The following is a 288,358-nucleotide window of genomic DNA, read 5'->3' on the forward strand; positions in this document are numbered from 1 at the left end:
CTGAGCGACAGAGCAAGACTCCGTCTCTAAAATAAAATAAAATAAAATAAAATAAAATAAAATAAAATAAAATAAAAATTAAAAAATTCATAGAGAGGTGACTAGAAAAGATGTTTTAAAAGATTCCTTGAGGTCAATAATAATTTTTTAAAGGTTGATAAATGCCGCTGTAATTCTTTTGAGTGTTTCTTTCCCTTGCCTCAGGTAGTTTCATGCACTTTGTTACACACTGAAGGGCGACCCTCTCCAGATTTGCAAAGTTTTCTCCAATGCAGCTCTTTCCTCGCCGGTACTCTATCCTGCAATCTCTAGCCACCTTCGTGTACCTGAACTCTCAGCAACAGCTACTCCATTCAGAGACTTGCTAGGCTTCCTTAAGCTATCTATCTCCATTGTCACTGCTGTCTCAAATTCTGTCAAGTTGTAAGCTGGGATACTCACAGCAGACATCTTATGTTTCCTGTCTTTCAGGGATTACATTCCGTGCCTCATGTCCAGTGTACTGAAAACCATTGTTTCATATATTTTGTCTGGTTTGAGGTTGTTTCATGCAGGAGGGTTAGAGGGTAAATATGCTGCCTATTACTCCATCTTAGCCAGAAGTAAAATAAGAAAAAAAAATATATGTAAGTATAAACACACATACACATATATATATGTATGTATATAACACACATGAATCATATCCTAAAGATTTGGAACAAGAAGTAAATTTAGCTATCAATTATGTTTACTCACTGCAGATTAAGATGAACATTGTAGATTGGAGCATATTATGGGAGCAAGGCAACCTGTAGAATTGGTCAGGAACTAGACATCTCAGGACCTGCATTCTAACCCATTTTTGTCAGTAATTATCTGTGTAACGTTTTCTCAAAGCAGTGAAGGCCTTTGTGAATTTTGCAAAAATGGGGACAATTATATGTTTTACCTCATTGGCTTGCTTAAGGAGTTAAAATGTGATATGAGTCATACAAAGTGCTCATGCAGTCACAGAGGTTCTATTTTAAGGGCTTTCTTAAATTTTTAGGTACCATCACAAGCTAGCTAAGTTAGAAATTTTCATATCGCAAAATACAAAAGTTCATCTTATCATTTTAGACATTTTTATTCACAGAGCAAATGCAACCATGTGAACCTCACATTTTAAAATATATAACGGCACAATAAAATGCAAAAATATAATTTTAGGTCATAATCAACCTATAGGCAATAAACTATGTTATCATTTTGTAAAAAAAAATACCACAGGAAGTAGTGCTTCAGTACATTTTCCCGACGATATGATTAATCCATAATAAATTCTGCTACTACTCTTAGTAATGGCAACTTTATGTAACCTTCTTAAGGTTACATTTGCACTTAAGTATACCAACTTAAACCGTTAGTGGCTGTTCTGACAACACATCAGCAATGAACTTAGCCTGAGCTACATCCATTGGGAGTGATGTGAAGGAAGAGAAAAGCGTTGGACTCTATGATATTTAATGTCTTTACCAATAGAAAAGCTCTGTAATTCTTAGAATTCAATTTTTTAATTAAAAAATTGGTTCTCTCTTTACACATAATTGCCAAAACAGTGTTTACAAATACTTTCATCTTGCCCCAGATTGGCCAATGAGGTAGTAGGTTAAACAGCCAATTCATCATGTTTTGATTTAAAATGTGTCCATATCATTCTTCCCCAAATTCAAGTATATTTTAATAATCCATTTCTGTCACTTATATTATGGATTCAAGAATAAACTAAGCAAATGGATCATTTGTTTGCCTTCCAGTTATACATGAAGAAATTAATGTTTTATTAAAGAAAAAAGCCATCAAAATCAATTTTCCATCTGCACTCTTTTATTTGTTGCAATACTGTTTATAACAGCTAAGATTTGGAAACACCCTAAGTGTTCATCAACAGATGAATGAAGAAAATGTGGTTCACATACAAAATGGAGTACTCTTCAGCCATAAAAGAGAATGAGATCCTGTCACTTGCGACAGCATGGATGGAACTGGAGGTCATTATGTTAAGTGAAATAGGCCAGGCATAGAAAGACAAACATTGCCATGTTCTCATTTATTTGTGGGATCTAAAAACCAAAACAACGGAACTCATGGATATAGAGTAGAAGGATGGTTAGTAAAGGCTGAAAAAAGTAGTAGACAGCTGAGATAATGGTGGGGCAGAGGTGGGGATAGGTTAATGGGTACAAAAAAAGTAGAAAGAATGAGTAAAACTTACTATATGATAGCACAATAGGGTGACTATAGTCAATAAAAACTTAACTGCATATTTTAAAATACAGAGTGTAATCAGGTTGTTTGTAACACAAAGGATAAATGTTGAGGGGATGGATACCCCATTCTCCATGATGTGCTTATTTCACAGTGCATGCCTGTATCAAAACATTTCATGTACTCCATAAATATATGCACCTAGTATGTACACAAAAATTAAAAAATAAAAAAGATTTCCCATCAAATATTCTTTCAGAGAAGATGTGAACAAAGATCCAGAATTATTGATCAGTCTAGGCAAACAGAGTATCAAACAGCCTAATATGATTTTCTCCTCTGCTAAATAATACTGGGAAGGCAGGAAGGTGGGCTTCTCTATGGATTGAAGTTAAGAGAAAGAAGTGCCAGGAGTTCAGTCCACGCATGACAACTTACTAGTACTGCCTACTTGAAGAGATTAGCTCTTACAACCTTATCTTTGTCTCATCTATAAAACTGAGGGAGCAGGTTAAAAAAATCTTATATGTTAATACATGACTTATCCTACTCCATGTCTCTATTACAATGAAAGATCATACACAGTCTGGAAGAAAATGTTAAATTTACTGTGACTTTTCACAGTAATAGAGACAGAGTAACAGAGACACGGGGTAGAATATGTCACGTATCAGTACTAACTACTATCAAAGTATGTTAAGTTTATGCCGTAATAATGACTTTTAGGAAACAATGAAGATTTACAGTGACTTCCTAAGGTGAATTTGGACAAAAATATTGAGATAATACCACTCACCAGTGTCACTATTTTACAGAGATAAGCCTTCAATGTCACATGAACCACTCTATTTTTAATATTAGAATTCTGAAGTTTTTAAGCATCAGAATCTTCAGCTTTCTCAAATGAAGAATGGTAATTATATGCTATTTTCTTTTTTAATTTGAAGACAAAAGTTGGGAAATTATTATGCTTTTACTTTTATATTACAAAAGGGTGTTACTTGCAACTAGCATCTATATATCTAAATAACGTTTAGTGACTTAATTCTCTGCAACAGTAAAAAGTACTCAATTTAGATTTTAGTAAGTTGACTGTCAGATGGTTGCTCTCTGGCAGAAGTTTAAATATATATATTCATAGATATTTTTACATCTAGCAATCAGTAAATATTTATCTCTTTTTCTTGCACTTTGCATTTAATAATTTAAAAGGAAAAATTTAACAGATGATAAATATCAAACCAAAAAAGTCAACAAATCTTAATAATCTCAAAATATACAAGGGCAAAGTGATACATAAACCAATACAGAATACATTTGTCTGCACATTTTTGCATAAATTTTAAAAAGCATATAATTCTGTAATTTTAATTTTATAGAGCTTTCCCTAAAATATTTTTTATTTTATTTAAAAATGAGTTTATTTTCAAATAAGAAGATTAAGTCTAAAAATCAGTGCAAAAGATTGATGGTGATGATGTATCAATGCAATTTGATGCATCCGTTTCGCTGTCTTGCAAAAGGTGCAGTGACCAATGGGCTGTCTGTACTCTCAATACAGATGTAGTATTCTGAGAAGAGATCATTTGTTAAGAGCGGATTTAAGACAGAGAGTGTATTCATTCTTTCAAAAATAACACATATGAGAAGATGGAAATTCATTTACATAACAGTAACGCTGAATCAATATATTTTCAGCTTGCCCTGATGTGGAAGAAATATACCATCTCATTAGTCCTTGGTAGGCAGTTGGTATCTGGAATATGAAGAGCGTAGCATCATTGCTTTTATGTAATTGGTTTATTGAATCCAAATGGTGGTTCCATGCATTATCAAATAACCACTGCTTCAATATTAGTCCCTGGAACTGTCTCCATAAAGTTAATTCCAATCCTTTGCTGTCTTAGTGTGTATGTAAACCTTAATGAGACATGTTCCAGTTAACTGCACATATTCAATTTTGGGTAATCTATGGGAATTTGGCCCCATGGTCATAAACCTTTGATCAGACTGGCAGATTTAATAAACATCATGTAAATGTTAACTTAACTTGGAGTGAACAGCCTTCAGTTTACATTCCAAAAGTGATTAGATGAAAGGATAATACACAATGATATTTATGCCTAGAGCAGTTCAAAATTTAGAAAAGGAATTAGTGATCTTCAGTTAAGCTATTTTTTTTAATAAATTGAAAAGATGTTCTGTACAACATAATAGAGTCATAGGAAATCAAAAGCATATCAGTAACAACTTTTAGAAAAAGAAATGAATGATGAAAAACAGATATGACCTCTCAATATCTTGGGGAAGTAAGTTAGGATGATGTTTCATTCACGTCTTAATGATATAAATAAAGGATAACTCTGTGTAAGAAGTAGTGTTTGTATCTGGTGGTAAATTTAGTTAAAAACATAATCACAAGTTACAAAAACTGTAATTACAAATTACAAAGAAAAACAGGCAGACAATCTTGTATTGACATCCTCTTGCATCTTGTTACCTACCAATGTTCTGTTCCATTATAAAATTCAATACTAAAATTTCATAGCTAACATTCAATATTAATTTCAACATTAAAATGTATCAAAATCATTAAAAACAGTCAATTAGAAAAAGCAATACACCAAAAATAATGGTAGTGTTTCCAGGCTTCAACTGTGTTGTATTAACCATCACACAGGAGAATAAAAGGGCTGTGAATTTTAGATAGGCCACTTGGCTCTGGATTCCAGGACTATGGAAATGCCAGTGAAGGTAGTCCAAGAAGCATTTCTTGTTTTATAATATCAGCAGAGGACCAAAAAAAGGGATCCCAGATATGTTTTCAAGTAACAAAAAACATTAAAGTGCAATTTTGTCTTTTACATCTGAACAAAAGTTCTGTCATTTTTAAAAAATAAAGTAGGGCCACAGCTTTATAGTCATTTTCTCATCTAAAACCCCACAATTATTAACACAGATCAAACTGCAGTTTTGGAAGAGAGCCTTTGGACGGGGAAACTACTGAACAGTGATGAATGGCCATACCTAATTCATTGTTTGGAAATTGATGTGGAGGACTGTGTTTCACCGAGGGAGAAAGGGACCTCCCAGAGGCTCTGAGGCTGCAGATCTTCAGCCAGGTGACAGCACTGCACCTGCTGTGTGCACCCTGATGGCAACAGCAGGGAAGTCCACAGTCACGATGATAGAGACAGCCACAGCTGCCAATCAGAAGACTCACTCTTTCTGGTTTTCATGGACTGCGTTTTGCACATCGAGCTCACTGTTTAGAGCTGTCCTAGCACTCTTCTTTTTTTGAGACTTTTGACTCATTTTCTTTGCGTAACTTTCTCTGTTGATAGATGCGTATGGCTATGGCAGTGATGCAAAGCAAAATAAATATCTCCACTGCTATCACACCTAGGGAGAGAAAAGAATAAAACATCATAATTTTTTTTCTTTTTTCTTTTTAGAGAGAGGGTCTCACTCTGTCGCCCACGCTGGAGTGCAGTGGCATGATCACAGCTAACTGTAGCCTTGATCCTCCCAAGTAGCTGAGACTATAGGCCCACTCCACCGTTCAGCTTATTTTTTTTTTTCTTTTTACAATTATTCTTTGTAGAGATGGGGTGTTGCTATGTTGCCCAGGCTGGTCTCGAACTCCTGGGCTAAAGTGATCCTCTCACCTTGGCCTCCCAAATTGTTGGGATTACAGGTGTGAGTTACCGTGCCTGGCCTCAATGTCAGAGTATAAATGGTGACTTTTGGTCCAATCAGAGGCTTTGCAGACATCATTGCTTTTTAAGTTTGGTTAAAATAAACCAACCACCTATTATATTATAAATTGAAAACACCAAAACTCAGAAATGCTGAGGTCAAGTAATTTTATAACATTTAACATACTTCTGACGGACTATGACTTTTGGATATGGCTGTGTTAGGCTTTTTCCCTACAGGTATATGATGATTGGGTTTTAGATAATGCTTTCAGATTTAAAAGAATAGAGACATACATGTCTCTAAGACCGCGTACATCCTTCAGTTAACAAGTGGGAAATTTTAAATCATTTTACAAGTATAGAGTGTTTGCATCATCATAGATCATTACATGTTATTGTTAGTACAATGAAATGGGTACATTTTAATGAAATTGTTTTCAAATACTTTTATGATAATACACTTTTCTTTTTTTTCTGAGACGGAGTCTTGCTCTGTCGCCCAGTCTGGAGTGCAGTGGTGCGATCTCGGCTCACTGCAAGCTCCGCCTCCCAGGTTCACGCCATTCTCCTGCCTCAGGCTCCTGAGTAGCTGGGACTACAGGCGCGCGCCACAGCGCCCGGCTAACTTTTTGCATTTTTAGTAGAGACGGGGTTTCACCGTGTTAGCTAGGATGGTCTCGATCTCCTGACCTCATGATCCGTCCGCCTCGGCCTCCCAAAGTGCTGGGATTACAGGCGTGAGCCAACGCGCCCGGCCGATAATATACTTTTCAAACGCAGTAGGGTCGCATATATGTAATCAATCCCTATTACCAAAAATATTGCAGGCATATTTATTCATTTTTTTTTTACCTGGAATGTGGATTATTTGAAAGACCTGGGCAAAATGTTTTAAAATATTGAAACCATTAGCAGTGTCCATGATTCTCGACTCTAGCTGCACACTAAGTCAGTAAATCAGAATAAATGAATGGAAGGCCTGGATACCAGTATCTTTATAAATTGTTTCAGGCTTTAATTCAGAGCCAGAGTGCTAAAGCATGAAGCCATGCCACAGAATGCTGTGTACTGAAGCAATCATATTAGTGACAAATGAAAGTAAAATCTACCCTAAAAGAAATAAATGTGTATAAAGACAAGCTTCTGAAGGTAATCAGAATATGTCACCCCCAAATATGCCTTTTTGACAAATATTTTGAAGTAAAGGCAATTAAGAAGCAGCCAATGGAGGAAGAGCTCTCTAGATCCTCCCCTCTTTTCATCTAAAGACAGGATGTAAATTATCTTTTACCGGAGACCATTCTTACCAGCTCAGGGATGTCAGCAGAAGAATGTACAAACACACGTACTCCACTAGTTTCTTCCCATATATTTATCTTCCCACGGTTTCTCGCCTTCGGACACCTAAAATTGCTTTCCATTGTCCTGTCATTTCTCCACAAATGTATTGTTGAAGATGAGCCAGACTTCTAAGCCACTGCGCTTTGAGTTTCACTGAGGTTTCTCCCACGTGCTGTGGACCGCATGCCTTAGTAAACTTGCTTGTTTTTCTCTTGTTAATCAGAGGTCTGTCCCAACTACAAAGTTAGGAATGATGAGGAGAAATTATATTTCCTCCCCCACGCTTTTACTGCCTACATCGTACATTTAAAGTACTTCACACAAATATTAATTTATATCTTCAGCCAGTCCCTATTAGAAAATGCAAATTGCCTTTGGGAAAGCCCAGGGGAAGCCTTCCACAGACTCCTTTTCATCCCCTCGTTCAGGCTAAGAATTTCTCAGCGGAAGAGAACACTGCTAAGATGTTTCCTTACGTTTACTCCGTCAATCTTGCCAGTGATATTTGACCACCAGCAATATAATACAATTCCAAAGAGCTGGTTCTATGATCAACTTGCCCATTTCCTTCTCACCAAAAGCTGGGTACTAACCCTGACATTGTGTAAACGTCTGTAGGACTTGGAAACCTAGCGTGAAAATGTTCGGCATGTTGAAATTGCTTTTGCATTGCAATGAAAAAAATCTCCTAAAAAGGCATGATTGATTTAGGATTGGATTTGATTTAAAATTGACCCCGAAAGTATACCTTTTAGATATGCATTATTGACCACAATCCCACTGGAAACTGTTTAAAACAGTTTTTGTTCATCAGGTCATGTATTTTTAATTTACACCTTACTGATTTCTAAGACAAAAAGAATTGAGATAGTGATGGAAATGTGAATATCCTCAACTGAAATTTAGTCAGAACTTTATTATGTCAAAATTGTTTCCTGTCATTTTGAAGGAAACAAACACAACTAGTTTACTCTTGTATGTGCTATGGAGAGTCTGCAGAATAAGAATACAATTAAGATTTCAATAACTCAGCCGGGCATGGTGGCTCATGCCTGTAATCCTAGCACTTTGGGAGGCCAAGGTAGGTGGATCATGAGGTCAGGAGATCGAGACCATTCTGGCTAACACGGTGAAACCCCGTCTCTACTAAAAATATAAAAAATTAGCCGTGCGTGGTGGTGGGCACCTGTATCCCCAGCTACTTGGGCGGCTGAGGCAGGAGAATGGGAGGCGGAGCTTGCAGTGAGCCAAGATGGCGCCACTGCACTCCAGCCTTTGCGACGAGCGAGACTCCGTCTCAAACAAACAAAGATTTCAATAATTCACTCATTAATTAACAAAGAAAGGTGAATGCTTATTTTTTGCACCAGCTCTAAATAAATTATATTTTAGAAAAAAAGTTTTCATTGCCAAAACATATTTTTAAGCTATGCTTAACTTCACTTTTCTTCAATTAAAAATAACCACAAAACATTCTTAGCCTATTAGATTAGTTCTTTCCAAAGTATGATTAAAAGTGAAACATACAATGGCTACTGCTGCACAACATTGTAAATGTCCTTAATGACAGGGAATTATACACTTTAAAATAACAATACACTTTAAATAATGTGTGCCTTTAAAACTTCTTAAATAATCACGCCTGTAATCCCAGCACTTTGGGAGGCCGAGGCGGGTGGATCACGAGGTCAGGAGATCGAGACCATCCTGGCTAACAGGGTGAAACCCCGCCTCTACTAAAAATACAAAAAATAGCCGGGCGTGGTGGCGGGCGCCTGTAGTTTCAGCTACTCAGGAGGCTGCGGCAGGAGAATGGCGTGAACCCGGGAAGCGGAGCTTGCAGTAAGTCGAGATTGCTTCACTGCACTCCAGCCTGGGCGACACAGCGAGACTCCGTCTCAAAAAACAAACAAACAAACAAAAACTTCTTAAATAAGTGAAACACTGTCATGGGAGTATCTAAATCATACTATTTGTCATTGAAGAAAAGTACCATAAAGTGTATGCTCTGATAATTAGCTGAGGTTTCCATTGCTTTGAACATAATTACTTCAGGTCCGTCCAACAGTTGTCATTACCGTGACAAATATCCCGCATGTCCTAGGGAATACAGCTATTTTCAAATTAATAACTTTTCATTATTAGCTTTGTAACTGTTCTTCAAAAAAAATTGTTTCAGCAGAATTCTTACATGCTGAGCACCCCCAGGGAAGCTGAAATCAGCAAATACTGCCTCAGAAAATCAACGAAGGCCGGGCATGGTGGCTCACGCCTGTGATCTCAGCACTTTGGGAGGCTGAGGCGGGCAGATCACTTGAGGCCAGGAGTTCGAAACCAGCACGGCCAATACGGAGAAACCCTGTGTCTACCAAAAACACAACAAATTAGCCAGGCATAGTGGCACACTCTTATAACCCTAACTATTCAGGAGGCTGAGGCAGGAGAATCGCTTGAACCCAGGAGGCAGAGGTTGCAGTGAGTGGAGATCTCACCACTGCACTCCAGCCTGGGTGACAGCGTGAGGCTCTTGTCTCAAATAGAAAAAAAACAAAGAACAAAAAACAAAAAACCACCACCAACCGCAATACATAGCACCCCTCTGACCTCACCATTGAGTATTGATTCTTACATATATTTCCCATTGTGCTAAGTAATGGTATCATTATCTAAAGCGATAATGACAAGCACCAGGTCATTCAGGGCCTTGTTACCTCCGATGACAGCAGAGTCTCTTCTGTCTGCATTAACCAAGGGCTCTCCCTCATCCACTGGTCCAGAACGACCTACAACAGGGAAAGGAAGAATGATGTTTAATAGCTTGATTTAATCACGCCACAATTTACACATAGCAAACTTTTGTCAATTAAAAGTGAATTAAAATAAGAACATCACAAAAATGTATTTTAAAAAAGGAAAAAAAGAAGGATGACAGAGACGGAGAAAAGAAGGCTTTTGAGAAATTCAAAAACATTTGAGAGAAGCGCAGTTTCAGGTGCGCAGGGGTGGAGGGCCACACACCTGCGCCCCCCGCGAGTCGGGGAGCCAGTTCCCGCGCCGGGGAGCCGGACGCCGCCCCCGCCGCGCAGCGGGCCATAGGGGCCACGTGGCCGCGGACGGTGACCCGGGAGGGGCCGCTGGGGCGCAGCGCCGCCTTCAGGGGAGCAGCGCAGCCGAAGCGCACCGCCGAGAGGCAGCCAGTGAAGCCACTAGTCGCCGCCCGCCTTGTGTCCGGGTCCGCGCCGGCAGCCTCTGAGGACAGAAGGGGAACACACAGTTAGGGCGCAGCGGCGGAGATGGGGGCGCAGGGACACCCCGCATCTGCAAGACAGCGACCCTCGTTCCTTCACTCCAGGAGAGGTCCCTCCGATCCCCTCGTTCCTTCACTCCAGGAGAGGTCACCCTGAATCTTTACCTGTTTGGCAACTATTTCCATTGTCAGGGTTATGAAAGGCAGGTTTTTAACAGATTTGTTCAAGTGCAGATGGCTGGCTCTCTGCAAGTAACAGAGCTTCATAGGAAAGCAGTTACATGGCATAAATTTAAGAAATCCTCTGCCATTTAATTTTTACAATATAGCATTAAAATAAAATTTTAATGGCGCTCACAGCCAATAATCCGGAGGATTACAGAAAAGCGACTCTTGGAGATGAGGGCAGAGCTCTGGAAATCCTTCATACTATAGTTGCTATTTTGTATGATGACTTTCATATTATCTTAATAAACTGTATCTTTTGTCATCAGATAATATCCCTCTTTATCTCATTTAAGATTCGATTATATTCCAATCTTAAATTCAATCTTATCTGAAAGTAGTGCTGCATTTCTTAAATTTATCAGCTGTTGCCTGCTAGTTCTTGGCATGCCCCTTCATTTTCAATATTCTAAGAGCATTTAACTGTTGTTTTTAAACCTAGTTTGACAGAATTTAGTCCATTTGTCTTTAGAGTAATAACCACTATATCTGATTTTATTTTTTATCTTACACTATTTATTTCACATTATTTCATCTTTTTTTCTTTTATTTTGCTGCTTTAATCAGTTTCCTTCTTATTTCCTGCTTTCCCTTTTATGAGTTTGAGAGCTCAACTTCCCTAGCCCTCACAATCAAAATCATGCCTTCACACTGTTATATGAAAACCAGATCCTCTTTTTCCAACTTTCCCCCATTCCCAACAGTGAGATGAGCGATTGCATGGTTCTTTCTCCCCACCCTCCCTCCCACACCACCGCGGGGTTCCCCACAACAGTTCTTCCCTAAATGAGAGGCTTGGGAAATTTTTCTTTTTCTTCTCTCACTTTTCCCTTTTTACTCTTCTTTGGTTTTACTCTAGTACATTTAGATCCTGACCAGAATGACAATTTCTCTTACATTTCTATTTTTCTATGATGTTTCCAGTTCAAGGATCTTTACATAATTTATTTTTTCCAAGAAAGAACTTTGACATGATGGACAAAGATTCTCCCTATGACCAGATGTTGGTCAGGCTACTCTAAGCTCTCTGCTCAACCAGCCTGACCTTTGGTCTTTCATCGTCCAGCTTAGCAAGAATCCTGCCAATTTGCTTTTAACCCAAATCTCCCACCCTCAATATCTGATCACTCTCAATATCTAATCACCTTTCTCATCCCTCTCACCACCCCACAGGTGATGTCTGACAACACTGGCCTGGCATCACCAGGAAACCTGGTGAGTCAGTTTAGCAAGAATTACTCTCCCATTTTGTAGTTTTCCACTCAGACACCCCACCCCAGCCACTCTGCTCCTTGGCTACGAATCCACACTTCTCCTTGTTGTATTTGAAGTTGAGCTCAGTCTCTTTCCCCAACTGCAAAGCCCCATTCCAGTAATTCCTATACCTATTGCCATAGTCCTGAATAAAGTCTGCCACACGATCTTAACAAGAGTATTTTTATCTTTTGACATGATACAAGATGGTTTTACATTAAGTAACTGTAGTTTAGAGAAGAATCACATAATTTTAGGGCAGACCTTTTTTTTTTTTTTTTTTTTTTTTTTTTTTTTTTTTGAGATGGAGTCTCACTCTGTCCCCAGGCTGGAGTGCAGTGGTGCAATCTCGGCTCACTGCAACCTCCGCCTCCTGGGTACAAGCGATTCTCCTGCCTCAGCCTCCCAAGTAGTTGGGACTACAGGCATGCACCACCACACCCAGCTAATTTTTTTTGTGTATTTTTAGTAGAGACGGGATTTCACCATGTTGGCCAGGACGGTCTCGATCTCTTGACCTTGTGATCTGCCCACCTTGGCCTCCCAAAGTGTCAGGATTACAGGCATGAGCCACTGCGCCCGGCCAGACTTCTCTTTAAAACCCTGAATAAAAACCTTGAGCAATTGTTTAATTTGGAGCTGATGAAACAGAGTAGAACTTTCTTACATCTTTAATAAATGACTTAATTAGAAAATGGTCATATATACTTTGTTTAAGCTGGAAAATCTGAAAGAAAGGAGTTCCTTTGCCCACTCTGAAGTGTACCTGGCAATCACACCACAATCCAGGAAGAAACTCGTGATTCTGTACTCCCAGATTTTAGCCAGCACTACTATTTATTGTTTATCAGTTAACCAATATTCAGTAGAACTCAACTCTTAACTGTGGTGACATGTAGATACAGTTTCCTGTCTATTACCTTGACATGGCAACATGGTCAAAACCCTTCACTTTTGCTACTCTTAGCTGAATAGCTCTAATCAAAAATGTATGGTGACCTGTCTGCCTCCCTTTCTGGGCTTTCTCAACTTCGGGGTCCTGCACCCAGCCCCCTTCCAATTCTCTATTCTGTTCCATCAAAGCCTGCTCCCGAGTAAATTCATGTTTGCACAAATTCCTGGTCATGGCTTTTGATAACACTTTCAGGGGCATGTGTATTTTGGCAGAAGAGTCAAAAGAATGGATCTCTAATACAGAATTTGAAATATTGGCACTTGACGTTGTGGGAAAAAAAATATTTGAGATAGGGTTGTCTTCCCAGCCCATTGAAGTCATGCCAAATAGACAGATGTCTATCCTTACAAAAGGGTGCCACTTGGTTGAACTAAAGGAAAAAACGACTAGATAAGTAAGTGGACAGTCTTCTACACTGTGCAATATGGTAGACACTAGCCACATGTGACCATTGAGATTCAAATCAGGCCAGGCACGGTGGCTCATGCCTGTAATCCCAGCACTTTGGGAGGCCGAGGCGGGCGGATCATGAGGTCAGGAGATCAAGACCATCCTGGCTAACATGGTGAAACCCCGTCTCTACTAAAAATAAAAATAAAAAAAAATAAAAAATAAAAAAAATTAGCCGGGCATGGTGGTGGGTGCCTGCAGTCTCAGCTACTTGGGAGGCTGAGGCAGGAGAATGGCGTGAACCCGGGAGGCAGAGCTTGCAGTGAGCTGAGTTCACGCCACTGTACTCCAGCCTGGATGACAGAGTGAGACTCGATCTCAAAAAAAAAAAAAAAAAAAGAAACTCAAATCAATTAAAATGAAATAAAATGTAAAATTTAGTCCCTCAGTTATACTAGCCCCATTTCTAGTGCTTAAAAACTCATTTATCTCAAGTGTGTCTGGGGACTACCACATAGGACAGCACAGACTTTACACGTTTTCATCATCACAGAAAGTTCTATTGGACAGCATTAGTTTTGTTGACTTATACTTTCAAAGACCTCAAGACATCTGTGATGCCCACTGAATCCTGGTTAATGGACCAAGTTAGAACAATCTTAGAATTTTCTATCGAAGAGAATCTTGAAGATAACTTAGTGCAGCCTCCTCATTTTACCAATAAAGGACTAATTGATATAATCATTGCTCTTTCTTGGGAAAAAAACCCCACAAAATCTCCTATCTTCTTGACTTTTTATAGGGTTTTTGGGTGTTTTTATTCTATAATGTTGAAAGAGGCAATCCACCACTGGCTCTGAGTGTCTCCTCATGCTTTGCTGGGTTTGCCAAGAAGTGCAAGATGCTGACAGCACTTTACTCAGGCCACTTCTCAAGGCTATAATTGAAGCAAGCAACATTGAAGGATAAGGTCATGACCCCCTCCAGGACAAAGAATAGACTTGCTTAGTGCTTGTTACAAAATCGGTGGATTCCCCAAACTCAGTGTTCCTCTGCTACAGTGCAAACATGGCCACAGGTGCAGCCTTCATCTGCACCCGTCACTGCCCCATAAGGCTTCAGGGCCAAGGGAAAACAATGCAAATGAACTGCTGCTCACGAGGCTTGCCGTGCCGTGAGTAATAGGGTCCTTTGTCTCTGTACCAGGACAGCATCCACAAAACAGTTAAAAGCTGTTAACTTCCTAGCTCGTAAATCAGGTAAAATCAAATCCCAGACCCAACATAAAACATTTCTTCTAAATGAGACAAACACCATAGCATAGAAGTAATATAAAATACATAGGTTGATGAATTTTAAATGTTAAAACTGTATGTCTTATGTGACATCTCCTTACAAAACTCAAAAGGCAATTTCCAGAAATATTTAATTACCAAAACTATTTGGCATTCTTACATACCTAGAGCTCTATTTGAAATATAGTCCTTCAGTGGGTTTTCTTTTCTTCAGCCTAGAATGTATACCTCCTAAGGTATATAAGCTCAGCTGTATTCATATGCAACTGTTTACAGGCTAACTTTTTTTACTTTTTGGGAGCAGACAAAAAGGCATCTTCCATTTTTGCACTCTGTATTTTTGATATATATATGTAATTTTTAAGATAGTGTTTAAGGGGCCGGGCGCGGTGGCTCACACCTGTAATCCCAGCACTTTGGGAGACTGAGGCGGGTGGATCACGAGGTCAGGAATTCGAGACCAGCCTGACCAACATGATGAAGCCCCGTCTCTACTAAAAATACAAAAATTAGCCAGGCGTGGTGGTACATGCCTGTAGTCCCAGCTACTCAGGAAGCTGAGGCAGGAGAATCGTGTGAACCTGGGAGGCGGAGGTTGCAGTGAGCCGAGATTGCGCCACTGCACTCCAGCCTGGGCGACAGAGTGATACTCATCTCAAAAGTGTTTAAATACATGTGCACATGTACACACACAAAGCAAAACAGAATACCAATAATACCAAAGTATCTAAAAACAAATCTTAATTTATGATGGATCATCTTTACTGAATTATAAAGTATTTTAGGTGTTTGCATTCTTTAAAGCTACCTCTTGGATAAAATTCAAAGCTATATAGAAAATTCAAAATCTAAAAAGCTTATATTTAAATAGGTTTACTCTGAATTGATCTTGTGATAATCAATCTGAATGGTCTTCATTCACTAAGACTACTCAGAAATGGCAAAATCATATTGAGGTGCTCAGAAACAGCATCTTAATTATGATGGATTTTGGGCCATTTTTTTCTAAGGCATTGTTAGGGTGCATAATAATAAATTAGGCTGGATATGAGCATTATTTTATTAGAATTGCTCATATATTACCCTATGTACCTATTAACATGTGAGTGTAGTGAGGGTGGGTAGGTATAGTGTTTCTCTCATTCAGAGGCTTTCTCCGTGCTTAATAAACTGTTCATAGCAGATGCTCACCAAGTTTTTTTTTTTTTTTTTTTTTTTTTTTTTTTGAGACAGAGTCTCGCTCTGTCATCCAGGCTGGAGTGCAGGATCTCTGCTCACTGCAAGCTCCGCCTCCTAGGTTCACGCCATTCTCCTGCCTCAGCCTCCCGAGTAGCTGGGACTACAGGCGCCCGCCACCGTGCCCGGCTAATTTTTTTTGTATTTTTAGTAGAGACAGGGTTTCACCGTGTTAGCCAGGATGGTCTGGATCTCCTGACCTCGTGATCCGCCCGCCTCGGCCTCCCAAAGTGCTGGGATTACAGGCGTAAGCCACCACGCCCAGCCGCTCACCAAATATTTTTAAATGAAGGGATGAATCAAAGATTTACAGGGACTCAAGAGAAATATATTGGTAACTTAGAACACCGTGTTTTGGGTAACTTTATTTGTAAAATTAGTGGCTTCTCTATTAGCCAACTTGTTGGTCTATTTTACTATAAGTTAAGGAAAGCACTTCCTATATAATTCCAAATTTAAAGATAAAGTTGTAGTTTTGGTATAATTACTAAATGATGTGAGAGTGGCAAAAAATGTATAGCAGAACCAATCCTAAAATACAGTTTTTCAAAGTATAAAGTGTTTTATTAATGTTTGATGATTATCTCTACCTCCAAGGACAGGCAAAATGAATATTTATAATTTTCTGAGATCAATTGCTTCTGAGTATATACTTCGTTGCTGAATTTCAATGTAGATTTTTATACCGTAAGTTACATGCCTTTGAATACACCATCCTTGAATGAAAACATTAACACCTTCAATTCCATGTTCTCCTTTATTTGGAAGGAAACAAAGATGTATATAATAAATATTATTCAACTTTTTGATCCTAATATTAAAGTATAGTTCATTTTCTTAATTGAGTTACATAAGATGGGTTTTTTTTAAAAAAGATTACTTTCCTCAGTTCCTTTATTAAATGTAAAGCTAACTGTGCTTTTACAACAGGTTATGATAGACAATATGATAGACAATTACTGTAACTTTCTACCTTGCGTAACAGATATTTATGAATATGCCTCCCCATTCCTGTTAGATACTAAAGTCAAAAAGGATGGAAACAACAGGCAAAGCAGGGCTTGAGAGAGAAATAAAACTGTATTCATCTGCTGTAATAAGATTACCAGTTTTTTCTCTTGTGTTCAACTCAAATGTAGTTTTATCATTGAATGATGGTCTCCGGAGTTGATGTTGATTAATACATACATAATCTGTGAACTTCGTGTCAGCTTTGATAACATTTCACTTTTCAAGAAGGGTTAGAAAAATACCGTGATTCATTATGCATGATTGCCAAGTGAGAGGTTAAGTGTGGAGGTATTTTTCCAGGAACGCCCTTGCACATCTCACAGGCAGCACTTACTCATGATTATATGTACACTCAGGCAAGAGTACAGTTTGCACCTTGATTGTCACTCACTGTGAAATTATTATTCAAGTAAGACAAGGAGCTTCTTTCAGCATGATGAATGCTTCCAGAGTTTGTGACATGACACTTAGATTTTTTGGGAAAAAGCTCTTTCTCCTACTTACCTAAAACCTTTCCCAATATGAGAGATTTGACGGCGTTGAATTCTGTCCCTGAGGACAAGATGACTTGTTTCTTTGCGCTCTGGTTAACCTATTAGATGTCCCATGAGAAGCAAACATCAACACAAAGTACAATTTTAATGATAAGGAAGCAAAGGAAGATGAGGAAAGGAAAGATGAAAATAAATCACTTTTAAGTACCACTACAAAAGCTCAAGAAGCCACCTTCAAATAATTAATCATTTAGAAGGGGAAGCTATTTTATAAGCAATTCCTATGATGCCATCAGCTACCACCCTATCCACGATGTACCCACTTGCTGGCTTTACTCTTCTTCATAATGGAAGGATCTATAATTGGCAGAATCCATGAAAAAGATGGAACTGGCTGTTTTAAACTTAAATACGTACTCATTCTGTGGAGAAAATATGAAACATAAAACCAAGCACTGCTGTTCTCTATACAGTATATTTTCCTTCCAATGCCAATGACAATGTGTAATTTACTTCCTCTGTGGTGACTCAGGTCTATTTTCTTACTTATTCCCATTTTAATAACTATGTTGTGTGCTTTTAAACCGTGTTTTTAAGTTGCTAAAGTATTTGTTCTTTTATAATCGGAATAAGACAAGTTCCCACTGCAATATCAATGAATAGATTCCACCAGTAGTCACTATGATAAACTAGAGAACATTCCCCTATTGAGTAAAGTAAAACAAATAAAGATATTTTGATATTTTAAATAGTAAAATATTAATAATACCTTTGACGGAATTGCATTGCTAAACAAACAAAACAAAGCAATACAGAATAAACAACCACCTCCTCTCTCCCAGATCCTGGCCATATTTGGCCTCTTCTTGACTTATGGAAGAGCAGCACTGAATGGGTTGCTCTTCTATTAATATTTATTATCAAATTTTTTCATTAGATTATTTGTTCTCAAAATAATAATATTAGTTAGTTTGACTTTTGCATTTGTGGGATTACCTCTACCATGACCACGGCTTCTTCTCTGTTAATCTTCACTTGGTGAAGTTGCCCATCAGCCATGTTTTTAAAATCAAAGGTAAATGCATCAGGATTTTGATGTCTATCTAGCTTGTACCTAATCTGCAAACTTCCTAAAAAGAAAAATAAATGGCATTTAAAATTAAAGTGGTATTTTATAAAACTCTTGATACAGATTCTAGAGCACTTTTATTATTATTTACTTATAGCACTTTTGAATCTATTTAGCATCAATTTAGATGCACCCAATAGTTATCTTTCCTGGAACAGTGATTACTTAGGTGCTATTCCTGTGCCAGACTCTGAGTCCAATGATGCTATTTTAAAAGTCAAGACTAAATGTGTTGTTAATAAGCAGTCTCCCCAAAGCTTTTCATTTAAAAATGAAAAGGTTTAAATTATGCATATGAGCTCAGAACTCAGATCTAAATTCATTATGACTTTGATATTTATGAAATGATGAAACTCTATGCAATATTGTATCAACATTCAGTTCCTGTAATTATAACTTCTAATAAGGCTCATTTTAATGTATTACTGATATGTGCATAAAGATTTTTTATAGCCAGATTATTTTAAGTCTTCTGCCATAATCCAAAAATGAGGACAAGAAAGGGTTTTGTCAGGAGACAAGGTTTCCATAGTATCTACATCTTCTAATATACATACTCCTCTCCTACACAGATGTACCCTCATTATCTGTAATTCTCTTTTAGCTTATACTAAGATCCTGTTAATCGGAGATTTTTTTTTTTTTTTTTTTTTGAGGTGGAGTCTCGCTCTGTCACCCAGGCTGGAGTGCAGTGGCGCGATCTCGGCTCACTGCAAGCTCCGCCTCCTGGGTTCACGCCATTCTCCTGCCTCAGCCTCCCGAGTAGCTGGGACTACAGGTGCCCACCACCATGCCCGGCTCATTTTTTGTATTTTTAGTAGAGATGGGGTTTCACCGTGTTAGCCAGGATGGTCTCGATCTCCTGACCTCGTGATCCACCCGCCTTGGCCTCCCAAAGTGCTGGGATTATAGGCGTGAGCCACCGTGTCCAGCCTAATCAGAGATTTTGTAGATTTTTTTCTAGACATGAAATTTTTGTGCTGTGTACCTAACAAACTTAAAGCTTGGTCTTCTTGTTCAACTGTGAAAACCTTGCAACGCCCCAATTACCACTGTTTGAGAGGCTGTCATTACACTTTTCTTCTATAAAAGTGATATAACTAGTTTTTCAGCCACTGACGAGATAAAGAACAGCTGTACTTATCTGTTGCTTATAGGAATTGGCTTTTATATAGTTGCACTATAACATCCACATAAATGCTCCTCTATTTTGCTTAGAATGAGGAGGGAATGTATGTCATGTATCTAGATATCTTATTTCAAAATGAACTGCAAAACCAATTTGAGTCATCATGTACTATTAAAGTCATCCTATCAATAATAAGAAATATAACTGCATATCAACTCCGTTAAATTATCAAACATGTAATGGGAGAAAAGCATCTTAATTTAATCTTGAAATGCTAGCTTTTATAATAACCATTAAGGGAGGCACTGAAAAACCAAACCCATTGGAGGGCATACAGTTTTCTCTCATCGTTTGTAGTTTGACTGCTGAAAAGACCCATGTCATTACAGTCCTATTTTTCTAACTCAGGGTTCTCTTTTTCTTTACACAAAAGATATTCACCATTGTTGGCGAGGATAACTGAAAGGTATTCCTCATAGAAAGAGCTCACATACAGCAATAAGCTCGGAGTTCGTGTGGTTCGGAAGCTCAGTGTGATCATTTCTCTGGTCAATGTTACATCTCTGTGTAATGAAGAAACGAGAGAGCTGGAGTTTTCACTTAAAGTGTAATGTTCTTGAAAATGGTATGTCATTGAGGAGCCAGTTGCGAAATATGCGGAAATCTCTGAAATGATAAATACATTTTTGTTATGTTAACAAAATGTAAGTCCAACGGTCTTGTTTTAAGTACATTTAGAGAATGAGACCAAACCTTAAATATCCTGGGAGATAAAGTAATAGTGAAATCCTTTCCTGTTTTATTTTTTATTTTTCACTTTTTAAAGTTTTTTAAAAACTACAACTTGAAGAAAAAGTAGCAAACTCCAATATACTCATAACCCAGAATTGACTAACACTTAATAGAGATTTTAATTCTCCAAATCATCCTCATCTTATATTTACATATAACTAATTCTTCAGTATAAATGTATAATTTATAGGTGACTTATCTCATCTTTGGTTTTCAATTTTTTCCCAAATCATTAATTTTTAAACATCTTTATTCAGATATAATCCATATGCCATGTAATAGACCCAATTACAGTGTAAAATTCTATGTCTTTTAGTATATTTGCAGGCATGTGCAAACATTGCCATGATCAATTTTAGAGTATTTTCACTCCCCTCCCCCGAGCACCTTCTTATTCCCTCCTACAAAAACCTCCATAACCTCTAGCAGTCATTCTCTGTTTCTCCCCAACACCCCAGCCTAGGCAACTACTAATTTACTTTCTGTCTCTGCAGAGGTTCCTATTCGAGAGATTTCATATCAGTGGAATCATATAACGTGTGGTCTTTTCAATCTGGCCTCTTTCACTTAACATGGTATTTTCAAGGTTCATCCATCTTGTAGCGTGTGTCAGTATTTTATGCATTTTATTGAATAATATTTCATTGGATGTAAATAGTAATGGATGTGCCACATTTTGCGGATCTATTTAACAGTTGATAGACATTTGGGTTGTTTCCACTTTTTGACTATTATAAATAATGCTTCCATGAAAATTCACGTGTAAGTTTTTCTATGGATACATTTTTATTTTTCTTAGGAATATATACCTAGGAGTAAAATTGTTCAATCTTATGATAACACCAACTTTAAAATTTGGAGGAGCTGCCATATTTTTTCCAAAATAGCTATACCATTTTACATTTCAAACAGCAATCATGAGGGTTTTAATATCTCCACATCCTCACCAACATTTATTATTATCATTCTTTTAAATTACAGCTATACTTGTCTGTGTGAAGAGGTATTTCATTGTGACTTTGATTGCCTACTGGCTAATGTTGCCAACTATTTTTTCATGATTTTATTGGACATTCACACATATTTGCTGAAGAAATATTTACTTATAAGCTTTACCTATTATTTAATTAGGTTAAATTTCTTTTTCTTATTCAGTTGTTGGTTTTTTGTTTTTATTTTTGTTTTTTTGAGACAGAGTCTCACTCTGTTGCCCAGGCTGGAGTGCAGTGGCGTGATCTCTGCTCACTGCAAGCTCTGCCTCCTGGGTTCACGCCATTCTCCTGCCTCAGCCTCTCGAGTAGCTGGGACTACAGGCGCCCGCCACCACGCCCGGCTAATTTTTTGTATTTTTAGTAGAGATGGGGTTTCACTGTGTTAGCCAGGATGGTCTCGAACTCCTGACCTCGTGATCTGCCCACCTCGGCCTCCCAAAATGCTGGGATTACAGGTGTGAGCCACCACACACGGCATCTTATTCAGTTGTAAAAGCTCTTTAAATAATTTGAATACTAGACCCTTATAAGAGACATGATTTGCAATAATTTCTTCCATTCTGTGGGTTATCTTCTCTTTTGTTCTCCCATGTTTTAACAGTTTTATAGTTTTAGTTCTTACATTGAGGTCTATTTGGTACATTTTTATGTATGTGTGAGATAGAGGTCTAATTTCATTCATTTGCATGTGCATGTATACTCAGTAGTCTCAGAGACTACTTCTTCCCATTGGGTTGTCCTGGCACTCTTGTAAAATCCATTGACCATAAATGGCGAGGTATCTATCTGGACTTTCAATTTTATCCCAATGAGCTATCTGTTTAGTCTTAGGCCAGTTATATACTGCTTTACATTAAGTTTAGAAATTGGGCAGTGTGAATCTATCAAATTTCTTCTTCTTAAAGATTGTTTTGGCTATTCTGCATCATTTAAATTTTCATATGAAATCAGCTTGTCAATTTCAGGAAAGAAGCCAGCTGGGATATTGATTGAAACTGTACTGAATCTGTATATTACTTTAGAGAACACTGGTATTTTATTTATATTAATTATTCAATCCATGACATGAAATATCTCTCCATTTATTTACCTTTAAATTCTTTCAATGCTTTATAGTTTTCAGTGTGTTTTCCATTTCTTTTGTTAAATGTATTGCTATGTATGTTATTCTTTTTGATGCTACTGTAAATAAAATTGTTTTATTGGTTTTATTTTCAGATGGTTCACAGCTAATTTGTAGAAATACAATTGATTTTGTATATTGTTTTTGCATTCTGCAATTTTGTTGAACTTGGTTTTAGTTTTAATTGTTCTAAGTAGATTCTTTGGGATTTTTTTATATAAAAAATCATGTCATCCTCAAATAGAGATAGTTTTATTTCCTTTCTAATTTGGATGTTTTTCTTCTTTTTTTTTTTTTTTCATTTTCTTGCCTAATCAGTCTGGCCTGAACCTCTAGTACAATGCTGAATAGAACTAGTGAGAGTATACATTCTTGTCTCATTCTTGATCTTAGGAAAAAAAATTCAGTCTTTAAAATTAAATATAATTTTAGCTATGAGTTTTTCAAAAATACCATTTGTTAGACTGAGGAAGTTATCGTCTATAATTAGTTTACTGAATTTAAACAAAAATTCATGAAAGGATGTTGGATTTTATCAAATGACTTTTCTGCATCAGTAGAGCCTATCATGTGTTTCTGTCCTTTATTCTAAGATATAGTATATTATATTAATTGATTTTCAGCTGTTAAAACAACTTTCCATTTCTGGGATCATTTCCACTTTGTCTTGATGTATAGTCATTTTTATATGTGACTGGATTTGCTTTGGTAATACTCTGTTCAGGGTTTTCACATCTATCTACTTAAATGATATTGGTCTGTAGATTTAAAATATATATACTGGTATATCTATGTCTGGCTTTGGTATTAGGGAAATACTGACCTTACAGAATAAGTTGAAAAATGCTCCTTTCTCTTTTATTTTTTGGAAGAGTTTTGAAGAATTAATACTTCTTATTTAAATAGTTGATATATTTTTAAATAGTTGATATATTCTGATAGTTGATAGCATCAATTGTTTGAAACCATCTGGACCTGGGCTTTACTTTCTGTGGTATTTTAATATTATTAAGGCATTCCTTTTATTGTTATAGGCCAATTTATATTTTCTCCTCCTTCTTGAAACAGAAGTAGTAGTTTGTGTTAATTTTGTAGTTAGTGTCATCCTAGGAATTCGTCCATTTTATCTAAGTTACGTAATTTTTTTCAACATACAGTTGTTTATATTCTCTTGCAATCCATGTTATTTCTGTAAGGTTGGTAGTAATATCACTCTTTCATATGTCATTCTAGTAATTTGAATCATCTCTTTTATTCTTGGTCAGTTGTACTAAAGGTTTGCCAATTTTGTTAACAATTTTAAAGGACTGACTTTTGGTTTGGTTAATTTTTTCTGTCACTTTTATATTATCCATTTGAGAAATTTCTCCTGTTTTATTTATTATTTCCTGTTTCTCCTTACATTAGATTTAGTTTGCTCTTCTTTTTTCAGTGTCTTAAGGTGGCAGGTCAGGTTTTTTATTTGGGAACCATTTTTCTTTTTAAATATTGATGTTTACAGCTTTAAAATTCCCTCTAAACCCTGCTTTAGCTGTGTTACTATATGTTTTAGTAATGTTGTATTTTTGCTTTCATTTATCTCAAAACCTTTTCTAATTTCCCTTTTGATTTCGGAGTGTATAGTTTAATTTCCACATATTTGTGATATTCCACAATTTCTTTATGTTATTAATTTCATCTCATTGTGTTTTAAAAAGTCCCTTCATATGATTTCAATCCTTTTAAATGTGTTGAGGCTTGATTTACAGGTAGCATGTTGTCTAACCTAGAATATGTTCCATGAACACTTGAGAAGAATATACATTCTGCTATTGTTAAGTGGTGTGTTCTACAGATGTGTGTTAGAATGATTGCGTTTTTATTTTTTTCAACTCTATTTTCTTGGTAATCTTCTGAGTAATTATTCTATCCTTTATTGAAAGTGAAGTATTGAATCCTCCAGGTTTTATTCCTGGTTTTTCTATTTCTCTTTTCAGTTCTGTCAGGTATTCTTTATGCAATTTGGGGCTATATTATTAACTGCATATAAGTTTGTAATTGTTATATCTTTTTGAGGGAATTAACTTTTTATCATTATATAAGTTTCCCTATTTCTAGTAGCACCTTTTGTTTTAGAGTTTATTTTTTCTGGTATTAGTATAGTCCCTTTGGCTCTCTAGGGTTACTCTTTGCATGGTACATGTTTTCCCTTCTTTTATTTTCAACTAAATTACCCCTTTCAATCTAAATTGTATGTCCTTAGACAGCATATAGTTAAGATTTCTTTTGTTATCCATTCTGACAATATTTGTCTTTTGATTGGATTGCTCAATCGATGAACATTTAATATTATTATTGATACAGTTAGATTTACATCTGCCATTTTCTTTTTCTTTTTCTATGTGTTTCATTTGTTTTCTTTTCACTTTCCTTCTGACTTATTATTTTGTGTTGGTGGATATTTTGGAGTGTAACATTTTAATTTCTTTCTTGATTTCACTATACTTTGGGGTAAAATATATATAATATATAATTTGCCACTTAACCATTTAAAATATGAAATTCAGTAGCATTAATTAAATTCACAATGTTGTGCAATTATCACCTCTTTTGATATCCAAAATTTTTCATCTTCCCAAAATTAAACTCTATTCATTAAGCAATAACTCTCCATTGCCCCCTCATCTCAGCTGCTGGTATCCTTGAATCTACTTTGTCTCTACAAATTTGTCTATTGATATCTAGTAAACATGAAGTTATATAATATCTGCCCTCTTGGGTCTGGCTTATTTCACTTAGCATAATGTCTTCTATGTTAATTAATGTTGTATCATGTATCAGAACCTCATTCCTTTTAATGGCTGAACAATATACCATTATATGTATACACTACATTTTTTAATCAATTCATGTGTTGACGGACACTTGTATTATTTCCACTATTGTGATTAGTGCTACTATGAACATTTGTATACAAGTATCTGCTTGAGTTCTTGTTTTCAATTGTTTTGGTTATATATGTAGAAGTGGAATTGCTGGGTTCGAAGGTAATTCTATGTTTAACTATTTTGAGTTAACTCTAAATCAATTTCTACAGTGGCTGTGGCATTTACTTTCCCACCAGTAACAAAAGAGAGTTCCAATTTCTCTAGGTTCTTGCCAAAACTTGTTATTTTCTGTTTTTATTTATTTATTTATTTATTTTTATAGTCAATCTAGTAGGTTTGAAGAGGCAGCTCATTATACTTTTCGTTTGCATTTCTTTAATAACTAATGATGTCGAGTATCATCTTTCCATGTGATTATTGACTCTTTGTATATCTTTTTGGAGAAATGTCTCATCAAGTCCTTTGTCCAATTAGACTTTTTGTTGTTAAGTTGTGGAAATTATTAACATATTCTAGATAGTGAACCTCCATCAGATACATAATTTGCAAATATTTTATCACATTCTGTGGATTGTCTTTTTACTCTCTTGATAGTGTTCTTTGATACACAGAAGTTGTTAATTTTTATAAAGTCCAAATAATCTATTTTTGTTGTTGTTGTTGCCCGTGCTTTTGGGGTGATTTTTAAAAAACCACTGCCAAATCCAAGATCATGAAGATCTGCCTATATATCTTCTAAAAATTTTATAGTTTTAGCTTTTAGATTTAAAACTTTGATTCATTTTGAGTTAATTTTGGTAAGGGTCTAACTTCAATCTTTGCATGTGAACATCCACTTTTCCTACCTTTATGTTGAATAGACTGTTACTTCCCTACTGAATGATCTTGACAAAGACTATGTTAAACATCAATTGACTGTATGTATGTAGGTTTATTTCTGGCCTCTCAGCTCTATTCCATTGATTTATAGGTTTATCCTCATTCAGTACCACATTGTTTTGAATAATGTAGTTTATAGTAAGTTTTGAAGTCAAGAAGGGTGAATCCTCCAACTTTGTTCTTTTGTAAAATTGTTTTGCTTATTCTGGGCTTTTTCAAATTTTATTTAAATATTGATAGGGGCTTTTTCATTTGTATAAAAAGTGCTTTGGGGATTCTGATAAGAATTAGATTGAATCTGCTGGGGTTGTATTGTCATTTTAATAATCTCAAGTTTTCCAATTCATGAATATGGAATGTCTTTCCATCTATTTAGTTCTTTCTTTAATCTCTTTCAACAACGTTTTATAGTTTTCAATGTCTAAGTCTTTCACTTTCTCAGTTAAGTTTATTTCTAAGTTTTTTATTCTTTTTGATGATATTGCAAATGGAATTGTTTCCTTAATCTCACTTTCAGATTTTTCATTGCTAGTGTAGAGAAATACAACCAAATTTTTGGTGTTAATTTTGTATCCTGCAACTTTGCTGAATTTATTTATTTTCTCTTAACAGCTTTTATTTTCTGAAGAGTTTTCTACATATAAGATAAGGTAATCTGAGAGAGAGATAGCCTTTCTATTGAAATTTGGATGCCTTTTATTTCTTCTTCTTGCTTAATGACTTTAGCTGGAACTTCCAGTACTATGATAAATAGAGGTGGTAAAACTGGGCATACTTGTTGTGTTTCTTATTTTACGGAAGAAGCTTTCACCATTGAGTATGATGTTAGTTGCAGGTTTTTCATATATGGCGTTTATCATATTGAGAAAGTTCCCTTCTATTCCTAGTTTATTGAGTGTTTTTGTTTTTCAATCATGAAAGGTTACTGGAGTTTGTTAAATGTTTTTTTTTTTCAGCAACAATTAAGATAATCATGTTTTTTTTTCCCCTCTCATTCTATTAATCTTGTGTAATATGTTGACTGATTTTCATTTGTTGAACCACTCCTGAAATCCTGGGATAAATCCTACTAGGTTTTGGTATATAGGCCTTTTAATATACTTCATGACAATGTTTTATTTTCTTTAGTGATTGCTCTAAGCTTGCATTATATATATCTTATCAATAATCTGCTTCAGGTTTACACTAACTTAATACAAGTGAGATTTAGAAAAGTTATTTCTACATAGCTCTATTTCTTCTCTTTTGGAACTATTTTTATGCATACCAAACCCATTATTATTTTATATAATTTGTTCTCTTTTTAAAAAATCTGAGAAAAGAAACAAGATCAAATAAATATTTATAGACTTTGTCTATAAACTCTCTTATTTACCATTTCTAGTTCTCTTTCTTTGTTCCTCTGACTCATGTTACCATTTGGTGTTATTCCTTATTTCAGTACAGCCTTGCTGCCATCTGTCTCCTCTGTGCTGTTTTTTTGTAATATATTTCTATAGGCCCAACAATGAAAATATATACATTATATATTTGTATATTCTCTATTATAGTTTTATACATTGCTTTTTAAAATAGTTAAGCACTGAAAAGGGTAAGAAATATGACATTATACTTTCTTTTATAATTACCTGCACACTTACATTTATTAGTGCTATTTGTTTTTTGTGTGTAGATTCAGATTATTGTCTGGGTTATATCCCTTCAACCTGAAGGAACGTTCTTTGTTATTTCCTCTAATGCAGGCTAATAGCAGTGAATTCTCTGCTTTTTGTAAGTAGGGATATATTTACTATCTTTTATAATTTTTAGTTTTTATGAATACCTAATAGTTGTATGTATTTATGGGGTAGAGGTAATATTTTGATACAACCAAACAATGTGTAATGATCAAATCAGGGTAACTGAGATATCCATCACCTTAAACATTTATCATTTCTTTTTGTTAGGAACATTCCAGTTCCACTCTTCTAGTTATTTTGAAATATACAATAAATTATTGTTAACTATAGTCATCCTGTGCTACTGAACATGAAAGATGGTTGTGCTGGGTGTAAGTTTCTTCATGACAATGGTTTTCTTTCATCTCTTTGAATATGTTATCTCACTGTCCTTTGGCCTCCATTCTTTCAGATTAGAAGTTAGCTGTTGATCCTGGCGTTTCCTTGTATATATGATTTTTCTCTTACTGCTTTTAAAATTTCCTTCTTGACTTTGGCTTTCAAAGTTTTTAATAAGATGTGTCTGGATATAAACTTCTTTGTGTCATCTGTATTTCACTGAGCTTCTGTATCTTAGATTAATGATTTTTATTAATTTGGGGATGTTTTCAACCATTATTTTTCAAATATTTTTTTCTGATCCTTTCTCTCTCTCCTGGTATTTTCAATTACGTATATGTTGGTGTGCTTAGTTATGTCTGATATTTCTCTGATGATCTGTTTATTTTTTTCATTATTATTTCTCTGTATTCTTCAGGATACATAATCTCTACTGATCTTGCTTCAAGTTTGCTGATTCTTTTTTCTTTTCTCTGTTAAACTTCCCTGGCTTAACTCATTACTCTCTTAGAGTTATCAACATTCTCTTAATTGCTTACTGCCAATATCTTCATACCACTAGCTTAAACTGATCCATGCTCTGTTCCAAATAGAAATCAGTTCACTTGGGGAGGGCTACCAAGCTGTGTATTTTCATGGCCTCCCTCTACCTCTTGGTTAAATGTGCCTCACTGCTCTGAAGCTGTGGAGAGTGAGAGTGGCCTGCTCCTTTGTAGTAAAACCTCTGCTTACAAGTAGGGCACAGGGTGGGAAAGGTAACTTCTTGCCTTGCCTCTCCTGGTGGAGAAACTGTTCCTTACAAGTAAGCTGGAGTGAGGGCAATTGGGACACAGGATTTTTCCAGCTGCCACACCTGAAGACCTTATGTCCTGGAATGAGGAGTTGGTGTAGGAAGGAAACCCCAGACTTCTCAGCTGTTTCTGCGTGAACAGAGCTTCTGTCCTACAAAACTGGGGATGACAAGAAATGCTGGCACCCAATCTTGGGGTAATGCAGTATCTCTGTAGTAGGACCTGGGTAGAGAGGAAACCTTTGGCTTCTTGGCTATATCCATATAGAGTGGAGCTTCCGTCATACTGAGCTAGGGATGGGGAGGTGCAGGGAGAGGGTCTTGGCTTAAATGCCTCAAACTCTCACTGTTATTACTGATTAATAAATGTTTCTTCATTTGATGTATTTCCTTAGGACATTTTCTAAAGACTTTCAATAGTTGTTTTTTAAAATAATAATTTTTACTAGTTATGCCTGTTTCGTATGAGAGAGGGTTTACAGAGCTCCTTATGTGGCCAGCCTGGAAATGCCAGAGTACCAGGTTTTTTATTTGAATGTTACCTCCTCTTTAAAAATCGATTTACTTTGTAGGAAGCATGAAACAGAGCTCCTGAAGTAACTAGAGAAAAGGTGATTTGAAGACCAACCCTCCTTCAAGGTCAGAATTTAGAAATGTTCTTTTATGCCAAAGATGTTTCTCAAATTTACTGTCTGGATAGAAAGGCTAATCCAAAGTGGTATCTACAGTATTCTGAGAGAGAAAAGTTGAAGGGCTTTCAGCTTCTCTTAAAACACTTTATGAAAGGTTGATATTTTAATTTTATATCAAGTTAATTCCAAAAATGTGTTTAGTACACACATACACATACACACACCCCCCAAATATATCTGTAAATAAAAAGAAAATGTTGGGTGATGATCACTGTCTTGGAATACTACTCCACTCTTTCCATTTCCATAAAATATAAAGAATTTACTGAAAATCCAGATCATTCTTATTAGATTAGGTAATCTAACTATAACATATGCCCCAGCCACTGGAGGACCATTTTCCATTTACTTACCATATAACGTCTATCCTTAAGAAAATTTTGGGTTATAAAATAACATTCAAATTGCACTTAGCAAATGTGGATTGGGAATGATTTAGAAATCAGCACTTGTGCTCATGAAGGAGTGGTTACTCCTGATGTTGGCTTGAGATATAAAAAGAGCTCTGTATTTGCACCAGAGCTATGAGATTTGTGAGCACAGAGATCTTCAGGACTAATAAAAGACATATGCAAGAACTTCTGAAAATTTAAATGACTTCTAGATAATGAATCCTCAAAATTCTTTTGAAAGTCACACAATTTATAGTGATTAAAGCCTGTTTTGCTGCTAAAAATAGTAAGTGTAACAGCCCAGAGACACTTAAACACACAATTACATTTTAGCTCTGATGATTCAATATTGTAAGAGGTTTCATAAAAGTATTATAAATATATTAAATAAGTCAGTACAGAGTACTTAATACTAAAATCAGTCCCTTTTTCCTTTTCTTTTTTTTTTTCCCCAAGACGGAGTCTCACTCTGTCGCCCAGGAGTGAGTGCAGTGGTGCGATCTCGACTCACTGCAACCTCTGCCTCCCGGGTTCAAGCAATTCTCCTGCCTCAGCCTCCCGAGTAGCTGGGATGCCCTGCTAATTTTTGTATTTTTAGTAAAGATGAGGTTTCACCATGTTGGCCAGGCTGGTCTTGAATTCCTGACCTCGTGATCCGCCTGCCTTGGCCTCCCAAAGTGCTGGGATTACAGGCATAAGCCACCACGCCCAGCCCTTTTCTTTTGAAAACATGATTGTACCTGAGCAGAAGCTGTGTGATACCCCACTGCACTCCTCTAAGAAGAGTCAAACATCATAGAGCAAAGTGTTTGAGTGATCCTGTTAATGACTGTCAATATTTAAATATTCTTTTCCCCTTCTAGTTAGTATGCTTGTTTTATAAGAAAAGACATTTCTATAAAGGCCTTTTGAATCACTTAAAGTCACTGTCACAAGGGACAATGGGTAAGACGATTGCTCAAGCCTAGGAGTTCAAGTCCGGCCTGGGCAACAGAGAGGCTTGAATAGCAATACGTTGTCTCTAAAAATTAAAAACAAAAATAAGAATGATGCTTTACTGATGTTAAAATTAGAACAGTACAAGGACAGAGTTTTGAAAACCAAATTATTTCGAGAGGATTAGCATTGAACAGATGCTGGGGTAACCCAGAGATCTTCTAAATAAGAAACCCAGAGAGGACTGATAGCCTTAAGTTTTCAAAAACAGTCATATCCCTTCTAAATTCAATAGAGGAATTTGGTACAGAAATTATTCCATTTCAAATAATTCAATCTTATCCTCTCTTTATAATATCAAATGCCAGAAGCATTCTTCATACTATTTAAGTTTCATGTACTTTCCCTATAACCTGCTCCTTGGTCACACTTACCATTGGAGCAGAACGGTCCATCATAGGCTGAGAAGGCACAGTCACAGGTGACCCCCCTGCGTTTCTCTCTGCATCTCCCTCCATTGCGACACAAGTGTCCATAGGTGCTGCAGTGTCCTGCACACCCTGGCTCCACTCCTGGCGTCACTGTGGCTCTTTCTTCCAGATCCAGGGCCACCCCGTTCAACTGCAGAGACCGAATGCATCCTAGAAAGCCTCTCTGTCTGGTGGCCGTTCCACCTACAACGGAAACACTGCAAATAGAAATGTGTTCCTTGGTATTTTATTCAGGATTTTATGTCCATGTCAAACTCAGGCCTTATGGAGAGTGGCAATAATCACAATGTGTCAAAAAATTTTGTGAACATATACAATTTTGAAAATATAACTGTTATGAGATATGCAGCTTTAAATGACATTGAATAAAACATTTATTTACATAACTTTCAAACATGGTGAGTCTGGCAAATAGTCCTTCTAAAAACATTTCCTTAACTTCAGGTAAGAAAGAATTTCACTTTAGTTCCTTTACAAAGAACAAAATACATAATATAAACCACATCAAACACTATTTTACTTTGTTTAGGAATAAGAATGTGCATTCATCAAACATTATTTTAATTTCTTTATGAATAAGAATGTGCATTATAATGGTTAGGTATGAACTTCCAAATTTTTCACAATAATAAAAATATATATGGATAAATTTCTTACTTGGATGGACTCTAAAAATAAAGTGTGAAAGGAAATGGATAAGCAAAGGAGGGGAAGTTGGAAGGGGTGACACCATACCCCAGGATCTCCTCCTCTCAGAGGGTACAGTGCTAAACAGTAATTGAATACTGCATGCATGCACATTTTGTCATGTCAAACTTGAATGCTGAAGAAACCATTTAGAGAGGTTTACAACACCTGTGTAGTGACAAACACCATTATGAAGGCGACAATTCTCAATGTTAGGAGCATGGAAATTACCTAGAGTTTCTGGAAAATGCAGTTTTTAGCCTCCTCCCAGAGATTCCAATTCGGTGGGCCTAAGGTGGGGGCCCCAAATCTGAACTATCAATCAGCTTTGTGGGTGATTCTGAAGCCAGTGCTTCATCCACCGCAATGAATGCTGATTCTAGGTGAATTTTATGCTAATTGTGTTTCTAGGCATTCCCTTAAATAATCTCCAAGATTACAAGTGAGAAAATCAAGTTCTTGGTTTGACCCCTCCGTGTAGTCCTCCTTTCCAGTAGTTTGATGGTTTCATGTCCTTTGAAAAAGCCTCACTGCACCTTAATAGAAGAGCTAACCACGCCTGAAGCTAGGTTTTAGGAAGTCATGGTATAACACCCCATCCACATCCACATACATACGTGGGTTCACGTGTAGCATTTAGTACCTGGAAGTTGTATCTACCCTCCCCTGTAAATTAGGTTGGGTGATAATTTGTGATTTAGTCCAGTTTTAATTAGATTGCATCCTTATTCGCTTTAAAACACTTAAGAATGAACAAGTGAGAGCTTTAATCTGTGTAGCTCCTACGTTAGAATAGTTTCAAAAGCAATATAGCAAAATATATTTTTCCCAAGGGGAAAAATAAACAACAGTGATAAAACAGTAAGTAAGCAAACTAAAGGAAAGACTTCCAGAGCTATCACCTTTAAATAAATGGAGTGCAAGAACAGATGAGCCAGACCGGGTTATAAACAAGGAGCCTGTGATGAGAGAGCCCCAGAAGTGAGAACAGCAGCGAGGAAAACCGGGAGTGGGCTCCTGGAAGCCTGGCCGCGGGGGAGGTGCGCAGTGCTGCTTCCAATCAGCGGGTATCCTGCGATCTGGTTTTGAGTGGACCCTGGAGGACTTCTGTCCCAATTACAAGCTCTCTAACTCCACCGAGAAGTGAAACTGAAGGAATGGATAAAAATGTCTAATGATCTCACTAATAGTGTTGATAAAATATAGCTGTCACATATGCCAATCCTCTGCAATGTGAATGGTTCAAGTTTGGGGGTCGGCTATCCTGGGATCTCTCTCATTAGCTGGTTACTCCACTTCTCTGAGGCTTGGCTATCTCATCTGTAAACAGATGACAATACCTAAACATTGATACCTAAACACTGAGATACTGCAGGGCCCGGTGGCTCGCGCCTGTAATCCCAGCACTTTGAGAGGCTGAGGTGGGTGGATCATCAGGTCAAGAGATCACGACCATCCTGGCCAACATGGTAAAACTGTGTCTCTATTAAAAATACAAAAATTAGCCAGGCGTGGTGGCACCTGCGCCTGTAATCCCAGCTACTCAGGAGGCTGAGGCAGGAGAATCGCTTGAACCCGGCAGGTGGAGGTTTCAGTGGGCTGAGATTGCACCACTGCACTCCAGCCTGGGCGACACAGTGAGACTCTGTCTGAAAACAAAAATAAAAACAAAAACAAACAAACAAAAGAAATGTCACATAAGAAGCACACAGCAAGCTCCTGGAACCTACCAGGTTATCAGCAAATAGTACCAATAAGCAGTAGTTGTTGGCAACTGTTGCTCTCAGTACATCACAGTTCTTATTTTCTTTTGGTCCCTCTCTGGACTCACACTAAATTCAGTTATAAACCACCAGCACTCACCAATGAAGAGCTGGCTGTTGAGCTGTAAACGAACGTGCCCATCAGCAGGGGCAGGCTGCATCTTCTGAGGAAGCTGATCAACTTGAAGAGACGCTCCTTTAACATTTCTCTCTGCCCTCACGTGGTGCCACTGATTGTCATTAAAGGGAGTGGGTGACTGCACCGTGACCTCACAAGGTCCATTCCCCACATCGAAGGAAAATGTCACTTCTGTGGGAGCTAGAAATATTAGATATGAATATTGCTCAAGCAAATTCACAGAAAATTGAGTCTTGTGCAGACACAGGAAAACATGAAGGCACGCTCAGGATGGAAGGAGATAATGACGGCGATGCAGAAAAACAAGACTGTGAGTTGGGGTGGGGGCAGAATAAATCTGTATCCTGGAGGAAAACAGAATGGATTTTAACATATTTATCCTCAGAGTTCACAATTCAACCTTGTTAAGTCCTAAATAGTAGAGATATGTACCCATAGCTGGACTACCCATAGCTATGTACCCATAGCTAGAATACCAAATAGTATTTGTTTTTGAGGTTTCAGTAATTTTATTTACAAACGGCTCAAAGTCTCATCTAATTCTATAAACACTGAATGTAAATTTTGACAGTCATAAATTAAGCTTTGGGTACATAAAAAACAATATGTCTGGTCAAATATTTTTGGAATTCAGTAAACAATGTGATGAGTTTGGTTTAAAGCTCTGGCTCTGCTGTTCAGTACTCTAGGGAAGGCATGACATTTTAATGGATTATTACGTGCTTCATGCTTCATTGTTTTATTTTCTCTTAAAAATGATTACTGGCTGGGTGTGGCAGTTCACACCTGTAATCCCAGCACTTTGGGAACCCGAGGCAGGCGGATCACTTGAGGCCAGGAGTTGAAGACCAGCCTGGTCAACATGGCAAAACCCCACCTCTACCAAAAATACAAAAATTAGCTGGGCATGGTGGTGCGTGCCTATAGTCCCAGCTACTCAGGAGACTGAGGCAGGAGAATTGCTTGAACCCAGGAGGCTGAGGTTGCAGTGAGCCAAGATAATGCCACTGCACTCCAGCATGAGTGACACAGCAAAATCCTCTCTCCCTCTCTCAAAAACAAAAAATTACCTAAAATCATAGAAGTTTAGTGTTTTATAATGAAATAGAATCACAAAGTAAGAATGAAATACTACCATTTTGTTGAGTTAAAGCTTTTATTGCTAAATAATGGGTACCCTGTGACTTGTCCAGAGTGGCCAGCCTACCCCGCAGCTCAATCCTGATGAAGTCTGTGATCCCCAGGTTCTCCATAAACACCCCAGAGGAAACTGTGGTCTTAAAAAAGAAGCACACGTCAGCAGTGAGTTCTCCGTGGAAAGCAGGGAAATGAAGGTATGAAGTCTCAGTGTTGAAGGAAGCTGAATTCCAAAATGACTCTGTTTACAATAGAGAAAACGACAAAAGGAAAAAAAGTCATGAAACAAAAATAACAGCTACATTTGATACTTACAGGATTATGACTGCTAAATACATTAATAGAATGTATATGAGCTTTCACTGGGGGTTCTGAGCATCCATGTCATATACTGATGACATCAAGAGCTAAATGGTGATTACGCTGAGGATTGGAATTCTGTGTTCAGAGAAGGCCAAACAAAAGCGAAGCAAAAGCAATGAGACCAGTCAGGGGATCGCGCAGCAACACAGTAGGGACAGGGTCAAGTTCAGAATCACCTCAAAGGTACGACCAACAGAACTTACTGAAGAACTCGGTAAGATGTGAGAAGAAGGGTGGAGTCTGAGGTGACTTTGGGGTTTTTGGTCTAACTGGGAAGGGAAATAATTCTAAAGAAGCAGGTTCGAGCAGCAGCTCAGTTTGGGACATGTTTCATTTGAGATATCTATTAGGCATCCAAGTGGAGATTTGAAGGAGGTAGTTGGAAAAATGACTCCAGAAGCCAGAACACAGACTCTTGCTTTCCTTCCTGCACACACACACACACACACACACACACACACACACACACACACACAGTCTTAATTCCTTTCATGGCAAGAACAATCAAGAACAAGAAGAAGCTTATTTGTTCCCTTCTGTCCAAAACCCATCACAGGACTGCACATCACATGTATTACTCAGGCCTCTTTAGTGTCCTTTATTCTGGTACAGTGTGTGAGTCTTTTCTTATCTTTTGTGTACTTTTGACTTTTTGGTATTTTTCAGTTGACTTTCAGAATGTTCCTCAACTTGGATTTGTCTGACATACTCATGATTGGATTCATGTTGTGCATTTTTGTCAAAAATACCACAGAAGGGCTGCTGTGTTCTCCTCAGTGTGTCGCAGCAGCAGGCAGCAATGCTGATAAGCCCATCACTGGTCCTGTTAGTTTCAACTGCCTTGTAAAGTGGCATTTGTCCAGTTTCTCCAACATGAAGTTATTATTTTTCTCTTTTTTCATGTATTTTTGACACTTTAAGGTTACAGAAACACAACTTTACCCAGTTTAAAATTTTTTCATCCAATGGTTTTACAATATATTGATGGCTCCTGATTGAATTTTTATTCTGATGGCTGCCAATAGTGATTTTCTAAGCTCTGTCATTCCTTCCACATTAATTGGTTGACATGCCTACGTTAGAAATAGCTTTTCTCGGCTAGGCGCAGTGGCTCACGCCTGTAATCCCAGCAGTTTGGGAGGCCAAGGCGGACGGATCATGAGGTCAGGAGATCCAGACCATCCTGGCTAACACGGTGAAACCCCGTCTCTACTAAAAATACAAAAAATTAGCCAGGCATGGTGGTGGGTGCCTGTAGTCCCAGCTAGTCGGGAGGCTGAGGCAGGAGAATGACGTGAACCCGGGAGGCGGAGCTTGCAGTGAGCCGAGATCCTGCCACTGCACTCCAGCCTGCGCAACAGAGCGAGACTCCATCTCAAAAACAAACAAACAAACAAACCAAGAAATAGCTTTTCTCTTGATCTTTTACTAATTTATTTGTGTATTTATCCATTTGTTTATTCACGTCACTCTTGAATTTGTATTCTATTCAATGGTTTATACTCTATAACTTATTTTGATGCTTAAGTTGTCTCAAATGTGGCAGCTCCTTTAAGCTGACACCCATGCCTTTTTCAGCTTTTTTTTTCCCCTTTGTCATAACAAAATGATCCAGGCTCATCTTAAATTTTCTCTGCCACATTTCTGGAATCAGCCATTTCTTCAAGGAGTCGTGGTTTCTTTTTTAGCAGAGAATGACAGAAAATGGTGTTTAGAAGCCCAGATCTGCAGGCTATTTACTAGGGTGTCATTGCTTCTAGCCCTCTCAGTAGTCAGCTAGGAAATATGTGTATTTGTATCTCTCTCTCTCTCTCTCACACACACATACACACACGCAGTCTCTCTCTTCTATGTGTATTCTACAGTTATCTATTATGTATATTAAAATCCATGAGTTCATGTGGATACCTCCGTTTTTAACCCAGCACCACAGGGTTCATTACAGTCTTCCTCCTTCCCACATGTATAACTCTTTCCTCAGTGAGGTCACTCCTATGCTCCTCACTTTTTTTACATATTTGCTCATTCCCCAGTGTGGAACCTAGCTTCTAACCCAGTGGTCATTCCTTGACCCTATCCCTGCAGATCCCCTAGTCCCAGCTGCCCCAAAAGAAGGGAAAAGAATCAATAAGTGTTATGTTAAAGAAAACAGAGATGAAGATAAGGAAAGGAAAAGAGAAACGAAGAGGAAGCTACAAGTTTTACAGAAGAGAATATTTTATTTTTCTTTCTTTCTTCATTAATCAATTTATTTATTTATTTTAGAGATGAGGTCTCACTTTGTCACCCAGGCTGGAGTGCAGTGGCATGATCATAGTTCACTGCCACCTCACATTCCTGGGCTCAAGAGATCATCTCACCTAAGCCTTCCTAGTTGCTGGGACTACAGGCCACCATGCCCAGCTAATTTTTAGTTTTTTTGTAAGAGACAAGGTCTTACCATCTTGTCCGGGCTTGTGTTGAACTCCTTGGCTCAAGCCATCCTCCCATCTCAGTCTCCCAAAAAGAGAAGGGAATATTTCAAATATCACACTTTCTCTTCTCCATACTTTCAGAAGTCTTGCTGAAAGTAGGATATAAACTGAAGGTGAATGACATATCCTGAAGAGTCTCACAAATACAGCCACATTTGGAGAGAAATGAAGGGCTGAGGTAAATTTCCAGAGAGAAAATAATCTAGAAAATGTTTTTGAGAAGTACAGAGTACCTAGAAACCAGTGTTTGATGTCAGAGTATCAATAGGCAGGGGAAAAAGCTACAAATTTCCAGGGGTTATTACTGAACTGTGGGAGGCATCTGAAGCCTGCAGATATACCCTCCATGCTTCAGTGTGATGCCTGGCACAGGACATTTAATAATTCTTGAAGATAAAACAGCACAGAGAATGGCCAGTAAATCAGATACAATTCAACAGATCCCTCCCTTGAGCTCTTAGATTATGGGAAAAAATATTGATAGGATGACCAACTCTAGTCCTGCTATTGCAGTTCAGAAGGGACAAGAAGTATGTGTCTGATTGTGAAGAGATGAATGTCGAGAAGAATTCAACTCCATTCCATATAAATGAATTAAATGTCTGGACAGACCTGCCAGACAGACCTGTAGTGTAGACTTACACTACAAGTATAAACAATGTTTCAAAAAGCACAGAAACAGTGCAAACATACTGAGAAAGAAAAAAAGAAGACAGGAAAGAAAGAAAGAAAAAGAAAGAAAAGAAAGAGAGAGAAAGAAAGAAGAGAGGGAGGGAGGGAGTGGGGAAGGAAGGAAGGAAGGAGTATAAAAGCCAGACTGAATGGGAGGGAGGAAGGGAAGGAGAGAAAGAGGGAGGGAGGGAGGGAGGAAGGAAGGAAGGAGCCATCTGAATGGGATGGAGGAAGGAAATTAAGAGAGAACACAAGGAAAGAAAAATTTCATAAGAGTTTCACACTATGGGAATAATATAAAAACCAATTCAGTAAAATAAGAGCTAAAATATGAGATAAACAGAAAAGATGATTTTTAAGGAAAAAAAATCAAAGACCCAAACAAAATCACAGAGGTAACAGAGAAATCGGAAATATCTGGAAATGGAGAACACAGCTGATAACAAATTACTGACATTGGGAAAAGCTTAGAATAATCATATTGAATGCATAGGAGAAGGACAAAGAGATTAAAGCCATTGGAAGAAACAGAAAAAATGTATGGGGGGCAAAGGAAACAAGTCAACAGTCCTAGATGAAGAGAATCCACCAAATGAAACAAAGTATTCAAAGCATAATAAAAACCATTTTTTCTTAAAAGAGAACAGAATATTTCGGTCAAAATAAGCATATTTCATTTTAGAAAAAAATAACAGAATAATTAACGCTAAGGCATATTCTGGATAAGTTTTTGAAATTGAAGGATAACATATCTGTCAAGAGCTGTGAAGAATCTGAGATTTCACCCTACTTGCAAGCTAACAATTTAGCTTGCCACAGATTAATGGATGCTGATAGAAAACACAAAATTTCTGGGTCAGAGTTAAAGAACTTTATTGCTCACAGCACAGCATGCAGCATGAGTGTCAGAATATTTGCATTGGTTCCCCTTATCTCCAAATTTCACAGGGCAACACAATCCATTGGCCCAGGTGGATGCTACACACACAGTGGGTAGGTTTGCATCTCAGATGAGGAGCCCCCAGACAAGGGTCCGGGACTCCTTCATCAAGCAGGAGACAAGCCGGTCCCCGCCCTCTCTGGGGAGTGAGTACACATCGATAGTGATGTTGTGTTCTCTTTGAACTACTTAGCTGCCTACACGATTGGCTACAGAAACTGCTTGGTATTAGGGGATGGAGACACCACACCATCTGGCACACTCGGCAAGAATGTACAGAGAGGCTCAGGCTCCTTGTTGAACCACCCCTCTCAGAAGTAGCCCCCACACATTGAGGTAGAACAGGAAATAAAAATACATTTAGTCTCAGACTTCTCCACGGCAATGTATGATGCTAGTGGGTAAGAAACACTATTACAATTTTTCTCAGGGAAAGAAGATTTTTACTAGCTTAGTTGTGGTTCCCGTGCTACCCAGTAGGTAGATCCTCTAAGAACCCTGGGCTTATAGTGCCACTGAGGTGGGGGAGTGAGGACTTGACCATGAAAGCCACCCATGAACGAAAATGCTGCAGGAAAGAGATTAATACACATTCGGTGCCATGTAATGTAAAACAGTATGTACAGAGGTCAGAAAATAGAGAGTGTCCAATAATTTCCTACCACTATAGTTGTCTGAAGAGTATAAGGGCAATGAATAAATATCCCTTAGCATTCAGAAAATAGTTCATCTCATGATTGTTCTGGAAAAAATACAATCAATTGATAATAAATCCAGCCAAGCAAGTAATAAGTTAAAACAAAGATGATTCATTTTCTATAAACTAATGCTTCAGTAAGGAAACACAGATCTTCAGTACTGACTGTGCCTTTATGGTATGTGTGTTTTCCTGATATTCGCCCCAGTCCTAGTACTGCCACTATTCTCTTTCTGGCAAGAACAAGGGCATTTGTCTACCCCTTTATAACCAAAAAAAGTTATTATGAAAATAAAGCTTTTTCTTGACACTACTTACTATCTCCGCGGCAGAGCAGTGGCCCCAGTGTATAATCTGCTTCGGAATGTGGTTGGCCTGTGTCTGTCATCACAATCTGAGTGACTGGGAGGTGCTCCTTTTGGGAAAGGACTATTGTGTCACTAGTCCTAAAGAACAACAACCGAAACCATTAAAATTATTCTGATTAACATACGGGCAAAATTAACTCTGATCTCTTATCTCAATTTGAAACTAACATCATAGAGCTTAACAGAATACTTAACATTTTCAATATTTTGAGAGCACAGAGACTACCATGAATCTAAATCAGGGATGGGCAAACATTTTGTGTAAAGGACCATACAGTAAGCTGTGCAGGCCATGCAGCTTCTCACAGCAACTACTTAACTCTGCCACCAAGTGTGAAAGCAGCCACAGACACAGGCATGGCTGGGTTGCAATAAAAATTTTTGGATATGAAATCTGAATTTCATACAAGTTTTATATGACATGAAATATTCTTTTTATTTTTCAACCTTTTAAAAATGTAAAGAAAACATTCTTAGCTCACTGCCATGCAAAAATAGACTAGTGGTCTGGATTTCACCCAAAGCAAGAGGTTATTAATTCCTGACCCGTTTGCCAATTCCTGATCTAAATGATTACAGAGAAGGGGAAAAATCAAGAAGGTAACTTCCCTTCTAAAATTGTCTTAGAATAATATCTAAGTGATTATTCTTTACAAATAAAAATAGTAACACTGGATTTAGATATTCATTTTGCAGAATATTAATTTATCATTATTTTTTAAAGTCCTTTTATGATTACTGGGTATTTCTTTCCTTGTTAACTTTGTAAATGCAAAATGAGTCCCACAGATTCAAAACCAAATACATACTACACCCTTATAAGTAATACATAGACTAATGAGTGTGAAAGTGGTCTGTGAAACACTGCTCCCAGTAGTTCAGGCAACAAACACAGGCCGGGCACAGTGGCTCATGCCTGTAATCCCAACACTTTAGAAGACTGGGGTGGGCAGATTGCTTGAGCTCTGGAGTTCGAAACCAGCCTGGGCAACATAGTGAGGCCCCGTCTCTACAAAAAATACAAAAATTAGCTGGGTGTGATGGTGCACACCTGTAGTCCCAGCTACATGGGAGGCTGAGGTGGGAGGATCCCTTGAGCCTGGGAGGTAGAGGCTGTAGTGAGCCATGTGTGCAACACTGCACTCCAGCCTGGGTGGCAAAGTGAGACCCTGTCTCAAAAAATACAAAAAACAAACAAAAAACCCCAAACACTCAGCGCTCACCTTTTGTCGAACAGACATTGTCCTGGGAATTGAGGACACAGAGTAAAAAATATATTTTAGTCTCTGCCTTCTGAAAGCACACAGCCTATTGAATACCATGAGTATTAATTATGTGACTGGGAAAATAAATGCACACGTCTGTGTCCAATACAAAGAGACCTGGAGGATCCCCTAGGGGAACCTGGGGTCCTGGTCTTAGCTATGCCACTAATTTTGTCTCTGGCCAAAATAAAGGCATTTGTCTACTCTGCTGCAAAAGTATTTTATTATATATGTGTATGTAACTGTATATGTAATAAATATTTGGCCAATAATATTGCATATATGCATATATAATAAAATGCTTATATTTATATACTTTTGGTTATATTTTATTACATATATGTCTCAACTGCATGTATATTCTGATTTACAGACAAAACACTCTTAGTCCAGTTACGGTTAGAAACTCCACAGTATCTAGTAAATACTGTATTTTTTAAATTGCCCAGTTCTCAAACCTTCTTTTGTATGCATTTGTGGCAAAAGATCACAATAATTGATATTTCATCATTGCAACACTTTTGTATTTTCAGAATAAGGCTTTCTGAATTAAAAAAAATTAAATTGGCATGTCAGAGTTGTACATATACTGGGGGCACATGTGCTATTTTGATACTAGAATACAATGCATAATGATCAAATCAGGGTAATTGGGATATCCATCACTTTGAGCAGTTATCCTCTGTGGTGGGAACATTACAATTCTCTTCTGGCTATTTTGAAATATCCAATAAATTACTGTTAACTATAATTTCTCTAGTTCTATCAAATACTAGAATTTCTTTTACTTAACTCGACTTTTGTACCCATTAATCAACTTCTTTTATAAAAGACTAGGTATCAAACTTTCAAATTGGAAAATATAAAACTAAAATAAAATGGCTATATTATTTAAGATTATTCCCTGAAAAAATACACTTAATGGTAAAGAAAGCTTATTTCTAAAATTCAGACTAAAACCCTGTTGCTTTACCTAGTTAAGATTCTGTTATTCATTTTAATGCAAAGAACAGAATATTGATTATCTAAAGGCATCACCATTCAGCTTTAGAGTGGACTGATGGTAGACAAGCTAGAAATATGTCTCCTGCTGAATGAGGTAGGTCTAGGAAATTTTTTATTAATGTGGTAGCCATTAAAAATTACCATTTCCAATTCTGTGATCATCATTTTAGCAAGATAGTCTAGTAGAGAAAATGCAATTTAATTATTTATGGAGGATGCTTGTATTTTAAAAGATCTATTTCACGGGAGCTCCAAGTTTCATTCCATTTTCAATACTGACTGTGCAAAATATTGAGAATGTGTAAATGAAATCCACATTTCAGTTTAATTAGGGCAGATACTATAATAAAGTCTTGTTTTTTCATTGTTTTGGAAAGTCTGGTGTTTTCATTCTGAGCATAAAGATAGCCAGTGTTTTTCACCAGTTTCTTATTGTTACAGGCAGATTCCCAACCTTTGGAAATCAAAATAGAATACTCAGGATTTGTAATAGTTATCAGACTTCCTCAAAACTTCCTAATTAATAGGGACATCTCATTTTTCTTTTCTCCCTATTATTTTCTAAAGCTTATACTATAGTCTACACTTGGAAATAGTGCTTTCATAGGTACCATAATCTCTTGGAGCAGTATTAAAAATTCAGTAAGAGAACTTTCAAAGACTTTTTGCTTTTATTTTATATTTTATTAAAATTTTTATTTATTAGAAATTCCTACGGTTCTGGAAATTGTACTTTCCTAGGAAGTGTGAAAACTTCTAAAAGCTACTACTTATTATTTGCCAGGGAACTTTATTTAAGGCAAAGTAGAGCCATAAGTTTGGGAGGTTGCAAAGAAAGCTAAAAGGGAGAAATGTTGAGTCAACTTTTTAACTTTTTTTTCTTCTTTTTTTTTTTTTTTCGAGACAGAGTCTCACTCTTGTCGCCCAGGCTGGAGTGCAATGGTGTGATCTCTGCTCACTGCAACCTCCACCCCCAGGATTCAAGCGATTCTCCTGCCTCAGCCTCCAGAGTAGCTGGGATTACATGCGTGCGCCACTACGCTCAGCTAATTTTTGTATTTTTAGTATAGACGGGGTTTCACCATGTTGGTCAGGCTGGTCTCGAACTTCTGACTTCATGATCTGCCCGCCTTGGCCTCGCAAAGTGCTGGGATAACAGGTGTGAGCCACCGCGCCCAGCCCAACTGTTAATGATTATTTTGGGGGAGTAGGTCAGCAATAATAAAATCATTATGATCCACATCTAACCCACTTAAAAAATTTCTAGATTCTCAGTTTCTGTTTAATTGCCTATCTTCTGGCCAGTTCAACCTGCATTAATTACTACAGCAATACAGTATGTCTTGACAGCTAACAGAACTAGTTTCTTCACTTTATTTTTCATCTTAAAAATTATCTTGCTTATCCTTTCATCCTTAATTTCCATATGAATTTTAAAACCAGGTTGCTGCAATCCACACAAGTAAAAACACTTGGCATTTTTTGGAATTTTGTTAAAATTACAGACTAATTTGAGGAGAATGTCAACTTTAAAAGAGGGTATCTCAACAGCAGCGTTACTGATATTTTGGGCTAATTTTTTTTTGTCATGGGGGGGGCTGTCCTGTGCACTGTAGGATGCTCAGCAGCACCCTGATTTCTAATTAATAGACACTAATATAAACAACCTTCCTCTCTGTGTGATGACAAAAATGTCTTCAGACAATGCCAAATGTCCCAAGAGTCGAAATCACCCCCGATTGAGAACTACTGCTTTAAGATACTGAGTCATACTATCCACGACAGTAGTGAGTCAATCCATTTATTTGGCTGTCCTTAATTCTCTTGAATAAGTTTTGTAATTTTTTCCATAAAAGTACTGCAGTTATTCCACAGAACTTTACATTTTTGTTAATATTGCAAATAAAATTTTTCTAGGTGTGTAATGGTAATTATTTTACGATTTTATAGAAATTCAAGTAATTCCTCAATACTGACTGACCATAAATTCAGCAAACTTACTGAACTCTCATTTTTCCTGATATTTCTTTATATTATTTTGGATTTTCTATGTAGGCAATCATATTATCTACAATATCTGCCAGGTTTGTTTCTTTTCCAAACTTTTCATCACTTACATCTATTTTATTTCCTCTTGTGTCTTTAACTGACACATGCATGAGCTTTTAAAAGTTATATATTCATTATTGATTACAGTTAAGAATATAGTTTCCATCATGACAATTCCGTAAAATTTGTTAAGATTCCATCCATTTACAAAATTTTTTATACTTATTCAACAATAATGTATAATACATTCTATAAAGAAATAATTTTTCCTTGCTAAACGATATATGGCTGCTATATCAAGTTTGTTAATTATAATATTAAAATATTCTTACCTGCTTCACTTACTCATTCCCAAAAATGTTATGTTAATTATTCCACTGTTTTGGGTGTCAATTTGCCTTTGCATATTTGTTACATATATATATATATATATATATACACACACATATATATATACACACACATATATATACACACACACACATATATATACACACACACACATATATATATACATACACACACACACATACTTTTTTTTTTTTTTTTTTGAGACAGAGTCTTGGTCTGTCGCCCAGGCTGGAGTGCAGTGGTGTGATCTTGACTCACTGTAAGCTCCGCCTTCCAGGTTCATGCCATTCTCCTGCCTCAGCCTCCCGAGTAGCTGGGACTACAGGCGCCCACCACCATGCCTGGCTAATATTTTTTGTATTTTTAGTAGAGACGGGGTTTCACCTGTGTTAGCCAGGATGGTCTCGATCTTCTGACCTTGTGATCTGCCCGCCTCGGCCTCCCAAAGTGCTGGGATTACAGGCGTGAGCCACGGCGCCCTGCCACTTCTTTATATATTTTAAACAATCTGATGATACACACAAGTGTAGTGAGATCTTTCTAGTGAGTTTATCTCAGCATTAGATAGAGTTCAAGTTTATCCCTAACAATGCTTTTCATCTTTGTCTGACATAATACAGCTATATCTGCTTTCTTTTGATTTGTATTTACTTGGTAAATATTTTCTATTCTTTTAGTTTCAACTTCACCGAGTGCTTATATTTTATCTTTTGTAAACAAGCTATAGCTTCTTTAAAAATCCAATATGATAAAATCTAATATCTGGTTTTTAAATGAACAGAGTTTACTCGTATTTATTATGATTATTTGTACACTAGTATGCATTTAAACCATCTTATTTTATGCTTTTTATTTGTGGTTACTTTTAAAGACTCTAAGATAATCACACAAAAGTCCTATTTAAATTCTTAAGTAAAATAATATTACAGTTACATGTGTCATCATTATATTAGCAAAACAACTTGTGGATTTTTGCAGACAGCTGAATTATATGTTATATGTATATTTTAGAGAATATATTGGTCTATTTGAACATAGTCCACTATACATTTATACACATATATTGACTTGCAGCATAGTTCAATATTTTAAATCATTATAGTGCCTTTTAAATATATGTTTTTATAATAAATCTTTGGCATGTTATAGTTATTTGATAGAATATTCTTACTGTGCCTGAGGAACTGTCTGATCATAAACTTTTTTTTAAGTAATATGCTTAGACGAGTTGCTGATTACAGGGACAACTTATGGAAAAATGGCGATGGTTTATATTAACAATACTGCCTGCCCCATTAACGGACATATGCCTGAAGAGACTTAAAATAGCTTTCACTTTACTTTCATTCCCAAATACTATTTTTATTATAAACTTTCCACCAGGAAAACTTTACTAAGCACACCTCAGTAATAGAAAATAAGTAATAAAGACTAAGATTTATGTTCTTATGTCTACACCTTAATCTAAATTATTACAATTATAAATCTTTTCATTTCATGAGACTGGTAAATTCCATTTTTATAAACTGAAAAATCAATTTTATTTGAAAAATTAAAATAGAAATTGTAATTTCCCACCCCCATACACACCCCCACATTTACAAAACAATCTACAAGAGTTGGGTTAGGATTTCAGAATGCTTGTGGTCTTACTGTTGGATAGACCTGTCTACTGGAAGCTGCAAAGTAAATAAAATAAGGTTAAAAAGCAAATGACTCCACAATGCTCCCTTCTGAATGTAGGAGGGGAGTTAATTTTTAAAACCTGCTTCTCTCCTGAATTTTTTTCCAAATGAAAGCCCAGGGCTTCTGTCACACCAGTGCAGTCCTTGACGGTGCTGAAGTGACATGGCTAAGGGTATCAGAGGACCTGCACCCACCTCAGTTCCTCCCATCCCCTCCTCAAACTCAGTTCATGGGAGGGTCACTCAATACAGGTGGCTCCAAGTGATACGTTCCTCTGGTTACTGCCCTAAGCATACGTGAAGTCTACAATAAAGTATGCACTTAATACTAACAGAAGGTTCTGTAACAAAAAAACAGTTGACCAGCCTGGCCAATAGTGAAACCCAGTCTCTACTAAAAATACAAAAATTAGCCAGGTGTGGCACTCGGCTGTAATCCCAGTTACTCGGGAGGCTGAGGCAGGAGAATCGCTTGAATCCGGGAGGCGCAGGTTGCAGTGAGCTGAGATCGCACCACTGCATTCCAGCCTGGGCGACAGAGAGAGACTCTGTCTCAAAACAAAAACAAAACAAAACGGTTAACATTCTTCGAACTAAGTTATAAAGCCACTAGCATATATGCCATTCTGGCTTTCTTGTAATAACCTGCCAATGCTCTCCTTTCTGACCTGTAGAGAATGGGGGTGGGGACAGACCAATGAGCTGGAGGTCTTCTGAACAGCCAGGAGCTGGAGGGCTGGAGCCCTCACAGGCAGGAGCCCCTTGTGGAATGGAGGAAATGAAAACCTCTAGGATTGTTAAAGATGTCCGTCAAAAGATTTGAAGGTCGCTGTTTGTCTCATTAGAGCCCAAAGCTAACACACATCATCACATTATCATACCAGACACTTTAAAATGTACATCATACAAAATATGGTACAAAACCATTTTAACTGACGGCAAATTACTTCAGACCTGAAACTTACTGGTGGCCAGATTTGAAACTATGGATCAGATCTGTTCCTGTTACTCACTGCACTAAAACTGCATTCATTTTTAAGTAAGAGAAAGTTGTATTAAGATTGCATATCAAAATATTCAAAAAGAGTGTCTCATAAATCTGTATGATCATTTTGTAATTTTGAACTTGAGGAAGATTAAAAATAATATCCATGTAAATGTATAGTATGTATTCTATAGAAAGCTCCAGTAGATTCAAGTGAGTTTTCCCAACTTCACAATATTTTTTAAAGTGATGCAAAGTAGACTTTTTATGCCAAATAAATAAGTGGACTACCATGCAGGCCAAACAACTCAATTTTTAGGAATCAAATTACTGCTTAGATTAGCTATTTTATGTCCAAATCAATTATACTGACACCTGGAATGACCATTACATTTTTTATTTATTAATTTATTATTATTATTATTATTATTATTATTTTGAGGTGGAGTCTTGCTCTGTCGCCCAGGCTGGAGTGCAGTGGCGCGATCTCAGCTCACTGCAACCTCTACCTCCTGGGTTAAGCAATTCTACTGTCTCACCCTCCTGAGCAGCTGGGACTACAGGCACACACAGCCACACCTGGCTAATTTTTGTATTTTCAGTGGAGACGGGGTTTCGCCACATTGGCCAGGCTGGTCTCAACCTTCTGACCTCAGGTGATCCACCTGCCTTGGCCTCCCAAAGTGCTGTGATTACAGGCATGAGCCACAGTGCCTGGCCTAAGTTTTTTTTTAAAGCACGTACTCTACACGATCTAGTTGTTTTATGACAATGCTTTTTAAGTTGCTGACATGAACCCAAAGGTTGAAAACATTTACATATTACAAATAAAAAAAAAGAAAACCAATATGCATTTCAAGAATAACCTCAAAAAGAACTTCTGAAAAAGAGGCATTGCAATCTACATGAGAAAATTGTTTCTGCTCAAAAGAAAGCTTACAAAATAATTTTCAAATTCCGGAAATTCTATGTTAGTTGTTTCAAAGTATGGTCTACAGAACAGTTGGTGCTTGAAGCTTTGCTATTGCACTGCAGATTTCAATGAGTGTGGGAAATTGTTGCTTCTAAAAAATAAACACAGTCCTTTTATGCAGGACCTCTCAGAGTTTCTTGTGTTAATGTTAATTTCTAAAAGAAAGACAGAATATGCAGCATTATATCCCAAATCAATTTAAGACAAAGATTTGGAGGAATTTGCTTTTTGAATTGCCACATGAATACTACGTTAATTAATTAACTAAACTTCGCAGAGAATGATATTTGATTTCCAGTGAGTGGAAAACTTAACAGCTGCTTCTCTTTTACGAAAAATAAAAAACACATTATATAGTATTCACAATGAATTAGTAAATCTTTGGTCATAAAATTTAATCCTTAGATTAACTGATCATATTTCATCAAAACTTGTATTTCAGCTTGCTTGAACATACTTTAATCTAGTTACCTTATTGTACCAGCTTGTCTGACATTTAATTAACTATGCATAATTAAAGAATAAAAACCACATTTTTGTGCAGGGAAATCATGTGGAAATCACCATTCATTCTGGCCAGCATCACAGTTGCAGTAATACTGAGAATCAATGCAGTTCCCCTCTAATCCACAAGTACACTTTTGAGCATCAGGCAGAGAACCTCCCCAGGAAGTGTGTGTTTCATTGGTTCTTCCAACCCACCAGCTCAGTGGGGTTCCATCTGAAAGACAAGTATAAGAAAGATGACATCTACTTTGTCCCTCACTATCACCCTCCCCATATATCTCCCTTTACTCCCAGGTGTAAAGTGTATGTGTGAGAGGCAGAGAGAGAGAAAATGAAACTATACTTAAACACTTGTATTTTACCTCTGAAACGTTTCTTTAAGCCTAACCAATGTTTTTCCCCCAATATTTCAATATCTAGGCTTAAATGATTCCATCTATTTTTCTTCTATTAGAAATCAGTCAGTTGCACGTGATACATACTTTCTATAGAAATAACATTCAAAAAAATTCACCATTAAAATTAATACCAGGGTAATTTGCACACTAAAGATAAAATCTATTTGAAATTATGAAATGTTCATTGAGAAAGTTTAATATTATACAAAGACATTGATTTATCTCATCCCATCTTTTTGCTAACTACCTGTATATTACACATTTGGAAAGATATGGTATTCTCTGTCAGTACTTACTAATTTTTGGAGGTATTTGTTTTTATTGCATTGGATGTCCTGACTCTTTATTTGGAGGTTAAGGAATGACATTGATAGGCTTTTCTCATCTCTGAGGTTAGAAATTTCTCATGCGAAGAAACAAAGTGCCCTGGGTCAACTACAGCTCTGACGAGTGCGCCTCCTTCTCAGCACTGACAATGATTAAATGATAGAGTCAGACACTAACTCAGATCTATAGAACTGCATATTAGGACAAGGGATGCTGCCAGGGGTTGGGAGTGAAGATTGGGGTGATGGACTGACAGCACATCACAGTAAAGTTAGGATAATTTAAAAAGCAGGTGTCAGGCCACCTATCTTAAAAAAGGAAAGGGGTCAGAGGCCACAAGTTGCAGTCATCACAGATTAGGCCATGAGGAAAATGAAATTGGATTAACTCAACCAGTTTTTTAAACATGCTTGATCATGTGGTGCTGTTTTTCAAATTTCAATAGGTTGTTACCATTGGAATATGAATCGAGATCTGGAACTTAGCTTCTACCTTACTGCTTATTACAACTCAATTATAACTCATTCATAGATAAGATCTCTGCATTCATTACCACCACCACTATCTATCACCTGCCCCTCTGCCAAAAAACAAAAAAAACAACGAAAAAAAGGCAATCTGGGAAAATTTAAAGAGGGATTAGTACCAGGAATCTTTTAAAAATGTGCTAAAAGCTTGTCACTACAACGTAAAAGATATTTTTAAAAATTAATACACTCTTCTCGGAATGCCACTTTAAAAGTTACCGACTTCACCATTAAACTGTCGCAGATTAAAGAGCAAAACACTCATTATATCCTAATGTACAAGTGTAAATTTACATCTAAATCTCCCATATTCCCCATAAAGTAGTAAAAATGTATTTTTTTAGAAACAGTAACAAAAAGATGTAAGTGGGTGAACTTCTAGACTGATAAAAGATCTTGTAGACTTGTCTATCCCTGCTATTTCCACCAAGTATAATGATAGATTCTGGAAATAATACAGAAGACAACCGAAGAGAATTCTGAAAAGTAGAAAGAGGAAGCTTAGGACCCCAGGACTGGAACATACAATAACATAACGTTTTAAAAAAACTCTGAATGGGCTCAAGAATAGAGTGAAAAGACACAGGACAGAATCACTGAACTTGAGGACCCACCAATAGGCTTTATCTAACCTGACCAAAAAAGAGAAAACAGACGGAATATAAAAAGAACTGAGCCATAGGGTCCTATCAGACAATATCATCCGAATCTCAAAAAGAGAGAACAAAGTGTGCTGAAAGAGTACTGAAAAAATACTGGCTGTAAACTTCCCACATGTGGTGAAAGATACAAACCCACAGATTTAGGAAGTTAAGTCCAAAAAAGGATAAACCCAAAAATATCGACACCAAGATCCATCATAATTGAACTTTTTGGAAACAAAACAAAACAAATCTTGAAAGCAGCCTGAGAGAATAACACATTACCTGCCTGTAAAAGAACCCTAATTTGAATGATAGTAGATTACTCATCTGAAATTACAGAACCAGAAGGAATGGCATATTTTTTTTCAGGGCTGATAGAAAAGAATTGTCAACTATAAATTATATATCCAGAGAAACTATCCTTCAAGAATAAAAATGGAAATAAAATCTTTTTAGGCCGGGTGCGGTGGCTCACGCCTGTAATCCCAGCACTTTCGGAGGCCGAGGTGGGCGGATCACGAGGTCAGATCGAGACCATCCTGGCTAACACGGTGAAACCCCGTCTCTACTAAAAATACAAAAAATAGACGAGCGTAGCGGCGGGAGCCTGTAGTCCCAGCTACTCAGGAGGCTGAGGCAGGAGAATGGCGTGAACCCGGGAGGCGGAGCCTGCAGTGAGCCGAGATTGTGCCACTGCACTCCAGCCAGGGCGACAGAGTGAGACTCCATCTCCAAAACAATAACAACAACAAAAAACCTTTTTAACACAAAAGAAAACTAAAATAATTTGTCGCTAGCAGACATTCCCTAAAGAATGGCTAAAGGAGGTTTTTCAAAAAGAAATTATAACGAAGGATTCTTGGAACATCAGGAAAAAAATGAAAAGAGAAGAAATATGGATAAATATAATAGACTATCCTTATCAATTTTTGAAATGATATATGATAATTGACACAAAAACTGTAATACCATATGATACTCAAGACAATGATATTTAGAAGTGGGGAAGATAAAGGACCCAAATAGACATAAGGATTCCATATTTCATTATGAGAGTGAAGATATTTAAGTTGACTGTGGTAAGTCACATATGTACACTATAATACCAAGCAACGAGTAAGAAAATTATAAAAATTACCTTAAATGTAAATGGTTAAAATATAACAAAAGTTAGATGCTGGCAGAATCAACTGAAAAAAAAATAACACAACGAGAAATTTATAAGAAACTCACTTCAAAATAAACATAGGCAGGTTAAAAGTAAAAGGATGGAAAAAATACACTCTGCAAAACTTAAATTTGAAAGAAAGCAGAATGGCTATCTCATAAAATAGACTTCAGAACAAAAATACTAGAACAGGGACATTACATAATGATTTAAAAAAAAATCACCAGGAAGACATAAATGCATATGCAAGAAACAATACACCCTTAAAAAAATGAGGCAAAAATTGAGACTTCTGGTTTCCAATCTGATATGACATTAAGAGTCTGGAAGTCATCGCTCCCATTCTCACAACAAGAAAAAAGCTGCACTAACTAAAAATAAACAGTTCTTCTTACACAGTTAAAGTCATAGGGCAAACATTACTCCTAAAGCTGCAGAGACAACTGAAAACAGCATCACGGCTAATGGTGCCAAAGCAGATGGTGGAGTCTGGTAAAAGCACTTAAAATGTAACTGACTAATTGATGGATACTGAGCAAGGACAAGCTACAGAGATTGAAAACTCCTAGAGTGGGGGATACGCCTTAGAGGGTCAACACACCTTCAAGAGTTTTATCTCCAGGAAGAGCCCCATCAAGTTCTCAGAATAAAGATAGGAAAAAAACGCTCTTATGTCTCCAGCAGGGGGAGGGAAGGAGAAAACATTTTTGAAATAAGCGCTGAACATTATGTTCTCCTTAACAACATTCTAATCCCCCAAAAAGCTAGTTTACTAGAGCCTAAACCACCTAGGGGAATGGAAATACCCAGAACCAGCCCCCTCTACCCTTCTTTTCTTACCCAAGGGAAGGGGAAGGAAGCTGAGAAGCACTCTGAAGGTCACAGTCCAGGAAGACAGGTTCTCTAAAAGACTGACCTAATCCTAAGAGTACAGGATGCTTCTGGCCGGGCGCGGTGGCTCACGCCTGTAATCCCAGCACTTTGGGAGGCCGAGGCGGGCAGATCATGAGGTCAGGAGATCGAGACCATCCTGGCTAACATGGTGAAACCCCATCTCTACTAAAAATACAAAAAATTGGGTCGGGTGAGGTGGCTCAAGCCTGTAATCCCAGCATTTTGGGAGGCTGAGGCGGGCGGATCACGAGGTCAGGAGATCCAGACCATCCTGGCTAACATGGTGAAACCCCGTATCTACTAAAAATAGAAAAAAATTAGCCGGGCGTGGTGGCGGGCGCCTGTAGTCCCAGCTACTGGGGAGGCTGAGGCGGGAGAATGGCGTGAACCCGGGAGACGGAGCTTGCAGTCAGCTGAGATGGCGCCACTGCACTCCAGCCTGGGCTACAGAGCGAGACTCTCTCAAAAAAATTAAAATAAAATAAAAACATTAAAAAAAAAAGAGTATAGGATGCTTCTCCTCTCCCCGCACCTTATCATCAATCAGATCAGTACATTACCTGTATAGTAACAGGAGATTAAAAATGAAAGAGCTGTCAATTTTAGACCCTATTTAAGACAGAGTCTCTGGGAAAACTCAAAACGGAAGAAAGAAAAATAAAATAACCTTAGAGGAAATTTTGGCCTCTGACACAACAGTTATGCAAAGAGCAAATTCAGCCTAACTACTAACCAGATAAACATAAAACCTTACATTAAAGGCTTCCTTACCTCAGTTCCTTTGCCAATACAACATGTCTGGCTTTCAACAGAAAATTGCAAGGTATGCTAAAGCCAAACAATACAGTCTTATGAGACGAATCAAGCAAACATGCAGTTATGACAGATTTGGAAATATCAGATAAGGAATTTGAAATAATAATCAATATGCTAAGGGCTCTATGTTGAAAAAGTGGGCAACATGCAAGAAGAGATAGGTACTATAAACAAAGATATGAAATCTCAAAATCAGAAGGAAATACAGAGATTAAAAGTAAACATTGTAGAGTGTCTTTGATGGCCTCATCAAAGTCTGGGAAGACTGGGAAGTGCTGAGGAAAGAATCAGTGAGTTTGAAGATACGTCAATGAAAATTTTCCATTAAACACAAAGAGAAAAAGAATGAAAAATGAAACATAATATCCAAACTGTTGGACAATAATTTTTTTTTTTTTTTTTTTTTTTTTGAGATGGAGTCTCTCTCTGTCGCTCAGGCTGGAGTGCAGTGGTGCAATCTCGGCTCACTGCAAGCTCCGCCTCCTGGGTTCACGCCATTCTCCTGCCTCAGCCTCCCGAGTAGCTGGGACTACAGGCGCCTGCCACCACGCCCAGCTAATTTTTTGTATTTTTAGTAGAGACGTGGTTTCCCCGTGGTAGCCAGGATGGTCTGGATCTCCTGAACTTGTGATCCGCCCGCCTCGGCCTCCCAAAGTGCTGGGATTACAGGCAAGTGAGTCACCGCGCCCAGCCCTGTTGGATAAATTCAAACGGTGTAACCTATGTAACCCATAATCGGAATACCAGAAGTAGAAGGAAGAGAGTGAGAACCAGAAGAAATATTTAAAATAATGACAGTTGAGAATGTTTCAAAATTAATGACAGACATGAAACCATAGGTTCAGGAATCTCAGCAATCACCAAGCAGGTTAAATACAAAAAAAACCACACCTAGGCATCTCATATTCAAATTGCAAAAAATTGAAGACTTTCTTAAAATTAAAATAAAATCTTTTAAAAATAAAATCTCGAAATAAACCAGAGTAAAATAAAACACCTTACCTACATAGGAGCAAGAATGAGAATTATGCCAGATTTCCCTTAAGAAACCATGCAAGCAAGAAGAAAGTGAAGTGAAATATTTAAACTGTTGAGAGAAAACACACACTAATATAAAATTCTATATCCAGTAAAATTATCCTAAATAGTAAAGTAGAAATAAAGACTTAGATAAACAGAATTGAGGAAATCTTTCTCCAGTAGACCTACCTTGCAAGCCATGTTAATAGAAGTTCCTCAGAGAAAAGAAAAACAATATAGGTCAAAAACACAGAAATACATAAAGAAAGGTAGGAGCATTAGAGAAGAAAAAAATTAAAATAAAATCTAGTGTCTTCTTCTTAATTGATGTAATAGGTAACAGCTCTAAATAATACTAACAATGTATTGGGTGATTATGGCTTATGAATAAGTAAAATGAATGATAATAATGTAATACAAAATAAGACAGAAGGATTGGAAATGCTGTGTTATAAAGTACCAGCACCATTAATGAAGTGGAATAGTGTTATTTGAAAGTAGATTGTTATAGTGTATATTTTATACTCAAAGGCTACCACTAAAACAATTACCAAGAAATGTAATTAATATTCTAGGAGAAGTGAGGATATGGAATCATATAAAATGCTCAATTAAAACAAAAAATGTGAGAGGGGAATTCAGGAAAAAAAGAAGAAACAAGGGCAACAAATAAAAAAGAGTTACAATATGGCAAATATTAATCCAAGTATCAATAATCACTTTAAATGTAAACAGTCTAAATATACCAATTAAGAAAGCAATGGCAACAAAAGCCAAAATTGACAAATGGGATCTAATTAAACTAAAGAGCTTCTGCACAGCAAAAGAAACTACCATCAGAGTGAACAGGCAACCTATAGAATGGGAGAAAATTTTTGCAATCTACCCATCTGACAAAGGGCTAATATCCAGAATCTACACAGAACTTAAACAAATTTACAAGAAAAAATCAACCTCATCAAAAAGTGGGCGAAGTATATGAACAGACACTTCTCAAAAGAAGACATTTATGCAGCCAACAGACACATGAAAAAATGCTCATCATCACTGGCCATCAGAGAAATGCAAATCAAAACCACAATGAGATACCATCTCACACCAGTTAGAATGACGATCATTAAAAAGTCAGGAAACAACAGGTGCAGGAGAGGATGTGGAGAAATAGGAACACTTTTACACTGTTGGTGGGACTGTAAACTAGTTCAACCATTGTGGAAGACAGTGTTGCGATTCCTCATGGATCTAGAACTAGAAATACCATTTGACCCAGCCATCCCATTACTGGGTATATACCCAAAGGATTATAAATCATGCTGCTATAAAGACACATGCACACATATGTTTACTGAGGCAGTATTCACAATAGCAAAGACTTGGAACCAACCCAAATGTCCATCAATGACAGACTGGATTAAGAAAATGTGGCACATATATACCATGGAATACTATGCAGCCATGAAAAAGGATGAGTTCATGTCCTTTGTAGGGCCATGGATGAAGCTGGAAACCATCATTCTCAGCAAACTATCGCAAGGACAAAAAACCAAACACTGCATGTTCTCACTCATAGGTGGGAATTGAACAATGAGAACACTTGGACACAGGAAGGGGAACATCACACACCGGGGCCTGTCATGGGGTGTGGGGAGAGGGGAGGAATAGCATTAGGAGATATAGCTAATGTAAATGATGAGTTAATGGGTGCAGCACACCATTAACATATGGATACATATGTAACAAACCTGCATGTTGTGCACATGTACCCTAGAAATTAAGGTATGATAATAATAAAATAAAAGACTGAGACTGTCAGAGTGAACAACAACAACAAAACCCATGATCCACCTACATGTTGTCTACTGAAATCCTCTTTAAATATAAAATAGCGGGTAGATTTGAAGAGCTAGAGAAAGATATACCATGGTAACACTAACCAAAAAGAAAGACAGAGTATCTAAATTAATTTTAGACAAAGCCAACTGCAGAGCAAGGAAAATTATCAGAGATGAAAAAGGGCATTACACAATAATAAAGGGGTCAATATAACAAGAAGATATAATAATGCTTAATATGTATATACCTAGCAACAGAAGAGTCAAAATATATTAGGGGGAAACTGATAGAACTGCAAGGACAGAGAGACACATCCATTATTACCACTGGAGACTTCAACACCCCTCTATGAGTAAGTTACAGACTCAGCAGGAAGAAAATCATTAAGGATAGATTTGAACTGAACAGCACCATCAATCAACTGGATCTAACTGAATACTTTAGAATTCAATTAGCGTTATAGAATATTTTATCTAGACACTGCAGAATACACATTCTTCTCAAATACAAATGCACAATTCATTAAGTTAAACCACATTCTAGGCCACAGAACACTTTACCAAATTTAAAAGAATAGAAATCACAAAAGGCATGTTCTTGAATCAGAATGGAATTAAACTAATAATAGCAGAAAGAGAGCTGAAATATCCTCAAATACCAAAAAATTTAAAAACACATTTCTAAATAATAAAACATGGTGAAAGAGAAAGTCTCAAGAGAAACAAAATTTTTTAACTAAGCCAGTAATTAATAACCTTCCCAAACAGAAAGTACCAAGCCCAGATGATTCACTGGTGAGTTCTATCAACATTGGAGAAATAAATGATACCAATTTTCCACAATCTGTTGCAGAAAATAGAAGCAGAGTGACTATTTCTTAACTCATTCCATGGGCCAGCATTACCCTAATACCCAAACCAGCAAAACCTTACAAAAAAGTAAACTGCAAACAAATATCTCCCTTGAACATGGATGAAGCAATCCTTAAAAAATATTAGCAAATTGAACCAAACAATTTTTAAAAATAAACACCACAACCAAGTGGGATTTACTCTAGATATGCCTTTAACATTTGAAAATTAATTAATATAGTCCATCAGATCAACAAACTAAAGAATAAAAATCATATGCTTCCAGTACTTTCTGCTCAATTTCTATGTAAACTTAAAATTGCTAAAAAATATAAAGCCTATTAATATAAGAAAACTGATGGAGCAGAATGGAAAAATAAACAGATCCACAATTATAGTACAGATTTCAAAATGTCTCTCTTAGCAACTGACAGAACTACTGGACAAGAAGTCAGCAAGGATATACAAGATCTGAACAACATAATCAACCAACAGGATCTCATTGAAATACATACAGAATACTCCACTTAAGAATAGCAGAATATACATTTTTTTTTCAAATGCCCATGAAAAATTTACAAGACAGACCATATCCCTGGGAGCCAAACAAACCTCAACATATTTAAAAGAACTAAAATCACACAAAGTATATTCTCTAAGCATAATGGAATCAAACTGGAAATCAATACCAGAAAGAGAAAAAGAAAATCTCTAAACACTTAGAAATTTTTTAAAATACACTTCTAAATAAGCTACAGGTCAAAGAATATGCTTCAAAGAAATTTATTAAAATACTTAAATGAAAATGAAACTACATGAAAAACTAAATGAAAATGAGAATACAACATATCAAAATATGTGAAATGTAGGTAAAACTGTGTTGATAGGGAAAACGTAGCACTAAATGCCTACATTAGGAAAGAAGAAAGCCCTAAAGCCAATAATGTAAGTTCTTACCTCTAGAAACTAGAAAACAAAATTAACTCATACAAGCTGAAGGAAGGAGATAACAAAGAGAAGAGCAGATTTCAATAGAATTTGAAACAAAAATAATAGAGAAAATCAAGAAACGAAAATCTAGTTCTAAAAAACAGTAAGATTGAAAAACTTCTATAAAGACTGACAGACAAAAAAAGATGAGACAAACTATGAATATGAGAAATTTAAGTGGATATCACTACAGATGCTGGAGACATCAAACGAATAATAAGAAAATACTACAAATAATTCTACACAAATCAACTTGACAATTCAGATTAATGGACAAATTTCTCAAAAAGTACAAACTACCACAATTCACCTAACATGAAATAGGTAATTTAAGTAATTGTAATTATTAAGAAAATTGAATTCATAATTTAAAATTACTGAAAAAAAATCTCTTGGCCCAGATGGTTTTATTGGAGAATTCTTTTTGTTTTGTTTTGGTTTTGGTTTTTATTTTTGAGATGAAATCTCGTTCTGTTGTCCAGGCTGGAGTGCAGTGGTGTGATCTTGGCTCACTGCAACCTCTGCCTCCCAAGTTCAAGCGATTCTCCTGCCTCAGCCTCCTGAGTAGCTGGGATTATAGGTGTGTGCCACCACACCCAACTAATTTTTGTATTTTTAGTGGAGACGGGGTTTCACCATGTTGGCCAGGCAGGTCTCGAACTCCTGACCTCAAGTGATCCATCTGCCTCAGCCTCCCAAAGTGCTGGGATCACAGAGCCACCCTGCCGGGCCTTACTGGAGAATTCTACCAAATGTTTAAATAAAAATTAAAGTCAATTTTACATAATCTCTTCCAGAAAACAGGAGACTAGAGAATGCTACCAAATTCATTTTATGTAGGCAGTATTGTCCTGATACTGAAACCAGATAAAGACAATATGAAAAAAGAAAACTACATATCAATATCTCTTATGAATTTGAATGCAAAAATATTCAATAAAATATTAATAAATCAAACACATTAGAAATGTATTTTTTAAATTATACATTATGGCAAAATGGGAGTTGCTCTAGTTATGCAAAGCTGATTCAACATATCAACAGACAAAAGAAGAAATATAATATTTTAATACCAATTGACACAGAAAAGACATTTGACAAAAATCCAATGTCCTTTCAAAATAAAAACTGTCAGCCAACCAGGAATAAAAGGGAACTACCTCCACATAACATAGGAAACAAGAATGAATGCTTTTCCCCTAAGACAGGAAACAAGGCAAGGATGTCTGCCCTCACCACTCTAGCTCAACCTAGTATTGAAAGTCTAGCTACTGCAATAAAGCAAGAAAAATAAATTAACTCCCTACAGATTGACGAGGAAGAAATAAAGCTGACTCTACTTGCAGATGACATGATTTTCCATATAGAAAATCCCAAGGAATCTAAAAAAATATTAAGTTCAAAAAAGAGCTTATAAGATTAGTATGAAACAATCATATTTCATATTCTAACAAGAAACATATGTAAACAAAAATTTAAAGCACAACAGCACTTACAATCAATCAAGAAACTAACTAAATGCCTAAGCATACTTATAAAACATATAATCTCTGGATGCTAAGAATTACAAAATGCTGAGGCAAGAAATCAAAGATCCAAATAAATGGAAAGATATCTCATGTTCATGGATTGGAAGACTCAAAACAGTAAAACACCAATTTTCCCTTCATTGAGCTATTATGTTTAATGTCATTCCCATAAAAATTCTAGCAAGATGTTTGTAGACATAAACAAATTTATTACAAAATTTATACAGAATGAGGCAAGCTACAGACTTAAACAATCTTGAAAAAGAAGAATAAAGCAGGAGGAATAACTCAACCCTGCTACACAGCTACCACGTTCAAGACAGTGTGATATTGGTGGAGGCATATAAATTAATGAAACAGATAAAGAATGCAGAAACAGACCCACCACACAAGTAAGTTCAACCAATTTTTAACACTATTTAAAATGCAATTCAATGCAGGAAGGATAGCCTTTTCAACAAATGGTTCTGGAGCAACTGAACATTCATAGTCAGAGAGAGTGAGAGAGAATCAACTCTCACATCTTATATAAAATGTGTCCCAAAATAGGGCATGGAATTAAAAGTAAAAGGTAAAACTATAAAACTTTTAGGAAAAAAATTCAAAAATCTTTGGAATTGGAATTTAGGGTTAGGTAAAGAATTTTTAGAATTGACACGATGTGTACAACCCATAAAAGGAAAATATGATAAACTGAATCTCATCAAAATTAAAACTTTTGCTCTAAAAAATTCCAGTTAAGAGTCGATGAATAGGCAAGCAACAGAGTGGGAAAAAATATTCGCAAATCACATATCCAACAAAAGGCTAGTATCTAGAATATATAAAGAACTGAAAATTCAACAGTAACAAAACAAATCCAAACAATCCAATTAGAAAATGAACAACAACAAAAACATTCACAGACATCTATCTCACTGAAAACGATATACAGATGGCAAATAAGCATATAAAACATGCTCAATATTATTAGACATCAGGGAGACACAAATTAAAACCACAATAAAGATATTACTACACAGTTATCAGAATAGCTAAAATAAAAAATAGTCACAACACCAAATGCGGATGAGCATGTGGAGGAAATGAAATCATACACTGTTGGTGGGAATGGTACAACCATTCTAGAAAACAATTTGGCAGCTTTTTATAAAACTAAGTATGCAATTACCATATATGACCCACCTATTGCCCTTTGGGGCATTAATTCCAGAGAAATGAAAACTAATGTTCACACAAAACCTGTACACAATGTTCATAAAAGCTTTATTCATAATTGCCCCAAACTGTAAACAAACAACCCAGATGCCCTTCAATGAGTGAATAAACTCTGGCATATCCATGCCACCGATTGCTAATCAGCAATGAAAAGGAACAAATTACTGATATACACAATTATGCAAATGAATCTAGAGAGGATTACACAGAGTGAAAAAAACTCAACCACAAAGAGTACATACTATATAATTTCATTTACATAACATTCTTGAAGTTTAAAAAAACCCATAGAAATGGAGAACATACTAGTGGTTATTAACGAGCAATAGAGCAATAGGAGGAATTCTTTTTTTTTTTTTTTTTTTTTTTTTTGAGACGGAACGGAGTCTTGCTCTGTCGCCCAGGCTGGAGTGCAGTGGCGCCATCTCGGCTCACTGCAAGCTCCACCTCCCGGGTTCACGCCATTCTCCTGCGTCAGCCTCCCAAGTAGACTACAGGCACCCGCCACCACACCTGGCTACTTTTTTGTATTTTTAGTAGAGACGGGGTTTCATCGTGTTAGCCAGGATGGTCTGATTTCCTGACCTCGTGATCCGCCCGCCTCGGCCTCCCGAAGTGTTGGGATTACAGGCATGAGCCACCGTGCCCAGCCAATAGGAGGAATTCTTGTGCTGATGGAAATACTGTGTATCTTGACTGTATGGATGTCAAGATTCCGGCTGTGATATTGCACTATACTTCTACAAGATGTCACCTTGGGGTGGGGGAACTGCTTAACGGCTATTCGGGTTCTCTCTGTTACTTCTCACAAGTGTATGTAAATCTACAATTATCTCAAAATTTTTTTTAAATTATCTTTTCAAAAGAGGAGAAATAGGGAAATTCTCACTGATGGGAGTAGAATATTCCATTTCTTGTGTTATTTTAGCCCCTAGCCCAGTAGTTTCCAAAAGATCACCTGGGGATTTTTTTTTTAAACGATTCCAAAGCCAAGGCTACACTTCATTCAACAGCAATGAACTAACAAATAATTAAGTTTTGTAATGCCAACTTTAAAAAACTGGAGAACTGGGAAGGAGAGTTTCTTACTTACTGAACTTATGTAAGATATCTCATTTATAAAAGAAACCCCATGAGATCAGTACTACAGGGTCCATTTCATCAAAGAGGAAACAAAGTCTGAGAAAGATTAAGGAATGGCCTAAATTTCCACAACTGCTAAGTGACAGACTTAGCACTTGAACTTCAAACTTTGAATGCAACCAGACCTTTGCTCTTTCTACTAGACCAAATTGGCTGGCAGGCATCCAGGGGAGAGAGGGATCACCCTGGGAAGGGACCCAGATGCCGACTGCACAGGTCTAGCACAGTGGGTAAGATTTAAGAGTGTGAGGGCCGGGCGCGGTGGCTCACGCCTGTAATCCCAACACTTTGGGAGGCTGAGGCGGGCGGATCACCTGAGGTCAGGAGTTCAAGAACAGCCTGACCAACACGGTGAAACCCCGTCTCTACTAAAAATACAAAAATTAGCCGGGCGTGGCGGCACCCGCCTGTATTCTCAGCTATTCAGGAGGCTGAGGCAGGAGAATCGCTTGAATCCGGGAGGGGAGCGGGTTGCAGTGAGCAAAGATCGTGCCACTGCACTCCAGCCTGGGTGACAGAGAGGTCAATCCAGGCAGAGGAAATGGTCTGGCATATTCCAGGGGCTGATTGGCCAGACGGACTAGGGAAGGCAATGCAGGTATGGGTTAGTGGATCAGCGCAAACCACCTTCAGATGACAGTCATACACCACTTTCCAACTTAAAGATTTTGTATTGAAAATTTAAGAGTGAAATTTAATTTAAGTGGCTTTATTATGCTACCGACATACACTGTTTTTGTTTTTTTAAGACAAGGTGTTGCTCTGCTGCCCAAGCTGGAGGCAGTGAAGCAATCACAGCTCACTGCAGCCTGGACTTCCTGGGCTCCAGTGATCCTCCCGCCTATATACTATTTGGGATTGCTAAAACTAAAAAAATGAAAGGTAAATTTCAGTATTTAACTATAATTAGCAATAAAGTGCTTTCAAGAAACTATATGGAAACTGTTGGAGAGCAGCGGTGAGTCCTGCAGGGGACTGTGGGGATTCCGGAAAGGAGGGGGAAGTTGGTCTTTAACTTAGGAGAAGACGGTTTTGATGCAGGCAGAGTTTCCAAAACATTACTTCCATATATGAAGATTAAGGTATACATTTCTCAAGATATAATTTCAAAAAAATGAGACACCCACTGACAAAAGGTTTTAATAACCCTAGTCATTATTTCATCCTAGACCACAGTGAAAGTGGCGGGGCTGAGGAAGGGCATATTCAGTTAATCTAAAGGGAGGAAACAAAGGTTCCAAGTAGATTTAGAGGAAGACTTTGAGAAGAGTAAGGAGGTTACCGGTTCCCACTGGTCTTCATGAAGAACTGTTAGACCCAGCCTGCCCTACAGCCATTATCTCCTCAGTGTGAACGGAAAGCTAAGGCATAAGTTATTAGCAAAATTTCCCTTGATTAAGAAAGGACAAGTCACTAGTCCTGCATATGAACGCGCTGAACGTCTCTCAACGGTCAGGAAGGCGCTCTTGAATGCTCTTTGGTCCAACCAAGAGCGGGAAGAGAAGGAGAGAGCGGTCAGGGCTTTGAACTAAGAGCCACGGGAGGGACCCTGGCCTTTTCTCCCTCAAAGGCATCTCGCAGCCCGAGGGCCGCGCCCCGGCCTCGTGAGCCCCTGTAGCCTCCAGCAGTGGCGCTTACCTCGTGAGTCCGGGCGCCGCGCTGTCCCGCAGCGCAGAGCCAGCCGCTGCTCGCAGCGCTCCGCCAGGTTCACCGCGGCCCGCAGCTGCCCCGCGCCCGCTGCGTACGCGAAGGACACAGCCGAGAGCGGGTGCCCGCTGGGGGCACCTCGGAGGGTCACCGCGTCGGGGCCACCGTGCCGCACCACCGTCCACGCGGAGTCTGCTGAGCAGAAACGGGCAAAGGAGAGGCATCACTGGGCGGCAGACGCCAGCAGCAAGAGGCAAAGCAGACCTTTTATGTGAATTAACGTTTAATTGAAATTTACATTACTGCATGTTTGCCGCGATTTGAGGAGTTGGACCTGTGTAACAATGTACTGAGCCAGAACTCAGCCTCTAAGAGAAAGCATATTGGAAGAACTGATGACCAAACTTTTGCGACGTCACGCCTAAAAATGTATCATGTAAGCAATGACTTTTTAGTTGTTAAAACCATTTTTTTATATCAACACAAGCATGGGGCCAAACTGTTACTACCTGGACCTTTATCTTTTTAAACTCATCTGCATTTTCCTCATCTGTATGTGCCTCTATTTCTTTCATTATCGAATAAATTTATAAAAGATACATATTGGGACGATGTGACGCACATACTCACAGGTATGATAGGAAGCAGCTCTATTAAAATAAAGTGGTTTAATTATGTCAGCTTCTCCATCAGTGACCAAGCCCAGAGGAATCAGAGGCCTTGAGCTTCTAACAGCACTTTCCAGGCGGTGACCCTGAGCATCTGACTGCCTGCTGACATCATTTCTGATGTATCTCTGTCACTTGATTACTTATATTGTTTTGATGAAATAAAAACAAAATGACTCCACAATCTCAAAAGGGAAGAAGTGCATCTTGAGTTCTTTAGTGTTCCCAACAATGGACCTCCCACCAGACTTGAAGTCACTTTAATTCTACTATGCTGGTGCTGTCTGGTCCTTTAACCTCTAATAAGATGTATTTAGAATAATGGACATTTTACATAAAAATTTTCCGAACTGGAGAAACGAAGAAACATTTGTATGGGGATTTTTTAAGAACTACGAAACAAAACAATGTGATACATTTTACCTTGAGAAATCACCCTCCCAGCCCTTCACATCTCAGGATTTTTAATGGCTTGGCTGCTAAATGGCTAAATGGCTTGTGCGTAAGACAAATTTCACAGCCTTACTGTTACTTACACACGCCTAACAACAGAGATCAGAGGAAAGAAGGAAAAGAAAACCAGCCATGCTACTGAAATATCTCTTTAGTCACAGAACCCATGGAGAGCAAAGGTGTGATACCCACAAATGAGCCACAAGTACAGAAAAAAATCTGCAAATTTAAATAACGAATGCAATTTTAAATTAAATTATCACTCCACTCACTGTACTCACCAAAGGAGGCTCTAAGTGTGCCTATGGTAATTTCAATTCCATGGGTTCTTCCTTTAATATTGCTCTATTTTTTTATTTTAGATTTTTTATTTAACTTATTTATTTTTGAGATAAGAGTCTCGCTCTGTTGCCCAGGCTGGAGTGCAGTGGCGCTATCTCAGCTCACTGCAGCCTCTGCCTCCTGGGTTCAAGCAGTTCTCCTGTCTCAGCCTCACAAGTAGCTGGGACTACAGGCACACACCACCACACCTGGCTAATTTTTGTATTTTTTGGTAGAGACGGGGGTTTCACCATGTTGGCCAGGCTGGTCTTGAACTCCCAACCTCAGGTGATCCACCCGCCTTGGCCTCCCAAAGTGCTGGGATTACAGGTGTGAGCCACCACGCCTGGCCTCATTTTAGAATTTTTACAACCTGGTGTTACTCTGTGCACATCACCTACTCTCACCTTCAGAGTTTTCCTATCAACTGAATCAAATATAGAAAAACCTATGGAACACTAAGTTGGGCATTGAAGATGCTCAACCACATGCCATTTTTGGCCATGTGTTCATGATTTCTTGTACAATGGGAGAGAAATGATGGTCCGGAGTAGTTCACATAGGCTGGTGGGCAGTATGATAGATTTGCAGTCACCCATGGTTAAGATGTAATCACAGAAATGCCCTCAGTACTGAGAAGGGAACTGTTGAGAATACATCTGTAAAACTTGTTTTTCTGAAGAGTAGAATAGTAACCAGGGACATTATAGGATATGCATTTGTGTTTATAAAATTCCACTTGACTCACTTCTCCTTATAATATCAGTAGTAAAAGACCCAAAGAAGGACACAGACCATTGTGGTTTCCCTAATTGCTCATAATTTATTTCAATTGATTATAAGCATATTGGAACTGGAAAGGATCTTAAAGAGCATCTAATATAACCCTTATATTTTTCTTTTTCTTTTTTATTAGAGATAGGGTCTCCCTCTGTTGCCCAGCTTGGAGTGCAGTGGCACCTTCATAGTTTACTGCAGCCTCGACCTCCTGGGCTCAAGTGAATTGGACCTGAGTAGATTAATTATAACAGTGGCTAAATGTGGAAAGGGGTTCAGAGGTGTGGCTGAGTCAGAACACACTGGAGGCTGTCTCACTAGCCCAGAAGGAGGGTAACTGTAACACGTTGATCCCTGTTCCACTCCTGTTGCTCAAATAAATATCCAACTTTGAAAATTAAGCTAATTTAACTCATGATTTTGATTGGAATTAACAGTACAGATGTTCCTCAATTTATGATGAAGTTGCATCTGGATGAACTTATTATAAATTAAAAATGCATTTTAATACATGTGACCTACTGAACCTAGCTCAAACCAGCCTAACTTAAATGTGCTCAGAACACTTAAATCAGCCCACAGTTGGGCAAAATCATCTAACACAATGCCTATTTTATAATAAAGTGTTGAATATCTCATGTCATTTATTAACTACTGTACTGAGAGTAAAAAAAAAAATAATAATATTGGTTGTGGCCAGGCGTGGTGGCTCACGCCTGTAATCCCAGCACTTTGGGAGGCCGAGGCAGGCGGATTACGAGGTCAGGAGATCGAGACCATCCTGGCTAACATAGTAAAACCCTATCTCTACTAAAAATACAAAAAATTAGCCGGGCGTGGTGGCACATGCCTGTAGTCCCAGCTACCGGGGAGGCCGAGGCAGAAGAATCATTTGAACCCGGGAGGTGGAGGTTGCAGTGAGCCGAGATCGTGCCACTGTACTCCAGCCTGGGTGACAGAGCAAGCCTCTGTCTCAAAATAATAATAATAATAAAATAATAGTTGTATGGGTACTTGAAATAGGGATGCATATGGTTTCACATAGGGAAGTCGCAATATTGTAAGTAGAACTACTGTAAACGGGGATTGTCTGCACTTAAAATTTACTCAGTATATCATATGAAATCCCCAGCATCTGGTATACCCATTCCTATATGTCCCAGAAGAAAAAAGAAAATAAGATCCACTGTGTTCTGTTGTCAGGAGCATACATATTAAGGTTATCTCTTTTAGAGAACTGACCCTTTCATTTGTCTGAGAAAATCTTTATTTCTTCACTTTTCAAGGAGAAGGTTTTGTTTTGTTTTGTTTTCTCTCTTTCACACTTTAAGTATCTCACTGCATTCTTGCTGGCATGATTTCTGAAGAGAAGATGCTGTAATACTTATCTCCTATGTAGGTAAGGTGCTTTCTTCCTCTGATTATTTTTAAGAATTTACTTTTACCTGGCCTGGGCATGGTGGCTTATGCCTGTAATCCCAGCACTTTGGGAGGCTGAGGTGGGTGGATCACCTGAGTTCGGGAGTTGAAGACCAGCCTGACCAACATGGAGAAACCCTGTCTGTACTAAAAATACAAAAATTAGCCAGGCATGGTGTCACATGCCCATAATCCCAGCTACTCAGGAGGCTGAGGCAGGAGAATCACCTGAACCCAGTAGGCGGAGTTGTGGTGAGCCAAGATCGTACCATTGCACTCCAGCCTGGGCAACGAGAGTAAAACTCCATCTCAAAAAAAGGAGTTTACTTTTATCTTTGAATTCTATAGTTTGAAAATATATGCCTGGTAGAGTTTTGGGGGCATTTCTCCTTCTTTGGTGTTCTCTAAACTTCCTGGATTTGTGGTTTGGTGTCTGATACTAATTTGTGGGAATTCTCAGTCATTATTTCTTCAAATATGCTTCTGTTCCTTTCTTTCTTTCTTCTCCTAGAATTCTCTTTACACGTATGTTACACCTTTTGTAGTTGTGCCACTGTACTCAGATATTATGTTCTGGGTTTTCTTTTTGCAGGGGGTGGGGTTCAGTCTTTTTTTCTCTTTGCTTTTCAGTTTTGCAAGTTTCTATTGAGGTATCTCTAAGCTTAGGGATTCTTTCCAAAGCTGTGCCTGGTCTACTAATAAGCCCATCAAAGGCATTCTTCATTTCTGTTATGCTGTTTTTGATCTCTAGCACTCCTTTTTGCTTCTTAGAATTTCCATCTTGCTGCTTACATTGTTCATCTGGTCTTGCATGCTATCTACTTTACCCATTACAGCTTTTTCCATATTAATTATAGTTGTTTAAAGTCCTGGTCTGATAATTCCAATGTCCCTGCCATATCTGACTCTGGTTTTTGTTTGTTTGTTTTGTTTGTTTTTTGGTTTTTTTGAGACAAAATCTCGCTCTGTCACCCAGGCTGGAGTTCAGTGGCATGATCTCAGCTCACTGCAAGCTCCGCCTCCTGGATTCATGCCATTCTTCCTTCTCAGCCTCCCGAGTAGCTGGGACTACAGGCACCCGCCACTACGCCCGGCTAATTTTGTTTGTATTTTTAGTAGAGACAGGGTTTCACAGTGTTAGCCAGGATGGTCTCGATCTCCTGACCTCGTGATCCGCCTGCCTCAGCCTCCCACAGTGCTGGGATTACAGGCGTGAGCCACCGTCTGTTTTTAATGCTTGCTCTGTCTCTTCAAAGTGTGTTTTTTGCCTTGAACTTTTTTCTTTTTCTTTTTTTGGAGACAAGGTCTTTCTCTGTTGCCCAGGCTAGAGTGCAGTGGTGTGACCATGGCTCACTGCAGTCTCCAACTCCCAGGCTCAAGCGATCCTCCCACCTCAGCCTCCCAAGTAGCTGGGACTACAGATACATGTCACCATGCTGTTTTGTTGTTGTTGTTGTTGTCACAATGCTGTTTTGTTGTTGTTTTTGTTGTTGTTGTTGCAGAGGTGGGGGTCTCACTGTGTTGCCCAGACTGGTCTCAAAACTGGTCTAAGGCTATCTTCCCTCCTCAGCTTCTCAAAGTAATAGGATTATAGGTCCAGCTGAAATTTTTTCTTGATAACCAGATGTGATGTACCAGGTAAAAGTAACTGTAACTGCTGTAAAGAGGCCTGCAGTACTATAAGTAACATGTGTGGGAAGGGGAAAGGTTCTGTAGTCCTGTGATTAGGTCTGAGTCCTTTAGGGAGCCTGTGCCTCTGGGCTGTGACCTTCACAAGAGCTTCTCAGCCCTCCCTCCCATCACCACCCTTACATGGGACAGGATGGCCAGAGGTGGGTAATTTCCTTCCTCCAGGCAGGTTAGGCTCTGAAAACAAAAAACAAAACAAAACAAAACAAAAGAAAACAAAACACCAGTAGCTTAGGTGAAATATTTGCCCTTGAGGAAAGACCTTGTTAAGAAGAACAGAAAGCTCTGGTGTACTTCAAGACGGTTCCTTTTCACCTTCCCTTTCTGGAAGCATGAGGAGATTTTTCTCCAACATTCACTGTGAGAACCCAGTCAAGCTAGGTGTCAAACTCACAGAAGTGTGGGGATCCTTCTCTGTCTGGGTCTTCCTGGAGTTTTTAATTCTCAGATGTGTCCACATCAAACATCCAACAATTCGTCAATTAAGTTTAGGTTTTCCTACCTTGACAACGGTTTCCCCAAAGGTTAGTGCTTGTGGAAGAAAACTGTCATTCTGTATATAAGCCTGCCTGTCTCTCCAATTTTGAGGGGCAGTGGTTTGTTCTGTGACCTCACTTCTCTGCTGGATCTAAAAAAATTGGTTAATTTTTCAGTTTGCCTGGCTTTTTACTTGTTCTTAAGATAGAGTGCTGACTTCCAAGCTCTGAAGCAACTGCTTTTTGAAGGTTATTACGATATATACATTTCAAGCTATTAGAGTAGTTTGAAATTGCACATTTTATAATCATTATTGCTTGATTTGTACAACTAGAGAATTTATTACTGGCTATAGAGCAATGCGGCATCTAAAGAGAAGGTGACATTTTCTAGGGCAGAAAAGAGACCAGAGTTTAGTGATTCCCCTACCATTAGCTAGATTTTGTCAGTAGATACTTCCCTAACCAACTTTTCTGAGCCTTGATTTCCTCATCTTAAAATGATGACAACCAAGGTCCTTCCTGGTTGTGACTTTGGTTGAGTCTTTTGATATCCACCAAGACCATTTTTATGGGATTTCTCACTTTGCTTTCATTGTTTGAGTCGGGATTTTGGAGGTAATTGGTATCTTATGGCAGAACGCCTGTGTTTCTTTATCTTCAGCACATTGCTGTGCAGGTGGCTCTGAATCTTCTGAACATCCCCTGTAAAGTTTTACTATTTTTTGACAATCTTTGCTAAGGCACTTTAAATGCCCATGTAATTTCAGTTATTTGTTTCTTTATCCTTGATGCTTGCTGACCCATTTGGTTATTGTCCAAATTTATGAAACTTTTGAAACCTTTTGTCAGCACAATAAATGAGAACAGTTTATTCCAGATTTCCACTTTGCAGAGAGTTGGAAGAGCTAGGTGACAACAAATTTCTGTAAAAATGTAACTATTTAAAAGGCGTTCTAGTGCAATCTTCTATAATCAAGCTGTGTTCATTTCTTTTTTTCCTTTTTTTTTTTTTTTTTTTTGAGATGCAGTCTTGCTCTGTCGCCAGGCTGGAGTGCAATGGTGCAATCTTGGCTCACTGCAACCTCTGCCTCCCTGGTTCAAGGGATTCTCCTGCCTCAGCCTCCCAAGTAGCTGGGACTACAGGTGTGGGCGCCACCATGCCCAGCTAATTTTTGTATTTTTAGTAGAGATGGGGTTTCACCACGTTGGCCAGGATGGTCTCGATCTCTCGATCTCGTGATCTGCCCGCCTTGGCCTCCCAAAGTGCTGAGATTACAGGCGTGAGCCACCATGCGCAGCCCAAGCAGTGTTCATTTCTAATATCTAAAGCATGAGAAATAATCAAGTTTCTTTGGTTATGAAAAAATTATATGACATAAAAATCACTAAATTATTTAAGATGCACATAGAACATTAACATATCTATGTTATTTCTTAGCATTTTTAAACACCTCTGTTTTTTCTAAATACAGAAAGCATGTAAATCACCGAATCAGAGGTTTGTATTTTATCATGATGCACATGAACAGATGTATTATGAGGAGTGTAGGAGCTAGAGAGATGCCTTGGCAGAGCATTGAATCTTGCCTATAATCCAACCCAGGCAAAGAAGAAATACAAGAAAATTTTGTTGACAACAAAATTAATAAATACATATTTAATGCTTCTACTTAGCAAGTACACACTATCAAACTGCATGTTTTAATAATGCTGCCAACTAGGTAAATTTCTCCTTGGTCTATTCTGATCTATGCATCTAACGATTATCAACATACCTGTCATATTGCAGTACACAAGAAATGGTCCCAGGGGGCCACTTCCATCTGCATCAATATAGTAAAGCCCGGATGGGTTCCCTCGGTGCTTGTGGGCTTCACAAGACTGCTCGTAGAGAGCTGTAGGAGAACACCAGCCATAAGAACCAGAAAAAATATCTCCAGATGTTGAGTCAGTGTCCAAAGGTTTGCATTTCTGAATTACAGACATGTGATACATATGACCCAACATCATTTTTATAGTGTATGAAAGTATATTTGATGAGATGCAAGAAAAATGACATTTAAAAAATTAAATCTATTTTTATTAACAAAGGAGAAAAAAATTACCTAGTCAAAATACATTCAAATGTTGGATGTTGTTAGATGCTGAATAAATATTCGGTCACAGTGTATTTCTATTTTGAGGAAGAAGGAAAGATTGTGTTGGTGTTCAAACATGAAGATGTGCTTACAGTGGGAATGCGATACTATCTTCAATAGACAATCTTTTGGCAATGTCTAGAGACTGTACTTTCTCTACATAAATGTTTTCTTTTGCTTTTAGGCAAGAAAGCATGCAAACTCTGAAGCACAGTGTAAAACACTTGAAGAGATACGAGAGGAAAACTTTGTGAATCTGAATTCTGCGTGCTATTGAAGCATGGTTCTTTTCAAACTCATGGCAAATATACCTCAGAATTAAACTCTATAATTAAGGAAGAAACCCTCATTCTCCCTGTAATAACTGAATACCTAAGCACATTAAAAGGCCTAAATAATCTGGTATTTTCCCATAAGCATTCTGTAAAGTTTTTCTTAAGCTATGCGGCAGTTATACCCTTTGCTTCCTTTAAAACAATATGAATGAGCATTTTAAAGAGATAAATGGAATTTATAAGCTATCAACTTCTCGTCATTAAAAAATAATTAAAGCTGATTTAAAAAAGAAACGTCCCTAAGTATTTTGCAAGTGACAATTCAAGACAGCTGAAATTCAAAACAGGAGAGAAACTTTTTTGAAAGATATCCCTATATAATGTAAATTTACTCTAGCATAATTGAATATTTTCATTTGTGCAAGTAAATGTTTTACCAAGTACAAGGTATGGAATTAATATCTGCAGGAGATGGACATTGCTAATCTTTATTTTTGTGCCACTTATGGCATATTGATTTAAATAGATACATATATTTGTATATGTCTGGTAGGATTCACTCAAATTAATAACAATACTTAAATATAGGGCACAGACTAGGTTTGGAATGGAGACAAATATTGAGGAAAGTGACTAGAACTTGTGCTTTATGTGAACTGTTTGGCTTTTTAAATGATAATGTATACATGTATTAATGTATAGTATATATTAATTGAATACAATTGATTTTAATTGTATAATTAATTATATACAATGAGTTATATACAATTAATAATTATATACAATTAATTAGTTGCACATAATTGATACATGTTATACAATTAGAAATACAAAATAACCTATTCAACTAGGTGTGGCAGTCTAGTCTCACAGTGAATGACTGTGGGCTTGGCAAATTTCTACCTATAGCCGTCAATTATTAGATGAGACTGACACTTGAAATACTTTTTCAATCTCCTGATATTTTCCCTCAGAAGTTTTTGGAGTTATATTTTGATTGCAGTGAATAACCATGGACTAATATAACTCATTGATTAATTGCAACATTAAATGCAATCAGACAATGCTGAGTGTGGTGGCAGATATAAATTTTCCAGGTAACACACAAGAATAGGCTTCTGCTTTTAGGTAAGATACTATGCCTGGAGGATGAAAGATACACAGAAGTAAAAGATGTGGTCCCTGCACCAACTCTATGACCTTATCAAGACATTCAGCCTCTGGTGTGAGAGGCCACTCAACTCCTAGAAAATGTGTCACAGCGGCTGGGCATGGTGGCTCATGCCTGTAATCCCAGCGCTTCGGGAGTCCAAGGCAGGTGGATCACAAGGTCAGGAGATCGAGACCATCCCGGCTAACATGGCAAAACCCCGTCTCTACTAAAAATACAAAAAATTAGCCAGGCGTGGTGGCGGGCGCCTGTAGTCCCAGGTACTCGGGAGGCTGAGGCAGGAGAATGGCGTGAACCCAGGAGGCGGAACTTGCAGTGAGCTGAGATCATGACACTGGGCTCCAGCCTGGGCGACAGAGCAAGACTCCGTCTCAAAAAACAAAAAACAAACAAACAAAAAAAAGAAAATGTGTCACAGCTTTATAAACAGGGACCCTTCTAGTACAAAAATCATACTTCATGCTTCAATCTGTGAGAGTCACTCCTGGACTGTCTCCTCTTTTGCCCAGATCCTTTACAGAACCTCAGGACTGGGAGCGCAGAATTCTCATTGCATGTATGAAGTGTGGTTTTAACACTCCACAGCCTGCCTTTCTCCTGTGGCTTTTGTGAAAATCAAATGTCTCATGGAAGAGTTCTTAAAAGTTTCAATTAGGAACTCAGGATGAGCAAGTGGAACTGAGGACTTTGCATCTCTGTTTCCTTGAAGACCCAGGGATGGGCGAAATATTCCTGAGGAGAAGTTGCTCAGAAACGTCAGTAGAGATATACAGAAAGAAAACTCTAAAAGTTAAAAACAAATAGGAAAAAAAAGGCTTTTCAGATTCTGTGATGTTCTAATTATAACAGGTTAGAGTTCAATAAAACGGCATGGCCTTTGAAATTCACAGAGGGTGATTCTTCAGTAAAGACAGATGATTTTTAATATGGCAGAGGCAGTTGAGAAGTGTTAGAATATGCCATCCCTTAGACATTGTTCTTACACTTAAATGTCTACCAGAAGCATGAGGAAGGTTGGTTACAAGAGACTCGGGGCCCCATCTCCAGCGATTCTGATTTAGTAGGTTTGGGTAAGGCCTGAGAGTCTTTACTTGCAACAGGTTCCCAGGGGCTGTGGGTGCTGCTGGTGCATGGACCACCAATCAGGCATCCTGGAGCCAAGGCTGTGGAGCCAACCTCCTTAGCTCAACTCCTCATCTTCCCACAAACTAGCTGGGGGCCAAGTTACTTAACCTCTTTCTGTCCTCAACTCTGCAATGAAGATAATAAGAGTACTTTCTTCCAGCTGCTTTAGGGTTAAATGAGTTAATATATGCAAAGCAATAGCAGAGGGCTGACATAAGTACTCAATACATTAATACTTTTACAATTATTCACTTTACAATCATCATCACCACCACCAAAGAAAATCACAGTCATTGTAAGAGATCTTAAAGGTCCTCTAGTTTCTAGCTGATATCCCATTACCTCTTCAAAAATCTTGCCATGTACAATCCCATGATTGCATCATCCCAGTGATTGTTAAAAAATCTTTAAATACCTTAAATGTAACATTGACAGCCTGGCAAGGGGTTGTTTTTCCACCTTTCTTTGACTGAGAAGATTCTCAGAATTAAAATTATGGTCCAACTCAAGTAATGGAACAAGCTGTTAACATCATGCATTTTTAATTTAATTTAGTTTCTACCTTTTACTATATCTGATTCTCCTAGACTTATTTCCCCATTGCTTGCCAGTTTCTTTTTTTCAATCCTATGCGTACCACGTATTTCTGTGCACTGTCTCAACACCCTTGTATTAAATAAGGTGGATTAAAAGTAAACTAGAAATTGAGTGCTGAAATATCTCTTCTGATGTGTTTGCATGATTGCAAATATGCAGATACATATAAACAACTAATCAAAATGAAATGACAAAGAGATGCTGACAGAAACGAGAGGGAGGTGTGAGGCTTACAGGAATGGCAGGTCTCGCCCGTATAGCCTGTGCCTAGACAGTCACAGGAGAAGGTGTCCCACGACTGGGAACACTCGCCCCCATGCTCACAGTAGCTGGGCAAGCACCTAAAAGAAAACAGATACAACTGCTGTTTCCCTTTTTCAATCATCAAAAAATAAGTGTCTTACCAAAAACAGGTTAATGTGAAAGGCCAGCATACGCAAGATAACCCCACATGACGTGATTACTGGGTCTGCCATCAAGGTTCTCTAATTATATTGACAAACTTTAGATAAATATATCCATTAGCATGCAGCTGATTATTAGGTTTCTGTGACAGCTGAATTTTCAACACATTTCTTTTTTTCTTTGTCCCAAGTGACACAATAACTTGACATGTGGCTAGCAAAACCAATTACACACATAAAACTATGAAATATGGCATGCTCAGTTACTATATTGTGGTCATTTTTAAAAGAAAGAAGGGGAAACAGGGAGGAAGATACAGAGGGGAGAAGAAAGAAACAGGAACAGCTTCAGTCACATAGTGACAGAGGTTCAGAAATTTTGAAGAACATTTAATTTAGGTCATCTTGTCGCCTTTTAGATTTGCAATAAGCAGTCGGTTATTGCTTTTTAAGCAATCTTAACACTGGTAATATGTCAATATGACCCAAAGCAATCCACAAATTCAATACAATTCTTATTAAAATCTCAATGCCTTTTTTTGCAGAAAACAATAATCCATCCTAAAATTCACAGGGAACCTCAAGGGACCCTGAACCAGCCAATGTTGAAAAAGAACAGTTGGAGGTCTCACACTTTCAGAATTCTTGGAATCTGCTGCCGCCCACTATAATATTGGGGGCCTAGCATGCCTGCCTCTCAGGATTGTTAGGGGAACAGGGAGCAGGGTACACTATGGAAACTGACCAGCACCTGACACAGAGTGTCACCAAGAGGTAGTGTGACCTTCTGGAGGCCTGGCCTGAATACCATGACCCACCTCTGCCTTGAGCAGGGTTGGATCTCAGCCTCTGGCCGCTGTCTCCCACTGCTGAGTACACAGCTAAGGACCTGGTAAAGAGTGAAGATTCTAAAGGACACTGACCTTCCAGGCCGTGAGGGACATCATAGTCCATGCTGGAGCGGCAGAGGCGGGGAGCACCCAAGTGCCCCTCACCATGGGACCCAGAGAAGTAACAGAAGAGGGGCTGGGAGGTTGTGACAGGCCTCCTGGCTGTGGTGGAAGGACGACCAGCAGAGAACTGGGGTATGAAGTTGACAGAAAGCCCCAGGGGCCTGTATTTGGCCTCGGGAGAGATCCTTTGAGGGGAACCTGAGGGGCTGGGAAGAATCCGCAGCATTCCCTACCCTCCCCATGCCCCCAGCCCCCTATCCTGGCTCTCCAGCACTGCACCACCAGCTCAGGGCCAAGACTTCCATAATTACATGGTGTTAATGAGCATTTAGTCTGCATTCAGAGAAGAGTTAGGGGCCATGAGAATCACAACTTTTCAAGTATTTCAAAGGCCAAGGCATGGAAAAGCCTGTGTGAACTGATCAGAAGAGGGGGAGCTGGAGCGACAGGCAAGGTTGGCTGGGGTGGGGGCCCACCCTCATACCATTTTTAAAAGAGCAGCTGTTCCTCTTCCCCCACATCCTTCTCCCCCTCCTCCCCTTCCTTCTTAATATAATGGAGCATCTTAAGATCATACCTGACTTGAAGATTCCACAAATTTTAAAAAACATTAAAAACCACTGCTGTTTGATATCAACAGGGAGAGAATAATTTTAGTTCAAAATATTTGGAAATAAGAACTATTTAAGTGATCTAGAGACTATCAACATGTATACACTATTTTTCTTCAACTAAACACAACATCAATTGTGAAAAATTTACATGTAGTACAAATAATAGAGGAAGTAGCTAGCATGCAGAAGACCAACAGAGGGGAAGATGGCAGAGGGAGGGCAGGAGTGGGGTCAGCAGCCTGGTCAGCACAGCCAGGTGAGGAGGTGACAGAGGCCTCCCTGCTCAGGGAGCCCCAGTTGGAACGCAGCACAGGACTCCACTGGAAGCTCTGCCATGTGGTATACAGGGCAAACCTTAAAACAGTATAGGAGTCTGATGTAAGAGGTGATTAAGAAGTTAAAACCTATCCTGGCTGGGTGTGGTGGCTCACGCCTGTAATCCCAGAACTTTGGGAGGCTGACGCGGGTGGATCACGAGGTCAGGAGATCGAGACCATCCTGGCTAACACGGTGAAACCCCGTCTTTACTAAAAATACAAAAAATTAGCCAGGTGTGGTGGCGGGCGCCTGTAGTTCCAGCTACTCGGGAGGCCGAGGCATGAGAATGGCATGAACCCAGGAGGCGGAGCTTGCAGTGAGCCGAGATCGTGCCACTGCACTCCAGCCTGGGCGATAGAGCGAGACTCTGTCTCAAAAAAACAAACAAACAAACACCTATCCAAACATAAACATCCATTATTTGTGACTCTGTCATCCAAAGTGCCCATTGCTATTTTTTGCGTAGCTTAAAATTTTGACTAAAAAAGATAACTTCATACCCCTTATCTGTCCCTAAGTAGGATTTTTAGGTGTGGTATTTGAGTAACATATGTTTCTACTTTGTGAGTTAGTGATATGGTTTGGCTGTGTCCCCACCCAAATCTCATCTTGAATTGTAGTTCTCATAATTCCCACTGTGTCATGGGAGGGAACCTGTGGGAGGTAACTGAATCATGCAGGCAGATCTTTCTCATGCTGTTCTCATGATAGTGAATAAGTCTCACGAGATCTGATGGTTTTATAAAGGGGAGTTTCCCTGCACAGGTTCTCTTGCGTGCTGCCATATAAGACGTGTCTTGTTTCTCCTTCACCTTCTGCTATCATTGTGAGGTCTCCCCAGCCATGTGGAACTGTGAATCCATTAAGCCTTTTTTCTTTATAATTACCCAGTCTTGGGTATATCTTTATTAGCAGCATGAGAACAGACTAATACAATTAGATTTTTGTTTGTTTGTTTGTTAACAACAACAAAGAAAGGCTGATAGATGCTTACAGGCCTGTTTTCAGGATACTTAAAAGTGAATTTTCAGTATTTTCAGGTTTTCAAAACTTTATGTAAAGGGAACAGCAAAGGTCTTTAATTTTAACTCTGTAGGATGTCATTTTGTGTCCCCAAAGTTTTCTAATTTTATTGCTTTATAAAATTCAGGTTTTCAAAATAATCTCAGAGGAGCTAGTCTTCTACGTTACTGACTTTGGGAATGAAATAGTAAATAGCCTTTATTTGTAGCCCTATTTGAAAATAATTTAAAAGTGCTTTCTTAAAATCCTTATCTGCAATGATTATTGTACACATCATGGCTGAAGTTTAAGTGTGGCTCACACATTCATGCTTAGTTGAGCATGTTTACAAGTAACTTTGGGGTACAATTTGGAGGCCTTTTTAAAATGTGGGATCTTAGAGACCAAGTTAGGCACCAATGTAACTCTTGGGACTTTAAGGTTAAAACAAAACAGCCTATAACAGTAAAAACAATAGTTTTGTACTTTGGGAGCTACATGCACAAAGCAGGCAAAATGGATCATCTCTGAAAAGAGGCAGCCTCACAATATATATCTCATAACAGAAACACTGCAAATGGATCATATTTTGTGAGTAATTAACAAGGTATCAAAATAATGTCATACAAGTGAAGAAAATCACACTTGCATCACAGTTGAGCTGACAGCTGTTGTCACTCACAGTGTGGGCCCATGGGACATTACCCCTTAACTCAGAGAGAGATGAGCTCCCTGGCTAGTTAGCTGAGCAACTTGGGATTATATTAAGTGAGCAAATGGCCAGAAACCTTCCCAACTACCCTTCCCACGACTACAGAGTGTGGTTCTGGAGCTGGTGTTGAGATGTAAATGCAGTCCCAGCTGTGTGCCAAGAATTCAAATCTCAAGGTCAAGAATGAGAGGTACTTGACAAATTCTTACACTTCATATACTCCTCATCTTTGAATTAATTCATTTTTCCTACAAATCAACAGAATGTTCACAGGGGGAAATTATTCCATGCTGAATAAATAAAGTCCATATGAATGAACTTTTCATTTAGTAGTAATTGCGTTTTTTTAGTATGTCACTAACTGTGAGTTATAAATTAAAACCTGTTTAGCCAGAGAAGATAATTTTACAGTTAATGTTTAAAACAGAATTGACTAACTGAATTTACTCCATGAAGAAGGCAGGTTTTGAAAGTTCTACCAGATGCAGATATAACTTTTTTTTTTTTTTTGAGAAGAGTCTGGCTCTGTTGCCCAGTCTGGAGTGCAGTGGCACTATCTCATTCACTGCAAGCTCCGCCTCCCGGGTTCACGCCATTCTCCTGCCTCAGCCTGCCGAGTAGCTGGAACTACAGGCGCCCGCCACCATGCCTGGCTAATTTTTTGCATTTTTAGTAGAGACGGGGTTTCACCATGTTAGCCAGGATGGTCTCGATCTCCTGACCTCGTGATCCGCCCGCCTTGGCCTCCCAAAGTGCTGGGATTACAGGCGTGAGCCACCACGCTGGGCCAGATTATCACTTTTCAATTTTTAAATCTGTAGCATTTATTTATTCACTGAAAGTAAATACCAAATGTACTGGGGCAAATTGTATGTAGAAATATTATTTTTCCAGGTGTGACCCTATGATTCTTCTCAGCCAAAATCTTTGTAAAATTATGGCACAACTAGCATAACTGTGGTTGTAATACTTATTTGAATTAAATGTTTTTCTTGTCTAACCTCCATATTTCATTGAGTATGTCCTTCTGCACACATCTTCATCCGTCTTTATGATTCAAACTTTTCTAGCAGAAATTACTTTTTATTTTCTCTGCAGAACATGTGGGGTTGGGTGGCTGATGAATAGTAACCTGGCAAATTCCTCTGCCTGGAAAAATATCATCCAACTGATGGGTGTGTGGTTGCAAAAGCGAGCTTTATAACTATTAGCTGAGCAACTCGGGATCATATTAAGGTAAAATTCATAAGGTGTATATCTTCTAATAAAATACTATCATTTAAAAAATGCTATTTATTCCATTAGAGATGCAGTTTTTGTTTTTGTTTTGAGACCGAGTCTCGCTCTGTCGCCCAGGCTGGAGTGCAGTGGCGCGATCTCTGCTCACTGCAAGCTCCACCTCCCGGGTTCATGCCATTCTCCTGCCTCAGCCTCCCCAGTAGCTGGGACTACAGGCGCCTGCCACCACGCCTGGCTAATTTTTTTTTTTCTGTATTTTTAGTAGAGACGGGGTTTCACCATGTTAGCCAGGATGAAGTTGATCTCCTGATCTCGTGATCCGCCAGCCTCAGCCGCATTACAGGTGTGAGCCACCACGCCCGGCCAAGATGAAGTTTTCTAATCCTCATAGTAATTATGACTATTTCATTCCCTCTCGAAAGATAACAACAACGAAAAAGAGAACGGAATGCCTTTTTCCAGCTCTCTACATTTGCTTTCTTCAACTTTGAAAACAGGCAAGCTAAAGTGACCTAGGATGGCCCTTACCTGTCTGTGATGCCGCAGGAGTCTATCTGGAGGTCCCTGAAACTCCCCAGCGCCCCCTGCTGTACTAAGATGGGATCCACCGCTTTGTCACCAATGGTGATGAGCCTTAGGCAGCCCTGAAACCCTCCCAGGGGGCTTTTACATCCAGAGCCAGAGCTGTTGCCCAGGCAGCCTGAATATGAAGACAAAAATAGGACAAAAGCAACAACTATGACAAAACTATTCCACAGTATTTACTATATGAAGACTGCTGCTCCCGCTTGTTTATGGACATCGGTATGATGCGATGAGCTTCACCATTCATTAGAGAGGTGAGAAGGGGCAAGGTTAGAACTGATCAAATTTAAGATAATACCTGGAATTCAGAATAAGAAATTGCGGGGGAAAATTCAGATCTAAAATTCCTATAACAGGAATTATTTCCCAACCAAGTGAAAAGAGGTTTGGCTTCTTTTGTGAAATCTCATCTAAGAAATAAGCATGCATTTTAGCATTATGTAGTATAAGTGAAAAAAATTAAAGTGGAGGTTAAATTAAAATAAATGAAATCATAGCCCAAATTTTATTTAGGATATGCTGTGAAGTGTGAAAAATGCTACCTGAAAATATAATTGTATACTACCATTTATCTAAAATATGTTAAATATCTACCCTATAGCTGTTTTTGTGCGTTGCGATGTATGTATATTTGGGAGTATTTAAAAACGTATTTTTTTATACTGACTGGGTGGAAATACCTAGATTTGCTTTTCTAGTAACACTTTCTTTGGTATTAGGTACTTTAGTCAAATATATAACTAAAGATTAAATTCTAATGTTAACAACAACACAAAAAGTAACAGGACATAACACACTGTTAGGGTACATAAGGATAAAAATTTGCAGTCCAGAATGTTCTATGAATAGAAAGAGATAAAATAGACATTTGATTATTTCCAATATTAGAAGTTAAATATTAAAAATTTCACTACAATCGTCAGCTAATTTCACCTAAATTACAAATGGCAATGCTTATGACATCACTTCCCTTTACTATGTGGGCTTGTTTTGTGAAACAAGAAGAGTACTTATAAGAAGCAGTGGTGAGTGCCTGACTTTGACGTAAGCAGTATTACTCCACACCAGTCCAAGCATATAGGAAAGTAGTGTCTTGAACTTACTCCCACCCTCTTGAGTTACAATATATAACCTAATAATGGAACTCTAAGTTTGAAAAGTAAGGAAAAGGATGAAAGTACACACTCTAGTTAAAGAAAACACAATAATTGTAAAATCTTATTATTTAAAGACAACTGTTTGTAGAAAGAGTCATATTAATTCAGAATAAAATCATAAGGCATTTGTCTACGTCAGGAGTCTGCAAAGGTTTTCTGTAAAACGCAGATAGTAAACACTTTTGGTTTTGTGGGTCACACCTGGTCTCTGTTGCATGTCCTTCTTGTTATAACCCTTTAAAAATACAAAGCAGGGCTGGGCGCGGTGGCTCACGCCTGTAAACCCAGCACTTTGGGAGGCCAAGGCGGGCGGATCATGAGGTCAGGAGATCGAGACCATCCTGGCTAATTCGGTGAAACCCCGTCTCTACTAAAAATACAAAAAAAAATTAGCTGGGCGTGGTGGCGGGTGCCTGTAGTCCCAGTTACTCGGGAAGCTGAGGCAGGAGAATGGCGTGAACCCAGCAGGCGGAGCTTGCAGTGAGCCGAGATGGTGCCACTGCACTCCAGCCTGGGCAACAGAGCGAGACTTCATCTCAAATAAAATAAAAATAAAAATAAAAATACAAAGCAATTATTCATTTGGGCTTATATAATATGCCATGGACCGTGATTTGCCTACCTCTGATCTAAATGAATACTTAATTTTAACATACAAATATGAAAGAGGAACCTCATTTCATAATGGTGTAATGCCAATGACAAGAGAAATTGAATTAGTAATTAATTTAATTGTATATTATGAAATTATATAGCTTTTAAAAATTTTATCCTTTGCCTTATTTTAAAAAAGAAGCCTGCTTATATTGATTCTGTAAGTATTGTCTCTTTCAAACTTGTGAGATATAATTTCTTATTTTCTTTTCCCAATCATTCAAATATTAGGTATTAAACCTAATATTTGGCATGACACTTTCAGTCCATGCAAATACCCTTTTCTCCAAAGATTATAGTAAATATACATCAATATTTATCACTAGAGGATTGAGTTTTCTTTACAGTGTTCATTAAAATGAAAAAAATGAAGTATAGAATTTGTACTTATGTGTTTTTCATTGACCTCTCTTTGACCTTATATTGTTAATCACTAGCACAATTTCAAAAAATAGTCAATGAAGATTCCTCTTACTGGAATAAATGAAGCACCTCTCAATGCCTGTACTCTTATTTCCTCCCTAAAAGTTCCATAAAAATTAAATGTTGTGTTTAGATTTCCATTTTAATAACTGAAGCTTTATCTCTTTAACTTTAATACTTTCTGCTTTAGATCCCTAAAGTAAAAGCCTCCCTCATATTAAGGCTTCTTTTTAGCTTATCGAAACTATACATAACCTCACAGACACTTGGAAGTTTAACATTTAACACCATATTTGTTTAAAAGTTTGAAGACTAAAATCTTTTATATTTTTATATTTACAAAAGAAATAAAAGTTTAAATGGTACAGCAGAACCTTCTGAAGAATGGGATAGAGAGTGAACTTTGTATAATTCTACTGCATCTCACTAATCATTAAGAAATAAACACATTAAGAATTAAGAGGATTATTAATTCAATAAATATTTTCCAGTAATGAATTATAGGAATATCAACAGTTCTGCTAATCTTTCTTTCACCATGTGGTGTTTCCTGACACATAACTTAGGTTATCTTTTTTTTTTTTTTTTTTGAGACCTGAGTCTCATGCTGTCACCCAGGCTGCAGTGCAGTGGTGTGATCTCTGCTCACTGCAAGCTCCACCACCCAGGTTCACAGCATTCTCCTGCCTCAGCCTCCCGAGTGGCTGGGACTACAGACACGCACCACCATGCCCTGCTAATTTTTTTTTTTTGTATTTTTTTTCAGTAGAGACGGGGTTTCACCATATTAGCCAGGATGGTTTTGATCTCCTGACCTCGTGATCCACCTGCCTCAGCCTCCCAAAATGCTGGGATTACAGGCATAAGCCACAGCGCCCAGCCAGGTTATTCTTAAAAGAAAATGAATTCGATAACTCTGTTAGAAAAAAAAAAACTAAAATAAATCCAGGTGTCCCGCAAAAAGTTATGAAACTTTCAGGACAAATTCTAATCATAAAGTACTGCATGGATATGAAATCAAACAAATAAAGATATTAAGACCCATGAAAATTTTAGCCCGGTTATTTTCACTTGTGTAAGCATATGAGGTTGGCAAGAAAATTGTCACTGTGTGTTATTGCAGTGACAGACTTCAATGCAGTGTTGCCACAAGTTCTTGGTCTAGCAGATTCCTACAAGAAGGATGTGAGGACTGGCGACACAACAGTCAATTTTGTATTCTCAATATCATGGAAGGAGGCATGGCATTGAATAGCAGAAAGATTCCATAAAGGTAAGTTTAAAAGAATTTGACCTTCAGTCAATCTCTATTTCAGGCATGAATGCAAAAAACTGCAGGCTATATGCACAACCTGCAACCGTACAGAGTGCTGCTTGAAAAACACTTCAAAAAGATGAAATCACAGACCAGAAAAAAAAGAATGGACAAATGACAGTATAGAAGATAGGTCTGCATCTGCAAATTAGACTTTCTCTTTCTTTCTCTCTCTCTCTCTTTCTTGACAGAGTCTCGCTCTGTTGCCAGGCTGGAGTGCAGTGGCACCATCTCGGTTCACTGCAACCTTTGCCTTCCAGGTTCAAGGAATTCTCCTGCCTCAGCCTACCCAGTAGCTGGGACTACAGGCTCCCGCCACCATGCCCAGCTAATCTTTGTATTTTTAGTAGAGACAAGGTTGCACCATGTTGGCCAGGCTGGTCTTGAATTACTAACCTCAGATGATCCACCCACCTCAGCCTCTCAAAGTGCTGGGATTACAGGTGAGAGCCACCGCGTCTGGCCTAAACTTTCTATTAAAATAAATCTAGTGAGATCCAGAAACCCACATCCACCAGTGATTTGTTCCAAGTCTCTCAAGGTTTCTTTGGTGCAAATAACATTTTCCATTTATCTGGCATCAGGAAATTGGTGGGTTTTTCTTCTTCTTCATTTTTTCATATTAACCTGGCTACCCATGGGTAGAGTCAGCAGGGCAACATTAAATTGAAAAAAAAAAAAAGATGCCCCCATACGATGGCCTGAGAGTGGAGACCAGTGACTCAAAAGCAGAAGGCTGGTTCCAAAACGTCAAACTTCTGCAGTCTCAGCTTCAGGTGAGGAAGGCAGCTCTCACTCAGGGAAAGAGCCAAAGTTAGAAACAGTGCAGCTCTTGCCAGTCATTGACCTAAGGCCAGGCGGCTCCTCAGATGACCTGCAAATTGGGGACACACCACGGCATGCAGCAGGTGGGCTGAAGGATCCTGCTCCCAGTGGGTTTTTGCAGGGGACGTTCTGATTCCCTTAGCTGACGAATATGATCCTATGTTCCCTTATGATTATGAGAAAGTAGTGAAGTGCCAAAGAGAGGAACGACAGACACAGCAGGAGCTAGAAATATGAAAGGAAATAGAAGAAAGGGAAAAGAGGCCTGAAGACAGGCAAGAAATTAGGGGAGTTCTGATCAAGGCGACCAAATCCAGATTCTGATGAAGGGGAAGATTAGGAGGGAGAGAGGAGGAAAAGTAGTAGGGTGGAGCTGCCATTGCCCCTCCCACTTCTCTGGTAGAGAAAGACCAAGAGTCACCCCGAGATTTTCCTTATGAAGAGGATTCAAGACCTCAGTCACGGTCTTCCAAAGCAGCCATTCCTCCCCCAGTGAAGGAGGAACAGGACAGACTGAGATCTCCAAACCGTCCTAGCAGCTCCTTCCTCACTAACGTGGTGGGAACGGTGGTGCACAACATCATGCAGAAGCGCGGCTTCCGGGAAGGCTGGGGCCTCGGGGAGCACCTGCAGGGGCTTCGAGACGCCTTTCCGGTGGGGAAGACTAGCAAATCAGGCGGCAAGATCATCGTGGGCGACGCCGCAGAGAAAGATGCATTGAAAGGTCAGGTACAAATCCACTGACTGAAATACTTGAGTCCTACTAAGGTGGTCCTACTAAGGAACATGGTTGGTGAAGGGGAGGTGGAAGAAGACTTGGAAGTTGAAACCAGAGAAGAATGTGTGATGACATATTTTTCAGTTGATATGGTTTCCTATGAGACATAGCATCATTAAGGATAAAATAAGTGAAACTGAAAAGAGTATAGTTAATCTAGTTTTCATAATGAGTTCATTCTGTTATGTTTCTTTTTCTTTTCCATTGTCAATTTATATTGGCTCAGAGAAAACAGGCTTGATGGATAAAGTCCATGGTATTTCCCAATTTTGCCATGAAAAATATGGCAAAGTTAGAAAATGTGTGATATGTGAAATTCTTGGTGTCCCTGATGATGAAGCACAGACCTTTTTAGAATTTGAGAGTTGAGTCAGCAATTAAAGCTGTTGTTCACTTGAATAGAAGGTATTTTGGTGGACAGGTGGCAAGAGGATGTTTTTACATTTGTACAAATTCAGCATCTTGGATTTGGTGGAACAAGTTTGATTTTAAGAACTAGAGCATGAGTCATCTCTGGTGACCCTTAAATGACAAGCAGGCTGAGAAAAGAAGGAAAAAGGTCACAGCCTCCATGGCTGTTAGATACTGAGACTCTTGGAAGGACCTCCAAGATATACGTTGATTGATCCCTTTTCATTTTGTGGTTTTTAAATATTGTATAAAAATCCAAATCCTTTTTAATAAATAAATAAAACGTGCAGCTGACTAGTTTCAATCATTGGTAGATATTATACTGTAGGAATGAAGTTAGTGTCTGCAGCTGTACATATTCAGGCCATTCTAAATATATAAGCTAGTTAGGAAGAAAATACTGTGGATTTTATCCATCAAGCCTGTTTTCTCCAGGCCAGTATAAAACAAATGGAAAGGAAAAAGAAACATAATGAAATGAACTCATTATTAAAACTGGATTACAGGATTAATTTTAATGTTTTCAGTTTCACTTATTTGACTCTTAGTGATGCTATGTGTCATAGGAAACCGTATGAACAGAAATATCCCAAGAAGTAAATTTGCTTAGAAAACAGAAAAGGGCTTATTAGTCTCTTTCAGTGCACTGCACAGCATTCAAGAAGAATTTGGGTCATGTGGTCTTTAAATTACTAAAATGAGTAATGAATACTAGCGGAACCAAAGGCTGTTTCTATGTGAAGAAATGATCTATTTTGGGTTTATATACATCAGTAAAATTTAACAACCAGCTTATGCTGTTAAACATGGTGGTTAGAGCTGGTGTTTCCCGAAGTTTACTATACAGATGGGTAAATAAAGTTACAAAAGCACACACAAGGAATGCAAAATTCACTGGAAAAACTAGGTATGTTAAGAATATTTTAAAAACTAAATTTTAGGCTGGGCATGGTGGCTCATGCCTGTAATCCTGGCACTTTGGGAGGCTGAGGTGGATGGATCACCGCAGACCAACCTGAACAACGTGGCAAAACTCTGTCTCTACAAAATACGAAGAAAAACAACAACAACAAAAATTAGCTGGGTGTGGTGGTGCAGGCCTGCAGTCCCAGCTACTCCAGAGGCTGAGGTGGAAGAAGTGCTTGAGCTTGGAGAGGCAGAGGCTGCAGTGAGCTGTGATTGCTCCATTGCACTCCAGCCTGGGCAACAGAGTGACTCCCTGTCTAAAAAAAAGGCAAAACAACGAAACACCACCCCCCTAAATTTTATAAAGCAAATCTAAAAGCAAAAATGAAAATTGCCTAACAATAGCAAAATGGGACAGTAGAACTGATAAAATGTGGTATATTCATGTAACAATATATACATTCTTTTGAAAAATTAGCAATATTTTTAACTGTACATATATGATCTATTTCACAGTAAAAATGAATAAAATTATGATATGCATAAAAATAACTCAAAAGCATTTCTCACATTAGCATGTATATATTTATGGAAATGGGCTCTTGAATAATCTCACCTGTAGAATTTAAACCCTAAAGGTGATACTATATTTATACTTTGACAAATCATTTTCTGTAATCAACTTTATTTAGTATCACTTAAAAAAATGAATAGTACTTTCATTCTTATCCCTTTTAGTGCTTCCTAAATATTTTACCTTTGAAATGATAGGTCTTGGATATATTGGCTTATTTGTTTTTTGTTATAAAATGTGTCATCTATAGCAAATGTTTTAATACAATTTGAGGCACATATGCACACCTCGGAATATGAGGAAAGAAAACAATCAGAAACTTTGCAGATTGACATTGTCTGTTTTCACAGTTGCTCTTGGAAAGTTTGCTCTGAAGGACTGTTAGAGTTTAGAAAATGAGTTTTATAATTTCCATGCTGACAGCCAATTTTAGGGATGAATTTTACCTTTTTTTTTTTTTTTGAGACGGCGTCTCACTCTGTCACCCAGGCTGGAGTGCAGTGGCGCAGTCTCAGCTCACTGTATAAGCTCTGCCTCCCAGGTTCATGCCATTCTCCTGCCTCAGCCTCCTGGGAAGCTGGGACTACAGGCGCCCACCACCATGCCCAGCTAATTTTTTTTTTTTTTTTTTGTATTTTTAGTAGAGACGGGGTTTCACCGTGTTAGCCAGGATGGTCTCGATCTCCTGACCTTGTGATCCACCTGCCTAGGCCTCCCAAAGTGCTGGGATTACAGGCGTGAGCCACTGTGCCTGGCCGAATTTTACTTTCATATTGTGCTGTCTCCAACATAATTTTAAAAGGATTCTGGAAAAAAAAAACAGTAAAATGCAAAACTATACTAATACTCTCAAGAAGCACCTCAAGCATTGATTAGCAAATGTATCTTATTATTTACAGAGTTAAATGACATTTCTAATGACCAAGGACTTTCTGAGTAAACATCCCTGGGCAGAAGATTTATTGCACCCTTCTGTGACCTCCCCACTCTGACTGCCCTCTCTTAGGCTGCAGTGTCTCTTGGCTGTACTCAATCATTGACTGAGCTGGCAAATATTCTGTTTATTATTGTCTAGGAAAGGCTGATGTGCTCCCTGACTTGGTAAAATGTTTCACTGCATCATTACTGGGCAATAAAAATAAGTTGAAATAACCGACTGAGTAAAACTATTAGTCACTTTGGGCAAAGCATGGCCTTTCTTCATGCGGCAGTGGGAAATCAATAAGATGCTCCAGAGGAGCCGAGGCTCTAGGGATACCTGTATGGTGCAATAAAACCAGCACATAAAGCAGTGGAAAAGGTAGTGGCACTCATTTCACACTGTTACAATTCCGTTGGGCACAATGATGAAGGGAAGCTTCATAAAGGGTGGTCTATTTAAAATCGGTTCCTGAGTGTGATCTTTTATTTAGGCCTATCTGGAAGACATGCATTTCAGTCCTTAATTTGTAGTCTTTTTTCAACAACCCCATGAAACAAAAGGGATCCAGCATGGTGATACTGTTTCATGGTGATACAACCCCATGAAACAAAAGGGATCCAGCATGATGATCCAGCATGGTGATACATAATGATACTGTGTTATTTACCTGGAATTTGGTAAGAGAGCAGATTTTCAATGACTTCACTCCCCTCTGCCATCAACATGGTAACTATGTGTGATGTGATGGATGTGTTAATCAACTTGACTGTGGTAATCAGAACACAGTGTATACCTATATCAAATCGTCACATAGTATACCTTAAATATATAGAATTTTTATTTGTCAAATAAATATTTTAATTTTTTTGAAAAAGGGATTTATGGCAGTGTAGCAGCAGTGGGTGGTAAGGTCTGGGTCGGGTTCATCCCCAGGTGGGATGTGGGGTCAGGGAGGAACCCAGTAAACAGCCCTGGCCTTGCAGGTGTAACAGTCTAGGCCTCTGTCTTCCTGAGGCGTTGTTCCTGCATGTTGTCCCAGCGTCTTCCCTCTCTGTGTGTCTCTGCACCTCCATTTCCATTTTTCATAAGGACACTGGTCATATTGGATTGGAGCTCACCTTAATGACCTCATTTTAACTTGATTACCTCTGCAAAGATCTTATCTCCAAACAAGGTCACATTCTGGAGTTCATATGAATTTGAGGGAAAACAATTCAATCCATAATATCATCTCTGAAATAAGGACAACTTTACTTATGCATATACAATTTGGGTTGTGGTTGCTGCGTATCTGTTTCAAATGGGTTATGGGCTCTTCTCACACTTTCAGGTCAAAGGGGACTTTGGAATCCATAGTGTATCTATGTATGCATATATGATCATGGATCAGCCTTCCCATTTCTGTCACTGTGTCCCTATATGGTTCATTATCATGTATGTTACTTCACTCGAAGGCCATACACAATCCAAACAAAACAAAACACAGAAACTGTGTTGGCTATTTTGACTTTCTGTTGAAACTATTCTCTTTGGTCATATATATATTTAAAAAATATTTTATATATATATATATTTTTTTTTTCAAGTGATTATCCTGCCTCAGCCTCCCAAGTAGCTGGGATTACAGGCACCTGCCATCATGCCCGGCTAAATTTTTTTTGTGTGTGTATTTTTGTAGATACAGGGTTTCACCATTTTAACCAGGCTCGTCTTCAACTCCTGATCTCAGGTGATCCGCCGGCCTCAGCCTCCCAGATTGCTGGGATTACAGGCGTGGGCCACCACCTAAGATATATATATATATATGTAATCTTTTTCAGTATATTCTCAGGGTGTGTTTGAGGAAACCTTTTTTTTTTTTTTTTTTTTTTTTTGGCCATTGTCCAAGGGTTTAGAACTGAATGGGAATGTCTGTAAATGGATCTGATGGAGGTTGGAATGTGTATCAGCTTTTAATCATCACTGTAACAAATTACTAAAACATTCTCTTTATTATCTCTCACTTTAGAAGTGTGGGAGGGCTGGACTGATGACTCTGCTTATAGTCTTACAAGGACAAAATCAAGGTGCTCTTGGGCTCCTTATGAAGGCCCTAGGGCAGAATGTGTGTCCAAGCACATACAGGTTAGAGCAGAATTCAACTTCTTGTAGTTGTAGGAGTGAGGTCCCAATTCATCACTGGCTGGTAGTTGGGGCCTCTCAGCAATGTCAGGCTGCCTGCGTTGCTCTTCATAGTGCCCAGTTTATTTTCTAAACCAGCAATGGTGCAGAGAGACATTCTCCTGCTTCTAGTTTCTCTGGCTTCCCCTCACCCACACCTCTCTTCTGTGTCTCTTCTGCCTCCAACCAGAGTTAAATCTCTTAAGTGCTCATGTGATTACATGGAGCCCACTGCATGAATCACGATCATCTCCTAAGGTCTGCAACCTTAATTACATCTGCAAAATCCCTTATGTGATGTAACATATTCAGTTTCCAGGGCATCTTGGAGAGTCATTCTCATTCTTGCTGCCACAAAATATTCCTCATTCCTTCATGAAATGTTGTTTGCTTTCATATATTTGTCTCTAGAGAAGCATCAGGTATTTTCTCAACATCCCTTCATGTTAAAAACCCTCAACAAATGAGGCATTGGAGGAACATACTTCAACATAGTAAGAGCCACCTATGACAAACCCACAGCCAGCATCATACTGAATGGGCAAAAGATGTGAAGCATTCCCCTTGAAAACTGGGACAAGACAGGGATACCGTCTCTCATTATTCCTACCCAACATAGTACTGGATGTCCTCGCCAGAGCAATCAGGCAAGAGAGAGAAACAAAAGGCATCTAAACAGGAGAAAAAGAGGTCAAACTGTCTCTGTTTGCAGATGATATGATTCTGTACCTACAAAACCCCATCGTCTCTGCCCAAAAGCTTCTCGATCTGATAATCTCAGCAAAGTTTCAGGATACAAAATTAATGTACAAAAATTAGTAGCATTCCTATATACCAACAACATGCAAGCTGAGAGCCAAATCAAGAATGCAATCCTATTCGCAATGACCACAAAAAGAATAAACTACCTAGAAATACAGCTAACCAGGGAGATGAATGATCTCTACAAGAAGAATTACAAAACACTGCTCAAAGAAATCACAGATGACATACAAATGGAAAAACATTCCATAATCATGGATAGGAATAATAAATATGGTTTTTAACCATATTGGGCCATACTGCCCAAAGCAATTTATAGATTCAATGCTATTCCTATCAAATCACCAATGGCATTCTTCAAAGAACCAGTAAAAACTATTTTAAAATTAATATAGAACCAAAAAAGAGCCTGAATAGCCAAGGGAATCCAAGGCAAAAAGAACAAATCTGGAGGCATTTCGTTAGCCAACTTCAACCTCTACTACAAGGCTATAGTAACCAAAATAGCATAGTACTGGTACAAAAACAGATACACAGACCAATGGAACAGAATAGAGCGCCCAGAAATAATGCCACACACTTACAACCATTTGATCTTCAACAAAGTCGACAAAAACATGCAGTAGGGAAAGGACTCCCTATTCAATAAATGGTGCTGGGATAACTGGCTAACCATAAGCAGTTCCTAGACCCCTTCCTTACACCATATACAAAAATCAACTCAAGATGGATTAAAGAATAAAATGTAAAACCTGTCAGGTGCAGTGGCTCACGCCTATAATCCCAACACTTTGGGAGGGTGAGGTGGGAGGATAGCTTGAACCTCGGAGTTTGAGACAAGCCTGGGCAAATAACGAGACCTCGTCTCTACAAACAATAATAATAATAATAATAATAATAAATTAGCTGAATGTGGTGGCACGTGCCTGTAGTCCAGGCTAATCAGGAGGCTGAGGCGGGGGAACCTCTTAAGCCTGGGAGGTTGAGGCTGTATCGTGTCATTGCACTCCAGCCTGGGCAACAGGTGAGACTGACTCTAAAGTCTCAAAAAAAAAAAAAAAAAAAAGTAAAGCCTATAACTACAAAAATCCTGGAAGATAACCTAGGAAATATAGGAAATGCCATTTTGGACACAGGACATGGCAAAAATTTCATGACAAAGACACCGAAAGCAATTGCAACAAAAACAAAAGTTGACAAATGGGACCTAATTAAACTAAAGGGTTTCTGCACAGCAAAAGAAACTATCCACAGAGTAAACAGACAACCTACTGGAAGAAAATATTCACAAATTATGCATCTGACAAAGGTCTAATGTCTGGAATCTATAAGGAACTTAACAAGAAAGAAAAAAAAACCTACCCCATTAAAAAACGGGCAAAGGACGTGAACAGACACTTTTCAAAAGAAGACATACATGTGGCCAACAAGCATAAGAAAAACTCCTCAGCATCACTAGTCATGAGATAAATGCATATCAAAACCACAATGAGATACCATCTCACACCAGTCAGAATTGCTATTATTTAAAAGGCGAAAAATAACAGGTGCTGGTAAAGCTGTGGAGAAAAGGGAGTGCTTATACACTGCTGGGGGAATTATACATTAGTTCAGCCATTGCAGCAAGCAGTTTCGTGATTTCTCAAAGAACTTAAAGCAGAGCTGCCACTCGACCCAGCAACCCCATTGAGTACACACCCAAAGGAATAATAATCTTTCTACCATAAAGACACACAGACGTGCATGTTCATTCACAATAGCAATGACATAGAATCAACCTAAATACCCATCAACGGTAGCGTAAAGAAAATGTACATATATACCATGGAATACTATGTAGCCATAAAAAAAATGAGATAATGTCCTTTGTAGCAACATGGATGGAGCTGGAGGCCATTATCCAAAGTGAACTAACACAGGAACAGAAAACCAAATACCATGTATTCTGACTTATGAGTGGGAGCTTAGTATTGAGTACCCATGGACACAAAGAAGGGAACAATAGACACCACAGCCTACTTGAGGGTGGAGGGTGGGAGGAGGGTGAAGATCGAAAAACTACCTACTAGGTACTATGCTCATTACCTGGGTGATGGAATAATCTGTACCCCAAGCCCCCATTACATGCAATTTACCTATATAACAAACCTGCACATGTATACCTCTGAACCTAAAATAAGTTTAAAAAAAAAAGAGAAGCATCACGTATTTTCTGTAGGAAATGGGAATTATATATGAATATACATTGTCAAAGACTATAATGTTAGAGATTTTCTATTGCTTATTTCATTAGTTTCTTTCTGGACCTATTCAATCTGGGCTAGCAATTCTGAAAACAAAGTAGTGTGGATCAAACTCTGTCATCTGTTTCTGTCACACAGATTACAGCCCTCATCCTGAAGGAGGGACAGATTTCAGTCCCATCCTAATAAAAAAAAAATCTCTGTTCCGTTTACTGTTTTCTTCTACTTGGTTTGGAAAAATTTTGTTAGAGGCAATTGTCGATACCACATATGGCTGAGAGCAGGTATAGGAGGTATCCTGGTACTCATACTTGGAAACCCTTAATTTGGCATCATCCTCAGCACATGAAATTTCTCAGATCACTAACAATCTTGGACCGATGATGATTCCTTAAGCCAACTTCGCTCTTCTGAAAAGGCTGGCGGGCATGGCTGCATTTTTCTGAGGACTCCTATGTTATCATCCACTCAAGATACACCAAGGCATTAACTAATTTTAAAAATCTTGGCCTGGCACAGTGGCTCACGCCTGTAATCCCAGAACTTTGGGAGGCCGAGGCGGTCGAATCACAAGGTCAGGAGATCGAGACCATCCTGGCTAACATGGTGAAAACCCCGTCTCTACCAAAAATACAAAAAATTAGCCAGATGTGATGGTGGGTGCCTGTAGTCCCAGCTACTCAGGAGGCTGAGGCAGGAGAATGGCGTGAACCTGGCGGTGCAGAGCTTGCAGTGAGCCGAGATCGCGCCACTGCACTCCAGCCTGGGGGACACAGCGAGACTCCGCCTCAAAAAATAAAAATAAATAAATAAATAAAAATCTTAAGCTCTTCAGGTTTACTTTGTGTCTGCTTAGAGGAAAAAAGCATCCAACTACAGATATAAATGTATCCATTAATAAAAGGTAAATGGAGGCACAAAAGTTTATTTGAGCTAACAGTGATTCATGAATCACTGTTGAAGCAGCTTCAAATGGGAACTGGTTCAGGGACCCTTTCAAGGGAACAAAAAGGGACAGCTTCTGTAAGGTAAATATAGTAGCAAATTTTTCACTGGTTGTAGTTATACAATTGCCTTATTTGGTTGATCCTGCTGGAAAGTCTCTAGTTATATAAGTTAATTGGCTTCTGATTGGTTAGCCTTAAGTTTGACTTTTTTTATTTTTAAAGCCATTTACAAGAAATAGCTCAAGTTAAGTTTTGCTTATATTGGTAAATCAAGCAAAGTTAAGGCCACTTACAAGGCTTTGTCTGGTCAGAGATACCTCAGGCCATTTTAATTTTCTTTAACAATTTAAATACACCTGTGTGCCAGAGGACAGCTCAGTGAAGTCTTTGAATGTCTGTGGCTGTATATTTGGAAAAGTATATATTCTTTGCGAAATACCACAAATACTGATGAGGTAAAATGCAATGTATAGGACTGCATGTATATAACAAGTCTTCTATTACTAGATCTATATTTCTGTTTACATATAATTTTTATTACTAAGAAAGGCTGAATATATTTACCTTTCCAGTAAGAATTACAAGTAATTAAGTTACCTCAGTAACACTTCAGTGTTTAGGTACAGTGCAAGTGGCTCTCTGTATCTGTGTCCAGCATGGAATTTCGTACCTAGTTGAAAACTTTCTTACTTGAGAGTGAGTTTTCTTATCATATATGTGGTGATATGGGATGATAACAGAATGCTGTAATGTACAGGCATCCATGCCCCCATGTGATAAGTTTTCTCACATGATTGTTTCTCTTAACTGTGGTTTCCAGATATAAAAGCATAATCTTTGGATTCACAGGAGCATTCTAGAATACATAGCAGGGTTTTGCTGTTATTCCTAGTGGTTCTTTTAATTTAAAAAAATCCAAACTTCCTTTATAATCAAAAGATCCACTTGTTTCCATTTCTTTAGCTGTATGAGTTCTCATAGTCAGTTTGGGCTGCTATTAACAGAACCCCATGAACAGAGTGGCTTATACAACAAACAGTTATTTCTCTCAGTCTGGATGCTGGAAAGTCTAAGTCTGAGTTTGAGGCAAAGCAGATGCAGTGTCTGCTTCACAGACCACAGTCTTCGCCTTATAACTTCACATGGCAGGAAAGGCAAGGGAGTTCTCTTGGGCCTCTTTTATAAGGGCACTAATTCCATTCATTAGGGCTCCACCCTCCTGACTTAATTACCCTCCAAAGCCTCCTGACACCATGACTTTGGGGTCAGGATTTCAACATATGAATCTGGGGTGGGGAAGCAAACATTCAATACTTTGCACCAGTGTAACACCAATTATACTGGATTCATTTAATATGCTTGTCTCCTATTAATTAATATTTGTTTACATTGTCAATGTTTTGAAAGTACTTCATAATCAGTATGATATTTCCTATTATGCCTTCTCCATGTAAAAAATATTTATCCATCTATCTATAAACTGAGCTGTGTACTAATAATGATTCAATAGTATAGATTTAGATGTGGACTTAAATATATAAGTAATATTTTATGTAAGCCAATGACTTCAGACAGTACGATTTGTTTTGTTTTTATGAGCTAACTGTTAGAAGTATAAATGGATTTATCTGTTGTAGAGATATGACTATGATATTGTTTGAAAGTTTCCACTTATTTACTACATGTAGCTCAAATATATTTTTCTTTTAATGTTAAATGAAAATATGAAGTTATTTAAACAGCAAGTAAACTTTCTGCAGATACTTATTTTTGTATTGGGAAGAAAAATTGATTAAATGTTTCATGTTTTTTACAAACTCAAAAGGTATTAATTTCATGGCTAGAGATAAATTATTTCTTAGTATCAACTTGGTTTAAATTTGACTAGAGACTCAAAATGCAAAGCAATAAAGATAAAAAGTGGTTCCACTGCCAGTGTCATTCAGTTGCCTTCTCTTACCTCCAAAATAATAGGTGTCACCTGAATCAATGAGCACAGCCACCAGGGGCTGAACAGCTGTGTCATCATCCACCACCACATTCATATGGCTCCACTTGGCAGAGAAGGATACAGAGTGCCACTGCCCATCGTTTAATCCAGCACCTGGAGGAAATACAATCAGTCAGAGACAACTCTAAATTATGAGCTCTGTAAACACTTGAAAACAATTTGATTCAGATCACTGAATAAGTCAGAGAAGAGTGGTATTTACATGTTCATGTATCACTGAAAAAAACATTAACCACCTATCTTTAATTTAAAAATTTCATTTATTATGAAAATAACACATGAATAAAAATATTACTCTTTCTGAAGAATCACTGTAACAAATTCTGGTAATTTGCTTAAAGTAACTAGAATTTAATTATCAAATATATACAGTAGAAGCCTTTACAATGGGATAAAAACAACACAGTTTGGTTTAATCTTCAAATGCAAAACTTACTTGCTTTACTGAATCTAACAAAAACATTTTACAAGAATCAAGAAAGTGAGTTGATAAAAAATATGTCAAGAATGATTGTGAAAAGGTTTTTTTAGAAAAAGTTGACACAAAATTGCACATACTTATGGGGTGTGACAGGATTTGAAATGGAAGATCACTGGATGTCTGGCTTACTGCACCCATTAATTAAGGTAAACCCTGCTTTCACTGTCTGAGCTATTTTACAGCCCTGTAAACTGTAGAAAACTGATAGTAATGCAAAATGACTTGTACCCATAGAAATACAAATGACTTGTGCCTAGCGAGGTGCAGTTGCTTACTGAACCATTTCATATCTGTCTGTAATTCATTTTGGCATTTCTTATCTGCCTGTATGTGTAGTACTTTGAATTATCCTCTGAACTGATTGTAACATCTTACTGGTTTCTTCATTGATTAGTTAAAATCTTTAACATATATTCGTGTGTTTCTGAATTAAATTATTATTATAGATATAATTATACTGTCTTTTAAAAGTTATTATTCGCTGGGCATGGTGGCTCATGCCTGTAATCCCAGCAGTTTGGGAGGCTGAGGCGGGCAGATCACCTGAGGTTGGGAGTTCGAGACCAGCCTGGCTAACATGGTGAAACCACATTTCTACTAAAAAACAAAAAATTAGCTGGGCATGGTGGCACTAGCCTATAGTCCCAGTCACTTCGGAGGCTGAGGCACAAGAATCACTTGAACCTGGGAGGTGGAGGTTGCAGTATGCTGAGATCACACCACTGTACTCCAGTCTGGGTGACAGAGTGAGACGCTGTCTCAAAAAGATAAAATAAAATAAAATAAAAGCGATTATTTAATATTTGATAAAAAATGCTTAGGAAAGAACTGGAGTTGTACTTTATATATGTACAATATTTTTATATATTTACACTCACATCCACATTATGATTCTTAGTAGTAATTATGAAATTAATCTTGTCAAATAATTTGGTAACATAATGAATTGTCTTTGATGGTAAATTTAAATGTTAAGGTATTTAAAATCACTAGAGGTATTCCGTGCTTTCTTTTACCTGATAATATGTCAAAGATACATGCCAATAAATGGGCTAAAAATAAGATTAGCTTCATGAGGCCTATTAAATTAACTTTGCACTGAAGTTTAAAATTAGGCCAAGATTGAAACTATTTCAGAAGTTACATATATTATAATAAACTTTAGACTAACAGAAATTTTCCTATAAAGTTAACATTTTACTTGATAGTCTTGGGAAACCTGTAAATTATTAAAATGACTCTATGCTTCATTTATTTTTCTTCCTAACATGCATTTATGTGAAGTTAGTATATTATTAGCATTTCAAATGTAGTACTTCTTAAAAATTAAACATTAACATTAATATTTTAGCTTTCCCTTTTAACCTTCAGTGATGTATGAAACAGAAACAGAAGTAGTAATAAAGTGTAAGGAAATAAATTATTCTTTAAAATCAACCAAGATTCTGGATGTCTTCAATGTAAAACTAGGCATTGTCTAAACACAATCTGGAGGATTATATGATTCTGCAGGTTTCTGTGCCTTTTACCTTCTTTGAATTTTTTTTTTTTTTTTTTTTTTTTTTTTGAGATGGAGTCTCGCTCTGTCACCCAGGCTGGAGTGCAGTGGTGCCATCTCGGTTCACTGCAAGCTCCGCCTTCTGGGTTCAAGCCATTCTCCTGCCTCAGCCTCCTGAGTAGCTAGGACTACAGGCACCCGCCACCACGCCTGGCTAATTTTTTTGTATTTTTAGTAGAGATGGGGTTTCACCGTTGTTAGCCAGGATGGTCTCAATCTCCTGACCTCGTGATCTGTATGCCTTGGCCTCCCAAATTGCTGGGATTACAGGCGTGAGCCACCACACCTGGCCCCTTCTTTGAATTCTTTACCACCCTGTGAATTGTAGAAAATTGAAAGCAGGCAAATGATTATTGTCCATAGACATGCAAATGAATTTTGTCTGGCAGAAATACAACTGAACTTCTTCCTGGTTCCTCTACCCCATCCCATGGAATAAGCCAGTTTTACATTATACACAAAATCATTGCAGCAGTAACATCTTACTGATTCCCTCATAAACTAATGAGTTAAACAAAATCTTTGACATGTTCTTTTTATAACTGCAAAAAGTGCCCTCTTTAAGAATATCTTTTGACAAATAAAAGCAGATCTTTGTATAACTGTTTTCATGTCTATCATCCACATTTGTTTTCTTTTTGTTTTCTATTAGGTTGTATTTGGCCTTTGGCCATAGTTTATGCACAAGAAAATCAGATACAGTAGAATCTGTAAATATTTCAATGAGAAGTTACTAAATTAATTGCCCACAACATAGATGTTATTTTAAACACATTTGATATGAAGATGATCTCTTGTTAACAACTACAACATTTTAACTGCAGAGGCAAAATATCATACTCACAAAGCCATGAGCTAAAGCAAAATCCTGATGAGATTTAAGAACTTTAATTATATTTAATTCTAGTTATTGTGCAACCCAGAACTGGATGAAGTGCTTGTTCAGCACTTCATTGAATCCAGAATATATGCAACTCATCAGCAGTAAAACTGAACCAACTACTGTAGGAAAAAAATTGAGGGCAGTCTTTGAAATGGGCAAAGGAGATTACTGGGTATCTTTTCAATGGAAAGATCAGCTGATATTACGGGATTGTAAACCATCATCTTGGACTAGTTACTTTACAGCTGTGTAGTGACAGAAGTTAACTTGCAGAACATTGATAATAATGCAAATAATGCTTGTCCATAGAGATGCAAAGTGTGTACAGAGAAGGGATTTGCCTTTCCCTTTGGATATTGAAAAGTTTAGCTAGTCGGCATCTCTTTTCTGACTATAAATGTGTGGTACTTCTTTAAACAGGCCTTACTGGTGTAAGGGTAAACACAAACCAAAACAAACAAAAGCTTTCTTAGTGCTAAAAGGGATACACACTTTCATTCACTTTTTTTCCTTAGAGCATTTCTTTCAGAAAACTTGTAATTGTACATCTTTAAAATCTTCAAACAAACAAACAAACAAACAAAATCTTATTTAGCCTCTTTCTTGTTTCCAGGAGTGTTTTTCTTGAGGACCTTGGAGACATTTCTTTGAAATGTAAACACCAAGAAAGGCAGTGCTCCTATCTCCTTGTCTCCGTGGGAGTTTAACGTAGGTGCCTGGCTCCAAGTTGCAACTACCCACTTGTCAAAGAGACATGGAGTTTAGTTTTCCTTTGCATAAAGGAGTGTGCCTCCCCAATCACCAGGTGAATGTAAGATGGGCTGTGTAGCAAAAGGCGCTGTCAAGTCCTCTTACTTGAGGACAAGTTGTCCTTTATCTTTAGAACATGTATGTAATGGGTTGTATCTGCCTGGCTATATAAATGGATGAAATTTCTTTATCTTTGCAATCACATTAGCAATTGCCTGAAATGTACATCACAGTCTGGCTTAATACTTATTCCATAATAAGACTATTTCATTTCTACCTTGTGAAACTGATTCACTATGTTGGTAGGCAATTTTATCTGTACTTATTTCCCTAACACTGGTTCTCTCATCAATGAGTTAAAGAAAATCTCTGACATGTGTTCATTCTGTATCTGTGTGTGGGTCACGATTTTAACCTTTCTTGGAAAAAATCTTATTCGTGAGGAAATGGAAACTAGGTTTGCATTTCTAAAAGATAAAAAATATACGTCTCCTCTGAATATCTGTTTTATCTCCCCTGAAACACCTGTGTGAGGTGGACACAGATTCTAACACCCAGGACTTGCCTGATTGTTCCAGAAGTACTGAGATAAGGCCCCGCCCTCCGAATTTCTTCACGGGTCTTGAAATCGTGCTTTCGTACCACAACATTTAATAGCAGTATAGTCACATGTGCCTCTTACAGCCAAAAGGAATCTTTTTTTGAGTATGATATCCCCCTGGTCTCAAGCAGAAGTCAGCCTCTTCGTCTGTGCCTTTTTCTTTTTCAGATTACGCTTTTTTTTTTTAAAGCCCCCATTTAGTTCCGATGCCAATTTAGGCACAATGTCAATTTAGGACCCAGTGCTCCTCCCATCTGCAAATCCAATCATCAAAATCCAGCAGCTCTGTAGTTAACAAACTTGCCCACATCTGACTGCATGTGAGATTAGTTCCCATCTATTGTAACTCAGTCTGGCTTCATGGGATTTGAGCCCCTAACCTAGCATTTGCCCAACAAAAACAGGCCCTGATGGGGAGTGGGGATGTGAGGGCCTGTGTGTGGGGTGGACATTGTGCTAATAAAATCAGACTTCCTATTGTTCTCCCTGCAAAGGAGATCTGAGGTTTACCACTTCACAAGTGAAAACAGCTGAGGCTTAGGAGGCTTCGTGATTTACATTTCAGAAGGGCAGTAAGTGGAGGAGCTGAGATTCTTCCAGGGTGCCCGGCTATCCCAGAAAACGAATCAGCCATCAACGAAAGAATAAGAACTCTTGGTATTTGCCGGGCATCTTTCCCTGTAAAGTGATAGTTATCAATTGACTACTGTGTATAGAATATTTGTGCACAGACCCTGAGCGGCAGGGCGGAGAAGGGAAAGGAGAAGGAGGACAGGAGAGGAATGTGCCTCTAGGTATTGTCTGTTCCATGAGGTCCTGACCCTAGTTCTTTGGGATGGAGGCTGGTATATGTTTGTCAGGAAATGGAGCTCAAGGGTATTCCTTGTATATGGGAAGGTACATCTGCAGAAATATGCATTTCATATTTCTCATATATAGTCATTTTGGTCAAAAGAACACTTTAGTGGCAGCGGGGTGTACCACACAGAACAGTCTAAAAGGAAGCAGCAATCTGTTCCTCTAGTGGGGGCATGGAGCATCTCACTGCCTCACTCACTCACTAATTACCAAATGATTTCCGTGTGGATATGTCAGGTTTATGGGAATACAACTCTTACCTGCTGTGACATTCCTTGGTGACTGTCCCGCCTGGAAGAGACTCAGTTTGAGCTTGCCATCCTTAAGAAAGAGGACGAAACTCCCTGAACCACGTTGAAGTTCGCCGAAAAGCAAATGTCCTGCTCTGTTCCACGTTCGAAATTGAAAAGTGACAGACACTTTGTCCTCCCCAGAGTTGCCTGGCAGAGCCAGATAACTCCTGGAGCTCAGAAAAGTCACAGGGACAGTCTGTGGCTGTGGACATGAGAAGGACACATTTCCCTATAAATAAAACAAAAGAGCACATTGAGCAGCCTTACAGGTGGTGCTTCTATCTAATTAAAGCCAGATTTTACGAAGACGTACAAGGCTTTTTATCAATCCAGGATTAGTCTGCCTGCTAAAGCTGAAATCTATGACATTTATCTTCTCTTTCAACATAAGTATTATTATAATTGGGCAGATATCCATGTGGCTTTCTGTATGTGTGTGAGAAATTCTCCACTTCTCTACTTCTCAGCATTAGTAAAGGAGTCTCAATATAATTTTAGTTCAACAGGAGTTTAATCTATGCCAGCTATTTTCCAGGCCCTGTGCTAGCCCTGAGGATACAGCAAATAACAGGACATTTTCATACTCAGTCTTTCTCCTGAGCAACATTTGGTCTTCTCTACACAATCCTCAAAATCTCTATTGAACCAGCTTACTATTTTACTGGTTCCCTCATTAACGAATTGACTAAATCTTTGACACATGCTTATTTGATATTTGTATTGGTCATATTTTTAGCTGTTGGAAAGTTATATTTGACAGCCTTTCAAATGGTTTTCAGATCTAATAGTTATATACAATGTTTGCATATAGTATTTTTAGCATGAAAACATTGATGTTTTTATATAGTCAATTATGTCTATATTGTATTTTACAGCTTCTGAGTTTCCAATCTTTGTTAAGAAAGTTTCATACTACCCTAGGTCCTACATACAACCTCATAGATTTTCTTTAAGATTGTTGTTTGTTTCTCATCCTCTTTAATTTACATATTCTTAGTGTGTATAAGATAGTGATCATGCTTATTTTCTGCCTTATGGACACTTGTTTGTTCCGGCAGAATTTCAGAAATAATTCATCCCTGTTCCACTGAATTGAGCCACATTCCTTGTTACTAACAACTTTGCACATAAACTGGGATCTTTCTGAGATCTTGACTGTTCTACTGACTTCTCTGTTCCTATCCATTACCATACTGATTCTAGTATAGAAGCTTTTAGCATGCTTTAATATCTGGTAAGTCAACATCTTACTAGGTTTTTAAATGGTTTTTGTTTGTTTGTTTGTTTTGCTTTGTTTGGCTGGTGAAAGGAATAAGCAATTCTTGGGCATTATTCACACATAGGAATTTCAGTTCCAGAGAAAAACCACAGTAATTCTGATTTTACTTGGAATTTCCATGGATTTATTTCTAATATACTATAAAAGATTTTAGAAAAAGAATGTTACTGGAGCAGGACAGCTCATCTAGGGTAGTGGCTCTCAAACCTAGCTAAACAGTCGAATCACCAGAAGGGCTCTTAAAATCCAGATACAGACCATTTAAAATCCCGATCTCTGGAGGTGGAGCCAGGTAAAGGTATCTTTTGAATCTCCTCTGGTGACTCCAAGATAAAGCCAAGTTTAAGAACCACACTGATCCAGTGGTAAAACAATTTTCAAAACAGAATCACATTTTTAAAAAATTTTGTCCCAACATACTTTAGAAATGGATATAATTCAGTTATCATTTTATAATAATCTTTAATACACATTCTAACTGTATACATCAATCAGAACATTTCTTCTTGACTATTTTTGTAATTCTGCTAAACGGAAAACACTTTTCATGACAAGAAAACATTTGCAGAAGAAAATTTAAAAAAGAAAACATTTGCTGTAACGAACTAAATACCAAAAGCTTACAACTAATTGGCGCTGATCCGTAGTACACATGTAATCACTGGACTATTACATATTTTTTATCTTTTTATCAGCTGTATATTTCTTGACCTCATCATTTAGGTGGGTAGCTGCCTGCTACAACAGAGAAGCAGGGCTTCTTGCCACAGAGGAGTGCTTGTTAGTTGACTAATGAATTCTGGCAGCTGATTTTCCCAAGAAAATACATTTTTAAATGTTTTCCTTTTATATATTGGAACAACTATTTTCCTGTTTTTATACAGAACACATAGAATTGTAGTAATTCTTAAAATGGAATTCCCATAATTAACATTATATATCCATATGCACAATTTGGAATGAATTGTCTTTTTGTTTTTGTGTGAAACTTACACATTTTAATAACCTCATTCAATGTAATTAGTAAATAGTTTTCTTGAGGATGATATCCAGAACCCAGAGACACCAGCTTAACTGTGGTTCTCCTTATTGGCTATACTCAATAATTCCATCAGCGAACCCATCAGTAATTCAGAATAACATGGAATGTATATGAAAACCTGTGTCTATTGTCCTCAAATAGTCTTGTCTCTTTGTGTCATAAGGCCCAACTCACTCTTCCTCACTTCAATGACAGTGTCTTTGGAAATAGCCCCATAGAAGTTAGGGTGAGGAGGAGGGATTCTTCTGAACACCAAGGACTGGCAGATAAAAGGTAGCTTAATATTCAGAACGTGTTAGGTCAGGCTTCTTGACACGGATGCCCATTGGCCAAACCCATCTTTGTATCTGTATCTGAGTAACGCATCTCCAACAAAGCCAACTTCAATAACCAGGTCTTTTTTCTTTTTCCTGTTGAGCAGCACTTAAATGTCAGTTTCTCCATGGACAGAAACTTTAGGTAGAGGGCTGTTCCATTTATCTCCTTCCTCTTTTCATTTCTTTTTCATCTTGTCAAAGGAAACTGCGCTCTGTGGAGCCTTGTTATCACTCTTCCCTTTGGTGTTTCCTTTTTCATGTATCTTGATGGTATTTTTCATTTTTATGATCTCAGCAGGGTGCTGTTCATAGTAAAACTTAGACTTCAAACCCAACTTTTTTTTTTTTTTCTCCTTTACCTTCTTGGAAAGTTCATGGGCTTCACAGCTGTTTTTCCCCTTTTCTCATGCTAACCTAAGTGATGTATTCATTGTGTGGTCTGGTGACACACAGTCAGAGATATTTTCAGGTTTTGGTCCTGCAACCCATGAGCCAACTCCTCCAGCACATAACAGGAAAGAAAACATGTTTCCAACAATACAAATAAATATTCCCATGATGTGCTGCTGAGATACACTGACAACTAAACATGAGCTTTCCCTTTAACCCAACTTAGATATTTCAAACTTTAAACATTGAAAGAAGTTTATTAACTGATTTGGAAGTATTTCCAGTTGATTAGGGAATAGATCATTAGGGACTGCCATTGCAAAATGATTGGTCTCCTGTGGATAACAACACCAAAAACACGTGAGACATATGAATTCTGATTTCCATGTAAAAATAGAAAGTTACTTTATTTCATATAAAAATGAAACAATGATGTCCCATGAGGCATATTTACTTTATAACTTTTTATGCATAATAAAAATTACTATATTAGGCTGGGTAAGGTGGCTCATGCCTGTAATCCCAGCATTTTGGGAGGCCGAGGCGAGTGTATCGTCTGAGGTCAGGAGTTTGAGACCAGCCTGGCCAATGTGGCAAAACCCTGTCTGTACTAAAAAAAATTAGCCAGGTGTGGTGGCACACACCTGTAGTCCCAGCTACTCAGGAGGCTGAGGCAGGAGAATGGCTTGAACCCAGGAGGCAGAGGTTGCAGTGAGCCAAGACTGTACCGCTGCACTCCAGCCTGGGCAACAGAGCAAGACTGCATCTCAAAACAAAAACAAAAACAAAAACAAAAAAAGTGCGCCTGTGGTCCTATCACTTTGGGAGGCCAAGGTGGGCAGATCACGAGGTTGGGAAATCGAGACCATCCTGGCTAACATGGTGAAACCCCGTCTCTACTAAAAATACAAAAAGCCGGGCATGCTGGTGGGCACCTGTAGTCCCAGGTACTCGGGAGGCTGAGGCGGGAGAATGGCGTGAACCCAGGAGGCAGAGCTTGCAGTGAGCCAAGATCGTGACACTGCACTCCAGTCTGGGTGACAGAGTGAGACTCCGTCTCAAAAAAAAAAAAAAAAAAAAATTGGCCAGGCCCGGTGGCTCACACCTGTAATCCCAGCACTTTGGAAGGCCGAGGCAGGCAGATCACCTGAGGTCAGGAATTCGAGACTAGCCTGGCCAACATGGCGAAACCCCGTCTCTACTAAAAGTACAAAAATTAGCTGGGCATGGTGGCGGGCGCCTGTAATCCCAGCTACTCAGGAGGCTGAGGCAGGAGAATTGCTTGAACCTGGGAGGCGTAAGCTGCAGTAAGCTGAGATTGCGCCGCTGCACTCCAACCTGGGAGACAAGAGAGAGACTCTGTCTCAAAAAAATAAATAAATAAATAAAACTAAATTACTATATTACATGGGCAGCTGTTAAAGTAAGAACTGATTCTTAAAATATTAGATGAAATGGAGACTTCACATGAATAATTTTTAAATGCAAAAAATAAAATGTCCTTTTTTCTTTCCTTCCCATTAGGCTTCCTTACCATCATGAGGATCTGTGGTTTGTGTTTCTTGGCTAATTCGGTAACATCCACTCCATTATAATAAAGATTTTCTAAACACCCATGAAAGCTTTTACGTGTGAATGCCCGTGATCTTCCGGGTGACAGAATTCCCCCAAAGCTGATCTTAGAAAGAAAAATGACATAAATAACATTGTTTAGTGATTTTCTGATGGTACGTGTTTAAAGCATTTATAAATTAATAGGTCTAGTACTAATTGTCACAAATCCATTCCCATTATCTTATATTTGCATGCTTGCTTATTCCAAATGAAGTGTTCTATCATAATGGCAGCTGTTAATACCTTTATTTCTGGCACCACACAGTTTTGAACAAACTTAAAAGGAAGAAGTCAACACACATTTTCTGCCACGTTGAAATTTTCAGCCATGTAGTTAAATTTACCCTTTGTGGGTCATATGATCTCTTTTGCAGCACTCAACTCTGACACGAAGTACCAATGTGGCCACGGACAACACATAAAGAAAGAGAATATGTTCCAATAAAACCTTCTCTTTTGAACAAAAACAGGCTTTGTATTTTTTTAATTAAAAAATGTCCAAACTTGGCCTGATGCCCAGTTTGCCAACCTCTGCATTAGATATTATCTTTTGCTATTACATGGTTAAATTAAAGTAATAAAACTGAATAATCCAGTATAGGACTAGGATCTTCAGTTTAATATTATATGCCAAAGCCACTTATGCCAGTAAATATCACAGTTTTTCTGGTTTGTTCTGATCCTTCATACACTTTAAGGTGTCCTGTGAAGGACTGGAAGAATAGATGCTATTTAACAGTGTAGCTTAGATACATATGGGCAATGGGTTGCAAAAAGCATTAATGACTTAAAAAATATCAGGATATTATTTATATGTGAGCATCTGACTTTCTTGTTATTTAATAAATCTATTGGTGTTTATCTTGTTAACTTCTCAAAGTGATCCTAAATAATGCTATGTTGGTTAGGATTGCACCAAGACAAGAAAAAAAATCCCCCAGGAATCTGCATAGTCAAACAACAAGTGTAATATACCAGATGAAATTTCAAATGAAATATATTCAAATGAGTACATTTAATAACAATGCTTGCTACCTTGGTATTTCTGCATTTGTGGATTTCCTAAACCTAACACTGACTGTTTACTTCTTTTCAAGGTGGAAAAGATGATCTATTATAATAAACTGACCTATTAGAAGGCATAAACAGTTTCATAGTACCGGGACAGACATACCTATTACTATTAGTCAACTTAGTTATGAATTACTATAAAATGGCATTTCTCTATGCAGCTACCTTATTTTTCAGGTTATATTTAATTTAAACTATATATCTATAATAACCTCAAAATTAAGATCCAAGTTACTGGAATCTCCCTTTGCTTGGAAATGATGAGTGTGTTTGTCCACGGTGAAGTTGACCTGCGTGTCGAGGAGCTCGATGAGGACGGAATGCCAGTGCTGGTCATCCAGCAGGCTGCCCAGGGTGAGGGTCACAGGAGCAATAGTAGAAGGCAGCTTAGCATTGCCTTAAAGGAGAAGGAAAAAAACAGTTATTTCTGTTCAAAATCACGGCTTCCCTTTTTTAGTTGAGCATCACAGTTTGCATCCAACTTTCCATCTTACAGAGTTGTTTTCTCACTTTCTCCCTATCTTGAACACAATAACCTTACCCTGTTTTTATTTTTTTAAGTTCAATTCTACACTTTGTTGAAATTTTTCTTAGTATTTTTTCTATTACTCATGACATTTGGATTTACATTGCAAATATTTTCTTTCTTAGAACCTCATTATCAGCATTATCTCATAATTTTATAATGATGTATTGTCTTTATGATATGGATAATCATATATTACATATATATTATACACACATATGGTGATCTTGCACAGTTTGTCAAAATATATGCTGTTTACAGAAATCATACTTAGGATATGTATTGCATGCATCTGGTAGTAATGCTCTTAAACTTTCATTTACATTTGTTCATTGCAGTTCTACTTTGCACTTACTGTCCCAGAGTAACTATCACTTGTGTATTTTTTATTTCTTAAAGGTGTTCTGGTTTAGATGATGAATTATATGGTCATTTTATCTAACTGTGAAAAGACTGAGTACCAACAAATGTAAACAGATTTTTTTTAACTACTGGTATAAAGTTCAAGTATTTTTTTACCTGAATTAAGAAAAAAGACAAGCTTTCCTTTAATTAATTCCAGAGTAATGTGATTTCCATGTTGTCCTTCTCTGTGAAGTAGAATTCCATTGCTCTGCATGGCTTTAAATTTCAAAGAAATAACATCTCTTATTGGTTTTAAAGGTTTTTTATCAAGTGTATACAGCAGAGCACTTTGTCCATCAAAATAAACCACCTCAGATTCTAGGAAAGAAGATATTAAAAAGCAATTCTAAATATAAATATGCCATACAGTAGCACATTGAAAATGTGTGCATCCATATGCCACACCACACACACATAGACACACATTGTATTTCTAAGCCATTCACTGAAGGAAACAACTGACAATAATATATTTTCTGGTGGCATCAGGAGTTGATATATGTAATACCCACTGTTAGATTTTTCTAACATTTTCTCAAACTTCATCATCTAGAAATGCTTTTATTAATCTACTCCCAATGGCTCTTATCTTTAGAGCAGCCCATTTCTTCTCATTCTGTTTGATTAAAAACACTCAGGAAAGAAGTCATATTTCACTACATAAATTATTTATTTTAAGGTCACTCTTATATTAAATATCAGTGTCACTCAATTTAAATACCTTTGTTCATTCCCAGTAGCTTTGGCTTCTCTTAATTCTTACACATGTACCTACTTTACTAAAGATTTTGTCTGTAAAGATACAGAAACACATATCATACTTATTAATTACTGCTTTAGACATGTAATAAATGTATTTTAAATGAGCTGACATGTAATATTTTTCTCAACCCTCAGCTAATGGTACTGCTAATGGGCACTGCAATGTGTCAACTTGGCTAGGCCATGGTAAACAGCTTTTGGTCAAACACTAGTCTTGATGTTGCAGTGCAGGTATTTTTTAGAGGTAACCAATATTAAATCAGTAAACATTGAGTAAAGCAGGTTAAACTCTATAACGTGGGTGGGCCTCATCCAATCAGTTGAAGGCTGTAAGAGAAAGAAAGAAAACTGAAGTTCTCTAGGAAAGAAGGAATTTTGCCTCCAGACAACCTCTGGACTCCAGCTGCAATATCACCTCTTACCTAGGACTTGCCAGTCCTTACAATCAGGTAAGCCAATTCCTTAAAACTCTCTCTCTCTCTCTACACACACACACACATACACACACACACACACACACAGGCACACAGACATCCTATTGGTTCTGTTTCTCTGGAGAGCCCTGACTGACAAAGGCACAGAGGTTTTGTTTTCTTGGATGCTTTGTTGAGAGAGCATGGCCTTAACACCTCTGTTTTGGTTCTTCCTGCTGTAGCTTGTCAGAACTCCAATGCTGCCACACTCTCTCAGCACTCTGTCAGGGTCTTATAAATTCACTATAAATGTCACATATGTTCAGCTCATCAAAAAACAAGTTGTTTCATTTTATCAGTAATATAAAATAATATTTGATAATATTTGTCAAAATCACATGAAGAAATTAATATTACCCAGAAAATCTCTTCTTTTTAAAAGTAAAAAGAAAAATAAGCAATTGTCCTTTGAAAAATATATTTATTTAATAAATGAAGATGCATGAAAACCTAGTGAAATATGAAACTATTTGAAGCTGATGAGCTGATGTCATTCAAGCCAATAAGATGGCATTGTTTAATTATATTTAATTTCACAAAAATATTACTAGTACTTTTTGCATGGCTATCCATTTCATTCACAGTATCTGAAATACATATAGTAAACTGCACTTCAAAAGTTCTCCATTTTATGTATCATTTTAAAATTTAGAAGTTTGATTTTCTCACATTGGGTTAATGTACTTACAAGGAATTAATGTATCAAGTGCATGATGAATAAGCACATTCTGAGTAAAATATGTGTAAATTAAACAATTATTCCTTGTTACATAACTTATTATGTGTTCATGATAAAAACAAAACTCTCTGTCAAATGTAAATGAAGACATCTAAGATTATTATTCCCTGGCCATGAACTAAGGGAAACTTGAAAAAGATTGACTACAGACTTTCACATTTTTAGCACTTCCCTTATACTTATAATCATGTCTTTATTTGTTGCTTAAAGAAAATGCTAATATTTGAGCTATTTTTTTTTAGTTGACTAACAAAGTTTTCTTCCCGAAAAGGTTTTTTCTGGATTATTGCAACCTATACATTTCTTTTTCTCATTCTATGTTTACTATTACTCTCCAACAGCAGTATTGGTCTTCTAAGGCATGTGAAGTACAGTTCCTGGAATGTTTCCCTCAGGCAAATAGAATAGTAAAAAACTTATCAAGTAAAAGAGACATAAAGCAATGACCTTGAAACTCTTTTGTTCTTTAGCTAATACCTTGATTTTTTCTTTATTGTAATCGCTAGTGCTTGTATCTAGAAATTTAAGAATATACTTATAGCTCATTATGCATATTTTAAAATAAAAGCAGATTAATGAATTGTAAATCCAAACTTTCTAAAAATCATAAAACATTCTATGATTTATGAAGTCAATACATAAAAATATGAAACAAAAAATGATGTTTGGGATGGAAAGCATTGAGTTCAATAAGTCAACAGTAATGAGCCCACCAAGATCAGCACTGGAGAGGGACAACTCCCATGTAGTCCCTCTTGAATAAGATCCTCCCACTGGAGAAGCAAAATTTCAAGTCTTGGTCTTTAGAAGTAATGCTAAAAGGTAAACTCTCTTCTCACTTGTCCACAAAAGTCATACTTTTAGCATTTTAAAACACTTGCAAGAGCAAAGAAAAGTTCTCCCAGCTGGTCAGGTGCAGTGGCTCATGCTTGTAATCCCAGCCCTTTGGGAGGCTGACGCGGGCAGATCACTTGGGCCCAAGAGTTCGAGACCAGCCTGGGCAGCATGGCAAGACTGGTCGCACTTGCTTATATTCCCAGCTACTTGGAAGGGGGAGGTGGGAGGATCGCTTGAGCTCGGGAGGTGGAGGCTGCAGTGAGCAGTGCTTGTGTCACTGCACCCCAGCCTGGGCAACACAGCAAGACCCCATTTCAAGAAAAAAACAGTTCTACCTAGCCATAATCAATGCAAATATTCCCCTACAATATATATTTGAATAATACACTAAAATAAAATAATTCCAGTAACACATTTAATATAATCTTTTCTCAGAAATCTGTTGGAAAAAATCCTTTGTATGAAATTCAATTATATAAATAGGAAATGTAGTGGGATACTGGAAAATTAATGTCACTTATTATGTTTACGATAAAATCCAACGTTCCTCAAAGTTTTCAGAATAAAAGCCTTGCTATCCAAAATGAATAAAGAAAACTTAGCTTGTGGTTTAAAGCAGGAAGTGCTTTTCTAATTTTATATGAATTTAGTTTATAATTATTAGCTTTATTAATTAAGATTATAGTTTTGATTGCTGAATCTCGATCAGTATTAGCAATGTGGACCCCTGACACGTTAGTCTGTCACCATTAGATCAGGAGCCACATTTTCTAGTACACTAGAGTATATACTGTGTGGGCTTGAATCCTGACTCCATCCTGGAAAAGTTACATAGCCTCTCTCTGCCTCAGTCTACTCATAAGTGAAGTGAGAACACATACACTCCTCTCTCACAAGATCGTTGTGAGGGTTAAATGAGTTAGTATTTGTACTTTTACAACAGTGCTGGGCACATGGGGTACCTTCAGTGAACGACTGCTTCATTATTATTGTCAGGGCACTGGGCAGAAAAAGAGGTGGAAATGAGTTTAAAATAGCACATAGGGGATATATAGGAAAGTAGACAGCTTAAAATGATAGCAGATTTAATTTTTGAAGGACCTAGGAAATCTTCAGTTTCCACCAGGAAAAAGAGATTTACAACCATTCATCCACACTTACACAGCTCCTTCTCTGCCAGCCAGCTTGTTCCTGGGCTGACTCACTTCAATCACTGGTAACCTAAATCTTACTCAGAAGTATTAATATATCTATCTCATTTTCTTGTGTTAGAGGACCACGAGAGTTTTTAAATGATACTTGAAGATTATTGGTGCAATTATAATGTTTTTGTCACACTTCCTCAAAGAATACCGGAAAAACTAAGGACAGATATGTTCACAAAGTTCCCAAATACGAATTCTTGCAGATAAAGAACTTTGTCATACAAGGAAGAACTGTGTCAGAAGTAATTTTGCTAAAATGTGTTATGTCCTCATTCATACAGCTAATATTCACTGAAAGCCTTCCATATGCAGGTGAAAGATAAAAATGCAGAAGACAATGAATTACTTTTAAGGATCCCACAGTATGGAAAAGAGGACATATAATCCTGAAATATGATTGTTTCTGCCACATTCACAGTGATGCTTCTGTAAACAGGCATCTGGTCCAGAATGACTTCTAAGAAAGGATAAGGAAGGAGTCTACCTTCTTTAGACTCCTGCAAAGTATGACGCTTCTGAAAAGCTAAGACATAAGTAATTTTGAGTTGCTATTTCCTTTATTTCCTTACGCCATATTTTATCTTCACATTTTACTTTTATTAGAAACAGAGACTCACTCCGTTGCCCATGCTGTAGTGCAGTGGTACCTTCATAGCTCACTGCAGCCTTGAACTCCTGGGCTCAAGTGATCCTCCAGCCTCAGCCTCCCAAGTAGCTGGGATTATAGGCATGCACTACAATGCCTGGTTAATTTTTTACTTTTTTTCTAGAGATGGGGGTCTCACTATGATGCCAAGGCTGGTCTTGAATTCCTGGGCTCAAGCAATCTGCCCACCTCAGCTTCACAAAGTGCTGGGATTACAGGCATAAGCCACCCCGCCTGGCCTACTTTCACATTTTTCACACCCAGAATGTACTCTTAAATCTGGCTTCTCATTACTACTTTTCTACTTCTCACTGTCATTCTAAGCACAGGCATGTCTCATCCCCATCCTACCTTGTACTGCCTTTTCAGGGGAAACATCAACATTGAGAGGAAAACATTGCTTGAAAACAGCAAGATTCCATAGGGTGCAAACACTGATGTCTTACAAAAGAAAAAAAAAAAAACACGATTCCACAGAAATTTTCTTAAAGTGTTCTATCAATCACCTTCACTCAGATTGACTAGGAGTGACCACTTGGAGACTTTAGAACGTGAGCCTCAACCAGACCAGGAATCAGGATTTCTGTGGTTGAGACCCAGGGGTTTGCATATTTAATAAGCTAACTAGGTAGCTGTGATGACACAAAGGCTTCAGGATGATTTATCAGGGATAATGGGCAAATTACAGAGGTTTACTCTCTAAATAAATTGAATATTAATTCCAATATGGGGTGAGGCACAGTGGCTCACACTGTAATCCTAGCACTTTAGGAGGCAAAGGCAGGTGGATCATTTGAGGTCAGGAGTTCAAGACCAGCCTGGGCAACATGGTAAAATTTCTACTAAAAATACAAAAAAATCAGCTGGGTGTAGTGGTGCATGCCTGTGATCTCAGCTACTCAGGAGGCTGAGGTGGGAGAATAGCTTGAACCCAGGAGGCAGAGGTTGCAGTGAGCCAGGATTGCTCCACTGCACTCCAGCCTGGGCAACAGAGAGAGACTCCCTCTCAAAAAAACAACAACAAAACCCACAATTGCCAATATGGAAACATGAATATCATTTTCATAGAGTTATAATTTATATTCAATAAATTTAAGGTTATAGTTCAATGAGTTTTAACAAATATATATACCTACGTTATTGCCAAAGAATCAAGGTGTAGGCAATTTCATATCAACTCACTAATTGCCATTTGCATCAAACTCCCAACACTGTCACCGAGACCCAGACCCAGACCCAGGAAACCAATGATCTACATTCCGTAACTACAGATTAGTTTTGTCAGTTCCAAAATTTCATAAAATTGTATCGTGTATGTGTTCTTTTGTGTCTGAGTTCCTTGCTAAGTGTAACATTTTTGAGATACACACATGCTGTTGCATATATCAACAGTCTGTTCTTTCTTATTGCTTGGGGTATTCAACTGTTTGACAACTTGTTTATCCATTTACCTGCTGATAGACATTTGAACTGTTTCCAGGTTTAAACTCTTATAAATAAAGCTGCTAGGAACATTCACACATACATCTTTATGTTGACATATGCATTCATTTCTGCTGGGTAAATACATGGGAGTGGAATTGCTGAGCTATATATTAAGTGTATATTTAGCTTAGAAGAATGCCAAATTGTTTTCCAAAGTGATAGTATCATTTTCACATTTCCCACCAGCAATGTATGAGAATTCCATATCTTTGCCAAACACTTGGTGTTTCCACCCTTTTTAATTTTAGCCTTTCTGCTAGGTGTATAGTGGTTTCTCATTGTGATTTTATTTCTCTAAAGACTAGTGACGATTCATTTTAATATAATAATAAGTTAGAATAGATGTATTGGGATTCTGTAGATCAATTCGGGGAGGATGATAAGAATATTGAATCCTGCAATCGATGAATACACAAAGCTTTCCTAGGAAATATTTGCCTTTATTCACTCACATATTTTCTTTCCTTCTGGGCATAATAAGAGGAACTTAGGGAAAACAGGCCTTGGTTCTGCATTCTCAGTAAAGGCCTTGATCTCTATCTTTAATTTTCATGCATGATCTTTCCTCTCTATTTCTTTTCTTTCCTCTCTCTTTTCTCCTTCTCCCATTTCCTGGTAAAGATAGTTGATTGCACAGAGTCTGGAATCCTCTGTGAGTAGGTTCACATTCCAATTCTTCAACTTACTTATTTCTGATGGACATGGATTTACTTTTTCATCTTATTTTGAGTTTCTATTTATTTTACTTTTTTATTACAAATTTTTATTTTTTTTGAGACAAGGTCTCACTCTGCCACGCAGGCTGGAGTACAGTGGCATGATCTTGGCTCACTGCAGCCTTGACCTCACTGGGATCAAGCGACCCTCACACCTCAGCCTACTGAGTAGCTGGGACTACAGGCACACATCACCATGTCCAGATAATTTTTGTATTTTTTGTAGAGATGGAGTTTTGCTGTGTTGCCCAGACTGGGCAATCAAGTAATCTGCCTGCCTTGGCCTCCTAAAGTCCTGGGATTACAGGCATGAGCCACTGTGACCGGCTTTATTTATTTTTAAAAAATATTTATTGAAATTTAATTAGCACTTCAGTGTTTTACAGAAAAATAATTTTCCAAAATATTAAGTAGATTGTATTATAAACACATTATTATATGAAAAAATTATATACACTTTGTTTTCTTCAATACATTTCCCATGGCATTAAAAGAAATGCAGTTAGTTATATTTTCAGTTATGACAAGCAAACATTCAGAAGACTACACTTCCTACCAAGGACAAGTAGAAAATGTGTACCAAGTAAAGTTTAAATAATCTTCTTGAAAGTTTTAAAGATCTACTATGACTGCCAGGACTCAAGAATGTAAAGATCTTAGAAGACAAGCTCAGAACACTCTTTCTGCTTTTACCCTTGAAGCACTGGTCAACTCCCAAGGAGCAATGGGCAAGAGACAAGGTGGCCAAGCAGAAAGTGACAGGACAGCTATGAGGCTGGGTCACGAAGCAGGGGTCTCTGTAGACTCATCACAATTAGGAGTCAGATGGCAGAATTCAGAGATTTTCAAAAAAATGTTTTGGCAAAGGCCTTCAAATCTCAGTTGGGACTAGTGAAGCACTGTACTCCAGATATAAGATATCAACTAGGTCTCATGGGGACTGAGACGCTGCACTGAGTCAGTTAAATGCTGATTTGAATTAACAACTGTGCCTAACCTAGAAGCCTATCAGAGGCTGTGGTGGGGATTCACTGGGGGATCACTTTGTCTTCTCTAGCCTCTACAAATTTCTGTCCAACATGTCCAGAATTCAGCCAAAATTATCAGACATCAAAACGGAAACAAAAACCAGACAATGGAAAAGATCAAGAGATAATCCAGATATTGAAGTTAACGAAAAATCTTTAAAATAACTGTAATTAATATTTCCAGGAAAATAGAGAGCAAGATAAGGAGTTTCACTAGGATACATGAACAGAAATTCCCAAACTGAAAATCGCAATAACTAAAATTAATAGCTCACTGGCATATTCAACAACAGATTGGTCACAGCAGAAGATCTGATTAGTAGTATAGAAGATAAAGCAGTACACAATGTCTAGACTGCAGCATAAATAGAAAGAAAAGATGAAAGAGGAGAGGGAGAGAGAGAAGCAGGAGGAGGGAGAAAGAGAGAGACAAAGAAAGAAAATAAGATACAAACATCTCAGACAGATGTAATTGGAGTCTCAGAAAGGAGGAAAGGAAATGCGAGACAGAGGCAATATTTTGAAGAAGTAACAGTGAAGAATTACCCAATCTAATAATCAATGCACAGAAAAAAGAAATTTAGTGAAATCCAAAGAGGACAAATTCAGTGAAAACTAAAATAGCCACATCAAGGCAAAACTGCTGAAAATCAAAGACAAAGAATAAATTCTCAAAAGTAACCAGAAGAAAAATACACATTTCCCTTATAGGATAAAAATCAATTACCTATTGATTTCTTAATAAATATCATGAAAACAATAGAATGCCATCTTTAAAAGGCCGAAAGAAAATAACTACAGACCGTATTCTCCAGCAAGCTGAAACAGCCTTCAGAAGTTCACATAAAATAAAGACAATTTTCAAGCAAACAAAAGCTATATGACAATTTATTACCAGTAGAACTGGGCTAAGACAAATATTAAAAGGAGTCTTTCTAGCTGAAAGAATTTGATTCAGAAAGAGCATGAAAATGCAGAGAAAGTAAATATGTGAGTAGATTCAAGTGAATACTGATTGCAAACAAAATTATATTAAATTTTGTGATTAAAAATATATGTACACATATACACATGTATGTATGAAACTAAAATGTGTCAACATAGCACACATGGTGGGAAGAGTTTAACTAAACTAACATAAGTTGTACTTACATCCTAGGATTGTTTGGAAAGTGATAAAAGTAGTAGCTCAAGTACCTGGGGGAACAAAATTAGAACAGCAAACAATAGTGGAAAAACTGGAAAAATTAAACTTGATTAACCCAAAAGAAGAGGAGAGAAAAAGGAGTATAAAACAAGTGAACCAAATATAAAACAGAGAGTAACATGTCAGCTACAATTTCACATATGTCAGTAATTACATTTAATATAAGTGGACTAAATATAACAACTAAAACTCAATGATTTCCAGATTCGGTTTAAATAATAAAGAAAGAGTCCTTACATATGAAGACAAAAAGTTTGAAAGTAAAGAATGGAAAAAGTTATTCCATGAAAACACTAATCAGAAGAAATCCGGCATAGCTATACAGTACTATCATCAGAGAATGCAGACTTACATGCAGGAGGCATTATTAGAAATAAACAAGGATATTTCATAATTACAAAAAATCAACTTTAAGGGAGATAAAACAATTCCCAATCTATATGCATTTAATGAAACAGCTTCAAAATATGTAAAGCATGTATCTCTTTTCATTTTACTGGAATTCATAGTTCAGGCATGCTTATTAATGGTAGACACAAAGGAGGACAGTAGGTACACTGTAGAGTTGACTCTGCCTACCACTAGCCAAAGGAAGTCACTGGCTGGCTCAAAAATCAGGGGGCAGGGAAGCATACGCCACTCACACGTACTGGCAAGGAACAGGTGCAGAATTGGTGCCAGTGATGCAAACTAGCACAGCGTGTATATATAAAAGTGATAAAACAATTAAAGGAACTTTACAGAGGTAGGTAGTTCTAACTTCATTAGAACACCAATGAAGAAATACAAACTTGGACCATCTCAGGAGTTATGAAAATTTCCCATGTCTCAAATTCTAATCAAGGACAGGTAAAATTTTGGAAGGGAGAAAATAAAATTTGCTTTTGTCCAGTCACTATTTGTTCTATTTGTTTTGTTTTACCGGAAACCTCCACTTGCCATCTGTTGTTCCTACAGAAAACAGTACAGCACTCAGTTAATCCAGATGAAGCTGCTAATATTCAACTGTATTTGATCTACAAAACTGGCAAATATATGGTTCAACCAATTATAAGTGAAGCTAGAATGATGAATAAGAAAAGGACTGATTGGTAATAGCATAGCTATGTAAGACAGTCTGAATGACATATAAAACTATTTGAAGACTAAGTTATAAGAAAATGTAACAGAAAATGCATGAATAAAGAATTACCTGTGAGTAATAAAAAATGATTTTCACTTGGGACATTATAAAAGAAATCTTCGTGAAAAGAACATTTTAGAATTCTGTTAATTATCTCGGCTGTGCTCCAAGTATTAAAATTTTAAAAAGGAATCCACCACTCCCAGACCCCCTCCCCCACCAAATTTTCCGCCACTAAGGGACCAAAAAAGTGGTGAACCAAGCTCTTCTTGGTTATTTATGAAGTCAACCTTGAATACTAACCATTTTCTTTTTTCTTCATGAATTATTGCCGTGACTTACAAAGGAATAGAAGCCCAATCTCAGTTTAACAGAAACATGAATCAGACAAAAGCCATGTTTGAGTGTTATCTAATGAAAATACTGAAACACTAGCATGGAGTGGAATGTAAGCCCTTAAAATCTGCACTAGCGGACTGGGAATTAAAGAGATGGAAAGGATACTAACCACTTGAGAAAACAACAAGAAGAGGACTGTTCTATTTTTTGCATTAATATCAAAGAAAGTGGAGTGATTTAAAGAACTCTGAAATTGAGGATAATTAAAGCTGGCATGATAAAAAGGAGGAAGGCACAGAATCAAAAACTAAATGTTTATATACAATACAATGCAGCTTGATGCTGTCTCTCTGAAAGTAGAAAAGAAGCTGCCGCCATCAATCAATATAGCAATATATCAAAACAAGTATCAATATAATGATCCTTTATGAAACCTCGGCAGTTATTATCCATCAAGAACATGGAATTGGTAGTCAGAGGACTGGAGTCCTCTCCCTGTCTCTGGTGACTATTTGTAGCTCCTGCACTGCCGGCCCTTGGTGTGGCTTCTCAGATTGCTCACTTGGAACATCTGGGTGTTAATAACTGCCTTTCTACTACATAAAGATGCATCAAATATCAGATGGAAGAATGGAAACATAACTGTAAAACCTTATATTCGCTATTTTTACTAGAGTTATTACAATTTTTAATACTACACTTTATAACAATATAATCTCCAAGATACCTGCCTTACCTGGATGGCTAGTATAAGAGAGAAATAAATATCTGAAATTTAGATTCATTATTCAGATTTTATTATCATCTGTCAGACTTTTTTTCTGAATTGCTTCATTCATTCATTCACTCAATGCAAAGCTATGGTGCACTTAGTATGTTCCTGGCTCTGTATTAGGTGCTGATGTTACAGCAATGAATGTACCTTACCCTAGTGTAGCCTGAAGGCTAATGAGGAAAAAGGAAATTAGGCCTCTAATAAGACAGATACAGATACATTATAAAAAGTGACTATAGCACATGAAGTCATACTATAGGCTTCCTGGGAACTTATAATGAGGAACCAAATGTAGAGTGAGGGCCTAGGAAGCATCATTTAAACTAAGATCCAAAAGAGGAAGAGTAAATAGCCAGTCAAGAACATAGGGAAGGAGCATTTCAAGCAGGGGAGACCACAGGCGTAAAGGCTTTGAGTCAGTAAAAAGCTGGATACAATTGACAGTGGACAGGTAGCAGGTGACGGCAGCAAGAGGTGGCACTGGAGAGTTATTCAGGGACAAGCTCCTTCAGGCCTTGCTGGGAGTCTGGATGTTGTTTTAGGAACAATGGAAAGCCACTGATGGTATTAAACAGGGACGTAATTGTATCAGTTCTGCATTTTTAAAAGGTAACTTGAGTTGCAGTGTGGAGAATATAATGTAGTCAGCTATGAACAGAGACAGAATGACCCAAACTTGGAAGGCAATTTCCATAATCTGTGGGACACCAAGTTTAGATTAAGTCGGTAGTAGAGCTAAAGAGAGCTGAAATCATGCAAGGTGTAATTTGGAGGGAAGAATACAGAATTTCGTGACTCACTGGACATGGAGGGCAAGAGAGATAGATGCGTCAAGGACTTATAGGGTTCTGGCCTAAGATTCTGGGAGTTCCCCTTTGTTCTTGAGAGATGCCCTCAAAGGCCTGGACAGGCAGTAGAGCATAGGGAATTTATTTTTCTGTCTAAGGCCTCTGGGAAACAATCCTAGTGTCTTGGGTGTGGCTTTAAGCATGTTTCAACAATCGAGTTTGAACAATCGAATGTGCATGTTTTTCCAGGAATCATCCTGATTATTGTGTGGACTAAAAACTGGAAAGATCAAGACCAGAGACAAATAGCTGATTTAGGAGGCTGGTGCTCATTTAGGCTAAACTGGAGGAAGAGAAAGAAATTCAAAACATTTAGGAGATAGAATCAGGTTTCAGTCAATAGGTGGCTGTTGGTATCATTTTATAAGATGGAAAACAAAGGAAAATGAGCAGATAGACAACTGAGTTTTAAGTGCTCACAGGGCCAGTGAAGAGAGGTTGGTACCAGAGGTTGGAACTCCTCAGAGTAGGTTGCGGATACGTCTATTTGGAAGTTATCAGCCACAGTGTGTAAATGCTACTGAAAACTCATGGAAGTGGATAAAAGACTCAGAGAGAGCTTGGGAGCAGGATAAAAGACCTACAACCAATCTGTGGATAATGTTAGCCTTTAAGGAGTGGCAAGAAGAGTAGCATGCAAAGGTGCATGGAAAACCAGGAGAATACAGCTGTCAAGAAGGGCCCGAGGCCATCTGTGCTCATGGCTTTATTCTGCAGTTGAGCAGCAACTCTGGGAGAACCTACAACCTATCCCCAGGCTAGAAGTGGAAATAGAAATAAATGCATAGAGTAAGCCAGGAGTCTGTGAAAACACACACAGTTTAAAGGAATAATGAATCTATTACTGTAAATGAAGTGTAGAAAAGCTAATAACACTAGGGCTGGGCAGTCCCAGCTACTCAGGAGGCTGAGGTAGAGGATCGATGGAGCCCAGGGGTGCACTATGATGATCAGGTGTCTGAACAAATTTTAGCATCAAATGGTGATCTCTCCGAGCGGAGGACCATCAGGTTGCTTAAGGAAGAGTGAACTAGCCCTGCTCCCAAATGAAGCAGGTCAAGACTCCCGTGCTGATCAGCAGTGGGATTGTGCCTGTAGCCACTGCACTCCAGCCTGGGCAACATAATGAGAACTTGCCTCTTAAAATAAAAAAAGATAAATTGATAAATACATAAACAAATAAATGGGAAGAGATGCTGCGTGGAAGGGATATTATAAGTCATTATAAGCAACGTTCTAGAAAACAAGCAGGGCAGTGGAAATACAAAGGAAAATACTGAAACTACCATTATTAACATAAGTCATAAAGGGTTGTATTACTGTCAACAACAAAAATAAAATCACCATACTTGAACAATTATTCTTCTAAGGAAAAAAAGACAATGTAGATGTCCACTTGTTCTAAAGAATTACTTTTAGCTAGTTAGCAGTGGTCACATATTATCTGTCTGCATGTTTGGGTTTTTTTACTAGTAGTCCCTTACAGCCAACAGCATGTGTTTACAGAAGTTAACGGTGCCAGCAGATTGCATGGCAGCTGCACCGCCCACCGGCCCTTCCTGGAATCAGGCACAGGGCTTTGATCTTCCTGGTACCAACCTCCAGCCCAAGGAACTGGAGTAATATCTCTTCATGAAGGAACATCAAGCTAATGGCAAATCGCCATCAAAGAGCATGTTCCACTTTGGAGTCAGTAAACCTGAAGTTGTTTCAGAGTAATGAGAGGAGAAGGTAACTTCACAGCATCAAAGAGAAATTCTAAATATCAGACATCTTAGCCATTGAAACAGAGAGCACAGTTATAGGTCCCAGAAAACACAGGGATGGAAGGAGATGAACAATAACAGGAAGAAAAAAGACCGTTGGTAAAGCAACATCATTATATTTAGCCCTGTAGAAATGTAAACACTAAAAAACAAGCAGAGTTAGGAAATGAACTGGGTTGTACAGGGGTTATGTAATAAAATGGAAATAATAGTATCTGAGACATTAAATGCTGCATGAATGACAGACGTTGTTATCATGCTTTAGAAAATTAATATTCTGCAGGGCTAAAGCTGTGAGTAGGCAGAGAATGGGAGTGACTGTGTGTAAATAGTGTGATATGAACATCCGGCCGGACCCAAATTGAAGCCACTTAAGACATTTCCATCCAGACTGCTCTTTGACTTGTTCTCCAGTTTTATACAGGAGTATTTTTCAATTTTATTCCATTTTGACAATAATTTAAAACATTTTTATGATAATGTAAAGAAAGAATACAAGTATGTTCTAGATCATCAAGTGGCAACTGTGTCACTGAGTACCACCAAATAATCTCACGGCCGGCTTTTTGTTTGTGTTATATTCATGTCGGCCCCATCCTTTCCACTTTTATAACAAAGAATAGGTGAGAAAAGAGGCTAACTAAACACAGGTTCCCACCAAGTGAAGATCAAGTGAAGCGACAGCATGGTGTGCAAAAGAGGACGTTAGCAGAGAAAAACACAGAGAACCAAGAGATTGCGAGAAATCACACCCTGCCCCCAGTACAGCTCCTGTTTTCCCAGACAGCGTGTCATCTCAGCTTCAGAAAAACAGCATCATCTGTTGTTAGTTTGAATTGTATTCGTTTCATCAGATGCCTACCATATTGCAAGTACTTTGCTAAACTCTGGGAATCTAAAGACAGGTAAGTTTCAGTTCAGGTCCACCACTAAATTCAACTATAAAAGACAGTAACTAAAGTTCATATTGTCATGGGGAGACACTAGAGTGTTTCAATAAAAACCAGTTCTGCTTGCCCAGCTATATAAAAAGACAGAAAAAGTCAAGTTCAACATTTCATGCCGACATTGGCTTTTACAGTTTGGCTTTGACAGAATCTCATGCTGACCTTGATTTCACACAGGGAATAAAGGCCACTTACTATATGCACATCCGTACACTTCGATCCGCATCCCAATCCTGCCCCTGGGGTTCCAGGCTAAAGGGAGAAAGCGCAGGAACCTGGCTTCAAAGGGAGGCTGGAGTCTGTAGTGCACCACACTGTCTGCGTTTGTGTTTCCTGGAAAACCCTAGGAGAAAACAGAGAAAGGGATCAATGTATCTGCAGGATGCACCATCTTCATGTCGTCACCTCTCATGGCAATGAGCAATGTATGCTCGCTTTGCTAATATGCAAAAAGCTGCTGTTTTAAAGGAAACACTGCTAATGGTTAACAAGGATGTGACAACCTCTCCAGTCCCTGAATTCGTCACCATTGTCTACGTTTTTTTATTTACAAGGTAGTTTAAATTTCATCCACATCATTAAAATGACTATAAACATGGCAACCTCTATGAAGTTCACTTTTCTAAAATGCTATCCCACAGATTCCTCCCTAATCAAGTGGTAAAGATGCTCACAAAAAGCCACATCACATGGCAGGGCAATCGAGCACCACGGTAACATGCAAAGGATCTGCAGTGAGAATCCTGGAATCTGCAATTAGAGAGTTGGAAGGGACCTAGACATGATTCCAGCCCCACACCCTTAATTTATAAATGAAAAACTACAGTCTAGGAAGAAGAAAGGACACTCTGGATGTAGGACAGCTATCATAGAGTGTGGGCAGGATTACATCTGGCTTTTATTTCAATGGCATCATTGATTCCATGTTATCAGGCTGAATCCACTTCACAGTGAACACAGCTCCATGCACCTGTGGCCTGCTTCCTGGGGGTGTCAAGAGGAGCACACTGCCACTATCTGCTCCAGGACAAAGGGGCTTTCACTCTTCACTCCATCTTGCTATCTGAACATTGGGAAGGATCAGAGTGCAAAGCAAACAAAATTGTTTTAGATATTTTTTCATTGTTTTCAGATTTTTAAGAATATGGCATGTGTGAGAACAAGGAAAGGGTTAATGCTCTTTTGCACTAGAAGTGCTATCACCTAACATGACTGGGGCACATAGTTAATATTTATGTATGGAACAGGCCAGCAGTTAGTTCAACCAAGAATGAAGAATGTCTCCTGCCTAATTATTTTGCTGTACTAAAGAATGTACCAGGCTTAGGGCCAGCGCGTTGGCTCACGCCTGTAATCCCAGTACTTTGGGAGGCCAAGTCGGACAGATCACGAGGTCAGGAGATCGAGATCATCCTGGCTAACACGGTGAAACCCTGTCTCTACTAAAAATACAAAAAAATTAGCCGGGCATGGTGGTGGGCCCCTGTAGTCCCAGCTACTCAGGAGGCTGAGGCAGAAGAATGGTGTGAACCCGGGAGGTGGAGCTTGCAGTGAGCCGAGATCGTGCCACTGCACTCCAGCCTGGGCAACAGAGGTAGACTCCGTCACAAAAAAAAAAAAAAAAAAAGAATGTACCAGGCTTAACAACAAAACGAAGAGAATAAAGATCAGCCTGCCTCATATCCAACCACCAATGGGTGTCCCTGGGTATAAACACATGGAAATAAAAATATAGGAAATGCCTTAGTGAATGTGGTCAATTTTAAATGCTAGTGTTGATGTCAGACTTGGTAACAGTTCGTCTATTGCTAATTCATGCCAGTTCCAAGAGAATCATTTCACCTTTTTTTTTTTTTTTTTTTTCTGAGACAGGTTCTCACTTTGTCTTCCAGGCTGGAATGCAGTGGTGCGATCTAGACTCACTGCAACCTCTGCCTCCCAGATTTAAGCAATTCTCCTGCCTCAGCCTGCCCAGTAGCTGGCATTCCAAGAGCATGCCACCACACCTGGCTAATTTTTGTATTTTTAGTAGAGACGGGGTTTTGCCATGTTAGCCAGGCTGGTTTCGAACCCCCAGCCTCAAGTAATTTGCCCACCTGGGCCTCCCAAAATGCTAGGATTACAGTCATTAAGCCACCATGCCCAGCCAGAGATAATCATTTCACTCTTGTTCCAACTAAAGGGTCATGTACATCAACATTTTTTGAGTTAACAATCGCTATACAAACTTCAGGTAAATATTTGCACAACCTCTGCACTCACAACCTTCTGTCTGGACAGCCCAGGCTGACCTATATAAAATAAGCCATATCCCAGCTCCACCACCTCAAACCCTGCTACTCTGCTGCAAGCTGCGGTTTCTTCATCTGTAAAACTGATCTTGAAGGGCCAGAGTACTAATTGAGATAACACCTGGAAATCAATCAGCCCACCACCTGCGTGGAGGTGGCTGCTGTGACTGTGACCCAGGTTGGTCATTGTTGGCATGGTTGGTAGAGATGGTTGATCCATCCTTTTATTTTGGTTCTAATTTGGGTTTAATATCTAAGACATACAGCCAAGCTAATACAGGAACATCAGATCCTATGAGCATTTTGACTCCAATGTTAAAATTCAGTTGCAGAATTAAAATCATATTTTTCTGTAGCTGAATAAACTTTGTAAACCTCAGTAAAAACAATACAATAAAAACCTTTCAAAGGAACCCTACCAAAACAGAATTTTTTCACCTTTATCTGCCAAATGTTACTTCTTTCTCAATTTGTTTCAAAGTGTAAACTCTGGAAAATATACTTCTGAGTGATGTGATAATAGGATCATGTAGCAAAATAAAATTTAATGTCAATTTTTGCGTAATTAAATAGATTAACATTTAAGAAACTTTAAATAGACATTACCTAATAGTTTGTGAATAAGGCAGATGAGAAACATACTCTTTGCAACTTCAGAGATATCAATAAAAAATCAAACATTTATTACATATGACTAAAATATATTTAAAAGTTTATATATATAATCACATTAATTCATTTGAAATTTCAGAAATCACATTATTGTCTTATATAGAATTATAACCAGCTTCATGGGATACCAACCAAATGAACCATTGTTCTTTAAAGATATAGAAATTAAAGAGAATACATTTTGGGCAGGAAAGATTTATACTAGCATTTCACTGTCATAACATTCAGGGCTTATTATTGAAATAACCTTATCTATAACAGTAAAATAATGTGTGTCTTAAAAATATGCAGTGTAGTCTCTTATTCATTATATTCAAAGTTTGCTTCGAGAGCTTGCAGAGCAGACATGAGTTCATACGTAAGCACATGACCACTACGGACAAAAGAATGGCGAACACAAATACCTATTCCTGCTTTGTTTTATTAAGGTGGAAAAATGAACCTTCTAGAAGGATAAGCCAGCTTTTATAGAAATATGCAGCCTTCAACAATTCTGCAGAGGATTACGTCTTCATTTTAGACATAAACAGCAAAAGTTACAGCTCTGTGGAGAGTGAGAGTATACAGAATAGTTTTTGGAAGCCATAGTCCTTCAAATTCTTTTCTGTCTTAGCAGGCATGTGACCTTGGGAGAAATCATCATCTTTCTTTGTAAAGTAGAAAAATTATATCTATCTGGCAATCTTGGTAAGAATTAAACTAGTTAATATATATAATGTATTTTTAAGATTATAAATCATTTATTTTTTACAGCATTCCTCTGCAATTTGTGTGTGTGTGTGGTGTGTTCATGTATAAAAGCTCCATCTTATTGAAAGACAGTCACTTAAGTTTGATGTGGATTCTCTGTCTTTGAGGGCATTCTAGCTAAGTATTATATTAAGTAATCAAAAATGAGTATTTTCAGATAAAATGATCAGTTTTCATAACATGTTCCTTAGGTATACATGAAAGTGACTGAAATCTGTGGCTTGGAGTCCACTCACATGCTGGAAATATGTTTCATAAATAACTTAGGAATTAATGACATTACTGAAAAATTTCCAACACTGTACTTTGATTTTTAGCAGTCACATTAGTTAAATCTAACAGTCACAGTCAGTGATGGTGCTCATGTGATATCCTGGTCTGCAAAATGTTAAGCACATGGATAGTTGTGGTTGAGTATGAAATACCCAGATTGACAGCCATAAGCAGAAAAAAATCTGTCAAGGTAAGACTCATCAACAACTATTTTTAAGAAGACTGTTAGAAATTTGTTATTTTTCCAAATTTGTCATTTTGTCGTTTCTGTTTTAGTGGGTTTTTATCATCAAATCTTTATTTTAAATTACGAGATACTGAAATGAGTCTCTGAATTTTAAAATAAGCATTAAATCTCTACTATGCATAGGGCCACCACTGTCCTATGCAATTTCACACATCAATTCAGTTAGTCCTCACAAAGATGTTAGAAAAACCTGTCTAAAAGAAATAGATTCTTCAGCAGCTTCAGCTTATTATTAGTTTCCCAAACACTCAAATGTACTACGAGAGATTCTTATTTTAATATGCTGTTATTATTTTAAGCTGTCTGTGTGTGGGGTAAGAAAGTGCCCGTGAGTCCCTGAGTTCTAATTCTGTTTCCTTAATTGCCAGACTATGCTGATATTGGATACAAATTTTAGTGCTTGTAATCTCAGCTTCTTTATGAGTAACATGGGGATAATACTAACTGCTCTGCCCAATTATAGCTTGTTGGAAGATGTTTCTGTAGGTGACTTGAAAATTCTAAGGAACTATACAAATGAAAGATATTGTTAAGCTGCTCCCTGTAATGCCTGTTAACAAGATTATTTGATTAAGACACTTTGTTAATTATAAGTGTTATATGAAGAAACTGTATTATTTCTAAGTATATAGCATTAATAATATAATTACCATGACATATACCTTGATGATTTTATGAAGTAATTAAAATGTTTCTATAGATTATTAAAAATTAGCATATTATCTTTATCACCTTAGTATGACTAGTACAATTATATTTATGCAGAGTTAATCAGTAAAAAGCAAAATGAAAGATATAAAACAATATTATATGTAAGTGTAAATATGTGTGAACAAAAGAATTATGATTTTTAAAAGAATATGTACAAATAAAATGTATTGGACTGGGGAAATATGAATCATGTATAAAAAAATATGATTAATGAATGAATGAACACCAAGGCAAGAGTAGGGCCTTATGCAGGCCAGACCGATCATTCCTTCATGATTCCTCACTGAGGAAGGTGACTCATGGAAACCTTCACATCTGATGTCTAAACACAATAAATCAACAAAAAAGGGCTCCAGCATGTGGACCCAGTGCCTGCTGAAGAGCTGTTAACCCTCTGCTGCTGCCCCCTCAGCCTCCTCTGTTCTCAGGATGCCCATGGGTGAAGAAGGGACTCCTGGCAAGTGGGACCTGGGGCTGCCACAGAGCCCTCCCAAGGACACAGACAGGACTGTGAGGCCACGGCTCCAGCAGGATGCTGACTCCTGCGACTGTCAAAGACTTCAGCTCAGTTTTGGAGTTTCCTGTAAGTGATACATCATATGATGAACACAGGCTGCGAAGCTGGAGAGACCTGGGTCTGAGGCCAAGTCCCAACATATACTGGTTCTGTGACTATGGGCAAGATACTCAACCATGCGGAGCCTTCCCCTCTGAACACTGGGGAGAATGATGATCCGGACTCACAAGACTCTCACGTATCTCTAAACTCTTAGCATAGGACTAGCATATGGTAAATAATCAATTAGTAGGAAACACTACTTATTATCATCTGTTAATACTAAGTGATATTTCCTCTTACTCATTCTCACTATGCCACTCTTTGAAAGCAAGGATGAATCTATGGACCTTTTCCTTTGATTCTCAGCCGGAATCAACTTAGTCACTTAGGTCTGCATCCCCTCACTAGCAGATGACATTAGGCAAGGATGATACTGCTTTTGTCCCTGTTATTTTCAGAAGATTACAGATAATGATGTAACATGCAAAACTGTTTCTTATTTAAATTAGTATCGATAACTGCCTATGTGAACAGCTGTACTTAATTATTTTAAAGTGCTCATGAATGCATTATTAATATTTTACTAACCATTAGAATACAATGTTTATCAACACAAAATGAGAAAAGTGTGACTTTGCCTTATTCTAGCATTATTAAATGAACTGAAGTAGGAATTAAGAAATGTGGGTGATGGTTCCAGCTTTTTCATTAATTAGCTGTGAGAGCCATGGTATGTCACCTGAGGCTTCAGTTTAGCTGGAAAGCACGCTACAAAGTACTACGGGGCCAGGCACGGTGGCTTACGCCTGTAATCTCAGCACTTTGGGAGGCTGAGGCAGGTGGATCACCTGAGGTCAGGAATTTGAGACCAGCCTGACCAATATGGTGAAACCTCATCTCTACTTCAAAAAAAAAAAAAAAAAAAATTACCCTAGCATGGTGGCGTGCCCCTGTAGTCCCAGCTACTCAGGAGGCTGAGGCAGGAGAATCACATGAACCTGGGAGGTGGAGGTTGCAGTGAGCCAAGATTGCACCACTGCACTCCAGCCTTGGTGACAGAGTGAGACTCTATCTCAAAAAAAAAAAAAAAAAAGTACTATGGAATCTAAAGTTTTCTCTAGCACTAAAAGAGCATGGCCTGAAATAGTTAGTTTATATTTGGGTCAAGAAAGAAAGAAATGTTAGAAAATAAATGAATAATCAATGACAGCAAGAGTACCTTATTGAAAAAAATGTATGTGTATATGCACTTATGCATATCTTTAATTAATTAAATATACATAATCATTGAAAAATGAAACACTGCAAATACATTTGTATGTTTGATACTTGAGCATCCTATCATTTTTTTAAATAAAAATTAATTAATTTACCATATTTGAATAAGTCAAAAAGAGAAAAACAAAGTGTAGTGCATGTTTAAAAAAGACAAATAAATGTTTCCTTGTGTTTGCTCACTACTGATAACTTTGAGGAAATGATCATTCAGAAACATAAAGCAATCCAAAATACGAATCAAGATTAACTTAAATGTAATTTTTAAAATAATTCAGATAATGAAGAGAGCAGAACTAGCCACTTAGCTCTCTGTGTATAGTGCATATAACTAAATATATCACAACTTAACAGGTGTTCTTTCTGAGATATTGCTATTGACTTTAAATGATCACATTAGTTAAATGTTAAAATACCTTTTTAGAAAGCAGGCAATTCATCTAACTTGTCATTTGACTTGGATCTGGGACAAATTTCCTGTGTGAGATCGATCAGCATGTCTTCTTGCTCTCAGATTTCCTTATTATAATTATAAATCTTTGTGCTTTATAAAAGTTCAGGGTATTATGCTGGTGCCATCTCTGGTTTCTCAGAGACTTTCAACAACCAGCCTCGTTCTGGGACATGATAGGCATTGTTGCAAAATCAGGAATTCTTCAAGGAGAATAAATGTCTGCTGTGTTGAATTTTATGCTAGGTTCCCCAAGATCTGCACCTTTAACCCTCCCAGTATTTACCAGTGTTTAACACACAGTTGGTCCCAGGCAAATGCTGGTGCATTGACTTGATTGTTAGAGATAACCTTCCTAATGCTATATTCTATCCAGTCTCTCTAAACCCAGCTCCTTGTTCTGCTGTGAGGAGCAGCACCTGTCTTCCTTTGCCTGGATGACTCAGAGATGCCCACTCCATCTTCATCTCTGGACTCACCACAAGTAATTACTTAGTACTTCCCACCAACTGCAGAGCAATTTACTTAATTGGAATGTTTTCACACTTTTTCATCCCTGATAATCAACCTGCACAGATGAAAAAATTACCTAGGGAATCACTATTATTAAATCAGTGATCTAAGTGCTTTTGTTATTCTAACTGAAAATTGTAATCATTTGTTTGTTTGACATATTTACTATCTGACCATCAGACAGATTCACTTATTTTGTCCATTTTAACTATGACCAAATATATATTTTTTCACATAAGAATCTGTGAGCATTAAACTGGGTAATCTGTATGACCTTATCCCTGAATATTAGATATTAGATATGCACATACAAATGGTTATGATTGTTATGATTAGTGTGCTATCATGGAAAATAGTTCATAGTCTTGATAGTCTGAGAATTGCTATGATAATAGTTTCAAAAACATTTAGGATACTTGTTCTCTATTTTTAATTTTAGTTTTTAGCAACAAAAATCATTTGAAAAGCAAATAAAATTATTTCACCATATTTTTACACTTGTAATCATGTATAATATGTTCTAAGAAAAAGCCATCTCTACCTATAAAATAAGATGCAATTGTATATTCCTGTGTGTCTCTCACACAGATCCATCAATGAACAATATTGCCAGCATTGAGAATAAGAATACTGAATGAATCAGGCCTAGGTTGAGTATTTTCTGTGACTATGAGGCAGTCACATCCTCCTATTTGGTTAGGATCTACAAACAGAGTAACCAGACTCAAAAGGTGCCACCTGCCTAGAATAATATTAGTATGAGATAATAAGACTTGCTCGTGGCTTATCCGGCAGTGTGCTAGAAATTTTCTGTCTATGAATTTGTAAAACAGCAGCAACAACATGAGGCACATGGAAGTTCAATGTCCTAGGGTCAAAGCTGAGCTCTGAAACCGCCTTTGCACAAATTCTAACAGTGAAATTGAAACTGCCTTTGCACAAATTCTAACAGTGACAAAATTATGGCAATGGGGAGACCTGATCTAGTTAACCCCCTTCTTGCCCTTGACCTTCAAGTTGCCCTTAATCATTCCTGGGCTTAGGCAAGCCAACCGTGAGAGACATCTAGTTTATAGTTTAAATGATAATAGCCCTTCCCCAAAACTAAAGCTAATGAGAGACCACCAGGCTAGGAGAATAGAGGAGCCTAAATTCTGCTAAAATACAGACATAAATGATTGTTAGCCATTTGTCCAGAGGTCACGAGATATGCAACTTCCTCATGAATTCCAGCAGATAACATCAGTATTGTAGAATCTAAGATTAGCCTTTTGAGATATCCAGGTTTTTTGCATGTTTGACTACCGATGGCTCCACTGGACCTGCCAACAGCTCCCGTAGCTCCACCCATAAGTAACTCAGCATGCAGAAGAATCATTTCCCACACCCCTATGATTACACCCCCAACCAATCAGCGGCAAGCACCCATTGCCTAGCCACTCCCCGCCCTTTCCCTAAACTACCTTTGAAAAATCCCTAACCTATGAGCCTTCGATGAGACTGACTTGAACAATAACTTCATCTCTAATGTGGTGTTGCCAACCTTGAGTTAATTTAAACTCTTTACAGCAAATACCATGTTTTTTGTTTTGTTTTGTTTTTTTGCAGCGAGCAGGAAGAACCCATCGGGCAGTGACACAATCAGAAGAGCTACTGTGGCTTGTAGAAAGCCTGGCATATCCAGAACAACAGAATCCAACAAGACAGGAAAGTAACCAATAGGTCTATAGTCAGGGCCTAGGTTCTGAGTAAGCACACCACTAGCAACTCCTTTATTCTCCAGATGGAAAAAGTAGAATAGTTTACCAGAGTTATGAATACACGTGGGGAGACAATAGGTCCTTAAAGGGTTTGAAAGGCTTTTCAGCTTCTTCTGACTGTGATAGTAGTTAGTCAGACATGAGCAGAACAGGAGAGGACCCCCCGACCCCAGGAATGTCAGGCAACCATCAGGTGATGGTCAGGCAGTTGTTACACTGTCTCTCTAAAATAATTGGTTGTAGCCAGTGCCAGGGAAAGGCAGTCTCGCAATAGATAGAAACACCTGTAACTGGTGATCAGAAGCTTCCCAATATGATCTCAGGAGCTGGGTGAGTGGCCTCAAGCATGCGCACTAAGAGGCAAAATGGTGGAGTTTAACTGGTACATGACCTTCTTCTAGGAACATGCATACAACTCCAGTGAACACATTATGCCTATGACCCCTCCCAAGTGCTGACAGGCCACTGTGCATATGGAATGCCAATGTATAAAACCCCAAGTTAAAGGTCAAACCGTGCACTTGAATCTCTCAGGCTGCCGGCTTGCCCCTCTTCCAAATGTACTTCACTTTCTTTGGTTCCTGCTCTGAAACTTTTTAATAAACATTCACTCCTGCTCCGAGTCTCTGCCTCAGTCTCTTCCTCCGCCTTAAGCTCCTCGGTTGAATTCCTTCTTCTGAGGTAGCAAGAACTGAGGTTGTTGCAGACCTGTACAGATCTTCCACTGCTAACATGACCCCAGTAAAGGTGCTGGTGACGTTTGATGCAACAGCTCAGTGACAGGCTTCGCCTTTTCTGAACAGGCAGGGATCTCCTGACTGCAATTCCCAACCAATCCCCAAAACTGGCAAACTTGATTTTTTTTAATTAAGCAAGCTTAATTTGTAAAATAGGCTGAGTCTAGGAAGGGACTATTTTTTATTGGCCAGTCACAAATGTCCCAAATGCTTGAGTTCAGTTTGACACTATTGCTATTTATCTAGGGATGTTTTATATGCTTAGGAAGCTAAAAATTTGTAGAAAGTTACATTTTCTTCTTATCACATGTAAGGTGTCAGCAGCTATCAATGATTCATCTGCATATTGAATCAGCATGAAACTCTAAGGTGAGGAAAATGACTTTAAGTTCTCTTGAACAGTAAATGTCTAGAGAATATAGTAGGTGAATCTCTAAATCCTGAGGAATCCGTTGCCACAAATATTGAAAGCTGCCATAGGTAAATGTAAGGATGAACCTTGATTTCTCATGTAAAGGTACAGAAAAAAACCTGAACAAAAGTCTACTGCAGAAAAATACTTAGTTGGCATAGGTATTGTAATTAAAATAGTAGCCAGGTCAGCTAGCACAAGCACAGGTACCAGAAGAATCACAAACATACTTATTTCTATAAGATCTTGTACAAATCTATAAACAGGTCCACCTTCCCTGTCATATTTTCCTTCCTTTTTCACAGGTAATGTAGAAGCATTACAAACTGAATGCCCTTTATTACAGCTCATTTTCCTAATTAAAAAATGTATAGATTATATCTTATAATTGAGCTATTCCATGTTGTAAGCTATAATTATAGCATTGATACATTTTACTAAAATATTTGTTCCTGGGATCCAAAAAAATGGATCTACTTCTTGTCAATTGATCTATTCCAGTGCAAGGTGAGATTGCCACTCACCACTGCCCCCATTGGTTTCAGAAGGCACATCTTTACCTTATCATCAGGTGCCTTGCCTCCCAGGGCTCCAAAATCATTTCACCCAGAATACAGAATGGGTGGGAGGCATTAGTTTACACAGCGAGTCCCTTTCCAACAAATAGCTAGGTGCATCAGGAGACTAGATAAAAGCATGTTTCTTTTACAAAAGATCTATTTGCAGAATAATTTCAGAGCAGCAAGAACAGACAGAAGGTTGTCCGGAGATATCCAAAACATTAAAACAAAAAAAAGGTCAGAAGAAATTACAGAATACATGGCTCCAGGGTTCACAAAAAAAAAAAAAAAGAAAAAAAAACATGAAAAGATTAAGATGAGGAAAAGAAACAGACATATAAAGCTGTCTGCTTCCCAACTCAAAGGTTTCCTCATTATGTCAATTTTGCACACTAGTTTGCACCGTTTGCCAATTATTTCTCATCCAGTTTCTCAGGAGAAAAATCTCCTAGAGAAGCTAATAAAGCTTCAGACTCAGGTTGAATCCTTTGCGTCTTAATTTCTTCAGCATCCCCTTTCTGAATATCCTGGTTTCTTACAACAGTGATATATCAACTTTCCATTAGAGCATTCCTTTTTATTTGTTGTTGGCTCACAATAAAGTCTGTCCCATCTGTGAATAATTCTAACTGGGCAGCTAACACTGCAGTCTTAAGTTCTTCCCCACATTTTCCCAAAATGGATTGCTGGCACCAACTGTCCGCCCTTGCCATCAAACTATTTTTTCTCCTGACAATTGCTGGCAGGGAAATTCCTGGCAAAAAGCCTGCTTAAAAGGTAGAGGACCAAGGATATATTCTGATCTTCCCTTGGATTGGGCCCCAAAAATTTATAAACTGCTTCAGTGCACTGCTGATGAAAAGCAACAGGGACACACCTGCCTCTTGAGTGCGTTATTGTAGCACTGCTAGAGGTCACCATATGCAGAGAGGCTCCAAGGACTGCCATCAGCCATCCCTCACACTGAGTTATGGAAAGAGGTGGACGGCTGGTTTCCTGAGGCCATGGCACTCCCTGATGAGGGGGTTATAATTTGGCCTCTATCACACCTGTTCCACTAGTTGAGCAAGTCAGCCAGAGGCAACACATCACACAGCAGCCAGTTTATATCCTCACGTGTGTAGTTATATGTTGAAAAAATGCTGCAGAGCACTTCTGCAAATTTGTGTGAATCTTCCCAGAGCAATAGAAAAAAATCTCTTAAGAGAAGTATATCAACTTGGGGGAAGGCAATATGGATTCTGGCATTTGTGTCACTGCAGTTGCAAAGGGATAGGGCTGATTTTCATCATGAAATGAAAAATAAGTTGGTTTGTATGGCACTGTAGTTTCAGTCCCTGTTATGCCATAGTAATTTGACTCCCTCCATTTCTTCTAAGTTCTTAAGGCAATCAACCATTCAGCAACCCAAAACCTTTATTCTAGGATACAATCTCTTACCCAAATTCTCACTGACTCTTTGATCTTTCTTCTGAGTAATTTATAGATGTTTAGTTGTGTTTTGCATATTCAGTTTAGAGGGAATCACAGAGATGGGATCAGAACTAGGGCATCCAATATCAGGATATTCTAATAAAGCTAAACAATTTGCTCCTTCTAAAGGGAATTCATCCCAGGTTTCCAATTCATCCAAGAGACCATTACCTCCCTCCTCTGAGATCCCAGATTGAGCAAAGAAGGGTGAAGAGAAGCTGAGGAAACAAAAGGAATGACAGCAGAGAAGAAATGAGAAGCTGGAGGAAGAAAAAGAGCTTTCAGATTCTTACTCTATTCTTCCAATTTCTTAATTCACTCTTTTTGGTTTTTGTTTTATTACTGACTACTTCATCTCAGGAATATAAATTATCCGTTTATTTGGGATTTTTTTTCCTTAAAATCTCCGTGCATACACTAATTTGTCTACCTCAAAAGAGTCTTTCTCGGCCGGGCACGGTGGCTCATGCCTGCAATCCCAGCACTTTGGGAGGCAGAGGCGGGCAGATCACGATCGAGACCATCCTGGCTAACACGGTGAAACCCTGTCTCTACTAAAAGTACATAAAAATTAGCAGGGCATGGTGGCAGGCGCCTGCAGTCCCAGCTACTCAGGAGGCCGAGGCAGGAGAATGACATGAAGCTGGGAGGCGGAGCTTGCAGCGAGCCCAGATGGCTCCACGGCACGGCACTCCAGCCCGGGCGACAGAGTGAGCCTCCGTCTCAGGGAAAAAAAAAAAAAAAAGCCTTTCTCTGGCCATTGCAAAGCAGAATTTTCAGAAGTTTACCCATTCTAAACATAATAGAGTGAAATAACCCTTCTAAGAGAAAGACCTGCCAGCAACATTCTGGACTTCCCATATTTTTCTGCCGTTAAAACCTATCCTGAATCATATAGGACCTGTGAGCCTGTATTACACATTTTGCTCAATAATAACTCCAAATTTGTAGTAAGGTTTTGAAATTTTCCCCAGGAACCCAATCCTGCTGAGCCAAAGTAGATAATGGGAGACTTTTAAGCAAACAGTCGGGGTCTCTTACCTAATCCAAGAGGCCACATTTTATGTTAAGTGTGTTTTATCACAATAAAATGACTTTTTAAGAAGGTGGACACAAATCTTCCCACAAATTAACCAATAGAAGCACTCACTCAAGAAATCCCATCCTCATCACCAAATTGTTGGGGGGAAAATCAATACCCAAAGAAACATGCCAATTCACAAATACAGAATTAGTTGATTTTATTATTGGGCAAAACAAATAACCTGAATGTATGTGGACAGGCAGCAAGTGGCTACAAAGCTGTAATGAATATTCAGCTCCATTTATATGAAATTAATGTTGCAGTTGTTACACATCATCCTATCTTTAGAAAATAGTCAGCAGATGTTCAATTTGCACCAGTAATTACAGTGAGCTTACTCTGATGTTCTGTTTTACATACTTCTGTATCAGGCTTGCTCTGGTGTTAAGTTCCTCAGAATTCTTTATCAGGATCTATGGTTGTCCCAATAGGGCATTAGTACCTATGATTGGTCACGTCTTTCAATATTCCTCAGCAAGGCTACATTGAACGCAAGTTCAGTTTCCCCACTGCATGAATCCTCCAGGTTCAGCTGGGTGTGCTTTTTATGTGAGCGCTCACCTTCCCACAGCGATTATGCGAAAACCAAGCCTCTTAACATCATACCTCTGTAAGTGATGTGATTATTTAAAATGAAGTGACTGTTAATTAAAATCATATTCATACAGAGCTTCTATTTGCTGAAAATTTAAAGTTTGGTGGGGGTTTTTGACTTTAAATGTCTCTCATTCGTTCTGAATGTAATAATGTGCTTAATTTTATGTCTTTCTTGGAATTTATTTAATCAATTAGTACTGTGTGTCTGAGTATGTAAAGAGTATGCTAATGACATTTTAGAGGAAATCAAATAGACTAAGAAATTAAAGGGATGCTTCAATACTGTGAATATTGATGACAAAGAAGAAAGATAAGTAATCAGAGAGAAAAAAAGGGAAAACACCTTGGACTAAAAAATAGAAACACCAGAGGCAAATAAGCCATATTTAACAAGGTTAGGTAATATGCGAGTTCTACAGAGCTTATTTTAAATATTGTTCTTATATTCAGTCATTTCACCTGGCACAAATATGCCTTCTGTACTAAAGGAAGATGGTTTCCTTCATATTTACACTTTTGCATTATAATCAATGTGTCACCTTTTTTTCAATAAATATGGTTGGCCTTCTGTATCAGAAGTCTCTACAAGGCTGACTGTGGGACTTAAGTATGAGCAGATTCTGGTACCCGAGGGGGTCCTGGAACCAATCCCTTGCAGGGAGATGACTGTAAATGTTTTTGAGATTGAGAATATTAATATGTGCTTAAAATGTGAACGAGGACATGTGTTAACATCTTCATTGACCATTACATTTTGGTTGAATAGCATATGCCATGTCTCATCTAACTAATTTGAAATAAGTTCAGATCACAAGAAAAAAGGAAAATTGGTTAAAAGAACAAGACCTGTCTTGAGCAAATACTCCATTTCCCCAGTAATATTACTGCAGTTACAATCTATCTCGAATCACTTTAAATTGGCCCAAATGCCAATTGCTGAAAATTTAATCATTTCCCAATCAGGAATGATGCATTTATCAACCAAATCTCAAATCAGTTATAATTCTCCCCAAACCTAGTTTTGAGAACTTCAGTTTGGGTTTTTCCTAAGAGGATGACTGTCCATTTCAATGTTGAGAAACAATCCAGAAAGAGTGAATGATAACCATCCCCATTCAAAATTTTCTCATCAAATTAGAATTTTTAAATATATTTTAGACTACGTTAATAAGGGAAATATGTTGATTATCACAGAAGTTTGGCATTTTTATATAAAATAATGCTTAGCATTTATAAGAAATATCAATTTTGCATTCAGAAAAAAAATTGATTTAAATAGAATCCAGCCATATACATCTGAAATTTGTTGAAATCAAATGGCTAACCTCCACCAAATTGTGTTTTCAAGCTTTTTTAGAAGCTTTCATAAATAAATTAAAATTTTTTTGGCATTTAAATGAGTCGGCAATATTGCTAAACCAAAATGACGAGAGCTATGTAATTAACAATAAATTCAAGATGAATGCTTACTATGCATGAAAAGTTAAATGTTGAGCTGGAGAGAAAAGAAAAATAAATATTTATCTGAAAAGCAAACTGAAGTAAGCATGAGGCATTCTGTCCTTGTTTCTGCCCTGTCAGGTGTAGGGCACATCCTCAGGAATCCAGAAAGCTGAGACCCCAGGGTGACTAATTTTCTGCAGGAGGTCAATTCCCTGAAAGATGCTCAGCTGACTCCCAAAGGGATAGAAATAAAATGTACCTGATGGAGTAATTAAACAAAAAAGTTCCCATTTTTAATATGTCAGTTTGTGTTTTATTATACTGCGATAAATGTGTTGCTTTTTCATTTGTTTCCATCAGTGCACAATTACAAGTCCACATTTTGAGGACCTTCTGTTTATTTCCTTTTATTGTTTGTTTTTAGCAGAGAATAACAAAGAAAAAACAAAATATGGTTCACAGTCTTACCAGTCAGATAACCCTTGTTGACATACAAAATAAATGTATTAATAAACCAACAAAGTATGATCACATATACATTCTTTTTTTTTTTTTTTTCAGATGGAGTCTTGCTCTGTCGCCCAGGCTGGAGTGCAGTGGTGCAGTCTCGGCTCACCACAACCTCTGCCTCCTGGGTTCAGGAGATTCTCCTGCCTCAGCCTCCTGAGTAGCTAGGACTACAGGCACATGCCACTATGCCCAGCTAATTGTTGTATTTTTGGTAGAGACACAGTTTCACCATGTTGGCCAGGCTGGTCTTGAACTCCTGACCTCGTGATCTGCCCACCTTGGCCTCCCAAAGTGCTGGGATTACAGGTGTGAGCCACCGCGCCAGGCACATAAACATTCTTGGTTAGAAAATTGAAATAAGGCCGGGTGCAGTGGCTCACGCCTGTAATCCCAGCACTTTGGGAGGCTGAGGTGGGTGGATCACGAGGTCAGGAGATCAAGACCATCCTGGCTAACACAGTGAAACCCCGTCTCTACTAAAAAAATACAAAAAATCAGCCGGGTGTGGTGGTGGGCGCCTGTAGTCCCAGCTTCTGGGGAGGCTGAGACAGGAGAATGGCATGAACCCGGGAGGCGGAGCTTGCAGTGAGCTAAGATTGCGCCACTGCACTCCAGCCTGGGCGACAGAGCGAGACTCTGTCTCAAAAAAAAAAAGAAAAAGAAAAAAAAAGAAGACTGAAATAAAAGTTAAGCTAAAAAATGATAGCCACTCTTTCACTGAACCCCAAAAGTAACCACTCTTGAAGAAAAGATGAAAATTGTGATCATCTTTTCTTAGTCCGTATTTTCTTTTAGAATAGTGCTCATCTTTAGCCACGCTGTGTTGCTCTCTCACCCATTTCCCCAAGGGTGTTGTGTGGTCGCTGTCTCCCATGACACTCAGGCACACCAGCGATGCCGAGGATGGGGGCAGCTTTGTACAGACCTTCCCCTTTGGCTCTGGGTCTGTGTGTGCTCCTGGCACTTCCTCCCTCCTTACCTGGGTTCCTACTCTGGAATCTGAAGCTTGCAGACTGGTTCTCTCTAACTTAAGGGTGAGGGGCAGGGGCATTTAATTAAATGGCTTGTGCCAGGTTCCTTCCATCTGGTCTGCCCTTATCCCATCCAGTGTTGGTGCCCTCAGGCTGCAAAGATCCTCACCAGCCCAGTGCGACCCCTGAGAAAGCTGGCCTGGGCCCCTCACTGGACACCACCCTTCCCCCACCTGCAGCTGTCTCTCCTGCCCGGAGAAGGGAGTGAGAAAGAGATACAGAGAGAGAGAGAGAGAGAGAGAGAGAGAGAGAGATGTGTGCGAGAGAGAGAGAGAGAGAGAGGAGAGAGAGAGAGAGAGAGAGAGAGAGAGAGAGATGTGTGCTATGATTTAGGGTCTGTATTAGGACTGACCAAGGGGACCACATAGGGTTCTCAGCCTCTTTCAAGGCCCAAGGATCTCTCAGAAGACACTTCTTCACTCTACCTTCAATCTTTCATTTGCAAAATTACTTCGTTTTGCTAGACATCTCTAGCAAAATGAAGTAATTCTCTCCAGGTTTGAGTCTCTTTATCTCTAGGTTTGAATCTTCTGATTGATTTTTCTCTCGTCTTCTCCCCTTTCAGTACAGAATCACCAAAATATCCTTTTCATGATTTTTTTTAAACCAACTCTTCCTGATTGGTTCAGGATGTGCTTCTACTATATGAAAACTTTTAAATCACCTCTATAAACTGCCTCCACCTTCTTTTCTTGCACTTACCTACATTCGGAGACTGTTTAATATCATCTCCTGCACCCCGTACTTTGCATTCTTTTCTCTACGAGAGTGTCCGTGGACACTGGATTAACAGCAGTTCTGAATTAAAGCCACTGCGTCTCGACTCAGCTTCAATCCACATTAATTCTGGATCTCCCACTGACGGTGATCTTTGCTGTATAACTGCACTTTCATTCACAGATGCCAAAAGAAGGTTTGGCCAGGAGCTGTGTCCAAACTTACTGTTCTAAATTTGAGACAGAGGGTTTGATGATAAGATGAAAATATGGAACAAGACAGCGCTGAATTTTTAAAATTGTGGCTTCCACAGAGTCCAAAATGTGTGGCTGGCTGCTCTATGTTTGGGATAAAATACGTAATTAGCTCTTATATATACATAAATAACTCTCAGAGGCATTAATTCTATCTTCATTTAGCCCATGTCAGTATGAGTAAACAGTGACGTTTACACACGTTGCCTGCTACGCCTCCATTTTCCCATATGTCTTCATGAAAATAAAATGTGATAAATGTAAAACATTTCAGACAGCGCTTCACATGTAAACATTTACTCGATACGTTTCCTCTCTTTTTTCTCCTTTTCTGTGTGAATTCTCTTTCCATTCCAAGTCTGGCTGGATGAAGATTATTTTCAGAAAATGGGACTTGGAGCTATAATGTCACTGAACTCAAATACAATTTGAAGAAAAATTTTCCTTTGCCATTTTAGGTAAAGCAATAGAATCATGTCTTGAAGCTGCAGGTGGATCTGAAGCTTGTCTGAGAGCAGGCGGAGGAGGTCGTGTCGGATGGATGGTGAGTTTGTGCGAACGGGGCCTGCCCAAATGCTCCGCCTTTATTAGTATCTCCCAGGAGCCCCGCCTGCATGACGCCTTTTTTTCTGGTTACAAATCTCTTAGTAGATTTATTCCCCCTTACATACCTTTCCAAAGGGATTTTATGGCCTTCACAGTTACCTTTCTGCCATTTAACACTATAGCTTTAAAATAATTATTTGTATCACTTATCCAAAATATATGTTATTTCAGTATCTTAAGCTTTGAACTCGCAGGTCTAAGACTGAAACCCACAGCCTACACTGGCTCCTTCTAAAAGCTAATGATTGCATTCTGTTCCATCTTCACTTAAAATCCACAGAGAGAATGTAGCTCCCCATGATAATGGCTGAGGTACATGAAATATTACTGTTTAGAAACAAATGGCCTCACATGGAGGGGATAATGGTAGACAAAGAGAAGCATTTGGGTGAATCGTTTATACAGATAACGTAGCAAATTTTGTTCAGAGAATAATTTACGGGTACATATGCGGATTAATTTCAAAAGGAATCTATTTTCTGCAAATATTTATTTTGAAGTTATGTGTTGAGGCTTATTAATCATTAATACAGCACAAAAGAATGTGGAAAACAGTGGACTTGTCTGGCTAGGTGTCAGGCACCCTGCCTTAGTCTGTTGAGGCTGTCATAACAAAATACTGCAGACTGGGAGGTTTAAATAATAGACACTTATTCTCGCACAGCTCTGGAGGCTGGGAAGGCCAAGACCAGGGTGCCAGATGAGGGCTTTCTTCCTGGCTTGTGGACGACCACCTTCTCACTGTGTCCTCACATGGCAGTGCTCTCTCTCTCTCTCTCCCCCTCTCTTCCTATAAGACCACCGTCCTACAGGATTAGTGCCCTACTCTTATGACCTTATTTAACCTTAATTACCTCCTGAAAGGCCCTGTCTTCAGATATAGTCACATTCAGGGTTAAGGCTTCAACATATACATTTTGGAGGAACAGAATTCTGTCCATACAGCACTCCATGTGAATGGCTTTTCTGAGAAAAATATCAAAAAAGACAAAAACTAAGTACTGTGTCTATAAAAACAAATATCAAAATCTGTTTCTCAGTGCAAACTTTCTAAAGTTAGGCTTTACAAAAGAATCACTTTCCCATTAATAATGGTCACTATTGTTGGTTAATATTCTTGAAAACTAATCTTACCCAATTTGACTTACTGAAGGCAATTTTGAGATAAAATCTCATCCATCTTTGAGCAATAAACTAGAAGCAAATAAATATAAGTGAAAAGCTAATTTAGCTTATACAAATTGAAAAGTAATATAAACTGTCTCTTGCTGATCAAAGTGGTACCTACGTATTTTACTGGTACGTATGTGTCAGAAAAATACATATATGTATTACATGTCTATCATGACTCTGTATTTTCACTCCAATCATGACTTTCACAGGGGCTAATTGTGTTTTATATTTGTATACACTATGATGTACTTCTCATCAAAATTAGGAAAAAACCTACTAAATCCTCAAGTCTACACCAAGAATTCCAAATTGTTCTGAGAAATATTATCTTTTAGTTGATATTATTTTCAAATATCAAAATCTTCAATAGCCATTTAACAATGATCCTCATAAGTTGTGAGTAATTTTAGTCTGAATCACCATGAAATGAAGGATGAGAGCGCTGCTTGTTTGAGCAGCACTGCAAATATGATCAGGCTGCCTGAATCACAGCCACGGCATGGCTGACTAACCTACCATGTTCGATTTTCCAAGCAGCATGCCTAGCAAAGAGGTTTTAAATTTACTTCTAAAATGATGCTGGCTCTACTTTGGGGTAGTTTAAAAAATTATAGATACATGGAAAAATACCAATATACAATGATACCTGGTAGAGATAATGTTTTTAATGAAATGCCAAAGAACTGGCTACAGTGCCGGTCTCAGTTATGTGACACCACATATCGACTTTCTAACAACACATGTCAGAAAAGGGTGCAGGTTGATTATTTCTACTGATCTTATTATTTGTTAGAAACGTAACCATAAACAGCTGGCCTGCATTTTTTCTTCTATTTCTATATATCGTCTATCTTTCTATGTGTACATAATCTACCTATTTATCTATATGTATGTATGTATATATGTATCTATCTATCTATCTATCTATCTATTTCTCATCTATACATAATAACTCTCCTTCTTAGAGTGAACCATGTGGAACTTCCAACCCTTCTTTCCTCTACTCCTGAATGCCTTCGGCACCTCTCTCCAGGAAAGAGAAATATAAAGCCACTGCTTCTGCTTTTCCCACACTCACTAACTTTAAACCTTTTACGATTTGACTTTTTTCCTCACAATTCTGATACTGATGTTGCAGTGATCACCAATATCACTCCAACAAGCCTGACCCCTTTTCCTCAGTTCTCAGTCTCCACTGCCCTTGGTTTACAAGACCCCCAAAACTCCGAGCACTCCCTCTCTGGTTCCATCTCCCACACCCTTCCCACGTGTTTGCTGATTTCCAGTCACAATGAACCTTTTTATTCCCCTAAATCTCTCAAGCTGGTCCCTGTTTCCAAGGCTTTCCTCTTCCTGTCTCTTGTGTCATAATGTTCCTCCCCCAGATCTTCTCTGTTTGGCTCCTTCTACCACTCAATTTTCAGACTGAGTATCACTTCTTCACTTTGACCTTCTCTGTTCCGTCCCCCTAGGATTACTGTCCCTTCAAGCCCCCATCCATTCACTCTACATCATGACTCCTTTTATAACTGCTGTTGCAATTGTTGAATAGTTGTTTATGGACCATCTCTCAACATTATCTTCTCTCACGGTATGCTCTGAACCCCCAGTGCCTAGCACAATGCCTGGTACCTTGTGGGTTATAAGATATGATTAAACTAAGGTTCGTAAAATTGTAGCTGCTACCTTCCACCTTCGTCTCCCAGATGTGCTTACTTAGTAAACCCAGTGAATATCTAACTGGAATTCTAGATGGTGTGTGGATGATTCAGAACTTACTCTTCTAAACATTTCTCCCCTATACCTCAGAATGCTTACATGGTCCTATTTATAACTCTGGAGTACATTTTTGAGTTTCTAAATAGATGTAAAAATCGGAATTCTGGGATTTTGGAATCAAAGCGTACTTGGGACCTCTTTACCCAAGGCTCCTCCGGGCTAGCTCCTCCCACCACAGTAATCCCATAAGGCAGTTATTCTTTACCATTTTACAGATTAGCAAGTGAGCTCACCAAGGTTCCACGAGGCTGACTTCTCCTATGATTCAATTTTCAGATCAGATGCCACCTTTCAATATGGCCTGCTCAGAGTTGAGCAGCCTGTCAATGACAGAGCTGGATTCTCACCCAGATCTGCCTAACCTCAGGTTCCTAACTATTTTAAGATAAAATCACTCAGAAGATCTTGGGGGTTAATAATAAAGACTCTGGAACCACTCACTAAAGGTGGGACTTTGGACAAAAATCCTTCAGTGCCTCAGTTTCCTCATCCATAAAATTATGAAAATAGTATATATTTCAGAGTGATGGTGTGAGGAACAGTGCCTGACACATAGTACACACAAAGTGTTCATTATCATTATTTTTAATTACTTACATATTTTTTATTGTTTTAGAGACAGGGTTTCATTCTATCACCCAGGCTGGAATGCAGCAACACAATCATACCTCAGTGCAGCTTTGAACTCCTGGGCTTAAGCTATCCTCCCGCATTAGCCTCCTGAGCAGCTGGGACTACAGGTGTGTGCCACTATGCCCAGCTAATTTTAATTTTTTGTTGTTGTTCTTGAGATGAGGTCTTGCTATGTTGCCCTGGTTGGTCTAAAACTCCTGACCTCGGAGTTCGAGCCCAGCCTGGCCAATATGGTGAAACCACATCTCTACTAAAAATATAAAAATTAGCTGGGCATGGTGGCGCATGCCTGTAGTCCCAGCTACTCGGGAGGCTGAGGCAGGAGAATCGCTTGAACCTGGGAGGCAGAGGTTGCGGTGAGCCAAGATCGCACCACTGCACTCCAGCCTGGGCATCACAGGGAGACTCCGTCTCAAAAAACAAAACAAATGAAAACTCCTGACCTCAAGCACTCTTCCCATTTTGGTTTCTAAAAGCATGGGACTACAGGCATGAGCAATCCTAACAGCCTATGTATTTATGTACATGAATGTGTCCTTGTAAAAATTCAAATATCTAAATATATGGAATAAAATGAGTAAGTCATCTTTTGCCAATCTGTTCTCCTCCCTAGAATAACCAGATCAGTGAATGCACTTTGAGTTCTTTAACATTATATTCACACGTATTTTATTTTTGCACAGTGCACGTTTTCTCCAACTTCTTTTTTCACTTAAATGATATATGTCATGGAAATCTTTCTATGAATTTGGGTCTCACTAATACTTTTTAAGATCGAACTGCAAGGCAGCAGCGAGACTAGGGGAGGAGCGCCCGCCATTGCTGAGGCTTGAGTAGGTAAACAAAGCAGCCAGGAAGCTCAAACTGGGTAGAGCCCACCACAGCTCAAGGAGGCCTGCCTGCCTCTGTAGACTCCACCTCTGGGGGCAGGGCATAGCTGAATAAAAGGCAGCAGAAACTTCTACAGACTTAAACGTCCCTGTCTGACAGCTTTGAAGAGAGTAGTGGTTCTCCCAGCACGGAATTTGAGATCTGAGAATGTACAGACTGCCTCCACAAGTGGGTCCCTGACCCCCGAGTAGCCTAACTGGGAGGCACCTCCAAGTAGGGGCAGACTGACACCTCATACGGCAGGGTGTCCCTCTGAGACGAAGCTTCCATAGGAACGACCAGGCAGCAACATTTGCTGTTCTGCAATATTTGCGGTTGTGCAGCCTCTGCTGGTGATACCCAGGCAAACAGGGTCTGGACTGGACCTCCAGCAAACTCCAACAGACCTGCAGCTGAGGGTCCTGACTGTTAGAAGAAAAACTAACAAACAGAAAGGACATCCACACCAAAACCCCATCTGTACGTCACCATCATCAAAGGCCAAAGGTAGATAAAACCACAAAGAAGGGGAGAAACCAGAACAGAAAAGCTGAAAATTCTAAAAATCAGAGCACCTCTTCTCCTTCAAAGGAATGCAGCTCCTCATCAGCAATGGAACAAAGCGGGACGGAGAATGACTTTGATGAGTTGAGAGAAGAAGGTTTCAGATGATCTGTGCACATGTACCCTAAAACTTAAAGTATAATTAAAAAAAAAAAGAAAAAAGAAAAAAGAAGGCTTCAGATGATCGATAATAACAAACTTCTCTGAGCTAAAGGAGGATGTTCGAACCCACTGCAAAGAAGCTAAAAACCTTCAAAAAAGATTACACGAATGGCTAACTAGAATAAACAGTGTAGAGAAGTCCTTAAATGACCTGATGGAGCAGAAACCATGGCAAAAGAACCACATGACGCATGTACGAGCTTCAGTAGCTGATTTGATCAACTGGAAGAAAGGGTATCAGTGACTGAAGACCAAATGAATGAAATGAAGCAAGAAGAGAAGTTTAGAGAAAAAAGAGTAAAAAGAAATGAACAAAGCCTCCAAGAAATATGGGACTATGTGAAAAGACCAAATCTACGTCTGATTGGTGTACCTGAAAGTGACAGGGAGAAAGGAACCAAGGTGGAAAACACTCTGCAGGATATTATCCAGGAGAACTTCCCCAACCTAGCAAGGCAGACCAACATTCAAATTCAAGAAATACAGAGAATGCCACAAAGATACTCCTCGAGAAGACCAAATCCAAGACACATAATTGTCAGATTCACCAAATTTGAAATGAAGGAAAAAATATTAAGGGCAGTCAGAGAGAAAGGTCGGGTTACCCACAAAGGGAAGCCCATCAGACTAACAGCGGATCTCTTGGCAGAAACTCTACAAGCCAGAAGAGGTGGGGGCCAATATTCAACATTCTGAAAGAAAAGAATTTTCAACCCAGAATTTCATAACCAGCCAAACTAAGCTTCATAAGTGAGGGAGAAATAAAATCCTTTACAGACAAGCAAATGCTGAGAGATTTTGTCACCACCAGACCTGCCTTACAAGAGCTCCTGAAGGAAGCACTAAACATGGAAAGGAACAACTGGTACCAGCCACTGCAAAAATATGCCAAATTTTTAAGACCATTGATGCCAGGAAGAAACTGCATCAACTAACGAGCAAAATAACCAGCTAACATCATAATGATAGGATCAAATTCACACATAACAATATTAACCATAAATGTAAATGGGCTAAATGCTCCAATTAAAAGACACAGACTGGCAAATTGGATAAAGAGTCAAGACTCATCAGTGTGCTGTATTCAGGAAACCCATCTCACCTGCAGAGACACACATAGGCTCAAAATAAAGGGATGGAGGAAGATCTGCCAAGCAATGGAAAATAAAAAAAAAGCAGGGGTTGCAATCCTAGTCTCAGATAAAACAGACTTTAAACCAACAAAGATCAAAAGAGACAAAGAAGGCCATTACATAACGGTAAAGGGACCAATTCAACAAGAACAGCTAACTATCCTAAACATATATGCACCCAATACAGGAGCACCCAGATTCATAAAGCAAGTCCTTAGAGACTTACAGAGACTTAGACTCCCACACAATAATAATGGGAGACTTTAACACACCACTGTCAACATTAGACAGATCAACAAGACAGAAAGTTAAAAAGGATATCCAGGAATTGAACTCAGCTCTGCACCAAGCAGACCTAATAGACATCTACAGAACTCTCCACCCCAAATCAATAGAATATATTGTTCTCAGCACCACATCGCACTTATTCCAAAACTGACCAGATAGTTTGAAGTAAAGTACTCCTCAGCAAATGTAAAAGTGCAATCAAACTAGAACTCAGGATTAAGAAACTCACTGAAAACCGCTCAACTGCATGGAAACTGAACAATCTGCTCCTGAATGACTACTGGGTACATTGAGAAATGAAGGAATAAAGATGTTCTTTGACACCAATGAGAACAAAGACACAAAATACCAGAATCTCTGGGACACATTTAAAGCAGTGTGTAGAGGGAAATTTATAGCACTAAATGCCCACAAAAGAAAGCAGGAAAGATCTAAAATTGACACCCTAACATCACAATTGAAACAACCAGAGAAGCAAGAGCAAACACATTCAAAAGCTAGCAGAAGGCAAGAAATAACTAAGATCAGAGCAGAACTGAAGGAGATGGAGACACAAAAAAATCCTTCAAAAAATCAATGAATCCAAGAACTGGTTTTTGGAAAAGATCAACAAAATTGACAGACCGGTAGCAAAACTAATAAAGAAGAAAAGAGAGAAGAATCAAATAGATGCAATAAAAATGATAAAGGGGGTATCACCGCCAATCCCACAGAGATACAAACTACCATCAGAGAATACTATAAACACCTCTATGCCAATAAACTAGAAAATCTAGAAGAAATGGATAAATTCCTCAACACATACATCCTCCCAAGACTAAACCAGGAAGAAGTTGAATCCCTGAATAGACTAATAACAGGCTCTAAAATTGAGGCAATAATTAATAGCCTACCAACCAAAACAAGTCCAGGACCAGACAGATTCACAGCCAAATTCTTCCAGAGGTATAAGGAGGAGCTGATACCATTCCTTCTGAAACTATTCCAATCAACAGAAAAAGAGGGAATCCTCCCTAACTCATTTCATGAGGCCAGCATCATTCTGATACCAATGCCTGGCAGAGACACAACAAAAAAAGAGAATTTTAGACCAATAACCGTGATGAACATCGCTGCAAATATCCTCAATAAAATACTGGCAAACCAAATCCAGCAACACATCAAAAAGCTTATACATCATGATCAAGTGGGCCTCATCCCTGGGATGCAAGGCTGATTCAACATACACAAATCAATAAACATAATCCAGCATATAAACAGAACCAATGACAAAAACCTCATGATTCTCTCAATAGATGCAGAAAAGGCCTTTGACAAAATTCAACAACCTTCATGCTAAAACGCTCAATAAATTACGTATTGATGGGACCTATCTCAAAATAATAAGAGCTATTTATGACAAACACACAGCCAATATCATACTGGATGGGCAAAAACTGGAAGCATTCCCTTTGAAAACTGGCATAAGACAGGGATGCCCTCTCTCACCACTCCTATTCAACATAGTGTTGGAAGTTCTGGCCAGGGCAATCAGGCAGGAGAAAGAAATAAAGAGTATTCAGTTAGGAAAAGAGGAAGTCAAATTGTCCCTGTTTGCAGATGACATGATTGTATATTTAGAAAACCCCATTGTCTCAGCCCAAAATCTCCTTAAGCTGATAAACAACTTCAGCAAAGTCTCAGGATACAAAATCAATGTACAAAAATCACAAGCATTCTTATACACCAATAACAGACAAACAGAGAGCCAAATCATGAGTGAACTCCCATTCACAATTGCTTCAAAGAGAATAAAATACCTAGGAATCCAACTTACAAGGGATGTGAAGGACCTCTTCAAGGAGAACTACAAACCACTGCTCAACCAAATAAAAGAGGACACAAACAAATGGAAGAACATTCCATGCTCATGGATAAGAAGAATCAATATTGTGAAAATGGCCATACTGCCCAAGGTAATTTATAGATTCAATGCCATCCCCATCAAGCTACCAATGACTTTCTTCACAGAATTGGAAAAAACTACTTTAAAGTTCATCTGGAACCAAAGAAGAGCCCTCATTGATAAGACAATACTAAGCCAAAAGAACAAAGCTGGAGGCATCACGCTACCTGACTTCAAACTATACTACAAGGCTACAGTAACCAAAACAGCATGGTACTGGTACCAAAACAGAGATATAGACCAATGGAACAGAACAGAGCCCTCAGGAATAATGCCGCATATCTACAACCATCTGATCTTTGACATACCTGACAAAAACAAGAAATGGGGAAAGGATTCCCTATTTAATAAATGGTGCTGGGAAAACTGGCTAGCCATATGTAGAAAGCTGAAACTGGATCCCTTCCTTACATCTTATATAAAAATTAATGCAAGATGGATTAAAGACTTAAATGTTAGACCTAAAACCATAAAAACCTTAGAAGAAAACCTAGGCAATACCACTCAGGACATACGCGTGGGCAAGGACTTCATGTCTAAAACACCAAAAGCAATGGCAACTAAAGCCAAAATTGACAAATGGGATCTAATTAAACTAAAGAGCTTCTGCATAGTAAAAGAAACTACCATCAGAGTGAACAGGCAACCTACAACATGGGAGAAAATTTTTGCAATCTACCCATCTGACAAAGGGCTAATATCCAGAATCTACAAAGAATTTAAACAAATTTACAAGAAAGAATCAAACAACCCCATCAGAAAGTGGGCAAAGGATATGAACAGACACTTCTCAAAAGAAGACATTTATGCAGCCAACAGACACATGAAAAAATGCCCATCATCACTGGCCATCAGAGAAATGCAAATCAAAACCACAATGAGATACCATCTCACGCCAGTTAGAATGGTGATCATTAAAAAGTCAGGAAACAACAGGTGCTGGAGAGGATGTGGAGAAATAGGACCACTTTTGCACTGTTGGTGGGACTGTAAACTAGTTCAACCATTGTGGAAGACAGTGTGGCAATTCCTCAAGGATCTAGAACCAGAAATACCATTTGACCCAGTCATCCCATTACTGGGTATATACCCAGAGGATTATAAATCATGCTGCTATAAAGACACATGCACGTGTGTTTATTGCGACACTATCTGCAATAGCAAAGACTTGGAACCAACCCAAATGTCCATCAATGACAGAATGGATTAAGAAAATGTGGCACATATACACCATGGAATACAATGCAGCCATAAAAAATGATGAGTTCATGTCCTTTGTAGGGACATGGATGAAGCTGGAAACCATCATTCTGAGCAAACTATAGCAAGGACAGAAAAGCAAACACCACATGTTCTCACTCATAGGTGGGAATTGAACAATGAGAACACTTGGACACAGGATGGGGAACATCACACACTGGGGCCTGTCGTGGGGTGGTGGGAGGAGGGATAGCATTAGGAGATATACCTGATGTAAATGAGGAGTTAATGGGTGCAGCACACCAACATGGCACATGTATACATATGTAACAAACCTGCTACGTTGTACACATGTACCCTAGAACTTGAAGTATATATAAAAAAAAGATCTGCATAGTTTTGGATGGTATATATTTAAAATGATCTTCCTGTTCTAGATAGATAAACCTCTAGATATTAGAGAGTTGTCAATTTTCGCTCTTATAAACAATGCTGCAACCCTGTAAATATGAGTAAGATTTACGCTTACTTATCTCTATTTCAGAATAACTTTCTAGGGATATAGTACACTCAGCAGCCCTCCATATCCATGGGTTCTGCACTCATGAATCCAACTGTGATTAAGAATAGTGGGGAAAAAATGGATGGCTGTGACTTTGTTGAACATGCACAACCATTTTTTTCTTGCCATTATTCTTTAAACAATATAGTATAACGACTATTTTTACAGCATTTGCATCGTATTATTAGTAATCTGGAGATGATTTAAGTATACAGGAGGCTGTACAAAGGTTACATACAAAACTACACCATTTTATATAAGGGACTTGGGCATCCATGAACGTTGGTATATTTGGGGGTGGGGGGCTCCTGGAATGAATCTCCCGCAGATATCCAGGGATGACTGTATTTCTAGTCCACAAGGTTGCTCACCATTGAGTAACTTCTTTTTACCTGCACATGGAGGTGTATTTTAAGTGTCCATTCAAATCAGTGATTGATGAGAATACACAGTGTATTTTTCCTCTAGGCCACAGAAACTAATTTCTGAAATGAAATTTTTTTAACTAATTGACTTTTTGCTAGTTTTTGAATAGCCCAAAGAAAATGGGATTATATTCTCAAATTCAAATCATCATCATCATCATCATCATCATAGCTTATGTTTTTGAGCACTTCCCACATACTTCCTTAAGCCCTTTGCTCAGAGATGGTCAGTATTTCATTGTCATGACAACCATAATCAACTTCACCCAAATTTGTCTGAAATGCATGATTCCCAAGTTTATATAGAAATATTGATATTTTCTTTTATTCTTTTTTTTTTTTTTTTGAGACAGTCTCACTCTTTGCCCAGGTTGGAGTGCAGTGGTGGGATCTCAGCTCACTGCAACCTCCGCCTCCTGGGTTCAAGAGATTCTCCTGCCTTAGCCTCCCGAGTAGCTGGGATTATAGATGCCTGCCACCAAGCCCAGCTAATTTTTGTATTTTTAGTAGAGACTGGGTTTCACCATGTTGGCCAGGCTGGTCTGGAACTACTAAGTTCAGATGATCCACCTGCCTTGGCCTCCCAAAGTGCTGCGATTACAGGCATGAGCCACTGTACCTGGCCCTGATTTTCATTACTTTTCTTTCAGATTAGTTTATAGATTTTTAGATTTGAGGCTTAGAAGAAAATTCCTTAGTTTAGTATAGTAGAACTATTTTCCTGTATTTTATTTAAAGCTTAATAATACAAATTTTAGAAGTGCAAATATATTTTATTATATTCTTTATCTCTTTATCTTTTTTATTTGTAAGATAAAAGTAAAGATTTATCTCACAAATAAATGTTTATAAAAAATGAGATAGCAAAAGCAATTATTTTAGCCTGCCTAGGAGATTTAAAAATTGGTTCCACAGGTCTGTAAGAATAAACACAAACAATTTTCTATAGACAAATTTTAAAGTATAATTCGAAGTACATCAGAAATACAGTCGTCTCCCCTTATCTGCAGTTTCGCTCGCTTTCCATAGTTTCAATTACCTGTGGTTAATCACAGCCTGAAAATATTAAATAGAAAATTTCAGAAATAAGCAATTCATAAGTTTTAAATTGCTCACTATCCTGAGTAATGTGATGAAAACACGTGTCACCCTGCTCTGTCCTGCATGGGACGTGAATCATCCCTTTGTCCAGCATATCCATGCCCTATAAGCAACCCACCTATCAGTCACTTAAGTAGCCCTCTGGGTTATCAGGTGGGTTGTCATGGTATCACAGTGCTTGTGTTCAAATCACTCTTATTTCAATCAACAACGGCTCCAAAGTGCACAAGTAGTGATGCTGGCATATTGCTACAATTTTCTATTTTATTAGTGGTTCTTGTTGTTAATCTCTGTGCCTCATTTATAAAAGCAACTTCATCACAGGTGTGTATGTATAAGAAAAAAACATAGTACATATAGGGTTCAGCACTGTTTGCAGTTTCTGGCATCCACCAGGGATTTGGGGACTACTGCAGTCACTTTCTCTCAAGGTATCACCTCCATTTCTCACATCTGAGTTGTCACCATCAAAATACTCATTGTTTTGGGCCTACAAGCCTTTTAAAGTTCATTATTAAAGTTTAAATAGCCTTTTATGGGGATTCTTATCAGTTAGTGCCTTTTTCATTCATTTGTCCAGGATGTTTATTAAACCAGAACACCGGCACTCCCTGGGCTAGGAAACAAGGAGCGCACAGGCTGGGGCCCAGAGAGTTTACACGACTCCTGAGGACAACCGACTCAGACGGGGTCCGAAGAAATTCAGATCGGTGAATGGGTGAACCACACAGAGAACTAGAAAAGACTACGTTGGCCCACTTCACCATTTTGCCCTGAGATGGTTCTGTGGACTTAACAAGAAAAGGAAAAGGATAAAGCCTGTGCCAGAAGAAGTGGTTCAGGAGGTAAGGGTTTCTAAGATAGTGTATGGCTTTACAATGTATAGCTCTCTCCTCCAAGTACATTTCAGAGAAAAATCCTGAGCAATATAAAACCTTGAGCAAGCTGAAAGCAATAAAAATGTACTGGACTGTGATAAAAAGGACATTTTGCCAATTTATAATTACACTCGTAACATATAAGCTGTTTCATACTTTACAAGTTGCGCTTGCTAGGAGTCAGGTCTGTGGATGTATGTAATCTTTCCTCTCTATACTTCTGCATAAGCCTATTTTTCTTCAAAATTTTATAGCTGTTTGTGTAGTGACTCCAAATAAAAACAGTGAAAATACACTGATTATTTTTCAACTCTAAATACCCACTTTAAGTATAGCTGAAGAATGAAAGGATATAATCCTCCTATTGGTCCCTTGTTGCTAAGAAGCATTTCCATTGCAGATTTTGAGTATTACATTCATTGAAAAAGTCTTATGCATATTTTATGGCATAATTATTTTTATTGTAAGAAACTCAACATGAAATCTATCATCTTAAACAATACAGTATCATTAACTATAGGCACAGTTTTGTACAGCAGATCGCTAGAACTTGTTTAACTGAAATTTATTTCGAAAGAGATAGCAAGTGTTGGCAAGGATGTGAAAAAAAGGAACCCCTTTTGCACCATTGATGGGAATGTAAATGGTGCAGCTGCAATGGAAAACATTATGGCAAATACTCAAAAGATTAAAAATAGAACTATCATATGATCCAGCAATCTTACTTTCGGGTATATACACCCCCCCAATATAAAATGAAGATGTTAAAGAAATATTGGCCCTCCTATGTTCACTGCAGCATTATCCACAATAGCCAAGATGTGGAAATAACCCAAATGTCCACTGATGAGTGGAATGGATAAACAAAATATGGTATAATTTTTAAAATCACAAACTGAGTTGGTCTAATGTCTTAATATTGGCATGTCATTTTCAGCTTGACATTCACACCTTGAAGATTCAGTTAAACACAGAATAGCAATCTGCATCTTTAATATCATCTCGGTGGGGCTCAGACTTTCCTGTCACTGAACTTTCTGTAGGTCCTCAGTGCTGTGAGGAGCTTAGAGGCCCAATAGCAACCTGTCCTCTGGGATTCCGTCTTCCAAGTTGGAGCAACTGGGAGAACAACAGGGGCCACTGGAACTGTCCAACAGAGTCCTGCAGCTGCAGGACAGCCATGGGGTAGATGGAGGACAGTCAGAATTCTCTGCTTCTTTCATTTCCCACAGAGCTGTTGTCCCCGTCTTCCTCCCCACAGTCAGTGCTGTGGGCTCACTTTGCAAACCACACAAGGACCGGCCTGTGAGAAACTTCCAGTAGAAAATCCTGCCACCCTGAGAAACCAGGAGTTTCCAGAATCTTTCTGTCCACATGTCACCTACTTATAAACTGAGGGAGGCAGTGCTGGATTCTGTGGTGAGGCAGGGTTGGGGGGAAGGGTTTTTAACTTGAAGATCTAAATAAACCAGAGTTCAAGACCTGTCACAATTCCAAGTATGATGTAAATCACTCATCCCCCTTGAATTTCCCATCTTCATTTGCAAAATGGAGGTAATGGTGATTACTCCTAGGATCTTATCTGAGGGAAGATGTATAGATATCAGTAAACATAATGCACTGTGGAAAATTCAAATGATTTCCATTTCAAGTACACTTTGGGATGAAGCAAGGTTGAAAGAAAATAAGGAAGACAAGGTTTTGTTTTTGTTTCTTGGGTCTTGCTCTAATAAATTCACAAAGGAGTTTGAAAGGTGATAGCAGCTGGGTGTTTCATAGCCAACAGGCCTACACATACCACAGAAACCACGCAGCAAAATGTAAATTTTAAAATATGTTCCCTTCTTTTTAACTTTCAGCAAGCTTAACAGATTTCAAAATTACACTAAAATTCTCCCAGAGTTAAATGTTGTTTTTCCACTCTGGAAAAGGGAAATTAGATTGAAAAATAGAATATTAAAAAATAGGTAATAATGGAAGAAAATGCATTGGGTGGGGGGCTCTAACTACGTACACTTTGAAAAAGGAAGATGTTTTCCTACTCTGTCTTTCTAGAAGAGTTGTGTCTGGTCCTACTCAAGTCTGCAGAGGGTCAGTTTCCTGTTCACTTGCTCACAGCAGCTTGCAGTCCTTCTCAGTCCCAACTTCTAATTTTATTCATTTTCACCCCAATGTAGAATTTGTTTCTCACAGTACTCATCAACGTAAGCCACGGTTCAGTCTTCCTATGCAATGTATATTAAATACTGTATTACATTTTAAAATACGAGTTATGAGATGTTAGTCACATTCATTAATCTGCATGTGAAAATACAACTAAAATGTGGGCACGGTGAGTCCCTGGGGCCGCAGTTCTCAGGGTTTATTGAGCACATGATTTCTTTCAAGGTGAATGTGATTTAACTTAAAAAGTTTTGCTGTTTTTATAAAGGACAATCAGACTTCTCCGTATTATTTGGCATCGCTGCAGGGTTCAGACTTTGAATGAAGGTAGAAAATTAGCCTTCAGCATACAAAGTAAAATGTCAATAATAAGAAGTAAGTGGTTACTAAAGCTAAAATCAGGAGGAAAAAAGCAGAAAGCAAAACCAAAGCAAATTCAATCCCAAATTAAGTTTAAATGGGAAGATAAATTAAAAATTAAATTTTAAAATGACATAGCAAATTATAAATAGAAAGAAATGAGTCTAGTCGAGTTCTGCAGCCTCCAGCCTGGAGAAGGGTGGGGTGAGATGAAAACATTCAGACTTCCTTCCTTCCCTTCCTTCCCTCCCTCCCTCCCTCCCTCCCCCACTACCCTCTCCCACTCCTCCCTTCACCCTCCCCCTTCCCCCCTCCCCCCTTCTGCCCCTTCCTCCCTTCCTTCCTTCCTTCCTTCCTTCCTTCTGGTGTGAACTGCACCAGCACCCTGCCCCTCGCCCCTCTCACCTGCATCTCCTTTTCATCCTTTCTCCCTCTCTTGGTTGGTTCTCTGTTTGTGATAGTGTTTTAGGACCAACCACTTGGGTTCAGATTTCTTTAGAGGACAAAATGCCAGAGGGACTAGAAAGGAGGAGGGGGTTCCTATGACTCAGAGGGAAAAGAACTTGGGCCTGGAACTAAGTCTCCTGCCCCTTCTGCATGAAAGTGCCCTGGAGTCCTCAGCTGAGCAAATCCATATTCCTTTAAAAGGCAGGAAATGCATTTTGCCCAGCACTAAATTCGTCCTCACTGATAAATTCCAAACCTGAGGGGGAACAGCTGTGCCTGATCATCGCCCTCACTCCCACCAGGGAGACAGAATCCATAGAATCCACAGCGTGCCAAACAGTTAGGGATTAATGTTTCTGTGTGGAACCCTGAAGAGAGACACGTTCTGGGCTGGGATGGCAGCAAAACCACATCACTCCAGAATTCCAATCAGAGACCCGAGAGCAGCCATTCCCCCAGGCCTCTCATCCCTATCATCCCCGGACATGTCTTCAAATCGTATGCCGTTGATCCTCAGATCAATCTGTCCTTTTCTGGGCTCTCTACACTCCCATCCGCCCATGCACTCCCCACTACTCTTCTTCCTTCCCCACAGTTTTTTTTCTGTGCACTCTTTGACCCTCATAAAGAAGGGAAGGGAAAAGGAGGGGAGGGGAAGGGAAGGGAGGGAAAGGAAAAAGAAAGGAGAGAGGGAAGGGGGATGAGGTTGAGGGGAGGAAAGAAGGAAGAAAAAAGACTACTTTAATCTTATCTGAGAATATTCTGGTGTAGCCTAGAAATTGAGACTGGCTCCCCAGGTGGGCAGCCCAAGGTTTCTGGTACAGGCTCTGCTTGTGTGACATGAGCTCATTACTGAGCCTCTCTAAAGTTGTATTTCTTCATCCCAAGTTAATGATGAAAAAGTAAATAATAGAATGCAGCTAAAATTCTAAAAATCTCACCTGGTACACAATAAATACTCAGTTATATTGGGTGTCAGACACTGATCTACACCTTGATTAAAACTCAGGTCTTCCTTTTGGACACCCCTGCCCTTGTAACACTCAGGAATGCAGTTTCCTCATTTCCCCTCATCTTATTTGTGGTGGGGTCTGGATACATTTTCACCAATCTCCTTTGATTTCATAACATTGCACCTCCTCACAAAAGTAACTGAACTAACACAATGAGAAAGTTATCTCTTCTCTTAAATATCATTTGACTATAGCTCCCTCTACCCTTCCTGGCCATTGTAATTCATTTTCTAAACTCCGAGTCATTCCCTTACACTTATCACCATCTCCTCTATCCCAAAGCCACAATATGAACATCCTTGAGGAATACCAATAAGATCCTTTGACTTCAAGTTCCCTGATGCAAATGAGCTCCAGCTGCTTCACTTCAGCCTCATTCCCATGGCCAACCTCATCACCACCTGGGATGGGGGCACCATCTTTGAAATCTTATTTAAACTCTGTGTTGACTGTACACCTCTAGATATTCCCAGATCTCTCACTCCCACACTATAGCTTCTTTGACATGCTGACTCTTTCTGATTTTCATTATCAGCCTCTCTTGATCTAACTGTCCTCTCCACATTGCCCAAACAGCATGGTACCTTTTTTTCCAGACTCTTTTGCCAATTTGTTAGCATTTATGTAGCCAAATCCTCAATGTCGGCATACCTGCAGATGCTAATTCTAGGTCAGTCTTCTCAGTTGCCTTCACAGGTTCTGCAAACAGCTGACTATTGCTGGGGAAAACCCCCCAGCTGTGCGGGTGGGGTCCCTATTCATGGTCTCCATCCTGGGGTCTGTATGCTACGAGGACAATGGTCCTTAGCCTTGAATGAATATGGGAATCATCAGGTGGATTCTTTAACATACTGCTTAGTTCCTACTCTCTTGAGGTTCGGATTTAAGTGGTCTGGGCAGGTGTTTCCAGTGTAGAAATGTACTATTACTAGGGACTCTTGTTGTTCCCTGTCAAAATCTTTTTCCATTCCACATCCTCTACTACACACACATAAACATTTCCTACCTTAATTCCACTTTTCCCTTATCACTTTTTTGTTTGTTTGTTTGTTTTTGAGACAGGCTCTTGCTTTGTCACCCAGGCTGGAGTGCACTGGCTCGATCACAGCTCATTGCAGCCTCGATCTTCCAGACTCAAGCAATCTTCCTTAGTTTTCCGAGTAGTTGGGACTACAGGCACACACCACTACAACTAGGTAATTTTTGTATTTTTTTGTAGAGACAGGGGTCTCACTGTGTTGCCCAGGCTGGTCTCAGACTCCTGCACTCAAGGGATCTGCCTGCCTCAGCCTACCAAAGTGTTGGGATTACAGGTATGAACCACAGCACCTGATCCTTCATCACTCATATCACAGAGCTTGAATCTTCTGAACATCAAGTAGATAAGAAACAGCTATAAACTCCCTTTCAGAAATTTAAAATAAAGCGTATATAATTAGCTATTTTCCTCCTGTTTCAGAAAACATCACTGTTTTTCAGTGTCTTCTGTGTTCTGGATCCTTTTCCCTGCCATCCCTCTGGGACGTTGCCCCTCAGCTACTCTGTGAGTTTCTTCTGTCTCCAAGCTGTTGATGGGCATGGGAGTTCCACCAGCATCCCTGGCAGTGACCAGGCTCTAGTCGCTCTAGCTTCCACTTCACACTGTCTCCTGCCCGATGTCCCTCTTGCTACTGCTGTCCCACTCTCTTTTTCTAAGCATCCCGACTTCTACAGAAAGTATTCATCATTTGCTCTCTCCTTTTCATTAACTCATTTCCTCTCCTCAGTCCTCTGCAATCAGGCATCTACTCTTATCCATTCATCAATTTACTGATGACCTCCGATCTATCACTAATTTATAGATTATTTTGTTTTCATTTTCACAATAATCCTATAATGTATGTTCTATAATAACACCTACTATATAGATGAAGAAACAAGGTACAAAGTGGTTAATCAGCTAGTCCAAGTTCATACAGCTAGCAAATGAAGCCAGTATTTGAACCCAACTGATTTGACTCAGAATCTGCATTCTTACCTACGTCCTGCTTTGTCTTCCAGTTCACCTGACATTTGCTTGCTCTGATGACAAAATTCTGCCCTACCTGATTTGACATTCCTAGCATTCCAGTCAGTCTTGGGTTAAATAGCTGAAGTGGGACTATTATTTCCAGACTCCACTGTTAAAATGCACAAAGAAGCCAGAACAGAGGGAGTGTGCTGATGGTTTTCACTAATTATTTTCCTCTACCACATTAGCTTGGGTACCAGATCCAGCCACGTTTTTGGTGCCACAACCCAAGGAGCTGGAGGGTAAGGATCCACAGAGGGGAAGGGATAGAGGAGATGAGAGGAAGGAGAGGAAAGAAGAGAAGAGAAGAGAAGAGAGAAAGGGTGAGGATGACCAGCTCAGTACCCAGTGTTCTGCAGCTCTGGAAGGTAGGCCTGCCTTGATCTAAGATGTGATCCTACAGGACCTCTGGCAACCAGAAGCTCCAAACAATGCCCAAAGCAGGTAACATGAAAAAAGATTTGGGAAGGATAAGAAATGCATATTCCTGAACCTGAACTCAGAGGTAGCTACAGCTTACTCTGCCCAGTCACAGCACACAAATGCAGTTTCCTTTCAGAAATAATTTTTGCAAAAGATTTTGTGTCATAGCTTAAGGAATTTAGCTCAGATGAAGAAAAAAAATCTTAGTATTAAGATTCTAAATAGAACAATAAAAGAAACCCATAGTACAAATTAATGAGATGTGATAGGGCTAATTTCTCTGTTTAGAGATGTTTTAACTGTGACTTGACAATACTGACATGCAAGCTCTTCAGGAGAACCTAGTTTTCATTTGAGCTTGCTTAATTAATTACTGAAGTAATGAATTCATTCTGATTCAAGGGTAGACAATTGACTGTTAATGTAAATTTATTGGCCGTTTAACTTTTTTTATTATTTTGGAGAAGCAAGGATGGAAAAAATACCACCAGAGTAAATTTACATTGTGTTCTTGGGATATTTTTCAGTAATTTTTGCAAACTTCCTTACAATAAATAGAAGCCGTTCCTAAACCTGAATTTATTTTTCCTTTCAGTCAGAAGTTTAGCTAATAAAACTTTTGCCAGAGTGTAGCACAATAGCTCCCTTGGGAACTCTTTCAACTGCGTAATTTTTTCTCTCTCTTGTAAAAAGAATGACATGGTGTCTTTAAAATGTTCAAGGCTCTGAAAGAAAGACAAGCCATTTGATATGAATGATTAATAAGAACATTAAGGAATACAAAATAAGAGGAGTTTAAATATAAAAAAATTCTCATTTTCAGAATGCAGATCAAATCTGACTTCTCTTCTATTTTTCCTGTTTCACAGACAAAATCCTGACTGAGGTTAAGTGCTAATGTTTTTAATGCCCATCTTTTATTCTCATGCTTGACACCAATCGGCTACTTCAGAACTAGTGTCTTGACACGTGAATCTTTTCCACAGCACCAAAGGTTATTCCACAAGGACATCTGCGAAAGGAAGAATATATTTCTAACGCAATAAACAAAGGATTTTATGCAAAGCCTATTTAGACAGGAAATGGAAACGCGGATGAGAGAGAAGCCATGTTGTTCAGGTCCTGCTATTTATGAGGGAGAGTTTTCCTTGAGAAATGCATGTCTCTTTATAAGCAGAAACCTCTGTAAGGTAATCCAGCAGTGATGGAACGAGATATGATATTACGTTTTAATCAAAAAGAGAGTCATTAAGAATATAGCATTATTAATATTTATTCTTATCCATATTATATTTTAAAGTATTAGGAAAATATTCATTGTGGAGATGATTTAAGAATCTATCCATATGAGGAAATAAAACAAAGTGTTACCCGAAAGGGGTCCCGATCCAGACCCCAAAAAAGGGTTCTTGGACCTTGTGCAAGAAACAAATTGGGACAAGTCCAGAAAGTGAAAGCAAGTTTATTAAGAAAGTAAAGGAATGAAAGAATGGCTACTCCAGAGGCAGAGCAGCAGCATGGGCTGCTCAGATAAATATAGTTATTTCTTTATTATATGCTAAACAAGGGGTGGATTATTCATGAGTGTTCCAAGAAAGGGGCAGGCAATTCCCAGAACTGAGGGTTCCTCCCCACTTTAGACCACATAGCGTAACTTCTGGACGTTGCCATGGCATTTGTAAACTGTCATGGCGCTGGTGGAAGTGTCTTTTAGCATGCTAATGAATTATAATTAACTTATACTGAGCAATAAGGATGACCAGAGGTCACTCTCATAGCCTTCTTGGTTTTGGTGGGATTTGGCCAGCTTCTTTACCGTATCCTGTTTTATCAGCAAGGTATTTGTGACCTGTATCTTGCGCCGACCTCCTGTCTCATCCTGTGACTAAGAATACCTTAACCTCCTAGGAATGGAGCCCAACAGGTCTCAGCCTCAGTGTTCCCAGCCCCTACGCAAGATGGTTCAAATGCTTCTGATAAAGGGACTCATATAGTAGGAATTCACAATCTGAAATGAGCAATAATATTCTGAATGTAAAGATAGCCTAAATGACATGTTTTAGCCAGTGGCATATAAAATTAGATTTGTCATGAATTGATGTCATATGTATAATTTGGGGGAAAGGCCAGCATAGAATAATTGTAAGATAGAATGGAAAATAACTGAGTTTCAAATACTGGCAGGCAAAGAGTAGACAAGCCATTGTATCTCATGGTAATTCAGAAAGGCATCTGGATATGGAGCCATCTCAGAAGTCATTCACATGACAGAAGAGAAATTAGTAAATATTTCTGAGGTGGAGACCAGTTGGCAAACACATGGCTTTACTCTTGGTCAAAGGACCTAATTCAGAGGTGATGAGATGACAAACGTTTGGGGGTGATACCTGACACCAAAGGAAAGCAAGAACTGGAGAAATGGTCATGAGAGTAAAGATGCAAAACTCTAGTGACTGACTAGTAGCAGCAACTTAGAAACCGAGTCAGCAGCTGAAATGCAAAAAGGAAGCCATCCTAGAAGAAAGCCGGATTAAAGTCGCAGACAGAGCAGGCTGCTCCAACAGCAAAGCCATATATTTTGAGACAGCGATGCGCTGCCTTTCTTCACAAGGTTTACCCAGCACACCCACCCAAACCATGGCAGACTTGTATTGATGCATTTTCCCCTTCCAAATGGATCCCCTGTGAGAACTCTGGGAGTATATCAACACAAAGGTTTGATGAGAAAGTGGAGGACTGAGCAAAGCTAACTTACTTTGAACTTCAATACTACTTTAGAGCACAATAAAATATTAAGCTTTACATCATTCTGCTTCCTTATTGTAGATTACCCATTGTTCAGTCTACTTTGGGATTTCTTCATTGTAGCTTGTTGCAGCACTTCTGTGCGTGTGTGTGTGTGTTTGCACACACTCATAAAATCTTAGCATGAGAAATAGTTACACCATGTGAATTTAAAAATGAGGAGAACTTAGATAGGAACTTGTTAGCCTGAACTGCAGCTGCCCCTGTGGAAAACTGGTGTTGCCCTCCCTTTAGTTTTGCTGCAGAAATGGGTGATTTTAAACCTGAAAGTCAAAGTATATTTATTAGCTTGATCATATGAAATTGCTGTTTTTGTAGGTCAAGATACTTAGATATCAGCACATTCACGAGGTTCAGCCTTATAGTGCGTGACTGGATTCCACATCCACCCTGCATTTTGTAATCGAAGGTGAGGAAGCTCACAGGTGTTGAGCACCTTGTACTTGGCCAGGTGTTTGTTAGGGGCTATTTTAGAAACAGCACTCAGTTAGTTACTCTTAGCCAGGTGCTGTCTGCACCACATCACGTGATGGTCAAGGACTGATGACCCAGGACATGAATAAGTATCATTCATTCAACATTAAACATGGGAAAAAAAGACTCATTAATTTAAAAAACACCACTAAAATAAATATTACAACTAGAATTTGAAGGCTATTTATTTCTGTCGGGTTACATCCACTAATAAATGTTACAAAGTTAGGATGACATTTAACTTGAGATACAGTTTTGTAGCCGCTGTTGTTGTTTTTTAATCTAATAAGCTCCTTCTGTGCTATACCAAATGACCTCCCTAGCTGGGACTCCTCCTGACATCCAGGCTGTTCCTTCGCATTTGAAAGCCCATGAAAGTCTTTCTTCTTACCAGTACACTGATGCCCACACATCCCAGCCACTGCCCTTCACTCTCACATCAAGATAAGGTCTTGATGTTCACTTTCAGGTTTTATATCAGTATACTGAGCTTTAGCGATTGGCTTTCATCCTGGAGAAATTTCAATGGGAAAAAGAACTGCATTAAAATCACTACTTATTATTATTTTTTACATTTATTTCAGTTTGTTTTTAATTGAAAAGCCATACGATTCACATAGTTCAAACCATATCTACATCCATTTTATATTTTTATCCCATTCCCATTACCCAGAGGGAAAAAATGCTATGATTTTTCTTATATGTCCTTCTAGAAATATTTCATATTTACATGAGTATATATATATATATACATATATTCATTGTGGGAATTTCAAATGGGAGAATATCTTACCTTATTCTTTGATTTTAGAAAAATATCTTGAAGTTCATTCACAGCAAGTATGTTTACCTCATTATTTCTCAAGGCTGCATGCTATTCCAGAGTATAAATGTACCATGACCACTGAAAGAGAACTGTACTAACATATTTACCATTATATTCATAAAATGTTAGTTAATCTCTTCATGCACATATGCATATATTACACTATGACTGTGGGATAAATTCCTAGAAGTAGCATTGCTGCTTAACGTAAACTATACATTGAGAGAAACTGAAAGCATCACTCTTTTTGCATTACCTCCATTCACTACACTGAAAGTTGATCATTTTTTGGAACTTTAATTTTATAGATAGTGCCAAATGGTTCTTCAAGAAATCATATTCATAAAAAGGCACCAGTTCCTGAAATTGAATCATCTGAGTTTTACCTTTTCATGTGCACACTTGAAACAGACCTAAAACATTCCCAGATGTGGTGAGGGGTTGTGAGTAAAGATTCTGCAGCCAGGCCACTTGGGTTCAAATTATTGTGCTACCACTAACTAGCTCTATAATTGGGGCAAATAAATAAAGCCTGTCTTTTTGCTTTCCTTGTTTTCATCTGGGAAGAATATTAGTATCTAGCTCATAGAGTTCTGCGAGGATTTTAATATATACAAAGCACAAAGAATCATGTTTGGTGCACAGTAAGCACTCAAGATACATAATGTCTTCATACTTAAATTTGTTCTTAAAACTGATTATTTTTAACCTGAGCATTATGCTGAGCAATAATATCCATAATATTGCATGTTTCCATACTATTTAATTTTAAGAGACTTTAAATTTAATGCATTAACTATGAAAGTATAGTTGAAAGTAATGTCCTAAGCAACACAGCCTCAGTAAATGTTTTAGTTGTTCTAATAAACTGAGTAGTACCTCACTGCTGTTTTAATTTGCATTTCTTTAACTTATAAACAAGGTTGAATATTATCTCATGAATTTTATTATTATTATTATTATTATTATTATTATTATTATTATTTGAGACGGAGTCTTGCTCTGTCGCCCAGGCTGGAGTGCAGTGGCGCAATCTTGGCTCACTGCAAGCTCCACCTCCCGGGTTCACAGCATTCTCCTTCCTCAGCCTCCTGAGTAGCTGGGACTACAGGCGCCCGCCACCACACCTGGCTAATTTTTTGTATTTTTAGTAGAGGTGGGGTTTCACCGGGTTAGCCAGGATGGTCTTGATCTCCTGACCTCGTGATCTGCCCACCTCGGCCTTCCAAAGTGCTGGGATTACGGGTGTGAGCCACCGCGCCAAGCATTATCTCATAAATTTATATACTATTTTTTCTTCATGTGGAATGCTTATCAATCCTTCTCAATTTTACATTGCTTTTCTTAATCTTTATCCATTGATGTGTAAGAGCACTTTACAAAAAAACTGTGTCATGTATATTAAAATATTATTTCCCATTTATAAATTGATATCTTCTGGTAAGTTTCAAATAATTTCATTTATTAGTCTCTTTAATGTGGTCTTGGTTTTACATCTTGCATAGAAATACATGCCCGCTCCCACATTATATATGCAAACCTCTCCCAGAATCTTCTAGAACTGTTTCTGTGGCTACTTTAAAATCTTTAATTCATCTACAATCTACTTTGACGCAAGGAATAGGGTAATGGTCCAGTTTTATTAATTTTTTCCTGAGGGATACCTAGCTTCCCCAGTACCATTTATTAATTTTTTTCTTACTAATTTAAAATGCCACATCTTTTATCAGCATATATATTTGAATTTGTTAGTGAATACTATTTTTTCCACTGCTATTAATATCAAGCATACTAAAATCTAGAATCAACCTTTATTATGTACTTTTTTTTTTTTTTGAGACAGACTCTCACTCACTCTGTCACTCAGGCTGGAGTGCAGTGGCGCAATCTTGTCTCACTGCAACCTCCACCTCCAGGGTTCAAGAGATTCTCCTGCCTCAGCGTACCAAGTAGCTGGAATTACAGGAGCACGCCACCACACCCAGCTAATTTCTGTATTTTTAGTAGAGACAGGGTTTCACCACGTTAGCTAGTCTGCTCTCAAACTCCTGACCTCAGGTGATCTGCCCAACTCAGCCTCTCAAAGTGCTGGAATTACAGGCCTGAGCCACCGCATCCAGCCTCTAGGTATTTTTCTAATTGGTAAGACTAACTCCTTTTTCAATTTCTTGTTGCCAGTTGTACTGCTTATCCTTTTATGAAAATTAATTTTTTTAAATTTGATGAATAAAATATGTATGCACTATGTACAACTTGATGTTTTGAAACATGCATACATAATTGAATGAGTACATCAAGCTAATTAAATATGCATTACCTCACATACTTATTTTTGTGGTGAGAAAACTAAAAATCTATTCTCAGCAATTTTCAAGAACACAGTACTTTGTTATTAACTATAGTCACCATTTTGTGCGATAGATTTCTTGAACTTATTCTTCCTACATAACTGAAATTTTGTATCCTTTGACCAACATCTCCCCAACTCCCAAACTCGCTAGTCCCTGGTAACAACTATTCCACCTTCTGCTTCTATGGGCTCAACATTTTTAGACTCCACATATAAGCTGGATCCTGTAGTATTGGTCTTTCTGTGCCTGACTTATTACACCGAACATAATGTCCTCCAGGTTCATCTATGTTCTCACAAATAAATAGGATTTCTTTTATTTTATGGCCAAATAGCATTCCATTGTGTATGTACACCACATTTTCTTTATCCATTCATCCACAGATGGACACTTCAGTTGATTCCAAATCTTGGCTATTATGAATAATACTGCAATGAACATGGTTGTACAGATATCTAAAAGACATACTGATTTAATTTCCTTTGGATACATACACAATAGTGGGATTGCTGAATCATTTGGTAATTCTATTTTTGATTTTTTGAGGAAACTCCCCACTGCTTTCCATAATGGATATACAAATTTACATTGCCACCAACAGTATACAGGGATCCTCTTTTCTTCACATCTTCATCGACACTTGTTATCTTTTGTCTTTTTGATAATAACCATTCTAACAAGTACGAGGTGATATCTCATTGTGGTTCTAACTTGCATTTCCCCGATGATTTGTGATATTGAGCATTTTTTCATATACCTGTTGGCCAGGCATATATCTTTCTTGAGAAATGTCTTTTCAGGTCTTTTGCCCATTTTTAAAAAGCACAGTTATTTGTTTTCTTGCTATTGAGATGTTTGAGTTGCCTATGTATTTTAAATATTAACCCTTTATCAGATGTATTGTTTGAAAATATTTCCTCCGATCCCATAGGTTGTCTTTTTACTCTGCTGATTGTTTCCTATGTGGTGCAGAAAATTAGTTTGAAATAACCTCATCTGTCTAATTTTGCTTTTATTGCCAATGCTTTTGGGGTTGTATCCAGAAAATGATTTCCTAGACCAATATCATGGAGCTTTTCCCCTGTGTTTTCTCTTAGTAGTTTCACAGTTATGGGTCATAAGTTTAACTCTTTAATCCATTTTGTGTTGATTTTTGCATATAGTGTGAGATAAGGGTCTAATTTCATTCTGTTGTGCATGTATATCCCACTTACCCAATACCATTTACTGAAGAAACTAAACTTTCTTCATTGTGTATTCTTAGCACCTCTGTCAAAAATCAACAGACAATAAATGCCTGGATTTAGTTCTGGGCTCTCTATTGTGTTCCATTGGTCTATGTATGTGTCTGTTTTTTATGTCAGTACCATGCTATTTTGATTGCTACAGCTTTGTAGTACATTTTGATGTCAGATAGTGTGATACCTCCAGCTTTGTTCTTTACGCTCAAGATTGCTTTGGTTATTGGAGGTCCTTTGTGGTTACACACAAATTTTAGGATCATTTTCTCTATTTATGTGGAAAATGTCATTAGAATTTTCATAGGTAATGCACTGAATCTGTAGATCACCTTAGGTATTATGAATATTTTAATATTAATTCTTCCAATCCATGAACATGGGGATATCTTTCGATTCCTGTCATCTTTAAGTTCTTTCATCAATATTTTATAGTCTACTATAAAATTCTGTAAACCTCAGTGTACAACTCTTTCACTACCTTGGTTAAATTTATTCGTAAGTATCTTATTGGATTATTTTCTTGATTTCTTTTTCAGACACTTCATTATTAGTATATAGACCACATAACTGATTTTTCTGTTGATGTTGTACTGTAACTTTATTGAATTTATTTATTAGTTATTTGGGGTTATTTTCTTTTGAGAGTCTTGTTCTGTCATCCAGGCTGGAGTGCAGTGGCACTATCACAGCTCACTGCCGCCTGAACCTCCTAGGCTCAAGTGATCCTCCCACCTCAGCCTCCTGAGTATCTGGGACCACAGGCACATGCCACCATGCCCAGCTCATTGTTTATTTTTTTGTAGAAATGGGGGTCTTGCCATGTTGCCCAGGTCTCAAACCACTGGAGTCAAGTGATCTTCCTACTTTGGCCTCCCAAAGTGCTGAGATTACAAGCATAAGCCATCATGCCTGGCCTGAAATTTATGCATTAGTTCTAATAATTTTTTGTTGAAGTCTTTAGGGCTTTCTATATATAAGATCATGTCATCTGCAAAGAGGGACAATTTAAATTCTGTTTTCTTCAAATTTGGATTTTTTTTCTTCTTTTTCTTGTCTAATTGTTCTGGATAGAACTTTCAGTACTGTGTTGAAAGAAGTGGTGATAGTGGGCATCCTTGTCTTGTTTGGATCTCAGAGGAAGAGTTTTCAACTTTTCACCACTGAATAGGATGTTAGCTGAGGGTTTGTCATATGTGACCCTTATTTTGTCGAGCTATATTGTCCTCTTTACAACCAATATGTTGAGAGATTTTAGAATAAAAGGTTGTTAGACATTTTGTCAAATGCTTCTGCTGTGTCCATTGAGATAATCATATGTTTTTTGTCCTTTGTTCTATTAACATGATACGTTACATTTATAGATTTGCCTATATTGGACCATCAATTCATCCCACAGATAAATCTCACTTGATTATCATGAATGATCTTTCTAATATGCTGTTGAATTTGGTTTGCTAAAATTTCATAGAGTTTTTGCATTTATGCTCATGAGGATATTGGCCTATAATTGTCTTTTTTTGTAGTGTACTTTCTGAGTTTGGTATCAGGGTAATGCTGGTTTTATAAAATGAGTTTGAAAGTATTCCCTTCTCTTCCATTTTTTGGCAGTGTTTGAGAATAATTAGTATTAGTTCTTTAAATGCCTGGTAAAATTCAGCAGTGAAGCCATCAGGGCCTAGGTCTTTATTTAATTAGAGCTTTTTACTACTGATTCAATTTTATTGCTCATTATTGGTTTGCTCAGATTTTCTTTTTTTATGGTTCAGTTTTGGCAGGTTGTATATGTCCAGAAATTTATCCACTTCTAGGTTGTCCAATTTGTTGAGGTATACTTATTCATAGTAGTCTGTTAAGATCCTTTGTATTTCTGTAATATTGGTTGTAATGTTGCCTCTTTCATTTCTGATTTTGAGACTTTTTTCTTAAAGATTTGTCTATTTTGTTTATATGTTATATTTTTATATATATTTATATATTTTTTAAAACCTGACTTTTATGGATTTTTTTTATTGTTTTTCTAGTCTGTATTTTATTTGTTTCTGCTCTGATCTTTATTATTTCTTTCCTTCTTTAACTTTGAGCTTAGTTTGTTCTTGTTATTCTAGTTCCTTGGGGTGTAATGTTTGGTTGTTTATTTGATATCATTCTTCCTTGCTGATGTAGGCCATTATTGCTATAAACCTAGAATTGCTTTTGCTGTATCCCATGTGTCTTGATATGGCATGGGTCAATTTTTGTTTGTCTAAAGACATTTTAAAATTTCCCTTTAAATTTCTTCTTTGACCCACTGGTTGTTCAGGAGCATGTTGTTTCATTTCCATGTATTTCTGAATTTTCTTTTTCTTTTTTTTTTTTTTTTTTTTTGAGACAGTCTCGCTCTGTCACCAGGCTGCAGTGCAGTGGCACGAGCTTGGCTCACTGCAATCTCTACCTCCTGGGCTCAAGCAATTCCCCTACCTCAGCCTCCCGAGTAGCTGGGACAGCAGGCGAGCACCATGCCCAGCTAATTTTTGTATTTTAGAAGAGATGGGGTTTCATCATGTTGTCCAGAATGGTCTCGATCTCCTGATCTTGTGATCTGCCCACCTTGGCCTCCCAAAGTGCTGGGATTACAGGCGTGAGCCACCACACCCAGCCAAATTTTCTGAAAATTCCTTCAGTTACTGATTTCTAGAATCATACCATTGTGGTCAGAAAGTATAACTGATACGATTTCAATCTCCTTAAATTTATTAAGACTTGTTTTGTGGCCTAACATATCATCTATCCTGGAGAATGTTCTCTGTGTGTTTTTGAAAAAGGTGTCTTCTGCTGCTGTTGGATGCAATGTTCAGTTTATGTCTGGTAGGTCCATTTGGTCTAACATATAGTTTAAGTCTAATTTTTCCTTACTGATTTTCTGTCTGGATGAGCTGTCTATTGCTGAAAATAGGATATAGAATTTCCCTCCTATTAAGTCCTCCCCTCCCTTCAGATCTGTTAGTATTTGCCTTATATATTCAGATATTCCATCATTTGGTGCACACATATTTACAACTGTTACATTCTCTTGGTTAACTGACCCCTTTATCCTTCTTTTTTTTTTGAGACGGAGTCTTGCTCTGTGGCCCAGGCTGGAGTGCAGTGGTGCAATCTCAGCTCACTGCAACCTCCACCTCCTGGGTTCAAGTGATTCTCTTGACTCAGCCTCCTGAGTAGCTGGGATTACAGGGGCGTGCCACCATGCCCAACTAATTTTTTTGTATTTTTTTAGTAGAGATGGGGTTTCACCATGTTGGTCAGGCTGGTCTTGAACTCCTGACCTCATGATCCACCCACCTCGGCCTCTCAAAGTGCTGGGATTACAGGTGTGAGCCACTGCGCCCAGCCCCCTTTAGCATTACATACTGACTTTGTCCCTTGTGGCAGTTCTGGACTTAAAATCTATTTTATCTGGTATAAGTACAGCTACTTCTGCTTTTTATTGGTTTCCTTTGCATAGAGTATCTTTTTTCCATCCCTTTGCTTTCAGTCTATGTGTGTCCTTATAAGTGAAGCGAGCTCCCTGTGTGTAGCACAGAGCTGGGTCTGGTTTTTATAATCCATTAAGTCACACTATGTCTTCTGATTGAATAGTTTAATTTATTTACATTTAAGGTAATTGTTGCCAGGTAAGAACTGACTACAGTCATTTAGTTCATTCTTTTCTGGCTTTGTTTCCTGACTACAGCCATTTAGTTCATTCTTTCTAGCTTTGTTTTCCTTTGTTCCTTCCTTCTCTTTCCATCTTCCTTTGTGATTAGGCAATTTTCTATAGTGGCATGGTTTGATTCCTTACTTTGTATCTTCTGTATATCTAGTACAGGTTTTTGCTTTGTGGTTACCAGGAGGCTGACATAAAATATCTTATAGTTGCAGCAAGTTTTTTTTAACTTGAATACAACTTAACCGTGATCACACACAAAAATTCAACATTTTTACCCACCCACACTTTATGTTTTTGATGCTTTTTATATTGTGTAACCCTTAATGAATTATTGCAGCTTTAACTATTTTTAATAGTTTGTTTTAACCACTGTAATAAATGTTACTTAAAAACTACCACCACAGTTTTAAAATTTGACTTACTTTTGTACTTACTTTTGACTTAAACTTTTTGTACTTACTTTTACTAGTGAGTTTCAAACTTTCTTATGTTTCTGTGTTACTAATTAACATCCTTTTCTTTCAGCCCGAAGAACTTCCTTTAGCATTTCTTGTAAGACACTTCTGAGAGTAATGAACTCTTGACTTTGTGTGTGTGTGTCTCTGCAAAAGTCCTTTTCTCTTTTCCTTCTGTAGAAGAGCTTTGCTGTGTATTCTTGGTTGACAGTTTTTGTTATGTTTTGTTTTTTTCCTTTCAGCACTTGAATATATCATCCTGCTCTTCCCTGGCCTGTAAGGTTTCTGCTGTGATGTCTGCTTCTAGTATTAATGGAATTCCCTTATATGTGACATGCTTCTTTTGTCTTGATGCTCTTTTGCTGCAGAATACTCTTTTTGTCCTTGAATTTTCAAAGTTTGATAATAATATGTCTTGGTGTAGTCTTGCTTGGATTGAATCTGATTAGAGACCTTTGACCTTCCTGTGTATGAAAATGTAAATTTTCCCCCAGATTGATAAAACTTTTTCTGCCTGCCTTCCTGCCTGCCTTTTTTCCTTCCTTCCTGTCTTCCTTTCTTCTTTGCTCCCTCCCTCCTTCCTTGTTTCTGCTACTGTTTCCTCTCTCTCTATATCTCTTTCTTTACAATAAAAACTGGATCTATTAGCCAGGCTGGAGTGCAATAGCATGATCATGGCTCACTGCAACCTCAAACTCCTGGGCTCAAGCGACTCTCCCACCTCGGCCTCCCAAAGCGCTGACATTATAGGTATGAGCCATGACACCCAGCCTATTGTTTCTTTACTAAACTTTCTAGACCTTTGTCCCTCTATTCTCCTTTTTCAGTGTCCATACTTTTAAGTTTTGTTCTTTTGATGCTTTCCTGTAAGTTCCATAAGCATTCTTCATTACTTTATATTCTTTTTTCTCCAATTGTATAATTTCACTAAACTGTCTTTGAGTTCAGAGCCTTTCTTCTGCTTCATTGATTCTGCTGTTGACATTCTCTATTGCAATTTTCATTTAATTCATGCATTTCTCAGCTCCAGAATTTGTTAGTTTTTTGTATAATTTCAATCTTTAATTTTCTCATTTTATTCATTTAATGACTTACTAATTTTTGAATTTTTCCTTTTTTAGATAAACAGAAATTTATTTGTAACAGTTCTGGAGACTGGGATGCTCAAGATCAAGGTGGTGGCATCTGTGAAGGCCTTCTTGCTGTGTCATAACAAGGCAGAAGGCATCACATGGGTGAGAGAGAGACAAAAGTAGGGTCCTTTTATAAGAAACCTACTCCCTCATAACATAAATTTTGAGGGACACATTCAAACCAGAGCAGTCCCAGTTCCGGATCTCTAGTTTTTTCCAACATTTATTTTAGATTCAGGAGGTACATATGCAGGTTTGTTACCTTGGTATATTGTGTAATGCTGAGGTTGGGGTATGAATGATCCCTTCACCCAGATACTAACTAAACAGTTACTTTTTCAACCACTGTCCCACTCCCTCCTTTTCCCTTCCAGTAGTCTCTAGTGTCTATTGTTGCCATCCTTATATCCATGAGTTATCAATGTTTGGCTTCTACTTACAAGTGCAAACATGCAGTATTTGATTTTCTGTTCCTATGTTAATTCACTTGGGATAATGGCCCCCAACTGCATCATGGTGCTACAAAGGACATGATTTCATTATTTTTTATGGCTGCATAGTATTCCATGGTGTATATATATACACCATATTTTCTTTATTCAATCCACTACTGATAAGCACCAAGGTTGATTCCATGTCTTTGCTATTGTGAATACTGCCATGATGAACACACAAGTGCATGTGTCTTTTTGGTAGAATGATTAGATTTCTTTTGGATATCTACCCAGTAATGGGATTGCTAGGTTGAATGGTAGTTCTCTTTTAAGTTCTTTGAGAAATCTCCAAATTTTTTTCCACAGTTGCTGAACTAATTTACATTCCCACCAACAGTATGTAAGTGTTCCCTTTTCTCCACAGCCTCACCAGCATTTGTTGTTTTTTGACTTTTTAGTAATAGCCATTCTGACTGGTATGAGATGGTATCTTATTGTGGGTTTAATTTGCACTGATCTGATGATAAGTGATGTGGAACACTTTCTCATATGTTTATTGGCCATGTTTACGCCTTCTTTTGAGAAATGTTTGTTCATATATTTTGTACATTTTTAAGTGGGGTTGTTTGCTTTTTGCTTGCCTAATTGCTTAAGTTCCTCATAAATTTTGAATATTAAACCTTTGTTGGATGCATAGTTTGCAAATATTTTCTCCCTTTCTGTACGTTGTCTGTTTACTTTGTTGATAGTTTCTTTTGCTGTGCAGAAGCTCTTTAGTCTAGCCGGATCCCACTTGTCAATTTTTGTTTTTGCTGCAATTGCTTTTAGGACTTATAAATCCTTTCCCAAGGCCAATGTCCAGAACGGTGTTCCATAGGTTTTCTTCTAGGATTCTTACAGTTTGAGGTCTTACATTTAAATATTTGATCCACCTTGAGTTCAGTTTCATATATGGTAAAATGTAGGGTTCTAGCTTCATTCTTCTGCATATGGCTCACCAGTGATCTTAACACTATTTATTGAATAGATAGTCCTTTCCCCATTGCTTATGTTTGTTGACTTTGTCAAAGATTAGATGGCTGTAGGTATGCAGCTTTATTCCTGGGTTCTCTATTCTGTTCCATTGTTCTATGTGTCTGTTTTAATACCAGTACCAGACTGTTGAGGTTACTGTAACCTTTTAGTTTGAAGTTGGGTAATGTGATACCTCTGGCTTTGTTCTTTTTGCTTTGGATTGCTTTGGCTATTTTGAATTATTTTTCTATTTTCTTTTAAGTTCACTTAGCTCTTTCGGTGGTATTTTCAGATGTCAACAGTGGTTCAAATAGATGATTCTGCAGACGAATGTCCTATTTCACCATCTTGCTGGCATCTGTACACTTGCCTTGTTTATTCTTGAATGAACATTCTTCAAAGTAAAATTTTGAATTACATCATTTTATTATGGGTTAAATTAGAGAGGATTAACATCTTTACATTACTGAGTCTTCATATCCATAAATGAGAATTTACACAGATCTCCTTATATACCTCATAGTAATGTTTTAACCTTTCTTTTCCCATGTAGCTTGTACATTTCTTACCCCTCTCCTGCCTGCCAGTGGTATTTTATGCCTTCTAAATCTATTATAAACAGTATTTGCTTCTTTTCATTTTAACTGATAACTTATACAAAGGGAGGTATTTCTGATTATTAAATTAATTTCCAAAAAAAAGTATTAAAAAATGTGAGCTGTTGAATCTTTTTTTTTTTTTTTTTTTTGAGACAGAGTTTCACTCTTGTTGCCCAGGTTAGAGAGCAGTGGCATGATCTCGGCTCACCACAACCTCTGCCTCCCGGGTTCAAGTGATTCTCCTGACTCAGCCTTCCGAGTAGCTGGGATTACAGGCGCCTGCCACCACATCTGGCTAATTTTTTTGTATTTTTAGTAGAGATGGGGTTTCAGCATGTTGGCCAGGCTGGTCTCAAACTCCTGACATCAGGTGATCAACCTCCCAAAGTGCTGGGATTACAGGCATGAGCCACCACGCTGGCCCAGGTGATTTTCTTATGTGTGTTTTCAAGGATCAAATAATAATAATTTTTACTTGGTTCCTATTTTTTATGCCTCTTGTTTAGTCTCTTCTCTAATTGAAATACTCTTTGTATCATAGGAAAATAAGGATAGACCCTAGTGAGAAGGGCCTAAAATTCTTTTTCAGGGTTACAGGAATGAAGGAATAAATAAATCTTTATTGCCACAAAATAAAGGAAACTCCAAACTCAGCCTCTCTGAGACCAAATTATAAAAAAAAGTCATACATAGAATTTGAGAATATCATAGCACCATTAAGAGGGAAAGAGGAAAGGAGATTATGCGGTTTTGCATTGATAATATACTGTGATGTATAAGTATTAAAACATTTTTGTATCTCTGAATAGAAACTTTAGTCAGGCCTCTCTCCTTGAACTCCTAAGATGGAGCCAAACAAAATTTTCTATTTGCTTTCCCTACTATTTTTATTTTTCCTTCTAGAAACTCATCAATTTGAATATAGTCAATATGAGTCATTTTATAAGCATCCTTATATATAAATTTAAATTTTATAGTGTTTGATACATATTCATGTTCTATTACATGTATCCATATAGATACAATCTTGTTTATGAAAATTGACGTAGTATGCTATAAGTGAACAAAACTATATGAAAGAATAACAGACAATACTGCTTGATAGAAAAAGTTTTAAATAATAGAAAAGTGCTGCAACAGAGATAAGAAGAAAAAATATAACAACAAAGGTCTTATGGGAGCTTATTATCTGCCAAGCGCAGAGTTAAGCTCATTAAGTGGATAATCTTATTTTTCCTCACACAATTATGCTCATTTTATAAATGAGAAAGCTAGAACTTTGAGGAGTTAAATCACCCAACTTTATACATAGTTTATAACTGATTCTTGTTCTCAAAGGCAACTCTGTGTGACTGTGAAGCCCCAGCACAGGCTCCCATAAAAAAGGCATTTCCATTTACTGTAATATTTAAAAATCCACAAAAACTGATTTTTCAAAAGCCTACAGTTGAAAGAAAGTTGCTCAAATATTACCTAAAATAGAATAATCAGTTTAAAAAATTGATCGCAATGAAAGAGGAAAAAAAAGCAGCTCACAGGAATTTTCTACAGAGGCACACAAAGATACACTCTCTAAACAAGAAAACCATTATCTAGTGAATGTTCATCAGAAACTAGAATATTCACTTTTGTTTAAGTAAAACTTTCACTAATTATATAGAGGATTATACTTCCTATTGAGATAATTTATCACTATAGCCAAAGTTTCAGTGTAGAAAAACACCCCTGCTCATCAGTATCTGGGATAGCAGTAAAACAGAGGATACTGCTTGAAACAAAACTGCTTAGACCAGCACACTTCTCTGATTTGTCAATGTCACTGATTTAAAAATGAAAGTTAATACCTTTTAAGATATCTGTACAATTCTAGGGCAGCTGTTTCAGAAGGTCAAATAACTCACAGCCAATGGGGAACTAGAGAGATATCTGAGGATTTGGCTGGTAAACCAGACTTTCACTGACAGGGTCCCCTTTGGGGCTGTGGTAGAGGTTCTCTTAAAAGACAGAGCAGCTTAAAGAAATCACTGAGGATTTTCACTATTACAACAACAAAATGATACTGAAGTGCTATATTGATTTTAAATTTGACAAAACAACAGAATCCCTGACAAAACAGAACCATTACTGTGGAATAAATCAGTTAGATTCTGGATCAGCCCCATTATTCTTCATATCATCACAAGTGCTTTCTAAGATGTTGTCACCAGATTAGGGCACAAAGTGGGGAAGAGAGCTGGAAGGGCTTCTCCTTAAAGAGTATGGTTATTGTACTTCACTTCCATGCTTAATCATTTGATAACACTCACCCACAGTTGCTATTTTGGATACTCTATAAAATTCCCAGGCAGTTACCCATTTAATCTAACATAAATATGTGTTAAAATCTTTTCTGCTATTTCTCAAGGTCACGTGTTTGCCCATGGAACTTAGAGTACTGGCATCTCACTCAGTCACCGCAACAATGGCTTAAATCCTTCTTGACAGGTGGTACCTCTGTGTTCCTAGTGGCATCATACCACAGAAGGCTTCTCCCTCACACTAATGGGACTGAATCAATAACATCAGACTAAAAACATTAACCTTAGGAGTCTTATTATTCTGAAAAATATAATAAAACCTTCAGAATAAAGGTTTTATTATTAAAACTCAGACCCAATTAAAATTTTACAAATGAGAAAGCTAGAACTTTGAGAAGTTAGATTACCCAACTTTACATAGTTTATAACTGATTCTTGTTCTCAAAGGCAACTCTGTGTGACTGTGAAGCCCCAGCACAGGCTCCCATAAAAAGGGCATTTCCATTTACTACAATATTTAAGAATCCACAAAAAAATGGTTTTTTTCAAAAGCCTACAGTTAAAAGCAAGTTGCTCAAATATTACCAAATATTACCAATATTACCAATAATCAGACCCAATTAAAATCAGAGAGAAAAAAAGTAACACAAGGCTGTGTAACTCATGCACTACTAATATAGCCCATTGACTATTTAACTCATAGGATGCCTTTTAAAATAATTTTTATTGTGGTAAAATATATATCCCATAAAATCTACCATTTTAACCATTTTAAGTGTACAGTTCAGTGGCATTAAATATATTCACATTGTTGTTCAACCACCACCTGCATCCAGCCCCTGAACTCATTTCATCCTACAGCTGAAACTCAAATCTTCTGAATAATTTGTGAAGTTGGCAACACACCATGCTGACCCTTAATTTGTGAAGAAGGCCCACAAGTATTAGAAAGATCCATTTGTAGAGGTGTCACTTGATGTGACATTCCTTGCTAGCACAGATCCATCTCAAACAAACTTCTAAAGCTTGGGCTACTCTGCTCAACTCTAAATCCACATGAAGAAATGTCTCCTATTCAATTGGCACCACATCCTAGCAGGATTTTGTGTTCTTCTTTTTTCTCTACACTTTGCGTTTCAGATGGATTTTATATCTATACATCTTTATCTATATTATGTGTATACATATATACATATATTTTGCTTTGCAGGAGGATCATTTATGTGTGTGTATGTGTATGTGTGTGTGTATATAAATATATATATATAAAAAATTAGAATTAAGTGAGAATGTTTCATAAGGACAAATACACCACTAAGTCTCTCACTCCTTTGCTATTGTAGAAATGGAGTTAGGAAACAAGGTGAAAAAGAGCCCTTTCACAGCCAGAGACTGTTTCTTTACCTTCTTGGAAACTGTAACCCTTACAGGAATTGTGCAAGAATTAAATGTGGGAGTGCTGGAAACCCAGAGCACACAGCCTTATGCACAAAGAGCTCTTCATAAATGGTAGATGGCATTAGCTTCAAGTTTAGAAACAATGTTTTCTTTTTGCTTCCTAGCCAGGAAAAGCCCTTTTGCTTCAAGCGACTAAAGAATGTTCTCTAACTTCCTGAGTGTTGTGTGTGTGTACTTGCCTCTGCTAATGTTTAGTTTGCCTTACAAGGACAATCTGCCTGACTTCGTGTTGGATAAAGGGAAGCTGTACACGAAGATGGAGAGATACAGAAGGAAACAAGCCATGATTTCAGTAACCCAGTGGCCATGACAGCCAGAGGCTGAATGAAGGCCGACCGAAACTAGATATCCGCTGACCACCTCTGGACCCACAGGTGCAGCTGTTTGGGCTGACACCACACCTGGCAGCAGGGCTGACGTGTCCTGCAGACCTGCTCTTCCTCTGACTCACTGTGTCGCTGCCCATCACTGGCTCACAGCTTGGTAGCTACCCAGCCACACCCTCAGCCTCTCTTTTCCCTACTGTCAACCAACTGTGTGTCTGGCATGTAACACACACTCAGACTGAGAATGTTTCTGTCTCTGTGCTAACTGCAGTGTCTGCCATCCTTTCCTGCTCTCTCATAGCAGGTACCGAGTCAGTCCAGACAGCTGCTGCCTCTGGGCTCAGTGCTGATCGGCAGATCTCCAACCTCTGACCTTCCTTCTGCCCCCTCCGTTAGTTCCACTCACATTTGCTCCAGTCAGGCCCGGAAAATAAAGATAACAATTAGGAACAAATACACACAGGCCATGGGAGATCTACTAATGCACTTTGTCCACTGCCCCAAAAACGTCCCATGACAGCTAGTGGACACTTTTTTAGATTTCCCAGTTAGAACGGTTCTACATTTTGGATCTCAAAAATTCTCAACACTGATAAAGACCAGTGAAACAAGAATTCAGTTATAGCAAATTGTATGCTCTTTGTCAGAAAGTTTTAAAAAACAAAGTCCAATAATATTATTCAGAGAACATTTTCTTTCTTTGCATAAAATCTTCCTAGTGAGAAGAGACAGACAGGAAAAAAACAAAATTCCATACATGGGAACAAGAAATAATGACTTCCATAAGGAAACACAAAACCAGGGAAGACACAGGCTGGAGGCGGGTGGGGTGGGGAGGGCAGTGGGAGCTGTGTACGTGCGTGTCTGCGTGTGTGTGTTCTATGCACATTAGGGGTTAGGTTATCTAGAAGAATTCTATCAGGAAGAGATAATTTACCCAAGAAATGAATTGAGGAAGCTATCTATGCTATAGGGGAAAATTTCAGAAATACTGAATAGCTAGTACAAAGGATGGATCTTGCTTGACATTTTTAAAGAGCAGCTAGAAGAACAACATAGCACAAAATATTTGAAGCCACAGATAAGCAGAGAATACGGTCAAAGTTGCTTATTTCTTTTTATCTAAATAAGGTCAGTTCTTTATTGAAAATGACTACATTCATATGGTGCATAAAATATGTGGCAATTTACAGCAAGAATTAAAGAAAATAAAATTCTATAGATTTAAATTGGAAGCCAGTTGCAAAGGCAGAAGCAAGATGGGATGTGAAGCTGTGGCAATGGTCCAGGTAAGAGATGGTGGGCAACTGGGCTGTCATGGTAATAACAGAGGTGAGGGAAAGTTGTCAGACTCCACATATACTCTGAAGCTGTGACTGACATGATCTGTCTAACAACTGAGTTGACAGGATATGCCTATGGATTGATCGTGGAGTGTGAAGGAATGGAAGTCATTGGTAACTCCACGCATATTGGCTCAAGCCAACAATTGGTAAATGCTGTGATATTTACTGAGAGGTGGAAGCCCAGGGGTAATAGGTTTGGTGATGGGAAGGATATGGAGATAATAAACTTAGTTTTGGATGTGACTATTTGACATCCGAAAGGAAATGGAGTCTGGTGCTCAGAGGGGAACTTGAAACATATGTCAGGGATGGATAATAACCTGAATATATCTAATCCCAACCAGAAGAAAATTTCACAATGAATTAAAAAGTTCTATATTTCCTAGCAGATTTAATTCTTTATTCTTTCAGAAATAAGTGAAAAATAGACATGAGGGAAAATGGCTTGTCAGTGATTGCTAATCTGGGACTATGGTTAATAGAATGTTATGGTATAATCTCTCAGCATGATTCCAGGACATGGTTAGGTGGATTTCTAAATATCTTTTCTCTCTTTCTGATTCAGAACATTTGTTCTTATTAGGCCAGGTGGTTTTTTAAGGCCATTCCTATTACTACTACTACTATATATATATATACATACACACACACACATATGGTTCTCCCAGAAAATTATCTTTTATCTTCCCTCTTCTGTTGTTTATTCTTTTGACCTTGTTTGAGTAATGACACCTTTTAAAATGATGTAGCAGATGAGGAGATTATTCACCTCAAGTGAGTCTGTGTCCTGAAACACATTTTGTTAACTGAAAGTATAATACATAATGAAGCTTGTTCTGTTACTCAGAAAATATTCATGTATTCCTGTTGTAAGTAACAGGGATTCTCTCTTTTGAACAGAGCTTTTACTACTCTGAAGATTCCATAAATCTGGGAGTTACATCTAGTTTTCTTGGGTATTTCTCAACACAAACTCAGTCTAGCCCTTGAAGCGTCAATGTGAAGCATGTAATTAGTAAGAATGTGGATTGATATATTAATCCATTCAGATAATCAAATGTCAGTGATTGATATGACAGCTATACAATCTCTTATCTAAAGCCTTGGTATCAGATTTGCTTTAGATTCAGATTCATTTCATATATTAGAAAGGTCATACTGTGTATACACCAAATATGAGTGACTAGGTGGTAATCACATATGTTACTATTTTTGCAATAAAACATATGAATATTCACATTAAGCAGAGTAACTAAAAAATGCAAATAGCCCCAAAGTCAGTACATTCAGATTTTGCTGCTAAATAAATTTGGGTCTGCTTAGGGTTCACCATTTTAATAATTTTGCTTTTAGAATTAAAAATTGCAGATAAGCAACTGTGGATCTTTAATAATAGAAAACATTAGCATAGGTAATGGGTAAAACCAGACCAAAAAAAACAAAGCCATAAAACGACAGAGGGAGAGCATACAAGAAATATATAAGACTGGAGAATGCATTTTTAATGTGTCCTTAACATAAAAGTAGAGGCAGCAGGATCCCTAGGAGAGAGCTGGAAATGCATTCTGTTCTCCTGGTACAGGAAGGTTAATACGATGACCCTGAGGGCAGGGGATGTAGCTGTGGTCAGGAAAAGATAATAATAATAAAGATAATAATGTGCTGGGAAAGATAGTAAGCCTATAAAAACATAATTTTCATTAATCAAGAGTGTTAATATTTTAGGTATCAAAAATAAATCTTAAGTTATTTTAATATCATCCATTCATATCTAAAATTAATGCCTTGGTAAAGGGCAGAAACTCTAATAAGAGATGTAATTTATTGTTAAGGCAGCAATGATAAGACTGGAGGACAGCCAATATCAGCCCATCTTTTTAAGAAAATAATAAATAGGATACAGTCAGTGAACTTTATTTCTACAGAAGTAGCTTTGATAGGAAAAATACTAGACACAAGGGACATGCCTAGTGAAGAATATGATAACTATGACTCAGCTCACATTTCCCAAGAGTATATTACTAACCTCTACCATAATTATTTGCTTATTTACTAAAAGAATGGATTAATGAATAAACAAATGGAGAATATGTCCCTGAGATGTTGATGTAGCAGTTCAAGAAACGCGAATCAAGATGGTTATCAGTGGCAGGGAAGGGGCGTGGGGGGCTGGGGAGGAGGTGGGGATAGTTATGGGCACAAAAAAATAGTAAGAATGAATAAGACCTAGGATTTGATAGCACAACAAGGTGACTATAGTCAATAATAATTTAATTGTACACTTTAAAATAACTAAAAGTGTATAATTGGATTGTCTGTAACACAAAGGATAAATACTTGGGATGGATATCCCATTTTATATGATGTGATTATTATGCACTGCATGCCTGTATCAAAGTATCTCATGAATCCCATAAATGTGTACACCTGCTATGCACCCACAAAAAGTAAAAGTTTTTTTTAAAAAAAGAAACTCAAATATCTACATAGGTATTTTATAATCCAAACTTGACAGCCTCTCTCTTTGCAATTTTACAACTTTCAGCAAATTCCCCATATTCTCTCCATCTCAGTCTGAACAGCCATTTCACATCTTACAGCTCACTGTTTTTTGTGTATCTCATCCATTATCCATGTTTTTGTTTGCATTACTTTTGCTTTCTGAAATATCCTCCTGAATTATTTTCCAACAACTCATGAGGTAACGCTTTCTCCAAGGCCTGTCATTCTCAAGTGTCTTCGGGTCTGTGTCTTATAACTGAACACTCACAAGAACCATCTCTGGTTTGTTTTGTGGGTTCTCTCTTCAGTAGCATTAACATTTTTTTCACCATGCAAATTCTGTATAGTTGGTCATAGAGTAGGAAATGAAGCTATTAAATGGTTATAATTTGCCAGTCACAGTGATGGAGGATGAAGGAGATGCAAAGATAAAGCCCTATCCCCAAAAACCTTTTAGCTCAAAACGATGGAAGGCTGAGTCCTGAACCCTCATAGCACTACATTTCATTGCTTTAGTCCAAAACAAGTCCAAGAGATGTGCAGAGCCAGGAAGGATCATTTTCAGTGTGGTTGTTCAAAAAAGGCATCCTGGGAGAGGATGAATTTCCCTCATTCATTCAGGAAACATTTCCTGATGTCCTAGTCCTGTTAGGCACAGTTAGGCTTTAGAGGCTGAGTTAGTTTTCCAGAACTGCTGTAACAAAGTGCCACAAACTAGGTAGCTAAAGTGATGGAGGCCATACGTCCAAGATCAAGGTGTCTGCCGGCCGTGCTGCCTCCGGAGGCTCTAGGGAGGGATCTGTTCTATGCCCATCTCCTAGCTGCTGGTGCCTCCGGTGTTCTGTGGCTTGTCCATGCATTATTCCAATCCTCCCTCCTCACAGGGCTGCTTCCCTATGTGTCCTTGCACTGTGTTCCCTGTGTGTACATCTGTCTCTGGGTCCAAAGGTCCTTCTTGATGAGGACACCAGTCATATTAGATTAGGGTCAACCCTCCTGACTACATTTTAACTTGATTACCTCTGTAAAAACCTTATATCCAATTAAGGTCACATTCTGAGGTACTGGGAGTTAGGATTCCAACATATGTCTTTGGGAAACCACAAGTCAATCCAGGATAGAGATGCAGGGATGAAAGGCAGGCACAGTGACTTTGAAAGGAAGCTCACACTGTGAGCGGGCACCAGGAAAGTAAATCACTTGTTCCAGTGAAGCTCAACACGCTCCTACACGAGGTAAGATCATGAGAGTTGACATCTGTCATTTTAAGTGTTCTGGATTAGTAAGAACCTTAACCTTTACGCTCTTTCCCCGCAGGCTAGTAACCTTTCAGAGTAAGCAAAATTGGCAAATGACATTGCCTTGGCTATGGTTTCCCTCTGAACTGCTTAACTTGGTAACAAAAATGCTGACGGTACCTCTGTCATTGACGTATTTTTTTTTAGGAGGAAGAAAGAGCCAAATTACAAATACGATGCAGACTCTATATGAGTCTTCTCTTACAGCATCTCTTTTATAGGGAAACTGTCCACAACATTTTAAACATTATTAATCAATGCAGAGCAAGATTTTAAACAGATACAGGTTACTTTCAAACACTATGTAATAAATACTTATTATTATTATTATTATTATTATTATTATTATTATTGAGACAGAGTTTCTCTCTTTTTTGCCCAGGCTGGAGTGCAATGGTGCGATCTCTGCTCACTGCAATCTCTGCCTCCCGGGTTCAAGTGATTCTCCTACCTCAGCCTCCCAAGTAGCTGCAAAAGTCAAACAAAAAGTGATTACCCCGGCAAAGAGGCACTGACATATAATCAGAAACAGAAATAATGTCACTGTTATGAGGATATTTACAGATTCAGAGAATGTCACAGAGATCTGTAGTCTATGAAAAACTAAATCTGGCCAGGTGCGGTGGCTCACTCCTGTAATCCCAGCACTTTGGGAGGTCAAGATGGGTGGATGACCTGAGGTGAGGAGTTCGAGACCAGCCTGGCCAAAATGGCGAAACCCTGTCTCTACTAAAAATACAAAAAAAAAAAAAAAATTAGCCAAGTGTGGTGGCACATGCCTGTAGTCCCAGCTACTAAGGAGGCTGATGCAGAAGAATTGTTTGAACCTGGGAGGCAGAGGCTGCAGTGAGCCAAGATTGTGCCACTGCACTCTAGTCTGGGTGATAACAGCGAAACTCTGTCTCTAAAAAAAAAAAAAAAAAACAAGAAAAACTAAATCTGGCTGCTTAATAAAGGACACACAATTCTTCAAGTTCAAAGTCTGTGTTCCTGTACTTGTCATACACACAGAAACTGCTCATTTATTACATTTTGAAATTTCAGTGTCTTTCAAAAATATCAGATCAAATCAGAGAAAATAAATGAATTCAATCTACCACTCTAAAATACTGCAGAGGCAATGTTAAATTACTTTATTAAGCAAACCAAGAAAAAATAAATTATATATGATTTGTATTATTTTTTAACTTCCACACTATTTAATGGTATAAGATTCTCTTTCAATGCTTTCAATGAAATAGGTATCTTACTTTCACTTAGAACATTTTTTTCAAAGTAATTCTTAAAATTCTGTTTTTCTAATAGGTTTGCAGCAATAGGTAGCAATTATTGTTATTAGAAACATACCCAGATGCTTTCTTCTCGGCGATACTGCTTCCAGTTTCTCCCACCATCACTGAACATCAGGAGGTAGCTGGTCACCCAGTCAGAGCTCCCATATCCTCCTTGGGTGGCGACAGCAGTGACCTCCATTCTCTCTCCAAGGTCAATTTGCAGCCATTGGTATTTATTTGACACAAGTGGGGTCCAGCCACCAGCTCCTTTTTTGAAACAGAAAAAGTATAAAAATGGTAGAGGAGGAAGTTATTTAACATAGCTGTTACTAGATTAGAAAACTATAAAATTATGAATATATATTAAGAAAATCATCGATTTACAATAGAAAAAATAGAATAATTACATGTGACTGGATGAACCCTAAATTGTGTTCACATTTAGCTAGATGACCCCTGATATTCTAGAAGGCAGGTGTCCCACTGACTGCAGAAAATGTTTGTTTAATGCAGGTGGCCACTAGAGCATTCCTGTCAACTTTTGGAACTAGTGTTATTTCATAGCCCTTGTGCAAGATTTGCCCTTTGCCAACATAAGAGACTAAATTCCAGTAGTAGGAAGTACAGTATTAAGCACTGATAAAAGAAAGACAGTTAATATATTGACCTTGCACTCAAAGTGCTTACAGTCTCATAGGAGAAATGGATGTAAAAGAAGAGTTAAAACATAGAGTGCTTTGTGAGGCAATCCCACTTACATGTGGAATTCTAAAAAGTTGATTTCACAAAAGTACAGAGGAGAGTGATGGTTACGAGGAACTGGGGTGTGGAGGAGATATTGGTTAAAAAATACAAAAAGGTATGGAGTAGCAAATGGTCAAGGTGAGTCCTAAGCAGGTTCTGGTGCACTCTGCTCTCTCTGGCAGTACTGCAGGGAAACTGGGGCAAGCCTCACACAGCGCTCATCCACCTTGGACAAGGAAAAGGAGACTGTTGGGTATTGAAGAAGATGCATGCAGAGCAGAAAATTTGCTCTTTTTGCTCTGACCAATGCCACATCTGAAACAAAAACATAGGCATGTCCGCTGATGTTTTATTGATGTTTATTATTTTTCTAGTCTAATAGAATTAGGGGACACTCGAAAACCACAGCTTCTTTAATAATCAATGTCTAGAAAAAGAGAGTGCTCTATAAACTATTCCCAAGCTGAGGAGTCAGAACACTTTTATTATTCCCTGGTGCTGCCACTTACCTGAAGGCTCTGACAGAAATTCTGAAGTTCTAGACAGTTCATTATTATTCATTGACTTATACTGTGTATTTTATTATTAGGAGTTTATCATTATGTCCTCATTTGTAAAGTCTTTAGTACTTCACTACATGTCCAAAAAAGTTTGATATTATTAGAATATAGCTAGGTGTAAAAACGAATAAGTGAGGACATTATACTTTAATATAAGTTATTATGGGGAAGTGTTAAGAAATATAAATATTAGGCACCTATTTGAATTGATGACCACACTTAACTACTGTTTCCTTATGATTCCCAAGTTTACAGATTCTTAGAAGTCAGATTCTAAGATATTTTTGTAGTGAATCTTTGTTCAAAAATATTTTTTCCTCTGAATGTACGATAAGCACCTCTAAAGTTTATATTATATATATAGTATGTACACAGACATATATATAAATATAATTTTTGTTTGTTTTGCTTTTTATTGTTCTATGTTCTGAATTGAAGAGTCAGGAATTTGATCTAGTAGACAAGATGGAAAATTACTGATAACCAACACTGTGCATCTGATTGACACTAAAATACTCCATATATTTTCTTAATCCAGACAGCTAGGAGGTGGACACAGCTCTTGTTCAAAGTTAAATGTTCTGCTATAGATCAGGGGCATCCTCCACTCATGCAACATGGTTTCCTAGATCGGGCAAGATTTATTCTTGGATGATTTACAGCAATATTTATGTGAGCCCCTGCCAGAGACAGTGCACAGATTTCTTTAGCCCTCAGTAGGAACTACTTCCACAGTTTCTTCTCTCTGCTCATTCCTCCTTCCAACTTAACTTTTCAGGATGTAACAGAATTCCACGTACCCACTTCCATAATCACTCAATTTAACAATGAACACTTATCGAGCATTTGAGAACTCTAGGTCAGGCAAAGAGTTCCCTTTAAGTAAATTTTGCATTTAATTCCTAACATACCTTTAAAAGACAAGGCCTCATTACTACCCTCCATATGGATGGTGGGCAGCTCACCTATGTTTACGCATCTAGCAAGGGGCCCACAAGCTTTGGATCCAGAACCTGTGCAATTAAATATTTTTATTATATTATTTTGATGATAATCATGGGATGTGGTGTTTCTCAAATAAATGTAACAAAGATGTAAAGACATTTGGGAGTGAGCAGGTCTGGCTACCTAAGGGAGCAGCCCCCATGCAGCAGGGCAACCTCTCCTACTCCTGGTCAGGCAAGGTCTGGGTTTCGGAAAGCTGAGGGTGCAGTGCCAATGGGGTTTTCTCTACTGGCCCTTCCTGTTGACTCCACCAGATCTACTCTTCTCTCCTAAGCCTATGTAAACTTTAATTGGTGGGAGATCCTTTTGGGGTTGGTCTAACTAGCAACCAATGGTCCTAGGTACAACACTACTGAAACTGTGTATCCTTTTCTGTTTTTCTTATTACTATTTTAAGGGGTTTTGTTTTGTTTTGTTTTGTTTTTGTTTTTGTTTTGAGATGGAGTCTCACTCTGTCACCAGCCTGGAGTGCAGTGGCGAGATCTCTGCTCACTGCAACCTCCAACTCCCTGGTTCAAGCAATTCTCCTGCCTCAGCCACCCAAGTAGCCGGGATTACAGGTACATGCCACCACGCCCAGCTAATTTTTGTATTTTTAGTAGAGACGGGGTTTCACCACGTTGGCCAGGATGGTCTTGGTCTCCTGACCTAGTGATTTGCCCACCTCAGCCTCCCAAAGTGCTGGGATTACAGGCATGAGGCACTGGGCCCAGCCTATTTTATGGTTGTTTTAAAAGAGTTGGGAGAAGGTGAAGGAGATGCTAACAGCCAACCCATCATCTTAGGCTGGATGTTGTACATTGGGAATTTTATACACAGAGCTGAAACTTCTGAGGAACTATTCAATATTTTTGGTTCTTCCCCTCATCTTGGTTAGTCAGCATGAAGGGCATCCTCTTCAGCTTGTATTTCATAACCTTTCTTTGGTGTTTTCACTCCCTCTCATTCCAGGTTTAGAAAAGTAATTACTATGAGAACACATGTGGAGAAGCACAAGGAGGAAAATGAGTTGACACGGTTCTGGTGTGCTACCCTGGGATGGTGTGTTTTCATTAGATGAAGAGGGAGCCACTAGCCATCCCTCTTCTCGGCATCCCTCACAGTTTGTTAGTTTGTTGGTGTTCATGGTTGCACTCCTGCTAACAGATGACACATTTCAGTGACTTCATTTTACCTTTGATGAAGTAGTACTTAAATGCAAATAAGCTATATTTTCAGCCATTACTGATAAAGTAATGAAATTCTGGCATTACCAAAGAATTTCATCAGGATGTTGTAGACTCATGGTTACAATCTGCAATCCCAGATGCATTTTAAGGGTAAGCTGCTGTGCACACAATTTAATTAAACGCTGAGTGGAAATGGTGGGAAACACAGCGTGACTGACCTGTGCACTGCTGGATAGCACTAATCTGTGTGCCTTTGTTAAAGGCAGCTTTGATGGTTGGTATAGAAGGCCACTATGGGTAACAGAAAGAGAAAGGAGATTGGCTGACTCCACCCCCAACTAGAGTGTGGTAATTGTCCAGTCACTCAGCCTCTCTGAGACAAAAATGTTGTCTTTGTTTAAAAAAGAAAAGCATAAAGTTGGGAGTGAGGGGATTAACAGTCATATAAATCACCTCACAAGACTGTAAGGAAGACAATGGGATAACTGAAACTACAGCACTTTGTAACTAAATTATTATTCAAATGTGATGTTATACTCAATTTTTGTTGTCTTTAAATTAAAACAAATGAAAGTCTTCTATTTGTTAAGTCAAGATTATACATGTGCTGACTAATTTTCAACCTGGAAGTGTCTTTTCATAGTCCCTTCTAGTCTATGGTCAACAAAACTTTGTACACAAAACAGGGGAAGCAGTTAGGTCCTCTAAGCTCAGCCTCTCCCCCATAACAAATGTTTCTTCTCCACTTCACCCTCCTCCCCCTGCCTCTGACAAGACATTGCACCTGAGTTAAATAAAGTGTCACAATTCTACCCCACAGATCCTATGAATCACGAAAACTCATCCCCTCCATTCATAATATATGTTCTGACACACATGTTCCATTACTGGAATGAGATTAAAATATGCTGAGCAACTGAAACTTTCTCTTACACTTTATATGGCTTGAGGAACAGCAGATGTTATTTTTTAAAGGGTAATTCGTTTTTATAAAGGCTGATATTGGTACCACAGTGAAGATGCTGAGCTGCGCTGTTTTGTCCCTAAATGTTCACACAACATAGGATTTATCTTATGTACCGTTTTATCCACTTTTAAGTTTTCAAGTTCTGAGGAAATTATTAAAGTTTTGCCACTTATTTTGTAATGGAAAACAAGGGAAAAGAGGGAAGTGAGAAACTGTGAAGCATATATTGTATGCTGAGAATTCGACCAGATATTTTCAAGCATATTATCATTTTTTATTTCTAAAAGCATTCAGTGGGTTGTCTTTATCGTATCTACCTTACAGATGAGAAAATAAAATCACTAATTAAAACACATGGAAAGATATTATTTTTAAAATCAGCTATGTTTCATTTTTATCCTTGTCCATGAATATATTCACATGATTTGTCAATCACTTAGTACTTTTTGGTTATAAATAATCTGGCAGGATTATGTCTCTATTTTGTACAGTTATATCTGTGTTATAATTCTGCATTTACATCAGGTCAAAGTTACATTTCACTATCTGGGGCAGGGGGCTCTGCAAAAGAAAAGTAGAAACCCTACAGCTGGAGCCTGAATTGTTTCTGACTAACAACAATAAAACTTCCCATGACTATAGCATCTAGTCATTAAGTGGCAGCACTGTTACAGAGTATGTATTGACTTTGTTTACAGGGGAAATAATGCACAGGTAAATCATCATCATCATCATTACGATTATCATCATATCACCATAATCTTATACCTTCCTTAACTAAATTTGATATTGAGGGCACAAAATATAAGTAAACAAAGTAAATGTTCAAAGCCAGCCACTATTAGGGGCTTCTATATATCAAGCAAACACACAGTTAAGTCAACCTTGTCCCCATGAGACACTTCCCACTAAGATAACAAATTGTTTCAAATGTGATTTTATCCAGATATATTTGTTTGTTTCTTTCCTCATCTAATTGCATTTTAATTCACATTAAAAATTTCAGGTATTACCTGGGGTGAGCAGGAGGTGGGAAGTGAGACGTGAGGTAGGGACTGTCACAGCTCCTACACTCCAGTGTGATTATATGTAATTTATAGGGAAGAGGAGTGAAGCTGGCTTTAAATAAACTCCCTCATTCCACTTCTGAGATTTATAGGCTTTAAACAGCCATGCTTTTTGTCAGTAGATCTGCCTTTTTGCTGAGGGGAATTTAAACATTTACCTGAGATCTAATTTCATTTAGAAAAAAAAGGGCTAACTACACAGATATAGAATCAGGTACCACAGTCTTTTTCAACTAGGCTGCTTTAAAGTAAAAAAATACAGAAACCCTCCCTCAGAATCTGTCTTTGTGTACATGTTCTATTTCAGCAGTATTTCCTTCAATCTTAGCAGGTTGAAGCAGAAAGAATATTCAGCCTACTAAAAATGTGTTCATAAAAAAAGAACTGCAATTATGGTTAAAATCTCAGAGTGTATATAACAATTTATAAAATGTATTCTCTTACAAAATGCATCTACACTCCCTAGCAGCTTTGAAAATGGACAAAGAATAAACAAAAAACAAATAGTAGATGTTAGACTTAAAATTAATCATATAAACAATCATATTAAAGGTAAGTAGTGCAAACACTCCTATTAAATGGCAATGATGGTCAGATTAGATGAGAAAGCAAGATCCAACTATATGTTGCCTACAAGAAACACACTTTAAATAAAAAAGGCTCAAATAGCCTAAGTGTAAACACATGGAAAAATATATATTATGCTAATAATAGTTTTTAAAAAAGCTGGATTGGCTATATTAAACAAAGTAGATTTCAGTGCAAAAATTATTATAAAAGGTAAAGAAAATTATTTTGTAATGATTAAGATGTTCTTTCATCAGAGAACATAATCCTAAACATGCAAACACTTAATAACAGAGCTTCAAAATACACGAAATGAAATCTAGTAAAACTGAATGAAATAGATAAATCCACAATGACAGTAGGAGATTCTAGCACCCCGTCTCAGTAACTGATTGCACAAGAAGACAGAAAATAGGGATTCAGAAGTATTAATTATCACTATCAACCTATATGATTCATTGATATTTATGGAATGTTTCACCTAACAGAAGAACATGTATTCTTTTTCGAGTTCATTTGGAACTTTTACCAAAATAGACCATTAAACGAGTCATTAAACAAGTTTCAACAAAGTTAAAATCATTTAAGTCATGTAAAGTATATCTTTGTGATATACAATAGATTAAAATAAGAAATCAGCAATAGCAACTTCTCTGAAAAATCCAGGAATATTAGGAAACTAATAACACATACTTCATACTCAATGAATCAAAGAAGAAACTAAAAGGGAAATTAGCAAGTATTTCAAGCTGAATGAAAATGAAAATACAACTTATCAAAATCTATGGGCTGGAACTTCTGGCTTCTGCCCCAGGAAGTAGAAAGCTATAAGGAGCCTCATTTCCACCCTTACAACAAACTTCAAGTTCATGATCTTTTACAAATGCATTGGAGAGTTGAGCTTGCAGAACCACCACCTGGCCTAAAATCTAAAGAGATATGAACCTCGCAGGGAGAGATGTGAGCAGGAGCTCACCTTAGATAGATGAAACCAGAGGTCAGTAAGAAAAGTTCAGCTGGAATAGTTAACAAAATGGTGAAACCTACTGTGCAGGCTGGTGGGACAGTGAGAAATCCTTTATCACCCCAGAAGTTGGGGGAGTGTTCCCTCTTGCAGGCACTTGCTCCACAGGCCATTGGCAGAAACTCACATGCAGTCCACTGAGAACTCTATTTGGCCCTCACAGAAAATATCAGAAAGAGCCCTAAAGGTTAAATGACTCAGCCTATAACCTCCCTTATCTCCACATCTTGATTTTTGCATAGGTGTAGTTCCATTCATCTTGGTAACTAACTGCATAATTTAATAAAACCATCATTGTGCATTTTTTCATTCATCCAATAAAGTATCTGATGAGACATATAATCTCAAATTATCACTTGAGCAGGCAAAGAAGCCATTATCTTCACTTGGTGAGTAGAAACAATTAGGCAAAAGTGATGGGTGATGTGCAAATGGGGCATATGCGGAGAGGGCTGGAATGGAGTCAGGGCACCCTGAGGCTGATGGCACGCCTCTCATTGTGTTCCATTTCCCACAGATAGTGTGTTTACTTTCTTCAGGGAGTGATTAAACACGTGTATTTGTCTTTCTTATTAAATGACAATTGATGTCATGCAAGGAAACACGAGAGTGAAATGCTGAGAAGTGAATATTTTAGTGAATATCAAATTATCCATCTGTATGTGATTGATTGCTCAGTCAACCAAAATCCCCTAGTCCACCCCCTAAAAAAAAAGAGATGGTAATATTTACATTTTTCCTAAGGATATTATGTAGTTAAACTAATTATAGTTTATGAAATTGCTGTTAAAGCCTCATATGAAGAGAGACATGCATTTATTATTGCATGTAACAGGACACTATCAAAATATGATGCAAAAGGAATGTCCTCTAAACATTACAATAATGTTTATTTTAAGTTGCTATTAACAGAGGAATTTTTTTAGAGGCAAGCACACAACAGGGACAATGTGGGGCATCAGAATTCTGCTAACGTTTGTCCCACTGAATTCTTTGGAAAAAATATGACAACCTAAAAAAATCCAGTTGGCAAAAATTAATGTGAAAGAAAATAGGTGAATCTGCACCATGTCCTATAGAAGTTCTGGAATGCCTCCCTTAACACTGACTTTAATAACTAATGTAGGAGAGTTGGTTATAGGACCAATTGTTGTAATTTACCATTTTCATCATTGGTCATAGTCCTTTTGAATCAGTTTTGAAGCACAAATTAAACTGCCAGTCAGAATTTAAATGTTATTTAAGAAAAAAATTATTTTGAAATACAGCTTCACATGAATTGGCAAAGACAGTACAGAGAAGTGATGTGTACTCTTCACCTAGTTTCTACCAATGGTTACATCTTATAAAATTACAGTACAATATCAAAACCAGGAAACGATGTATCTATCCAGTTGTATGACACGTTTAGGGTCCGTAACCCCCACCACAATCAAGAAAGAGAATGACTTCACTACCACGACAATCCTCCTCATTGGTACCCTTTACAGTTATACATAGCAACCACTAATTTGTTTTCTATCTCTATAATTTCCTCAATTCCTCAGGTTCCTAGATGGTCTGTCTTCCCTACATTTTTTCATTCTTATGTTTATTTTATATATAAAGTTCCTTTTAAAATGTACTTATCAGGAAGAATATATTAAAGACATGTACTTCATCTCTCCGGAGCAGAAGCTGGCAATATGATGGTGAATACAGTGTCCCTTTATTCTTGAGTGATTCCAGTTGCCTCTGGTAAACAGGAAGTTTCCTATTCAACCTCACCTTTCTTGCCAAGAACTGCATGACAGTTGAGCTGTCACATGTATCACTGGATTTTTTTGAACAGGAAAAAAGTGAAAGGACAACATTTTTAGAAGGAAGAACGCAAACTGTAAGAGAGTGATGCGAAAATCCTAGAGAGGAGTGGGACGGCATTCTTCATTAAGAGTAATTGGTAACATTAAGCAACAATTAAGTACATAAAGAAATCATGGCCTATCAGTAGCTTTAATTTTATTACTAAATAGCAACCAGTTCAATGAATATGCCACATTGTGGTTATCCATTCAGTGGCTGATGGACATTTGAGTTGTTTCCAGTTTTTGTCTACTGTATTAGTCCATCTTCACACTGCTGATGAAGACATATCTGAGACTGGGTAATTCATAAAGAAAAAAGGTTTAATGGATTCACATTTCCATGTGGCTGAGGAGGCCTCACAATCATGGCAGAAGGCGAAAAGCATATTTTACGTGGCAGCAAACAAGAGAGAATGATTATCAAGCAAAAGGGGGTCCCCCTTATAAAACCATCAGACCTTGTGAGATTGATTCTCAACTACGAGAACAGTATGGGGGAAACCGCCCCCATGATTCAGTTATCTCCCACTGGGTCCCTCCCACAACACCTAGGAATTATGAGAGCTACAATTCAAGATGAGATCTGAGTGGGGACACAGCCAAACCATATCATCTACTATGAATAATGTTGCTATGAATATATATATATATATAAATTTTTTTTACATTTTTTACATTTTTGCATTTACTTTTTTTTTTTACATTTTTTTTTACATTTTACAACAGGCGGAGTCTCGCTCTGTTGCCCAGGCCAAGATTCAATGCAATCTCAGCTCACTGCAACCTCCACCTCCCAGGTTCAAGCGATTCTCCTGCCTCAGCTACCCGAGTAGCTAGGATTCCTGGTGTGCACCACCACGTCCAGCTAATTTTTGTATTTTTAGTGGACACTGGGTTTCGCCATGTTGGCCAGGCTGGTCTCAAACTCCTGACCTCAAGTAATCCACCCACCTCGCCCTCTCAAACTGGCGGCATTACAGGTGTGAGCCACTGTGCCCAGCCTCTATGAACATTTAAGTCTTAGAGTGGACATACATTTTTTGGAGTGGAATTGCTAGGTTATATGGTAAGTACATGCTTTTACTTTTTAAGAAACTGCCAAACTATTCTCCAAGGTGGTGGCACTATTTACATTCCCACCAACAAAGTATGACAATTAGGATTATTACAATTAGGACAATTCCAGTTTCTTCCAATCTATAAACATAGTGTGTCTCTCAATTTATTTGAGTCTTCTTTATTTTCTAATAGCTATGTTTTATAGTGTTCCATGAACAGGTCCTGCACACCTTTCGTAAGATCTACATTTAAGTATTTTATTTTTTAATGCTATTGTGAATGAAATTCTTTTCTTAATTTGATAATCAGATTGTTACTACTACATAAAAAAGAATTGATTTTTGTATATTAACCTTGTATCCTGTTAACTTGTTAAAATTCACTTATTAGTTGGTGTCTTTTAGATTTCTAGATTTCTTAGAAGATCTCCATATAGGAACATGTTATCCATACACAATAATGTATGGAGAGACAGTCCACTTTAAGCAGCTTGCACTCCTACATGTTTTGTTGGGTCTGCTAAGACTACAAAGGCCTAAAAGCTCTTTTATGGACCCTTTTTTCATGGTTGTTTATGCAGCTGGTAACCTTGAGAGGTGAGGTTACATTTTCTTCCACACAAAGAGCCTTCTCACTTACTACTTGCTATAACTGCAGTAGGTTCCCCAAGCTCATTATTTCTCAGCTGCAATACAAGTCTGCTATGAGTGTAATATTCATACGTGCCCTATTGCATTGCCCCTGTGGGCCTCAGGGGCAAAGGAGACAGATACAAATATGCTGAAACTCATGTTGTTGTTTGTGGTGCCATGAGTAATATAGTTCACAGGTGTTGCCATTCTTTAATTTTAGCCATCCTAGAGAACATATTATCTCTCTATGATATTAACTTATATTTCTCTAATGGTTAATGATTTTAATACCAAATGTTGACCAGGATAAGAAGCAACTAGAATTGACACACATTGGCAATGGGAGTATAACATGTTCAAGGGCTTTTGAAAATAGTTTGACAGTTTCTTTAGAGTTTCACATACTGAAATTCCACTCCCAAAAGCGATGTAAAATAATGTTTGTAGAAATTTATTCATAATAGATCCATACTGGAAACAAGCCACAAGTGTCCATTTTAAAAAGAATGGATAAACAAACAGCACAATTGAAATCTACTCAGCAATAGAAGGAAATGTGCCACAAATCCACGCAACAACATGGATGGATCTCAGAAACCTTATGCTCCCTAAAGGGAGCTGGATACAAAAGCTTCTGTATGATTCTGGTACTGTATGACTTTTTGTAAGTTCAAAAGCACAAGCCAACCTAAATAATATGACAGAAAGTAGAACAGTGATAGGTGGGAGGTGCCTAGATAATCAATAAAAAGTATTAACAAATGGTAAGGGGGTGATGAACTGATCTGTAACTTGATCTGGGCTCTGGTAATACAGGCGTATACATCTGTAAATATTAACCAAATGGCACACTTTATGCATTTAATTGTATTTTAAGTTATGCCTCAATTTCAAAAATTTTAAAAATAATTTTTAAAGTGACCCAAGAGAATCAGACCAGCCAAATATTTCTTGTTCTCATGTCTAATCTATATTAACATCCTTATGAATATTTTGTTTGTTTGAATGCCACTTCCTGTCATAGTACTAACAACCTATTTTAGATGAATTTTAAAGTTACATATGCTGCTGAAGCATACTCTTTGCGTAAGTAAGTAAGATTAATTTCTTTAAAATCTACATATTTCTTCAATCGAAACACATTTTGCTATAGATAACTTGATGCTATTTTGTTTGGCCTGTAGTCAGCTGAATCATTCAACATTTGTAACATATTCACATTGTCATATGCTACAAATCTGAGGAAAAAAAAGCATAAAAATAGAATGCCATTGGACTTACTAATTCTAAGAACTATTAAAAGGCACAGATAAAAAATTTAGTAAACAATATCCTCAGGCAAAATATTTTCTGTTGTATTAATGTTCTACTTTTCAGGTCCTTTGTTGCATATGTAAATTGGCACATCTAACACCTAGGCACATTGGGAAGCTTAGTGTAGCTTCTGACCTATAAACTAAGGAGGGGAATATGCAAGAATTTTGATTTTATGAAAAATGAGGACCAGGCGTGGTGGCTCACACCTGTAATCCCAGCACTTTGGAAGGCCAAGGTGGGCGAATCCCCTGAGGCCAGGAGTTGGAGACCAGCCTGGTAAACATGGTGAAACCCCATTTGTACCAGAAGATATAAAAATCAGCCGGGCCTGGTGGTGGGTGCTTGTAATCTCAGTTACTTGGGACAAGGGTAATCCCAGCTGTTCAGGGAAAGGGAAAGGGAAAAAGGGTGAAAGGGGGAAAGGAGAAAGAAGGGGAAAGAAGGGGAAAAGGGAGGGGAGGGGAGGGGAGAAGAAAAATGTAGGGGAATTTAATTCTTATTAGATTAGTTATCTTAAATATTTGCTACATTTACATTATTCTATCAGAGATTGATACTCTTTATATTTTTAAATTATTGCATACATTTTTATCAATTTCTATCCTCTAGATTCCTCATACAAAACAATGAAATCTCACATCCTATTCTGTTTTGGGATATTGCACTGTGCAGAATAGTGGAAATTCTAAGTAGTTAAAGATCGCATACTATAACAAACCATTTGTGGGTCATTTCCCCAATGTAAGAATTTTGCTTTTATTTATTAATATGATTTTAAACTATGGTGCCAAGTTTTCATTAGGAGTTATACTTTCTAATGTGGGAAATAAATATCTTGATATTGAAAAGCCCTTACAAATATCCTGAGCTATTCATTTTGTATTAAAAATATTCAGTAATTATTTTCTCTGCCTCTTAATCACTGAACCTAGTCAGTGTGCCAAGAAAGCATGATCACATGGAAGGACATCTGAATAGTGGAGAAATATGAGGAGTGGAGGGAAAAGATCCAATATGTTTCCATTTGCTCTGTGTTTGCAGTTTATCACACAGGTTTCTAAATTATCCTTGTCTATGAAATTCATTCCCATACACCAACGTTAATTTCCATTCAAACCCACGGGCTTGCTCCCTGATTGTACTCTGCACGTGAGAGTTCATGGTTTTCAATATATAAAGCCCGTTTGAATCATTAACGCTTCTGGCTGAGAATGAGAGTTAACGCAAGCACTTTCTAAAAACAGAAAAAGAGGGCAAAATACATATACGCTTTTGCCTAGCCAGTTTCAATTTGCTTCTAGCAAAATTATCCATTTCATCCCTACTCCTGCACTTCTATTTCATATTAACGAAGGAGAATATGTACTTATTAAAATGGAAAGTTGTCTCACATAAAATGCTACTGAGCCAATCCAATGAATGTTCGCAATTAAAGGTATAATAATCATAAAAAGAAGAAAACTTGATAAGCAAAAGAATAATCAAGTACTAGCATGAGTTACTAAGTGTTTTATTTCTTAAGCTTTTGTCTAAATAACTTTGGATCACATAGTTTTCTTAAGGAGACACTTAAGAAGAATGACAAATGGAGCTCTACTTTTTCTTTATTTGCCTTTTCTTGTATCAAATGCCCCATCATATTTTAGAAATCTTGGTTTTGCAGAAAAATTTAGCAATGTGCAATTCCAGGAAATATCAATGTAAACTTAATGACAACAAAGTCAGGTTTAATAGTCAAATCCAAATTTCAAGAATTTCATATTTTATATAATGGCACCAATTTTCCTGCAGCTGAATATACACAATCTGACTATACCTATATGTCAGTATACATACATATATATACTGAAATATATATGTATGTATATACTGACATATATAGTCAGTATATGACTATGACTATAGTCAGTATATATGACTATGACTATATATAGTCAGTATACAGTTAGTATACACTAACATATATGTATATGTGTATATGTACTGACATATGTGTGTTTATATGCACACACACTGACCATGTATGTACTGACATATATATACACACACTCACACTGACCGTATATATGTATATATTCCTGCAACTGAATACACACACACACACACACACACACACATACATTCAGCTTCAGGAAAACTGGTGCCATTACATAAAATATAAAGTTCTTGAAATTTGGATTTGACTATTAAGTACACACTGACTCTCTCTAAATATATATATATACACACACACACACACACACACACACACATATAGTATATATTTAGTACATAGTACATACACACACACAGATATATACATACATGTGTATTTATGTACATTTATTGAACACATTAAAATCTATTAATTTGCAAAATTATATATACAAAATTAATCATACACTTGTGATGAACCTTTTCATTCTTTCATGTTTCTTTGCATGAAGAAGTAAGAGAGTTGTTTGGATATTAGAGTGGAAGAGTATACATACATAATCAGAAATTTCCAGAGGAAACATGAAGAGATGTCAACTATTTCTCCATTTTTTATTGATAATGCTTTCCAGAATCATGACTTTTGATTTTTGTTGTGCTATAATTACTCGCTCTTTACAATGTCCACTTACTTCCTTGAGGGATATGACAGGAAGATTGAGAAAAACTGTGGCTGGAAGGCCGGCAGTGCTGTAGAGACCCTGGGACCTGGGCCCTTCTTCTTTGGCTCCAGGTCATCCTGTGGTCTCCCCACCTTCCTCCTGCTTCCCTGGGCCCTCCTCACAACACTTCACAGACTTCTGTCCTCGTCTTGTTGCAACATCTTTTCTAAAATGTATTTTACAATAATTTCTCTACATTTCCTAAGCATCTGAAACGTAGTGTGACAATTTCATATATATTAATACTTTAAACTATACAATTCCTCATTCTGGTTTAGGAAAAATTACAAATCAGTTTAAAACTATTTTGGCAAGCAATCTAAATTAACTACAGAATATCTTCTTATTGCTTTCCTGTAATAGGAAAGAGGTGGCGATGAGATGGTACACAGGTAATCCTTTATGAAAGCTATGGAATTCAGGGCATTGCTAATTCTTACTAAAATATGTGGAAACTTAGCAACTTTGAGCATCATAAAAAATAAATAGGAAGATACATGGAAGAAAAACCATGTTCTCTAAAACCCCATAAAGCTAAGTTTTCTAAATATAATGAAATGTAAAATTTTTAAAAAATCTGACTTTTTTCTGGTTTATTTTCCTTTTTAATTTTTAATTTTTGTGGGTATGTAGTAGTTGTATGTATTTATAGGGTACATGAGATATTTTGATACAGGCATGTAATACATAATAATCACATCATAGAGACTGGGGTATCTGACTTAAGCAGCTTTTGTACTGGACCACACTTAAAATAGTTTAAAGCTAAAATAATGGTATACAAAGAATTATCAGCACAGTCAACAATCATCATCATCATCATCATCATTTTCCGTTTTTTCAATCTGAACCAAAGGGAGATTGTTATATCTACTGACAAATACAAAAATCAAATGGGATTATGAGAATGGTCCTGTGTCAGCTAGTTATAAATAGAAAATACACATATATATCCTATTGGAAGGAAAATACACATATACACACATCACCCAAATGGTGATGTTTTACAACACGTTATGTATAAAATTAGGCATAAAACTGAACTTTAATTTTCAGTGAAGTATGAATAAAATAGTGAAGAGCTCTCCAGGTTGACAATTATAGGAACAATTCTAAAACTACTCATCAGCTGATTGGGACTCCTTATAAAATTAATTTAAATGCACCAAAAGCCATATTGCATTTATACTATAGAAGGTAAAACTGGTACAGCCATTTCATAAAAAGATTTTTGATATTTTCCTGTTTTTTTAAATTGAATAATTGTGACACAGAGAATGAGAAATGCATTAATCTTATTCTTAGAGGTTTCTCTGTCGAGTTTAAGTTGCCAATGTCATATGCCTGGCAGTGTGGTGGCCAATTTAAATGGAACCATAGGGGATTCATTCAGTCCATGTAAACTACTTAAACATCACCTGACGGTCCCCTCCCCTGCACCGTGGGCTGCCATAACCTAATTTAACAAGCTCTTTCAGAGTTTGGACATTTCTTTGGTAACAACTGACATTACCTGGCATTATTTCATGTTTTATTCTGAATTATTCTACTACAGAAGCTTAAGTTTAATTCCATCTATACATATTATTTAATGTTTGCTTTGTCATGGCTCTGAGCTAGATGTTGTGAAACAATGTGCTTAACTGCCACTTTTACTCCCACTGTTGATACTACTAATTGCCGGGCGCGGTGGCTCACACCTGTAATCCCAGCACTTTGGGAGGCCAAGGTGGCCGAGGCGGATCACGAGGTCAGGAGTTGAGCCTGGCCAACATGGTGAAACCCCGTCTCTACTAAAAATACAAAAAATTAGCCAGGCGTGGTGGCGCGACCCTGTAATCCCAGTTACTCAGAAGGCTGAGGCAGGAGAATAGCTTGAACCCAGGAAGCGGAGGTTGCAGTCAGCCGAGATCACGTCACTGCACTCCAGCCTGGGTGACAGGGTGAGGCTCCATCTCAAAAACCAAACCAAAACAAAACAAATTAAAAAAAAACTACTAATTATAATTTTTGCTTCAGCAGCACTCAGTAGATTTTAGCTACTTTGGATCAGATCATATACTAATTTTTTAATTATGGTAATACACATCACAGGAAATTTACCATTTGAACTGTTTTATATGTAAAGTTCAGTAGCATTAAGTACATTCACATTGTGCAACCATCACTACCATCCATCTCTAGAGCTGTTTCACCTTCCCAAATGAAAACTCTGAACCCACTAACAATAACCTCCATTACCAGCCCCTGGCAACCACTATTCTATTTCTTGTCTCTATGAATTTCACTACTCTAGGTACCTCATATAAATGAATAACGTAGTAGTTGTCCTTTTGTGTCTAGCTTATTTTCCTTAGCATAATGTCTTGAAAGTTCAACTGTGTTACAGTACGGGCCAGAATTTTCTTCCTACACTGCACTAGGCTTCTCCGTTTGTCCATCAATGGAAATTTGGGTTGTTTCTCTTTTGGCTCTTGTGGATACACCTGCTCTGAACATTGATGTAACATAACCTAATTATTTTATGTGTATTAATTCATTTAATCTTCACAACCTATTTTACTCAAGTTAACTGTTTCATGATAGGTACTTTACTAATCCCATTTTATAACTGAGGAAACAAAAACTCAGGGAGATAAAGGAATTTGTCCAAAGTCACACAGCTAGTAAGGGGTAGAGCCTGGATGATTCCAAGCTTATCCCTAATCACTAAGGATAAGATAGCACCCTTCCTTCAAGGAAGTTAGAATTGCACAAAGCGTAAGAAAAGCATACAAACACCTAGTAAGCACACTGGCATATGATAAATGCTGAGAGCTTTTTAAGGGAAAGTGCCAGACATATTTAGCATGCAGGCTTAGTAAAAATCTAGATTAGGTCTGGCAGCCAAAATCTAGGTTATGACCTGTTTATATAGCCAGAGAACTAAGAATGGTTTTACATTTGTAAAGCGTTGCATTTAAAAAAAAAAAACAAAGAGGGCGGGGGCTGGGTATGGTGGCTCAGGCCTGTAATCCCAACATTTTGGGAAGCTGAGGTGGCTGGACTGCTTGAGCCCAGGAATTCAAGACCAGCCTGAGCAACATAATGAGATCCCATCTTTACAAAAAATATAAATGTTCGCTGGGTGTTATGACATGTGACTGTGGTCCCAGCTACTCGGGAGGCTGAGGTGGGAGGATCACCTGAGCCCACGGAGGTTGAGGCTACACTAAGCTGTGATCTTGCCACTGTACTCCAAACCTGGGCAACAGAGCAAGACTGTGTTTCAGAAAAAGAAAGAGAAAGAGAGAAGAGGGGAAAAGAAAAAAAGAGGGAAGGAAAAAAGCAAGGAAGGAAGGAAGGAGAAGGAGGAGGAAGGGAGGGAGGGAGGGAGGGAAGACAGAGAAAGAAAAAAGAAAAAAAAGAAATGTAACAGAGACCTTACATGGTCCACAATACCAAAATCATTTTCCATCTGTCTCTTTACAGCAGAAGTTTGCTAACTCCCATGTTTAACTTTTATTTTTAATTGATGAATAATAATTGTACATTTTTATGAGGTGCAATGTGATGTTTGGATACATGCATACACTGTAAAATGATCGAATCAGGCTAATCAGCATATCAGTCACCTCAAATATGTATCATTCTTTTAGCGGTGAGAATAGTTAAAATTCTCTCATATATTTCAAAACAGACAACACTTATTAACTCTATTCACTATGCTGTGCAAAAGAACAACAGAAATTATTATTCCTATCTACCCAAAACTATGTACCTACTGACCAACATCTCCCCCTTCCCTATCCACCTTCTCCTCTAGCGTCTGGTAACCACCATTCTACTCTCTACTTCTGTGAGCACTGTCTTTAAATTCCACATGTAAGTGAGACTATATGGTATTTGTCTCTCTGTGCCTGGTTTATTTCACTTAACATAATGTCCTCCAGGTTCATCCATGTTATCACAAGTGTCAGAGTTCCCTGCATCACGGGTTTTAACCCACACCTTTGATGTACTTGGCTCTAGTAAGTACAAGCGTGGGGAAAATGTAAAACTCTTTTGGTGCAAGCATTCTGCATCATGTTTCAGACTTTCAAAGAAAATTTTAAGTCATCCTCAACAACATCACATTAATTTGAGGCTAGAGAAGATACTGACTATAACCCTGACAAAAGCCACTTGAGCAAATCCGTCAGAATCATTCTGCAGGTATAAATTTTTAAATCACAAACTCATGAGGGAAAATGTAACTTCATTTCTCCATAACCCAGAAAGCTTTCTAGTAGGAGCTGGAATTCTGGCTGATACAGAGACTGGAAGTAGTCACAACAGGTGTCTCCGTCCAGTTAAGGGATAAGCCTGTCAGTTCGTGTCTGTATTGGTCGCAGACCCTTGAAAATTCCTTCAGGGGTTCTTTTACTTCCCCTTCATCCCCAGAGTTAACTCTGGTCTCTTCTGGCTTTGCTAATTGCCTTGGTAAAGCGGGGAGGGGAGTGTGTTCAAGCCCCAAGTAGAGGTCAGCACTGCACTGTCCTCAGGGATGGCGACCTGCTGCCGACGGAGCCAAGTCCTCCCATCCCAGGCTGGGACAGTGCTCTCCACAACGTTTTGGTGACCCTTTCTCCTCCCTCTGCCAGACCTCAGGCAGGAACATGGTCTTGCTCACCTGCCTTTGGTACCTCAGGGTGTCCTTGGATAACTGGGGCTGTCCTCACCGGCCACCAGAGCTGCCGCAGGGCGTCCAGTCCTGTCACTGAATGTGCCGCAGCACAATGAGGATGCTGTGCAGGCTGCTCTTGGAGACTGGCGTTCTCCTTTCCACTACACACTTGAGAGTGCCCACTCAGATCCCTGAGCTTCAGTGAAGACTTCCATTAAGCCACCACCGGCAAGGCTCTGCTTGAGAGCAGAGCTTCAGGGCAGTCCCCACCTCTCTATGCATACTATCGTGCAGTCCTGCTGAGGGTTCCTAGTCTGCGAGATAGCAGAAAAATTAAAACACCTTTAGCCTGCTCAATTCCCTTTCAAACTTTTTCTACCTCAGACCAAAAGATGCTTTTGGACTTCAGAAGTGAAGATTAATGTCTTGGTTCACAGTCTCTGCAATGATCCCCTTTTCTCTACACAGAGGACTCAAGACAATCTGAGTTAGGAGCAAAGACGGAGGTCTGAGGGCACTGGCGAAAAATTTCAGTGAGCTTGGAAGCAGGGTCATTTATGTTAATTGTACATGTCATCCCACACAGAAATGGCCTTTATAGGAATTATCAGTGTCGTGAAGAAAGTTTTTATTTCCATTTTTAAACCTCATATCCCCCCATCAAAAGCTCCCATTATGAGTTTCTGGCTGACTTACGCCAGGACTCACAGAATGATTCATCCCTACATGAAAAAGTATTTTCACCAGCCTCAAAGGTTTTCAGGAATTACTAGATCAAAGAATTGTTAAAGAAACTTTCCAAAAGCTCATTCTACTTGCCCCTCCAAGCAAAATACTAACTTTGTGATGGATTTTAGACATTCCTAGTCCGTAACAGTGGCATGAAACTTTTTTTTTTTTTAATAGAGACAGGGTTTTGATGTTGCCCAGGCTGGTCTCCAACTCCTGGGCTCAAGGTGATCCAACCGCCTCAGCCTCCCAAAGTGCTGGGATTACAGGCGTGAACCACTGTGCCCGGTCCCGCACAGAAGTTTTTGATGTTAGGTGTGCCACCTTCAATGATGGCTGTGTGGATCCAATATCTGCTTCTCTTTCACTCATAAAATTCACCAAGTTCACATTGGAAAACATTATTCTATGGTTATTCCAGAAAATATTAGATTATCCCCGTTTTGTTTGAAAACTGACGGAAAATATGACATCATGTTCCCATCTGGCAGGAGTGCACAGCAGGCATGGAAAATGGGGATGAGTGCGTCCAAGTTAGTTCCAATTTTCAAACATTCCTCCCGCACCGCCTGTTCAGTTGCCTGGGTAAAACTGCCCCACGCAGAGAAGCTTTTACCCCAGGTTAATAAAGATGCTTTTTATATTTGTATTTGAGTTGTGGTCACTAGTAATGTTTTCTAGTCCAGATTGTGAAATTTGTATTTGTTACTATCTTTGTTTTTATACCTCAAAGAACCATTTAGAGTCACTGATTCATTTCCATAAAGCAGGAACTTTCCAAAATTTAGTAAGAATAGCTAAGTACAAATCTAAAAAAATAATTACGTACTTCAAAAACTAAAAATGCATTCACTGAGATGCCTTATATCCTAATTAAATATTAGCTGAATTGTAATTGATCTTACATTTTGATTTTGTGAAATATATATTGCCTTTACTCCAAAATTTACTAGACCACCTTCTTACGTATGGCAGTGGGCATTAGGTGGCTTGTGAATTTGAGAACTGCTCTATGGGGTTAGTGTCTGAGATTCATCAACTGAGCATGGAATAAGAAGAGAATAGCACTTTAAAGAACATTAACTGAGGACTTTGCTAAGCATTTATTTAATTAGGGAAAGCTTCAAAAGTTGAAGTCCAATCATGGGACTTTCAAAATAATCCAAGTGAGACATGAAGAGACTAAGCTGAGGGGGAGATCCATGGAAATGATGTATTAGAATCATAAGCATGAACTGTTTCAACAGACAATACACAGAATTTGGAAAAACGAGGGAGTGATATCTCTAAGATTTTTTTCCACAAATAAACATTCATACATATTATTTTGTATTCATATACTGTGATCTTCATGGAGTAAGGTGCTAATGTAAAAAAGTTGATTATTGGAGTTTATAAAAGCAACTTTTGACCATTTTCTCTGTGTGTGTGTCTACATAGCAAACTTACTTCCTCAGAGAAGCAGAAACTCTTTGTCTTACTGACACTGGAATGTATCCTCTGTAGTTTTATTCCATGAAAAAGATAACTAGGCTGGGCGTGGTGGCTCACGCCTGTAATCCCAGCACTCTGGGAGGCCGAGAAAGGTGGATCACTAGGTCAGGAGATTGAGACCATCCTGGCTAACATGGTGAAACCCCTTCTCTACTAAAAATACAAAAAAAAAAAAAAAATTAGCCGGGCATGGTGGTGGGTGCCTGTAGTCCCAGCTACTTGGGAGGCTGAGGCAGGAGAATGGCATGAACCTGGGAGGTGGAGCTTGCAGTGAGCAGAGATCATGCCACTGCACTCCAGCCTGGGTGACAGAGCGAGACTCTGTCTCAAAAAAAAAAAAAAAACCAACAGCAAAAAAAAACAGATAACTAAGACTTTGGCCCTACAATATTTAACTCTGCATGGAAAACAACCCACCAAATATGTTTTCTGTACTTACTGAAAAACCACCAACTATGGTTTCATATTCACTGAATACAAGTAAATTAATGAAACATTTTCAGGACAATCAGGCACAGATGGCTATTTTTTCTATTGAGTTGAGATAATTATTTGTGCTAATAATAGAAAGAAAGTGTGTATCCACTCCTGGAAGGCTGTGTGCTGTGCTATAAGAGAAGCTGATGCCTCTGCTTCCCCATCTTTGTTCTGTGGAGCCACACAGGCAGCCTGATACCTGGGCAAATGCTTACCTGCCCACATCCGAAGGGCTGGTGCACCCAGAGTCGTGGCTAGGTTGTGTGCAGCACAAATTCCCACCTCTAGTTTCCCTGCTTTACTCTTTTCCTAAGAAATCAGTACCTGAGCTTTTTCAAAATAACTGGAGAAGAAATGAGGCAGAAAGTATCTTTTTAAACACAATGCTCATTCACTCAGAAAATTGAGAAAAAAGTTCTAAGTGATAATTGATGTCAACCTGTAAAATTTTTCAACAGCTTGAGTGTTTATTTTCTTTACAATATTGTCATCAACTCATAACCAAATATCACAAATAGGCAGCATAATGGCCTCATTAGGGCAGTTTCCACAGTGACCCACATCATCAACAATGGCATGCATCTGTCATGCATCTTCCCAGAAAGTCCTAAAATTCTACAGGAAAAACCTCTTGGAAAGAAAGTTTCGAATGTTGATGAGGTCCACCCATATAGTTAATCTCTTCAGGTGAGAAGCTATAAACATAAGACACTTCTTCGGTTTCATCCATTTTGTAAACTCATTTGCTGAAATGTTCTTCACAGTAATATCTGTGTTCACTGCATTGTTTCCAAGTATTTAAAATCCCTGAAGAAGTAAGTAATCCATGTGTTTTACGCCATTTCAACAGAAATGTCTTAGGCAATGTTTATCTTTGCTGCTTACAGATCCCCAAATAAGACAGCTTGCTTCATTAGTGAAGGCCCCTTGAAAAAATTCTCAAACTCTCCTTCGGTCTAATGCATGGTTAGTTATTGTACATTCATTTTGCAACTTTAAAAAGGAGCAATTGCAGAGGTGTCAAGCCACAAATAACAATGCTGTCTAACTTCGTTAGACCATGAAAACACACGGGTTATCCTTGCAAAAAAGCATATATATTTTTTAATTTATTGCAGTAGCATCTTGAATCACATCTATCATGAGAGAATATAAAATCTTTTTCATGTTTTTCACACACTGTCATAACTTATTATTGTTTTCCATTATCTTAATATTCTGCTGTCTAAGAGATGTAGCCCCTGGGTGACCTGAAAGTCTGGTGAAGCTAGTATGATCAGGGATATAATAAGACAGTGACCATCTATGGACCTTGGACACAATACTAGAGAGCATGATAGATGTGTGTGGGCCATAATGATGTTGATATTAATATGCTATTAATTCCTCTCTGACTCCAGTACATCATCTCCACCTTGTCTAGGTTTTGCATTTCCAAATACTTGCCCTTTCTCTCTTAATAATTCTCCTTAATATCCCACATTCCTTTAACCTGAGGTGGAAAACTCAAGTGGGGAGGGAAATCCTAAAACTCACTAGGTGACACAATACACTAAAACATTCCAGCTTGGGTCAGCAGACATGTTACAGCTACAGACTCTTATGTTTTCTCTCTTTAGACCAAAGAGTTTATCTTACACTCATCATGTGTTGGTCTGTGAGTGGCCAAGACAACATTCAATGAGCAACCAGCAAACCCTCCCTTATGCTAGAATGCTTACTTATGGGGATACTAAAAACACTAGGTCTGTTATAGTTCTACTTGGAAACTTCAGATGCCTTTTCTTCTAACTCTGAAATTTTAATAAGATGGAAGAAGCACTTTCTGCATAATTGTTTATTTAAAACTAAATGCAATTCCAACCCAGAAGAGGCCTCTTTTGGACAAGACTAGTCAAGTTACAGATGAAGACAACAGTGTCTTAGCTGTCAGTGAGATAGCCCTCTTTGATCTTGGGGAATTCTGAAGGAATTTCTCATTTCAAAATAAGAATAAATACTTTTGGGTAAAGGGAGGAGAGAAAATTCTTCAGGTCACCTTCCATTTTTTCCTTATAAACAAATTACAATCAGTTGACCTCAGCCTAGCATTTTGATTAAAAATAACTCAAGACAGGACTGAAAGAAAACACCAAGAAGAGTGTTTTATCCTAATCTTAGAAAGGCATATTCATATGACAACCAGCATAAGAAGCAAGGAATCTGAATTACAGAAAAATAAACTTTAAACTGAAACTGCTAATATAATAAATGCAGAGGAGACACAGGGCAGCAAATGCACAAATAAATGTATGTCTTTAGCCAGTATGTGAATGATACCCAAAACGGCTGGTTTTCCATCTCAAACAGTCATGGAATAACAACTTCACAGTGTTTATTAATTGTTGAAATTGTCTAAAACAAGAGAATATATTTTCACAAATTCATCTGACACAGACACAGCTATAAGCACATGAGAAGACAGGCCTAAGGAAAAAGGTAAAATTAATTCACCTATGTCTGTATTTGTCAACTAAACAAAGCATCAATCCATTTATTATAAAGTATAATAAAACTAAGGACAACCATTGCATAATTAAATTGCCTCTGAAAGCCAATTATTGATTATGGAGAAAACCAAGTTTTACAACTGTATGTGTGTATCATATAAAGATTTCATTTCCTAATATAGATCATTCATTATTTATTTTGAAATGTTAAGAATTTACTATGTGCCAGTGTATCATTTGAATTCTCATATTTTAAACATTTTAAACTATAGGTTAATTTTCTGAAATTTTCAATTAGTGTCAGAAGAAGTTACAGAAAAAGGAATAACAAACATGTTTAAATAATTAAATGGTTTCAATGGCATCTCTGAATTTCTTTGATATTATTATCAAAATGTTTTCTTCAATTCTACTCAAAACCTTATTTTTTTGCCCTAAGTCTTTGTCAGCTTATTTCAGTCTTATTTTTACATGTAATATACCACAGAGTTCTTCTTAGCTTCAAGTGATGCAATGTGAAAGGTGTAGAAATGCACACTGACCCTTAGCCTCTTAAATTTACAACAGGTCGGCCAGGTGTGGTGGCTCACACCTTTGGGAGGCCGAGGTGGGCATACCACGAGGTCAGGACATTGAGACCATCCGGGCCAGCATGGTGAAACCCCTTCTCTACTAAAAATACAAAAATTAGCCTGGTGTGGTGGCGGGCACCTGCAGTTCCAGCTACTCGGGAGGCTGAGGAAGGTGAATCACTTGAGCTCAGGAGGCGGAGCTTGCAGTGAGCCGAGATTGCACCACTGCACTCCAGCCTGGCAACACAGCAAGACTCCATCTCGATAAATAAATAAATAAATAAATAAATAAATAAATAAATAAATTTACAACAAGTCACTTTATCCTCAAATTAGCCAATACCATGTTAGAGGTTATACTGAAATTCTAACTATGAAGATGTAGAAAGCAAAAACATATTTAATTAGTTATAATCCAATCTGTGCAATATTCATGATAATACATTTTTACAAGTTGAAAGTAATTCTGGATTATGCTTCATAACTTATGAAACCTTTGGTGGAAAAATTGAGTCTTCCCCATTAAAGGGAATTAAATAAGTTGCTTATAAAAGTGCATTAACTTGTTTGGCCCATGGGTTCATCATTTAGTGGCATGGAAGAACTAGTTTACTTGTGGTATCCAAGAGGCATGAAGAAAGACACCTCCAAAAAGTCCATTTTGACTCTTTACACTGGGACAGACGGGATGCATAGCTACCTTGTTCCCCTCTCACCCCTCAGGCTAAGGCTTGAGTAACTATTGCAGCTGTTTCCATGGCGTCTTCCCATCACATGGGAAGAAGGCACTGGGCTGCACAACAGGGAAACTACTTGTTTTCTGCCTGTTAATTTTTAGCTCTGAGATCTTTACACTCCACTGGAGAAAGGCTTTAATGTCTGAGACAGGGGGTCATTATTTGTTAGTTTAATTATTTATGATCAGAACATTTGTTCAGTCACTCTTCCATAGACCATTCTGAATCTAATAAAGGATATGAAAACACTAGAGATAATCTATAGCCCTCAATAAATCACTCCCAATTTGGAACTCCTTTGATGAATACTCCAGGCTACCACGAGGGAGAAGAAAAAAGTCAAAACCAATTTAAAAAAGCAACAACAATGAATTTGTAATAAACTTAGTTGATAGCTAACTAAAGTAAGCCTGTTTTTCTAACTTCATTAACATGAAAATAAATTTTATTAAGATTGATATCATGCTTTTTTGCACGATGAGTTACAGGAACATGAACTAAGAATAAAAATGATCCCTAAGATAAAGAATCCTCATAATCATGTACTTTAGTACAAAATATGATTTGACATCAAGAAGAGCTATGGCTTGAGATTGCTCTTGTTTTCCTTTACCCCCTGTGCCCAGGCTTAGTCACTGTTTCAGTGATAATGACCATCCACTGAGGCTCTGCAGCAATAGAATCTAAAGTAACGAAACAGAGCCCATATCTCTGCAACAAATGAAATCACAGACTTAAGAAAAATAAACAGAAAAATGAAAAGTTAAATTGTTCATGTTTCATAGCCATACTGCCTATAACAAATGCCAGAACATATTTATTTGGTCCAATGTGCAATGCATTAAATGTGCTCAAATACAGAAAACACCAAGAAATGCAACAGGGAGTTAAAAAAAAAAAAAAAAAAAGGCTGGGCGCGGTTACAGGCTCACGCCTATAATCCTATCACTTCAGGAGGCTGAGGTGGGTGGATCAGGAGGTGAGGAGATCCAGACCACCTTGGCTAACATGGTGAAACCCCGTCCCTGCTAAAAAAAAAAAAAAAAATACAAAAAATTAGTCAGGCCTGGTGGCGGGTGCCTGTAGTCCTAGCCACTTGGGAGGCTGAGGCAGGAGAATTGTGTGAACCCAGGAGGCAGAGCTTGCAGTGAGCTGAGATTGCACCACCGCACTCCAGCCTGGGTGACAGAGCGAGACTCCGTCTCAAAAAAAAAAAAAAGAACAAGGGCAATAAGAAAATAGGAAAGCACAATTATATAAAATACAGTAGACACTTTTGAATCTTTTTAATATATGCCTACAAATACATTTTATTAATAGTGTAAATTTAATTTCCTCTGAGAATTTATTCAAAGAAGTTCTATCTGAGTTTGTGCTCAGAAAATGCCAGGATGATTCCTTGTCACAATGTATTTGGTGTTTAAAGTTCCCTCTAATTTACACAGCAAGACAACATTCAATTTTCTACACTTCTGCTTAAGCATATGTAAAAGAAACACACTCCTCATGAGATATGTTTACAAATATAAATGGAATAGTCACAGTGGAGCATGAATAAACCATTACATGGTTATTTCTCTACAGTGGATGCTAAAGAGAGAATCAAGTCCACCATAATAAGAAATAAACTAAGAGTTGTAGTTAAAACATAATAAAAATCTTCTTAAACGTTTCTTTACTTTGCCAATTTTCTCATCCAAATAGGGATAATTAAATAATCTGGGACAACAAAATGTATACTGTGGCAGAACAAAAGAATCCAAGGTAAAAAAAAAAAGGACATGGCAGAATCTAAGGTCTTTGATAAATAATACTCAGATATTGCAAGGGGTATACAAAGAGTTCAAACACTGTCAAAGTCAGGTGTGACTTGTTCAAGGCACACAAAGATCATACCAAGGGAAACCCAGCAGGACAAGAAAGCCGAAGTGATCAACTTATTCCTGTCAAATACATTCTTGGAGTTTCAAATGTGAACAAATATGCTTATTCTGAATTTTACTTCCTTCTGCAAAGTATTAATCAATTATAATTATTTTGTTAAAAGAAAATCCAATGAGAGTCACCAAGGAGCAATACAAGGAAAAAGGCAGACTCACCATCTCTTCGATTAAGCCTTGAAAACCCCGGGCCGTGGCTGCTGGACAGCTCTGAGGAGCTGCTGAAGGATGACCTAGGCAAGGCAGAGGCCAGTGGGGAATCACAGTCAGCTGCCAGGAAAAATACCGTGATATGGTTAACACTCAGATTGCAGCTTGGGAGAAATAATAGTCCAAAAATATATATGAATATATTCTAGGATGTATGGCAATCATCACTCCTTTTTTAATTCTTTACAATTTTTAAAATTTACATTGCAGCATAATTTACAGAGAGTAAAATTCCAGAGAATTTATTTGATGTTTTTAAAGTGTACAGCTCTATTCATTTTGGCAAATGCATTCTGCCTTGTAACCTCCACCATAATGAAGACATAAAACAGGTCCATTAGCCCTCAAAGTTCCCTAATGTCCCACATTTTCTCAATTCTGCAAGATGTCTGGGTACATCACCCATCCAACACTACTTTAAACTCAATTTGATGCTTAGGTTCTTTAGGTACACACATACAGAGGTAGTGTGAATTCTGTGCCCAAACCTCAATAGCGGCTAGAAATTCTCACAGTGCCCCAGCACAGAACCTGTGGGGGATGGGAAAAGTGAAATGCACCAGGTGTTCAGGTCAGAGTTACCTGCGTGAAGCCAGGACCCATGAGAGGCAACACCTGTAGTGATGAACTGGAAAAAGCCCACTCTGTAGACCCCTCCAGAGGGAATTACTGCGGGCTACTTGCCTACAGGAGATGGAGGCTCCTCCTTTTTGCCTGATAACTTGAGCATTGCAGGAACTTGCTCTGCCTTTCCAACCCAAGGACCCCTGCATGTCACCATGTCATCCTCACCTCAGGGTGACTCTCTATTGCTTCAGCTCTGGTCTAAAAGAATTGCTGGGGGTTAAGTAGTGTTTGACCCAGATCATCTTATTTGTCCTAAGACCATAAGGACCCTCAGAGCCTTCTTGCCCCTGGTGTTCCCCACCATCAAACTTGAGGAGCCCCTGGGACCATTCCCACCTTGGGTAGCTCTTTTCCTATGCGTAGCCATGGGTAACAGAAGCAACCCAGAGGTTACCTCTGAGTCCCGCAGTCCAATCCTGTAATCACTGTACTTTCAGGCATGTCATATATTTTGTCATAAAAAGGGTACCTCTTCCAGCATGGTTATTGATCTAATAATGTTACACATAAGTTTTCTGTCACACATTAAGATATGTCTGTGAAAGAGGAATGTTATACCTTGAATATATCATTAGATGATTCTGAACTGCATATTTTGGATACACTTTTTTTCTTTGTGAGCAACTTGTTAAGTCACAGAAAGAAGGCAACCAGAATTAATTAGATTGCTACGACTTAGCAAAATGTCAACTATGTTCAGTGAGATAGATAAGAGGTAATTCAGGGTCTCTCCTGATTTGTTTGGTTGAGTACATGATACTGCAACAACAGAAAGAAAATTCAGTGCACATAATTTGCCTGAGTGAATATCATTTCATAAAGAAATACTGGAATTATATCTGCTTTTCTAAAAGCATGCATTACCATTAAGACAGTGACATGTCTTTAAGACATGACAAAAGAAAAACTCAGTAACTCATTGTGAAGCATCTATTCTACAATAGGGAGAACAGTATCTCATTGCTTGGTAAAACATTCAGAGTATTTGATATAGGAACATTTTTCTATATATTCCCCATAAGTGACAATGTCACATTTATACAGGTGAGTCAGACACTGGAATTTGTGATTTTTTTACATACAAAGAGCAGCATAATCTAGCTAAGAAATTGCATTTAACATCTTTAGCATGAAGAGCACCCAATATTTTTACACAGCAAGAAGCCATTGAAATGTGCAGAGCTGTTAAGAAAGGTTTGCTTTCTCTACACTTTCCTTAAATGTCCCCCTCAATGTTTATGCCACAAGAGAGGCTTTCTTGATTTCCCCAGCACACATGCTCTCTGGATAACACTGTGCAGTCGGGATTCCCAGATGTCAGCAAATATGCTACAGAGTGGGCTAAGAAAAATAGATAAATACGAATCCAACTGGCTACGAACTTTACTTACATTTTCTAAAAAGGCATTTTAAAACTGTGAAGAAGCTAAAGTACAAGAAGGCAACTAAGGCTCTGCTCCATCTATAGACAAGTCCCACATGGCCCACGAGTGGTCACAGCAGGATCCAAGAAGGAAGGACATCATCCAGGGAATAGTGCCTCCTAAGCCTGTCTGCCTGATGTTATTTTCTCTCTATTTTCTGGGAAAGAATAAAACAAATCCAAGAACATCTAAAGTAGCATTGACATTTTTTGGATAAAATCTCTTCCTACATTAGAAAAGCATGATAGCTGTTCTCATGATGCCTCTGTCCTGCAGTATCATGCAACACATAAAACAGCACTGGGCGTTTCACGTGTCCCTGGATTCCTGCAGTATCATGCGATACATGAAACAGCACTGGGCATTTCACGTGTCCCTGGGATTCCTGGCTGACATGTCTAACTCTCTCTGTGGAATCATGAGCTCTTGAAGGCACAATAAAAGTCTTTCCCAACTTCATGTGCTCTATACCTAGCGCAGAATCTGAAAGATAGCACATGCTCAATAAACTTCAACTGAATATTTACTAAATACGTAAAAGAGAATTATCATTAACCAATACACTTAATTAAACTTAGTCTTCCTAAGTTAGCAGAGTACAATTTATTAAAGTTCAAACACAAGAGGCCTACAGGTATCAGATTCACATCTCTAATAAAAATAATAACCAGATCTCAAGAGAAGGTTCTAAATAGGTGTAATAGATAATAGTTATTCTTTCCCTTGGTTTCTCCCTAATTAACTTTCCAATTGTGTGTTTCACGAGTTTCAGATGATTTCCAATAGGATTAAGGTCCAAATATAAATCTGTAAAGACAGCTGGAAACAAAATTGCTGAAATTTTCCATTTCGCCTTTGGAAAATTCAAGAGTCAATAGCATCTGTCTGCCAAAGAGTCACCTTGTAATGAAGAAAATTTCTGGCACAGGCTTGAATAAATCTTGCCCTTCAGAAAGGCAATAAATTCGGGCGCGGTGGCTCACACCTGTAATCCCAACACTTTGGGAGACCAAGGCGGGTGGATCACAAGGTCAGGAGATCGAGACCATCCTGGCTAATACGGTGAAACCCCGTCTCTACTAAAAATACAAAAAATTAGCTGGGCATGGTGGCACGTGCCCATAGTCCCAGCTTCCCAGGAGGCTGAAGCAGGAGAATCGCTTGAACCTGGGAGGAGGAGGTTGCAGTGAGCCCAGATGGTGCCAGTACACTCTAGGCTGGGCGACAGAGAAAGACTCCGTCTTAAAAAAAAAAAAAAGAAAGAAAGAAAGGCACTAAATTTTATAAAATAAAAGAACATAAGAACATATCTGGTACCTAAGTTTATTGTTTTTTCCCTATCATTTTGAATTCTGTGAACACTTTCTTTCTAGAAAGAATTGTACACTACTGAGTCAGAGGGGAAAACACAGTGGGCACCCCACAAGTGTTACAGGGGCTGGATCTCCCTCTTCCTCAGCTTATTTGGAAATCTGGTTAAGATTCACTATATTTCCATGTGCTTGGCTCAATATAGAGGGTTCTAGGGTCTTAATGTTACAAGTATTGATTATTTCACATTTATTCTCACCATCTAAAGGCAGAGATTCATTGCTACATAGGTATATTTTATATTATTGTTCTCCTAGAAGATCATGGTTGAAAATGATATAAAATGTTTTATTCAGGGTTGTTTTATATCTGTTCAAAAATGGTGGACTTCCTTAAAAATCACCTGTGCTGAACTGGGTAACAGCTGGATTCATATTAAAACTTGCAGGTTTGAAGAAGAGAAGCATTTGGAAAATGCAGAGAATAAACACAGTATGGGTTGGTGACTTAGCTGAAGGCTCAACAACGGTTGAGAGAGAAGTAGAGATAAACCCATAGAGGATCCCACCTGCCACCTTCCATGCAGCCACCTCAAGTGACAACTTTGAAGATGCACGCTAGACCAGAGGGTTTTTGGCTTGCTGCACTTCCTTAGGCTTGTTGATTTAGTCTCGGTGATTAGCTCTGCCTAGGTTCCTCTCTCCCCACTCTATGGTCTTGATTTGTCCCCTGACCCCTGCCTGGCATCACTCTTAGCTTCCCACTTCTCCTTGACAAGTATTCCCAGCATGCTTTGTGATTCCCAGCATGGTGCCTATGAACGGTTTGGGACAGAAACCATTTCTTAGTATTATGTTCATGAAAGACAGCAGAAGATTAAAATTAGCCTAAGGGCTTCCTGTATACAAATCAACATTGCATTCACAGATGTGCTAGTTTATGACAATTTTTACCACATGAATATGAAATGATTAAAAAATCAATTTGAGGAATTGCCCTTACCTAAGACAGAGATGATATACTTTTCAAAACAGCATTTCATTTGAGTATGTTAATTCTTGCACTTATTTAATAAAAGTGTATTGAGCACCTACCATGTTCAAAGCATTATGGGGCATAAAGAGAGACATGGTTCTAGGTTCAAGAAGTCCAGAATCTAACATGGGAGGGAGATGTGTAAATATCTGTTATAGGAAATAAACAGAAGAGCAAAATATTTAGATACTACTATTTATTCCAAAACACAGGGAAGCATCTTAATTGCTTAGGAACAAAACCAGCCTCTGAAAGAGCAAACACTACTAGGGAGAGATGCGTATAAAAGTGCTTCTGGAAAAGATAAACATAAACCATGCATTTTCAAACAGCAATTCATTATTCTGGGATCTGATAATAAGAATGAAAAAAAAAAAGAATGCATGGATAATACATGGACAGATTTTGTCCGTATCTGCAGAGGAAATGGGAAAAGCCAAAAGGAGGGGCGACAACTGATCCTTTGGGGAGGAGCTTTACATTCAAATGAGGACACCTCCTGGCATCTCCAGATGGAGCTCCGAATTCATTACAGTATTACTTAAAGGATTTTATTAAAAGACCAAACCACACTGCACTTGTGGCTGAATGCCTTTATCAGAGATGAATCTTACATGTGTTAGGACAGGCTGACAGTGGCTCCCAAAGATATGTCTATGCCCCAATCCCGGGACCCTGTGAAGGTTACTTCAGAAGGTAAGGTTCTCCAGATGTGATCAAAGACCCTGAGACGAGGAAATTATCTTGAATTATCTGGCTGGGTCTTAAATACCATCAGAACTGCCCTTGTAAGAGAGATAAAGGTGATGATGAACAGAGCCCCATACAAAAGAGAAGAGGGTGTGAAAATGGAGTGAGGCACCCACAAGGTGAGGCACACGGGCAACCACAGGAAGCCGGAAGAAACGAAGAATGCATGTCCCCCTAGAGCCTTCGTAGGGAGTGTGGCCCATCTTGATTTTGGACTAGGGATACTGATGCGGAACTTCTGGTCTCCAGACTATGACAGAATAAATTCTTTTGCTTTAAGTCTGCCAGTTTATGGTCATTTCTCACAAGGGCCATAGGAAATGAACACACTTTATATGGAATTACATATTGGATATTTTAGGGCAAATGCAGGAGAGTTCCACTGAAAATACGTTTAACATCCCTTTGAATCGCACAGATACTCAATTCCTTCTGAGAAGGGCTTCGTGATGCTAAGCCACTCTGCCAGGCTGTGGCTCTCCCCATGCTTGCGGCTGCACTTGCTCCTCACTGTGAAAGGAGCTAAGCACTGTGTCGGCGGAACCTAAGGATGGAAGGAGAGGGGAAGGGGCCACCGAACTGCTAATATGAGGGGACGGCACCTTAACCAGCTTCGAATTATCAGAAAAACACAAAGCCTATTATTAAAGAGTTCAACAGATGGTTACTGTGTTATCACAGATGTACAGAAAACCTCTTTGTTCTAAAAAAAAAAAAAAGAAAAAAAAAGATTCCTGTCCTTTCTCAGACTGTCTCGATTAGGTCAAATTCACTAACTCCACAGCAGGCTTCTCTCTGGTTCCACATATTGAGTCAGCAGGGAGCACGGCCTCGGGAATCGAATCACAAACAGGGAAGGGGGTGCCCATACCTTCTTCAGGCCACGTCTGGATGTTCATCTGGATACGGCGCTATTCCATTCTTCCCATTTCATCACCTGTCTTTTCAGTTCTTAATGTACCTTAACATTATCTTAATGAGAGGTTAAATAATGCTTTTATTTAGAAGGTACCAAAAGTTCATCTTATTATGAATCTGAATTGATCTGTGCATTGCTATCTAGAGGGAATGCTTCGGAAAAAGTACATTTTACTCACAGTGAACATAAGCAGTGATGGTCAATGTAAAAATCTACTGTTTTCCATATAAAAACTTCTGTTTTACATGGTCTTGATCTCCATTCGATTATCTTCAGTCACTGTCTTCCCTACATCTCACTCCATGGGGTCTGAAGGGGGCTCACCCTACCACCTGGGGCCAGCACAGGGACAAGCCTCAGGCCTGGCAACTGAATGTCATGCCTGTCCTACTGGAAAGGACTGGTTCCAGGATGGTCAGGAAGCCCACGCTGAATGAATGGGAACAGAACCTGGGACTTTCGAATGAATAACAGCAGAACTTGGGACTTTCGGCTTGAACTCTTGGGAGAAATACCCATTCATTCATTCAACAAATATTTGTTGAAAATCTATACTGTGCCAGGTGTGCCCCTATGTTCTGGGGATATAACCATAAACAACAGAAAAAGTCTCTGCTCCTGTGAAGCTTATCCTACTGAGTAGAATAAACAAATAAAGGCATAGTATCTGTAGAACTCAACATTGCTAAGAACAGAAATAAAGGAAAATAGTCACGCTCCTAAGCTGGTAAACGGTATGCCTGAAGCTAAGGCATAGACAGAGCTGCCCAAGAATGAGGCCAGTTGTAGATGAAAATAAAACTGCAAGAAGGAAAGAGGCAGACTGCTGATGAAAGAATCTGATTGCCTAAATTCAGCCTGGCTTCAATCAAGACACTTTGGTTCCCTTTATTGTTCAAGCCTATTTGATCTTAGATTTTGGTCACCTGAAACTGAAAAATACTCAATAAGTACACTGTCCTGAGCCCCCACCCTTATCTTCCCTCTACAGCCAATAAATTGCCAAGGATTATGTACTTTTTGTGTGTATATGGCAGCTTTTCCATTATCATGATCATCATCTCACTGTAGGTCCTCATGTTAACGACCTAACTAATCCTTACAGCCAATGTTTCCTTATTGACTGTCCCCAGCCACACACACACCTTACATATCACCAGAGCAGAAACGGTTTTAAACTATTGCTGAGTGCAAGTCACACAAACAGCCATATCAACGAGCTCCAATGGATCCCCACTGCACCTGTCCTGAAATTCAAATTTCAGGTCCTGGCATTCAATTCCTTCCATCACCTGTTCCCCGTTACTCTCTGCACTACAGCCGAATCCCCTACACATTTCTCAGATGCGCTTCCTCCTTTAATTGGAGTGGTCTTCTCACTGTTTCCTGAATGTGGGATGCATGCACCAATGCTCCTTGACCGCTCACCCGATGACATTGCAGCCCCTGCTGTCTGCGAGTTCCCATCACTTATTATCTTCAGGGCTCAACTCAAGTTTTGTCTCTGCTCTGAAGTCTTCTCACATGTGTGAAGGCCCCAGTAAGGCTTACTCTTCTGAAATACTGAGGTCTGTCTCATGGAAAATGAATTACACCTCTGGAGAAGGAGCAGCACCTCACTCACAGGGAGCCACACAGCAGCCATGTGCGGCGGCAGATGGGGATGAGAGGGAACAGGAGAACCTCACTCCTGAGAAAGGAGCCTTGCCTGCTGACTGATGATTCTGGGGTGAGGAAGAGAGACTGGCATGACCAGCTGATGAGTGTCTGGTTCCCGGGACATGACAGACAATTCCTAGAGTCTACCTGTGGGAACAGATGAGGCTTGGAAGAAGACACATAGAAACAGGTTTAAATTCTATAAATTAGAATTTACAGGGGGTAGGAGATAGGGGTTACACGTTGTCTCTCCTTCCAGATGACATTTTGACTTGTTAAAGAAAACCTAGCATAGGAACATTGAATACCTCCTGACATTGGTGTTTTCAAATGACTTACAGCACTACAAATATAAAGTTATAACAACAGTATACCAATTTTAACATACCAGGACCAAGGACTTTATTCTATGAGAACTACAAAAGACACAACACAAATGAAGACCTAGAGGAAAGTTTACAGAGTTTTTTTTTTTTTTTTTTTGAGACGGAGCCTCGCCCTGTCGCCCAGGCTAAATTTTTTTTGTATTTTTAGTAGACACGGGGTTTCACCATGTTAGCCAAGATAGTATCGATCTCCTGATCTCGTGATCCACCTGCCTCAACCTCCCAAAGTGCTGGGATTACAGGCGTGAGCCACCATGCCCGGTCAAGTTTACATAAATTTAAGCATCTTAGTTTGACGATCTACTCTACAGTCATTACAACAATAAATATAAGAACTATTTAAACATGTGGAGAGATGAAGGAGATGGGATGGGAAAATCTGCATATGAGAAGATAATGGACAAAGAGATCTGCTGGATTGAGATGAGATAATGGGTGTTAAATCCAACAAACACAGCTCTAGAAACACAGAAGGGATTCAACATAGATCAGCTCCTTTTCCCTGAGGAAGCTGGATAGATGATCTTGTTCTCTTTCCTTTTATTTCTAAATTTCTTGCTATGTAGTTAAATTATACTTCTGTGATAAATTCAATACCTATTTTTAAACTATAGATTTTTGGCTAAAGTATATAATACGAGAATAAGACGAACCTATTTTTTTGAGACTTACTGCTAAGTAGAAAGAGAGGAAACCAAATAACAAAATTAAGTCGTGCAGAAAGACATCAGACACGACACAGAAAAAAATACAACAACACAGGTGCATATAATTTAAAAAGAAAATCATGTGGCGATGTCATCACTAATAATTGTTATTACAAATGTATCCACAGCTGTGGGAATATAAGTGATAAAGATGAACTGTTAATAAAGGGCAATAAATGATCTTTCCACGGGTACAAAAAAATAGAAAAAATGAATAACACCTAGTATTTGATAACACAAGAGGTGACTATAGTCAATAATTACTTAATTGTACATTTTTAAATAACTTAAAGAGTGTAATTGGATTGTTTGCAACTCGAAGGATAATTGCTTGAGGGGATGGATACTCCATTTTTCTTGATGCACTTATTTCACATTGCATGCCTGTATCAAAACATCTCATGTAGACCATCGATATATACACCTACTATGCAACCACAAAATTAAAAACTAAAAAAATTAAAAATAATAATAATTCTTTCTATGCACCTCTGAGAGTTGACAGAATTAGGGTCTGAATGAGAATATAAGGTATGAGAAGGATATGGCTTCTTCCCAAGACATGTTACAGAGGGATGGAAAGAAGACTGTGTTCAACTTATAACATCTTAAAGGGACCTCATGACCTCACAGGCCAGAGCAGGCTATGGAGCATCTGGGAGCTGAAGAAAGAGAACTTCAGTGATACTTAAGTAAGGGTTAAGAGATGCACTCCAATTGCATTCTGAAGACAGATCCCAACAAGACCAATGACATCAGCTAGATTTTTTTCAGCCCAAAGTAATAAACCTGCAAATTATCAGAACTTGTTCACTACTCCGTACTTGGCTCTAATATGATTAGTAAGATGGCAGTGTCAGAATCCTTGAGAAAATAATAACCAGAACATCTTAGAATTTATTGTGCCCAAGGAAGGAGCCCTGTCAATAGACAAATGTTTATTTGAGATGTCAAAAAGATAATTTTAAAACTTTAGGAAAACAACAGGCATTATCCCATGGCAATATGTTTTATGTCCAAATTTCAACTCTATTATTTCAAGCTATGTGTGTGACTTTAGAGGCAGCTTTGACTTCAATTTTTTAACTTAAAAAGATAAGAGTATTTAGAACACAATGGGAAATGTTACATAATACTACCTTGTAGACCTCCGAGCAACCACTATACAAAGAGACACTGTTGTTATGATTGAGGACAACATCGTTCATCAAATGTGAAAAGCTACCCAAATGAAACCCAGAAAAAACATGTTCCACTGAAGAAGAGAGAAATGGGCAAAGTAACCAAGGAAAGAATATTTACAGTGAGACTGGGCGCAGTGGTCAAGATGGGTGGATCACAAGGTCAGGAGTTTGAGACGAGCCTGGCCAACATGGTGAAACTCCATCTTTAGTAAAAATACAAAAATTAGCTGGGCATGGTAGCGGGAACTTGCAATCCCAGCTACTCGGGAGGCTGAGGCAGGAGAATCACTGGAACCCGGGAGGTGGAGGTTGCAGTGAGCCAAGATTGTGCCACTGCTCTCCAGCCTAGGTGACAGAGCAAGACTCCATATCGGAAAAAAAAAAGAAATACTTACAATGAAAAGGAACATTAAAAGGAGGCAATATAAAGCAAAGTGAGTTAAAGCCCAGAACACATTAAGACTTTCAAACATTGCTAAATGCAATCAAAGAGATTTTTTGTATACTCATAAGAAAAAACAGAAGAAGCTGCACTCTTTTGACAAAGCTCATAAGGCTAAGAAAATAGACAGGTCCGGATCCAAGATGGTCGAATAGGAACAGCTCCAGTCTACAGCTCCCAGCATGAACGACGCAGAAGACAGGTGATTTCTGAATTTCCGACTGAGCTTTGGTGACAGTAGTGGTTCTCCCAGCATGGAGTTTGAGATCTGAGAATGGAAAGACTGCCTCCTTAAGTGGGTCCCTGACCCCTGCGTAGCCTAACTGGGAGACAACTCCCAGTAGGGGCTGACTGACACCGCATACAGCCAGGTGCCCCTCTGAGACGAAGCTTCCAGAGGAAGGATCAGACAGCAACATTTGCCATTCTGCAATATTTGCTGTTCTGCAGCCTCTGCTGGTGATACCCAGGCAAACAGGGTCTGGACTGGACCTCCAGCAAACTCCAACAGACCTGCAGCTGAGGGTCCTGACTCTTAGAAGGAAAACTAACAAACAGAAAGGACAACCACACAAAACCCCATCTGTACGTCACCACCATCAAAGACCAAAGGTACATAAAACCACAAAGATGGGGAGAAACCAGAGCAGAAAAGCTGAAAATTCTAAAAATCAGAGCACCTCTTCTCCTCCAAAGGAACACAACGCCTCGCCAGCAACGGAACAAAGCTGGATGGAGAATGACTTTGACGAGTTGAGAGAAGAAGGTTTCAGATGATCGGTAATAACAAACTTCTCCGAGCTAAAGGAGGATGTTCGAACCCGTCGCAAAGAAGCTAAAAACCTTGAAAAAGGATTAGACGAATGGCTAACTAGAATAAACAGCGTAGAGAAGACCTTAAATGACCAGATGGAGCTGAAAACCATGGCACTAGAACTACATGACGCATGCACAAGCTTCAGTAGCCAATCCGATCAACTGGAAGAAAGGGTATCAGTGATTGAGGATCAAATGAATGAAATGAAGCGAGAAAAGAAGTTTAGAGAAAAAAGAGTAAAAAGAAATGAACAAAGCCTCCAAGAAATATGTGACTGTGAAAAGATTCACCAAACTTGAAATGAAGGAAAAAATATTAAGGGCAGCCAGAGAGAAAGGTCGGGTTACTCACAAAGGGAAGCCCATCAGACTAACAGCGGATCTCTCGGCAGAAACTCTACAAGCCAGAAGAGAGTGGGGGCCAATATTCAACATTCTTAAAGAAAAGAATTTTCAACCCAGAATTTCATATCCAGCCAAACTAAGCTTCATAACTGAAGGAGAAATAAAATCCTTTACAGACAAGCAAATGCTGAGAGATTCTGTCACCACCAGGCCTGCCTTACAAGAGCTCCTGAAGGAAGCACTAAACATGGAAAGGAACAACCAGTACCAGCCACTGCAAAAACATGCCAAATTGTAAAGACCATCAAGGCTAGGAAGAAACTGCATCAACTAATGAGCAAAATAACCAGTTAACATCATAATGACAGGATCAAATTCACACATAACAATATTAACCTTAAATGTAAATAGGCTAAATCCTCCAATTAAAAGACACAGAGTGGCAAATTGGATAAAGAGTCAAGACCCATCAGTGTGCTGTATTCAGCAGACCCTGCTCACGTGCAGAGACACACATAGGCTCAAAATAAAGGTATGGAGGAAGGTCTGCCAAGCAAAGGGAAAACAAAAAAAAAGCAGGGGTTGGAATCCTAGTCTCTGATAAAACAGACTTTAAACCAACAAAGATCAAAAGAGACAAAGAAGGCCATTACATAATTGTAAAGGGATCAATTCAACAAGAAGAGTTAAATATCCTAAATATATATGCACCCAGTACAGGAGCACCCAGACTCATAAAGCAAGTCCTTAGAGGTGTACAAACAGACTTAGACTTCCACACAATAATAATGGGAGATTTTAACACACCACTGTCAACATTAGACAGATCAACAAGACAGAAAGTTAAAAAGGATATCCAGGAATTGAACTCAGCTCTGCACCAAGCAGACCTAATAGACATCTACAGAACTCTCCACCCCAAATCAATAGAATATATATTCTTCTCAGCACCACATCACACTTACTCCAAAATTGACCACATAGTTGGAAGTAAAGCACTCCTCGGCAAACGTAAAAGAACAGAAATTATAACAAACTGTCTCTCAGACCACAGTGCAATCAAACTAGAACTCAGGATTAAGAAACTCACTCAAAACTGCTCGACTACATGGAAACTGAACAACCTGCTCCTGAATGACTACTGGGTACATAACAAAATGAAGGCAGAAATAAAGATGTTCTTTGAAACCAATGAGAACAAACACACAACATACCAGAATCTCTGGGACACATTTAAAGCAGTGTGGAGAGGGAAATTTATAGCACTAAATGCCCACAAAAGAAAGCAGGAAAGATCTAAAATTGACACCCTAACATCACAATTAAAAGAACCAGAGAAGCAAGAGCAAACACATTCAAAAGCTAGCAGAAGGCAAGAAATAACTAAGATCAGAGCAGAACTGAAGGAAATAGAGACACAAAAAAACCCTTCAAAAAATCAATGAATCCAAGAGCTGGTTTTTTGGAAAGATCAACAAAATTGATAGACCACTAGCAAGACTAATAAAGAAGAAAAGAGAGAAGAATCAAATAGAAACAATAAAAAATGACAAAGGGGATATCACCACCGATCCCACAGAAATACAAACTACCATCAGAGAATACTATAACACCTCTACACAAATAAACTAGAAAATCTAGAAGAAATGGATAAATTCCTCGACACATACATCCTCCCAAGACTAAACCAGGAAAAAGTTGAATCTCTGAATAGACCAATAACAGGCTCTGAAATTGAGGCAATAAGTAATAGCTTAACAACCAAAAAAAGTCCAGGACCAGATGGATTCACAGCCCAATTCTACCAGAGGTACAAGGAGGAACTGGTACCATTCCTTCTGAAACTATTCCAATCAACAGAAAAAGAGGGAATCCTTCCTAACTCATTTTATGAGGCCAGCATCATCCTGATACCAAAGCCTGGCAGAGACACAAACAAAAAAGAGAATTTTAGACCAATATCCTTGATGAACATTGATGCAAAAATCCTCAATAAAATACTGGCAAACTGAATACAGCAACACATCAAAAAGCTTATCCACCATGATCAAGCGGGCTTCAGCCCTGGGACGCAAGGCTGGTTCAACATACGAAAATCAATAAATGTAATCCAGCATATAAACAGAACCAATGACAAAAACCTCATGATTATCTCAATAGATGCAGAAAAGGCCTTTGACAAAATTCAAAGACGCTTCATGCTAAAAACTCTCAACAAATTAGGTATTGATGGCACCTATCTCAAAATAATAAGAGCTATCTATGACAAACCCACAGCCAATATCATACTGAATGGACAAAAACTGGAAGCATTCCCTTTGAAAACTGGCACAAGACAGGATGCCCTCTCTCACCACTCCTATTCAACATAGTGTTGGAAGTTCTGGTCAGGGCAATCAGGCAGGAGAAGGAAATAAAGGGCATTCAATTAGGAAAAGAGGAAGTCAAATTGTCCCTGTTTGCAGATGACATGATTGTGTATTTAGAAAACCCCATCGTCTCAGCCCAAAATCTCCTTAAGCTGATAAGCAACTTCAGCAAAGTCTCAAAATCAAGATTTTGTATCTTGATTTGATACAAAATCAAGATTTTGTATCTTGATTTGATACAAAATCAAGATTTTGTATCTTGATTTGATACAAAATCAAGATTTTGTATCTTGATTTGATACAAAATCAAGATTTTGTATCTTGATTTGATACAAAATCAAGATTTTGTATCTTGATTTGATACAAAATCAAGATTTTGTATCTTGATTTGATACAAAATCAAGATTTTGTATCTTGATTTGATACAAAATCAAGATTTTGTATCTTGATTTGATACAAAATCAAGATTTTGTATCTTGATTTGATACAAAATCAATGTGCAAAAATCACAAGCATTCTTATACACCAATAACAGACAAACAGAGAGCCAAATCATGAGTGAACTCCCATTCACAATTGCTTCAAAGAGGATAAAATACCTAGGAATCCAACTTACAAGGGATGTGAAGGAACTCTTCAAGGAGAACTACAAACCACTGCTCAATGAAATAAAAGAGGATACAAACAAATGGAAGAACATTCCATGCTCATGGGTAGGAAGAATCAGTATCATGAAAATGGCCATACTGCCCAAGGTAATTTATAGATTCAATGCCATCCCCATCAAGCTACCAATGACTTTCTTCACAGAATTGGAAAAAACTACTTTAAAGTTCATATGGAACCAAAAAAGAGCCCGCATTGCCAAGTCAATCCTAAGCCAAAAGAACAAAGCTGGAGGCATCACACTACCTGACTTCAAACTATACTACAAGGCTACAGTAACCAAAACAGCATGGCACTGGTACCAAAACAGAGATATAGAAAAACAGAACAGAGCCCTCAGAAATAATGCCACATATCTACAACTATCTGATCTTTGAGAAACCTGACAAAAATAAGCAATGGGGAAAGGATTCCCTATTTAATAAATGGTGCTGGGAAAACTGGCTAGCCATAAGTAGAAAGCTGAAACTGGATCCCTTCCTTACACCTTATACAAAAATTAATTCAAGATGGATTAAAGACTTAAATGTTAGACCTAAAACCATAAAAACCCTAGAAGAAAACCTAGGCAATACCATTCAGGACACAGTCATGGGCAAGGACTTCATGTCTAAAACACCAAAAGCAATGGCAACAAAAGCCAAAATTGACAAATGGGATCTAATTAAACTAAAGAGCTTCTACAGAGCAAAAGAAACTACCATCAGAGTGAACAGGCAACCTACAGAATGGAAGGAAATTTTTGCAACCTACTCATCTGACAAAGGGCTAATATCCAGAATCTACAATGAACTCAAACAAATTTACAAGAGAAAAAACAACAATCCCATCAAAAAGTGAGCAAAGGATATGAACAGACACTTCTCTAAAGAAGACATTTATGCAGCCAAAAAACACACGAAAAAATGCTCATCACCACTGGCAATCAAATGCAAATCAAAAACCACAATGAGATACCATCTCACCCCAGTTAGAATGACGATCATTAAAAAGTCAGGAAACAACAGGTGCTGGAGAGGATGTGGAGAAATAGGAACACTTTTACACTGTTGGTGGGACTGTAAACTAGTTCAACCATTGTGGAAGTCAGTGTGGCAATTCCTCAGGGATCTAGAACTAGAAATACCATTTGACCCAGCCATCCCATTACTGGGTATATACCCAAAGGATTATAAATCATGCTGCTATAAAGACACATGCACACGTATGTTTATTGCGGGACTATTCACAATAGCAAGACTTGGAACCAACCCAAATGTCAATCAATGATAGACTGGATTAAGAAAATGTGGCACATATACACCATGGAATACTATGCAGCCATAAAAAATGATGAGTTCATGTCCTTTGTAGGGACATGGGTGAAGCTGGAAACCATCATTCTCAGCAAACTATTGCAAGGACAAAAAACCAAACACCGCATGTTCTCACTCATAGGTGGGAACTGAACAGCGAGAACACATGGACACAGGAAGGGGAACACTACACAACGGGGACTGTCGCGGGGTGGGGGGAGGGGGGAGGGATAGCATTAGGAGATATACCTAATGTAAATGACAAGTTAATGGGTGCAGCACACCAACATGGCACATGTATACATATGCAACAAACCTGCACGTTGTGCACATGTACCCTGTAACTTAAAGTATAATAATAATAAAATAATAAAAAATTAAAAAGTTCAGTGTTCGAGTTCTCTCTTTGTCTCTTGGCCTCTGCGATGCCTGCAGAAACCCAGTCGCAACCCATTCGTTCATATTCCTCTCCTTAGAGCCAGGAGTTAGCACCCCAAGGGCAGTGCTGAATCCCTGGACAGGACTCAGGATAAATGCATTCCCCCTGCTGTCTCTCAGAGGCACAGCTGTGAAACACATTCTACCGGCTTCCTGAGAGCTTCCCAGGGAGTTCACGCCCCAGTTGCTCACAGAAGTGACCAGCTCAATGACACCCCCTTTTGGTGGATTTTTCTTCTCTATTCCATTCTTCCCTCTTTTATGAGCTCACTTTCTAAAAGAGGCTACCTGCACAAACGCCCATCACAGGCTCAGCTTTCTAAGAAAACTCTGGCTGGGACAGTGGACTTTCCAGAATGGAATGTGGGCAGTATTCTAAAATACTAAATAAAATGCAATAGGAAAATCAAAGGGATGAATGTCACATGGCATAAAGAAGGAGGTAGAGGACATCTGCCTAGCCTGCCAAAACAAAACAAATTGACAATCAACCCCGGCCACCCAGGAGATGAGCTTTGTCACAGCAATTCTTCCTCATATCCCAGAAAAAAGAAGAAATGAGGACAGTAGAATCAACTGTGACATCCAAAAAAGGAAAGCTGCCCAATCTCTTCTCTAGAATGTGTCAACTGTGATTTATGAAATGACATATGCTATTTTTATATTGCAATGTTTGCTTATCTATAGGTAAGAGCTCACTATTTCTTATATCATGTTATAATTATATTCATGAAGAAGATGACCATTGCACAGACAAGTACACTGTGAAGAACCGTGAGGAGAGATTTTAACCTACTTGCAAGCTAACAAATGAGTCTGCCAGTTTGTTTCATGGTTGCGGCAGAAGACTCCTGGGTCAAAGCAAAGGACTGTATTACTTACAGCATAGCAAACAGTATGAGCATCAGCATATTTGCATCAATTTCCTTGCCTCCAAGTCCTCTGGGGGAATATGGATGGGCACAGATGGATGTGTGCACACGCAGTGGGTTACATGACAAGTGAGGAGCCCTGAGCTTAGGGAATTCAAAGTTTTCTATGGGCAGCAGGCTTTGCTTGCCCTTTGGCAACACTGCTGAAATAAATCTCTTATAGTTCAAGATGTATTGATAAGCGTGTTAAGCTTATTTTTATATATGAAGAATAACAAATTGTTATTTTCTATGGTTATTCACAGTATCTCAAAATCTATGTGATATTTTACTAGCTTAGTTTTATTATAATTTTAAAAGACCATTTGGGTTCCTTTGTTAGTGGACAAGAATGAAAAGAGATAAATTAGTTACTTTCTTAAAGCTAAGCAACATCATTTTCTATTGAGGAACCCAAAACTTTCCTAACTTTTACAAATGTTTGTAAATTGTAGGTTCTGTGACAGCCTGTGCTATAAAATTTCATAAGCTTATGAGAGCTTTCTTAACACAGCTGTGGACTTTTATCCTGGTGTTGTACAGCAGTTCAAATTAGCACAAGAATCATAAACCCTATATTTGAACAGCTATATAATATTATATATTTATTTTCCCATTTGATGTTGCATTACTTTTTCTACCAATCTTCTTACAATAAATTCATAAATATCTTAATTATGGCAAATGTGCAGTTCTTAAAGATGAGAATCATCAAACATATTTCTATTACAGAGATATATTCTTCAAAAAGTCATCTAAAATAGAAACCCAACTGGGAGACACCTTAAAAGGTTATCTGCCACAACAGAAGCTTTGCTTAAAATACTGTTCTCTTTGTATTTGTGTTAATAATTGATTTGTCTTTGAAATTAAATTAGGAATCTACTATATCTAGTGGTCTTGAAATCAAAGCCCCCTCCCCATTCCTTATCTTCACTGCTGTGTTCAAAAAGACTAGACTCCAGGGACCTGTCCAAAGCTGGGTTAAATATAGGATGTCTGAGAGACACCCTTCTTTCATAGTTCGAGGGTAAGCATGTAGCTGTATGTGTGTGGAGGGGCGGGTGGAGGAGGTTAGCTGTATCAGGGTAGGCATAATACTATATTTTAAATCCCTCCTTCTGTTATAAATGTAAGCTGAAAATAATCTCTGCTCCCAGCGGCAGCAATCGTAAACTCGCTTAGTTCTGCCTGTAATTTAATTTAATTTAACATGTGACATTGAGACAATGTTTCTTTTAATTCACATATAACTTCTTCCTCACCCACATTCCAGCCAAATAAACACATACTTATAGAAAAATGTGACTGTTTTCCTGGGCAACCCAACAATTCAACTGTCCCTAAAACACCAGGTTCAATTTAAACTCTATTAGCTTGTCTGAGGGCTAAGATATCTAAAAATCCAAGACAAATTATCATTTGCATATATGGAGGCAGCTCTGATTGAACAGATATCTAAAACTGATAGGTAATATTTTAGATCAAATCACTCCATCAAGTCAAAGACTAATTCAACTGTTTGTTCAGTTTCCAAAGGAATCCTTCCATTTTGGTCTAGTGTTCCATAAACATTGACTTTACATGAAAAGGACAGTGAAGAGATCTCTTGAACCGGCCAGAAAGTTGAAGCTCAAGGTTGCAGAAGATTTGAGCTACCAAGTCCAAGCCTTCTAAAAGATTCCCAATATGTATATATATCATTTTCCTAACTCTACATTTGCCTGAGAAGCAATGACATTCAATAAACTTTTTTCCACGGGATTTAGTTACAAAATAAGTTAAGGAACTACAAGTTATATATTTCCTGGAAAAATATACTATTATACATATATATTATATATTCAAAACTCCGTAAAGCATATAAAGTATAAGCATATACTGAGTTATAAGGCATAACTCAACATGTTATTTTAACCTAAAATTTTCTTAGGGCCTCAATTGCAAATGCTTTAATTGCCAATGGTTCATAAACACATCTGTGAATTAGAAGCAAGTAATATCCTCTGTTTTTATACTCTCAAAAAATGTGATTATACTTAATCAAAAGTAATTCAAACCACAGCCCAGGCAATACATACTAGACCACGTCTTCTTGGTAATTTAATTCTTAGCAATAATTTTAATTGCTGCCTAATTAAGTAGGCATGCTACTTAAATCACAATCCTGTAGTTATAAGGTTAAAACTATTTTAAAATCTCAAATGTTTTTAGATTTCAATCACTCTTCGTATTATTACAACAAAAATGTTCATTAACTGGAACACATGCAGTATCATTTTTTAGCCCCCACTTTATGATATTTTTTAATTTTTATTACCAGAGTAGTCATTTCATTATAAAATTTTAACCAAGCTAAGCATATACTCCATTTTTTAGAAAACTAGATTTACTGTAGTCCTGTTAAGGCTATCATAGTAAGCAATGAATTTCACACTTGTCTTTTATACAGTACCACAACACATCAAGCAGATATATGAATTCCTTGACAAAATACATTTAAAACAAACAATTCCATGCCTTATATGTCAAGTGGAAAAGGAATATTTTTTCTACAGTGACAGAGCAGACTTGACATGTGCACAGTCATGTACAACCAAGCGTTTGCAAATGCTCTTACAACGTGGAGCAACCGGGCCTAGGGACAAGCAACCTTTCAGCTAAGAGTCTCGTCAAAGGTGCGGAAGCCCATTACAGAAGACCAGATAACAGTCAGTCTGACGGGTTCATTCAGATATTCAAGCTTTAAAAAGTACTTCGAAGACTGATACAGATGTCCTAGGCAATAAACTTCCCAAAAAGAATGGAGAACAATCCCAGTGCCAATTACATCTTTGTCATTCAGAAATCCAGGCTAATTTGATTTAGAGACATATATAAATGAACTGTTATTTCTCATAATTGTTTTTTTTTCAGCCTCTTTATTTTTAATCTACATCTCTTAGGTAAAATGCATCAATTTAACTACACTTACTTATTCTGAGTTTTTCTATTGGTCCATGTTTCCTTTAAACACAATTTTGAATGGTTTTTTAAAGTAACCATTTGATTTTGAAACCAATTTACAGAAAACATGGAAGAACTATGCTAATATGCTGTATCACCCCTGAATACTTCAATGTACATTTCCTACAACAAAGATGTTCTCCTATATAACCATAATATGATCATCACAGTCATCATGGATAAAGTTCCAATATTTAATCCCCAATCTTGTTCAAGTTTCACCAATTCCCAATCATGTCCTTTATAACATAAGCATTTAATGCAGAATAGTATTTAGTTGCCTTGTTTTCTTAGCCTCTGTCAATCTGGAATGCCTCCTTCCTCACTCCACTCAACCTCTGACAACTTGCTATAGGTCACCACCAGTGCTGTCTCCTGTCTCTCCAGGTCCCCACCCTTGCTATACTGTGGATGCTTTCCTTACCCTGCTGGTTTCTGAATGCTCTGCCATGGTCCTGGGCCTCCCCACTACCCAGCATGGATGCCTAAGCTGAACTGAATGACCTTGGACTGAATTGTTCAAAAAGAGAAGGGGAAAGGAAGAGGAAGAAGAATGCCAAGTAATTTGATTTTTCTTTTTTCATGATCAAACCAATGTCTTGGAATTGATTATCATTTCCATGGGCTACTTCAGCTCCGTACTGTTTGTATAGAGTTTGGTGAAAATGAATAAAGGCATGTGAACTACATTTTTTGTTTTTTTTTTTTTGTTTTTTTTTGAGACAGAGTCTCACTCCGTCACCCAGGCTGGAGTGCAGTGGCACGATCTCAGCTCACTGCCTCCTCACAGGCACCTGCCACCATGCCCTGAAATTTTTTCATATTTTTAGTAGAGGCAGGGTTTCACCGTGTTGTCCAGGCTGGTTTCGAACTCCCGACCTCAAGTGATCCACCCGCCTCAGCCTCCCAAAGTGCTGAGATTACAGCTGTGAGCCACCGTGCCCAGCCTGAACTCCATTTTTTATAGAGTACCATTTGACACTAAAATTAAGAGTCTGTTACTCATCTGCAGAATCTCTCTTAAAATGGTATTACTAAAAGGTCCAAAATGAAACATCTGTAAAAATAATTATTCCTACACTCTGTGAGATCTCTTTCCTGACACATTTCACATCTAAGTGAGTTTCCTAACTAACCCACACACACTCTATAGTAGGCTTACCCTTCTTTCCCCAGGCTGGCTGGCGAACTTGCAAAACATAACCATTTAGGGGAAAAAATTGAGGCAATTAAAATTAAAAGTGTTTTAGGCTAAGTAATGAATAAATTAACCCACTGAAAAGTTACATCAAAGGCTATTACTCAGCATTTTACCAATTACAGGAATTTCTGCAAAATCTGCCCAGCCATTTGTTTGTGTATCCCTGGGATCAGTGCCCAGAGTTCAATCTTTCTCTTGATGCTTCCTGTTGTTTTCAGGGACTCAATGAGAGCAGTAAGTGACCTTTCACTCAGTGCAAGTCTATGGGCACTGAAGTTACGAAAATATTTCCCTTCATGCAGAATCTTCCTAACAAAGCTTTCCCATGTATTTGTCAGGTCAAATAACATTCAGATAAACTGCACATAATCCCCAAAATGCCAAATGTTTAGAGAGCTTTTTTTTTTTTGAGACGGAGTTTTGCGTTTTGCTCTTGTTGCCCAGGCTGGAGTGCTATGGTGGGATCTCGGCTCACTGCAACCTCCACCTCCCAGGTTCAAGCGATTCTCCTGCCTCAGCCTCCCGAGTAGCTGGAATTACAGATGCCTGCCACCACGCCCGGCTAATTTTTGTATTTTTAGTAGAGACAGGGTTTCACCATGGTGGCCAAGCTGGTCTCGAACTCCTGACCTCAGGTGATCCACCCACCTCGGCCTCCCAAAGTGCTGGGATTACAGACACGAGCCACTGTGCCCGGCCTAGAGAGCTCTTCCCATGAAGAGCCATTTCATGCCATCATCAACAGGCTGCCTTCGTGGGTGGCCAATGTGCTTCTGGAAAACCAGCTGTGAATAACGTGAGCAACTCATGGTGTCTTCATGAGAAGGAAACTTTTAGATGTCCTTATTGACTTTCTTCTTGGTATTGAAGGTGGTATAATTATTATAGTTACATAGTTTTATCTGGAAGAATTACTTGATCTAAAAGGTAATTTAAAATTAGTAAAATTTATTAGATATGAGGATACTAAGTTTCATCAACGAAAGAAGACTGAAAACACCCACAGTAGTAGTATTGAAATTTTACGTGTCACTCAGCAACTCGCGAGAGTCCCGTCTGGTGCTGAGTCCGTTTGGAATATCTGTCCCTGCCCTCCCCTCCTCCAAAAAGAATGTTCACTGTAAATGAGAAGAGCTTAATTTCTATGGGCTTTGTAATCCTTCCACTGGATTCCAAGCAAAATAACTATCAATACAACTAATCCTGAGAATAAAAAGTAATCACAACTATGCAACAAAAACAGGAAAGGTGGTGGCAGGATCTCAGATTTCATTTTTCTCCAGGAAGGTCTTTTTGAAGCCCTGTTTATTCAATAGTAAGAGTGACCTCTAGTGACTTATTTTGTTGTATTTTGCCAGTTGATTGGTCAATTACTCTAGCATGCCTTTCTATAAGTAACTCATTTATGTGTTTATTTAAGCCAAACGGCAGTTTCCATTACAAGACCCAAGGATTTTAATTTAAGTAACAACGTTTTATTCACAAAGCCCTCTCACAAAAGCAGATTAAAGTTGAATCTGAAACACGGTACAGCATCTGACCAAAGCAATCCGGAGCTTGTTTTTTCGAAGGGCACACCAAGTGTAGGATTAACTGAGGCACAACTGAATCATGATGCACAGTGAGTGCATGAACCCATGTGCGTGCCCTGTGTGTGAAGAAACAACCCACCCTTGAGCCCACAGGCAGAACAGCACTGAGCTACGGCAAACTTTTCATGACAGCTTAGGAAAACTGCTGAAAGCTACCCTTGGTTATCCTGCAATAATCTAAATTTCCAAACATGGCCACTAGCATTTATTGGAACTTATTTCGAAAGAGATTTTGGTAGGAGAGGGCTGAGGCTGACAGCAGGGAGATGCCACTGAAAGAAAAATAAAAGTGATTTGAGAAGGAGGAGGAAGACATTTTAAAAATTCTAATCTCATGGTTTCATTAATCAAGAAAGAAAGACGACTCTCTGATAGAGATTTACTCCAAGCCGAAAAAAAAATGTGCAATGTTGTGTAAACATTTTTATGTGTGATAAAATATGGGTACATTATGTTTTGCTCATCTGTCTGGAATATCATCATTATATTAGAATCATAGCCCATTCTAGAAATAAAAGCTTCCTAGGTGTTTACCAAATTAAGTAAAATAAAAAACAGGGAACCCGATGGCAAATTAAATAATGTAAAATATTAGCATCCAGAGAGGAATCATTTTCAAGATCACCTAAATGACTGGCTGAGTTTTGTCTTTAACCAAGAACTTTCTACTGAGAAACGAAGCCCCTGACAGGGGTGTTCAAGTGTTATTCCCTTAGTAGTTAGGGCAGGTTATTAATTTAGTTTCGCCTACAGGCACTCTGTCCCTATACTGCGTGGAAGTTAATTAGCATTTTAACTCTGAAGCTGCCAAGGTCGGCAAAACTGTAAGCTGCTAACATCTAAGTTGATGCAGTATGATGTAATGTCTGCCAGTTTTTTCCCTGTTAGACTTAATTCCTACAAAATATTACAATCCTAAAAAGGAATAAATGACAGCATTTGCAGGCTAATCTCTTATTAAGATGCTCTTTTCAGGTTTTACAGAAACGGCCACTTTCTCAATGAATATTCAAGAACATCGATTAAAAAGTCAAAACATGCATGGTATATCTTAGACTCCCCCACAAGAGGAAAGTCTATTGTAAACAAAATCGTCTTTTTCGGGTTGCAATTCCAAATATTTTTTTAAGGTTCTTCATGTTCAGGAGCATGTTCTGCAATTCCACTTCCAAATATTACCGATAATAAAAAAATACAAAGTTTTCCAGACAGCCTAGCGCAAGTTTTAAACCATTTGCTGTACTTACGTGGATTTCCTGCTCCTACGGGGCTCCAAGTCTGAGTGGGGAGAAGCAGCAGCACCTTGAGGACGGCCCAGGCCACTGAAGCCATGCTCACTTCAGCCAGGCGCCCTGAGACCCGGGCACGGCGACGGCCGCTCTGCGTCGTTCCTGCTCTCACTCCCGCTCTCACTCCCGTCCCCTGCGCGGCTCCGACGCTGCTCTGTCTCCCCTGTCCAGTCTCTAGCTCTCTTCCTCACGCACTGGCAGCCTCCCTCGGCGCTGCAGACCCTCCCGCCAAGCCGCGCCCGGCCCCAGCTGCGTCTCCGAGGTCGGCCCCGCGGGAGCCTGGGGGCCGCGCGGCGCCGCCCCAGGCACGGAGGCGGCAGGTTCAGGCGCGTCCCGGACACTAGGCGCGGGAGGCGGCCGGCACCAACGCGAGTCAAGAAGCGAGCGGGAGGGACGCCCCAGCTCCGCCTGGCGCTCTCCTCCCGTTATACCGGCAGCTTCCTCCGTCCCTCTCTCCCACCGGGGCGGGGCGGCCGCGGTGCACGGACTCGCGCCAAAGACCGCGCCGTCAGCCTCCGCCTGCAGGTGGAGAACGCCAGGCTTTATCACTGCGCTGTTCACCCAACGCAGGGGCTGCACCCAGGAAAATGCTGTCCTGTTTGAGTTCAAATAGGGAAGATGGGGCAGAAATAACTCTGCGGCGTGTACTCGGGCAGACGCGCGCACACTTTGATTTTGCTAGGAATTCTGACTTGTAGAGAACCAAGCTGGGAAACCGGGCCAGGAGCAGGGAGAGGCCGGTGAGCCTGGGTTCTGCAAGTGCAAGCCTTTATTTAAAGTTTTAATATTTTGTCTATCATGGGTTTTTTTTCTTTGCGATTACATTCAATTTTAAAACTATTTCATTCATTCAGGATTAGCGTTACTTAACAGTTGCTCCTGAGACTAGTGCGTTAGTCCCTTCACCCTAGTCCTGGCCTTGGTGGAAGTCTAAAATTTACATTTTATTCCAGCTTTCTGTCCAAAAGAGCAACCCCTGCAAGTGTAGGATGAGGAGCTCAGTCCAGCAGCAGCTAACACTGCACTCCTTGCGCACCTGCTGTGTGCTAGAGGGAGGGGCGGAGGCGGGAGGTGGGAGGCAGGGGGCGGGGGGGTCTTTCTCTTTTTCTCTTCCTCTGCTTCTCAAATTCACAGTAGGGGCAAAGATTGACAAACTCACTCACATTACCACCACCGCGAGTTTCCAAAAAAGAAAAAAGAAAGAAAGATACTAACTTTTTTAGATGGTATCTCTAAGAAATAGTGTATTAATCTTCCCTTTGGAAAGACAACTTTGAAAGGCTTTTTCATTAAAATGAATTCAAATGTAATAGATGTAAAATGTAAAATGAATTCAGATGTAATAGAGGAAGAAACTTACAAAGTCATTCTTGAATTATTAATTGGGTTCACTTAAACTACTTTTGCACAAGAACTCTGTAAATAGCACGTCTTTTATTACAGAAAAAATTATAAATCTAAAGTTTTGATTGACAGATCAGTTGCCTTCAGTGAGACAGAAAGAGAGAAAATGGAAATCATTTTCTAAATTGGACCTAGAGTAAAACAACAAATGTCAATCTATTATTATACCAATTTGTCAGGCATCAGATGGAGTCTTTAAAAATGTGAACTTGGCCAGGTGCGGCGGCTCATGCCTGTAATCTCAGCACTTTGGGAGGCTGAGGAGGCCAAGAGGTCAGGAGATGGAGCCCATCCTGGCCAACATGGTGAAACCCCGTCTCTATTAAAATACAAAAAATTAGCCGGGCGTGGTGGTGCCTGCCTGTAGTCCCAGCTACTCGGGAGGCTGAGGCAGGAGAATCGCTTGAACCCGGGAGGCAGAGGTTGCAGCAAGCCAACATTGTGCCCTGCACTCCAGCTTGGCGACAGAGCCAGACTCCGTCTCAAGACAAAAAAAAAAAAAAGTGAACTTGGGTGTTCAAAGTGTTAGGCTTAATGGAGAAAGGACAAGAAACTTCTACGGTGGTAGACATTTGCAATTAAAAAAAATGGCTTCATTAAACTGTAAAATCACTAGCGTAGTGAGGGTGAATGCATTTTTTACAACATTGGAGGAATATGTTTATGAATATTATTCCCAATACATAAAATATACATTTTACACACTTATAGGTACACTCAAAATTTGTTCCAAATTGTTCATGTCTAGTAAACATATATACACTATTTTATATGGTTAAGCCAATAAGCATCAGCATTTTCTTCTAAGACAGGAGGCTTGTAATTGTTTTGATTCCCCTGCTTTTGACTTAAAACATATTTAGGTTTATTCTACTTAAGTTGTTTGGTTAGGGAACTTGAAGTCCTTAGACATAAATGTGTGTCTTGAAATGCATTTTATGTGGCTATAATTGCTGCTATATGGTTATTATTTAAATCAGCATAGACATTTGCCGTGGTGATAATGCTGGCAATGAACTTTGCAGACTAAGAGTAGTGAGGCTCTAAAAATTACTTTGCCTAATAGAGAAGCATCCGTCACAATCATCACACACTACACACTTACTGAACAAATGAAGGCATGAATTCGAGATGGCCGATGTAACTAGAACACTGGATGTCCTAGAAAAAATGTCGAATATCACAAATATAAATGTTTTATGTGTTGCTGCTTTATTTCCTTTCTTCCCTACTTTCCATGATAATGCAATTTAAACTTTGAAACTTCTTACTTACCTTTTATTTAACCTTAACATGGATAATAAATACAATTATATTTTTTATTTCAATCTGGATAATGGTTGCATGATTCAACCAGAATAAAAAAGGAATAAGATCTACTTTGTAATAGCACATATTTAGGAAGTGAGTATATTTATATTGGAACAAATGATGATACTGAGGTGTGTTTGATGACTAGCTTCTGGATTATAAGAATGTAAATGTTTGTTAAGATAGACTCTTTTGAAATTTGTTCTTGAATATTTTGAATTACAAAAGGAACATTTTTAAAAGAATTGTATAAAGAAAATGTTAATAATTGCCACTACCATCACCCCAACCCCACTGAGGTAACCAATGATACATAACAGGCTGACAGGCTAGTATGTATCCTTATGTATCCTTGTTTTGGCTCTTCTTCTTCTTTTTTTTTTGAGACAGAGTCTCGCTCTGTCGCCTAGACTGGAGTGCAGTAGTGGTGTGATCTTCGCTCACTGCAACCTCTGCCTCCCAGGTTCAAGCAATTCGTGTGCCTCGGCCTTCTGAGAAGCTGGGACAACAAGTGAGTGCCACCAGACCCGGCTAAGTTTTTGTATTTTTGGTAGGGACAAGGTTTTTCCATGTTGCCCAGGCTGGTCTCGAACTTCCTGAGCTCAAGTGATCCACCCGCCTTGGCGTCCCAAAGTCTTGAGAATACAAGCGTGAGCCATCACACCGGCCTTGGCTCATATATAAACACATACAACCTGTACATACAGTTGTGCTTATTTTGTTTTAATAAGGTTTTACCTTGTACTTTATACTCTCATCCTGCAATTTTATCATCTCTCTTTGTAGTATACCGTGTGCATTCCAGTCTAAGCTAGAACTTAGTTTTCAGTTCTAGAAAATAGAGTGAGAATACAAAAATATAACATTTGCCTGCCAATCTAATAGTATTTTAATTCCTAAATAGATCTACTTTCACAAATATGCTACTTCTCAAAGAATTATTTTTCTTATGATATTTTTCTAAGCAATGCAATGTGATATTACTCAGATTTTTTAAATGCACTACTGCATTAGTCAAGGCCCAGAAAGAAAGCATGATTTGTTCAGATAGTTTAAAGGAACAGGCTGTAAAGAAAAGTGAAGGGACCCACCAGGTGACCTTGTGGCAACCAAAGACAAGCACTAGCAGAAAGCCTTTACCACCTACAGCAGAGGCGCGGAGGGAGGAACGGTTGCTGCCAGATCCCCAGAAGGCAGCAGCCGGGGAACACAAAGGTCTGGCAGGAGCCGCAGTCATAGAAGTAAAAAAATTTGTTGTCAGAACCTGGAAACAGGAGTGAGTAGGGAAGAAACTTTTTGAGCTCTGACTTCTGAAACCTTCCTGTTTCTGTGGGTGTCTCTCATTAGCCAAAACCAACTGGAAGTCAGCTGGGAGGGGAGCAGGGTGACACTCGAGCAGGAAGGGTGACACTCGGGCAGGAAGGGTGACACTGGGGCTGGAAGAGTAGAGGGTGGTTCTGAGGACCTCCACAAAGAATGGCCAGCACATCCTAGAACACTGATACTTATCAAATTTAAAAAAAAAAAGTTTATTTTTGTTTTGTGCATTCATGTTCTTTAATGAATGATTTATAAAGTAATGGCTTGGAATAGAAATCTAAAGCTTTTATTTTTTAAATTATGAACCGAAGTAATCGTACTTGCTAGAAATTAAACCAGAGCTTTGAGGTCAAATAGTTTACTCTTTCTTCTGTTTATATTAACAGGGAAGATTAATTGTGCTGAATATCGTAGTTTTGAATGGAGCTTTTTATTAACTTCAACATCAGGAAATCACCAGAGTCCACCTACCTTTCCTTATTTTTAACAGAAATAGAAAGATTGATGTTCTCATAGAGCAAAAAAGATGAGGTCTCACTTCTTGTGGCCTTCTGACATCCATCAATATTTTAGGAAAACAATTCTCACATTTCAGGGCCAAATGGGAATTAAGTTGAGCTCAAATACAAAGGGAAATATTTTTTATTAAAACATTATAAATTTTTTTGTGAAACGAATCAGCTAGCCTAAAATTTAATCCTTCCAAACTACAGTAGGTTAAAAAAAACAAGTGAATGAATGGTAAACAAGTTGAAATTTTCTTTCCAGTTTCTTATCACTGGCTAATTGGGAAGAATTGAAAAGTCAGAAGAGGAGAAAATTATAATCAATGCCTACTCCATTAAAAAATTGCTTAACTGTTTTATTGAAATTGATTCTATAGAGAGCCCCTGATTGCATATTTGATAAGGAACATTAACGCTAATACATGAAATACCCTATGTGGTCACATATGAAAGAAACATTCTTGGCTGGGTGCGGTGGCTCATGCCTGTAATCCCAGAACTTTGGAAGGCCGAGGTGGGCAGATCACGAGGTCAGGAGATCGAGACCATCCTGGCTAACATGGTGAAACCTCGTCTCCACTAAAAATACAAAAAAATTAGCCGGATATAGTAGTGGGTGCCTGTAGTCCCAGCTACTCGGGAGGCTGAGGCAGGAGAATCGCTTGAACCCTGGAGGCGGAGCTTGCAGTGAGCCAAGATCACGCCACTGCACTCCAGCCTGGGTGAAAGAGCAAGACTCTGTCTCAAAAAAAAAAAAAAAAAAGAAAGAAAGAAAGAAAGAAACAAACAAAGAAACAAAGAAAGCATTCTCCCAAATATTTTCGTTTATATAAAAAGATAAGTCTCACCCTAAATCAATGTTAAACTTATAGAAAGAACAGGTAGTCACAGTTAGAATGTGATTTTAGGGGCTAGGAAATCAACCCCAGACTTCAGCAAATCAATGTTCCACCACTGAAGTGTGCTAATATTTAGTATGAAACCGCTTACGGATTTCAGATCTTTTCCTGAAAGCAAACTTTAATATAGCAGAAGTCATCTGGATTTGGGCTGGAGATGGGGAGAATGAGAGGAGGCAAGTACTATAAGGGGTGGAGTGTAGGGGTAGGAGAGAGTAAAGAAAGGCATTAATTAAATGTCAGAAGTGAATTTATTCATTTTGTAGTTTTATCTAAACTGAAAACTGATCCTTGCTTGAATGGCTTGATAGAGAATGCCTCTCTCATGGGGCAAGGATAAAGCTATAATTATAAAACTTCAAGCTTAAAATAATGGGACTCAATGTTTGGGGCATCTTTTTAACTCAGCTAATCTAAGGATATGAGAAAATACTGTTCCTATTTAAGGAGCAAAAATTGGTAGATATGTGTTTGGGAGAATTTTTAGATTTGCCAGCATTTGTGTTTCAGAACACTAAACAGCCTCATGGCAAGCCTGAATTTCTGAATATAATGAAGCAGAGACTGTTTTGTCTTGAGTAGATCCAGTTCGTGAAGTCTCAGGGGAACAGCATGCTTCATGCCTGCCAGCAGATGAGCTTCAAAGTGCCTTAAGGAAGCACTTTGACCAGAAGGTAGATAACTCTTATTATAGAAGAAGAAGGAGTGTGTAATCATCTCCTACTGGTAAGAATAGTTATTGCTTTTGCAAACACTGTAAATGTGCAATCTAGAAGCTAGAAATAAGTACGCAGTTAGAAGGCAGTCTTTTTTTTCATATGTAGTGAAGCTACTACACTTTCTGCAGTGGCAAATCTTAGCAGAGATTGTAAATCTAAGCAGAGAGGTATCCAGGATTGTGGTAGTCTACACTGAGTATGCCTACATGATGGTAGAGAAAAAAAATGAAGATTACATGCAGGATAGCTCCCTAAGAATATCAGATAAGAACTTCTGCAGAACAACTTGTTATGCATCTTCTGGTCCAAATTTTCAAAGAAACTGCTGCCGGGTATAAGGATACAAAAAAAGAGAGAGAGAAAGGGAGAAAACAAACAAACAAAAATGACCCTGAAGTGATAAAATATTTGGCTGCATTTGTTATTTAGGAAAGTCTGTAACTCAGAAATGAGATGGTCTGGAGGGAGACTTTAGAAACAATAGCAAGACACGAAAGTTCTCTCGAAACCTTGGATCCCATTTTTCATAATAAACAGATTTATGTCTTTTTTGATTAGCTTGTGAAAATTATTTGAGAATAATTTATGAGAAGTTCCCACTGCTAAAATATACTGAGTTCAATAAATTATTCATATTTTATTTTCATTAATTAAAATAAACCCAAATCCTATTAAGAACTTTTTCAAAGACTGATAACCATGACTACAAAATGCTTTGTTGTCACATTTCTTTTCATTCCATAAATTAAATAGACTCTTCTTTGTCTCTAAAGGCTATATAAACATATTATGTTTCCCAGGAAAGGCTGCAGTTAAATGTTGGCATTTTGTCCTTATGTTCCTATAGTTTCCTGTTGTAGCAGTGTAGAATGAAGTTATGCCAGAACAATTTCCACATAAATATTGAATAAAGTGGACTTTTCATGGTTCAAAGAGTTTTGTGCCAATGTTTCTTTTCTTAAGTGTTCAATGTAAATTTATGAAATTTTAATATTCTCTCATAAACACCTAAGTGTAGTTGCCATTAAATACAGATTCACATTCATGTTAGAACTGCTATTTTTTTGTTTCATATGATTTGTTCTTTTTTTTTTTTTTTCGAGAAGGAGGCTTGCTTTGTTGCCCAGGCTGGAGTGCAGTGGCGCCATCTGGGCTCATTGCAAGCTCCGCCTCCCGGGTTCAGGCCATTCTCCTGCCTCAGCCTGCTGAGTAGCTGGGACTACAGGCGCCCGCCACCACGCCCGGCTGTGTGTGTGTGTGTGTGTGTGTGTGTGTGTGTGTGTGTGTATTTTTTTTTTTTTTTGAGACGGAGTCTCGCTCTGTCGCCCAGGCTGGAGTACAGTGGTGAGATCTCAGCTCACTGCAAGCTCCGCCTCTTGGGTTCATGCCATTCTCCTGCCTCAGCGTCCGGAGTAGCTGGGACTACAGGCGCCCACCACCGCGCCCGGCCAATTTTTTGTATTTTTAGTAGAGACGGGGTTTCACCATAGCCAGGATGCTCTCGATCTCCTGACCTCGTGATCCACCCACCTCGGCCTCCCAAAGTGTTGGGATTATAGGCGTGAGCCTCCACACCCCGCCGGCAAATAAATTTTAAAGCCCTACATTCTTGGGCAAATTTTACCCTTAAATAAAAATTCAGCCAATTGTACTAATCCAATAAAGAGCCATTTTAGGGAGCCTAAAGTTTTTTTATGAAAGCTCTAGTTGAATCACATATCAAAGTACTGGTCTATTAAGTTTCTTTTTTTCAGATATAAGTTAATTTTGATGTATTTTATTTGCTCTTTAAAAAATCACACTTTTGAGGCTGCGTGCGGTGGCTCATGCCTGTAATGCTGGCATTTTGGGAAGCCAAGGCGGGCGGATCACTCGAGGTTAGGAGTTCGAGACCAGACTGGCCAACATGGTGAAACCCCTTCTCCACAAAAAATACAAAAATTAGCCAGGCGTGGTGGTGCATGCCTGTAATCCCAGCTCCTTGGGAGGCTAGGGCACGAGAATCACTTGAACCCAGGAAGCAGGGGTTGCAGTGAGCCGAGATCGCACCACTGCACTCCAGCCTGGGCAGCAGAGTGAGACTTTCTCAAAAACAAACAAACAAAAAGTCACCATTTTGAATGCTTAGACACTACTGGTGGACATGTAAATTAGTTCAGCCAGTGTCAAAAGCAGTTTGGTGATTTCTCAAATAACTCAAAACAGAATTACTATTCTACCCAGTAATGAGAATGGTAGACCTAGGCATGTGTATGTTCATTGCAGCACTATTCACAATAGCAAAGACATGGGATCAACCTAAATGCCCATCAATGGTAGACTGAATAAAGAAAATGTGGTGCATAGGCCCGGCGCGGTGGCTTACGCCTGTAATCCCAGCACTCTGGGAGGTGGAGGCCGGTGGATCACGAGGTCAGGAGATGGGGACCATCCTGGCTAACACGGTGAAACCCCGTTTCAATTTAAAATACAAAAAATTAGCCGGGCGTGGTGGTTGGCGCCTGTAGTCCCAGGTACTAGGAAGGTTGAGGCAGGAGAAGGGCGTGAACCCCAGAGGCGGAGTTTGCAGTGAGCCGAGATCGCACCACTGCACTCCAGCCCGGGTGACAGAGCAAGACTCCCGCTTGAAAAAAAAAAAAAAAGAAAGAAAATGTGGTGCATGTACACCACAGAATATACTACACAACCATAAAAAAGAACGGGATCATGTCCTTTGCAGCAACATGGATGGAGCTGGAGGCCATTATAGGAAGCAAACAAACACAGGAACAGGAAACCAAATGCCGCATGTTCTCACTTATGAGTGGGAGCAAAACACTGAGTACATATGGACACAAAGAAGGGAACAACAGGCACTGGGGCCTATTTGAGGGTAAAGGGAGGGAAGACGGTGACAACTGAGAAACTACCTATCTAGTACTGTGCTTATTACCTGGGTGGCAAAATAATGTGTACACCAAACCCCCATGATGTGTAATCTACCTAACAAATCAGCACATGTACCCCGAAACTAAAATAAAAGTTAAAAAATAATAACAATAATCACCCTTTAAACCTATCTTTCAACATTTAAAGTTTGCAAAGGCAAAGTTTTATTCACCTATGGAACATGGTTTACTAACTGAGCAACTCTGGGCAAGTACTCTCTTGGCCTCTTAAGTGGGGATAATAACAGGGCATGCCTCCAAATCTTCCTGTGAACATTAAGTGAATGGATACGTACTGGACACTCAGAAAAATGCTTGGGTTGTAGTGATATTTAAGTGCCATTATAATGGCAGCATTGTATGAACAGTACATGTGAAGAAATATTTTTAAAAAATCTAATCATTGTATGATATAACTAGAAATTTTATTTAAGTACTTAAAGTAAGAATATTTCTATTTAAAATTCTAGAGGCAGTGAAAATAACATTAAAAATGAAAATAAAGACATTTTTCAGACTTAGAAAACCTGAAATAATTCATCTCCAACATAGCCACTTTACAATAAATGTTAAAGTTTTTAGGCAGAAGAAAATTGAAAAACTGATACTAGATGGAAATATAAATGCATACAAAGGACTGTGGAACACTGGACATGGTAACTACATGAATAAAATTCTGGAAGGTTTTCTTATTATTTAAGTATTTTTAAAATACAATTGTTTAAGTAACAGTAATAACAATATAGCATGAGGTTTATAACACATGTAGAAGTCAAATTTATGGCAGTGATGGCACAATGCCTATGAGGAGAAAAATGGAAGTATGCTTTTGAAAAATTTTATATGTGAAGTAATATAATATAACTTGAATATACACTGTGAAAAGTTAAAAATATATGCTACATACCCTAAACCAACCACTAAAATATGCCAACAAAGAGTAAAGGTTGATAAGCCAATCAAAGAGATAAGATGAAATTCTTAAAGAAATTCTCAATTATCCTTTAAAAAGGGCTAAAAAAGAGAATAAGTAACAAAGCACAGAGGGAACAAATGAAAAACCATTTTAAGAAAATAAACTTAAATCTAACCATATCAATAATCACATTAGTATCAATTGCCCAAAAACTCTAATATTGACAGATTAGATTCAAAGAAAGCAAAAGCTAACAGTATTCTGCCTCCAAAAAAACATACTTTAAATGCAAAAACACAAGCAAAAAGATGAAAAAATATATAATAAACACTACCTCAAAGAAATCTGGAGTGACTATAGTAGTATCACACAAAGTAAATTTCAGTTGAATGGTTATTACTAGAGATAAAGTCATTTCAAAATAATGAAAGAGTCAGTTTGTCAAGAGAAATAAAAAACCTAAATGTTTATATAACAAATCATGTACATTCAATATACATGAAGCAAAATATAAAGATTATAAGAAAAATAAACATTTTTCTTTCCACAATTACAGTTAGATTTTTTTTGTTTGTTTTGAGACCGAGTTTCACTCTTGTTCCCCAGGCTGGAGTGCAATGGTGTGATCTCGGCTCACTGCAACCTCCGCCTCCCAGGTTCAAGCGATTCTCTTGCCTCAGCCTCCTGAGTAGCTGAGATTACAGGCACCCACCACCACGCCCAGCTAATTTTTTGTATTTTTGGTAGAGATGGGGTTTCACTATGTTGGCCGGGCTGGTCTTGAACTCCCAACCTCAGGTGATCCACCTACCTCAGCCACCCAAAGTGCTGGGATTACAGGTGTGAGCCACTACGCCTGGCCTAGTCAGATATTTTTATACCCCTATATCAAAAACTGATACAGCAAGAAGACAAAAATTCAGTAAGAGTGTAAAAGATTTGACCAACATTACCACTTGACCTAATTGACATGTATAGAAAATTTCAAATACCAACTGTCAGATACACATTTTTTTAAAAAATGTACACAGAATATTTACCTAGAAAAAAACATATGCTGGGGCATAAAATTAATCTCAGTGATGTCAGAAAAATGGCAGACTAGAAAACTTTAGAACTTTGTCCCCCACGGAGACATTAAAGAAAAAACTACAAATTGGTTAAACTGACATTTAGGAACTATGGAAAACAGCTCAAGGTTTACAGAAAACACATGAACATCCAAACAAAACAGAGCCACATCCAAAGCAGTAGAAAATTGTGAGGCATTTTTACTTGGCTTTGCCACATCCCATACCTGGAACTGCACAGAATGGTCTTAGGAAAGTGATGGCTGAGCTTCCAGTTCCTTCCCTGGAACTGGAAGGGTAAACCAGACTTTATTTGAAATGTTCTAACCTGTCTGGGAGCTCCATGTTGGATTAGTCTCTGTTGTTTCTAACTCATAGGTCAGACAGCAAAGATCAGAACAGCTCAGATCTCAGGCTATGAAAACCAATGAGAGACAACAGACATAGCTCGTGAATGTTGCTGTGAGATGCAAGATAGACGTGCAAATACCTGGAGCACGAGATTACAGATAGAGGAATAAAATAGAATATTCACAACTCTGAGGAGAAGCAGGGCTATGACCCCTAGGAAAATTAAGACATTTTCTAAAAGGCTGTATACACAAGGAAAAAATAAATAAAACCACACACAGGCCCAGAGAAAATGAAGTCTGATAAAAGACCACAGAAGATGAAAGCCTTCAGACCAGGCTGATCTCAAGTCAAAGAACATGCCTTTCTAATTATTGAAGAGCTTTTCCTACACAGACTCAGTCTGCAAACATTGGGAGAGGAAATGCCTTTTTTTCTAAATGCCCCATTTTCCACAATAACAATAACAATAACAAATTACAAGGTGTTCAAAGAGACAAGAAAGCCATGGCCCGATCAAAGAAGAAAATACAGCTGCAGAAACTGTCCCTGAAGAAACATTGACATTTGAAATACTAGACAAAGACTTTTAAACAACTATCTTATGCTCAAGGAGCTAAAGAAAAACATAGACAAATAACTAAAAAGTGAAGAAAATAATATATGAACAAAAGGAGAATATCAACAAAGAGACAGAAATTATTTTAAAAGAACCAACAAGAAATTCTAGAGATGAAAAATACAGTAAGTGAATTGAAAAATTTATGAGACAGCTTTAACAGAAGACTTTAGCAGGCAGTGGAAAGAAGCAGCAAACAAAAAGAAAGATTATTTAAAAGTAGTGAGTCTAAGGACCAAAACGGAAAAAAAAAAAAAGAAGTGAATAGAGTCTAAGGTATTTAATAGTCACCATTGAGTAGTCCAATTATTCATTACAGAAGTTCCAGAAACAGGAGAAAGAAGGAGGCAGTGATTTATATGACAACATAAGTGTCAGAGGCGTTCAAACCAGAGCAACTCCATTTTGAGTGAGGGCTAGGAAAATGAGGCAGAGACTTGCTGGACTGCATTCTCAGAAAATTAGGCGTTTTCCTAGCTTCTAGATGTTTATGAATCAGTGAACAAATTAATGATGCTTATTAAAACAGACCCAGACTTGGGAGTGTCCAGATATCTCAATATCTGGAGAATAAGGGCATTCCTAATTTTGCATTAAAGATAATAATATTGATTCTTGCAAAATATGGTAATTAAGAAAATTAATCCTTTATCAAAAACTCTTGTAGGAGAGCACATCTCCCCATATATGCAGCCATCGTACCTAGGATGGATGTGTTCTTCCTCTCACTTTCAGGAATGTCCTACTCTGTCTATGGAGTAGCTGTTCTTTCACCGCTTGCTTTTACTTTGCACTGTGGACTCGCCCTGAATTCTTTATTGTGTAAGCTCTAAGAACCCTCTCTTGGGGTCTGTATTGGGACTCCTTTCTGGTAACATAAGGATCAAAAATTTCCCAAATTTTTAAGACATGTATATGCAAATCCAAGAATCTCAATGAACTCCAAGTATGATAAAACAAAAGGAGTGTAGGCAGAGGAACAAAATTGTCAACTGAAAATTTTATAATTAGCAAAACTGTCCTTCAAACATGAGAGGAAAACCTTCTGGTTCTAAACCAGTATGTAAGGAGCTTGATAGTCATACTTTATCCTAACAACTAGTAAAAAGTTGAACAAACAAAAAACTCAACACCTCTTCTCAGATCTGTCATGGAAATGAGATCAGAGAGCAAACCAAGGCCCCCCAAATTGGAGAGACAGACAGGCAGATACATAGAAGCAAAACTTAACTCATGCAGAAATGATGAGCAGAAATCTCCATAAGACCCAGTGCTGGGTTGGGCATAGTGGCTCACGCCTGTAATCCCAGCACTTTGGGAGGCTGAGGTGGGCAGATCACCTGAGGTCAGGAGTTCAAGACCAGCCTGGCCAACACGGTGAAACCCCATCTCTACTAAAAATACCAAAATTAGCTGGGCATGTTGGCGGGAACCTGTAATCCCAGCTATTCAAGAGGCTGAGGCAGGAGAATTGCTTAAAGCCGGGAGGTGGAGATTGCAGTGAGGCAAGATCATGTCATTATACTCCAGCTTGTGCAACAGAGCAAAACTCCACCAAAGAAAAAACAAAAAACAAAAAAACACACAAAAAAAATCACCAGTGCTGAAGTAGAAAAACCTGAAACTGTAATTAACAAATTGCTGGAGCTCAATGTGAACAACTCTAAAAGTTAAAAACTTCAAGTGGGTACACTCATTGAAGGTCTCCATACTTTTGTGAATTATGCCTCCAGAAACTCTACTAGGTTCTCAGTGAATGTTGGAAAAAATGTCCTCATGCTTCTGGCAGGAGGAAGGGGAAAGGAACCATTTGGAAACATGCTGGAGTATTCAGTTATTTTTCACAAGACCTGCACCAGGAGAAACTATTTTACTAGAGCCTAATCTGCTGGGGTTTTATCAGAGCCTACTATACGTGACAGAAGGAAAATACTCAACTGGCTGTAGCCTTCCACATGCACAAAAGGGAATAAATAACTCCATCTCCTTCTGGCCTTTCATGTGGGGGAAGAGAAACACTCAGCTACAATCCCTTTTAGATTTCCACATGGAAAAAGGGAAATATACAACTTCATCCTCCCTTCAGCCATTATGTCTCATCTAAAGTCAGGGAGGAACTGAGAAGCACTGATGAAGTTCACAGTCAAGGGGCACAGTCTCACCAAAAGACTGAGCCCTAATCATAGGACTATAGAATGCTCCCCTTCCCCTTACACTCTATCACTACATTACTAAAGGCCTATTTACTATAGCTGCTTTTACTTAGTACATTGTGTTCACTTTTCAACAAAAAAAATTCCAAGATAGACTGAAATGCAAAAAAAAAAAAAACAGTTTGAAAAGTATGAACAAGCATCATAAGCAGAGTCAAGTATGGCAGCAATGTTGGAATTATCAAAGCAGATATTTTAAATAATTGTAATTAATGTGCTAAGGACTCTAGTAAATAGACAACATGCAAGAACAGATGAATTATGTAAACAGAGAGATGGGGATACAAAGAAAAAAATCAAAAAAGAAGTGCTAGAGATCAAAGACATTGTAATAGACATAAAGAAGGGCTTTGATGGGCTCATTAATAGACTGGACATAGCCAAAAAAGAATCTTTGAGTTTGATGATATGACAATAGAAATTTCCAAAACTAAAGAGCAAGGAAAAAAATACTCAGTAAAAACAGAATAGAATATCAAAGAACTGTAACAAAACTACAAAAGGAGTTAATATATATATTGGGAATTTTAAAAGGACAGGAAAGAGAGAAAAAAATGGAAGCAATATTTGAAACAATAATGACTGAAAATTCCTTCCAAACTAGTGTCAGACACCAAACCAGAGATCAAGAAAGCTCAGAGTACACCAAACAGGATACATGAAAAGAAAAATTACACCTAGGCATTTCATATTCAACTTCAGAAAATCAAAAATAAGAAAAAAAAGTCTTGAAAGAAGCCAGAGAGGAAAAATACCTTACATATAAAGGAGCAAAAATAAGAATTACTTCTTAAATTTTCTTAGAAACCATGCAAGCAAGAAGAGTGAAGTTGAGAGAAAAACCACCAGCCTAGATTTCTGCACCCTGTAAAATTATCCTTCAAAAGTAATAAGAACTAAAGTTCTTCTCAGACAAACGAAACCTGAAGGCATTGTTACTGGTAGACCTACCTTGCAAGAAATGTTAACGGAAGTTCAGAAAGAAAATGATGTAGGTCAGACACTCCAATCTACATAAATAAAAGAAGAGAGTCAATGAATTAATAAGTAAAAGTAAAGTAAAACATTCATTTTTTTGTTCTTAATTGATCAAAGACATAATAGTTTGTTCAAAATAATAATAGCAACAATATATGGTTATGTATGCATATATATGCTTTTGTATACTTTTGTATACATGAAGTGAGTGATAGCAATGATAAAAGAGAAAGGAAGGAAGAATTAGGAATATTGTGTTATTAATATATCTTCTACCTGTGAAGTGGTATAGTGTCATTTGAAAATGTACTTGGATTAGTTGTAAAAATATATTGCGAACTCTAGGACTAATGTTTTAAAACTTTAAAAAAGTATAATTGATATGCTAAGGAAGGAGAGAAAATGAAATTATATAAAGTGCTCAATTAAAACACAAAAAGTAGAAAACTATGCACAACAAAAATAACTAAGAGCAAGGACGGCAAAGAAAAATCATTAACAGAGATGGTACATATTAATTGCTATATCAATAGTCATCTTAACTGTCAATGGTCTAAAACACACCAATTAAAATACAGAGACTGTCATAGTAAATCAAAAAACAAGACCCAGCTGTCTACAAGAAGCTCATTTTAAATTTGAAGACTCATAGAGATAAAAATTAAGGGGATGGAAAAGATACTGAGGTAAATTATAAAGGGTGGTCATAGCCTCCCTTAAAGGAGAACAAACTTGCTAAATAGATGGAGAGAATAAACTACCCGACAGTGCACAAACCACATCATGGGCTCAGGGTTAGAACATCCTGCAGCAAGGAGGTAGAAAAATAGAAGGGAGAATTCCCAAATTCACACAAGCACAGAAACCCATGATTAGTGTCCTTGGACTGACCTATATTCACTATAATAGTAAAAGAAAAACACCCCTGGGTGGAGATTTAAGATGCTAATGATACATGCAATGTAAGTCCTAGCGTGCACAACCACAGCACCTGTGCAGCCAGGGGACTACCCATAACATACTCATCAGAACACCCCTTCCCACCCCTCCATGAATAATCATGTAAATCTCCCATAAAGGGCGATCCCCCTGCATCAGACAGGGCTGTCTCACCTTTGAGCAGCCTGCTCTGATCAGCTGTCAGAGTGTACTTTGCTTTGCAATAAACTCTTTTGCTTACTGTTACTTTGGACTCGTTCTCAAATTCTTTTGTGCAGCAAAGTCAAGAACCTGAAACAGCCCACTGGCAACAATAGCATGCTAACAGTAATCCAAAGAAAGCAGGAGTAGCTCTATTAATGACATATCCCACTTCAGAACAAGAGGAATTATCAGAAATAAAGAGAGTAATTACATAATAAAAATGGGGTCAGTTCTCCGAGAAGACATAACAATCCTTAGTGTTTACACACCTAAAAACAGAGCATCACTATATGTTAGGCAAAAACTAATAGAACTTCAAGGAAAAATAGATGAATTTACTACTGTACTTTGAGACTTTAACATCTCTCTACTAGTAATTAGCAGATTAAGCAGGCAAAAAATTAGGGAAGACATATTATAATTCAAGTCAGCAGTGACATTAATCAACTGCATCCAATTGACATGTGTAGAATAATTCACCCAACAGCAGAATACACATGCTTCTGAAGCTCCCATGGAATGTTCACAAAGACACATCACTATCTAGGCCATTAAAAAGCAACTTATTTAAAAGCATGTAAGTCATGCAAATTATGTTCTATGACTACAGTGAAATTAAGCTAGAAATCAACTTCAGAAAGATGACTGGAAAACATTAAAATACGTGAAGGCATAACATCACACTTCTAAATAAAAAATGGATCAAGGAAGTCTCAAGAGGAACTGTAAAATATTTTGAACTAAATGAAAATGAAAATACAACTTTAAATTTGAAGACCCATAGAGATAAAAATTAAGGGGATGGAAAAGCTACTGCGGTAAGTTATAGAGGGTGGTCATAGCTTTTCATTTTCGCTTACATCTCACGGAAGTGTGTGAAATGCAGTAAAACAATGCTTAGACCAAAATTATAGCATTGAATGTACATGTTGCATCCCAAGGAGGGTCTAAAATTAATAATCTAACTTTTCACCTTAGGAAGCTAGTAAAGGAAGAACAAATTAGACTCAAAATAAGGAGAAGAAAAATATAAAAATCAATAAAATTGAAGACAGAAAAATCAATAGAAAAAAATCAACAAAATAAAAATCTGATTCTTTGAAAAGATAAATAAAATTGGTAAATCTCTATCCAGAGTAAGAGAGAAAAAGAATACAAATTATTAATATCAATATTTAAAGAAGAACCACCTCTATAGATACTATGGACATTAAAACACTTAAAAAAATAAAGAAATATTATTAACAACTTCATAAGTTTGATAACCAACATAAAATGCAGCACTTCTTTGAAATATACAATCTACTAAAATTCACACCAGGAGAAAAAGACAATCTGAGTTGTCCTATATCTATCAAAGGAACTGAATCAATAATTAATAAGCTGATAAAATAGAAAGTACCAAGCCCCAGAGAGTTCTCTAGTAAATTCTAACACTTAAAAGAAAAATTATAACAATTCTCCAGAATTTTTTCCAAAAAATAGAAGCATACAGAATGCTTCCCTAGTTATTCTATGAGGTCATTATTACCATACACCAAAACCAAAGACATTACAAGAAAGAAAAAAACAAAGAGCACTATCTTTCATTAAGCAAAAATCCTGAACAAAGTATTAGCAAATTGGATCCAATAATGTGTAAAAAGATGATGAAGTGGACCTTATCCTAATTATGAAAGGCTAGTTCAACAATTGAAAATAAACTGATATATTTCATCACATTAACAAGAAAAAGAAAAAAAACAAGATCACATCACCAGATGCAGAACAACATTTGACAAAATCCAACATCCATTAATGATAACTCTCGGCAAATTAGGAATAGAGGGAAACTTCCTCAAAGTGACAATGTCTATAGGAAACCTACAGCTAACATCATATTCCCTCGTAAGAAGTTAGATGCTTTCCTGGTAAGATGAAAAACAAGGCAAGAATGCCTGCTCTCACCTTACTCAACATCATACTGAGGGTCCTAGCTAATGCAATAAAACATGAAACACACATAAAAGTTAAACAGATTTGGAAGAAAGAAATAAGACTCTGCTCACAGATGGCATGACTGTTTATGTAAAAAATCCCCCCAAAATCAACCAAAACATTTGTGGAACTAACATGTGGTTATAGTAAGGTTGTAGAATATAATGTTAATGTACAAAAGTCAATTGATTTCTGATATACCAGCAATGGGCAATTGGAATTTGAAATTAAAAGCATAATACCATTTACTTTAGCATTGAAAAGAGAAATGTTTAGGCATAAATTCAATAAAATATGTACCAGGTTTATATGAGAAAACTACAAACTCTTGTGAAAGAAATCAAAGATCTAAATAAATGGAGTATAAATAGAATAAAATATGTGCAAAGTTTATATGAGAAAAAACTACAAACTGATGAAAGAAATCAAAGAAGATCTAAATAAATGGAGAGATATTCTATGTACATGGATAAGAAGACTCAATATTGTCATAATGTCATTTCTTCAAAACTTGATCTGTAGATTTAATGGAACCCCAATCAAAATTCCAGCAAATTATTAAGTGGATATCCACAAACTGGTTCAAAAGTTTATATGAAATAACAAAAGATCCAGAACAGCCAACATAATATTGAAGGAGAAGAATGAAGTTCGAGGTCTAACAAACTAATTTCTGTATGATTCCAACTACATGGCATTCTGGAAAATGAAAAATTACAGACACAGTAAATAGCTCAGTGATTGCCAGGAGTTTGAGGGAAAGGGGACTAGGGGTAAATGGAACACAAGAGATTTTCAGAATAGTAACACTGTTATGTATGACACAGTAATTTTGGATACATGCCATTATATATTTGTCCAAACCCATGGAACGTCAATCACAAAGAGTGAAGCCTAATATAAACTATGGGCTTTAGTAACTAATGGTGTATCAATACTGGGTCATGGATTCTAACAAATGTGCCACACTCATGTAAGATGCTAAAAATAGGAGAAACTGCAGGGAGGTATACGGGAACTGTTTTTTTCTTTCATCTTTTTTTCTGTAAACCTAAAACTTAGTAAAAAATGAAGCATCTTATTTTTTAAAATTATCTAAATACATTAATAAAAAGTGAGAGATTAGCAAAGTAGATTTCAAAATATCCTAATCATAAGCTGTTTATAAGAAACCTACTTTACATTTAATAAAATAGGTAAATTGAAATTAAATGCATGAAAAAGACATAATATGCAAATTTTAACAAAATAATGCAGGAATGGCTATATTAATATCTGATGGAGAGACTTCAGAGTAAGGAAAATTACTAAAGACAAAGAAAGATATTACATATTTTTAAAAACCAAGCTACTATGAAGACACAATGATTCTAAATGTATATAAACCAACAGAATTTTAAAATACATGGAGCAAAATCAGAGAATACTGAAAGAAGAAATAGACAAATCTACAATTATAGTTGGGGATTCCAACCTTCTCACTAGCTGACAGAATTACTAGTCAGAAAATTAGCATAGATATAGAAAAATATGAACTACACAGTTCACCAACAGGATCCAATTGATATTCATATATAGATTTATCACATAAAGGAAACTCCAATAAGATTAAAAACTAATTGCTCATCATAAGTAACAGAAGGCAGAAGAAAGTGGAATGACATATTAAAAGTGATTAAAGAAAATAAGAGACCAAGAATCTTATATCTAGCAAAACTATATGCTAAGACTAAAGATTAAATAGACATTTTCTGGCTGGGCATGGTGGCTCACTCCTGTAATCCCAGCACTTTGGGAGGCAGAGGTGGGTGGATCACAAGGTCAGGAGATCGAGACCATCCTAGCTAACATGGTGAAACCCCGTCTCTACTAAAAATAGAAAAAATTAGCCGGGCGTGGTGGCAGGCGCCTGTAGTCCCAGCTACTCCGGAGGCTGAGGCAGGAGAATGGCGTGAACCTGGGAGGTGGAGCTTGAAGTGAGCCAAGATCGCACCACTGCACTCCAGCCTGGGCAACAGAGCAAGACTCTGTCTCGAAAAAAAAAAAAAATAGACATTTTCATATAAACAAAAATTGAGAAAATGTGTTGCTGGAAGATTTATCTTGATATTTATTAACACTAACAAAAGATTTCCAAGCTGATTCCTGATACGTGTTCAACCCCATATGAGAAAACAAAGAGGCTGGTAAATTGAATTATGTAGATAATTGTTAGAGTATAATTGGATATTTTGTCTTCTTTCCTTAAATGATTTAAAATGCAATTGCATAAAATGATATGTATATACACAGATTGTTGGATTCGTAATCTATGGAAATGTAATATATTTGACAATAATGGCACAAAGGATATGAGCAGAAGCAAATCTATATTGGACCAACCAAGAGGTTGACACCAGATGGTTTTTCAGGTGTACAAAAATAAAGAGAACCAGAAATGGCAGAAAAGAAGATTAATATCACAAACTTTACAAATGTATACTTGCCCTCCAAGAAAGGAAGAAACCTCAGCTTCTTTAAAAGATGCAAAAGTAAAAAGAACAAAGCTGGAGACATCATGCTACCTGACTTCAAAGTATACTATAAGGCTACAGTAACCAAAACAGCATGGTACTGGTACCAAAACAGAGATATAGACCAATGGAAAAGAACAGAGGCCTCAGAAATAACACCACACATTTACAACCATCTGATCTTTGAGAAACTTGACAAAAACAAGCAATGAGGAAAGAATTGCCTATTTAATAAATGGTATTGGGAAAACTGGCTGGCCATACGCAGAAAACTGAAACTGGACCCCTTCCTTACACCTTATACAAAATTTAACTCACGATGGATTAAAGACTTAAACATAAGACCTAAAACCATAAAAACCCTAGAAGAAAATCTAGGCAATACCATCCAGGACATAGGCATGGGCAAGGACTTTATGACTAAAACACCAAAAGCAATGGCAACAAAAGCCAAAATAGACGAATGGGATCTGGTTAAACTAAAGAGCTTCTGCACAGCTAAACAAACTATCATCAGAGTGAACAGGTAACCTACGGAATGGGAGAAAATTTTTACAATCTATCCGTCTGACAAAAGGCGAATATCTAGAATCTACAAAGAACTTAAACAAATTTACAAGAGACAAACAACCCCATCAAAATGTGGGCAAAGGATATGAACAGACACTTCTCAAAAGAGGACATTTATGCATCCAACAAACATATGAAGAAAAGCTCATCATCGCTGGTCATTAGAGAAAGGCAAATCAAAACCACAATGAGATACTATCTCATACCAGTTATGTGATGCTTTTATAAAGCATGCTTTCTTGCGTGCCGCCATGATTGTAAGATGTGACTTTGCTCCTCCTTGCCTTACACCGTGATTGTGAGGCCTCCCTAGCCAGGTCAAACCTCTTTCATTTATAAATTACCCAGTCGCAAGTATGTCTTTATTAGCACTGTGAGAACAGGCTGATACATCAGAGATAAAGAAGGACATGCTGTAATGTTAAAGAGACAATATATCAAGAAGACATAAAAATTATAAACCTATGTGCACTGAACGAAATTTTTCCAAAATCTACAAAGCAAAAATTAAAGGTAGAATTAAAGGTGAATTAAAGGTAGAATTCAACAATAATAGTTGGAGATGGTAATCGTAGCAGACATCAGTATCTCACTTTCGATAATCAGAGAAGCTAAATAGATGCTAGCAAGAATATGGAGGATTTGAGTAACAGTATAAACTAGCTAGGTGTAACAGAACTGACAGTACAGTACACCCAAAAGCAGAACATTACTCTCAAGTGCACATGGAACAGTTCCTAAAATAGATGACATGCTAGGCCCAAAACCAAACCTCAAAAAAAGTAGAAAATGATTGTTCTTTGATCAAAGTGGAATTAAATTAGAAATTAAAAACAGAAAGAACTTTGGGAAAAGCAGAACTTATAAAAATTAGCTACATACTTCTAAATAACCAATGAGTCAGAGATGAGATCATGATGAAAAATAAGCAGAAGGATATAATAAACATTGAAATAGAAATTAAAGAAATAGAAAAAATGGTAGATCAAATCAACAAAACCAAGAGTTGGGTCTTTAAAAAGATTAACAAAATTAACAAACTTTAGCTACATTTACAGGGAGAAAGAAAGATTCAACTTACTAAAATTAAGAATGAAAGAGGGACATTACTATTGACCTTATAGAAATAAAAAGAACTATAAAAGGTACTATGAAAAAAAGAATGTCAACATATTAGATAATGTTGACGAAATGATATCATTTCTAGAATAATATCTACCAATCATTTAAAGAAGAATTAGTGCCATTCTTCACAAGCTCTTAAAAAATTTTAATATTTATTACAGTATTACTTATAATAGCCAAAAAGTAAAAACAACCCCAATGTTAATTAAGTGATGAATGGATAAATACAATATGGTGTATCATATATCGTATACATGATATCATGTTATTGACCAACAAAAGGAATGAAGTACTGACACATGCTGCAACCTGGGTGAAAATATTATATTCTTGTAAATATCATGCTGCGTAAAAGAAACCAGAACCAAAGAGTGCATTTTGTATTATTCCGTTTATATAAAATCTCCCAAACAGGCAAGTTTAGACAGTGGTTGCCTAATGATGTAAGGTGGAGGAGGAATGGGAAGTGACTGCTAATGGGTACTGGGACTCTTTGAGGGTACCAAAAATGTTATAAAATTAAACTTTGGTGATGATTGAACAACTGAATGAATATATTAATATGTATGAAATATTTTAAGTGAGTAAATTACACAAAATTTAAATTATGGCTAAACAAAGCTGTTTTTAAAAAGTGTACTAGCAGCAGAAAATTAGTTATAAATTAATCAGGATTAAACAGTGCTCATCTTGATTAAGCTTATAATGGATGATGATTATTTTACTTGTTTTATTCTATAGTAAACAGTTTGAGATTCAGTGATTAAACAAAGGACTACCTTTACACTCTACTTATTTTTTAAGTAAAAGAAAAACATTATTAAAAAGTGTATAAACTGGTTCATGTTTATGCTAACTATCTTAACCTTCCTTCTCTTTTACTTCCAATTACTTTGGTTATATTTCGGGTTTTATTTGATGTTGTCTATGGAATCTGTTAATCATTCTTTAAAGGAAAGAGGAAGTGGGTAGGGAATAAAGTATGGAGCCATCCAAAAACGAAAAGATCTGGGAAGATGCTGTGCTGATTTAATGTTAAGAAATGTTCAGAAAGTAAACCCTTGATGTCTTGGTTTTTATTTTAGAAATATTATCTTGTTGACAATATACTAAAGTGCAGGCCGGGCGCGGTGGCTCACGCCTGTAATCCTAGCACTTTGGGAGGCTGAGGTGGGCGGATCACGATGTCAGGAGATCGAGACCATCCTGGCTAACACGGTGAAACCCCGTCTCTACTAAAAATACAAAAAACAAAAATTAGCCGGGCATGGTGGCGGGTGCCTGTAGTCCCAGCTACTCAGGAGGCTGAGACAGGAGAATGGCGTGCAACCAGAAGGCGGAGCTTGCAATGAGCCGAGATCACGCCACTGCACTCCAGCCTGGGCGACAGAGCAAGACTCCGTCTCAAAAAAAAAAAATATATATATATATATATACTAAAGTTCATACAACTGATTTAAAATAAAAATAAGGTATATGAAAATATGTAAGATGCAGCTGAAGCAGAGGTGAGAGGAAAATTTTTATTACTAAATGTTTATATTAGAAGTGATAAAGTCCTCAACCAACTAAATTCCTACCTCAAACAACAAACAAAATCAAGAAATAAAAAGAACAAAATAAGACCAAATCAAGAAGCAGCGTATTCTGGTATAACTTTCAAATTATCCTTTAAAAATAGTCATAAGTTCAGAATCTGGTGTACAAATTCTATATTATGTCTCCTTACCTTTAAAATGCATTTTTTTTTTTTTTTTTTTTGAGAGACAATCTCGCTCTGTCGCCAGGCTGGAGTGCGGTGGCACGATCTCGGCTCACGGCAACTTCCGCCTCCCGGGTTCAAGCAGTTCTCCTGCCTCAGCCTCCGGAGTAGCTGGGACTACTGGAACGCGCCACCACATCCAGCTAATTTTTGTATTTTTAGTAGAGACGGGGTTTCACCATGTTGGCCAGGATGGTCTCCATCTCCTGACCTCTTGATCCGCTCGCCTTGGCCTCCCAAAGTGCTGGGATTAAAGGCGTGAGCCACCGCGCCTGGCCTAAAATGCGTTTCTTTTCCTTGATATAAATGTATTATCTGTACTACTATGAATACTGAAATGCCATAATTGAGGCTTTTTTTTTTAACTTTGGAAATGGAATAAAGGAGAGAAGGAAGGATGAGAGTCTCCTGAGATATTTAGATAAATGTTAGAGAAAAGATTCAAGTTGATATTCTGATAAACCTGATAAATCACATGGACAAATCTGACATTTATGCGAGTAAACGAAATGGAAAACAATATAACTGGGTGTAAAGAAAGAAGGAGATAAAAAAATACAAAGTTAAATAGTCCCTCATATTGGTCACAAGGCCAAATCAGCTGGCTCAGAATGTCATTAACTGCAGAAAGCCTCACTGAATTTCCTCCTTTAAGGAATGACTTTGTTCCTAGGAAATCTACACTAGTGTATAGAAATAAAGGGGCATACTGTCTGCATCTTGCTCTTAGATAATTCAGAAAAATGTGTGTGTATATCTATATCAATACCTATCTAGAATAAACAAGTGTGACGAAATGTTAACAATTGATAAACCTGGGTAAAGGTAGGTATATGGGAGTTCTTTGCGTATTTTTTCAACTTTCATGCACATGCGAAATTATCTGCAAGTGAAAATGTTTGTAAAAATTAAAAAACACACCATTTCAAAATAGGCTGTATTTATATAAGAAGTGCCCAATGTTTTTGCTTAATTTCTTTGTGGTAAGATTTTAGTCTTCCAGGAAAAGTTTCATATTGGTTATTATTGTGAAAAATAATGAAGTGGTCTGCTTCTAATTTTTCTAAGTTCCCTTTTGAATAACTAAGCATCTACACCAAATTAAAGATACTTCTCTATAATTTTTAAAAATTCAAAAAGGATGTATCATAAAGTAAGAAAATAAACTGCGGTTTGTTCCTCCATTGTTGTTAATTTGCAATGTCCCACTTATCTCTGATGGGATATCAGTAAATTTACTTGCCTTATTGTACTTGTTCCTTGATGTATTTCTAATGATTATATCATTCTTTGAAGACTTACATTTGTACCCCCTGAACAATTGTGAGATAAAGTGTTGTATTTGAATACACTAAATGAATAAGAACTATCATGAGCTCTTCAGAAAGTAATGAGTCTAGAAGTCACCAAAATTCCCACTGTAGTACCTTTTAAGATAAGATAAATCCCTTCCAAATAAACAACAAAGTAGAATTTGATTTACTTTTTTATTTCTTTCTTTCTTTACACTAACAGAACAAATTCATGCTAAAACCCTGTCTTTCCTTTTGTTTACAACCTCATATATATCAGCTCTATCTATTGAATTTATTTCTCCATAATGTCATTTTATTGTAACTTTGTGTTTTATACTTTTCTAGTGAAACATGACTGATAACTCTTAAAGAGACAACTTGCTTTATGAGAATTTCTTCTGAATTCTCTTATATCAGACAGCACAAGATATAGAGAATTATGGATGTAAAGACGATATAAGCATAGTTTACAGTTGAATAACGCCCATTATTTTCAGCTGCAGGTTTTAGACAATGTGGAAGCATTGACCGCCAGAGTTCATTTCCATTGCTGATGAACATTACCTCCAGCTCTCATTAACAACAACAAACACACACACACACACACAAATTAAAAAGTCATTTTTAAAAAATCCTGAGCTGATGTAGTCTGCCAGCTAGCTCTTCCTTTCTCAAGTGGTCACTGATAATTCTGCAAGGAAATATTAGAATTAGATTAGATATTTGGAGCCTAAGTCAAAATAATTACACATTTGTCCACTTTGGAAAGTAATGGAGGTGAAGGGGGTGTGTGTGTGTGCACTTCTATGGACACACACATGCATAGGTACACACACATGTATTGTGTTTTCTTGTTTTGTGCTTTAATTTTTATTTTTAAATTGTAAATTGACAAATCATAGTTGTGTATATTTATGGAGTACAAAATGATGATATAATTTATGAATACAATTTGGAATAATTATATCAAGCTAATTAACATCCACCACCTCAAATACTTGTCATTTTTAATGGGGAATGCATTTGAAATTTACTGTCTTAGTGATTTTTAAAATGTAGAATTCTTTACTATGTACTATTTTCACCAAGTTTTGCGATATATCTCAAAGAAAAAAAACCTTATTATTCCTTTTGTATAAATGAGGCTTTGTACCTTTTGACCAATATCCGTTCCACCCCACACCTCCAGCCTCTGCTAATGACCATTCTGCTCTCTGCTTCTTACAGTTTGATTGTTTTAGATTCCACATATAAGTGAGAACATGCAGTTTTTGTCTTTTTTGGCTTCGCTTATTTCTTTTAGCGTAATATTTTCCAATGTTGTTGCCAATGAAAAAATGATTTTTGTAAAGGCATGTAATTGTAACAGTCTCTTATGATCCTTTGTATTTTTGTGGTATCAGTTATAATGTCTCCTTTTTCATTTCTAATTTTATTTATTTGAGTCTTCTCTCCTTTTTTCTTAGTCTAGCTAAAAGATTATTGGTTTTATATTTTTAAGAAACTTAGTTTTGTTCATCTTTTGTGTCATTTTCTAGTTTTCATTTCACTTATTTTTGCTCTGATCTTTATTATTTTATTTCCTTCTGCTAACATTGAAAGAATTTGATATCCTTTTTCTATTTCCTTGAGGCGTAATACTAAGTTGTTTATTTGAGATCTTTCTTCTTTTTGCTGTTGATGTTTATTGCTATAAACTTTCCTCTTAGAAATGCTTTTGCTGTATCTCATAAGTTTCGGTATGTTGTGTTTCCATTTTTGTTTTTCTCAAGATGTTTTTACATTTCTTGTTTAATTTCTTCATTGACCTATTGGTTGTTCAAGAGCATGTTGCTTAATTCTTTTAATTTTCATTTCTTCATTGACCTATTGGTGGTTCACCACCATGTTGCTTAGTTTCCACGTATTCGTACATTTTCTGGAATTCCTTCTATTGTTGGTTTCTAGTGTCATATCATTGTTGTCTGAAAAGGTACTTGATATGATTCTAATATTAAATTTGCAAAGATTCGTCTTGTGGTCTAACCTGTTGTCTATCCTGCAGAATGTTCTATGTGTCCCTGAGAAGAATGTGTATTCTGCTGCTTTTGGGTGAAGTTTCTGTATGTGTCTATTAGGTCCATTTGGCCTAAAGCGTCCTTCAAGTTTAATGTTATTTTCTATCTTTTTTTTTTTTTTTTTTTTGAGACAGAATCTCGCTCTGTCACCCAGGCTGGAGTGCAGTGGCGCTATCTCGGCTCACTGCAAGCTCCGCCTCCCGGGTTCACGCCATTCTCTTGCCTCAGCCTCCCCAGCAGCTGGGACTACAGGTGCCCGCCGCCACGCCCGGCTAATTTTTTTGTATTTTTAGTAGAGACAGGGTTTCACCGTGTTAGCCAGGATGGTCTCAATCTCCTGACCTTGTGATCCACCTGCTTCGGCCTCCCAAAGTGCTGGGATTACAGGCGTGAGCCACCGCGCCCGGCCCTATCTTTTTATTTAAAAAAAAAACTACCTAATTTATGACAGTAGGAAAGTAGGATCTGGTGTTCTCCGAGCTTCTTTGATTTGTGGGCAGGTGTCTGTTGCTGAATTTTAAAAGTTCTCAGCCATCCCTTTTTTCTTTTCACATTCTGGGTGAATGCAGTTTTCATAGAAGGTGCTAGATTTGTGCGACCCTAAAGATAGGTGACTCCTCTGACTCACAGATCCCTGGGAGCCTCTCCCGAACAGAGTTTCTTTATCCACACACCCCACTTCCCATACCCACTCTCCCACATAGGTGTTCTGGCCACCAGTAGTCTCTGAAGGATGGAAGATGAAGAGACATAACATGACCTTTACGTGAGTCTCTACTCCTCCCAAAAGAATGAATGTTCCTGGAAACTTCACCAATAGAAAATCAGGGGATATCAATATAAGTAAGCACTCATTACTCATGTAATGGAGGCCTTGGCAAAATATGACACTTAAATTTCTGCTCAGGGAGAGTAGAAAATAGGCACAGAGACTAGAGAGACTGGTAAAGAATGAAGGCTCAAAGGTGATTGAGTTGTGTTAAAGGCACGTCTTGATCAGGCTTTGCTTTATTTTTCTCTTGTGGAGTATGAAACTGGGTGTTACAATTAAATATATTTCTTGATTTCCTAAAATGTTATAGGCTGTTTCCAATTTTTGTTATTTTTGGAGTTTCTTAAATCGAAATTTGATTCAGGATAATTTAAAAATATAATGTTAATGTTAAGATGGAAAGTAGGTCAAAAGGCAATCATGTTAAACAAGAGGATAATTGGAGATAGGACCTTGAACACGAAAGTAATCTTAAATTCTTGACTATTATGATACAGTTTGCATAAAGAACTGAGATTTCTTCAGAAAACTATAGTGAAATGGGACACTACAAATCAAATATAAATTTAAAAATGAACACATTTATTCAGTACATATCCATAGATTATTCTGGATTAAATGTACACATTTTAAGAATAAAGTTTTAAATTTGAAAATGAAAGACTGTTTCCCATCTAAACAGACCATTGGCTTCAAGATACTTACAACTGTGTTAAATCATCTTCCATTGGTTATAGTTGGTTATGGCATCAGCATCCCCAAATCTGGCTGACCCATACTACGTTTTTCCTAAATCTCTTTTCTTCTGTATCTTGCTAAGGCTGCTGGTTCATCCTCCCAATTTCCTGTATTTAAAACCCCAGTGCCACATTGGACCTTGTCCTTTCTCTTCTGCTGTTCACATCTTCTGTCTCTCACATTCATTCCAACCTACACATCCCAGTGGCCTATTCCTATTTAAGCACCCAACCCCCTCTCTCCTGAATGAATGCAGAAAGCTTTCTCATCTCTGGACTCTTAACACAACAGTTATTATTACACACGACTGTCAGATGTGTGGGGTTCTTGAACCGTAGTTCTGTGGTGTCATCATTCATTTTAAAAATTTTGATTGGCTCCCTATTACCTAGAAAATAAACTTTAGTGTTCTTTGCTCAACATGTGAGGCCCTCCACAATCTAATTTCACACGCTCCAAAACCTTATTTCTACCTACTCTCTTCCAAGGACCCTGAACCCCACATTCCAGGCAAATCCAGTTATGGAACACTTGCAAAGGCCATCAGAAGTCACTGCAAAACCAATCCGGTCTGACTCTTATGTTTTTTAGTGCTCTATCCCCTTTGTCTGAAATGGCTTTCCCTCCACCTCTATTTTTATTTACCGGCACCTTCCAAAGCTTTCAACATTCAGTTTGTCATGAAGGCAGCTGTTACAGACTGGACTAGAAGACTGTGAACTGAATTTGTGGTTTCCAAATCAGTATCACACTTGATTCCCACCTCCAGAAATTTTGATAGAGGGGACTGAGAGTAGAGCCAATGAGTCTTACACACACAGACACACACACACACACCCCAAAACAAACACACACTTACCCTAATGACTATCTAGGTGCCAGCCCTAGCCTAGGCCAGGCTGGTGGAACATGCTGGATTAAAAACAACAGGACACTGAGAAAGTATTTGCTACACAGACATATGGGATTTGACCATGTGTTATTTACAGATAACCTAACTCATTGGAGTAAAACCTATCTTAAATTGGCATATGGTATACGATATGTTGTAGCATTTTATTAGTGAACATTTGTAAGGTTTTATTTGTGAAAACTGATAAGACTGTATTTGTGACCATCACAAGGAAAACTGATAAAACTGTATTTGTGACCATCTCAAGGAAGGCCTGTCCTATGCCATGCTCACCTGCCAAGCTGGCTGCAGTCCCTTCCTCTCCTGACCTCACTTTGCCCCTAAAGGCGTCTCTGTTATTATACTCATGGCTTTCCATTTTCTAATACTGTGTACTGATCATTTCAACACATGCCTTATTCTCTAAATAGACTGAAAGATTCATTAAGTATCTGAAAAGCAAATGTTGATGAACTTGCCTAGAATAAAAGGCATGAAACATGCAAGTTTCTAACATAGATTGTAGCAGCCACCCCAGATGATTGCAATCACCTCCCCATTGATCTCCCAGCTGACACATTCTATGTATTTGTAACTCAGCAACCAGAGTGATCCTTTAAAAATTATCAGAGAGCGCCACTCCTCTTAGTAAAGCACTACCCCACCCCAGTCACTTAGCTTTCTGATTCACAGGAGTAAAAGCCAAAGTCCTTATAATGGCCTAAAAATCGTACATAATCTGTTCCTTTTCAGATTTCATTCACTACCATCTTCCCCCTTCTCTCTCTGTTCCAGTTACAACAGCTGGCTGCCCCCCTCAAAAAAAACTAGCATGTTCCTGCCCCAGGGCCTTTGCACCTGCTTTTTCCTCTTAGTGCAACAAGCTTGCTCCAGATATCTGAAAGGCTGACTATCTCGCCACCTTCAGATGCGTGTTCTAATGTCTCTTTATCAGTGAGAGCTTCTTTGTCCACCCTGGGCATCTTCTTGCCCTTCCCTGCTTTATTCTTCCCCATGGCACTTACTCACATTGGACACTAAACACTTGTTTCCTTAGCTAGGCATTCTTCTCCTACCCTCACAACAGTAGGAATGTCCTAAGGTTCTGAGAAGACTCCTGTGCTGGGTTTCCAGACTCCTGTACTCTCACATTTGGTGCTCATGCACCTCTTGGTCATTAGTGCACTCCAGAGGTTAGGACCTAGAGTATGTGGCTGTCCTTCAGAGGAGGGAAATGGATTGCTTAGGAGCAGAGAAGGGAGCTTTGGCCTCGCAGTGCAGGACCCCTGTGCCCACAGGCCTCTGTGTGTTGACAGCAATGCTCTTGGTGTCCACCTGCACTGCCCTCTGGTGTTCAGTCAAAATTAAGCAAATAGTTATGAACTGCTATAGGGGATTGTTACCAGGTCCTGAGTCTGAGTGTTGGGAACACAACAAGAAGCAAACAAATCTGCCCAACACCCCTGAGATGTGGGTTTCACAGATAATACTGAGGTCAGAGTAGCATGTTAAATGACACCACAGTGATGACACAATCATAAAAATCTACACTGTGGACTCTGTCCTAGTTTCTTTAAAGAATTGCATGGAAAAAAAAAGATGGAAGGGGAAGAATAAGAATGAAGAATGCTTTAGAGACTCTGCAATCCATCGTAATATCCGTACAAGGATTCTGCTCTTTTAAAAAAAAGAAAAATGGTGTGAAAAAATATGTAAGACTGGCCAGGCAGCGTGGCTCACACCTGTAATCCCAACACTTTGGGAGGCCAAGGTGGGTGGATCACTTGAGGTTAGGAGATCAATCCTGGCCGACAAGCCTGACCAACATGCCAATATGGTGAAACCCCGTCTCTACTAAAAATACAAAAAATTAACCAGGCATGGTGGTGGGCACCTGTAATCCCAGCTAATTGGGAAGCTGAGGCAGAAGAATTGCTTGAACCCAGGAGGCGGAGGTTGCAGTGAGCCGAGATCTTGCCACTGCATTCCAGCCTGGGTGACAGGGCAAGACTCTATCTCAAAAAAAAAAAAAAAAAAAAAAAGTAAGACAATCAGGGAAATTTGAACAGCGACTGGATTTTGGTTAAAAGTAAGTAATTCTGGCTAATTTTTTAGATGTATTATTTTAAAAAGGGGATCCTTACCCTTTGGAGGTGGATACTAAAATATTCATGGATGAAATGATAGGATGCCAGAAATGCTCTTCAATTAATCTATGTCAGGGAAGTGGGATCAGAGGAATCAGGACTGTCTAAAACTGAAGCTGGGTATTAGGTCAACGAGTTACTTATACTATTCATTCATTATGCTATTTATTTCCTTTTGTATATTCTTAAATTTTTTATAATAATAGTAATAAAGATATGTTGAACATGGTAAAGATGGAAAATGTATAGAGACAGAAGAAATATTCTTATTTTTTATTTCATACAATTCTATAGTTTCACATTTTGTTTTGTTTTACTGTATTTATGCATTAATTCTATAACTGTAAAACATGCTATTAATAATTAAACTGACCTTATGAAAATTCTTGGAGAGTGAAAACTTTGAAACTCATGTGCTAGGTACATCATTAAAATATATCATTCAGGCGACACCTGATGACTCACATCTATAATCCCAGTAATTTGGGAGATGAAGATAGGAGTCTCCCTTAAGCCCAGGAGTTTGAGACCAGCCCTGGCTATATAGTGAGAGCCTGTTTCTACAAAAAAAAAAAAAATTATTTTTAATTAGCCAGGCATGGTGGCACTCACCTGTAGTTCCAGCTACTCAGGAGGCTAAGGTCAGAGGATAGCTTGAGCATGAAAGTTCAAGACTGTAGTGAGCCATGGTCATGCCACTGCACTCCAGCCTGGGCAACAGGGTAAAACCATGTCTCAATAAACAAACAAATAAATACATAAATACATAAATAAATAATAAAGTATTCCATTCAACATTTTTACCTTAGTAATGCTCAACATTTGGTTTTTACTTATTTCCTTTTATGTTGTATTTTCTAGAACAAATTCACATATAGTATAATGCAGAAGAAACTAATGATTAAATTCATTGTTCGTAATTGTATTCAGTTTCTTATTTTCATCATCATTTGTTTACAAGTTTTTTTTTTCTTTGTTGAGACAGAGTCTCGCTCTGCCACCCAGGCTGGAGTGCAGTGGCGAGATCTCAGCTCACTGAAAGCTCCATCTCCCAGGTTCACGCCATTCTTCTGCCTCAGCCTCCGGAGTAGCTGGGACTACAGGCGCCTGCCACCATGCCTGGCTAATTTTTTGTATTTTTAGTAGAGACGGGGTTTCACCCTGTTAGCCAGGATGGTCTCAATCTCCTGACCTCGTGATCTACCCACCTCGGCCTCCCAAAGTGCTGGGATTACGGGCGTGAGCCACCGTGCCTGGCCAACTATGTATTGTTTCTTGTGATTAGATATGCATACACACAAACATGTGTATGCATATATATATATATACATGTACACACACATTATTTTTTTAGAGCAGTTTAAAGTTCACAGCAAAACTGAGCAGAAGGTATATATATATACACATACACACATTATTTTTAAGAGCAGTTCAAAGTTCACAGCAAAACTGAGCAGCAGGTATAGATTTCCCATATACTCCCTGTCCCCCACACATGCATAGCCTCCCCCATAATAAACATCCCCCACCAGAGTGGTGCATTTGTTACAATTAAAGAACCTACATGATACATCTTATAGTTTGCATTAAGGTTCACACTCGGGCTTGGACAAATTTACAATGACAAGTATTCACTATTAAAATATCATACATGTACTTTCAGGGCCCTACGCATCCTCTGTGCTCTAGTTATTCATTCCTCTCTTCCTCCTAACTCCTGGAAACCACTGATTTTTTTTTTTCTATCTCTATAGTTTTACCTTTTCCAGAAAGGTCATATAGTTGGAAGTGACAGTATGTAGCCGTTTTAGATTGGCTTCTTTCACTTTGTAATATGCATATAAGCGTCCTCTGTGTCTTTTCGTGGCTTGACAGCTCTTTTTATTTTTTATTTTATTTATTTTATTTTTTTATTTTTTTTTTAGAGGGAGTCTTGCTCTGTCGCCCAGGCTGGAGGGCAGTGGCGTGATCTCCGCTCACTGCAAGCCAAGCTCCACCTCCCGGGTTCACGCCATTCTCCTGCCTCAGCCTCCCGTGTAGCTGGGACTACAGGCCCCTGCCACTGCACCTGGCTAAGTTTTTGTATTTTTAGTAGCGACGGGGTTTCACCGTGGTAGCCAGGATGGTCTCTATGTGCTGACCTCGTGATCTGCCTGCCTCGGCCTCCCAAAGTGCTGGGATTACAAGCGTGAGCCATCGCACCCGGCCAACAGCTCATTTATTTTATCATTGAATGATATTCAATTGTCTGGATGTACCACAGTTTGTTAATTCACCTACTGAAGGAAATCTTGCTTGTCTCCAAGTTTTTGCAATTATAAATAAAGCTTCCATAAACATCTGTGTGCAGGTTTCTGTGTGGACATAAGTTTTCAACTCCTTTGGATATATACCAAGAAACAAGATTGCTGGGTCGTATAATAAGAGTAGATTTAGTTTTCTAAGAAGCCACAAAACTGTTCTCCATTTTGTATTTCTATCAGCACTGAATGAGAGCTCCTGTTGCTTCACATCCTCATCAGCATTTGGTGTTGTCAGGGTTCTGGATTTTTGCCATTCTAATACGCATGCAGTAGTATCTCATTGCAGTGCTGTATTTGAGAATGTGAATAGCTGCAGTTCATTTACTCTTAGTGCTGCGAGGTACTCTATTATTGGAATATATGATCATTTAATTACCCAGTCCACTATCTACCCATATTGAGAGATAACTAGATTGTTTCCAGGTTTTTAAAATTGGGAACATTCTCATATATCTCTAGGTAAACAAACGCAAGAATTTTTCTGGGGCCTGTAACAGGCTGACTAGGTTGCACTAGGTTGTAGTGAAGTCACTGGGTCATAGGGTACATTATGATCAGCTGTATGAGCCAGCATCTGTCTGTTTTCCAAATGGCTGTCCTACTTTAGCGTGTGGGATGAATACTTCCATGGTTCTTTATCCTTGCCAATACCACACGTTTCGGAACTTCAAAAAAAAATTGTCAATATGTGTGAAAGGATATCTAATTGTTAATTTTCATTTTCATGATTATTATGAGGTTGAGCACTTTTTACATGCTTATGGGCTATTTGTGCTAACTTCTCAACGGACATGTTATTTTTCACTTATTTATAGGAGGCATATTCTGGATACCAGACCTTTCTAGGTAAGATGTGTTGCAAATAGCTCTGCCAAGTTTTGGGTATTTTTTTTCACTTTGCAGTATCCTTTAATAAACAGAAGTATTAAATTTTTGTGTTATCAAATCAATTTTTCCTCTTTCAGTTTGTTCTTCTTCCCCATGTAAAGATAAAAGATATGGCCGGGCGCGGTGGCTCACGCCTGTAATCTCAGCACTTTGGGAGGCCGAGGTGGGCAGATCACAAGGTCAGGAGATCGAGACCATCCTGGCTACCACGGTGAAACCCTGTCTCTACTAAAAATACAAAAAATTAGTCCAGGCGGGGTGGCGGGCGCCTGTAGTCCCAGCTACTCCGGAGGCTCAAGCAGGAGAATGGCATGAACATGGGAGAGGAGGTGGAGCTTGCAGTGAGCCGAGACCGCGCCACTGCACTCCAGCCTGGGCAACAGAGTGACTCCATCTCAAAAAAGAAAAAATAATTCTTCCCAGGATTTTTTCTAAAAATGTTGAGAAGCTATCTTTATCCGTTAAAATATATTTTTATATTTGTTCTCCGGGATTAAGTTTCAATTTCATTTTTTTCCCTTATGGAGATCAGTGGTCCCAGTGTTGCTTATTGTAAAATATACTATCTTCACTTAACAACAATGAAAGCTGTGTTACAAAATCTGTTTCCCAGTATTAGTGCAAAATATATTTCTCTTTATGATTGTACTCAGATTAACTAGTTTGCAGGACTGTGTCCAGAGTTGGTTCCTTCCGGTGGGTTCGTGGTCTCCCTGACTTCAAGAATGCAGCTGTGGACCTTCCTGGTGAGTGTTACAGTTCTTAAAGATGACACGGAACCAAAAGTGAGGCTAGGAAGGTTTATTGCTGAGAGCGAAAGAACAAAACTTCCACACCCTGGAAGGTGACCCCACCTGGTTGCTGCTGCTGGTTGCAGGTGGCCAGCTTTTATCCCCTTATGTCTTCCCGCCCACGTTGCGTTTCTGTCCTATCAGAGTGCCCTTTTTTCAATCCTCTCCACTATTGACTACTTTTAGAATCCTGCTGATTGGTGTGTTTTACAGAGGCTGATTGGTGCATTTTACAAATTCCTTGTAGGACAGGAAAGTTCCCCAAGTCCGCACTCGACCCAGGAAGTGCAGCTGGCCTAACCTCTCACTGCCAGAGGCTAATTTCCATCCTGGTATTTCTCAGGCCCATAGATAGTGTGAATTCAAATCCAAACCAATATGTCTATTGACTTATATTTAGAAATTACCATTTTTTTTTCTTTTTTCTTGTCTACCCTATTGAAACCAAGACAAGCATAGATTTTTCACTTTCTTCTTATGGGAGTGGGATTTTCCTAGCCCCACTTAACATGCTTCTCTTTAGAAATCCTAGATTTATGCAGAAGGCATTTTAGCCTATACTCCTCCCTGCATGGGCATCAGTCTCTGTTTCCTGAATTAGGTGCTCATGGTTCTGGGCCAATAGTTCCTGGGAGACACCCCAGGGCAAATGCCAGATGAGGCACTCACACCTCTGGATTCAAACTTTTTTTGCTCTTGTAGATATCTGAAAATTTGCCTTACTTTGACTCAGCCCATGCATTAAAGCAGATGCTTTTAAATATTTTATGATACATGTTTTAGGAAAGGGTCTGTCTGGATATTTCTTCTTTTGATTTGCATTTTGCTTTCAATTCTTCTTTCACACTATCCTAAGCATTAATCAACTCGTCGTTTATGTCAGTTAGTACAAAACTTCACTATCCTGTTCATTATCACCATTTCATTTTGTTCTGCATAGGCCAGACTATTTATCTAAAAATGTTTAAAGAAATCTAAGGCCTTAAAGGATTCTTTCTCAGGGACTCTACTGTTTGTATTTAGAGAAATGCTCATTTGTTCCACTGTTTTACTTTCTTCTTGGGTCACGCTCTTTGATGACTGCCATCTTACAGAGGATGACAAAAGAGGGCCCACGCTGAGACAATGATACCTGCTTGCCCCTTTGGATTTTATTTTCTTAGTGTTCTCAAAATATTAATAAAATGTCAAAAACAAATTAATGTCACCAGAATGTGCGCCTCACTTAAAATTTCTCTCTCTAACAAGTTTTTGTTTCCTAGTTCCTTTGGTACCCTAATGTTTAGGTAAATAGTCTCTGAGGAAAGGATGTGAAAGTCATAGCAAAATATATGCTGGACTTGAATGAAAAATATCTGTTTCATAAAAGTTAAGCAGGCAACCAAAATTTACCTTTTTTAACCTAAATTATCTAAACATGTATTTACATTTCTGCTTCATTAAAATATATTTGAGATTGAATGCTCCTGAGACAGATTTTGGAATGCCCTCCCTTTCTAAAATACATTTTTTATTTTTTGTGGACTAAACAGTTATTTAAAAATGAACTTAATGATTGCTAATTAGTTATCTAAACACTTATTTAAAAATGAACTTAATGATTGCTAATTACTCAGTTATTATAATGCATTTCAAAATTAACTTTATTGTCTAAACCTCTTAACACAAATGTATTAAATTATGTAACAGAGAATTGGCTATTTTTGTTCAAATATCTATTCTTGTCAGACTTAAAATATCACTCAGCTATATGATTAAAAATGAACTACAGTCATTAAATTATTTCCCACTTATTTGTGGCATTTCTCCATATTAGAGGAGACAAACAGTGCTCTTTGAATCTGATGACAGTTCTATTGATAACGGCCATCAGAATCTAGTTACGCATTATTAATAAGTTCAAGGCATGAATAAAATTTCTCCCTTGTTTCCACTCAAAAACTACAAGTATAGTTCTTTGGTAAGATGCTCCAACCATGGCTGGGTGCGGTGGCTCAAGCCTGTAATCCCAGCACTTTTGGAGACTGAGGCGGGCAGATCACGAAGTCAGGAGATTGAGACTATCCTGGCTAACACGGTGAAATTCTGTCTCTACTAAAAAATACAAAAAATTAGCTGGGAATGGTGGCGTGCACATGTAGTGCCAGCTACTCGGGAGGCTGAGGCAGGAGAATGGTTAGAACCTGGGAGGTGGAGCTTGCAGTCAGCCGAGATCACGCCACTGCACTCCAGCCTGGGCAACACAGTGAGCCTCCATCTCAAAATAAATAAATAAAATAAAATAAAAAAAAGATGCTCCAACCATGATTGGTGATGCCAATCATAGAAGAAAAGAGAATATTGAGAAATAATAAGACAGCTACTTTAAACCATTCTGTGCCTGAACATTTTCATGGCAATATTGGTCATATTATAAATTTGAAAATATAAATGGTAATCTAAATTGACTTTAGTCTACCAGTGATTATGAGAGCTTTATCTAGGTGAAACACTTGCATTTTTATTTCTAACATTTTTTAGAAAATGTGAAACTCCGACCAAGTGCAGTGGCTCATGCCTGTAATCCCAGCTCGTTGGGAGGCCGAGGCAGGTGGATCACAAGGTCAAGAGATCGAGACCATCCTGTCCAATCTGGTGAAACCCCGTCTCTACTAAAAATACAAAAATTAGCTGGGCGTGGTGATGCGCACATGTAGTCCCAGCTACTCGGGAGGCTGAGGCAGGAGAATCGCTTGAACCCAGGAGGTGAAGGTTGCAGTGAGCCAAGATCGTGCCACTGCACTCCAGCCTGGGCAACAGAGCAAGACTCTATCTCAAAAAAAAAAAAAAAAAAAAAAAAAAAAAAAAAAAGAAGAAAAAGAAAATGTGAAGCTCCTTATTTTTTTGTTTTAATTTTAAGAATTCCACTTCCTAGATAAGCAGAACATAGAGCCAAGTGCTATGTTCTGGTTGTTTTTAATGAGTATATTTATGTTCTCCCCAATTTATTATTTATTAATGTCTAACTTCAATTAGATGAGTTGATTACTTTTCATACACCATTGACTAAAGGAAACCTAATTTTACACGTAATTCAAGGGGATCTGTAAGTAAGAACATTTTAAAATTAAACCAACACACGTGCATTGAAAATCATTCAAACAGTTTCATGGGCAAAAAACCAGTGAAAACCAGAAAATTTTTTTTTCCTTCCACAGACCTTGGTCCTGTTTTTCAGAGTTAGGCAAGGTTTATCATTTTCTTTTTTTACTATATGCTATTCTCTTGAACTGTAAATAATATTATACAATCACCTAATTTTGTTTTAACAATTTTAAGTAATATCCCTTGACTTTTTATGAACGGTAGAGAACATAGCTCATTTACCCTACTTTCTTCTTCTAAAACTATATTTCCAATTTAGTCTTTAATATATAATTTTATGGGATTTTTTAAAAATTTGCTTTCTCTAAATAATATACTTACAGTGCTTAATTCTTTGCTTAAATAATATGCTGTTTAGATAATATATGGTCCATCCAATTTGAACACCACTGATTGGCTCAGTAGGATGTGGAGATTAGTGTACAACTTCCCTCCCCTCCAACAGTCCCTGTCATAGCTTTCGACTTGTATCAAATTTCGTTCTATGCTTATATTTTCACATTTTATGTAAATTACATCCTATTTTGTAATTATAATAAAGTCTGTGCTTTGTTCGTAGGTTAATTTTGATCATGGAATCTCAAGTGAATTGACAGCATCATTATTATGTTTTCTTTTTTTTTCAAACCACAGTCGCAGGTGGCGTGATTTGATTTGTCTGAAGGCAATGAAAGGATACACAGATACACCGAAGCCTCCCAAAAGAATCCTGGTTCCAAGACTCAAGAAGATGGATTAATGTTTTTCCATTAATTGTTGGAATTTATGCCATTTTTTACTATATGCCATCAATTTTAAAGCACTTCTGAAAAGACATAACAATCTAAATGAGATGGCATTTTAAATTCATAAAAATATAGTATTTTCCTCAACTTTTATACATTTATGATGCATTATTTCTTATTTCCCGGGAATTTTACTACCTTTGTTTTGAATGATTAAAAAGGAAACACAGCACTTTTTTCAGCACATCACCAAGATAGCCTAGTTAATATTCTTCTCTTTCTGAAGTCGTTGAATTGGGACAGACAGCTTGCCAGGCCTGCTGCCACGTGTCAGCATCGCATCCCTACATTCAACCACACTTGCATCTAACGACCATCTCTTTCATTCAATTTCTTTTGCACCTTTTCTTCCTGAATGAGTGCATGATACTTAATTTTCCTGTGCACTTGCATGTCTCAAGAAGGTTTTAATTCTTTTTGTATTGCATTAATATTTAAGTTAAGTTTATAATTGCAAAATGATTTATACTCAGAACATTGAAGACTCCTTTGTTTTGTTACATCCTGTCAAAATGATGAGAAGACAGATCATCCTTTAGGGAAAAATTGGTTTTGATTGGCGTCAGCCTTTCCAACGGCAATGCTGGAGACAAGAATAAAATGAAGTAATATTTTTCAAGGATTAAAAGGAAACCAATTTTAATCCTTGAATTATTTGCAGCCACAATCTTTTAAATATGAAAGCCCAGAAAAAGACATTAAAAAGTAAGGCCTGAAAAGTTTTATTTCAAATAAATCCCTTTGAAAATGCTTAGAGGACATACTCCACTAAGAAGAGAAATACACCGTGGTGTTAGAATTGAGGGTTCCAGAATCAATGGTAGTGGTGTTTATCATACCCTAAAAAATACATGAAAACATAACATATTGAAAACAAACCCCGAGTAAACTTCAGAAAGCATCCCCTTAGACAAAGTGCTGTTGTAACAGAGAAAGCAAACCAGAGGTGGCCAGAGGAGGCTAGAGCACTTATCTGGTTTGCTGAGATGATATTAATTTTGACACATATCAGAAATTGAGAAAATTAACATAAATAATGATATAACCACCATTACAATGTTAAAAATTTCCAGATTTCAAACAAATAGAAAAAGATTTGATCTATAGAGTGAAAGGTACAAATAGGAAAAAATAAACAGTAAAGAAAGTATGAAAAATCATAAAATGAGATGACAGAAATAAGTCATAATGGAACAATAATTACATAAATCAAAGATTAAGATTGTCAGGTAAAATTTTTAAGTGTCAAAAAAACACTCAATAAAACCTATCGAAAATAAATTAGTGTAAAAAATATAGCAGGAAAATATGAATAAAAAGAGCTAGGTCCAATTTTTGATAAAAATTTGAATTCAAGTTAATAATATCCTAAAGAAGGAAAAAATCTGTAGACCAATAGAGAGAAAGGAAGGCGCATTCAGACAAAGAAAATGTGTACAGAACACTCTAGGGATATCAGAAGAGGCTGCTCATGGCCAGGCATGGTGGCTCATACCTGTAATCCCAGCACTATGGGAGGCCAAGGTGGGTGGATCACCTGAGCTCAGGAGTTCAGGACCAGCCTGGGCAGCAAGGGAAACCCCATCTCTACCAAAAATACAAAAAAATTCGCTAGCCCTAGTGGCACATGCCTGTGGTTCCCGTTACATGGGAGGCTGAGGTGAGAGGATTGCTTGAGCCCAGGAGGCGGAGGTTGCAGAGAGCCCAGATTTTGCCACTGCACTCCAGCCTGGGCAAGAATGTGAGACCCAGTCTCAAAACAAAACAAAACAAAACAAAACAAAAAAGAAGCTGCTCAAGACCAGACTGAGCTCCTAGACCTTGAACTCCAGTCCCACCTCACACCCTAAGGTTCCTAAAGAATCAGTAACTTAGTTCACCCTACCGCACTCCTGACTTCTGGATATAGCACAAGTTTCTAAACTTATGCAAACAGTGAGGACTATCTATTTTGACAAAATAAGAAATGGAGTCAAGGCAACATGTAAAAGATATTTTTGCCAGTTTTATTGATTAACAAAGAAAAATTGTATATAGTTAAGGTATGCAGTGTGATATTTTGATATACATATACATTGTGAAGTGATGATTACCACAATCAAGCTAACATATTCATCACCTCACCTGGTTACCTTTTTGTGTTTGTGTGGTGGAGAAGACTTGAGATCTACTCTTTCAGCAAATTTCAAGTATACATTATTATTGACTTTAGTCACTATGCTGTACATTAGATCTGCAGAACTTATTCATCTTATAACTGAAAGTTTGTACTTTCTGACAAATATTTTTTCTTTTCCCCCAACTCCCAGGCCCTAGTAAGCACTATTTTACTCTGTTACCATGAGTTTGACATTTTCTTAGTATGCATATAAGTGAAATCATGCAGGATTTTTTTGCATCTGTTCCTGGCTTATTTTACTTACCATAATAAACTCCAGGTTTATCCATCTTGTTACAAATGGCAGTATTACCTCATTTTTAAAGGCTAAATGATATTCCATTACATATGTGTGTGTGTGTGTGTGTGTGTGTGTGTGTGTAATACATTTAAAACATCCATTCATCTGTCAATGGACACAGGTAGTTTCCATACCTTGGCTGTGTAAATAACACTGTAATAAACCTGTAAGTATATATATCTGTCTGAGATAGTGATTTTCTTTACTTTGGATATATACCCAGATGTGGGATTGCTGGATTATATGGGAGTTCCATTTTTAATTTTTTGAGGAAACTCCATACTGTTGTCTGTAATGGCTGTACCAATTTACATTCCCATCAACTATCAACTAAGCACAAGGGTTTTTGTTTCTCAATATCCTCAGCAACATTTGTTACCTTTTTACTGTTATAAAAGCCATCCTAATAGATGTGAGGTGATATCTCATTGTGCATTTTCCTGATGATTAGTGACGGCAAACATCTTTTTCTTAATATATACCTATTGTCAATCGTATGTCCTTTAGAAATGTATCTCTTCAGGTCTGATATGCTTTGGCTGCATCCCCACCCAAATCGCATGTTGAATTGTAGCTCCCATAATTCCCATGTGTTATGGGAGGGACCCAGTAGGAGATAGTTGAATCATGGGAGCAGTTTTCCCCATACTGTTTTTGTGGTAGTAAATAAGCCTCACAAGATCCGATTGTTTTATAAGGGATTTCCTTTTTCACTTGGCTTTCATTCTGTCTTGCCTGCTGCTGTGTAATATGTGCCTTTAGTCTCCCACCATAAGTAAGGCCTCCCCAGCCTCATGGAACTGTGAGTCCATTAAACGTCTTTTTCTTTATAAATCACACAGTCTTTGGTATGCCTTTATCAGCAGCATGCAAACAGATGAATACAGTAAATTGGTACTGGTAGAGTGGGGTGCTGCTGTAAAGTTATCCAAAAATGTGGAACCAACTTCGGAACTGGGTAACAGGCAGAGGTTGGAACAGTTTGGAGGGCTCAGAAAAAGACAGAAAAATGTGAAAAAGTTTGGAACTCCCTAGAGATTTGTTGACTAGCTTTGACCAAAATGCTAATAATGATATGGACAATGAAATTCAGGCTGAGGTTGTCTCAGATAGTGATGAGGAACTTGTTGGGAACTGGAGTCAAGGAAAATCTTGCTATGTTTTAGCAAAGAGACTGGCAGCATTTTGCCCCTGCCCTGGAGATGTGTGGAACTTTGAACTTGAGGGAGATGATTTAGGGTAGCTGGCAGAATAAATTTCTAAGCAGCAAAGCATTCAAGATGTGACTTGGGTGCTGTTAAAAGCACTCAGTTTTAAAAGGAAACAGCATAAAACTTTGGAAAATTTGCAGCCAAACGATGTGATAGAAAAGAAAAGCCAATTTTCTGAGGAGAAATTCAAGCCAGCTGCAGAAATTTGCATAAGCAACAAGGACCCAAATGTTCATCACCAAGACAATGGGGAAAATATCTCCAGGACATGTCAGAGACCTTTGCAGCAGTCCCTCCCATTACAGGCCAAGAGGCCTAAAAGGAAAAAATGGTTTCCTGGGCTGGATTCAGGGGCCCCCTGCTGTTTGCCACCTAGTGACTTGATGCCCTGCATCCCAGCTACTCTAGCCATGGCTAAAAGGGTCCAAGGTACAGCTTGGGCTGTGGATTCAGGTGGTGCAAGCCCCAAACCTTGGCAGTTTCACATGGTGTTGAGCCTGTGGGTGCACAGAAGAATTGAGGTTTGGGAATCTCTGCCTAGATTTCAGAGGATGTATGGAAACTCCTAGATGTCCAGAAAGAATTTTGCTGCAGGGGTGGTGCCCTAATGGAAAACCTCTGCTAGGACAGTGCAGAAGGGAAATATGGGGTTGAAGCCCCCACACAGAGTCCCCACTGAGGTACTGCCTACTGGAGCTGTGAGAAGAAGGCCACTGTCCTCCGGACCCCAGAATGGTACAGCCACCAAAAGCTTGATCATGCACACAGGAAGGCTACAGACAATGCCAGTCCATGAAAGCAACCAAGAGGGGGGCTATGTCCTGCAAAGCCACAGGGGTGGAGCTGCCCAAGGCCATGGGAGCCCACTTCTTGCATAAGTGTGACCTGTGACCTGCATGTGAGACATGGAGTCAAAGGAGTTCATTTTGGAGCTTTAAGATTTGACAGGCCTGCTGGATTTTGGACTTGGGGCCTGTAGCCCCTTTGTTTTGGCCAAATTCACCCATTTGGAACAGGTATGTTTACCTGCTCCCTGTACCTCCATTGTATCTGGAAAGTAACTAACTTGCTTTTAACTTTATGAATTCATAGCTGGAAGGGACTTGCCTTGTCTCAGATAAGACTTTGGACTGTGGACTTTTGAGTTAATACTGAAATGAGTTAAGATGTTAAGGGACTGTTGGGGAGGCATAATTTGTTTTCAAATGTGAAGACATGAAATTTGGGAGGAGCTGGGGCAGAATGATATGATTCGGCTGTGTCCCTACCCAAATCTCCTCTTGAATTGTAGTTCCCATAATTCCCACATGTTGTGGGAGGGACCTGGTGGAAGACAATTGAATCATGGGGGCAGTTTCTCCCATACTGTTCTCGTGGTAGTAAATAAGTCTCATGAGATCTGATTGCTTTATAACAGGTTTCCCCTTTTGCTTGGCTTTCATCCTGTCTTGCTGGCTGTCATGTAAGACATACCTTTCACCTTCCACTGTGATTGTGAGGCCTACCCAGCTACGTGGAACTGTGAATCCATTAAACCTCTTTTTTTTGGAGATGGAGTCTGGCTCTGTCACCCAGGCTGGAGTGCAGTGGTGCGATCTCTGCTCACTGCAAGCTCCACCTCCAAGATTCACGCCATTCTCCTGCCTCAGCCTCCCAAGTAGCTGGGACTACAGGCACCCACCACCACACCTGGCTAATTTTTTGTATTTTTAATAGAGACAGGATTTCACCATGTTAGCCAGGATGATCTCTATCTCCTGACCTCATGATCCGCCTGCCTCGGCCTCCCAAAGTGCTGGGATTACAGGCGTGAGCCACCGTGTCTGGCCAAACCTTTTTCTTTATAAATTACCCAGTCTCAGGTATGTCTTTATCATCATCATGAAAACAGACTAATACAAGATCCTTTGGAATTGTCTGAGTTCCTAATTTATTTGGATATTAACTTCTTATCAGATGTATAGTTTGTAAATATTTTCTCCCATTCTTTAGGTTATCTTTTCATTGTATTGGTTGTCTCCTTTGCTGTGCTGAAGCTTTTAGTTTGATTTACTCCCATTTGTCTATTTTTGCTTTTGTTGTCTATACTTTTGGTATCAAATCTGAAAATTTATTACCAATACCAGTATCAAGGAGCTTTTCTCCGATATTTATATCTAAGAGTCTTACAATATTGGTCCTATGTTGAAGTCTTTCATCCATTTTGAGACAATTTTTGTATGTACAGTGAGATAAGGGTTCAGTTTCATTCTTCTGCATGTGGATATCCAGTTTTCCCAACACCATTTAATAAAGAGACTAAATTTTATCATTGTGTACTCTTGGCACCAATGCTAGAGATCAATTGATTGTAAAGTCATGGATTTATTTCTTTCTATGATCTCTATTCTGTTCCCTTGGCCTACATGTCTGTTTTTATGCCAGTAGCATACTATTTTGATTACTATAGCTTTATAATTTAGTTTGGAATAAGGTAATGTGATGCTTCCACTTTTGTTTTTTCTGCTGAAGGATGTTTTGACTGTTTGGGGTCATTTGAGGTTGCATAAAAATTTTAGAACTGCTTTTTTCCATTTCTTTGAAAAATGCCATTGAAATTTTGATGGGGTTGCATTACATCTATAGATCGCACTGAGTAATAGGGATATGTATCTTCTTCAAATTCTTTCATCAGTGTTTTATAGTTGTTGGTATATACAAATTTTACTGTCTTATTTAAATTTCTTCGTAAGTAGTTAATTTTTTGATGCTATTGTAAATGAGATCGTGTTCTTTCAGACGGACTCTCACTCTGTCGCCCAGGCTGGAGTGCAGTGGTGTGATCTTGGCTCACTGCAAGCTCTGCCTCCCGGGTTCACGCCAATCTCCTGCCTCAGCCTCCCGCCACCACGCGCAGCTAATTTTTTGTATTTTTAGTAGAGACAGGGTTTCTCCGTGTTAGCCAAGATGGTCTCGATCTCTTGACCTTGTGATCTGCCCACCTCAGACTCCCAAAGTGCTGGGATTACAGGCGTGAGCCACTGTGCCCGGCCCGAGATTGTTTTGTTAATTTCTTTCTGGGATACTCAACTATTAGTATATAAAAACGTAACAGGTTTTTTTTTAATGTTAATTATGTGTTCTGCAAATTTGCTTGTTTCTTAATTTTAACAGTTTTTAATTGGAGCCTTTAGAATTTTCTCTATATGAGATCATGTCATCTTCAAATAGAGACACTTTCACTTCTTTTCCAGTTTGGATACCTTTTATTTCTTTTTCTTACCTAATTGCTCTGGCTAGGACTTACAGACTTTTTCAGAAACCCCCCAAAATAATCTAAGGGAGTCCATTGTCAGTAGGCCTGCTTTATAAGAAATTCTAAAGGGAGTTCTTCAAACTGAAATGCAATAAGACTAATTAGCATCACGAAAACATATGTAGTTATAAAAAGTCACCAGTAAAAGTAACTAAACAGTCAAATTCAAAATATTCCTAATACTGTAATGATGGAGTATAATCACTTTAACTTTTAAAAGGTTAAAAGACATAAAATATTACAAATAAATATAACTACAAAATAAACAAAGAAATAAACGCTGACATCAAAAAAACATAAAAAGTGGAGGGGAGTAAAGTGTAGGGTTTTGTATATGCTTGAAGTTAAGTTGCTATCAACTTAAAATAGACCATTATAACTATAATCATACATTTCTTAATGTGGATATGTTCTGAATAATGCCTCATTATGCAATTTTGTCATGGTGTGAATATCATAGAGTATACTTACACAAAATTAGATAATACCACCTACTACACACCCAGGCTATATGGTATAACCTATTGCTTCCAGGCTACAAATCTGTACAGCATTGTACTATACTGAATGCTATAGGCAACTATAATACAATGATAAGCATTTGTGTATCCAAATATATCTAAACATATAAAAGATACAATAAAAATGTTATAACCTTACAGGGCCACCGTTGTATATGTGGCCCA

General features: G+C 38.1%; 1 protein-coding gene and 4 pseudogenes across 1 annotated transcript; 2 read left to right on the forward strand and 3 right to left on the reverse strand.

The window, feature by feature from the left end:
* Positions 1 to 2,056: 2,056 nt before the first annotated feature.
* On the reverse strand, positions 2,057 to 240,947 carry CNTNAP3B (contactin associated protein family member 3B). The gene is made up of 24 exons (NM_001201380.3): positions 240,531 to 240,947; positions 216,150 to 216,260; positions 188,390 to 188,583; positions 124,899 to 125,046; positions 109,922 to 110,125; positions 109,089 to 109,273; positions 107,726 to 107,869; positions 103,131 to 103,392; positions 97,689 to 97,832; positions 81,595 to 81,766; positions 76,059 to 76,165; positions 72,294 to 72,413; positions 64,704 to 64,907; positions 49,765 to 49,921; positions 40,838 to 40,965; positions 35,444 to 35,614; positions 34,198 to 34,416; positions 31,591 to 31,830; positions 20,078 to 20,302; positions 18,375 to 18,508; positions 17,389 to 17,476; positions 10,290 to 10,520; positions 9,983 to 10,054; positions 2,057 to 5,631 (listed from the first exon to the last, which is right to left on the reverse strand). Exons 1-24 carry the CDS (start codon positions 240,613 to 240,615, stop codon positions 5,510 to 5,512), a joined length of 3,867 nt encoding a protein of 1,288 aa, NP_001188309.2. The 5' UTR covers positions 240,616 to 240,947; the 3' UTR covers positions 2,057 to 5,509.
* RBM17P3 (RNA binding motif protein 17 pseudogene 3) lies at positions 85,830 to 87,514 on the forward strand (annotated as a pseudogene).
* LOC100421691 (NSA2 ribosome biogenesis homolog (S. cerevisiae) pseudogene) lies at positions 105,600 to 106,222 on the reverse strand (annotated as a pseudogene).
* On the forward strand, positions 122,871 to 123,131 carry RN7SL343P (RNA, 7SL, cytoplasmic 343, pseudogene; annotated as a pseudogene).
* On the reverse strand, positions 210,667 to 211,209 carry LOC100420440 (ubiquitin specific peptidase 12 pseudogene; annotated as a pseudogene).
* Positions 240,948 to 288,358: the final 47,411 nt, after the last annotated feature.

The sequence above is a fragment of the Homo sapiens genome, chromosome 9, assembly GCF_000001405.40.
Source record: "Homo sapiens chromosome 9, GRCh38.p14 Primary Assembly".
NCBI lineage: Eukaryota > Metazoa > Chordata > Mammalia > Primates > Hominidae > Homo > Homo sapiens.

Coding starts and splice junctions, on each gene's coding strand:
- CNTNAP3B (NM_001201380.3), bottom strand. CDS start 240,615: ATGGCTTCAGTGGCCTGGGCCGTCCTCAAGGTGCTGCTGCTTCTCCCC. Junction 110,126..124,898: donor AGTGTACGGATGTGCATATA/GTAAGTGGCCTT, acceptor CTTCTTTCCTAG/AATCTGAGGTGGTTTATTTT. Junction 107,870..109,088: donor ACTTGGATCTTAATTTTGAG/GTTATTATAGAT, acceptor TTTCTTTCTAAG/ATCAGCTTTGGGGGAATTCT.